Source organism: Cetorhinus maximus, chromosome 13 (genome assembly GCF_964194155.1).
Source record: "Cetorhinus maximus chromosome 13, sCetMax3.hap1.1, whole genome shotgun sequence".
Lineage (NCBI taxonomy): Eukaryota > Metazoa > Chordata > Chondrichthyes > Lamniformes > Cetorhinidae > Cetorhinus > Cetorhinus maximus.
Genome location: NC_135891.1, coordinates 18,046,173 through 18,334,530, shown reverse-complemented (window position 1 = coordinate 18,334,530; position 288,358 = coordinate 18,046,173). Strand labels below are relative to the sequence as shown.

The following is a 288,358-nucleotide window of genomic DNA, read 5'->3' as shown; positions in this document are numbered from 1 at the left end:
GCAATCAATATATTATGCCAAATGAGCGGTTGAACAAATTAATTTCTTGTCGGCTAATTGACAAAATGCATCCTAGTGAAAATGCTTGCCAATGTTTAGTAAAGCTTATTTTATATCAGTTGGGCAAACATTGGGATCCTTAAACAAGCCAAATCATTCAAAGTGGAAATAAACATTCCTTAAGATTAAACTTGGCATTTGTATTAGTGCTAATTGTGAAATGGCATCAACTGGGATGTCGTAACCATTATTTTTCTCTCATTGCTTATCAAGTATCAGTGTTAAACTGTGGCGTAGTGGGTAGCATCCTCATTTCTAAGTTAGAAGATCATGGGATTAAGTCCCACTCCAGAGGCTCAAGCAGAAAATCTAGGCTGAAACTCCAGTGAGTACTGAAGGAGGGCTGTACTATTGGAGATACCAATTTTCAGATGCACACATGAATGCAAGAATTAGGAGCAGGAGTCCCTCAAGCCTGTTCCACCATTCGATAAGGGCATGGCTGATCTGTTTGTGGCCTCAACTCCACATTCCTGTCTACCCCTATACCATTGACACCCTGTTGATGAAAAATCTAAGTTAATCTTGAATATATTAATTACCCAACTTCCACTGCTCTCTGGGGAAGAGAGTTCCACAGACTAACGACCTAATTTTTAAATTGTGTCCCCTAGTTCTAGTCTCTCCCACAAGGGGAAATATCTTCTCAGCATCCACCCTGTCAGGATCTTGTATGTTTCAGTAAGATCATCTCTCATTCTTCTAAACTCCAATGGGTATAGACCCAACCTGTTCAAACTTTCTTCATAAGATAACGCCATTATCCCAGGAATGAGTCAAGTGAACCTTCTCTGAATTGCATCTAATGCAATTCTATCCTTTCTTAAGTAAGGAGACCAAAACTGTACACAGTATTGCAGATCCAGTCTCACTAAGTCTCTAAGCTGTAGCAACACTTCCTTACTTATACTCAATTCCCCTTGCAATAAACGCCAACATTAAACATTAAACAGAGGTGCTGTTTTCTCTCTCAGGTGGGTATAAAAGATCCCCGGTGTTCTTGCCAATATTTATCTCTCAACCGACACCACTAAAACAAACAATCTGGTCATTACCGCATTGCTGTTTGTGGGAGCTTGCTGTGCTGTAATTGGCTGCTGTGCATCCTACAACATTGACTACACTTTAAAAGCACTTCATTATTTTGGAATGTCCTGAGATCATGAATAGTGTTAAATAAATGCAAGTCTTTCTTTTCTTTAAAAATAAATAAATCCCCCATGGCCTTTTTCAAGGTGAATTATAAATTGAGCTGTTGATATTTTGAGAGAATTTGAAAAGAAGTTTATAAGAGGTCTCCCTAATGTAATAGTTTTTACGTGGTCTCTAGAAAATAGGTAAATAATATTTCCTTTGGCTGTTGAAGGTAAATGAATACATTTGCTCCCTCACATATAAATAAATATATCAAACATATTCTTTCCATTAGTTTAGGAAGTGTGCAATTCTTTCGACCTGACCTTCCCTCATGCTCTCCAGCCAGATGATTATTTACACCCAAGTCAGAGGGAAAAATCTAACCTGCAATTTCTGAAGTCAGATGGACTAAATGTATTACATAGGATTTAATTACAAAACAGAAACAGGTCATTCAACCCAGCAGGCTCATGTTGATGTTTATGTTCCATGTGAGTCACCTTTTCTCTTCTTCATCTAACCCCATCGACAAATCCTTCTATTCCATTTCTCCCTCGTGTGCTTGATGTGCTTTTCGCATATATCCATGGTATTGCTCACACATCAGTTAGATGCTGGAAGGGACAAGAAGTGTTGCATTGTGAGAGTGGGAAAACGATGAATAGCTGTTCTGAGAGATTTGAAAATATATTATTAAGAGGTAAAAGAAGGAAAGAAAGATTACCCTACTCTTCTTCAAATTAGTACCGTGTAATAATTTACATCCACCCAAGAGGGCAGACGGACCTCAGTTTAACTTCTCATCCAAACATCCTGACAATGGTACAATAGAGCATTGGACTTGATTTTCTTTGTATCCAAATTTGGTACTTGAAACCACAACCTTCTCACTCAAAGACAGAAGTTTTGCTTTTTATTCATTCTTTCGTGGGATGTAAGCGTTGCTGACAAAGCCAGCATCTGTTGCCTATCTTTGATTGCCCTTGAATTGATTGGCTTGCTAGGCCATTTCAGAGGATAGTAAAGAGTGAACCACATTGCTGTGTGTCTGTAGACCAGACCAGGTAAGGATGGCAGATCTCCTTCCCTAGAGGAAGGACATTAGTGAATCAGTTGGGGTTTTACAACAATCAATGGTCACCACTACTGAGACTAACTCTCAATTCCCGACTTTTGTTTGAACTTAAATTTCACCAGCTGCAGTAGTGAGATTGAAACCCATGTCCCCTGGGTCTCAGCATTATTAATCTGCTGATGTTACCATTACACCACCATAGCCCCACTCATAACTGTGCCACAAGACTAAAAGCAATAAAGCTTTTTCATTGGTTTCTGTAAAATAAATAAGTAATCCTCTTACTAACTGCAGATAAATCAACAAAAATGTTCCACCTATAACATGAGGCTCATTTTTAACATTGGTAGGGGCAGAAAACTGGTGGTAATGGATTGGAGTCCACCGTACAGCCTGCCCAATTTTCCTTTCAGGCAGTCAATTTGTCGGCTTTCTACTCCTGCCAAAGTTGAGAAGGCAGCCTGCATATTTATTTTTTTTAAAAAAAGAAACTTCTGTATATGAGATGGGGCAGCACTTGTTATGGGTGTGGGAGTTATTAGAAAATGTCAACAAACAAACACAATTTAAGAGCTTAAGCCAACTTGTTTATTACCTTCTCTTTATAATATCTTGTCAACAATACCTTGATGATTATCATAGGTTCCTCCATCTCAATCAGATAATTTTAAAGCACAGTAGGAGGCCATTCTTCCTGCTTTCTGGAAGAGCTACTACTTACTGCCATTTTCTACCATTTCCCCATTATATTTTGAAGTTTTGCTTTTCAAATTTATATCCACATCCGTTTCTAATCTCATAGACTCGTAGACGTCTACAGCACAGAAGGAGGTCCATTCGGCCCATTGTGTCCGCACCAGTCAGCAAAGATCTGACTGCACTAATCCCATTTTCCAGCGCTTGGCCCATAGCCCTGGAGGCTATGGCAATGTAAGTGAATATATAAATATTTCTTAAATGTTACGAGAGTTTCTGACTCAACCACCCTTTCCGGCAGTGAGTTCCAGGCTCCCACTACTCTCTGGGTGAAAAAATTTCTCCTCAACTCCCCTCTTAGCCTTCGACCTCTTACCTTAAATCTATGACTCCTAGTTATTGACCGCTGTACTAATGGAAAAAGTTCCTTCCTACCCATCTTATCTATGATGCTCATATCCTGCTACCCTCAGGGATCTCTGGATATGCACACCAAGGTCCCTCTGATCTTCAGTACTTTCCAGGGTTCTACCCTTCATAATGTAATCCCTTGCTTTGTTAGCCCTCCCCAAGTGCATTACCTCGCACTTTTTCCGGGTTGAATTCCATTTGCCACTGCTGTGCCCACCTGAACAGTCCATCGATATCCTCCTCACTATTTAGCACCCTATCAATTTTCATGTCATCCACGAACTTCTTGATCAGACCCCCTACATTTAATGTACACCACAAACAGCAAGGGCCCCAGCACCGAGCCCTGTGGAACCCCACTGGAAACAGACTCCCAGTCACAGAAACATCCTTCTACCATCACCCTCATCAACACTCCTGCTTATCTCCTCAAAAAATTCGATCAAATTTGTCAAACACAACATTTCCTTAACAAATCCATGCTGACTACCCATGATTTACCTGTGTCTCTCCAAGTGCAGGTATATCCTGTCACTCAGAATTCTTTCTAGTAACTTCTCTACCATCGAGGTTAGACTGACTGGCCTGTAATTTCCTGGTATATCCCTTCCTCCTTTTTTTAATAATGGGACAATGTTAACAGTCATCCAGTCCTCTGGCACTTCACCTGTGGCCAGAGAGGATTTGAAAATTATTGCCAAAGCCCCAGATATGTCTTCCCTTGCCCCCTCAACAGCCTGGGACACATCTCATCTGGGCCTGCAGATTTAGTCACTTTTAAGGCCACTAAACCCACTAGTACCTCACCTCTCTCTATGTTAATTTCCTCCAATATTTCACAGTCCTCCACCCTGATATCAATATCTGCGTCGTCCTTTTCCATTGTAAAAACCGACGCAAAGTATTCATTGAGGACTGCACCCATGTCATCTGGGTCCACGCACACATTACCTCTATGGTCCCTAATTGGCCCTATTCTTTCCCTCATTATTTTCTTGCTCTTTAAATATTTTTTAAAACCCTTTGGGTTTTCCTTTATTCTACCCACCAATGCTTTCTCATGCACTCTCTTAGCTTTCCTAATTTCCTTTTAAGTTCCCTTCTGCACTTTTTATACTCCTCTAAGGACTCTGCCATATTGAGCTCTCAGTATCTGCCATAAGCTTCTCTTTTCTTCTTAATCCTAACCTTTATGTCCCTTAACATCCAGGGTTCTCCGGACTTGGTCCCCCCCATTTGTCTTTACGGGAACATATCTGCCCTGTACTCTCACTATTTCCTCCTTGAATGCCTCCCACTGCTCTGACACAGTTTTATCTGCGTGTAGCTGCTCCCAGTCCACTTGGGCCAAATCACATCTCATCTTAGTAAAATTAGTCTTTCCCCAGTTTGGAACTTTTTTCCCAGCCCAACCTCATCTCTTGCTATAACTATCCTAAATCTAACTGAGTTATGGTCACTATCTCCAAAATGCTCCCCTACTGATATGCCTTCCACCTGTCCAGGCTCATTTCCGAATATTAGGTCCAGAACTGCCCCTGGTTGGGCTTTCAACGTATTGGCTATAAAAGTTCTCCTACATGCAACTTAAGAACTTTGCTCCTTCCCTACCTTGCACACTAAAACTATCCCAGTTAATATTTGGGTAGTTAAAACCTCCCACTATTACTGCCCTATTATTCTTACACTTCCCTGAAATTTGATTACATGCTTGATCCTCTATCTCTCCCTGACTGTTTGGGGCCTATAGGACACACCCAACAGCGTGTTTGCCCCTTTTGTGTTTTTTACTTCTACCCATATGGCTTCATTTGATGATCTTTCCAAGATATCATCCCTCCTCACTGCTATAATTGATTCCTTGATCAATATTGCAACCACCCCTCCTCTTCTATCCCTCTCTCTATCTCGTCTGAATACCCTATAACCAGGACTGTTGAGCTTTCGATCCTGCCCTTCTTTTAGCCAAGTCTCGGTCATAGCTACGATATCATACTCCCACCTGCCTATCTGTGCCCTCAGCTCATCTGTCTTATTCCTCAGGCTCCATGCATTAAAATATATTCCATTTAGCCTTGCTAAACTCACTTCTTTCTTATCTAGCCTATGTTCCCTGTGCCTTCCAGACTCACTTACTAGCGTTTTAACTTCTAATTCCATCTCAGCTTCTCTCCTCTCTGAACTACTTTTCAGGGTCCGATCCCCCTGCCAATTTAGTTTAAATCCACCCCAACAGCATTAGCAAACCTCCCCGCAAGGATGTTGGCCCTGTTCCTGTTCAGATGTAACCGTCCAATTTGTACAGGTCCCACCTCCTAATGCCCAGGAATCTAAAGCCCTCCCTCCTGCACCATCTCTCCAGCCGTGCATTCATCTGCTTTATCCTCCTGTTCCTACACTCAGTACTGCATGGCACCGGGAGTAATCTGGGGATTACTACCTTTGAAGTCCTGCTTTTCAATTTCCCACCTAACTCCTTAATGTCTGCTTGCGGGACCACATAGCTCTTTCTTCCTATGTCATTGGTCCCAACATGGACCATGACCTCTGGCTGTTCACCCTTCCCTTTCAGAATGTCCTGTAGCCGTTCTATAATATCCTTGACCCAGGAGGCAACATACCATCCTGGAGTCACATCTATGGCTGCAGAAGCGCATGTCTACTCCTCTCACTAATGAATCCCCTACCACTATTGCCCTTCCACACTTCTTCCTCCCACCTTGAGGAGCTGGACCACCCACAGTGGCATGGCCTTGGCTCTGGTTGGCCTCCACAGAGGAACTGTCACTCTCACCATTTTCCAAGGCCGAAAAATGGTTTGCGAGTGGAATGCAATCAGGGGATTCCCTCACTACCTGCCTGGTCCCCTTCTTCTGTCTGGCAGTCACCCATTCCCTCTCTGCTTGCACTTCCTTTAGCTGTGGGATGACCATGTCCTGAAACATGCTATCCACGAACCTCTCAGCCTCGTGAATGCACCATGCTGCCGCTCAAGCTCCAAAGCTTGGAGCTCGAGTTGCTCCAGTCGGAAGCACCTCCTGCACACATGGTCATCCAGACTGCCAGGAGCGTCTAGGATTTCCCACATAGCGCAGGATGTGCAAATCATGGGACTGAGCTCCCCAGGCCTATCTTAACTAAATAGAATATGGACTCTTGCTTTTATTTTACCCTTACTCCTACTTGAATATAGACTAGATGCTAAATCCTTTAGATAGACTAGATCTTCTAGGTGCTGCTGACTGCCTGTCCCAGGGTCCTCCTCTCACACTCTCCTCTAGGTGCTGCTGGTCAGGTATTGGTCAGGTAATCTGGTCAGGTATTCCATGCCCTAAGAACTCTTGGTACACAGAAATGGAATCCTGGAGTCTGAGAGCATTGGTTTTATGGTTAGGTTAAAAAAAAAAGTGTATTAATTAAATTGAAACAGGTTACTAGTTGTCTTTATTGCTTCTATGATGATTATTGGGATTTCTGTAAAACGCAGAGAAAATAGTTGAAGTTACTGGTAAGCAAATCACTGACTGCCTCAACTTGCTCTTCCAATGAGATCAGCTGTTTTATACATTAGGGTGTAACATTGCACAGTCATGCATTAGTCTGAAGCCAACCTACTTTGCTGAATTCAAATTTTCTGTGCCATGAGTTTCTGAGGCGCTCTCTAACCTTAAATTTCTCAATGTATCTTGGGAAAGGGGAAGGACCGAGAAATTAACTCCTAATTCAAGCGGAGGATTGTGAAGAAATCTGGTCCTGAGGCTTAAAGCGTACCTATGCTTACCTCCATCTTCCTAGTAAAGGCTGCCTACTGCTTGATGCCATACTTCCCAGGTAAAGTGTGCCCAACACTTAACTCATCTTCCTGTAGGGTGTCTATAGCTCATGGTATAGGGGTAACATATTAGCCTGGATAAGTGATTGGCTGGCTGCAGAAAACAGAGAGTAGGCGTAAATGGGTCTTTTTCTAATTGGCAGGATGTAACAAATGGAGTCCCTCAGGGGTCTGTGTTGGGGCCTCAGCTTTTTACAATTGACATCAATGACTTAGATTTGGGGAGCAAGGGCATAGTAGCTAAATTTGCAGACGTTACAAAGATAGCCACGGCAGTGTGTTGTGAAGAAGGCATAAGGAGTTTGCAGACAGATACAGATAGTTTGAGTGAGCGGGCAAAAATCAGTATAATGTGAGAAAATGTGAAGTTGTTCACTTTGGCAGAAAGAATAAAAAAACAGAGTATACTTAAATGGAGAACAACTGCAGAATCCTGAGGTGCAGAGGTCTCTAGGTGCATGCGCCACAAAAAGTTAGTATGCAGGTACAGCAAGTAATTAAGAATACTAATGGAATGGTACACTTTATTGTGAGAGGAATTGAACATAAAAATAAGGATGTTATGCTTCACAGGGCATTGGTGAGACCACATCTTTAATATTGTGTGCAGCTTTGGCCTCCTTATTTAAGTAAGGATGTAAATACATTGGAGGTGGTTCAGAGGAGGTTTACTAAATTGATACTGGAACGAGCTGGTTGTCTTATGAGGATAAGTTGGACAGGGCTTGGTTCTACTGGAGTTTAGAAGAGTGAGGGGTAACTTGATTGAAGCATATAAGATCCTGAATAGTCTAGACAAGTGGATGCGAAAAGAATGTTTCCTCTTGTGGGTGAGTCCAGAAGTAGGGGGCACTGTTTTAAATTTAGTGTTAGCCCTTATAGCACAGAGAAGAGGAGCAAATTTTTCTCTCAGAGGGTTGTGTGACTTTGGAACTGTCTGCCTCTGAAGGTTGCGGAAACAGATGTCGCTGAATATTTTTAAGGCAGAGGTAGATAGATTCTTGTTAGGTAAGGGAATCAAAGGTTATCGGGCGGGGGGTGGGGTGGCGGATAGATGGGAATGTGGAACTTGAAGGTCAAACAGCTTAGCCATGATCTTATTCAATGGGGGAGCAGGCTTGAGGGGCCGAATGGCCTGCTTCTGCTCCCATTTTGTATGTTCATATACCTACCGTATGATAACTATATCTCTTAAGTAATAAGTGCTTATGCAGATAATAAGGTGGTTTTCTGCTGAAAGCCCAAAAAGTTCTAATCTGTTCTGGACATTGATGGATATCCTGCTTAACAATTTTTAAGAATATTCTATTGTAACATTACTTGGAAAAGTAATTTCATGCCAGCTCCTCATAGCCCTCAACTCCCTGACATTTCGAAAACCTATCTACCTCCTCTTTGATTACCTTCAGTGATCTAGCCTTCACAACTCTCCAGGGTAAAGAATTCCAGACATTCACTACCCTCTGAGAGAAGAAATTCCTGCGTATCTCAGTTTTAAATGAGTGTCCCTTTATTCTGTAACTATGTCCCCTTGTTCGAAATTCCCCCGCTAGTGGAAATATCGTCACAACATCTATGCTGTCAAGCCCCCTCAGAATCTTGTACGTTTCAATACAATCACTCCTCATTCTTCTATACGCTAATGAATAAAGGCCTAAGTTGTTTAGCCATTCTTGGTAAGTCAACCCCTTCATCTCAGGACTCAGCCTCATGAATCTCTTTTGACTTGCCTCCAATACCAGTATACCCTTTCTTAAATATGGGGACCAAAACTGTCCACAGTTCTCCAGGTGCAGCCTCACCAACTTCCTGTACAGTTGTAACAAGACTTCCCTATTTTTAAAATCCAACACCCTAGCAATACAGGCCAAAATTCCATTTGCCTTCTTAATTACTTGCTGCACCTGCATGCTAACTTTTTGTGTTTCATGCACAAGAACACCCAGATCCCTCTGTGCTGCACTTTTTTGGAGTCTCTCCCCATTTAAATAAGGGTCTGCCTTTTGATTCTTCCTACCAAAGTGCATGACCTCATACTTTCCTACATTAAACTCCATCTGCCAAGTTTTTATCCACTCATTCAACCTACCTATATCTCCTTGCAGTTTCCTTGGGGAGAATTTTCCCCATGTCGGGAGGGTCGAGTGGGAGCAGGCAAGGGCGGGTGTAGTCCTGATCGCCGTCCGCGATCGGGTCCGCGCTGCCATTTTACCCGGGCAGGCCAATTAAGGCCCACCCAGCATATTTCTTGACTCCCAAGGATAGTGGGAATGGGCAGGCTGCGGCGGGAGTGCACTGACCACCGGGTCCAATGGCGACCCAGCGGCCTGTTTAAGTCAAGTCCTGGCAGCCTTTGCAAGGCTGCTCACAATGGCCAGTAGAAAGGCTTACGAGAGGGCTTCTGGTGACCAGGCAAGTCCGGAGGGTAGGCCAGCGGAGGAAGCCAGCCTGGAGGGTAGGCCAGCGGGGCAGGCCAGGCCGGAGGGTAGGGCAGTGGGGCAGTGAGCCCCTCGTTTTTTGGATGAGTGCCTAGCTGCCTTCCTGGAGGAGGTGGAAGCGCGGCGGGAGGTCCTCCTTCTGAGGGATGGGAGGCGGAGGCCTCCCCACCTGACCAAATGCACCTGGGAGGAGGTGGCCGAGACTGTGAGCTCCCATGATGTGGTGCGGCGCACATGGGTCCAGTGCCGCAGAGATTCAACGACCTCCTGCGCTCGGGAAGGTTGAGTATCATGTTGGCTGAGGTCACTTAATGCAGCCATCAGCCTTTCCCCCCAATGCGCCACCCCACCAAAACCACCCCCACCCCAACAATTCTGAGTGCAGTTACAGCATTGAATCCTTCAATCCATGTATCCCTCACTGGGTGGGTCAGTAGATATTGTCCATGCCTAGTTCACCCTGAGAGGGTTGTGCTGAGATGAGTTCTGCACCTGCAGCATGTGTGACACTGACACCCAGAGTATAGAATCGGAGAGGGAAACTCAAGGATCTGTACCTAGGCAGAGAGCTGGAACTGTGAAGCATGTCAAAGTCAGGGTGCTAACATTCTGGGAGGGGAGCTTCCAGGTAGTGGGGCACCAATCCATCTGCTGGCCTTTGTGTTCCACATGCTTGTGCCTCCTTGCTTTGCAAGGTTAGGCTGTGTGCTGCCAAATGTGATGGAGGCAGCATTTGGGCAAGGGGGGGAGGGTTAGCCCTGGCTTCTTTGTGAGTGTGCGGCAGCTGCGGGGTGATGAAGAACTAGAGCCCTGCAGTTTCCCACTCTGGCTGGGATGGCAGGGATGCGATGGGAATCCAGGTACAGGCTGGACTCTTCTCTCCTTTTCAGGAGAAGACTGCACACAATTCCGCCAAGCGAATGCGGACTGGCGGAGGCCAGGCCCAGTTGGCCATCTTGACTCCTTTTGAACAGCAGGCCATGGATCTGGAGAGACGCCATGTGCCCAGGTCCACCAGTGGCGGTAAGGCTGGGGTGCCACAGGGAGGTATGTTTGCCAAACACTGAGGTCACACTGTGTGTCCTAGCAGCCATGGCACTGCTGAGTGTTCAGTGATTGAAGTTTGCAACATGGGTTGACCATTGATTATGGAAGGATGAGTTCATAATGATCCGGGGGACAGGCATGAAAATTGACATTGTCCCCACTTTAACTAACCAAATGTCCTTGTTCTTCCTTTCAGCATCACTGGAGCAGGGCCGCGAGGAGGAGGCAGAGGGGCCACCTCTAACACCTGAGGGCCCAGAACATATCAGCTCACCAGTGTCACACCATTTCTGCCAGGCAGGCACCAGCGCAGTTATTAGCACCTCGGTGAGAATTAGATCTTCAGCTAGTGTCCCGGTGTACGGCGGTGAGGGCACTTCACACTCGCTTGAGGTGCAGGTGGAGACAGAGAGTGCCGGCAGTCGGAGGACTGCTGGGGACCAGGCACATGCTGAGTCAGTGGCTGATGATGTGCCTCTGGAGTCATGCGTGAGGCAGCAAACACTGGAAGTGCAGCAGCATATGCGGGACGATCTGGCGGAGATACATGAGACTATGCTTGACATGGTGCCCATGCTGGAGGAGTCCACGTGGAGCATCACCAATGTAATGAGCCTCATGGCCATGCGCCATGCTTCCTCCATGGAGAGAGTGGCAACTCTCGTGGAGAGGCTCCTCCAGGAGACTAATCAGGGCCTCCTGGGGTTGCGCTCGGACCTGCAAGCCCTCACAGTGGCATTGACCTCAGCTGGTCTGTGCCAGTGTGGGAGATGGTTTGGACACCAGGTATCTCAGCTCGGTGCCCATCCATCTACGGTGAGCAGGGAAGTCCGAAGCGACCTCACATTGGTGCAGCAGCTGCCTGTCATCTCTCAGGGTGCTCCAGATGAGGGCAGCAGCTCCTCCGACCCTATGCCAGTGACCGTGACATCTGATGAGGCTGCAGCAACTGGGGAGGTGCCAGCTGTGGAACTGGCCGATCCCTCCCAGACAGGGCCATCAAAGGCTCCACGGGCCAGAGGACGGCCGCCAAGGTCATCGAGGCCAACAAGGCAGCACAGTGAGCAGGCTGTCTCAGATGCCAGTGCCAGCGAGGGGGCAGCACCTAGACATAGCACCTATAAGCATAAATTTAAGGCACATTAGGAACACCATGGGTTTCTCACTGGTGCTTTTATGTTGTCCCATATTAGTTCATTACGACTTGGTGTGATGTGCAGCACCTTTTTTTGGTTTCTGAAGTTCATTTTGTAATCTCATTAAATTTTGACATGTTGCCATGCCTCAGGGTGATTCCTTACTTCTGCAGGTGGACGGGAAGCCATGATGTTATGAGTGAGTTGTTTGACCCTTTATTGACAAGGGCTTTAGTTAATGTTCCTATCCAGGCAGATTTAGCAAGTATGGATCCTGCAGCCCTGGCGTGTGTTGAAGGTCCATCTGTGGTGGGTTAGCTGAAGGTTCTTTGGATTAAAGCCTCCCGGGTGTCCCTGCCTCCCTGGGGTATGCCCGGTCAGCGTCTACCCCCTCAGCATTCTCCTGTGCGTGCTCATCCTTGGACTCACTGCTGGACTCATTGTGTGCAGCCGGAGCAACTGCATCTACATCTTCTTTGGCCACCACGTCACCCCTTTCCAGCGCCAGATTGTGGAGAGCGCAGCATGCAACCACTATCAGCGGCACACGATCTGGGGGGTACTGGAGTGCGCCCCCTGAATGGTCCAGGCATCGGAAGCCCACTTTGAGAAGACCGATGGTTCTCTCCACCACAGCTCTTGCAGTGCCGTGGCTCCTATTGTACAGCTGCTCAGCTTCTGTTCTTGGATGGCGGAGAGGCGTCATGAGACACCTTCTGAGGGGATAGCCCTTGTCACCCAGCAGCCAACCATCCAGCCGAGCCGGAGCACTGAAGAGCCCCAGCACTTGGGAGTGTCTGAGGATGTAAGCGTCATGGGAGCTGCCTGGGTACTTTGCACGGACTTGTAGAATCTGCATCCTGTGATCACACACTATCTGCACATTCATGGAGTGGAAGCCCTTCCTGTTGATGAAGGCACCGGGCTCACCTGCTGGCGCCTTGATAGCCACATGTGTACAGTCTATTGCACCCTGGACATGGGGGAAGCCAGCAATGGCCGCGAAGCCTCTGGCTTGCTCTGTCTGGCTGGCCTTGTCCCAGTGCTGGTGGATTAAAGTTAATGCATGCCTGAACAGAGCGTTTGTCACCTACTTGACACAAGTGTAAACAGCTGACTGGGAGATTCCGCAAAGATCACCCACCAACCCCTGGAAAGAGCTGGAGGCATAGATGTTGAGGGCAGCTGTGACCTTAGCGCCACTGGCATGGGGTGCCCAACCACACAGTTGGCATAGATCTCAGGGCTTATCATCTGACAAATGGAGGTGACTGTCTTCCTTGAGAGGCGGAGCCTCCTTCGGCACTGCACATCAGACATATTGAGGTAGCTGCTTCACCGCCTGTAAACCCTGGCAGCAGGATAGTGGCATCTTCTGCAGCCCCTTCCACCTAGGACTTCCTCTTGGCCCTGCGCCCCTTGTGCCTGCACCTCTCCTCTCAAAGGTGGCTCCCCTGGAGGCTGAATGCGCACTCCTGGCCTCCTCCCCCTTCTGGCCCTCCCTTCCTCCTCCAGTGGATAGCACAACTCCCATTCCCAGGCTAAGGGAAGGCTTTCTGAGACCTGCGGGCCCCAAAAATGATCATTACTCTAGAGTCCTGACCTGAAGCCTGTTAATCCTGTCCAAGCAGCTGGTATGAGTTTTGAAGTATTCCTGCTCACACAGGCAAGTGTCAGTAACTTTCACAATTAAATATCTAACAGATTCCACTTGCAACCACACTCACCCCTCTTATCCCGCCCATGGATGAGGTTTATACAAATGTCTCCTACCCGCCTGCCTGTTGCGCCCATGCGACATCCTGAAGATCGCACAGGCCCCGAAAAATTGCAGACAATTGCTGCCTCAAGGGCCTTAATTAATGGCGGGCGCACATCCAAGAACACCGCGTGCTTGCCCACTTAAATATCGCGATGGCGCGCGGTGACGTCAGGACGCTCACCCGACGTCACTACACGTCATGTTATGCGTCAGCTTGCGGGGCCCGCCCCCACATGCCAACGAGAAAATCCTGGCCCTTATGTCCTCATCACATCATGCCCTCCCACCTATTTTTGTATTGTCAGCAAATTTGGATACATTGCACTCTGCCCTCTCCTCCCAGTAATTAATGTAGATAGTAAATAATTGAGGCCCTAGGACTGATCCTTGTGGCAATCCAGTAGTTTCATCTTTCCAACTGATAAAGGCCCAATAATCCCGACTCTCTGTCTTCTGTGTGTTAACCAATCCTTAATCCATGCTAATACGTTACCCCCAATACCATGATCTCCTATCTTGTGCAATAACCTTTAATGTGGCCTTATTGAATGCCTCCTGGAAACCCAAATACACTACATCTACCTTTTCCCCTTTATCAACTCTGCTTGTTATATCCTCAAAGAACTCTAGTAAATTTGTCAAACATGATTTCCCTTTCACAAAACCATGTTGACTCTGTTTGATTGCGTTAAGCTTTTCTAAATGTCTTGCTATTTCTTCCTTAATAATGGACTATAAGACCATAAGACATAGGAGCAGAAATTAGGCCATTCGGCCCATCGAGTCTGCTCCGCCATTCAATCATGGCTGATAAGTTTCTCAACCCCAATCTCCCGCCTTCTCCCCGTAACCTTTGATCCCTAGCATTTCCCAACAACAGATGTTAGGCTGACTGGCCTATAGTTTCCTGCTTTTATCTCCCTCCCTTCTTGAATGGGGGCGTCACATTAGCAGTTTTCCAATCCGCTGGGGCCCTCCCAGAATCCAGTGAGTTCTGGAATATTTTGCGCAATGCCTCCACTATATTTGCAGCCACTTCCTTTAAAACCCTTGGATGTAGGCCATCAGGTCCTGGCGACTTGTCTACCTTTAGTCCCATTAGTTTGTCAAATACTTTGTCCTTCATGATAGAGACTGTTACAAGATCTTTCCTCCCATTAGCTCCTTGCTTATCTGATATCTTTGGGATATTTATAGTGTCCTCCACTGTGAAGACCGATGCAAAATATTGGTTTAAATTATCTGCCATTTCACTGTTCCCTGTTATCAATTCTCCAGGGGTCCCATGCTCACTTTAGTCACTCTCTTTCTTTTCATTTATCCGTAGAAGCTCTTGCTGTTTGTTTTTATATTTCTTGCCAATTCACATTCACAAATAAAATTAACTGATCAGATTCAGCACACTAGCAGGATGTGGTCCCCTCTTTTCTCAGCATGTTGAAGAGTAGAATTACTTTTTATGTTGAACCTAATAGTTTTTTTTAAATCCTGTAGTGCTAGCTGTATTTTTCTATCTTAGAGGATCCTCCTCTTCCCATTAGAGTATCTAACCATTTCTTTAATGTTCCTTGGGTTTTTGCCTCTGCCATTCTAATTATAAATCCAGTCCAAATGTTGATCACACTATGTGAAGAAGAGCCTCCAGAAATCAGTCCTAAAGTTACCCTTTTACTGGTTTGAATCTTTTTCCTCTTGTTATATTCCCACTTTTTATCTTCAAATAACATATTAACTTTTCCCATATTCTTTATTATCCACTTAGATGCCTCACTTTCAGGCTGAAAACCTGACATGCTATGTATAGTCTTTCCTAATAACTTAACTCCCTCTTCCCATCTCCTCCACCAATAAGTGAGAGGAGCTTATGGACTCTCTTGCATTATGGTTGAGAATATCTGAATCAGCTGCTTCCGCCACTCCCCTCCCTTCCCCTAGCCCACCAGGCTAAACTTACTCTAAAGATCCCCCCTGCCCTAGCCCTGAACCTGCATCTTTCTCTAGCTTCACTGCTACCTCCCCTCATGCCTCTCCAAACTCATCTTGTCCATTGGACCCACCTCCGGTTCCAATGACCCCGTTCCCCACTAAACTGCTGACCACTTAATTTCCTCCCCTCATCCTTACTAATAAAATTAAACGTTCTCTCTTTTCATGTGTTGTACCTCTCTCCTTTAAATCTGCCATCATCATTCCACTCCTCAAAAACCAACCTTTGCTGTCACAACAATGGGAAATGATGACTGAGTGAGATCTACCTATAACTTTACCAGCTAACCAAAGACATAGGGCAAAACTTTTAGCTCGGTGGGCAGACCCATTCGAGCGTAAAATGATGCTCGTTGACGTTGGGCGAATGTCCCGACGTCGACGCGCAGTCAGGCGATATTTCGATCGGCGGGCGTGCGCCGGAGTCAGCAGCAATTAAAAGCCCTATTAAGGCCATTAAAGGATCAATTAAATAGAAATTATCGCTGCCCGTCCAACCTTATGGTTGGCAGGCAGGTGAAAATGCCAAGTGGCCTTTGTACTTTTTAGGAAACCTCATCCACGGGTGGGATGAGGTTTCCTAAAGCAATTAAAAATTTAAAATTTAAATAATAACATGTCACCACTTATGTGAGAGTCACATGAGGGGGACATGTTTTATAACATTTATAATTTCTTTATTATTATTTTTTTAATCCCTTCATCTCCCTGAGGCAGCTCTGTGCCTCAGGGAGATTTTCAAGCGCTCACTCATGTGTATGCACGAAGTTCGCACTTGCCCCGCTTGCACTCCCCTCCCCCACCCCCCCCACCCCCAGCCGCACAAGCAGCACTGAACGCTACCCGCTCGCGTTTCACTCTGGCTGGGCCTTCATTGGCTTGCCAGCGTGAAATTGCCTTCCAGCCTCAATCGGGGGCAGCGGTCAGCTTCCGGACCACCCCTGCCCACCCCCACCCACCCCCGTCAAGCCCGCCAACAAGGGTGAAATTCTGCCCATGCTGAACTGTTTAAAGAGGATCTGTTTTTATAAAAATACAAGAAAAGACACTGGCTAAAGATGGATACCAGTAGTTATCAGTCGTCTGGCATTATAAGTGACCACTTTCCTGGAAAGCTCTGACATGGATTGCACTGCAGACTCTGAGATGTTGCATGGAATTTCACACCTGGGAGTGTCAAGGTCACCATCAAACAGGGAATCTTGAAAGGAAAACATTAAAAATGCAAAGTGCTGGACTTTTAATCCACTGTAATTCTGTAAAGGCAATGGAAACTGCTACACAGCCAGACCCTCAAAACCTCCAGTGGATGACAAAGTAATGCCACACCCCTGTTGGTTTCTGCTATCTCAAAATGTGTCAAAAGGTTTCTGAGAAGAAAGATCCAAAAGCTGTGATTACTAGCTCTACAGCAATGACTGTAAGACATGTTGATCAAATACCGCCCTGGGAATATACAAACAGGAGGCTTAAGACCTGGTTTTGCAAAGCCAGAAACAGAGAGAAATCATCAAAACCATCTGGAAAAGAACTGCCGAGAAAAGCAATGAGGAATTTCTCTCCCTCGCTCTGAAGTTAAGATTGTCTCCAGCAAAGTGCAGTACTTGAACTTCACTTTGACTGTAGGATTTTAAAAGAAACCAACTCACCTCAAATGGCCAAAACATTGACAGACAAGCAAAAAGATTTAATTGTATATTCGTTTACCTTTATCTGGACTCTAACCTTCTTACTTGTGGTGTGTGTGTGTATATTTGTGTGTTTGAGTGTGTGTGTGTGTTTGAGTGTGTGTGTGTGTGTGTATTTGTGTGTTTGAGTGTGTGTGTGTGTGTGTTTGAGTGTGTGTGTGTGTGTATTTGTGTGTTTGAGTGTGTGTGTGTGTGTGTGTGTTTGAGTGTGTGTGTGTGTGTGTGTATTTGTGTGTTTGAGTGTGTGTGTGTGTGTGTGTTTGAGTGTGTGTGTATTTGAGTGTGTGTGTGTTTGAGTGTGTGTGTGTGTTTGAGTGTGTGTGTGTGTGTATTTGAGTGTGTGTGTGTATTTGTGTGTTTGAGTGTGTGTGTGTGTGTGTGTGTGTGTGTTTGAGTGTGTGTGTGTGTGTGTGTGTATTTGTGTGTTTGAGTGTGTGTGTGTGTGTTTGAGTGTGTGTGTGTATTTGTGTGTTTGAGTGTGTGTGTGTGTGTGTTTGAGTGTGTGTGTGTGTATTTGTGTGTTTGAGTGTGTGTGTGTGTGTATTTGTGTGTTTGAGTGTGTGTGTGTGTGTATTTGTGTGTGTGTGTGTATTTGTGTGTGAGTGTGTGTGCGTGTGTGTGTATTTGTGAGTGTGTGTGTGTGTATTTGTGTGTGTGTGTGTGTATTTGTGTGTGTGTGTGTGTGTATTTGTGTGTGTGTGTGTTTGAGTGTGTGTATTTGTGTGTTTGTGTGTGTGTATTTGTGTGTGTGTGTTTGAGTGTGTGTATTTGTGTGTTTGTGTGTGTGTATTTGTGTGTGTGTTTGAGTGTGTGTATTTGTGTGTTTGTGTGTGTGTATTTGTGTGTGTGTGTGTTTGAGTGTGTGTATTTGTGTGTTTGTGTGTGTGTATTTGTGTGTGTGTGTGTGTTTGAGTGTGTGTGTGTATGTGTGTATTTGTGTGTTTGTGTGTGTGTTTGAGTGTGTGTGTGTGTGTGTGTATTTGTGTGTTTGAGTGTGTGTTTGTGTGTGTGTGTGTGTATTTGTGTGTTTGAGTGTGTGTTTGTGTGTGTGTGTGTGTGTGTTTGTGTGTGTGTGTGTGTGTTTGTGTGTGAGTGTGTGTGTGTGTGTTTGTGTGTGTGAGTGTGTGTTTGTGTGTGTGTGTGTGTTTGAGTGTGTGTGTGTGTGTGTGTTTGTGTGTGTGAGTGTGTGTTTGTGTGTGTGTGTGTGTGTTTGAGTGTGTGTGTGTGTGTGTGTTTGTGTGTGAGTGTGTGTGTGTGTGTGTTTGAGTGTGTGTTTGTGTGTGAGTATTTGTGTGTTTGTGTGTGAGTGTGTGTGTTTGTGTGTGTGAGTGTGTGTGTGTGTGTGTGTGTTTGTGTGTGTGTGTGTGTGTATTTGTGTGTGTGTGTGTGTGTTTGTGTGTGAGTGTGTGTGTGTGTGTGTGATTGCATCTTTATTCTTTTTTCTCTGGTTTAGTAACTAACAAACTTACTCTTTCTTTGACTCCAGAAAACCTGGTTTGATTGGCTCCTTATTAACAAATAAATACATTCGGTTTGGAAAAGGCATTCACAGGGAAAAGAAATTTTTTAAATCTTCGTTGTGACCAACTGAGGACGTGGAAATAAAGGGGAGCCAGTTCACTCTTCCTCAACTGACTGTAACATTGCTCCCACTGTCCTTTCAAACCACCACCCCATCTCCAACCTCCTTTTCCTTGAATGTGTTGTTACCTCTCAAACCCAGGCCTGTTTTTCCCGGAACTTCAAAAGTTTCAATCCCTCTAATCAGGTTTCCACCACTGACACAGTCCCAAAATGGTTCTTATCAAAGCTACATATGACATCCTATGTGACTGCGACAAAGACAAACTATTCCTTCTCGACCCTCTTGACCTGTCTGCCGCCTTTGACATGGTTGACCACATTATACTCCTCCAAAGCCACTCCACTGTCATCTAACTGGGTGGGACCACTCTTGCCTGGTTCAGTTCTTATCTATTTAATTGTAACTAGAGAATCACTTACAATGCTTTGCTTCCTGCTCCCACACTGTTACTTCTGGTGGCCCCCAAGGATCTACCCTTGACTCTCTCCTATTTCTCATCTACATGCTGCTCTTCAGCAACATCACCAGAAGTACAGCGCTAGTTTTCACATGTGCACTGATGACACCCAGCTCAACCTAAACAGCACCATGCCTCACTCCTCCACTGTTGCTAAATTATCAGGCTGCTTATAGATATCCAGTACTGGATGAGCAGAAATTTCCTTCAATTAAATATTGGGAAGGCTATTGCCATTGCTTTTGCTTCACACTCCAAACTCCATTCCCGAAGTACCAACTTCATCTCTCTCTCTCTCTCTCTCTGGAATCTGCATGAGACGACACCAGACTGCTCACAATCTTTGTGTCATGTTTGACCCCCAAGATGAGTTTCCAACTTCACATTCACACCATCACAAAGCCTGCTTTTTCCACATCTATAACAGGACCTGACTTCACCGCTACCTCAGCTCACTTGCTGCTGCAACCCTCATTCAGGCCTTTTTTAACTTCCATACCTGACTATTCTAGTCTAATCATGTGTGGCCTCCCATGTTCTCCCCTCCATTAGCTAGAGGTCATGCAAAACTCTGCTGCCCATGTCCTTACTTGCAACAAGTCCTGTTCACCCATTACTCCTGTTCTTGCTGACCTACATTGGCTCCTGTTTAAGCAACATCATGACTATAAAATTTTCATCCTTGTTTTCAAATCCTTCCATGGCCTCACCTTTCCCTATCTCTGTAACTAAGTCCAGCTTCACAACCCTCTGAGATATCTGCAATCATCTCATTTTGGCCTCCTGCGTGTTGGAGGGAGGGGAGAGGATGGAGGATAGGCAGGAAAAGGGAGGGGTGGGATGGTGGGAGGAGGGGGCAACGGGGAAGGTGTGGGACAGGGGTGAGGGGAGGGTAGGGGTAGGAGAGGGGATTGGGGATAGGTTTGGGGAAGGGAGTGGCTGGGGGAAGGCACTGGAGGATGGATGTGGGAAGGGGATTAGAGGGGTGGGGAGGGGAGGTGTTGGGGAAGAGTGGGGGAGAGGAAGGGTGGGGAGAGGAGGGGTTCAAGTTGGTGGGGGAGAGGAGGATGAAAGGGGAGGGGCTGGGGAGGGGAGGGATTGGGTGGATGAGGGGGTGGGGTTTGGGGAAGACAGGGGGCAGAGAGGAGGGGTGGTGAGGGGAAGTGAGAGTTGGTGGAGGTGTAGGAGGAGGGGAGGGGTGCGGTGTGAGGGTGGGGGGTGAGGAGGGGGTGGTTGATAGAGGTGGTGTTCCTCAGGCAAAAAGGAGAATGTGCCTCATAATGAAGCATCAATAGAATTCCAAAAATAAAGAGGCCTGAATCCTGTAGGATTCAGTCAGCAGGAGTCTTCTGCAATGTTTGGAAGATTCTGGTGGAGCTCTCTCCACCCTCATTAGTTATTTAATTGCTTTTTATTAGCTACCCACCGCTGTTATTCACCTGCCCCCATCAAAATTGCTGGGAGGCGGGAATGCACGGAGTACCAACCCAATACCCTTATCTCTGATCTTACACTTAGGCCAAGGTCTTAGCTCCTAGGTCGGGTGTTCAGAGATGGGAGAATTCCTGGCTCCGTGAACCTGATCTTTAAAAATGTCTGCCCACATATCCGATCTTCAGTCTGGTGGATGGAGCGGGCTAGAATAGGAGGGCAACCCCGGAAGCAGCGAGGGGTTGGAGGCTGGCCCGCTGGGGGTCAGTCAACTCAGATGTAGAAAAGTGGGCCCTTAGAAAGGCTTATTTGAAAGGCCTTTTGAAAGGTGAAGTCCTTGTGCCTCGGAGGAGATGTCATTACCTTGTCAAGTAAGTGTCCAAATTGTAAATGTGGTCCAGCTGTTAGCTGATGGTCCATCATGGGCTTTCCCTATGGGAGAATTGTCATTGTTGCTGCCTAATTAAAGTGTGCTATACTGGACCACTGAAAGCGTGGAGTAGATTCACAGAAACTAACCACAGGTCTGAGTTGGTGGCCGAAATAGCTGAGTGAGTTGAGAACGCCTTAGCACAAATGAGCCATGGCATCTGCCAGGAAACCTAGCACACACATGAAGGAAGAGCTTGTTGTGGTCATGAACCACCTGTACATTGACTGAACGTTTATTATTTACATTTTCAGTGAATTGGGCAAGAACTTATTCCCCAAAGTTTCAACATGTAAAAGACAGCTTTCACAGCAAATTATTTCTGTTCACATTTTTAACAATTACTTTAGCTTTCATACAACTTAAATAATGCAGTTAAATATTTAAACATTGCACCAATCCCTTTAGCCTTGTGAAATTGTATTTTCTCTTCCTGGGATTAGCATTCATTGTTAAATCGAATGCTTGTACGATTTAGCTGCAGGTAATTTGTGATGCTATTTGATGTCTTTCCTGCACTCTCAATTCTGTCTGGGGTCTGAGGTAAATGTACAATGATATCATAATTACCAGAAGGAAAATGAAACTTCTTACAGAGGCACTATACTGGAAGGGGCCAACCGTTGGCCACTCAAATTACCTGCAGTTGACTCCAAAAAGCCTCTCAGTATATTTTCACTCTGAAGTCAGTGCGAGACACCAACACATTCCTTGCACGGCCCTTACGGAGGAGGTTAAGGCGCTTGGGCGCAAACCACACCCCGAAGTCCTTTTCTCCTGCTTTGCCCACATGATGCCCGAGAGGTACATTGGCAATGCCAGGAGACAATCCAAGAGGGTTGATGTTTCTTGTCTAGCCAGAGATCTGTATAGTTTGACCGCAGCTTTCCTTGACTTGTACTTAGGGTTACCAACCCTCCAGGTTTGACCTGGAGTCTCCAGGAATTGAAGATCTATCTCCAGGACACTGCTCTGTGCAATCTTGGAGAAAAATCATTGGGACATCAAAAACGATAGTTTTTTAAAAGAAAAATTATTTGTCAATATTTCCCTTTAACAGATTTAAAAATATTAAAAATGGGGGGTGGTGGGGGGCAGGGAAGGGCTGTTTGGCTGACAGTCATCATCCAATTAGATAATGAGTCTTTTTGCTTTCCAGTTGGCGTAGGAAGGCAGTGTGACACAAGGATGGATGTGTTGGAGGAAGTGTTGAATAGTCTGTCGGTACTTAAAGTTGACAAGCACCGGGACCGGATGAGATGCATCCAAGGATATTGAAGGAAGCGAAAGTGGAAATTGCAGGGGCATTGGCCATAATATTTCAGTCTTCCCTAGACTCAGGGGTGGTGCCAGAGGACTGGAGAATTGCAAACATTACACCCTTGTTCCAAAAAGGTTGTAAGGATAAGCCCAGCAATTACAGACCAGTCAGTTTAACTTCAGTGGTGGGCAGGATTCTAGAAACAATTATTTGGGATAAAATTAGTAGTCGCATGGGAAAATATGGGTTGATAAGGGAGAGCCAGCATGGATTTCTAAAGGGGAAATCATGTTTAACTAACCTGCTCGAGTTTTTTTGAAGAGGTAACAGAAAAGGTTGATGAGGGTGATGCTGTTGATGTGGTGTACATGGACTTTTAAAAGGAACAGTGCCACATGACAGACTTGTGAGAAAAGTTATTGCTCATGGAGTAAAAGGGACAGTAGCAACATGGATGCAAAATTGGCTGAAAAATAGGAAGCAGAGAGTAATGGTCAATGAATATTTTTCGGGCTGGAAGAAGGTTTGTAGTGGAGTTCCCCAGGGATTGGTATTGAGATCCTTGCTTTTCCTGGATATATATATTAATGATCTAGATCTTGGTGTGAGGGACAATTTCAAAGTTTGCGGGTGATACGAAGCTTGGGAGTGTTGTGAACTGTGAGGAGAATGGTGTGGAACTTCAAGAGGACATAGACAAGTTGGTGGAGTGGGCAGATAAAGCTCAATGCGGAGAAGTGTGAGGTGATGCATTTTGGTAGGAAGAACATGGGCAGACAATATAAAATAAGGGGTAAAATAAAGGGGGTGCAGGAGCAGAAAGATTTGGGTGTATATGTGCATTGATCATTGAAGGTGGCAGGGCAGGTGGAGAGAGCAATTAATGAAGCATATAGTATCCTGGGCTTTATTAATAGGGGCATAGTGTACAAGAGCAAGGAGGCTATGCTGAATTTATATAAGACACTCATTAGATCTCAGCTGGAATATTGTGTACAGTTCTGGGTGCCACGTTATAGGAAGGATGTGAACACGTTGGAGAGAGTGCAGAAGAGGTTTACAAGAATGGTTCCAGGGATGAGAAATTTCCACTATGAGGATAGATTGGAGAGGTTGGGACTGTTCTCCTTGGATAGAAGAAGGCTAAGGGGAGATTTATAGAGATGTTCAAAATCATGAGCGGGCTGGACAGAGTAGATAGGGAGAAGCTGTTCCCGCTCGCAAAAGGGTCAAGAACGAGGGGCATAGATTTAAAGTGATTTGTAAAAGAAGCAAATGTGACGTGAGAAAAACCTTTTTCACACAAAGAGTGGGTCAGGTCTGGAATGCACTGCCTGGAAGTGTGGTGGAGGCAGGTACAATTGAGGCATTCAAGAGGGCATTAGATGATTATTTGAATAGAAACAATGTGTAAGGGTATGGGGAAAAGGCAGAGCAATGGCACTAGGTCATAATGCTCATTTGGAGAGCAGGTGCGAACAGGATGGGCTGAAAGGCCTTCTTCTGTTTCATTAAAATTCTGTGGTTCTGTAATGACTGGAGTGTGGGGCAAGGCATGTGATGAAATCTCCAGGAATACATTTAATCACAGTTGGCAACCCTACTTGTACTCTACTGTTTTGGTGGTGTAGTTCTGTCGTTCAACATTCTTTGTTCATTGTTGCCCTGCATTGGCTGTTCATGTTGAGTGTTATACTCAGGCTGTTAAGATTCTTTCAACACCATCCAGATTGCATGTTTTTCCTTCCTTTTATGCAATATTTTACAGTTGTCTGCATTAAATTTGTTGTGCCATTGTTCAGCCTGGTCACGTTATTTTATTTAGTTCATTCTGTAGTTTCTGGGCCTTTTGTTCCTCCTAGTGAGCTGAAAATTAAACCAACTGGCATGGAGTTTCTGCATCTAAGTTTTTAATAATTTTATACTCAGGGTGAACTAATGACCAACGAATTTTATATTTTGTGACTGAAATCTTAAATTGTGCTTTATAATAGTTTCTTGTGAAATGCCTTCCAACGTTTTTTGAAATACATTACTGGCAGAAGCCACTCCTGCTCTTAAGCGCTAGGTCGAAAGATTCTTTTCAGCATGTTAACCTAATTCAATTGCATGTCATATTAACTTCATCCGAGTCTCTACTATTATTGTTAGAAATGGAGAAAATACTTTAATGTTCTAGGGTGAACAAGCAGCATTTTCCAATCAAATAAACTTCACCAACTACTTATTGAAAAAGTCCAAAGCTTTTTTGTAGTACATTTTAATGGTTTGAGTTTTAAAGACTGATATCTTCCTAACAAAGCACCTACAAAGAGTCCTTATTAAACGTTTGTCGTGGAGGTATTTGCTATTGTAATGAGATTATAAAATCCCTCTGTTACTAAATCCATTTGCAGAATTAAGTATTTCCCACATGAGGACCCACTTTAGCTTGATTAACTGATATTTACAAAACAATAATGTTTTAACTTTTGTTAGCATGGATAACATCTTACTACCATGTAACTTATTCCAATGTGAATCGCTGTTCACAAATCAGGACACTTTGACGGTTGTAACTGTGACAAACTGGCAATCACATCCATAAGTTACCTATTAATCTGATAGAGAAAATACCGTGCTGTAAGAATGTTTCATTATTGAAATGACCCACGGTATAGCTCCTCTATCTCTATTAATAACTAAACAAAAGCATTTATAAAAGTATATTTTTGAAAGGAGTGTATGAAGTGTGCTCAAGTTGTGTTAAGATCTGTGAACACTTTGAAGTCTTATCTTTGGAGAGGTTTGTGCGTACTTCTTAAAAAGATTTGCATAGTCCTCAAAATCTGTTTTTTGCGGCTATGAACTGCGCCAACTATTAAGTTCACAATGCATACTCAATTTTTAGCTACATTGTGTTTTTATTCTTTGAATTAAATGGGAACTTATTAAGGAGTGATTTATATTGTCATTTTCTAGTTTGTTCTAAATTGGCGTCTTCATATACGCCTATCATTCGCGATCAGTACATACTTAAAAAATTCAAGAAAGATAAAGTAGTGTGATACCATTTATTGGACCAACATGAGAATTAAAATAATCATGTTATGGGGTCACTTCGCTTAGTGCCTCAGAGCTCATTATGTTTTCTTTTCCAAATAATATTAAGCTAAGCGATACCTAAGCATTTTATTTGACAAAACCCAAGATGTTACTTTGAATTTAATCGTTATGATGCATGACATACGTTTGGGGAGCTGGTGCTGAGTTGCAGAATTTTAACGTATATAGAGCTCAGATGAGTTTCCTTCCGAGTGTATGTCAGTTTTCCACAGGCGTTCTGTTTCGAAGTATATTATTTTATCTTTGCAATAATTTTTCATGTATCCACAATAATAGTTATTGCAGGGAGAGTGATTGTTTTAATACTTCCCCATAGGCCATGTGGCCTGCTTTCAACTTTCTCCAGAAGTGAGCAGTTGCCATCTTTAAAAGCCCTTAGGGAGGAGAGAATATGAATAAATGAATTTCGAGGGTCACCTTGGCCTAAACATGGATTCTTTGGAAGACGGTTGGAACTAAGGACAATTATGTTTAAAATGACTATTTGCATAGACTAGTGACCATATTATCACCCAGTTCAATAATATTACATATACAATTGTATTTACAAGAATGGATCATTGTAATTAATTTCACAAAGAAAAAAATATGGCACTCATGACAAAAATGAGACAGTTCTCTGATTAACATGGTATTGTAGTCTTTAATCCTGTCAGAGCATAAGGAGTTAAAACCAACTTTGTGCAACAAAATCATGCCCCAGCTTAATTTGATACAATTGTTGACAGAGTTTGGTTAATTTGCCTGTGCCTAGTGACCAATATAATGCCAAAATCAGTGGGATTTGTTCAAAAGTGTGTTTGATCAGCAGCTTTTTTGAACTGTATGGACATTTTATTTTAAGTCTGTTTAGCCTTGGCGCCTGTATTTTTTGAATATATATATATATCAACCTGTCTGCCCAAACTGAAGAATCTATCTGAATTCAAGGACAAATAAGACACATCACTTCAATAGACTGTTAGAGAAAAGATAAAATGCTATTAAAAATATTGCTTAGGTGATAGTTTTGGACAACAAGTTGTGAACTATTTATTATTTTCTACTACACAAGGAGCTAACTAAGCTTAATAAGAATACATATTTCATTACTCTTATTCCATATTTCATACCTTCTTACTCCTTCCAATAATGAGGTTCATAATAGAGCCAGTAGCTGAAATAAATTGAAAGGATTCTCACATGGATTTGTGTTCTAGTCCCACACTAAAGACTTGAGCACAAAAATCTAGGCTGACATTCCAGTGTTGTACTGAGGAAGAAATGCACAGTCGGAGATGTTGCCTTTTTGAATGAGATATTAAACCGAGGCCCCACCTGCTCTCTCTGACGTGCTGAGTATTTTTTAAAAATTCATTCATGGTATGTGAACATTGCTGGCAAGATCAGAATTTATTGCCCACCCTAACTGATCTTGAGAAGATGGTGCTGAGCTAACTTCCTGAACCTTTGTGGGTGTACCTACACCACAGTGTTGTTAGGAAGGGAGCTCCAGGCTATTGGCCTAGCAACAGTAAAGAAACAACAATATATTTCCCAGTCAGGATGGCGTGTGGCTTGGTGGTGCTCCCATGCATCTGCTGCCCTTGTCCTTCTAGGTGGTAGAGGTCACGGGTTTCGAAGGTGCTGTCAAAGGAGGCTTCGCGAGCTGTTGCAGTGCAGCCTGTAGATGGCACACACTGCTGTCACTGTGCATCGGTGGCAGAGGGAGTGAATGTTTAAGGTGGTGTGCCAATGAAGAACTCTGCTTTGTTGTTGGAAGTATGCTCATCCATACAGGCGGGGGTGTATCCCATCACTCTCCTGACTCGTGCCTTATAGATTTTGGAGTGTATCTCGGGAGTCAGGGGGTGAGTTAATCACTGCAGAATTCATAGCCTCTGACCTGCTCTTGTAGCCACAGTGTTCCTATGGCTGGCCAATGGTAACCCCAGGACATTGATGGTGGGGGATTCAGTGATGGTAATGCCATTGAACATCAAGATTAGATGGTTGGATTCTCTTTTGTTGGAGATGATCATTGCCTGGACTTGCAAAAAATAGGTAAGTAACTTACCTGTAGTCTGCCATTCCATGTTGGCCTCCCCAACCTCCCTGACCTCCTTGCCTCGGGGATCCTTGACATCCAGGCCTGACCCCAAACTCTGATCCCCCTCCCCAAATCCCAAAACATCCCCAGCCTCCAGGCTGCACAATAATCCCTCCACACCAACACACACCCAGTCAATAAACATCTCCCCTCCCCCCACTTTGAGGCTAGTGGCCTCCACCTGCAATGTTACTAATAATGTGGGAGTGAGATCTGAGGCCTACTGTTCATGCATGGGATAATTCCCCTGCACATGGAGAGGGAGGAGGGTAGGAGGGAGAGGGGGGAGGGTAGGAGTGAGATGGGGTCATCCCAAATTTTCATTGTTTTGTTTGCTACAGATGGTTTGTGGTAAAAACAAGTGGGTATTCTGAGAGTCACAAAGGTCAGTCTGTACTCAAAGGGTTAAGTGTAGTCCAGACATGCCACCAGGAAGTCCTGTACAAACAAAGGAAATCAAACACTTTCTTGGGAGAAATTTGTACCACAGCTATTTTAATTGCTGCTCTTGATGCACAAGTGTGATAAAACCTGGGAACTGGCTCATGGTGCCCCAGTGCATTGTTGCCCTAGATGCTGGTGCCTGCCCTGAGCTTTCTGTTCATAGCAGAGCGGCCACTTCTGCCAGCTAGACTAGGCAGTCTACAATAGAAATGTAAAGTAAACAGGACCAATCCATTATTAGTTTGACTTGGCTGAACCTCTTGCATTCACAGGGTGGCCTCTCCTTTATTACAGGACAGGAAGCAAACCACACAGTAATACTGAGCAATATTTCCTTACAGGTGCTAGAATCACATTGTGCAGCAGTGTCACAAAGTGACCTTTGAATAGCATTCCAACCCTATATATAACCCCTGATGGGACAGGAGTTAGAAAATTGCTTTTTAGGGTAAACTGTGGGTTCCTAAACATTTCTGAGCAGTTTCAGTCCTTCTAGTTTATCCACGATATTGTTGCTTTTAGTTTCTGGGCAAAGGTGATGGGTAGTTTCTCACACTCAGCATGGAATCAGAGGCGCACTGGTGGAACCGGAAGTATGCGCCACTTCTGCTCTCTTGCTTTTTCCCATTTCCCACATGATTGCAATTAAAATTTAAAGTGTCAGAAATGTGCAGAAGTTACACGTGCAATTCCACAGCGGGGAATGCTTTAAGTGAAGTCCACCGACAATTGACAATGCTAGAGCTATAAGTGGACTATTAAAGAGCCTCTTGGTCAAATGGGCTCTGCATCACTACCAAAACTTTCCTGCCCAACTGCAATGCCATTAACATAAGACTTGAGAGCATAAAGGTGGCACAGGTGTTTTTCAAAATTAAACTTCACTTGTAACTATTTCACATTACATTGGTTTCACTTTATTCATGAGTGTATCATCATTATTTGTTGAGACTAACTTAGTCAGAGAGCTAAATGTACTGACACACCTCATGGTTTGCACACATTGATGGTTATAGGGGAGTTGGGGCATTCCCTATATTGTGAAAGAAACAATGTTGTGTTTTTTTGTTCCCTTTTTATTGAGTGATCATATTAGTGCCCAGTGTCGTACTCGCCACTCTGCCGGACATGGTTGAACTTGCAGGCTCAGCTGGCCCTCCCTTCTATGCATTGTAAAGGACATTGTATGAGATCTAAGAAAGGATATACTTGCCATAGAAGGAGTACAGCGAAGGTTCACTAGGCTGATACCGGGGATGGCAGGACTGTCATATGAAGAGAGATTGGTTCGACTGGGCCTGCATTCACTAGAACTTAGAAGAATGAGAGGGGATCTGATTGAAACATATAAAATTCTAACAAGGCTAGACAGACTAGATGCAGGGAGGATGTTTCCCCTGGTTGCGGAGTCTAGAACCAGGGGCCACAGCCTCAGGATGCGGGGTAGGCCATTTAGGACTGAGACGAGGAAAACTTTCTTCACTCAGAGGGTGGTCAACCTGTGGAATTCTCTACCACATAAGGCTGTGGAGGCTGGGTCACTGAGTATTTTCAAGAAAGAAATTGATAATTTTTTGGATATTAGGGGCATCAAGGGGTATGGAGAGAAAGCGGGAATATGGTGTTGAGATAGAGGATCAGCCATGGTCATATTGAATGGCGGAGAAGGCTCGAAGGGCCAAATGGCCTACTTCTGCTCCTAGTTTCTATGTTTCCATCTATGTTTCACTCTCAGCAGGTATAATTGAAATGTTTTAGGTGAACTCAAAGACCTGTAAGAACTCTGCCAGCCAACATCCTAAGATGGACAGACATTTGAACAGTACTAACACCGCCCTTTAGGTCATTAATTTTCTTACCTTGACTGACTGTTCCCACCACCCCCTGCCAGGCCCCTCCCACTTCACTATTCCATGCCACCAACACCACCCTCTGTCCTCTCTTGGATCCCCCTTCCACTCCTCCATGCCCACGACCCCACTCCACACCCCTGCCTCAATGTAATTATTTTATACAAGGGCTATAACTGGACTCTATCTTATCAATAATCGCACAGGGTAGAAAGATCAAATTGCTCCTGAGAAACAAAGTAAAATGATTGAACAACATAGGTCTTGACTGTCAGTGAGAAGCATTGGAGCCCTCAGGTGTCTATGTGCAACACAACTTTTAAGAAGCCAGAGGACAAAGTTGAATGGTTCACAATTGTATCTGTGTTTTCTTGATCAGCAAGTCCGAAGACTCTGCTGATTGCTTCTTCTCACTACAACATATTTTAAATATCTACTATGCAGCACAACTTTATCACAATATTTCAATACCTCAAAAAACTTATAAAAGCACCAAGATAGAGGGGATAATAGGTAAGTAAACAAAAGGACAAGATTGAAGTCAATGGAAAACACTCTTGAGAAACATGCGCAGTGTAAAACAGGTTAACTGATTCAATATGAGCCTATTAGGCACTCCTGTCCTAGCATTTTCACCCCACAAAGCCAGCTCAATAAACTTCCATTAACAACAAAACAAACCGAACTCCAGCAATGATTCCACCCTCTGACCGCAAGATAACTATGGATGATAAATGCCATCTAGCCCAACTCATCTCATCCATCCAAATAACATACAGACATACGTATTAGGGGCAGGAATAAACCATTCAGCCTCTTGAGCTTGCTCTGCCATTTGATAACATTGTGTACATTATACCAGTGACTACAACTCAAAAGGACTTAATTGGCTGTAAACTGATTTACAACATTGTAAAAGTTGCTGTATAATGCTAAGTTTTGTCTTTCTTTTATTACACCTATGTGCAGGAAGCAGAGTGAATGTAATAATGGTGAAATCGGAGGTCCAATGCTGATTCTGTAAGGATAATTAATCATAGAGCAGTCAACTGATATTAACAAAGTGGCTACAAAGCAATCACTACATTTACGAAACAATCCTGTAGCTAATACAACCCTACCGTTCTGACTTCTCTGGCACCAACCCACAATATGCCGAAGTGCCATCTGCTCCATTTATGCTAATGGCACTATCCCCAGAATTAGTCAATCAGACGTCTAACAACAGCTTAGGAAAAATGTAGATTGAATTGTTCATTTTTTTGAATTTTTCAGAGAAGAATGATACATGGTATATAAATTCAGTGTGGCCTTAACTCAAGAAACAGATTGTTTCCCCTTCCACCTGAAACTGTCATACAAATTGTATTGTACACCGTGGTCAGAATTTTATGTCGTTTGAGCGGGCAGGCGCCAGACCAGACAGAGCATGAAAACACGTGAGAAGATGTCGGGTGTGTGTCCCGACATCATCGAGCACTCATGCAATATTTCACTCGGCGGGTGCACCCGGCAGTTGGAAGCACACCCGCCAACAATTAAGCAGGCAATTAAGCCCAATAAGGAGTCAATTAAACGCAATTTTACGTGGCCCGTCCATTTTTACGGTAGGCAGGCTGGCCAATCGGCCTGGCAGGCTTCACATTTTGCTACAACCTCGATCCAGGGCGGGATGAAATGTGATAAAACAAGATGCCTGGTGACTGAAGTTTTTTGAGTTCTGCAGTCAGGTGCTTGAATGTGCTGCATAGGCACAGTTTGCTGCATTTTTCTCTTCTCATTTGATCTGTCCAGGTCTGCAGCTCCTTGAGGCAGCTCTGCAGCAGCTGTCTGCCTTCAGGGAGCTCGCTAGAAGCGCCCACCCGCACCCTCAATTTTCTCTGCGCCCACCTTCACCCACCACCTCCAGCAGCGCTGACCCTTTCTCCGTGCACATTTCACACTGGCTGCCCGTTAATTGGCCAACCAGCATGAACCCAGCGTGTTTGGGGGCCAATCACAGCAGGAAGCGTGTTTTGCGTCCTCTTCTGGACCCGCCAATTGCGTGCGCCTGATGAGCACGAGATTCAGGCCTGTGAATTTGCCGTCTATATGGGGTGAGCCTAAGGCGGAGTAGAGGTTCTGATGAAGAGTCATACGGACTCGAAACGTTAACTGTGCTCCTCTCCGCAGATGCTGCCAGACCTGCTGAGTTTTTCCAGCTACTTTTGTTTTTGTTACAGATTTTTAAAACCTTTCTTTAAGCAATCTCCAAGTGACAAATAGAGATTTAATTCCCAGACTTTACAAGAGTAATAAAATAGGCGATAGTGAGTCATCACCCTGTTTTGCATCAATCCAGGTTTTTAGTTTCTTACATTTCTTTTGATGAGGCCCAAGATTCTCAAGCCCCTGGTACACCAACACAGCATATCAACAGAATTGTGTCTATTTTAGGGAATAGTGAAAATTTAGACTGCTATTTATATGCTGGTTTAAATTCAAAAGCGAATCTTGAGAAGCATACAGTATTTAACTTCGTGGTGCTTAAACTTAAAAATGACCCTCCCTACCCCCGCACCCTACCCTAACCCCTACCCCAACCACCACAACCCCCACCTTCGCACTCATCCCTCAACCTACCCCTCACCCCCACCCCCTAACTACCCACCAAACCCCCACACCCCATACCCCCCCATCCCACGTCCTCAGCCAACTCTAGCCCTCACCACACCCCCTCACCCACCACCCCTTCCCACCCCGTTCTTCAAACCCCTTCTCATCTGCCAACCCCCATCTCACACCCCACTCCCCACCCCCAACCCCCATCCCACCCTCCCAATACCACCCCACAACCCACACCCTGTCCCCTCCAACCCAACCCCACCCCACCCCCACTCCCGTCCTAATGGCACTGTGGGAATACCTTCACCACAGAGACAGTAACAGTCCAAGAAGGCTCACCACAACTTTATTGAGGATAGCTAGGGATGGGCAATAAATATTAGACTTGCTAGTGACACCCATGTCCCAAGAAAGACTACATAAAATAGAAGGCACATGATTTAAAGAGTGAAATCAAATGCCCATATCCCCCATAACCCCACCCCTAAAAAATCTGATGCCTGCTTTAGGCTTAAGTAGGCTGGGAGTAGTATGTCCACAATCATTAGGGTTTCAGTGGTAGCCTATTTGGTTTCTGGTTACCCTAGACATCTTTGGGTCGTGTACTGGCATACGAACATACAAATTAGGAGCAGGAGAAGGCCATTAGGCCATTCAAGCCTGCTCCACCATTCAATAAGATCATGGCTGATCTGATTGTGGCTTCAACTCCACTTTCCTACCTGACCTCCAATAACCTTTGACTCCCTTGCTAGTCAAGAATTGATCCAACTCTGCCTTAAAATATCCATTGACCCAGCCTCCACTGCTTTCTGGGGAAGGGAGTTCCACAGACTCACGACCCTCTGAGACAAAAAAATTCTTCTCATCTCCGTCTTAAATGGGAAATCGCTTATTTTTAGACTGTGTTCCCTAGTTCTAGCCTCTCTAACAAGGGTAAACATCCTTTCAGCATCCACCCTGTCTAGTCCTCTCAGGATCTTATATGCTTTAATAAAATCACCTCTCAATCTTCTAAGCTCCAGTGGGTACAGGTCCAGCCTGTCCAACCTTTCCTCGTAAGATAACCATCATACACTGCGTCACAATCTCAGGTGTCAGTCAAGTGAACCTTCTGTGAATTGCTTCTAACACATTTATATCCTTTCTTAAATGAGATTACAACTGTACACAGAACTCTAGATATGGTCTCACCAAGGCCCTGTGCAACTACAACAAAACAACTCTACGTTTATATTCCATTCCTCTTGCAATAAATGACAACATTTCATTTGCCTTCTTAATCACTTGCTGTACCTGCATACTAACTTTTCCTGATTCATGTACCAGGACACCCAGATTCCTCTGTACCTCAGAGTCCTGCAATCTCTCTCCATTTAAATAATATGCTGCTTCTCTAATCTTCTTGCCAAAGTGGACAAGTTCACATTTTTCCACATAATACTCCATCTGCCAAATCTTTTCCCACTCACTTAACCTATCTATGTCCCTTTGCAGACTCTTTATGTCCTCTTCACAACTTACTTTCCTACCTATCTTTGTGTCATCAACAAATTTAGCAACCATACAATCAGTCCCTTCGTCCAAGTCATTGATATAAATTGTGAATAGTTGAGGCTTCAGGACTCTACTCGTGACGTCACATCTTGCAACCTGAAAATGACCCATTTATGCCTACTCTCAGTTTCTGTTAGCTAACCAATCCTTTATCCATGCCAGTATGTTACCCCTTACACCATGAACTTTTATTTTACGCAGCAATCTTTGATGTGGAATTTTGTCAAATATCTTCAGGAAATTTAAGTACAGCACATTCACGGGTTCCCCTTTAACCATGTTGCTTGTTAATTCCTCAAAGAACTCTAATAAATTAGTCAAACATGATTTCCCTTTCACAAAACCATGTTGACTCTGCCTGATTGCATTTAGATTTTCTAAGTGCCCCACTATAACCTTCTTATTCACTGAAGTTTAGAAGAATGAGAGGGGATCTCATTGAAACATATAAATTTCTGACACAAATGGACAGTTTAGGTGCAGGGATGATGTTTCTTCTGGCTGGGGAAGGGTACAGAACAAGGGGTCACAGTCTCAAGATACGGAGTAGACCATTTAGGATTGAGATGAGGAGAAACTTCTTCACTCAGAGGGTGGTGAACCTGTGGAATTCTCTACCACAGAAGGTTTTGGAGGCCAAGCCACTGAATATATTTAAGAAGGAAATAGAAAGATTTCTAGACTCTAAAGGCATCAAGGGGTGTGAGGAGAGAGCAGGAGTTTGGTGTTGAGATAGAGGATCAGCCATGATCATATTGAATGGCAGAGTAGGCTCCAAGGGCTGAATGACCTACTCCTGTTCCTATTTTCTATGTTGCCATGTTAACAATAGATTCCAGCAATTTCCCTATGACAGATGTTAAGCTAACTGGCCTGTAGTTTCCTGTTTTCTGTCTCCCTCTTTTCTTGAATAGAGGAGTCACATTCACTATTTTCCAATCCGAAGGGACCTTTCCAGAATCTAGGAAATTTTGGAAAATTAAAGTCAATGCATCGACTATCTCAGTAGTCATTTCTTTTAAAGCCCTAAAGTGAAATCCATCAGGATCTGGGATTTGTCAGTTTTTAGTTCTAATAATTTTTTCAGTACCTTTTCCCTGGTGATTGTAATTATTTTAAGTTCCTCCCTCCCTTTCACCTCCTGATCTACAATTAATTCTGGGATTTTACATGGTCTGCTCTACAGTGAAGACAAGTGCAAAATTTCTCTTCAATTCATCTGCCATTTCCTTAGTTTCCGTTATTAATTCCCCATTCTCACTCTCCAGTTGTGCTCATTTTACTTCCTCCTATCCTTTTTAAATACCTCTAGAAACCCATACTATCTGTTTTTATATCTCTAGCTAGCTTTCTTTCATACTCTAATTTTTCCCTCCTTATTAATCTTTAGTCATTCTTTGCTGTTCTTTATATTCTGTCCAATCTTCTGACCTGCCACTCATCTTTGTGGAATGATATGCTTTTTCTTTCAATTTGATGCCATCTTTAACTTCTTTGGTTAGCCACAAATTGTGTGTCCTTCCCTTAGAGTCTTTCTTTCTCACCAGAATGTATCTTTTCTGAGTATTCTGAAATATCTCCTTAATGTCTGCCACTGCATCTCTACTTACCTATCCCTTAACCTAATTTCCCACTTCATCTTAGCCAGCTCCGTCTTCATGCCCTCATAATTGCCTTTATTTAAGTTTAAAACACTAGTCTTAGATCCACTCCTTTCTCCCTCAAACTGAATGTAAAATTCAATCATATTATGATCAATGCTACCTAGGGGCACCTTCACTATGAGGTCATTAATTAATCCTGTCTCATTGCACATTACCAGATCTAGTATAGCCTGCTCTCTGGTTGGTGCTAAAATGTTCTGCTCTAACAAACTGTCCCGAAAACAGTCTACAAACTCATCTTCCAAGCTACCTTTGCCAATCTGATTTGTCAAATCTATACCTAGATTAAAATCACCTATGACTATCGCTGTGCCTTTCTCACAAGCCCCCACTATTTCTTCCTGTATACCCCATCCTACAGTGTGGTTACTGTTAGGGGGCCTATAAACCACTCCCACAAGTGACTTCACCTTTACTATTTTTTATCTCTATCCAAACTGATTCTACATCTTTATCTCCAGCACAAATGTCATCTCTCTCTATTGCACCAATGTCATCCTTAATTAACAGATAAAAACAAAAAGCTAAAAGCTACTGCAGATGCTGGAAATCCAAAACAAAAACAGAATTACCTGGAAAAACTCAGCAAGTCTGGCAGCATCGGCGGAGAAGAAATCAGTTAACGTTTCGAGCCTTCATGGCCCATCGGCAGAACTGCAGCATAGTTTCAACAAGGGAGAAATATAAATTGGTTTAAGGTGGGTTGGGGGGGGAAGAGACACATTGAGGGTGTGGTGTGAGCAGATAATCAAAAGATGTCACAGACAAAAGGGTCAAAGAGGTGTTGAAGGTGGTGGTCTTTGTCTGAGAAAAGTGCTAATTAAGAATGGAAAACAGGATATTCAAAGTACAGCTCTAGTGGGGGTGGGGTGGAAAGACTAAAGGTTTTAGTTTTAGATTTAAAAATAATGGAAATAAGTGGGGAAAGAAGAATCTATATAAATTATTGAAAAAAAAGCGGGTGGGGGGGGAAAAGAAACGGGGTGGGGATGGGGGGAGGGGGAGTTTAAGATCTAAAGTTGTTGAATTCAATATTCAGCCCAGAGGGCTGTAAAGTGCCTAGTCGGAAGATGAGGTGCTGTTCCTCCAGTTTGCGTTGGGCTTCACTGGAACAATGCAGCAAGCCAAGGACAGACATGTTGGCAAGAGAACAGGGTGGAGTGTTAAAATGGCAAGCGACAGGGAGGTTTGGGTCTTTCTTGCGGACAGACCGCAGGTGTTCCGCAAAACGGTCGCCCAGTTTGCGTTTGGTCTCTCCAATGTAGAGGAGACCGCATTGGGAGCAACGAATGCAGTAGACTAAGTTAGGGGAAATGCAAGTGAAATGCTGCTTCACTTGAAAGGAGTGTTTGGGCCCTTGGACGGTGAGGAGAGAGGAAGTGAAGGGGCAGGTGTTGCATCTTCTGCGTGGGCATGGGGAGGTGCCATAAGTGGGGGTTGAGGAGTAGGGGGTGATGGAGGAGTGGACCAGGGTGTCCCGGAGGGAACGATCCCTACGGAATGCCGTCAAGGGGGGTGAAGGGAAGATGTGTTTGGTGGTGGCATCATGCTGGAGTTGGTGGAAATGGCAGAGGATGATCCTTTGAATGCAGAGGCTGGTGGGGTGATAAGTGAGGACAAGGGGGACCCTATCATGTTTCTGGGAAGGAGGAGAAGGCGTGAGGGAGGATGCGCTCCGCATCCTGTAAAGACTCCATCCCATTCTCTCAGTTCCTTCGCCTCCGTCGCATCTGTTCTGATGACGCTACCTTCAAAAACAGCTCCTCTGACATGTCCTCCTTCTTCCTTAACCGAGGTTTTCCATCCACGGTCGTTGACAGGGCCCTCAACCATGTCCAGCCCATATCCCGCGCATCCTCCCTCACACCTTCTCCTCCTTCCCAGAAACATGATAGGGTCCCCCTTGTCCTCACTTATCACCCCACCAGCCTCCGCATTCAAAGGATCATCCTCCGCCATTTCCACCAACTCCAGCATGATGCCACCACCAAACACATCTTCCCTTCACCCCCCTTGACGGCATTCCGTAGGGATCGTTCCCTCCGGGACACCCTGGTCCACTCCTCCATCACCCCCTACTCCTCAACCCCCACTTATGGCACCTCCCCATGCCCACGCAGAAGATGCAACACCTGCCCCTTCACTTCCTCTCTCCTCACCGTCCAAGGGCCCAAACACTCCTTTCAAGTGAAGCAGCATTTCACTTGCATTTCCCCTAACTTAGTCTACTGCATTCGTTGCTCCCAATGCGGTCTCCTCTACATTGGAGAGACCAAACGCAAACTGGGCGACCGTTTTGCGGAACACCTGCGGTCTGTCCGCAAGAAAGACCCAAACCTCCCTGTCGCTTGCCATTTTAACACTCCACCCTGTTCTCTTGCCAACATGTCTGTCCTTGGCTTGCTGCATTGTTCCAGTGAAGCCCAACGCAAACTGGAGGAACAGCACCTCATCTTCCGACTAGGCACTTTACAGCCCTCTGGGCTGAATATTGAATTCAACAACTTTAGATCTTAAACTCCCCCTCCCCCCATCCCCACCCCGTTTCTTTTCCCCCCCCACCCGCTTTTTTTTCAATAATTTATATAGATTCTTCTTTCCCCACCTATTTCCATTATTTTTAAATCTAAAACTAAAACCTTTAGTCTTTCCACCCCACCCCCACTAGAGCTGTACTTTGAATATCCTGTTTTCCATTCTTAATTAGCACTTTTCTCAGACAAAGACCACCACCTTCAACACCTCTTTGACCCTTTTGTCTGTGACATCTTTTGATTAACTGCTCACACCACACCCTCAATGTGTCTCTTCCCCCCCCCACCCACCTTAAACCAATTTATATTTCTCCCTTGTTGAAACTATGCTGCAGTTCTGCCGAAGGGCCATGAAGGCTCGAAACGTTAACTGATTTCTTCTCCGCCGATGCTGCCAGACTTGCTGAGTTTTTCCAGGTAATTCTGTTTTTGTTCTTAATTAACAGAACTATCCCTCCATCTTTTCCTAGCTTCCTGTCCTTCCTGAATGTCATGTAGGCTTGAATATTCAAGTCTCAGTCTTTCTCATCCTGCAGCCATGCCTCTGTAACAACTACCAGAGCGTACATATTTATCTATTTTTGTACTGTCAATTCATCTGTTTTATTACGAATGCTGCGGGTGTTCAGATACATTACTATTTTACTATTTTTGTAACCTCTAGCCTAATTTGCTGGTGCACTCTTAGGTTCGCACACTATCCCTTCCTGCCATGCTCTGATCATCATTTGCCTTATTCCTACCTTTCTCTTTTTTCTTGTCTTCTCTATTTAACTAATTTAGCATATCTTCTATGAGAAGGTGAGTCAGTGACATCCTAGAGTGGTGGTTTAATAGCTTAAAGCAGGCAGCTCCTGTAAGCCACCAGTCTAGGATGTAACTGACTCACATACAAGTATACAACCAAAAGATATCTAGGGTCATCAGAAACGCAGCAGGCTGCCACTGAAACCCTATTGTTAGTGAACATACTACTTCCACAATATTCCTAAAACATAAATAAAACAAACTGGGACACTAATATGCTCAAATAATGTGGCCCATTAATTGAAGGCCCAGGTTAGTAGTTTAGGGGGACATTGCCCCATACTGCTACAGGAACATATCTCTGGGACACTGTCTTCATTTCCCATGGATGGAACAAGCACTAAGTGACAAACTGCAGGGACAAAGGTGTGGTTTACTTCAAAGGACTGGCAGGTTCCAAGTCACAAATCTGAAACAAAGAACAAGTATTAAAGAGACAGCACTGTGCCAACTAAAGCTGTCAAGATCCAAGCACTGAATAACAGAAGAAATACTTGCTATGTACTTGACTTGGACATTGTCCCTGAGTGTTTATGCTTCATTGATTACAGTGTAGCAGGAATCCAGCCTATGGTGGCAACAGATGATATTTGAAAATCTGACTAGAAAAGCATGGAACATGAGGATTTGGGCATGGCTACAGGGTAGATATGGTTTGCCCCTTTAAAGAATAGTTCAGTTGCAGAACTCCTTAAAAGGCACGAGTGGCTGCTGCACCAGTCTTTACTTGTTATGTTGCTGGTACCATTACTTAATTGGCATTTTCATTCTTTTACTCTGATGTTGTTTCACCATTCTCATCATTTGTATGTTGAGGTCTCGCTCCAGGGTGTAAATATAACACTGTCCAATAGCTAGTGTTCTCCTTGAAACCGTGGAAGATGGAGTGTACCATAAGGCTCAGTATATACATTTGAAGCACTGCTTTAAGTACCATGCTTTTTTATATATATATTCATTCTCAATCAGATAAAGATGGCACATATAACTACTGTAGATAGTGTAGGATCAAATAATGACCTGCAAGTTTCTGCACTGTTAGTCTCACACCTAGCCTAAACTATTGTACTAAAAGTGCCCTTTTGATTCATGCAATGGACAACATTGCGCCAAAGAGCTGGTTGGCAACATGGGTGCAGTCAATGGCCACACTGAGCACTGGCAATATTAGTTATTTTGTAGAATTATATTGCACTTGCATTCTGCTATTGGGCAAAGGGGTGAAGTCTTTACCTGTGCTGAGTAATGAATGCATCAATGACTTTCTTGATACATTTGTCGACAGCAGACGGGCTGACACTGCAAGCTTCTAGTCTGGAAGCAACCTGGCACATTAACATTGATGACTGCGCTGCCTTTGATGGCATCCATATAGCACTGCCAATGGCTACGTACTGATGTCCTCGTGAAGAAGGTGACACAGCTTTGTGACAGGTTCCTTGCTAGGCCTTACTTTCCTTAGGCACATCTCTATTATGATAATCTGTATCATGTGGGTATGTCTGGTACATGAGGCATGCTGTGGAGCAAAGAATAGAAACTTTACTTCATGTCAAATGTGTTATCTGACACCAGAAACATTTCATTCCTGCTCTTGCTAACTATTCTGTATCAAGTTTAATGCCACTGAAGTATCAAAACATGTTTTAAAAATGACCAGAAATATCAAGAAAAATTCAATGATTTCTCTTTCAAATGAGATAAGGCTGAGGCCCAGTTTGCTCTTTCAGGTGGGTATCAACGATTCCATGGCACTATTTTGAAGAAGAGTAGGAGGGTTCTCCTTGGTGTCCTGGCCAATATTTATCTCTCTACCGACATCGTTAAAATAGTTATCTGGTCATTATCTCATTGTTATTTTTGAGACTTTGCTGTGTGCAAATTAGCTATCATGTTTCCCACACTGCAAAAGAGCTTCATTGGCTGTAAAGTGCTTTGGGGCATTCTGAGGTCATGAAAGGCACAAGTTAAATGCAGGTCTTTTTTTTTAAATGAAGACTACAGCTTTCTCCATGCAATCACTGCTTTAACTCCTGCTCTAGAAATGGCAGGTGAATGCATTGCGCCAGTGATGTGTTTCCGCAGCCCAAAATGGAACCAAGACCCTCTTCAATATGAAGGACCGTTTTTTCCCAATTGGGCCCCTTCTAGGTGCCCAGCTGGGGGTTAACTTCCACTGAACGACCCTGGCATATGCCAGTTCCCTAGCCTGAGTACCTTCCCAGCCCATGCCAACTGCCTGGTCTGAAGGACCTGCAGATGGCATCAGGAGCTTTTAGCCGCTGATAGAGAGAGGTCCTAATATTATTAAGTGTGGGAGGGTACAAAAATTCAATACAGTACTTCTTATATCCCTGGTTTGTCCCCAGGATCTCTGCAGATCCTCCAGTCTGTGCAGAGCTCCTTGCACAACCTTCTCTGCCATGTTTTTAAGGTCATCCCCCGCCTTTGAGTGTCGCATGCTCACACCAAGTGGAAAGTAAGGTGAGAGGGTTCTGAATGCACTCCAGACTTACCAAAATACCCACAATGGACTTCCACAGGTCATTGCCCCCATTTCCTCTTTGCCTAATCTGCAGCCGTGCAGTATGATCTTGCACTGTCTTGCACTCCCAACATTGCTGTCCACCAACACACAATAATGGTGTAATGGTTTATTCCGAGAGCAGGCAATGGTTTTTAGGAAACATCAATATACAACCGCAAAAAAGATTTCTTTATGGGCTAAATCTAAAAATAAAAGATAAACAATGCTGTTACATTTCCGAGCTTCTTACTCTAAATAATTGTCACTTGATGAAATATTCATCACAAGGTATATCTCTGCTACAGCCCAGAATACATCCTTGATCAAGGTCATTTGTAATGACACCAGGGATCAAACAGAAAACTCTTGTTATTGAATTTCTGCTACTGACTGTAACATATGCTCTCACCTCGTCATCTTCAGCATCAGGCGGCGGTAGAATAAACACTTCACTGGATCATTGCATGAGGCAAAAGCTGTTATATCGACTTATAAATAAATAAGTCTACCGAAGTAATAACATACAGTAGATTTATAGTAGTTACAAGTTTAATTATCTCTCCATGGATGATAGAAAATAATGAATAGTTGCATCTGCTGTATTGTGTAAGCACCAAGTTGCTGAATGTTATTTGTTTGGTGTTAATTGTATATGGCGAATCTCTGGCCTATCACTTATCCGATAACTGCAATCTGACTTACTGCTTTTCACTTTAGATCCCATTATCCCCAGTTCACATTTATTGCAATATACCTTCATGTTTATGAAGATAAGTTGCAAAAATACATATTTAGCCTGAGAGTGAAAAGCTGCACAATGTGAAAAGAACAACATAATCTGCTGGAGAAACAATTTGGTCCAGAATTCCAACATAAAATTTACAGTAATTTTGGAGTGAAGACATTTATAAAAAGTTATTTTGAATATGTCTTATTAAAATCACTTGGCCACAGTAAATCTTCCAAAAAAAAACCTTGGAGGAATTTAGGTTGTAGTCTCCAGGGTTAGTACAGAACGAACATACTGAATGTGTTGGGAATGATTTGACGAGTTGAACTCTTAATGTGGCCCAGTGCCCACTTGGAACCTCCTTCATCTCCATCTATGCCCTTGACAGACTTACTGCTCTATGCATTTTACTGGACTCCATCTGTGGCTAGGAAATGTTACTGGAGCTGTGATTCAGTGCAGTTCCTTCACCTCTTGCTTTCCTGCAACAGGAACAAAGGAACATTATTCAGAGCTGGGCTATTCCAATAAATGATGCAATGGAAAGGACCACCTCACAGCTGATACCTTCTTTACATTGGGAAAGCAATTTAACTTTGTTGCAACTTGTTGCACGAAGCCTCTAAGATCAGGGTTTCTGAGTGGTTACTAATCATGCTGCACTGAAGGCAATTATTGAAACCTTTTCATGATCTTGCATGGTCATTCTACAATGAAACGTTGAATAATCACATCCACTTGATTCAGTAATAAATATTGTTGACCGGACACTACAGCTTCTAGTTGTCTTATCATTTAAATGCAACTTTTAACTATCATTAGAAAGATTTTACACATGTCCTTACTTTATCATACTGATAAACTTCATGTCAGTAACTGGTGTCTGGCTCTGCATTATTCAATAATCTTTTTTTTCATTGGGAAAAGCAATTTAAAGGAGGACACATCCACACATTTTGTGGCCCAATACGTTACAGCATTTCCAGAATGACCCACAATCAAACTATTGTTTGGGACTGCGGTTTTGAGGGGGAAAAAAAGATTATTGAATAATGCAGAGCCAGACACCAGTCACTGACATGAAGTTTATCTGTATGATAAAGTAAGGACATGTGTAAATTCTTTCTAATGATAGTTAAAAGTTGCATTTAAATGATAAGACAACTAGAAACTGTAGTGTCTGGTCAACAAAATTTATTACTGAATCAAGTGGATGATATTATCCAATGCTTCATTGTAGAATGACCATGCAAGATCATAAAAAGGTTTCAATAATTGCCTTCAGTGCAGCATGATTAGTAGCCACTCAGAAACCCTGATCTTAGAGGCTTCATGCAAGAAGTGGAGCGTTCCCTGTTTGTCTGATTTGTGGTGTACCATATTCCATATCAAAGGGAGGCTGGGCTGGGGGAAGGCACCAGTCATTGTAACATGTTAGTTTTATTTATTGGGTCTTACACCAAATTACTTACTCTTCAGATGAGCTCTGCTCCTGCCACTCAACTTGTTCATGTAATCTGAGTTTGTGCCAAATATATTTTTACATGGAATTATTTAAAGTCAAGTTTCAGAAGAAAAATTCCCACGTATTTTGTAAACAAAGATTGATGTTTTCTTACATTTTACTCTCTGCATTTTTTTGGTTGCTGTAGAGGGCTCGAGCCTGTACAAATTTTCTCATCAGAATATTCTCATGAAAAGACATTCCTCTAGATTGTTGCCCGTCGCTGTTATTGAAGTCACAGCAAGCGTAGTGCCAAGGGTGGGAACTCCTTTAGGGGTTTTTCCCATTTTAAGAAAGAAAGGTTAGTTGATAAGAATACACTATGTGCATTGTGCCGTATTGAAGTGTTAGATCTATACCAATCCGTGGCACCCTCATTTATACGCAGTGACACTCCTACCTGTTTTCACTTTCACTGATTAACTATGGAGGCCGCGCTATTCAATCTGCGCCAGACTAACCTTTAGACAACTTCTACCAGAGGGACAGCTCTTCCCATAGCAGTGAAGGCTAAATGTTAATGTTAGCAAATTGTTTCAAACAATGACTCAATGCTTTCCCAATGTAAAGAAGGTATCAGCTGGACATGGGTATAGAATGCTTAACAAGTGGTATGGCTGACAAGAACCCGGGAAGCAATAAATGAAATACATGTTGCAGAAGACCATTTTTTCTTATAACGTGGCTACATGTGACCATCAGAATTCCTCACGTTAACCTCATTGCCAACATGAAGTTAAGGGGCTTTCATTTAATGGATATTGGCATGATGGTGGTGAAATTGGTCATGAGGGATAGTGTAAATGGGCAGGAGCAAATTGTCAGCTTAAGTTACACATTGCTCAACTACCTTTTCTAGTAAAGGTGATAATCAATGTGTCTAACAATTTAAAAGTACACCACCTGGATTAAGAAAGTAAGAAAGACTTGCATTTATAAAGAGCCTGTATGACCACAGGACATCTCAAAGTACTTTACAGCCAATTAAGTGCTTTTGAAATGTAGCCACTGTTATAATGGAGGAAAAGCAGCAGCCAATTTGTGCACAGCAAGTTCCCATGAACAGCAATATGAAAATGACCAGAGAATCTGTTTTTGTGATGTTGACTAAGAGAGAAATATTAGCCAGGACACCAGGGACAACTCTCCTGCTTGCCTTCAAAATAGTGCCATGAGATCTTTTACATTGATCTGAAAGGGCAGACGGGTCTCAACTTAACACCTTATCCGAAATACATTAATCACCAGCTAAAAACCTATTTAAAGAAAGCATAAAGAAAGTATTATCTATTCCTCTTCAAGTGATGCCCACATATGCAGGAAAATTAGAACTGCTTCATATATGGAATACTCATGGTGGAGGGATTTCAACTTTGGACAATGATGTGAAATGGACATTGTTGAATTGACCACTCATGATACACTCCACCTAACATACTCCCCTGCCTATTGTACATCCTGCCATTATAAACCCTGTCCATTGTACACCCCTCCCATGACAGACCCTGCCTATGACAGGCCCCACCCATTATAAACCCCACCCATTATAGACACTGCCCATTATAGATCCCATCCATTATCGACCCCAACCATTATAGACCATACCCACTATAGACCTTGGCATTGTACATCCTGCCCATTATAGACCCCGCCCACTATAGACCACACCCACTATAGACCCTGTCTCTTGTACACCCCATCCATCATAGACCCCGCCCACTATAGACCACACCCACTATAAACCTTGGCATTGTACATCCTGCCCATTATAGACCTTGCGCAATATAGACTCCACCCATAGTACACACTGCCCATTGTGTACACTCCACCCATTGTATACATTTCCCATTGTATACCCCTCCAATTAAACATCATGTCCAGTATAGACACTGTCTAATTCTTCTTTCCTTTCACTTGAATGGGCGGTTAATTTGATGTAACCCATTTTACACCATCGCATAAAGTTGAAATGATTCTGTGCTTGTTTCTGTGTGTGTGCACCTGTGTGTGTGTCAGTGACTCCACATGTTAGGATTGCACAATGCATATTACGTAAGTGAATTTGCAACAAAAGGTTCAAACATACTCTGAAGGATTGAAAAGCTAAAAGCTTTAAGGATCATTGATTAGGCCCCAAATAGCGGACAATTTCCTGAAAACTGGTGCCAGGCTGTGGTCGGGTCAGCTTAATCTCACATTGGGCAGATAGCCGTTATATATGCAAAGCGCTGACACCTGCTTCAGGCAAGGGACCTGGGCACCTCCTTTTCTAATTTCAGGAACATGATGGGCAACACACTTCTAACAAGTAACAAGGACAGGATTTTCCCTCCTTCGGGCAGGCACAGTGGGTGGGCCCGGGAGCGGGTGCGAAACGGGCTGCCACCCACGATCGGGCCCCAGCCGTGACTTCACACTGGCGGACCAATTAAAGCCGGCCCTGCGTGAAACGTGGCTCCGCACTGGCCAGGAAGGGCTGTGCAGGGTCGGGGGCCTGTCGACCGCTGGGTCCAATGCCCACCCAGCGGCAGGTTTAAAAGTGGTCCACGCAGCCCCTGGCAGGCTGCCATGAAGAATGAGTGCAGCTGGACACAGCAGGCGGGAGGGCAGATCGAGTCGGTACTCACTGCTTTTCAGATGAGTGCCTCGCCATCCTCCTGGAGGAGGTGGCTGCCAGGAGGGATACCCTTGTCCCCGGGAATGGGAGGGGGAGGCCACCGCACCTCACCAAGAGGGCATGGGAGGAGGTGGCAGTGTTGGTCAGCAGTGACTGGTGAGGCTCTCTTGGGTGCAGTGCCAGGAGCATTTCAATGATTTGCTGCGCTCAGGAAGGGTGAGGGCCATATTGGCATGGATCAGCGTGCAGATGTATTAAGGTCTGGCCACCCCCCCCACCAAACGTGGGCCTCAGGGGCAGTAGAGTCTGAGTGCCGACTGTCAACCATACCGGACCTGGCTAAGTAGGTGAGCCCTGCTTGTACTGATTGCCTTGCGGCTCGAGGGCCACGACTCAGAAGTGCCCTGCCAGGTGCTCCTCAGCTGGGGTTGGCCAGGCTGCAATGGTGCTACAGGTAGAGAGTGGACTAATCAGTGCTCCTCTGTTGTTTCAGAAGACGGCTTACAACAATACAGAAAGGTCACGGACCGGCGCAGGCCCTGCTAGCCTCCTAATCCTTTCCAGGTATGAGCAAGATGTCCTGGAGCTTGAGAGCTGGCGCGTCACGTGCAACCAGACATGGAGAGGCCAGACGAAGGTAAGAGTGCAGTGCACAGAGGTGAGGATTTTGGCTTGTGCAACCATTCTAGTTTAGTCTCTTCATTGATGTGAGCCTTGAACCTGGAGTCCCCATTGATAATTGGAAGATGAGGGCACCAGGATGGAGATCTCTGTTGCCTCACCAGGGTGCCTGGCATGCACAGTGACAGTGTGGTAACTTTAACTAATGACATGTCCCTCTTCTCCCTTTTAGGTTCACCAGCAGGCGTTTGATCTCTGGACCCCGAAGGGCCACCCCTGACATTAGAGGACCACCGGGTGTCATTTGCACCTGCGTCACACCTGCTCTCTGAACCAGACACCAGTGCAGATACCAGCACCTCGGTGTGCATTAGAGTGGTCGCTAGTATATCGGTACACATTAGTGTGGATACTTCACAATCGTTTGAGGTTCAGGTAGAGGCAGAGAGTGCCCAGGGCTCTCCTGGGACCAGGACAATGCCCAGTCGAAGGCTGATGTTGAGCCCCTGGAGTCGTCTATTTGGCGGCAGATGCTGCATGTCCAGCAAGATGTGTGGGAGGATCTGGCAGAGATCCATGAGGGTCTGCGTGCCATGGTCTCCATGATGGAGGAGTCCATGCGTTGACTGTCATGGCCTCCTCCATTGCGACAGTGGCGACTCTCATGGAGACGCAGCTCCAGGGACAGAATGAAATGTTCCTGGGGTTGCGCTCGGACCTGCAAGCCCTCACACAGGCACTGACCTCAGGTGGTCAGTGTCAGTGTGGGAGATGGATGAGGCACCCAGTATCCCAGCTAGGTGCCCGTCCATCAATGATGAGCAGGGAGGTCCATAGCAAACTCACATTGGTGCACGAACTGCCTGTCGTCTCTGCGGGCATCTTTCGAGGCGGCATTCTGGATGATGGCAGCAGCCTCTCCACCCCTCCGCCAGTGACCATGGCATCTGATGAGGCTGCAATGACTGGGGAGGTGCCAGCCATGGCACTGGCTGTTCCCTCCCAGGTGGGTCCAGCACAGGCTCCACTGGCGGAGGACAACTGCCAAAGTCATCAAGGCCAACAAGACAGCAGAGTCAGCAGGCTGTCTGCAATGCCACTGCCAGCGAGCTGGGTGCAGGGCGGGGATGGGGAGGGGGGCACCAAGACGAAGCACTAATAAACATAAGTTAGAGGCACTATGAGCACAAGAGGGACAGGTCACGGGCGATTTTATGTTCATTTTTGTTAACTTCATGTATACTGGTCCGATGTTAAATACCAGAAACGTTTCTGTTAACATTACTGAATTGTCAGAATGACATAAATTGTGTTTTTGTTTTCATATCCTGAGTTTGTTTCACCTTTTTATTTCATTAGTGTGAGGGAACGCCAGTATGTAATGCTGGATGTAAGTGGCTCTGAACTTTAGTGCACAGGCACTAAGTGTTCTTTGTGTTCAAATGAAAGGGTCTTTTCAGACATCCGGGATGGAGGCGGTAGCCCTGGCATGCGGTGGAAGCAGAGCTTTGGGAGCCTAGCTGAAGGAGCGTTGGATCAAGGCATCCCTGGTGTCCCTGCCTCCCTGCAGGTTACCGAGGCCTGTCTCCTCACCCTCAGCATTCTCCTCACCGTGCTCCTCTTCAGACTCACCACTGGACTCATCATCTGTGGCCTGTGCAACCGCGTCAAGATCCTCCTCCTCCAGTGGGTGGGATGAGCCAGAGAAGCCCCAAGGATATTCTCCTCTGAGTGTTTTTGGAACTGCGTTTCTGTCATGCCCAATGCTGTGAACAATGTAAGTTTCTGGTGCAACAATGACATAATGAGAGTTGAATAAATTCTGTATCACGGGGCTGGATTTTATGGCACCTCCCCCCACCCACCGGGCCTGTTTTCTGTGAGGGTGGGATTGGCACATAAAATACGAGCAGCGACAAGCCCACCACCTTCCTGCCCATCCCCGAGCTCTCCCCCATTATACAGTAGTTGGGCAGGAGCTGAAATTGGCAGCCCGCCACTTTTAAATATATAATTAAGGGTCAACTGAGCTTGTTAACAAGCTAACACCCTGATAATATGCTACCCAGGCCATCAAACGGTTGGTGCCAGCAGGCGGGTGGAAGTGGGCAGGCCATTTTTTAAAAATCTTTCGGTAAAGCTGAGAAGGAAGAGGGGCCACAGCATTCTGGGGATGCCTTTGGCACATCAGGGGAACCCCAAGAAATGTTACCTCCCTTCTCCCCCCATGTGTTCCTCCCCACCTTTACTCAAAATGTACCCTTCCACCCAAACCCGCTCCCGTCACTCCCCCTCCCCAGGCTGCCTGATCCCCCCCCCCTCGCCCCCTGACCAAGAGCCTCGACATACAAGGATCCGGGTGCCATGGCTGCCTTCTTTGTGGGCCTGCAGTACCAGCAGCGCCAACCGCTCCATTCCGGCACCGCTGGGGCCGCTACAGCTGTCGGCCAACCAGATTGGCCAGCAGCTCTTGAAGGCAAGACTTCCTCCCGCTGAAGGGTGGAAGTCCCATTCTCTGCTTGTTTAGCCTGCCGGCAGCTGGTTAGGGCTACAGGACAGGCTTCTTTTTGGTACTTTGGCTGCCGGTCAACTCTTGTAACAGGAGTTGGGGAGCGAGGAATAACCCCTCCCATAAAATCCAGCCCATTATGTCTATATTACTCTGGTGGCATTAATTTAGTACTCAAGACAAAGCAGCAACAACATTAGAAGTGCTGTATGACCACAGCATTAGCATCCATTCTCTCCTGTCGCTTCCAGCTTATGCAGTCACATTTTTGAATCCCAGTTCTTCTCAACAAGAATCTATTCATATTTTATCTCCTAATATTTCTCTGTTGCTGCCCAATTAAGCTCATTATCGCTTCATAATATATCTTTATTGCATTATTTCCTAGTTACCAATTGTAGGTTATCATTTGGTAAACTCACAGTGATTATACCACAGTTATTAATCTTTTGGTCTGGATGTCTTCGAGATTCGATTGCAAAGGGCATCCTGACTATCATCGTTTACAATGATAATTGCTATGTTGATAACTGGTTAATCATAAGAAAACACAGAACGAGAAAATGCATTTTCCTTTTCACTCCCACTCCTTTCACAATCAATGTACAATCGATCCTATCGAAACCTCTCTCCCACTCATTAATCTCCGGTGGGAAACTTTGGAAAAAAAATACCTCCTCCTCTCCTTGAGATAACCATCTATTAAAAAGCAGCCCCGTGCACTATGTGTGTCAGCATGGCCCAGCTGGTGCCACTGAGCCAACATGGCACATTTGAGCCCTACACCAAGGTTGGAACTCATCACATAAGCTGGTGCTTATTACACAATTGACAAAGTGTTGTATCGTTGAAGACATCATTAACAGGAGATGTTAACCTAAAGATACGAAATAGGAACAAGAGCAGGCTTCTCAGCCCCTCAAACCTGCTGCATCATTTAATAAGATCATGGCTAATCTTCTACCTTAGCTACACCTTCCCACGCTATCCCCATATCCCTTGATTCCCTTAGTATCGAATAATCTATCAATCTCTGTCTTGAATATATTCAATAACTGAGCTTCCTGGGGTAGAAAATTCCAAAGGTTCACAATCCTCTGAGTGAAGAAATTTCTCCTTATCTCAGTCTAAAATGGTCAGCACCTCATTTTAAGACTGTGACCCCTAGTTCCAGAGTCTCCGTCAAGGGAAGGCATCCTCCCAGCACCTATCCAGTCGAGCCCCATAAGAATTTAATGTCCTATCATGGATTCTAGCCTACATTAATTACCTATGGGTAAGTTTTGAAAAAAATACACTAATCTCCAAAGATAACCATTCTTAAAATTCAGGCCATGTAGTATGTATGTCAGCTTGGCTCGAATGGTAGCCTGTTGTAGTGGTTCGGGCAATAATAAAAGAAGTACAGGGAATTGTGTCCTTGTCAACGTTCCTACTTATCTTCTTATTATTTGGGAAATGTTTCCAGCAAAAAATGGTTATTCTTTTGCGACGGACAGAATTCATGTGTTTCCTTATGGCCCAAAATCAGTTTGCTTTGTATGTGAGGAGTGTATGTTTTCTTATACCCTTAGAGTGAGTGACACAATTTATATAATTCTAGCAGCAAGCTTTTTGTGAATTTAATAATAAGGAAAATTATTTATTATCACAAACCAGAGGTTTAAAAATGCAGCTTCTCACTCAGTCGACATACCCACACAAAGATTAGACACAGAATAGGGAAAAACAATACAATTACAATTTATGATTGTCTCAATCTCTTTTGTGGCAGGCCTGTAGTTTCTTAGAAGAGTTGATGCTTTGGTTGCAGTGAAGGTGTTGTAAAGCAGCGAATTTTTAGTAAGCTGTGAAGCCTCTTCCAGTTGACTTTCCAGGAAGTTGGTTTTCAGGTGAGCTTGAAGTTGGAACAGGTTGGGGAGAGTCCTTCTCCCACTTTCCAGGTATGGCTGTTTATTACCTCAGCTGCTTAGTTGACTTGTGGCTGGTTCATTGGCTTTGTGATGGATCTGCCTCTGAGCAGCTTCTTGCTGAATTTTTAAAGTAGACCACCAAATGCCTTCCACACCATGTGACCTGTACAAGTTCAAAGTCTTTATTTTTCAAAATTGGGTGTTGTATTGATTACATATCCTGCATTGTCAGTTGACACTTTGAAATTTGTCCCATCTGGTTTGGATGAGACCACCGGGATACAATGGAAGGTTGATGGGAATCCATTCACATTCATCTAACATGCATTTAATTTCAAAGATTCTTTGGTCCATGGTGAAACAAAAGGATGGTTCGTTTGTTGATGGTCCATCCTTATACAAAGGGATGTATAAATTCTCCAGATGCCTGTGGATGTCCATATTTCATAAGGTATTTGCTTGAGATAGAAGATATCTGGAGCTCTGAAGCCAAAGGTCACATGATTTGCAATGGCCATTTTAATAGACTGTTTGTGTTCAAAATGTTTAAGGTATTGTCTAAAAGTTCATAATATTCTGGAACATGACACTGGTCACCTGTACAATAGTCACCAGGCTTCAAAAAAATTCCTTTGCTATACGGTACTGTTATTATTGATAAGGTACAAAATAACATAAGTTGTACAATTTTCTCAAAGTTCCACACATTACCCCTATTACCAAATAGCTACCTTCTTACCAATCTCCTATTTTTCTAAGCAGGGAGGCCAATAACCAAGGAGTGTAAATTTAAGGTAATTGTCAGAAGGACTAGAGAGAGTTGAGGAGAATATTTTTCACCCAGAGGGTGGTGAGGGCCTGAAGCCCTCATAACACTTAAAAAGTACTTGGATATGCACGTGAAGTGTCATAACAAGGCTACGAACCGAGAGCTGGAAAGGCTAGTTAGCTCTTTATCCACTAGCATAGGCACAGTGGGCTGAATGGTCCCTTTCTGTGCTAGAAATTTAGGAGAAAGAAAAGATTGTGTTCGTAAAGTGTACTGCACATCCATTGGATATCACAAACCATTGGAAATCGTGTTACTGGAGATGTAGGTTGACGTGACAAAACAACAATGAGAGGAATGAGCAGTTAGTCTGTTCTGGTGACCTTGCTTGAGGGATAAACATTGGCCAGGGCTTCAGAAGAACTCTGTGGTTTTTTTTTTGAATAGTGGAATGGGATCATTTACATCCACCTAGACAGGCAGGCAAGACCTTGGCTTATCAGCGGAAGCTGCGGCCACCAATGGTGGGGGGAGAAAATGAGAGGTGCACAAGGGGCCAGAATTGGAGGAACATCTCGGAAGGATGTAGGGATGGAGGAGGTTACCGTGATAGACAGGTGCAAGGCCATGGAGGGGTTTGAACATGAGGATGAGAATTTTAAAATCAAAGCTCTGCTAGATTGGGAACCTTTGTAAGCGAGTTTAAGCCACTGTACAGTGAGCACCGGAGTGATGGGGAAATCAATAGCATCAATGGCAGAGGTGACAGTGTGGTTGAAAAAAATAGCTGTGTCACGGTGAACAGGGGGTTGAAGGGTAGACAGTTAGGAGTTTGAAAGTTGTAAGTAACTTGCGGAAAAGATTTTTCCATGGATAAATATAGTAGGAAGTGGGGTTGAAGGGGGGGAAGTTGGATATGAGGAGGTGATCAGAGATGGCCTTGTTTGTGACTGAGATGCAAGCAATTGAGACGTCTAGGTATATAGAGAGAGAGAGAGAGAGAGAGAGTGACAGTGGATGTGGGTAGCAGAGAAGAGCAATTGATCCCAAAGGTTAGAATTATAAAATGTGAGGTATTCAGAAGGCTCAATGAGGGCAATGGAGATGGGCAAACTGGGCTTAATGCAGGATAGGGTACAGATTTAAATGAGCTGAGGTTTACTGAATGCTGAAAATGTCTCTCATGAACCATGAGCCTCAAAATAAAAATGTGGAAATGGCAGGCAATGCAAATGTTGGCGACACAGCATAGGACAGAGGCAAGGCACTCCGCCACAGGGAGACGAAGTGCCACTACTACAACAACAACCTATATTTATGTAGCACCTTTAAATGTAAGAAAACTTCCCCCCCAGGAGAGGTATAAAGAAAAATGAGACACTGGGGAGAATTTTCTCCCTGTCTGGAAAGTTGTGTGGGGGTGGGCGCGGGGGGGGCACGGACCCGATTGTCGGTGCCCCCGACCGGCTGGGCGCCGCCATTTTACGTGGGCGAGCCAATCAAGGCCCGTCCAGCGTGACATGCGCCCGGGAGCGCTGAGCACTCCCTGTGTGGACAGGGGAGTGGGGGGAGGGTTGCCTGAGTCGGAGGGTGCGCTCTTTCGCGCATGCGCATGAAGGAGAGTAGAAATCTCCCTCAGGCCAGCTCTGTGCCTCAGGGAGGTTCATTTTAAGCTTAAACAGTCGTTGGAAAAATTTTTATGACATGTCCGGGGCCGTAAAACGCAGCGGGCCGTTCAAAAGTCCTTCGACTTCGGCAGGACCATAAAATCCCGCTGGCATAAAATTCCGCCAATGAGCTGGGACACGTGCATTAATTATAACGCAAAAAAATTCCTGAAAATTTAAAATCGTTCATGAAAGCTCATCCCGCCCGTGGATGAGGTTCCATGAAAAATGCGAAGGCCGCCTGGGCTCTTCGCCTTAAGGTCGGATGGGCAGCTCAGCTGATTGCCTCAATTGCTTTATAACAGGCCTTTGACAGACCGGCGGGCACACAGCCGAGTCGGCTGCCCGCCCGCCAAACCGAAAACCTAAATGACGCGCGGTGACGCAGGCCCGACGACCCCCCGCGTCATTTTAGGCCTCGGTGAGCAGGCCCCGCCCCTGTTCGCCAAGCCAAAGATTCTGCCCACTGAAAGACAGGAGACGATATTAGAGCTGAGAGCCAAAATCTTGGTCTAAGTGGCGGGTTTTGAGAAGTGTCTTAAAGAAGGAAAGCGAGGTAGTAAGTTGGAGAGGTGTACGGAGGGAATTCCAGAGTTTAGGCCATGGGAAGCTTAAGGCACGGCCATGAATGGTGGAGTGATTAAAATCGGGGCTGCTCAGGAGGCCAGAAGTAAATGAGCTCGGGTATCACAGAGAGTTGTGGGGTTAGAGGGGATCACAGAGAGAGGGAGGTGCAAGGCCTGGGAGGGATTTGAAAATAAGAATGGGGATTTTAAAATCAAGACGTGGTTTGACCAGGAGCCAACGTAGGTCAGCGAACACAGGAGTAATAGGTGAACGGGGCTTGGTACAACTAAAAGACACAGGCAGCAGATTTTTGGAGGACCACAAGTTTTTGGAGGATGCTGAATATTACCAAATTTAATTTGAATATATATTTCTTTATTTTAAGAAGGAAAATATTTATTCTATGTTTGAACCTTTATAACTATTTATGAGCTAGTTCACTTTGACCTTGAGGCTGTCTGATAAAATTCCTGGATAAAAGCAAAAAACTGCGGATGCTGGAAATCCAAAACAAAAACAAAAATACCTGGAAAAACTCAGCAGGTCTGGCAGCATCTGCGGAGAGGGACACAGTTAACGTTTCGAGTCCGTTCGGACACGTTAACTGTGTCCCTCTCCGCAGATGCTGCCAGACCTGCTGAGTTTTTCCAGGTATTTTTGATAAAATTCCTACTCAGTTTAAAACCACTGCAATATTGAATGGAGTTTAAGCTTGCAGAGAGCCCCCTCTAGTGTCAGGTACAAAGAAATGCATTTCCTGAAATAATGGCCCGGAACTTCCAAGGCAATAATTGTCGGATTGCTGCTCCGCTCAAAAATGCCCCCGACTCAACTCGGCTCCGCATTTCTTCCAGGGACTTCCGGGCTTGGCTTTCCCAGAAAAGTGGAATGTCGAGTCCCTTGGAGAGCTCCATTGCAGCGGAGTAGAGTCGGGGTGGACAGGGCATGTACCCTATTTACAGCACCAGCTGCCATATGGTAAGCTTAAAGATCCAGTCTGAACATTATTGAATAGGTGAGTGGATGGGTAATGTGACAGGTGGATGAGATGGCAAGTGGGTGGGGTGGTGGGTGGGTGAGGTGGCGGGTGGGTGAGGTGGCAGTGGGTGAGGTGGTAGGTGGGTGAGGTGGTAGGTGGGTGAGGTGGTGGGTGGGTGAGGTGGTGGGTGGGTGAGGTAGTGGGTGGGTGAGGTGGTGGATGGGTGAGGTGGTGGGTGGGTGAGGTGGTAGTTGGGTGAGGTGGTAGGAGGGTGAGGTGGTAGGTGGGTGAGGTGGCAGTGGGTGAGGTGGCGGGTGGGTGAGGTGGCAGGTGGGTGAGGCAGTAGGTGGTTGAGGAGGTAGGTGGGTGAGGCGGTAGGTGGGTGAGGTGGTGGGTGGGTGAGGTGGTGGGTGGTGAGGTAGTGGGTGGGTGAGGTGGTAGGTGGGTGAGGTCGTGGGTGGATGAGGTGGTGGGTGGGTGAGGCGGTAGGTGGGTGAGGTGTTGGGTGGGTGAGGTGGTAGGTGGGTGAGGCGGTAGGTGGGTGAGGTGGTGGGTCGGTGAGGTGGTGGGTGGGTGAGGTGGTGGGTGGGTGAGGTGGTGGGTGGGTGAGGTGGTGGGTGGGTGAGGTGGTAGGTGGGTGTGGTGGTGGGTGAGTGAGTTGGTAGGTGGGTGAGGTGGTGGGTGGGTGAGGTGGTGGGTGGGTGAGGTGGTGCGTGGGTGAGGTGGTAGGTGGGTGTGGTGGTGGGTGAATGAGTTGGTAGGTGGGTGAGGTGGTGGGTGGGTGAGCTGTTTGTCAGGTCTGGGGGTCGTCAGGAGGTCGGGGGTGTCAGTGTGAGTGAGTGGAGGGCCAGTTCTCTGGTTACCCCTGAGTTAGACTAGGTTTTAATCTGTCCAACATTTCCTGGGTAACTATTCAGTAAGTACATCAGAACTGTCCGAAGTCTCAGACTCTAGCTCAGAGTCAAAGACCTTTGTGGAGGATCCTGGGGAGCCATGAAATTCCATCGGAAGCTGAAACTTTCTGGTGGGGGGGTCCCAATTATATTTTCAGAGCCACAAACAAGCATAATTTCCCCATAAAACAGAAAATGCTGGAAGCACTCAGTAAGTCTGTGAAGAAACGTGAAAGGTTAATGTTTCAGATCTTATGACCCTTCGTTAGAGACCTTTTATGTGTTCTGATTGAGAGTCAAAATACATGAAATGTTGATCTTTGCTCTTTTTTCACAGAGCATTACCAAACCTGCTAAGTGTTTCCACAAATTTCTGTTTATAGTTCAGATTTTCAGCATCTGCTGTATTTATTTAGTGAATAATGAGTCTCTCTGTGGTATGCAGTGAAGGAAAACCCAATATCGCTACACTTCAAATCATACATCTCAAAACGTTCCAATTCAAACCATGCAATTTGATCAGAACAGTCTCCTATTTCACATGAATCCGTGTAGTAATTATGATTTTATTTAGTGTGTAATGTACTTTTAAGAATAATAATCATTACGCATGATCTGTAGTAACCAATAGGAGAGTAGCACAGGCTCCCTCAGCAGTCAGTTTAGAGATAGGGTTGGAGTTGAAAGCATATGTGCAGTTGCTGCTGAGTATATTGTAAATAAGCTTAATGTTTCCACCCAAGAAATGTCTGCAGATCAAATCTATCAGTAATAGTACAACTGCACCCTACAGCAATCCGGCACTCTTGATTTTTTTTTTAAATGTTCTAAAAAATGGAACAAAAGCAGTCCTTAGAAATTACACCTTCACACTTTACATATAAGTGTTCATACATATATATAAATATATATATATATATAAGATATATATGTGTGTATATATATATATATATATATGGAATATGATGCATCTCTGGGTTTTAATATTCTAAAGTTATTTCTGAACTTCATAAATGGTATAAACTTCTTTCCTTGGGCCTGAATTTTACCTTTGGTGGACGCGCATGATCAGCAGGCCTGGGAACGGCCTGGGAACGGCCGGGAAATGGGCCCTCGGCCTCGATCGGCCCCTAACCGCGATTTCACGCTGGCTGGCCAATTAATGGCCAATTCACGGCCAGCCAGCACGAAACGCCTGCCAAAAAGCTCAATGCTGCTGGGGTAGGGGGGGCGGGAAGTGGGCAGGCGACAATGTTTCCATGGGTGTGGGTGAGCATGGCAAGACAGACAGACAGACAGACAGACAGACAGACAGACAGTGCCTCAGGGAGCTACAGTCCTGAAAATGATCAAATAAAGGTTTAAGAAGCTGCAAAAAAAAAAAATGTCCACACATCAGAATCAAGCACCTGAAAATATAGCTGATAAAAATGCCGGTCCACAGATATTTATTTTTATTTTATTTCATAATGGAAATTTCACCTGCCCTTGGATGAGGTTTGATGAAAAATGCAAAGACCACCTGGCTGGACGCGCCACGAAAGATCGGAGACAATTGCGCCGTTAATGGGCTTAATTGCCCTCTTAATTGTTGGTGGGCGCGCTTCCAAGTTTTGTGCACGATGACATCTTCTCACACAATTTTACACCCGATCGAGTCCATTGCCTGCCACCGGACAAAAATTTCAGCCTTTGGTGTGTTTGTGTCTGGCAATACACTCTAGGTTTTATATGTACAGTACATCAAGCAATTAATTTGGAATAGTTTATAGCATGTTTAAACTGAAATATTACACCAGCATTAATGGCATTTAACAGCACGTTGCATTATGTTGAGGACCGGACTCTAATAAAAATAATTCATTACATTTTCAGTGATTCGCTGGAGCTCTTATTCAGGTTATAGTTTCAGATTAAGTATCCCAAGTCATTAAAAGGTCCTGTAAATTTTGTGTCTTTGATTTGCATGTATAGATTTTAAATATCAAAGTTTCATCCATTTTGTTTCTGTGAAAGTTTGCTTTTGTAGATGTTTTGTAATGAAAGCAACGTTCTCTGAAGGTTTTGCTTGTTGGTATATGTCCCAATTTCCATTTTACAAATGCCATGTTAAACTGGCCTAGTTAGAGGAATAAGTGACACGTCCTTCCTCAACACAAACTTGATATTAGTTAGTGCAAATATCAAAGTTCCAAACACTGGCAAGCCCAATTATTGAAAACTTAAAAATATTTTCAAAACCATTTACATTAGTTCCCATATCCAGGGCTGAGAGGGTTAATTCCTTGCGGGGTACGGTTTTGCAGGCATCAGTCATTCACTCAATTACGTGTCCATTATGAAGCATCAACTGTGACAGAATCTGTTACCTGGCCATTTGACCATTGAGGCATCACAAACAAGCCTCACTGTTCACTCTTCTGTCGTCCACACACGTGTCCTTCCAGCAGGGGTCACCGGTTCGCAAATGGAAGCAGGAGTCAAAGCGCACCTCCTTTCCACAGCCCAGGATGTAACATGGCTACCGCTTGTTAGGCAAGATCACATGATCTGTAGTAACCAATAGGAGAGTAGCTCGGGCTACCTCAGCAGTCAGTGTAGAGATAGAGTTGGAGTTGAAAGCACACGTGTAGTTGCTGCTGAGTATATTGTAAACAAACTTAAATGTTTCCACCCAAGAAGTCTGATCCTTGATGAAGTCAGCTAACTCAGTCAGGCCAGGGATTGAATCAGGAACTTTCTCGGTTTGTGTGGCTCAGTTACACGCTGAGCCATGAATGCAGCTCTTATTTTTTTCTCTGTTATACAAATCTATTGATTCCAAAGTGTATACTGCAAGTAAGTTTACATAGGTGTGAACATTTAATTAAGCTCTGGATTACAATACTCTTGTACCAGGTTATCATGTAAACTGACAGCCATTCACTCTAAAATAGACCTCCCACAGATTTCCCTTGGTATAAAATGGTCGAGGGGATTTTATTTTTTCTCCATAACAATGTTTGATTTATCTATTCTACTAAAAGAAAATTTCCTGAGAAGCATCACAATCCTTGTCTACAAGACATTTGAGCAAAAGCAAGATTAACATGTAAGAAAAGTAATACTTCGTGCTGTGTACAGAGCTGCGCACACATCAGTCTTGGTGTCTAGTCTTCAAAACAGCTCCACAGCAAGTACCGACATGATTCAGAAATCCATAACCTTCAACAGAGCTATTTTCCCAGACACTTGTACAAAAAATATTTGCTGAGTGTCAAAGAAGCAATTGTTCATCTGTCAGAATCAAGTAGATAACTGCACTTTTGGGAAAAGTTTAGTCATCGGTTACATTTCCGCTACTGCCACTCACTTATATAAAACTGAGAAGAAAAATGTTTCATTAGAGTCACTAAATTAACCAATTCAGCCGATTCAGCGGTAGATCCATTGCAATATAGGTTCAACCCAATCGCCTGTTACCAGTTCTGCATTTCCACCCATGTGGAATCTAAATCACTAAAAGGGTGAAATTGGAGGAGTGGCTCAATTGGTTTCGACGGACAAGGAACTGGGCCGAGTTGTAAAAATGGGCTGCCAATTCACCAGGAGCCCATTTCACACTATGGCATAGACCATAAAAAAACCATAAGACGAGCGGCTAAAATTAGCCAAAGCAAATCTTTAAACACATATATCAGTGAACTTTCTCACTGAAGGTATTCAAAAAAAATCTGAAGAATGTTGCTCCAACCTTACAGCTCACTGAGGTGGATTGACTATTGAAGTCAATTGAAGGAAACATTTTTGGCAGGGGGAGGAGATGTAAAATGGCTGCCAACTGGCTATTACCCATTTTATATCATCACTCAAAGTCAAGATCTAGTCCATTCTGTTCAGCTGTGACCAATTCCACTTCACAGATTAATGGCTCCTGTCTTGCCTTCATATGTCAGCCATGGCTGAGTTGGTAGCACTCTCGCCCCCTGAGTCAGAAGGTTGTGGGCTCAAGTCCCCCTTCAGGACTTGAGCAGTAAAGTCTAGGGTGACACTCCAGTGTGGTACTGAGGGAGTGTCGCACCATCTTTCAAATGTGACGTTAAAACATCTGTCTTCTTTGGTGAACATAAAAGATCCCAAGGCACTGTTTTGACGAACAATAGGAGAGTTATAATAAAAGCAAAATACTACGGATTGCTGGAACTCTGATATAAAAACAGAAAGTGCTGGAAAACCTCAGCAGGTCTCGCAGCAATCTGTGGAGAGAGAAACAGAGTTAACACTTCAAGTCCAATAGGACTTTTCTTCAGAACTCAAAAAAGTTATCCCTGGTCAACATTTATCTCTCTATCAGCATCACAAAAAACATTATCTGGCTATTATCACATTGCTGATTGTGGGAGTTTGCTGTGTGCAAATTGGCTGTGTTTCCCATATTGCAACAGCAACTACACTTTGTAAGTACTCAAATGATTGTAAAATGCTTTTGGGCACCCTGTGGCCATGAAATATACTAGGTAAGTGCAAGTATTTCTTTCTGTATTTTATGAAACTATTGCACATTTTGATAGCCTGATGCTTATGGAAACAGCATTTTGATGCATTGGGCAAGATTTTTCACTCGGCGTGTGGGCACGTGCCTGACACCCCCGAGGATGGAATAGCGCGCGATGGCGTCAGGTGAGCGTCCCGGACACTTGCACGACATTGCGGTCGGCAGGCGCATGCGAGCGTCAGCAGCGCGCCCTCCGACAATTAAGAGGCCTATTAAGGCCATTTATGCAGTAACTGGCCTGGATTTTTCACTGCCCGTCCAACGTTACGATTGGTGGACGGCTGAATTGGCCAGGCGGCCTTTGGATTTTTGAGGAAACCTCAGCCAAGGGCGGGATGAGCTTTCCAATATTAATTTTTTTTAAATGAAAATGTTTGGGCGGAATTTTTATTCATCAATATGCTTAGGTGAGTGATTCTTCTGGGTGGAATTTTTTTTGGAATTTCATAATGTTTATTTTTGGCTTTAAAATTCTTCAGCTCCCTGAGGCAGCTCTCCGCCTTCAGGGAGCTTTCATTGCACGCTCCCCTGGACCCGCACTGACTTCAGTGCTCGCCTTCTTCCCCCCCCCCCCCCACCTCCCCCCCCACCAGCAGCGCTGGGCCTTTCATGGCTGGCTGCCCATGAATTGGCAGCCAGCGTGAAATTGTGGTCAGGGGCTGGTCACGGGTGGAGGCTTGTTTCCAGGCCGCTCCTAGGCCCGCCAACCACACCCACCCGAAAACCCAAAAATCCCGTCTATTATGAATTTAGTGGCATAGTTGTGTTTGCACTAGGAATTTAACAGTGTGTTTGTTTAGTTTGTGGGGATTACTTGGATTGTGCTATTATTTAGTGATGGGTCCTGTTGATTGAGGTTATTGTCCTTGAGAGTCCAAAGGTGGGTTGCTGTTGCTGCTTTATTCCTGCTCCTGTGCTGGTTTGCTTACCGGTCCATCATGGTAAGCATGCACAATCTTTCAGCCAGCGGCGAGTGCTGTGCTACTCTGAATGTTGTAGCAATCCTTATTCTTTGGTGTGTAACGCAGCAAGGCTTGTGCTGAGCCATGGGAATTTCACCAGATACTCAGCCCATACGTTTTAAGGGTTTTAATGGAACAACTGCACTTCCTGGAGTCTGTCCCACATAATCAGTGCTCAGTGAATGGGGAAAACCTTCTTTTAGTTTTCTAAGAATGCAGAAAAGGTCAACAATGAGTAAAGGACTTTCAGTCCTCCTAAGGTCATCGGTCTATTTTTTTCCAATCATGGCACCTACTTATCGCATGTTCAAATCACCCCAAAGTACCTTGTTTGTTGAATTACTGCAAACATTCAGCAGTCTTTGCAGAGTACATTTTCATACTATTTACTTTAAGTTTACCTACTTCTAACTTCCATTTATGTCTTCCAGCACTGCTTTCTTGGTATAGATGAAGCAATAATCTGGGTTTGCCTTATCTATTCCATTTAATTTGTGCTCAGTTCCCATTACAGATTTGAAATCATTTGAGGGTTATTCATTTTGCGCTACTGTCTTTGTGCTCTGGGATCACAATCCAAGTTAAGCGACCAGCTTCTGCATTGTCCATCTTTCTCATATTTTTAAAGACTTGCATCATGTCTTCAGTTGAGCTCCTTCTTGCGGTAGAAAAACATTCAATTTTCTAAGTCCCTTCGTAAAATTTTAAGCAATCATCTTTGCCATTCTTTTCTGAACACTCCCCAACACACAAATGTCCTTTGAAGGTAGAGTGTGCATAATATTCTAAATGTGTCCTTATCAATAAGTAATACATGGTTAAAGTAATTTGTTTTGACTCGTAATCAAGTGCCCTTGAAAAGCATCCTGGTGCTTGATTAACCTTATTGATAACAGCTTCACATTGATTGGATTCTGTCGGTGAAGAATAAATAATCATACTCCTAGCCTTCTCCTTCTCCACCTTTGCTAATGTATTCATTGTGTCTACATTTCACATTAGAAACCTATCAAATTCTTTTAACATTTTAAATACCTCGATCAAATTGCCCCGTAATCTTCTATACTCCTGTGCTATTCTATTATGTATTACAATTTTAACGCACTCATGTTAAACCCCATTTGCCATTTATTAGCTTGTCACTTAAGTAATCCAGCTATGATATTGATCATCTTCAGGCCCGTCTCCTCACTGTGTAGCTTTCTGTCATCGGGAAATGGCATTGATTTACTGCGGGCGGAATCGTCCCAGATTTGCACAGAGTGTGGTAGTGGGCGGGTAAGATGACATTTTATTTGCAGGCCAAGATGGCTGGTTTTCACGCCGTATCATCCCAAACCCACCGCATTATTTATGCATTCCCGGGAAACACGCCGTTTCCATCGCGGGCAGGCTCTAATCCATCTGCTACAACAACACCTCGCCACCTCATCATGCCAGGCACCACATTTAAAGTACAGCCACACTCAGTGCTTCCAGCCCAGGACTGCAGCAAAGAAGAAATGGCCCTGAAGGGCAAGTGGACGGCAGCCCTCAAGTGCCTTTTGGACGCCATGGAGGCCCACTGTGATGTCCTCTACACCCACTCTGGCCATAGGAGCAGCAGCAACCTTACCGCTCTGGCTTGGTAGGTGATGGCACTGGTGATCAGTGCCAATGTTGCACAGAAGAGGTTGGCCATCCAGTGCAGATAGAGGGTGAATGATCTCATCCGTGCAGCCATGGTAAGGCAACCATCTCATCACTCTAAACTCACACACTCAAGCCCATCACACATTCATTGGCATCTCACTCACTGCCAGCTCAAGGGACATCACCACCCATTCTCACACACATACCCTCACATGTCCTCTGGAGACTGCCTCCTCAGGCATCACCATCTTGAGGCCACTTGCACAGATCAACATGTGCCCCACACACACCCTGGGTTGCTCTCCTTCCCCAGTACAGCCCTCATCCTGCAGCCTCTTCTCTTGCCTGAGGCCACTTCTCCTCCTTCACAAAGTAAGCCCTTGCCCTGCAGCCATTGAAAAGCCACCCACCCAAGGTTGGCCTGGTAGGTCGAGACCTGCCATGAGCTCCACTAAAAGTGATGTGTTGCTGCCTGTGAAGCCTGGCGCTGATGGCTGCGAGTGCTGCCCGAAGCAAGGTAAGCAAACAAACCTTGAAGACCCGAGTGAAGTGCAGCCCACCAGGTGCACGTCGCTTATCTGCTGTTGTGAAACACATCGACATGTTTTCCTGCCAACATGGGCGGACGTCCAGCGGGAGGGGCGGGGAACGATTCCGGCGGGCTGGCCTAATAATGATCTGCACGTGTATTACAATGAGGTTCCCAACGTCCGATGGCGGGAAACGTGGCCCAACATCGGCAGGCTGAGTGGACGATCGCAAACCGGTTTCACGCCGCCGTGAAACCAATCACGCCATATTGTCCGCTCACGCCACCGAACACGCCCGACGCCGGGAAATCCCGGCCTGTAAGTATGTTTCCAAGTGTTCCTTTAAAGCAGTGAAATCCATGAGAGCCAAATAGGAGCAAATGGAACTCATCTTTGAACAATTTTCAGGTATAAAATGCAGAGCCTTCAAGTGACCCTGTTGCCATGAGTATGAGTGGGACTCCTTTAAGTGGCAAGGTGCCCACCTAAATTCCATTAGGTGCCTTGCATTCAGCAAGGCTCTGGTACAAATGGGTAGAGCATCTGCCATCTACGCTCTGCCTTGTGGTACCATATTCTAAGTGACCTATCCAGTGAAGGCTGCTCTTGAAATGGTCCATGCATCATTTTCAATGTTACATTTCTGTGGATCCAGGTGGGGCAATGTGGGTTGCTGCCATCCTGGGCTATCCCCGCCTCCCCCCACTTCCCTTCTCTTTCGCCCCCTCCCCACATTTGTTCCAGCTCCCCTCACCCTCAGGCCCACAAGGTGTCATAGTTACATGGTATTCATCAGACCCCAGTTGGCACCTGCAGCTCAATTACCTTCATTCAAATGAAGCTCATAAGGGCTCAGGAGGCTGGGAGTGTGGAAAGCAGTGGAGGCCCTGGAAAGTTAAATTTATGGATGGGGGATTGGGGGGCGGTGGGCGGTGCTTTCAATGAGCACAGGCTACCTGAACGGGAGAGGCATCCCCGCCACCGAGCCCACATCCAGGCCGCATGAGTTTACCTGGCGGCCTCACAATGAGGTGTGGGCAACACCCTCCCCCACACCCCCGCCACTTGGAAAATGCCACAGTGGCGGCAAGAAGGTTAATTGGCCACTTAAGGACCTCGGTTGGCCCAAGGGTAGGAAGGCTGCCCGCCACCTATCCTGCTGGTGGAGGTAGGTAGCGGACGGGTACGACACCCCTGCCATGCCATCAGATTTTACCCCCCCAACCCCAAGTCTGCCAGCCCACTCTTGGGGGTGTGGCAGGGGGTGTAAAATTAAGGCTCTTGTTTTTTTAAAATCTGGAATTTACCTAATGGAGAAATTAGACATTCCACAAATATAAAATTTATTTTTCAGGGCCTGCGATATTATTTAGCGGTAATTCTGAATGTTAAAACCCAGTTACACTTCAATAAGATGTAACGCCCTCAAGGATTTTCACAGTGACACCAACAGCAGAAAAGTGGGAGTTTTTATCAACTCACCAATTGTTTATGGATTGCACTCTGGGGACAGTGCACACTCTGGGGGGATATAAAACCACTGACTGCAATTTCTGGGCTTCCGTGCAATTCTGCATGTGCGGACTCCAGGTGTTGCGGTCAGTTTCAGTGGAGTAATAACTGTGAGTGCTGACAGTTTCACCATCATTGCTGCTGCAAGATATGGATTATTAATAGTTATTGTTCAGTTTCACAATTTTAACTACTTTTGCTCCTTGTGAAAAGTTTCCCAGAAAGTGGAGTAGAGACAAGCAGGATGTACTTAAAGACGGCTACAATAGTATGACAATAGTCTATCGAATATCCAACGTTCAACTATTAAATATACCAACATTCATCACCACAGCTTCACTGGGTCAACCAGACTCCTACTAATCTTTAATTACTATGATTCATATAAAGGTTTAGACAGCCGGAGTAAACTGGATTCCAAATCCGATAGAAATGAGCATTTGAACATGATAAAAGCACATGCTGACCACCAACCTTCACTGATCTGCATATTATGGGATGTTGTGTGGAAAAATTGAATTATAAGAATTCATGTCGTCTCGTTATGGCAGCCACCTGAAACTACTTAACGTGTGGGCAACCAAAGACCTCAGGAATGTGTGGTTAAATTGCTCTTATAAGTTAAATGAGAATTTCCTGCAAATATATTTCCTTAAAAATGGAAGAGTTGAAAAAATAATTTCCAAACTGTACATTTCCATATGTTAATATTCCACTTCATGAACTCTGTCACTACAAAGTTCAACAAAGCCGAGTGAACCACTTGGTCTAATATCTAGCAGAACTATTGTCCAATACATTTGCGAACCTTCAGATTTAAACAAAGCAACAATTGCTGGAAATACTCAGCAGGTCAGGCAGCACCTATGGAGAGAAACAACAGGTCGAGATGACCTTTTAAGATAACAACCTGTAACGTTATCTTATAAGGTCATCTTGATTTGTTGTTTCTCTCCACAGATGTTGCCTGGCCTGCTGAGTACTTCCAGTGATTTTTGTTTTATTTCAGATTTCCAGCATCCACAGTATTTTGCTTCTGTGTTAATGTTGAGTTTACTTTTGCACTTGTTCACTGTGTATACTAAATATACAGTTCTCATAGGACAAGACACACAGTTCCCACAGGTAAGATTTATAGCTTCCACATGACAAGATACACAGTTCCCAAAGGCGAGACGTTAGTCAATACTTGTAGAACCAGCCCTATTATATTCAAGTCTCAATATAAGCAATCTATTAAAATTTTATTGATCTATTACATATATGAGATTTTATATGTTCTGGGTATACTTGGAATAACAGAACTTGTTTTAAAGATGATGCTTTAACCCTCGGTGAGGTAACACAACATTAGTTGCCTTAACTACAGTAATGGTATCTGCTCCATAATATCAGAGCTACAACTTTTATAATAGCTTTCTTCCTTGAATATTTCTGAAGCTATTCTTATGCAAAATGTTTTATTTGATTTTCACTGTTTCAAGTAGATCAAATCCTCAAATTTCATAATTAAGTTCGCAATTCTGTCCTGAGTTTGTCATAATGATAAATTATAAATCAGTGATTGCCTCATAATGGTGCATTACTGAAAAGTACCAAAGATATGAGTGTCCGTGTACTGATCATATTGGGCCCCCTACACTGGAAGAACTGTGATGGTCAGCCCAATATTTGAAGCTGGACAATCATTGTGTCCCTATGATTTGTGCTTGGTGGAAAATGCCCTTCGTGAGCTACTGCCACCTGTTAATGCAGCACCTGATTCCCACACCACTCCCCCTCGCCCACCCTGTTCTCTGCCCCAGCATGTTGGTCAAACAGCGTCATGCACCAAGCACCCCTACAAATTTTTAAATGAGCTGCCTGCACATTGTCATGCAAACTCAACTCAGCAGTGTACAGGTTACCCAGCGCCCTAGGAGCAGTAGGCACAGTGACATTGTGACATGACCGCATGCCAATCCTGTAATACCAGGAAGGATATCCAATGAAGCAACATTCGATTTTCTATCTCGCATTATGATTGCACTGATTAGCCTGACCAGGGCCGCTGAAACTGTGTCTGCTTCCACTGGGTGTTTTTTCTTCTTTCCGACCGTAATGTGTACAACATATGCTAGGCAGGAGAAAAGGCTGCAGTTTCCACCTTCGCTGTCTCAGAAGTATCCTTGGTATCTCATGGCAGAACAAGGTCACCAACTCAGAAGCTCTGGAGCAAGCTAATTCCATCCATCAGCCTACACTAAACGTTACTAACATAACAAGGCCTGTGTTGGCCTGGCCATGTTCATCGGATGAATGGCAGCCAAGTACCCAAAGGCCTCCTGTACGGCGCATTGGCCACTGGGGCATAACCTGCTGGGCCTTTATTCTTCTGCTACAAGGACTCCTGCAAGCAAGGTATGAAGAGTGTGGGTATTGACACAGACAATTGGGAGACAATCACCAATGGCCATGACCTCCAGAGGCTGACTGTTTGTAAGGGCTTTCAGGGAGATGGAGAAATGAAAAGCTCAGTTGACAAAAGGACCCCAAGAAAATAGAGGCCAGTGAATCATGCACCTTCTCAGCCCACTGTCTTCCTCTGCAGCAAATGGGACAGGGATTGCCAAGCCAGAGTGGGGGTCCTGAGCCACACCAGGCAATGTTTAACACAGAGTTGACCACCACGGCGCAAACCATTGTCTCACGAGGCAGAAGGCCATCAAAGACAAGGAATATGTGCCAACCTACATCACCAGATTGTTTTGAGACCATCCTACACAAACCATCGCTCCAGGTCCTAATACATTTGAGTTAAATTTTTTACCTGTGGTTTACTCACTTTGGTTTATTTTTCTCCAGACTCGTAGCCAGTTATAGATGGATATTTGACAATTAGGTAGTTTTCTCTTATACTGCTGTTTTGTTTAAAGCATTTTACACTGACCACATTTGTTGAAAAACACTTCTTTCCAGATTGGAGTCTAGGAGTTAAAACTGCTGTGTCCCCAGTGATTAAGTTTTCCTGACTGCCTCAAATTGTGATGTCAGAGCCACTTGAAAGCTAAATGCCTCACAAGTACCTCTGAACATTTTTCAAAAATATTCAATCATTTTTAATCTGTGTTCCAAAACGATCTATTTGTTTAGATATAACCGATTTATCTACTTGAGAAGTTTATTCCTTGCTTTTAAATTTGAGACATGTCAAAGGCAAATGGCACATTAGCATCTATGTGGCAATGTATGCAAACAATATTAATTCTCAGACATTTTCTTGGCTATCACAGTAATGTTGCTGGTGTGTGTGTCCATGTTCCAATTGCTGCTGTTGTTCCATACAAATAAAAAGAGTTCAGAGATGAGACTGCACCCCCAATTCCTTGGGCAGGGATTTTCGCTGAGCGGGCATGTGTGGGCCTGACACACGTGAGCGTAAAATGACACGCGATATTCCAGTCGGCGGGCACACGCGGGAATCGGCAGTTTGCTCGCTGACAATTAACAGGCCTATTAAGGCCATTAAAGTATTGATTGAATGCAATTTTTCGCTGCCTGTCCAACCTTATGGCTAGAGGGCAGGCGAATTGGCCAGGCAGCCTTTGGATTTTTTAAGAAACCTCATCCACGGGCGGAATGGTTTCCAACAGGAATGAAAAATAAAATAAAAATGTTGAAATATCGTTTATAACATGTCCCTGCTCATAAGACAGTCACAGGAGGGGAAATGTTTTTAACATTTGTAAGGTCTTTACTTTAGATTTTTTAAATTTTCAGCTCGAAGATGGTGCATTGAATATGCAGGGCTTGGCTATAATCACACTACGTTTACCTTTTTCACCTACAACCTGCTGAATGTCGGCAACAAACCTGCTTCTCTCATGTTCCTTTTGGGCTGTAACTTAAAACCTTAACCCCGGACTTTATTTTTTAAATTTTTGTTGAAGAAAATCATGCTTTGCTTTGTTATAATTCTAAGTTGCGCATGATCAAGAGTCAACATCAAGCTGCCTGTCAAGTGAAAAGGACAGCTGATCATTTATGACACACTACTTTCAGTGCGAGCACCCGCGTGCGTGCGCTAACTTCTGCGCTCGCCCTCCTCCCGCCCCCACCCCCACCCCGCCAACGCTCAGCGTTTCACGCTAAAATCAATGTCAGCTTCGTGACCACTCCCGGGCTTGCCCGCTATGCGCGCCCAACGAGGTAAAAATCATGCCCCTTGTTGTGTTTTTCTTTAAATTGTTGAATAATTGGAAACATGTTTTTAATTTGTCAATCCGTTCAATTTTTTGTTGTTTTCTCATTCTGCCACCCGCGCCTTGTAACATTCCCGAAAGAAAGAGTAACGCTCGAGCTGGCACAACTGAATGTGTTCAGACCCTCGCTGAACAGAGTGAGCAGCAAAGCAGGATTACTGATCGCAAAGGAACTGATACACCCTCTTGTATAAAGCTTGCATTATAGTGCTGGATTTGCACAAAATCAGGATGATTTTGATCCCAAGTTACTTGTCTAACTTAAACTGCAAAAACCCTAAGCTGAACACACCATTGTATCTGTAACTATTACAGTTTTGGATTTTAACTGTGCATCTCCCACACTAGTTTTCTCCTAAAAGTTGGTACTAATTAGTTGTGTGGAGTTACAGTTTCATATTAAAACCATTCTTGCAGGTAAAATTGTTTTTCATACATTACAACAGTAATTACACCTCAAAGGCACTTCGTTGGTTGCGAAGCACTTAGGGCATCCTATGGCTGTGAACGGGTGCAGTATGAATGCAAATCATTTCCTTCAAAGTCCAACATTTCATTATAATAATCTTTAACTGAAATCTAATCTGATTTTCTTTAAGCCTTTAATTTTGATCACCGTAACATTTAGAGAGAAAGCTTAATCAAAATACAACCACACCTAGACCGGTTAGGTATCTAGAATATCAAGTAATCATGGTAAACAGCCTGCATTTGTAGGATTGTGGAAAGATCACAGGCTGACATTTTGCATGGTGCATGTTTCATGCTGATAATTTAAGAGTGTTTAGGGCAGCCTTCACAAATTTTAAATCTTCCAATACTTTGGAATCTTTCTGTATCTTTGGTCATTCTCAGGGTCACAGTTTATTTATATCTGAACATTGCACACTTTTCACAGAACACAGTGTAACACTATGAAGAGTCTCATCGGAACGCAATCTCCACTCTACCTTTCACTTGACCTCATCCTGAACTTGGCACAAGAAAATGACTACATATCTGCCCCATCAATGGCACAGCTTGAACTGAGGTATTATACAGCCTCTTGTCACGATGCCAGTAGATGTGGTGAAGTGACAGGAAACACAAGAGGCCACAGTGAAAAGAACAGAAGGTTTAAAGGGCTGGGGGTGGATAACTGTAACACTAGAGGAGGTTCCAGTGGTGGAGAGCAGCAGGGACCATGGAGGGATTTAAACAGAAGGACGAAAATCTTAAAATAGAGGTGTTGCGGACAAGCGTTGATTGCTGACGTGGTGTAGTTTAGGATATGCACAGCAGAGCTTTGGAGGAGCTATGGTTACAGTGGGTCGAAAACTGCAGGCCACTCAAGAGCACTGAAGTCAGAAGGTGACAAAGTCAAGGATGAGACTTTCAGTGGAATATGGACTGAGGGAGAGCCAGAGCCAAGCAATGTTACAAAGATGCTGTCCATGTGATGGAAAGGATATGGGGCTGGAAACTTGGCTCACAGTCGAATAGGATGCCAAGGTTGTGAAAAGTTTGGTTCAGCCTGGGACTCAGGTCATGGAGGGAGGTTAGACTTGGGGCAAGGGTATAAACTTTGGGGCTGGAACCAAAAACAATGGTGTCAGTCGCAAAACATGAATCTGAAATTGTATACAAATGTAAAATATATATACTAGATTACAATGCTAATAGAAATATGAGTTCCACATAATCATTTTTCTAAAAGGTGTGCCGACCTGCCTTTTATATATGAAATGTGAGTGTCGCTGGTGAGGTTGTGGTGAGCCATCTCCTTGAAATGCTGCAGTCTGTGTGGTAAAGATACTTCCATAGTGATGTTAATTTGGGAGTTCCAGGACCTTGACCCAGTGACAGTGAAGGAATTTCTAAATATTTCCAAATGTTTCCAACTCAGGATGATCTATAACTTGGAAGAGAATTTGCAAGTGGTGGTGCTGCTCTTGCCCTTCTAGGTTGAATGTTTTATTCTTTCATGGGATGTGGGTATCATTGACTAGGCCAGCATTTATTGCCCATCCCTAATTTCCCTTCAGAAGATGGTGGTGAGCTGCCTTCTTGAACCGCTGCATTTCATGTGGTGTAAGTACACCCACAGTGCTGGGTCAAAACCCCAGGAGGAGTTCCAGGATTTTGACCCAGCGACGGTGAAGGAACGGTGATATAGCTCCAAGTCAGGAGCTTGAAGGGGAATTGTCAGGTGGTGGTGGTGTTCCCATGCATCTGATGCCCTGTCCTTCTAGGTGGTAGAGGTCATGGGTTTGGAAGGTACTGTCGAAGGAGACTTGGTGAGTTGCTGCAGTGCATCTTGTAGATGGTACACACTGCTGCCACTTGTGTTGGTGGTGGAGGGAGTGGATGTTGAAGGTGGTGGATGGGGTGTCAGTCAAGCAGGCTGCTTTATCCTGGATCATGTCATGCTTCTTGAGTGTTGTTTGAGCTGCACTCATTCAGACAACTGGAGAGTATTCCATCACACTCCTGATTAGTGCCTTGTAGATGGTGGACAGGCTTTAGGGAGTCAGGAGGTGAGTTACTCGCCACAGGGCTCCTAGCTTCTAATCAGCTCTTGTAGCCACAGTATTTATATGGCTGGTCCAGTTCAGTTTCTGATCAATGGCAATCCCCCAGGATGTTGATAGTAGAGGATTCAGTGATGATAATGCCATTGAATGTCAAGGGGAGATGGTTAGATTCTCTCTTGTTGGAAATGGTCATTGCCTGGCATTTGTGTGGCACGAATGTTACTTTCCACTTATCAGCCAAAGCCTGAATGCTGTCCCGGTCTTGCTGCATTTGGACATGGACTGTTTCAGTATCTGACGAGTCACTAATGATGCTGAAAATTGTGCAATCATCAGCGAACATCCCCACTTCTGGCCTGATAATGGAGGGAAGGTCATTGATGAAGCAGCTGAAGATGGTTGGGCCTAGGACACTACCCTGAGGAACTCCTGTAGTGATGTCCTGGAACTGAAATGATTGACCTCCAACAACCACAACCATTTTCCTTTGTACCAGGTATGACTCCAACCAGTGGAGAGGTTAGGGGTTTGGAAGGTGTTGTAAAAGAAGTCTTGGTGAGTCATGGCATTACATTTTGTAGATTGTACGCACTGTTATTATTATGTATCAAAGGTGGAGGGAGTGAATGTTTAATGTGCTGGATGGGGTGTTGCACAAGCAAACTGTTTTGTCCTGGATGGTGCAAAGTTTCTTGAGTGTTGTTGGAGCTGCACTCCTGGAGTACAGAGTATTCCATCACACTCCCGCTTGTACATGGTGGAAAGACTTTAAGGAGTCAGGTGAGTCATGTGCCACGAAATACCCAGCCTTTGACCTGCTCTTGTACCCATAGTATTTATGTAGCTGATTCAGTAAAGTTTCTGGTCAAAGGTGACCACAGGATGTTGTTGACAGTCTTATACTCTCTACAAATAGTCTTCAATTTGTCACTTGGTTGTATTGTAAAATACTGTCAGACAATGAACATAACAATTTGTACAAGCAAAGTGCCACAAGTAGCAATGAGATAAATGACCTGATAATCTGATAATATTTCCCAGGTTACCTTGTAGAACTCCCACTCTCTTGCTCAAATAGTGTTTATTGGATCCTTCATCCATTTGTAAAAGCAGATAGGTCCTCATTTAACATCTCATCTGAAAGATGGACGTATCACAAGTGTAGCACTCGCCCAGTTTTGCACTGAGATGGGATTTGAACCCATAACTCTTGTGACACAGGGAGCAGCGGGTGTGATAGGTGGCGTGCGTGGACAATGTGGCACGATCGGTTTCACGATGGCGGGAAGGCAGGTCACGATCGTCTGCTCAGCCTGCCGACGGCAGGCCGCGTTTCCAGCCAATGCTTGTCAGGGAGCTCATTGAGATACATCAGTATATCATTAAAAGGCCATCCAGCCAGGCTCTTGGACACCGCCAGATCGTCCGTCCACGGTGACGGGAAAGCATGTCGACGTGTTTCACCTGCCTTCACTTTGGGGGAACTGAGGTGAGTGAACAGCATTGTTTTCTACAGCTTGGCATGGTCGCCTGTTGCTTTGCAGCCTTCAGGGGCGCCGGGGGGGGGGGTGGTGGGGTGGGGGGGTGGGGGGGGGTGGCGGGGGCCAGGGTTAAGTGCCACCCAGCCTCGGAGGCGACTGTTGCTGTTGTCGGGGGGTTGGGGCAACTGCTGCCCCGGCATTGGATCCCGCATGCAAGGAATCAAGGCGGGGGGCAGGGTAGGTGAGGGGAATGGCCACACAGTAGTAGCACCTGGATAAACTGACCATCCCTCTGCAACTGAGACAGTTAAGGCGCAGCCACAGTGATATGATTGGGGTGGGGCTCCGAGCCTGCCCGCCCACACAAGCAATGCAGAGGCACCAAAGGGCCACCAAGCGCTCCAGACCTTAGCACCCCCCCCCACCCCGACACAGACTGCGGGTCCGCGATCACTTTACTGGACCGCAGAGCAGTTGGGCTGCACATGTTATACAATCTCCTCACCAACACTGGCCATGGAGCAGTCACTGCTGGAGGCGCACACAGCCCCTTGCAATCTCAGCAACCCGGTTAGGGCTGTCTTCCTCATGTCGCAGGCTGACAGGGCAGCCATGCATCGCACTCATCACTGGCTATCCGAGGGGTGACCAGCACTCTCCGGGAAGTGTTAAGGGGCTGTCACACAGGGCCAGGAAAGGTGCTAAGTACAACCGTGATAACCACGTCTTTCTCTCTTTCATGCCGAAGAGGACCACATCAGGATCATGGATCCTGGTGACCTAGCTGTGAGCCTGATGGCCTACAGAGAGCAAAGAAGACAGAGGGGAGAGTGACTGAGGCACCTGGCCACGCAAAGGCAGGTTCAGGAACCTCAGGAAGAAGGGGCTGCTGGGGCTCCCGCACACGCTGCCCAGGACCGACAGCGAGCCGTGGCTGGTCGGCGCCAAGCGACACCCAGGGTCTCCTGAGGCCACCTGTCATTCCTGCAGATGACTGAGAACCAGTGTCACTGACAACTGTGCATGTCTAGGGACCTGGTGGCTCACATCTGCCACTTACTGCAGGGCTTGGTGCCAAGGGGACATGGAGGGCATCCATTGCCAGTGGCTGTGAAAGTGACCACAGCGCTCAATTTCAATACCAGTGGCTCCTTTTAGGGCTCCACAGGTAACCTCTGTGGGATATCACAAGTCTCCACCCACAAATACATCCATAAGATTACGGATGCCATCTTCTCAAGGGCACACAACTTTGTGCATTTCGCCCGGGACCGGATCAGCCAAAGTGCAAGAGCCATTGGATTCATCCGGATCTTGGGATTCCCACAGGTGCAGGGTGCGATCGACTGCACCCGTGTGGCGCTCAGGTCTCCGTTGCTGCACCTGGTGGACTACATCAACCGCAACGGCTTCCATTCACTAAACGTGCAGCTGGTGTGCAACCACCAGAAACACATCCTATAGTCATATGCACGGTTTCCAGAGAGTGTGCACGGCGTCTGCACCCTCAGTTGGTCACAGATCCCTGGAGTCTTCCAGGGTCCACAGAAGCTGCAGGGATGGCTCCTCGGGACAAGGGCTACCCGCAGAGGCCATGGCTGATGTCACCCATGCGGCGACCTCAGGCTGCAGCAGAGCGACGCTATAATGAGGCTCATGCTGCAACTTGCATCTTGGTGGAGCAGACCATCGGGATGCTGAAGATGAGGTTCTGGTGCCTGGTGGAGCCCTGCAATACAGTCCACAGAGGGTGTCACGCATCATCGTCATCAGCTGCGCCCTTTACAACCTGGTGCTGCCACGGGGAGAGGAGCTGGCTGAGGAGAAGATGGAGGAGCTGCACGCCTCCTCCGATGAGCAGGGCACCAATAAGGATGAGGGTGAGGAGGTCTTTGGAGGCGATGATGATGGGGATGAGACCCTCGCACTGGCTAGAGGAGGCAGGCGCACTCAGGAGGCCCTTTCGCTGCTGTATGTGTGAAGGATGATGACGACATGCAGTGAGGTGACTCCACAGATCCCCACAGCGCATTTGTGAACGTTTCACTCCAGTGTGGCTTATGCCAGCACGAAAACCCTCTGTGAGAATGCTCCTGTCATGGAGATGCAGTGGGATCCCTAATAGTCGCTCGATTGCAGGAGGATGATGATGACATGCAGTGAGGACACCCCATAAATCTTCACATAGCCTCTGAGAATGTCTGACTCCTGTCTAGCCGAGGGCAACTTGCTTGTGCTCCATGATCTGGGTCATACCATAGAGACGCAGCCAAGAAACTTTCAAATCATCTGATGCTTTGTCCACCTTCAGTACCTGAGCCCTACAGGAGCTAGAGCACAGCATCAGTGGTCACAGATCCTGAAGAGATGGGGGCCAGCCCCTCTTTAAAGGTGCTGAGAGCACATCGCGAGAATGAGAGAACTCTGTGACACCTGCCCACTACATTCTGGCAGCAATGACAAGCACCATCAAGGTGCAGGCATCAGTAATGTTTCCAGGGAGTGTGAGGCCGGACCATCACTTTGGTCCAGAGGCTGCACTGAGCATAGGGAGAGGACCTAGACTGAGACACCTGCCTTTATCTTGTGCAGAAAGGTTTCACATCTGAGTGACAGGAACATTGCTCATCAGAACAAAGAGCCATAGGCAGGGAGACATTCTTGGGAGTTTATTGACAATAGTGAACAGTATGTACAAGTGATTAACACCCATGCACAGGCTGTGCAACTAACTCTCCTTAACTTTTTTAACCCTGCCATTACGTCTTGGTGCTCCCCGGACATCCACAGTGGAGGTGGAGACAGCCAGCTGACTGTGACACCTTGTCTCTGATGATTTTTGCAGGCGTCCTCTGGAAGGCCGAGACTTGGAAGGCCCCAGCCTACTTTCGGGGTCTTGCTGTGTGGCAGTGGCATCCTCCTCGGCTTGTGAAGCTGGAGCTGCTGATGTCAGAGGAAGAAGGGATTTGGATGGGCCGGTCACTCCCGGACTCACCTGGGTGGATGAGCGCGAAGTGTGCACCTGCTGAACCCCCTCCCTATGGGTGTCCGGTGACCCCCAGCTGACTCCTTGAGGGGAAGGGGTAGCTGGAGTGAGACTGAGCTGCCCCACACCCTTCTCGCGTACACACGGTTGCACACAACTATGGCATCAGCGATGGAGTTAAGCCCACGCAGCAATGCAGGAGCGACATCCTCTCCATGGTCTCCATGGCGGCCGCCATTCTACCAGTGTTGACCTCTGTGCATCGGCATGCCGGCGCTATCACCTCAGCCTGGAGACGGACGGACTCCTCCATCATGCCTTGAAATCTGAGGAATGCAGCGGACATCTCTTCCTGGTGTTCCCGAGCTTACCTTTGCAGCTCCAGAAACTGTGACATGAGCGAGTCCAGATGCTCATCATCTGACTCTGACTCAGCAAATTTCTGGCCTCCAGCAGCCCTTTGAATGCCAGGGACCTGGGAAGCCCCTGCTGCCACCTGCCGTGAATCAGACAGTGTGATGTGCTCACCAGATTGTCATCCCGTGTCTATCCCACTGAGGTGTGGGTGAGCGCTGTGATGGGATTTCAAGGGGCATGCCTTCAGATTCCCCATTGGAGGTTTCTCCGGGGTTTGATTGGAGGCCCTGGGTCATGGACTCTGTCAGTCATTTAGCAAATGTGTCAGCGAAAGCAAGAAGAGATAATTAGTGCCTGGCAGTGGCCTGTGAAAGAGGGAACATCACTCACAGTATGGTTGTCCGATGGATGTTGCACTGCTGGATCCTCACTTGGTAGAGCAGCGCCGACCTCACCGTCAGCGCAGGAATGGTCCAGATCCTCGCCGGCCAGCTGGATGGCTCTGTTTTCAAAGTCAGTGAGGACCTTGATTTCAGGCATTCCTCCACCGGTCTGTGACCTCTCTCTCTTGTTGTGTGCCAGCTTGTCCTGCATGGATAGAGATGGAGAGATTGTAAGCAGGATGCCTGCTGGGCCAGATGATAAATGGCCTGTACAGGTGGTGAGTGGTCCCATGGACGGGATGAGGACAATGAAGGTGTGTGTGAGAGAGTGAATGTTGGTGTCCCTTGAACCGGCAGTGAGTGAGGGCCCTGTGGATGTGTGATGGGTTTGTGAGTTGAGAGTGATGAAAGGAGTGACTTACCCTGGCGGAACGGAGGAGATCATTCATCCTCTTGCAGGACTGGGTGGCTGTCCTCCTCTGAAGGGAATTAGCGCTGACCACAGCTGCCGCCACATCCCAAACCGGATTGGTCATGTTGCTTCCCACCCTGTGGCCAGAGCGGAGGTACAGGACATCCCGGCGGGCCTCCACAGCATCCAGCAGTCACTTGAGGGACCCGTCATTAAACTGGGGGGGGTCTGCGGTCCTTTTACCTTTGCTGGCCATGTCTCAGCCATGTCAGCAGCAATGCTGAGCTGGTAGCGATGAGCGGTGCGCTGGCGGCAGCCTTTTGAACATGGCGGCTGGCGTGATGCAATGGCGGGGTGATGGTGGGAGGGTGAATGAGAGCCCGTCCACCATGGAAACGGCGTGTTTTCCAGGAATGCATAAATAATGTGACGGGTTTGGGACAATACGGCGTGAAAACCTGCAATCGCTGTCAGCGGGTAGGATGCCATTTTGCGCACTCGGATCACACTTAGTGCAAATTTGGGAAAGTTCCACCCCAGAGATATGAGTGCTGCCACTTACCCACGGTTGGCACCTAATACTGTAAAGGAAAACTTCATTTGTTTGCATTAACTCAGGTTTGTCATTAATAGAAACAATTGGAAAGAGGTTTAATACAAGGCCAGGGCCAACAGCATGTCTGACAGCCCCAACACTCTGCATTCCACGTTACATGCAAGACAGGCATGGATATTTATTCAACTGCTCTTTAAAAAAGAGTTTAAATATCCTTTACTTTCAACTGCTATTTTACATATTTATAATCTGTGGAGAAAACATAGCTGAGTCTCAGAGTGAATGAATTATCCACACACAAGGCCATCTCTGGAACGAGAGGCTGCAGAAATCCTGGGTGAATTCCCTCCACCCCCCCACCTCACCCACCACTACTAACCCCCTTCCCCCACCCCCACCACCCCACCAAATCAGGGGTGCTCAGGCCAATTATAGCACCAGCTACAATCATCTATCTGAGAGGGGATGACTCAACCCAAACCAAGGATAGAATGCAAAACATTTTTAGTCAGTGCACTATATTTCACTGTTGATTTTATTTTGCGTTTAATTCAATCTCATTGCTAATTTCTTATTTAATAATGATTTTTTAAAAAGGAATAATACCTCCACAAATGCATTATATAGCACCATTGTTAATTTACTTTAATGCAGTTACAAAAAAATCATACTGAAATGTGATGCAAATGCATTCAGGTCCTATGCAGTGACTAACTTTATGTTCTGCTACATTTCTCCCATGCTCTATCTGCACCATATCAGTAGTTAGTTTTCACAAAAAAAATCAGTAGTTAAGGACAAGAATAATTCATTCAGTTTGTGTTGTCTACAGTAACTGATAGTCAGCATGAATGCAATCCCCAGCATTCTTAAACTGCTCAAATGCTTGATTTATGACATAAAAGTCATTTGATTGAATTAAAGCTTTTCCAGCAATTCTATGTTAATTTAATTGCAGTAATTATCATGTGAAATGAATGACATTCTTCACTCTATTGCATTTTAAAAATTCCTCTCCTTTTGGATCCAATTCCAATCATGCCTAAACATGTTAAACTTGGAGTAACTCAAAAAATGCAATTATCAGCCAAGCTGTGAGTTTATATAAATGTTTTGTAAAGGGACGCTCAAATAAACTTAAGCGCAGTAAGATAATAATGTCAAAAAGTGTGTCGGCAGCTAAATTAATGTGACATCAAAATCTTTGAATATATCTGTAAAAGTTTATAGAATAAGTGGGTGTATGCAGTTGAACTGACCAGCAGGAACAGACCATTTAAGAGTGTGAATCAATAGGCTGATTGTGAAATAAATAAAAAGCAGGAAAAGGCTCTATTTTACTGGAAAGATAATGAGTATTCTGTTTTCTGTCAAAACAGTGCTTTAGAGAAAGGTTCAGTCATACAGCAAACACAAAGCAAATATTTAATTTGATAGCTGAATGATATGGAGGAGACTAGTTTTACCTGTTATAATATTATAGCAAGACCTGTTTGATGGGTTTACTGTACTGTTTTTTTTCTTCAGTGCAGCTGCCAGAACTGGAAATGAAGCACAAACTAGATTTGCAAGTATGAGCTAAGGGTGTTCTGTACCATCCTGTTACCTACATGTATCCCGCCTAGCTGCGTCTGGGTGATGCTCGATCCAAGTGGAAAGTAACGCTGAACAAAACTACATGAAATCCTTTTCAACAAAGGCTGTGGAGTAAGGTTGTGATATTTCTATATTGTCAACTGTTCATGTCTGTTCTAATTTTCTTTGAACTGTTTTTAGTATAAAATCGTTTGGGTTATCTGTATAGTGCTGGCTTACTGCTCGCCTCTCCATGACTGTGCTAATAATACCTTTCCAGTACTCGTGAGATCCTTATCATCATTTTAAGTTCCGTTTGTAATTGTAACACATGCATAGAAGTAAAGTGCACTTATGATTTTGATAAGATGTTTAAGTGGTCTAATATAGGCATTAATTTACACTTCTGATAGTTTGAGCCAATTTTGATGAGTGTAACATTTAGGAGTTAAATGTGCTTGTAACATGGGGACCTCATATATTTTCTAAAGACTTCCCAATGCTTCTGCAACTATTAAATTCATAGCGTATTGGAGACTAAAGGCAACGCAGGCATGTTTCATCTTGCAGTCAAGTGAAAAAAATCTCAGTTTCTATCAAGTGGTGGCTACAGCGATATTTGCATACTGCACAAGATTTCATCTGGAAGAATATCCAAATTGCCAACGAACATTGTATTTCAGTGCCACATTTTTTTTTTGGTGCATTACTCTGCTGACACGAGAGGAGGAAGGTCTATAAAATTCAAGCACAATAATAAGCACCGGGCAGAATCTGAAAGTCACAGAAGAACACAGGCAGCAGTATAATCATTCCAACGTGTCCAGGGATGTTAAAGTTGGCTGTCAATAGCCTTGTTCACCCCTGGTAACTGCTTCCTGATTCACTGACTCTCTGTGTGATGTCGGATGAATGTGGGTGGGGACTTTTCTTTCGTATCCTACTTGTTGACCTTGAGTTATACAATTACCCAAGCATTTGTTTGTTTCAAAGGAGAGCTAGAATAATTATCCAGGTCCTTTGCCCTCACTGTTCTGATTACTGTTTGAGAAAAACAAACCGTTTCAGTTAAACAAGCAGACTTAGCAGTGCCACGGAGTAAAAGGACAATTCTTTTGTGTCGGTGTTTTTAGTTTGATAACATTTGCAGTCTATTAAGAAAAACAAATAGATCACTGTGCAGAGAATATTCCAGGTTGAGGCCATTTTGATTCAAATTAAATTTACGTCAGGGTTTCCTTTCCAGGTAGGTTTCAAGGATTGACTTAAAAGAGGAAAGAAGTGGCAAGGTGAAAAGATTTGAATGGGGAATTCCACAGTTTAAGACGGCAGCAGGCTGCCAATAATGGGGCGAAGAAAATGAGGGATGCTCAAGAGGCCAGAATTACAAATTAAGTTTTGGAAGTTAAGTTCATTTAATCAGGACAGCATCCACATGGATGTATTTTGTATTATATTGATAATTAAAGTAATCCAAAAGATAGCATTTTATCTATGATTAAATGAGGAAAAAAGTTCCAATAAGAAAACCAGCAGAAGCTGTGTTTTCCCTTGAACTGAATTCAGATGAAAGCTGGATACAAACAGTCATGTCACCAGAAGACGATTATTAGGTCAGTCCTTAAGACAGTCCTTAGAAACAGAGATCAGTGATGTGAGATAGGCTAAGAATGTTCAACGAGTGGTCACATAAATTGCTCTGACACTTTCCACCTAGGTACATTGGTACAGGAGAATCCCATTGATCCTGTTCTACCATTCAGTGAGATCGTAGCTAATCTGCAACTTAACTCCATGTAAAGCTATATTTGCCCATACCCCTTAATACCTATGGAAAACAAAAATCTATCAATCTCAGATTTAAAATTCAAAAACGCCAGATAATTGCCTAGTCAGAATCTCAAAGTTCTGAAAGGCAACAATACAAATATTCAAAAATGCCTGAATTTTGCCTTTTTGGGCCCCATTTTCAGTTACTTCACCTAACTCTTCATTAAGTGCCTATTCAGTGTTCTGATATCCCTTGTGATACACCTTAGGAAATTCTGTTACATTAAAGGTGCTATATAAATGTAGTTTTGTTATTGATTAATTTGTTACTTAGTGGCAGTGTTATAGTTTGAGCTTTCTCCCAATTCTTGAAGTTCAATCTCACATCAATAATGCAGTTTTCAGTTTTGCATAAATGGGAATATGTGTGTCATGGAAGGGTAGGGCGCCACAGTAGTAACAATTATCTATTACCACACTATTTTGCACCAGGTACCACATAGGGTGCTCATCATAATCTTCTGTCCACCCCTTAAAATGTTAAAGGTCACACTATCATATCATTGCATTCAGGCTAAAACTAATAGCCTAATTTAATTTAAAAGATAATTACACAGCAACACATTTAAAAATCAGGGCTGGAACCTGCATCTGTAATAGTGCACAAAGTTGCCAACCCTATGGAAGCAGCAAATCTCTGAGTGACAGTCTGAGAGGGGAACCTAAGGCTTAAAGGACAAAAAGTTTGACATTTTATTATGGGAAGGCATGTCCCCTGCAGTCGTGACCAATGAGCAATCCTTCTGGGACTGAGTGCTTTATGTCTTCGCATTTACAGGCCCCATTTTAGAGCACAACAGGAGCTAAATTGATTCTAAGGGGATGCAGATCCTATTGGACTTAGCAGGAGTGATTCAAGCTGAATTCCAAGGAACACACCTGCTCCTTGCAAGATCCACCCAGAATCTCAATCTCAGAAATTTTACAGTGCGGAAGGAGGCCATTCGGCCCATCGTGTCGGCACCGGCTCTCCGAATGAGAAACTAACTTAGTGCCATTCTCCTGCCCTCTCCCCGTAACCCTGCACAATCTCCCAATGAACAGGCAGCCAGTGTGAAATTGCAGCCGGGGGCCAATCACGGGCAGCGGGCTGCTCCCAGGCCCACCTACCCCGCCCGCCTGATGACCCCAACATCCTGCCGTTATGTTTTAATTAATATAAGTCTGATTCGTTGAGTATTTAGTGATGGATGATGGTTTAAATTACAGGTTATCTACTAGTGGGTTTGGGTGAGACTAATAGTCTAGTAGTGTATATAGGGCTGATTTACTTCTGAAATAATGGTTAGGTTTAATTCTCTGACAATCTGGTTTAGTTATCACTGCTTATACGCGCACTTGAACCTTCCAAACTTGAAATTGATTCCAAATCTAAATTTGGAATCCATCCAATGCCCATCCTTACATTTCAAGTCAGTTGTCAGTGATCTGCGCCAATGGGCAGAATTTTTCTCTCGTCGGGCGGGTGCGCGCCCGACCCAAACGAGCGTAAAATGGCGGGCGATGACGTCGGGCGAGCATCCCGACATCGCATGCTCACGTGATGTTTCGGTCGGCGGGCGCGTGCGGGAGTTGGCAGCATGGCCACCGACAATTAAGCCGCCTATTAAGACCCTTAATCAATTAATTGACTAGGATTTTTCGCTGCCCGTCCGACCGTTCGGATGAGGTTTCGACCAGCGATTTAAAAAAAAATTAAAACCTTTTGACACTCATATTTTAACCAGTCCCCGCTCTAGTCACACGAGGGGACATGTTTTCATTATTTTTAACATCTTTATTATTTATTTTAAAAATCTTCAGCTCCCTGAGGTGGTTCTGTACCTCAGGGAGGAGCTTTTACTGCGCGCACCCACGCGCATGCGCCAACTTCTGTTCTTGCCCTCCCCCCCCGCCACCCACCCCGGCAGTGCTCGCCATTAATTGGCCAGCCAGCGTGAAATCACGGTCAGGGCCCGATCACAGGCAAGGGTTGGCTTCCCGACCGCTCCCGGGCCTGCCCGTCAAGCCCGCCCGACGACCGGAAAATCCTGGCCTATGTTGTAAAGATGTAACACATGCTTCTACCAGACATATGGGAGCATTTGGCAACTGTATAACACGATAGCTTTGCAAAAGTAGCCAGTATCAAACTCTTCATGAGCAAGTGCTTTTTTTGCTTAAGAACTTAAGAACATCAGAAATCAGAACAGGACTAGACCATATGGCCCCTTGAACCAGATTGGATTAAAGCGCTGCTGTTTTCCACAACCATTCGTGAATGGTGATAGACAATTAAACAACTTACAGGGGGAGAGGGCTTCACAAACATCCACATCCTCAATGATGGCACAGCCCAGCACATGAGAACTAAAGACAAGGCTGTAGGGCCTACAAATATCTTCAGCCATAAGTGCCAATTAGAAGATCCATCTTGGCCTCTTCTTGAGGTCTCCACCATAAGACCATAAGACATAGGAGCAGAAATTAGGCCATTCAGCCCATCGAGTCTGCTCCGCCATTCAATCATGGCTGATAAGTTTTTCAACTCCATTCTCCCGCCTTCTCCCCGTAACCTTTGATAAGAAAACACAGGTTCCAGTCTTCAGCTAATTCAATTTACTCCACGTGGTGCCAGGAAACAGCCGAGTGCACTAAGTACAGCAAAGGCTTAGGTTCCCAACAACACCTCAGCTGTAGTGCTGAAGACTTGTACATCAAATTAGCCACTTCCCTAGCCAAGCTGTTCAAGTACAACTACAACACTGACATCTACCTGACAACATGTAAAATTGCTGAGGTATGTCCTGTCCACAAAAAGCAGGCCAAATCCAATCCAGCAATTACCGCCCCGTCAATCATTAGCAAAGTGATGGAAAATGCCATCAATCATGCTATCAGGCAGCACTTCCTCACCAATAACCTCCTCATGGATGCTCAATTTGGGTTCCAACATGACCACTAGGCTCCAGACATCATTACAGCCTTATACCAAACATGGACAAAAGAGCTGAATTCAAGAGGTAAGTGAGAGTGACTGCCCTTGGCATCAAGGCAGCATCTGACTGAATGCAGCATCAAGGAGCCCTCGTAAAATTGAAACCAATGGGAATCAGGGGAAAACTGTCCCCTGTTTGGAGTCATATCTGACACAAAGGAAGACGGTTGCAGTTGTTGGAGGTCAGTCATCTCAGCCACACGGCATTGCTGCAGGAGTTCCTGACGTCATCACATGTCATTTTACACTTGGCCGGGTCGGGCGCATGCCCTCCCTCCAAGCTTAATATTAATCTTTACACTTGTTTGCTGTTTAACATGGTATTTAACCCATGTTTTGAGGCGTGAACTGAAACTACAAGTGCTTGTAGTTTCTGCTATTGATACTTTAAAGGGTCCGGATGATTGACACTTTCATAGGGCTGGAGTGAAAGCATTTTTTATGAAAATGAATGAATGACTGTTTTTTAAAGCTTTTTCATGCATGCTATTGTTGTTATAAAGTTCAGTGTTTCTGTGCAGAGCATATACTGGTGAGTGGGCATGGAGGTGCTATAGGTTGCTTTGGGCATGAAGCATATGAGGGGCTATAGGGGTGGGTGGAGGGGCATGGGTTGGCTTGGAGGGTATGAGAGGCATTGGGGGTGGATGAAGTCATAGATTGGCATGGGGGAATAGGTAAGACCTTTTGAACTTACCTCTCAAAAGGTTTCCTCATCTAGACGATGGTTCATGACACCTCTGAGGGACCGTGAACTATGAGTCCTTGAAAAGCTGGCCCGGCTCAATGAAAATTGTGGAGGGCTAGGAGATGTTTATCTCCACAATGGAGCTGGCCAGGTCATGAGTGCAAGGTGCAGGGTCACGATCTGCACCAGCCTGCACCCTTATGCCGCGCTGGTGAAAATTGGGGGTGCCGGGAATGAGGCCAGGAACCCCAGAAGTGCATTCCGGCTGCCATTTTTTGAGGTCCACAGGCTCTCCCCAACTCTGGGAAAATCCAGCCCTCTAGCCCTAGCAAGACCCTGGCTTCCAAGACATACATTTCTAGCGGTAATGCCACTTTAAAGGTTTATTGCACTGATATCATCCAGTCAGGTGAGGATTCCAGGTAGAAAACTGCACCCAGAACTCCAAAAGGTCAATAAATCGAAAGTGACAAAGTCCATTAATTGCACAATCACACTTGCTTTCAGTGGCGCTTCACACATCCTGTTCATGTATTAGTTCCAAGTAGATGGAGTTTCAGTTTACGCCTCAAAATATGGGTTAAATACCATGTTAAACAGCAAACAAGTGTAAAGATTAATGCTGTCACAGTCAGACTGAATGACTAGTAGAAGCTATCTTGAGGTAAATAGGATCGCTATCTTGTCAAAGACATACAACTTAAGAATAGGGCACTCTCATATCTCTCCCAGAGGAAGTTGTGGAGGAACCTGCATGTTGATGACTGCATCTACTTCTGGAAGGTGTGGATAATGGCATTTGTTCTCTCTGATGTAAAATAATTGCAACTAGCTGTTTGTGGTACTTTTAATGTTAGCTAGTAATCTGCTAGCCGTTTGCTGTAATAACCTCTTTGGTAGATGTAAAATGTAGGATACATAATTCTGTATTCTCACAGAAAAAAATGCTAACAATGTACTTCAAATAGTAAATGTTTTTAATTCAAGTTTCTGTCATAGAAAATCCTATGGGAGCTGTTAGCCTCTATGTCCAGATTCCCAATTCTGGCATGTGTAGCTCTGAACTGATGTGGGGAGAGGGAAAGCCATGCTTACTGTTTATTTTCAGCCTTTTTCTGCTTTTAACTTCAGAATTCTAAAAGTTGCAGTTTTCTTCTTATCACAATCTACCCCAGCAATTCTTCACGTTCACAAAGTCTTCAAGCTTTCACATCATACCAGACATCTTAGTATATCAGTAGGGTTTTGGCGATTATTTAAACCAGAATCCTAAATTGTTCTGGCCTTAATGCGCCTTATTAAGAACAAAAACAGAATTTCCTGGAAAAACTCAGCAGGTCTGGCAGCATCGGCGGAGAAGAAAAGAGTTGACGTTTCGAGTCCTCGTGACCCTTCAACAGAACTGTTGAAGGGTCACGAGGACTCGAAACGTCAACTCTTTTCTTCTCCGCCAATGCTGCCAGACCTGCTGAGTTTTTCCAGGTAATTCTGTTGAAGGGTCACGAGGACTCGAAACGTCAAATCTTTTCTTCTCCGCCGATGCTGCCAGACCTGCTGAGTTTTTCCAGGTAATCCTGTTTTTGTTTTGGATTTCCAGCATCCGCGGTAGTTTTTTGTTTTTATCTCTGTGCCTTATTAAGCCCCAGTTCAAAAGTCAGTTTATCCAGGCATTCACAGTAAGGCTTTCTCAAATCTTAGGTTTTGCTCAAGACTTGGCCATGTCTTCTGTAAGAAAACTAGTTGAGGAACACTTTCTGTACTGCTCAAGTGAATCTCCAGTCAAGTAAGCTACAAATCAGTATTGACAATATCTATGCCTGAATTATTTCCATCTTTGCATCCAATAGAAAATGAGAAGAGAAGTGCAGCAAATAATGAGTAAATCCCCTTGCATTGTGGACTTATAATTCAATGGACTATGATAACTATAATTTTGATGCAGAAAAGACTGCTATTTTGGTTAATGAAAAGCAATAGTCCACAACTCCTTAGTTGGTTTGCCCAAGATTCTACTAGGCATTGACGCTGGTCTTGGTCTGTATAGCTTTGTTACTGGACCACCATGGAACTTTCATCTGGCCATAATGGGCTCAATTTAAATAAAGCGTGAGATGCCATCAAATGAATCAAAGCATTGTTTTTCCTTTCCTTTTTTAAAAAGGTGGTTACTCCATAGCCAGACGATCTTTGCCGCATGAACTTCCCGATGTTGCCTAGCTGAGTGAGCAGAAAGGCAGGTTAATACTTATTACCAGGTGTGTCATTCTTTCACAGAGAAACGTGTTCTCCAATTTTCCCCTCAAACTATAAGAAAGCACCTGGCCTTAAATTATTCCTCATTCTTGACAACTCAGAAACATTCTTTGTAGTGTTCATTTGCTCAACAGCTTAGTATTGAAAGAGAGCACCTCATCAATGCACTTTTGTCAATTCAGTATGTGCAATGTTATGGATGGTATGATTTTCCATAGGCTTTAAGCAACTGCCATTCTTTGTTTGAAGCAAGAGAAGCATCGGAAATAATTTCATAGGATGATGCACTCTGCTTTAGAAAGTACCCAAGTTAATGGCACCAGTGCTTGATAGATTTGGCTGCTAAAGTCAATTCTGAGGCCCAAGGGTGCAATCAAAAAAAAATCCAAAATTGATAATTGTATGTAAGACTGATTGCAAAAATGATTTAATAGCAGTTGCAATACCATGCATTCAATAACATTTGACTGCATTCTAGAGAAGATGTGTGGCCTGTTTCCCGGAGCAGGCTATTATTTTAATATACTCATTCATGCCTTCCTAAACTTTACTATTCCAATGCACTCCTTGCCAACCTCCCACATTCTACCCTCTTTAAAATTGAGGACATCCAAAACCCTGCTGCCCATGTCTTTATTCATACAAAGTCCTGTTCACCTATCATCCCTCTGCTTGCTGACCTACATTGGCTCCCGGTCAAGAAACGTCTTGATTTGAAAATTCTCACTCTTGTTTTCAAATCCCGCCATGGCCTCTCCCCTGCCTAACTTTGCAATCTCCTCCAGCCCCAGAAAAATCCAAGATACCTGCACTCATCTAGTTCTAGCCTCTTGTGCACCCACAATTTTGATTGTTCCACTGGCAATCATGCATGCCTTCAGTTGACTAAGCCCTAAGCTCTGGAATTCCATCCCTAAACCTCTTCAGGTCTCTATCTCTCTTCCTTTCTTCAAACTGCTTACAACTGAACTCTCTGTCCAAGCTTTTTGCCAACTGCCCTAACATTGCCTTATGTGACTAATTCTGCTTCATAATGCTGCTATGAAGGGCCTTAGGATATCTTGTTACATTAAAGGTAAATATAAGTTGTTGCTGTTGTTATGTTAAATCAAGTGCATATAGAAACTTCAGACTCTTGGCCAGAATTTCAACTGGCCCCGGGCGGAAACTCGGTGCGGGCACACTTTGAAGTTAGTGCTCCCAGGTGGCGACCCAGATCTTTGCCAGCTTGGGGGTCCTTTAAAAATGGTGGGTGGAACCCGATTCCGGGATCCCTGCCCCCATTCCCATTTCTGGCAATAGCCCACCCGCATGCACCACTCCCGCCCTTGAGGCTCCATTGTTGGTAGTTTAAACCTTAAAGGGATGCAACCTTAATGGAGTCCAGCCCCTCCAGTAAGTAGACATGGTTCACAGCCTGTCAGAGGAGTCGTGAAATATGGGTGAAATCCAGCCCCAAATGGGGAACCAATAAAAAAACAGTCACCTACTCCTGGAATTCTTTAATTGGCAAGGTTTGTAACACGAAACAGATCAGTTCTTTCAGTTCCATAGTAGCTGTATGCGAATTTAGATGTGTTTTTATTGCAGTGATTGATTATAGGGCTCTATCCTGCAAAGGTATGTTGACCATTACTAGATTAGAGGTCCCAAGCAGTGGGAAAAGTGCTCTTTATACATTCAAAATGGAAGAAAACAGCGCTTTTTGATATCTAGCGTAATAGCCTGAAGTGATTTAAATGCCCAGAGTGCTTTTAAAATGGAAAATAGCCTTTAGCAGCTTTTAATTAAAAAAAAGTCCCCCCCTGCTCCTGGATTGCTCTTATTAACAGGACATTTGGGGCCAAGTCTTTGTCTGGGACAGGGGAAAACCCAACCTGCGCACTTATGCACTTCACAAGCCATTTTAACTGTTTCACACAAGGGACAGGTTACAGTGCATTTTACAAGCCATGCTGGAGTGCATGAGGAGTGTGGGTATGGAGGCAGGCCGGTTAGAAGGCCTGCCTCAGTTCTCCAACACAGCAGCCAAACTCCCGGCATTGTTTAAAGGTCCCTAAACCTCACCCTTCATCTCCTTCCCCTGGACACCCCATTCCAACTATGCCCCACTCCATGGCACCTATATACCCCCCCATGCATCCTCCATACCCTCAGATTGTTCATACCACTCCACAGCACCTCCATGCCCTTATGTATCATCTATGCCCCCTCATATCGCCCATACCACCTTGATGCCCCCTCTATGTATCCTCAATAGCAACTCACGCATTCTGAACTAGATTCATTGCTCAGGAGCCATGCGAAAGCAATGGGAATTATTTTAAAATCACTGGGAAAACATTAAACTTCTAACAATCTAAGAAAACTCTGAATGCGAACTAATCCTATAGGTGTCTAGGGATTTGTAAACAAACAAGAAATCACATCAAAGACAAATTGGGCTGAATAATACGGGGAGGCGGATAGCTTGCTCCTCCACCCCCAACCTCAGCCCACCCACTCCTCGGAAGCAAAGTCAACACGGAGCCAACCTGCTCCAGGCCGGCCCACATGCTGTGGACGGGCTTAACAAGAGCCAAGTGGGACTTCTGCCCCTCACTGGGGGAGAAGTCCCGCCGTCTAGGGCTGCCAGCTAATCCGGTTGGCCAGCAGCTCCATCAGTCCCAGCAACACCAAGACCGCATGGGCGCTGTCAGGACTGCGAGAGTAGGAGGAAGAAGGCCCATGGATCCATGGAGGCAGGTAAGCCTGGGATCTTGAGGAAAAAGAGCTTGGGAAGGTCAGGGAGGGGTGTAAGGAGGTTGGTGTGAAGGATGGATTTAAGGCTGTAGGTGGGTAGGAACAAAGGGGGTGTTCTATCTTAGGGTGGGCCAACCCCCGGTCAGCAAACAGCAGCCCCTAAAGATGCAACACCACCCCTTCTTTCCCACCCTTTGGAGAAAGTATTCAAAAAACTGGGCTGCCCACTCCCACCTGACTGCCCATGCCAAACATTTGGTTTGGTAAAAGGCCTAACTGACCCTCAATTACCTCTTTAAATATGACGGGCAGGTTTCTGATTTTGGCACCCGCCCACGCTCCCATATTATGGTGGTGAACTCGGGGGTGGGTGGGAAGTCAGTGGGAAGTGGGTGGGAAGGGCACCCACCCTATTTTACATGCCCCCCCACCAAAAATACACCCAGCAGGGGCATATAAAATGCAGTCCATTCTGTTATTATCAGCTTGCAAAAGTTTCAGTAGTTCTAAGACCAGCTGCTGAGCTTAAGCTTTTGAAACCCAGACAAGCATTCATAGTAGAGTAGATGTTAAAACAAAAGCCTCCAACTCCACTGGCAAAACAGATGTTTATTTCCATTTCAAAGCAGAGAGCCTTTCAATCAATGGAGTGAGAGCAGCTGCACACCATTTTTTCGACCTTCAGAAGGAGTTTCTTTTAAACAATTAGGTCTGGGGATCCAGTTAAATTAGAGCACAAAAACATGACAACAGAAGATATATTTTTACATTTTTCACTGCACTATGGTGCTTTCTCCATTGGAAAAGTGCTGGAATGCATGTGAACAATGCTGGTCAATGTAAGGCTCAAGTTACCTTTAAAGGACAGATCTCTATGATGAATCATTACATTAAAAGCACATCTACATTACAATACAGCACCGAATAGTGAGATTTGAATGTATGAAAACATTTTTACGCCTACCTTTCAGAATGTAACTAATTCCTCAGTAGGATTTTCATTTGCTTCACAAACTCTCAAAATTGATATGCTTTTATTGGGCTTTCTAAACATTGCACCATCAGATGAAAATTTGTGCGTGAGAAAATCTGATTTTTGTTCTCTATTTAAAATGGGAAACCTGACCTCAGAAGTGGCATGAAGGTTGTGTGAAGAGAAATGGGGGTGAGGGGTGGGAGACTTAGGGCCTGGCATTCATTCTAAAAACTGGATCAATGCCCCAGTAAATGGAGATGGGTGTTCTCTAATGGGCTGGTCTAGCCATCTGCCTGCTTCTATTGCCACCTCGGGCCTGCCTCTGGAGGCAGTGGGCCAAATTCCATCTCACCTTCACCTCCCCAGAACAAAAATATGGCAGGCTTTTTATCGAGACAAATCTGCATGAGTGGGAAGCTCTCTGACTAGACCTTCCTGCCTCCCCCACAAAAATCTGGCCCGGCGTGTCAGTGTCCCAGCATCTCCAGGATGTGCTGGAATGTTCAAAGCGAGGGTGGGGGTGGGAATAATGGATCAGCTCCCCTCCTTTTAACAGCCCATTATGCTCCTTGAGGAGCTTGTTCATGGGGTGGAGAGGGCCAGGAGGTGACTTTCAATGCCCAAATCACCAAACCCAAGCAGTCTGGTGCACGTTAGTGCAGAATTGCCTGGTTCAGTGCCGGGAACAATTACGTTATTTCTTTTAAGATGAGAAACTTTTGCCACTGGGGGTTTTTGTTCTGGATTGAGCACTGTACCTATAAGTTTGGCCATGTTGAGTGGTGAAGCTGCTGGCCCTCCAGTGTTCTGCCTCCTCTCTTCTGCAAGGCAACAGCAGGAGCATATAAAAAAAAGCAAAGAACTGCGGATGCTGGAAATCCAAAACAAAAACAAAAACAGAGATACCTGGAAAAACTCAGCAGGTCTGGCAGCATCGGTGGAGAAGGGCACAGTTGACGTTTCGAGTCCTCATGACCCTTCAACAGAAGGGTTTCGAAACGTCAACTGTGCTCTTCTCCACCAATGCTGCCAGACCTGCTGAGTTTTTCCAGGTATTTCTGTTTTTGTTTTTGAGCAGGAGCATATAGTTCTGTATAGATCAACATGACGGCACTGAATATTTCTTGGCGCCACTTATCAAGCCTCAATATCTGTTTGGCATTGTCACAAAAGGTTTAGAATCAAACCTATAGATTTGAAATTTATTTTACAATGTTTGGAAGTGTACTGAGATAGCTTATCACTTAAAAGACTTGATATCATATTAATATATCTTAAAGTAAAGCTATATATCTTAAAATAAAGCAATGTGCTTTTTGATTCTGTCCAAAACATCCCTTTAAAGAATCATGTGAGATATGATCATGATAAAGTAATTTTATAAGCAAAATTACACCTGTGGGCTTGATTTCCTAGGCCCAATCTGGAAGTGCACCATGTGATTTGGCGCAGAACCATCTACACTGTCAATCACTGGTCTGTGTAAATTTATGTACGCCAGCCTGTGCAGCAGTGTGAGTGGTACAAATTCCTCAATGTCTCTGGGATAGAGAGAGGGATAAAATTATTCAGGGTTGTCTAGCATGTTCACAACCTAGCAACTCCCGCTAGAAGTGTGAGCGCTTGGATGCTGTGTGACGTGTGGTCATACCTTGGTGACACTATACTTAAATAGTTTGCCAATACTGTGCAGGTTAACATAGGAAGAGTGGCATTCTGGAGGGCTGCTTGCACCTGTAGAGTCCAGCAACTTGACTTTCAGGCAAGGAAAGAGAAAGGAAATAGATTTTTTTTTTAAATTGCTGCTTGGTGTTCTACAGTAATACCTGGATTGTGATATAAAATGAGGTTGCATTGCCTGAAGATTGTGGGTTCATGGTGGCCAACAGGACATAACTAGTCTGATGCTCCAGTACAGCACTGAAAGTATGCTACATCATCAGAGGTGGTGTGCTATGGATGAGATGTTAAATTGAGTTTCTCTCTGCCTGTCAAGTGATTGATCTGGAAATAGTCAGATTGGTTTTGAAGCCGAATCAATTGTTGTTGTGTAATGATTGATAATGAAGCAGATTTCCATGTACCATGACCAAGTAAATCATACCTCAACAGATACATCCAAACAATAATAAAATGAAGTCTGTTCAAGAAACAGTTTCCTTGAGAAATCATATTTAGAGAGTGAAATTGAACCACTAAACATTGCCTGTGCTAAAATGAATCTTTCGCAATGGCACAAAACAGGCAACAGAAAATTTATTTCCCAACCAGCCTCTAATTTGGTTTGCATAAAAGATGAGAGGGTAAATTTCCAAAAGTTCCATGCTAGCTAAACAAGACTCCTCACTGGGAGCAGAGACTCAAAAAACTCACCTAGATAACATTGCAACAGGTGATTACAAATTATTTATGTGGCAGCCTTCCGTCTTGTTAGATGATAGTTTGCATCTTTAACTGTGTTAAGCATCACCCCGTGTATCTCAGGAGCCCCACTCTGGCTTGGCAGTCACTGCCACATTTGCTGCAGAAGGAGCTGAGAAGGTGCAGGATTTGCTGGCCTCTGTTTCCTCTGGGCTCTCTTCTCGGCCAGCTGGGCTTCTTGTTTCTGTTCAACTCTTCCAATGCCTTTCCAAACAGTCAGCCTCCAGTGGCCTTGGCCGTTGGCCACAGTCTCCCAGTTGTCAGTGTTAATGTCTGCCAACTCCATGGCCAGAATCTTTGGGCCCCGCTCGCCAACAAGTAAACTGACGCGCGGTGATGTCGGGCGTGCACCCCGACATCACCACGCGTCATTCAGATCTTCTGTTCGGCGGGCACGCGCCTGAGTCAGCTATTAAGGAGGCCTATTAAGGCCGTTTAAATTCCAATTAAAATAATTAACTGAGCTGCCCACCCAGCCTTAAGGTTGGCGGGCAGGCGAAGAGCCCAGGCGGCTTTCGCATTTATCATGAAACCTCATCCACAGGCGGGATGAGGTTTCATGAAGTGTTTATAAATTGAATGAAAGTTTTTAATATTGACACCGTCGCATGAGGGGACATGTCCTAAAAATTTTTTTTTACTTTATTAAATTTTTAAAAATCAAAGTAATCTCCCCGAGGCAGCTCTGTGCCTCAGGGAGATTTCTGCGCTCTTTTGCACTCACCCTCCTCCCCCCGCCTGCACAGGGAGCACTCAGCACTTCCAGGTGCGCATCACGCTGGGCCGGCCTGAATTGGCCCGCCTACGTAAAATGGTGGCGCGCAGCTGATCGCAGGCGGTGATCGGCTGTGCGCCCGCCCAGCACCCCCGACGGGGAGAAAATTTTCCTCCATATCTCATTTGCAAGTGTCCTTGTAGTGGAGATATGAATGCCCACCAGGCTGAGACCCAGTGGCCAGTTTGCCGTATAGAAAGTCTTCGGGTATATGGCAGTCATCCATCTGACGAACGTTACTGAGTCAACGCAGACATCGTTGGCTTAATAATGAGTGTCTGCTAGTGGAATTAGTACATTCCAGGACCCCTGAATTGATGACCTTGTCCTGCCAAAAGATGCCGAGGATGCACCTGAGACAGTGAACATGGAAACTGTTCAGCCTTTTCTCCTGCCTTGCACATGTTGTCCAGGTCTCATCACTGTAGAGGAGTGTGCTGAGAACTCAGGCTTGGCAGACTCACAGTTTGTGTTCTTTGTAACATTTTTCCCAAGTTCCACCTTTCTTCCCCTGAATGTTCTGACAGATGTTTGTATTAGGTTCCGTAGACACAGTCAGCCCTTCAGTATCTCACCATGGAGTGGCCATACCTACCAAATGGCAAGAAACATATCTCCAGGCCCCGTTGCATTTACCTGAATGTGAACGCATGAGGATCCATGGATGTGTGCCTTCTTCTGCTGCATTCAGCTTCCATGCAGTGTGGGATTAGCCTAGCCAATGAATGTCAGTCTAGCTGTGGCTTTAAGCCAGCCTCTGCCTTCTTCCAGGTGTGCTGCAATAATGGCATTCAGCCATGATGCTGAGAAGTGTCACGGAAGAGCATCCTCCTCACAAGAATCTCATGCTGCACCACCTGCAAACCCCAACAACAGCACATTGCATTTATATTGTGCCTTTGCCGTATTAAAACTTCCCAAGGTGCTTCACAGGAACGATTATCAAAGAAAATTTGACACTGAGCCATATAAGGATATATTAATACAGGTGACCAAATGTTTGATCAAAGAGGTAGGTTTTAAGGTGTCTATTAAAGGAAAAGAGAGAGGTAAAGATGCAGAGAGGTTCAGGAAAGAAGTTCCAGAGTTTAGGGCCAAGGCAGCAGGAGGTATGGCTGCCAATGGTGGAGCAATGAAAATCAAGCAAACAGACTGTAGAACATTTGTTGCACCATAGCTTCCCTGGAGTTATGTGCTTGCCTATTGGATTACCTTTTATTTTATTTACATGTAACATCTCTCTCCCATTCAGCCTTGATAAAATATATCGATTATTTGAAAAACTTTTATGCCTTTCCTAGGGCTGTAAGGATTTTAGTCCGCCTATAATTCTGGCACTGCTCTTCTAACCATCCATACTTTTAAATTTTACCTGCATGACATTTTTCTAATCCCACCATAAGTGTGCTCCCTGTACCTGTACCCATACCTATCCACATATTAATCTTCAAATAATTATGCAATAGCTGTGCAAATTATGCAAATTTACTCCAGACAATTGAGTACTATTTACACTAGTGAAATCAGCTCTTAAAACAGATTTTACCAGTAGATATAAAATCAACCCCATGGCATTATTGATTCGGAGGGATCAGTTAAATAATGTGAGCATTCTCGGAACTAACATTATTAAAATGATTTATGGGCACAGGAATATATAGATAAGACATCAAGTGGACAAAGAAAGTTCAAGAAACCTTGAAAAGGAGTTATGTTGCAAATGCGTTTTATTTCTGAATTTCAAAACTGCATGATTAAAACTTTGAGCCATTGCAGTTCTAAGAAACATAACCGTCTATTATAGAATCATAGATTGACACATAGAAAGAGACCATTCTGTCCATTGTGTGTCTGCCAGCTCTTTGAAAGAGTAAAACATTTTTCCCACTCCCCTGTTCTTTTCCCACTGCCTTGTAATTTAATCAACTTCCAATATTTATCTAATTCCCTTTTGAGAGTTATTTGTGAACTTGCTTCCTCCATCCTTTCAGGCTGGGCATTCCAGGTCATGACAACGCACTTACTGGTGTGTTTTCTCTTTCTGATTTCTAAGACCGCATTGGCATTAATTAACCACATTATTGAGACTCTTTGGAAGGTTTCCCAAATAATTAGAACAGTGTGTGGGATGAATGAGCTTAAGGGTATCTGCCTATGGGAAGAGATTTGAATGTTTAAAAGTACAGAAAGTAATGTTTAAGTCGTTGGGTAATATATGATGATCCTGAGCTGCTAACTCCTTGCAAATACCATGCCAAGGGAAGTAACTAGCTAAAGATGGATAATAAAGGGTGGGTTATCCCAACTGAAGTGCAAAAAAAAAATTCCATTTATATAGTGTCTTTCACGCCTCAGGATATGCTTAAGTGTTCCACAGCCAATGAAATAGTTTTAAAGGGTAGTTGCAGTTCTAATGTAGGAAACACGGCAGTCGTTTTGTGCATAGCAAGCTCCCGCAAATAGCAATGTTTTTGTTTCAACATGATAAGCTATTTTAGTAATGGTAGGTTGATGGATAAATATTGGTCAGGACATCGAGAAGAATGCCCCAACTCCTTTCAAAATAACACCCTAATAACATCTACGTCCACATGTGAGAAAGATGGTTCAACACCTCATCCAAAAGATGGCACCTCTGTCAGTGCAGCAGCCACTTGGCACTGCACTAAAGTGTCAGCCTAGACTTTGTGCTTGCGTTGCAGGATAGGACTTGACCCCACAATCTTGACTCAGAGGCTAACCACACCTTCCATGCTAGACTATAATATGGGAAAATGGCCATGCATGGCTACACACCTGGCACTCTAGTCACTGCCATACCTTTCAGAGTGCATGCCAAACTGTCTGGCCAGAATTTTCGGCACGGCAAGCAGGGGCGCGGCCCAGTTGCTGAGGCATAAAATGACGCAGGGTGACATCGGGCATGCATCCTGACGTCACCGCGCCTTGTTTAAATTTTCAGTTTGGCGGGCGTGCAGCCGACTTGCTGCGCGTCCGCCAAACTGTCAAAGGCCTATTTAAAAACTAATTAAAACAATAAACTGAGCTGCCCCTCCAACCTTAAGGCTGGAGGCAGGCGAAGAGCCCAGGCGGCCTTCACATTTTTCATGGAACCTCATCCACGGGCGGGATGAGGTTTCATGAAGTGTTTATAATTTGAATAAAAATTTTTTTAAAAATTCATCGACACGTCCTAGCACATGTGACACTGTCACATGAGGGGACATGTCTTAAAATGTTTTCTTTCCTTTATTTAGTTTTTTAAAACTTAAACTATTCTCTCTGAGGCACAGAGCCTCAGGGAGATTTCTGCGCTCTTTCGCGCACAGGCCCCGACTCAGGGAACCCCGCCCCCACCGCCCGCACAAGGAGCTCTTAGCGCTTTCGGATGTGTCAGGCTGGGTGGGCCTTAATTGGCCCGCCCATGTAATATTGCGGTGCTGACCCGATCGGGGGTGCCGATCGGGTTCGCGCCCGCTCCCGCCCACCCCTCACACAACCCCCCAGACGGGGGGAAAATTCTCCCCTCTGTTAACATCATAAAAAAATTGCTGCCATTATTCTGTTAAATGCAGGCCCTGTGAGCTCTAATCCCACAACTCGGCCCTCCACCCCGTATGAACCTGCTTCTCAACTGCGACCACCACATGCTCTAGCTCACTTAAGCTCTGTGATTTACCGAGCGCACCTTCCTCAAACTAGCTATCTAAGCCCAACAGGGTGGAAGTGTATGTGCTGCTGCTTGCTACAGATGGAGTGCTTGAAAACGGGTGTTTGGCTTCTAGCCATGTGGGACAAACAGGGCTGATTCCTGGGCTTCATTATTGGAAACTGAAGGGCAACTGTTAAAATTCTGTCTGCTACACCCTCTAAACCATGCTTAGATAGAAGGTGCCACCATGGTGTTTTTTAAAAATTCATTCAGAGGGTGTGGGCGTCCCTGGCTAGGCTAGTATTTATTGCCCTTCCCCAATTGCCCTTGTCCAGAGGGCATTTAAGATTCAAACACATTCCTGTGGGTCTGGAGTCATATGTAGGCCAGACCAGGTAAGGACGGCAGATTTCCTTCCCTAAAGGACATAGGTGAACCAGATGGGGTTTTACAGCAATCCTACATTGGTTTCATAGTCGTCACCAGACTTGTGCATAAGTACATGTGTATAAATAAAGTCTGGAAGAAGACTGCATAAGCAGGTACTAATTCTCAGCATCAGAAAGCCCACCGGCTTCATCCTGGCCAACTTGCTCACTGTCCTTTAACCCCAGAATGTGCCAAACTTAAGGCTTTACATGTGCCGGGCTGTCTTCCCATTTGCTTTGTCACTTCCTTTTATCTGCTACCTTGTCTGAAAGCAGAGCAGTATTTCTAAGATTTTAAAAATGTTAAAGAGCATGAAAGTGACATTTCAAGTGCCCACTTGAATCCTAGCTTTTGTCTGAGTAAATGAACATGCATCATGCAGCTAGGTTTTGTCATCAGCTCTCTTGTGGAATAACTTGTGTGACAGGTTGAGAGGCATCTCTTTGTGGCTTGCATATTTTGCTAACCTACCTGGCCAGCCTTATCCTGGAAAACTTCCAGCAGCTTTTAAGCTTTGGCCTTATATAGTCATAGGGCCAATACATCACAGAAGGAGGCCATTCAGCGCATCGGGTCCATGCTGGCTCTGTGTAAAGCCAGTCTAATCAGTCCCATTCATCATTCTATCCCCATAGCCCTGCAAGCTTATTTTCCTCACTTGCCCATCCAATTTCACTTCAAAATCATTCACTATCCCTGCTTCCACCACCCTCACAGGCAGCGAGTTCCAGGTCATTACCACTCACTGCTTAAAAAAGGTTTTTCCCCATAACCTCCATGCATCTCTTGCCCAAAACTTTGTTCTTCCCCTTTAGATGCTGGATGCTGCATTAAATCAAGCAGAGTACACAATTCTCTTGTGGGTGAGAATGACCTGGAGTCCAAAAGAGGGCAACCTCCTTTCCCGCACTTCATGCAGAAGTATTTCCAGTGCAACATCCAGTGAAAGGATGTGTTCTGCAATGTTCTTCAGCTATTTATACTTTCCTTTAGTAAGACTTTCTCACCAATGATTTCTTAACCTGAACAGTAGATAACAAGCCCACTGGTATAACAGCTGCAGCCCTTCAGAGCTCTGTGCATCGATTTTCCAACAGGCACTGACATGAACTTTTGCCATTCTGCTGGAGTAATTATTTAGATGTCTTCATGACGGAAACCCAAAAACATTCACTGTCTTTTCAGTTGACATGTGTAACATCCTTGGGCTTATTACCGTCTGGGTGCTATTTTTATATTCACTTGAAACAATTATATAAGTTTCTACTGATACTTTTAATACAAACGTAAATCTATTTAAAATAAACATGGTAGTGACTCTGGTTAAAAAAAGCACAGGCAGGAATTTATGTAAATGCGGAGGATCAGAGAGAAAATTATTTTCATTCACATTGTGGATTTGGTTCAATACTAGTCACACCCGTAGTTGTAAGAATGAGTGACTATCATTCTTAGAATGCTAGTATAAACACAACCTGTAATACCTGTAATGGTATTGACACCAAATTTGATCCTGAGCTGAGTTTAGAATCATAGAAAGCTTATAGCACAAAAATAGGCCACTTGGCCCATTGTGTCTGCGCCAGCCGAAAAATGTGCCACCCAGCCTAATCCCACTTTCTAGCACTTGGCCTGTAGCCCTGCTACTTGAGGTGCATATCCAGATACCTTTTAAATGAATTGAGGGATTTTGCCTCTACTACCCTTTCAGGCAGTGAGTTCCAGACCCCTACTACCCTCTGGGTGAAAAATATTTTCCTCATCTCCCTCTCTAATCTTTCTACCAATCACTTTAAATCTATGTCTCCTGGTCACTGACCTCTCTGCTAAAGCAAAGAGGCCCTTCCCATCTAGTCTATCCAGGCCCCTCACAATTTTGTACATCTCAATCGAATCTCCCCTCAGCCTCCTCTGTTCCAAGGAGAACAACCCCAAGCTATCCAATCTTTCCTCTTAGCTGCAATTTTCCAGTCCTGGCAACTTCCTTGTAAATCTCCTCTGCACCCTCTCTAATGCAATTACACCCTTTCTGTAATGAGGTGACCAGAACTGCACACAGTACTTAAGTTGGGACAGTTTATCCTGTTCCTCAGAATTGATTCCAACAATTTGCTACTACAGAAGTCAGGCTGACTGGCCTGTAATTATTCGGTCTATCCCTCATTCCCTTTTGAAACAAAGGTACAACATTAGCAGACTTCCAATCCTCCTGTACCTCACTTCCAAACCCATATCCTCTCCAACACCAAGATAGCCTATTTCCACATCCATGCTATAACTTATTTCCACCTGTGTTTCAGCCCATTCACTGCTGAACTCCTCATTGATGTATTTGTTACTCCTAGACTCAAAAATTTCAACATTCTCCTGGCAGGCCTCTGCCAAAAACCTAAGATCATCCAAAACTTTGTTGCCAGTATCCCAACTCACACAAAGTACCATCCACCCATCACCTCTGTGCCTGCTGGCCTATATTGATTTCTGGCCCACCAGTGACTCCTTTTTAAAATTCGCATCCTGGTGTTCAAATTCCTCCAAGCCCTCACTCTACCCTATATCTGTTACCTTCAGCAGCCCTACAGCTATCTGAGAACTCTGCATTTCTCTAACTCTGACCTTTTGTTCATCAGCAATTTTCTTTGCCCCACCGTAAGGGTCCATGCTTTCAGCATCTTGGTCTCAAGCGCTATAATTTCCTCCCTAATGGTGTCTCCCTCTCCATCTCTCTTTCCATTTTTAAGCCACTCCTTAAAATCTGCCTCTTTTATCAAGCTTTTGATAGCTTTCTATTGGCTCTTTGATAGTTTTTGTCTGATTACACTCCTTTGAAGTTGGATGAGATGTTTTATTGTGTTAAAGGTTGTTATAGTAAGAACAATAAAAATGCTTCCTTGTTTAAAATTTATATGTTTGTGTGCCTATATAGCAGGAGTCAAAGCTCAGCCTAATCATTTCGGGGGAGTGAGAAATGACTATGGACAACTTTACAGATGTCTGGGCAAAGCTCAAGGAACTACATGATCAGGAAGTGCAAGGTACAGAAATTATAAAAAATGTTAGCAGTTCCACACGTTCCTTTACATTGTAAATGCATTTGGTTTAAGCAGCCACTGTTAAATATGAAATGTAATGGTAGGGTTATCTTTTATCTTCACTTGACATATTTGGCAATATGCATATTTACAAAATTTATTCTGACACAAAACAGACACATCCCCTCAGGAAAGCTTTGTGAGAATGCTAACAATGATTAGATTGTTACTAAAGTTTTTTCTTCCTGGTTAACCTTTTACCTTTACTGTTTAGGACTGTATGCAAAGTTAACTGAAATAAACATGGAGCGATGTCTGTGAGTACAGCATATCATGCTTTTGATTGCATTTTTCTTTCTTCACACTATATCACTTTTCATGATTATCTTAAATTTGTTCTTTCTTGTTACTAACCCATCGACCAGTCGAAAAAAATCCACTACTATTTGCCCTTTCTAGTCTTGAACACTCTACCAGGTTACTCCTTAATCTTTTCAGCTGCAGTGAAGAGAATAACATTTCAAATTTCTTCTCACAACTATGATCTGTCACTCCTGGTTGTCATCACATTCTAGTGAATTTAGTGCATCTTTTCCATTGAATTCTCTCTCTCTTTAGAAGTCCCTCAAAGCAAAGGGGCACTTGCCATGGAGTAAAGTGTCAAGAGTTTGTGTGTGCAGTCTTTTAACGTGGGGAGGCGGTTGCACTGCTGCTACCACATGGTTCTGGCTGACCAGGAGACTCTCCTGCTCTTACCATCTGCCATAGGCATATTGGAAGGGCTTACAGGTTGATAATCAATCTAGATAAAAGCAAACTACTACACATGCTGGAAATCCGAAACAAGAAACAGAAAATGCTGGAAAAACTCAGCAGATCTAACAGCATCTATGGAGAGGGAAACAGAGTTAATGTTTTGAGTCTGTACGACACTCCAATCTGCTTGGCCATGTTATGAATGCACCTTCTGTGGCCACCAAGTCCTGGTGTGGAACTCGAACCTAATGGCCAGGATTCTCTGGCCCCGTTGCAGGTGGGGCCCACCGCGGATGAGGCGGCGTTCCAGCCAGAAGTCCATTGACTTGCGGCGGGACCGGAAGATCGCGGTGGCGGGCGGGTGTGGAAAATCCCGCCGAGTGATCCTGGTCACCTAGTGTGCCACAAGACATTCTCACCATTGCTTTTATATCCTTCATTAATAGTACGCCTAATAATCTGTACACAGTGCTGCAAATGTGGTTGGTCTAATTTAACACTTATCTCTTTATAGCTAAGCCTCTAGATGCAAAGCTAAAAATTCTGCTTGCCTTTTTTATGGCCGGCATATTTGCACGTCCATCTTTAATGACTTGTGTATTGGCTCACGATGGTCCACTCATCCCCTATTCCATTTAAAATGGATTTTTCTGTATTCTTGCTTCCAAAATGTATTACTATATATTTTTCTACAGTGGGCTGTGTAGAACCAAAGAAGCTTACAACACAAAAGGAGGTCAGTGGGCACCATATATGTGTTGGCACTTTGTTAGAGTAATCCAAAACTAATCCTGCTGCCCTCTTGGTCCTGTATCTTACTCTCTGCTTCAAATACTGATCCAATTTCCCTTAAAATAGTCTCTGCCTCATGCCCCAGAAAACTTCAGCATAAAGAAATTACTCCTGAACTGTTTCCTTACTGTCAGTGACAATTTTAAATTCATGACAACTTGTCACTGCCTCCACAACCAGAACTAATACTATTTCTGTGGTCACACTAACAAAAGCCTTATTTATTTTAAAAATCCTGCATTAAAACTCTTCTGAGCTTCCTCTGCTCAAGAGGAACCAGTCTCTCCTTATAACTAGAGGTTCCCATCTCAGGCAGCTTCCAGACATGATAGTATACATCAAAATACCACCAGCGCCACATACAGAAACAGAGATCCATTTAAAATACAAAACCACAATGTGTGACTTCTGGTGTCGAATAGGGAGTAAGGCTTTAGGTTCTAAGGTTCCTAGGGCTGGAATGAAAAATGGACACTGATCCAAAGGGAGAGAAAGAGAGATTACATGGGATGACCAAAGGCCTCAGTGGAGTTTTAGGAGGGTTTTAAAGGAGAAGCGAAAGATGGGGAGGTGGATGGGGTTTGGGAAAGGAGTTGGAACTATGCATCTGCAGACATGACAGCAAAGTAATGGGATAGAGGCCTGAAGGTTAGACAGTTAGGAGTTATAAAACATTGCTGTTAAATGGGTTAGGCAAACAGAGGAAGGACAGTTTTATTCCCAAGGTTGAATGTTCAAGAAGGCAACATTGAAGGAAGGGATGTAAAAAAATCAGAAATGGCCTAGTCAGTGATGATAAACACAGGAACAAGTAGACCACAGGGAATAATGAGATTGAGGGGATGGTCATTGGTTTGGGCATTTAGATGAAAACAGAGGTTTAGAGGGCATAACACGGAGGTGAATCTCTGCATAGAGAGCAAGAGAAATTGGCAATTCAGATTGCCAAGAATGAGAATTATTCGGTGTAGAGATGTTAGGAAGTGGGAAAGGAGGGTACACTGGGGGAGTGTTTGTGGTAAAGATAAGCCGTAAGGATTTTAAAGGAATGTTGGGGGTCAGGGTAACGTTCTCAAAGGAGGAAAGGTTCCAATTGATTATGAAGGAAAATCTGGCAGAACATGTGTGGAGATGGAAACTGATTGGTCAGGCTTAGCATGGATTTACAAAAGAAATGTTGTGCCATTCCCTTAGTCAAGTTGTTTCAGCATAAGTGTTGCATTAGCATCTACCCAACAATGTGGAAGATTGCGTAAGTGTCCTGAGGTCAAATGTCACAGCTCCAGGACATCACTGCAAGAGTTCCTCCAAGAAGACACATGGTAACACCACCACCTGGAAGTTCCCCTCCAAGCCACTCACCATCCTGACTTGGAACTATATCGATGTCCCTTCACGGTCGCTGGGTCAAAATCCTGGAACTCCCTCCCTATCCAGCACTGTAGGTGTACCTAAACCACAGGGGCTGCAATGGTTCATGAAGGCAGCTCACCACCACCTTCTCAAGGGCAATTAAAGACGGGCAATATATGCTGGCTTAGCCAGCGATGCCCACATCTTGTAACTGAATTTTTAAAAAGTCTTAGCCCAACTATCTTCAGCTATTCAATCAATGATTTTCTTCCATTAGGTGTGGGGCTGTTGGCTAACAATTGCAATGTTTTTAGCTCCATTCACAACTTCTCCAATAATAATACACCCCATGCTCACAAGGCCTAGCTAAGGCTTGGACTCATAAGCCTAATGAGGATGTACATATCAAATGGCCTTCACCTAAAATGGATGTGTACCTATGTCCTTGTGGAAAGGGTCAATAGAGCAGTGGGAAAAGATTTAAGCTATTTGTGGGGTGGGTGGTAGGGGAGTGAGGGGAAACCCTTTATGCCCAGGTGTGGAAAAGTAAAACCTGCCCCTTTATTAACTGCATTCCCTCTGAGTGCTTGAATACCTTCTTCAAAAACTGATTAACTGTATTAAATATGACTTTCCTTTAACAAATCCATGGTGGATGTCATTGATTATTGCATGCATCTTTAAATATGTTGTGGCAACCTTTGACCCAAAAGCAGTACAGTAAGGAAAATTTGTTATTTTTTTTAAAAGGTCTGTGGAACCTGTAACTGGTTTTAAGAATATTTGAAAAGGACTTTTGAGCATTTGCATCAATTGTAAACGGATAAATTGTAATTTTCTTATACTGGTCCTTGTCACCTTGAGATCCTTGACCTGGAAGCAGTGTCAATAGGAAGTTAAGAAAGAAGTCATGCAGACACAAAGAAGATCTGCAGACATAAAGGAGAGCTACAATCAGAGGAGCTGGAGGGTGAAGGCGAGCAGCACACAGATACAAATACAAAGAGAAAGCAGCCAGCGACAGAACGAAGAACACAGAGAATTCTTGTGAAGAGAAGAAGCAGATCGCTCTCAGGAAAAGTTCATTTTTTTGTTTGGCAGAAAAGGAGACAGAAGCTCTTAGAGGAACTGTGCCAGTAGGCTAAATATGTCTTAAACCTGGAAAGCTGTGTGAATAGTTTGGCGATGCTAAATAGCTGGGTGTTTTCCCAGAAGTGGCCAAACAGTGAACCAGGGTGTTATTGTTTGGTCAGTTAAAAATGAACTTTGGTAAGCTACACCATCAGGACTATCATGGCACAAGGGAGAGAGGGTGCGTAGAAGTGTGTCTTGCTGATGATAATTGTACCTGTGAAACTCGGAGGTGAAAGTTATTGTTGGACAGGACTCCCAACCTACCTTCATGAATAAAGAACAGCATATTGTGGAAAAAGTGGAGCTATGTGGTACCACATTTGTGCAGGGAGTGATGCGAATGTTTGCAGTTGAGTTCCAGGATTTTGAGCCAGTGACGATTCCAAGTTAGGATAACATGTGAATTGGAGGGGAACTTGCAGGTGGTGGTGTTCCCATGTACCTGCTACTGTTGTCCTTTGAGATTAGGCCCCGTTTTCACGAAATAAAATGTGTGGGCTTTATGTACCTACTTCCACTGAAAGCATGGAATGGGCTGACTGTCATGGAGTGGCAGCTTTTTGTATAGCCGAGAGCACATAAGCTTTCAGGCTCGGCACTGCAGATCCTGGTGGAAGCAGTCCACAGGAGAAGGAAAGTTTTGTTCCCACAGAGGGGAAAGAAGTCTCCAGCTCGTTCTCCTGTTCTTCCTGCCCCTCTCTCCTCCACATGTCCTCATCTCCTCCTCCCATTCCTCCTCCAAACCAAGGGGAACCCTTAGCAAGATGTCAGTGACCAAGCACTCCCTTTCTCTATGAGGTGTGCAATAAGATCGAGTAGTACAGTACCCACTCTTTTTAGGTGAAACCCTCAGAGAATTTATAGAATAAATGTTGATGGTGTGCTGGTGAAGTCTTGACAGAGTGCCCCAGAAAGTCTCCTGACGTAGTTCAAAAGTCCTCTTCAAACTCCCAGCAGCAAGTGAACAGTAAAAGTTGATATATCTTAAAGACATGCTTGAAATCCTCTGCAGGCTGGCTGTTATTAGGCAAGCTTGCAAAATGAAGTGTTATGCAGCAAATGGCATCCTTAATGAGCACTAGCCGGCAATTTGTCAGTCAGTCCCATAATGATCCTCCAGGTGACCATTACTGGTGCTGGCTTCAACTCCTTTACAAAGACGATGCCCTGCACTAAATGAGGGTGAAACCTATGATGCAGCTTAAGACCCCAACTTGGCCTTTATCTCTTTAGTTCTTACTGTATTTGGCCAAAATCACCATCTTAATGTACAATTGTTTCATTTACCTCTGACTTAACAGCATTAATGTCTTACACAGTGACGCACAGAGATTGGAAGAGCTGTTTAGCAAGAATCACCAACTGAGGGAACAGCACAAGATAATGAACGAAAATGTCAAGAATTTGGAAAACAGGTAGGAAGAACCCTAAGAAAGGAGAAGCATTTAAAGTCTCTTTTTCTGTCTTGCTTCTAAACGGAGGCCCCACTTTAAACTTTAATATATCTAAACTGCATCGAAACCTTTTTTAAAAATCCCAAAATATACTTCTTATTCTTAAATATTGAAGTATATTAAGTTGACATTTTATTTACATTGATATTTTAGTTACATTTATTACTAAATAATTTAGGTGCCCGGCAAATATAATATATTGTTTGACGATGTGACAACTGGTCTCAGTACTCTGGGTGGAAAAGATCAGCCAAATTTCCTTCCTGATTGATATTTTCATCTCTCCACCATTGGCCTTCAACTGTCTCAGCCTAATTTCAAAGATTTCTGCCCTAAACCACTCTGACCCTCAACCTGTCTCTCTACCTTTAAGGCACTCCTGAAAATCTCCCTCTTTTACCAAACTTTTGATCACCTGTCCTAATACCTTCCTGTGTGGCTCAGTGTCCAATATTGATTCATAACACTCTTATGAAGCACCTTGGGGGATTCTATACGTTAAAGGTGCTATATAAATAGAAGCTTTGGTTGCTGTTGGTGAGATTTTTGTTGGAAACTAAACATGCGTGAATATAGGCAGGAACAGGATAGGGCTTTGGTGTGATGCCCCATATTGTTGAGTAGCCTCCTGACACTCTCTGGTCTCAGAGACAAGAGGTGAGGAACCAGAAGACAACTAGTACCCATGGACACTGTGTAGATTGGTGCTTAGAGGAGAGGGCAGAAGAAACATTGCTGGCAGCTTCTTTTGAAAGGAGAAGGGGCAGGTTGCTATGCGACATTTTGTGTACAGCTTTGATGCAAAATATTTGAGATCAGAATTTGTTCCATGTACCAAATGGAATGTGATTTAGCTTTAATGTGTAAATGCAAACAAACATTTTAAGTTGTTAGAGAAAGTAAATAGACCTTCCCTTTGAATTAGGTGTTTCCATATCAGGTGGAGACCTTTTATTCCGAGACTTTGATTGCAGCTCAAGAATTTCTGGCTCCAGCACATTTAGAAGTCAGGTGAGTTCAGAAAATAAAGTTTGTTTGTGTTTTGGAGCCAGCAATCACCAGCCTTCAGTGCAAAAATAACCCTGTATTGAAAACTCTTTGCAGTTTCAAAGCTAAATATGAAGAATAGAACATCACCAGCTATAATAGGTGTTAATGATTTATAGTGCCAGGACTGCTTCGAATGAGTTCAGGCCAAGTGTATGATTATAGAACAGGCAGCACAAGCCATAGTCATCTACCCTTCAAACAAAGGTGATAATGGATCACTGAAAAAAATTGCTGAAAACAGGGGACAATGGTAGGTGAATTAATATGATTTTGAGAAACTTCCCTATATAGTTTCCTTTGAAGAAAAATGGTAGTTAGAATAAGCCAAAGCTTTTGTAGAAAGCCAGCTTAGGTTGGTTATTGGGTGATGCCGGAACCTCTGTGGGGTCAGTTAGCTCAGTTGGCTAGATGACAAGAGTGTGGTATAGAATAACGCCGACAGTGCAGGTTCAATCCTTATCCTGGGTGAGTTAGTTCTTGGGGCCTGCCTCCTCACCTTGCCCAATGGTGATATCACATGAGCTGCATGCTTTAGCCAATGCGGATGCAACATGGAGAAAAACTATCTCTGTAACTTCTTTCAGCCCCTACAACCTTCCAAAATGAGCTTTAATATAGATAAGTGTGATGTGATACACTTTGATAGGGAAAACAGGAACATGCCTGCGCCTTAAATGAAAAATTAAATGTTGCAGCATAGAGATTCCTCTAGGGATATAGGTCAGAAGATCATTATAAACAGCATTGTAGGTCAACAAAGCAATTAAAATGCTAAAAAAATCAGTACTGTGATTTACTTCTATAGATTTAAATGTTATGAAGCTCAAGAAGCTCGACACCATCCAGGACAAAGCAGCCCGCTTGATTGGCACCCCATCCACAAACATTCACTCCTGCCACCACCAATGCACACATTGGCAGCAGTGTGTACCATCTACAAGATGCACTGCAGGAACTCACCAAGGCTCCTTAGGCAGCACCTTCTACTCCCACAATCGTTACTGCCTAGAAAGACAAGGGCAGCAGACACGTGAGAACATCTGGAAGTTCCCATACTAGCCACCAAACTAATGCCCACCGAGGTGTTCGTATCTGTGCTGGTGCCCGCTTCAGAGAGCGGGTGTGAAGCAGGTGACAGTGACGCCCAGTGGTCCTCCAGCGTCAGGGGTGGCTCTTTGGGGTCTGCAGAAGGGACGCTGCTGGCAAATCTGAAAGGGAGAAGAAGGAATGTTGTTAGCTAAAATCATCACACTGTCACTGTGAATGCCAGGCACCCTGGTGAGACAATGGAGATCTGCATCACAGTGCCATCGTCTTTCATTGATCAATGGGGAGTCCAGGTTCGAAGTTCACATCTATGAGGAGGCTGCACTAGAATGGTTGCACAATCCAAAAGTCTCACCTCTGTGCACTGCACTCTTACCTTTGTCTGGCACCCCCACCTCTCCATGCCTGGTTGTACAGGGAGCCTGCTGGCTCCCCAGCTGCAGGGTACCTTGCTCGAACTGGGAGAGCATCAGCAGGTTGGGCAGGCCTTTGCCTGTATGTGCCCTCTCGGCTCGGTTATGGCTTGTCTTCTCCTGAAAGGACAGAGCAGCATTGATTAGTACACTCTCTACTGGCAGCGCCATTACAGCCTGGCCAACCCCAGCTGAGGAACACCTCAAAGGGCACATCCAAGTCATGGCCTTCAAGTTACAAGGTACTCAGTCCAAGCAGCCAGGGCTCACCCTCCTTGGCCAGCTCCGGCGTGATTGACAGTTGGCACTCAGACTCTAGCACCCGTGAGGTCCACAGGGGATGGCCACACCTTAACATTTCTGCACACTGACCCATGCCAACACGGTGCTCAACTGCTTCTGAGACTGCACCCATGTACGCCCCAACACGTCATGGCTGCTCACCGGGGTTGCCGCCTCCTCCCATGTCCTCTTGGTGAGGTGTGGTAGCTGCCTCCCCCCATCTCTGGAGACAAGCGTGTCCCTCTTGATAGCCACCTCCTCCAGGTGGGCAGCGAGGCACTCATCAGAAAAGCGGTGGGCCGAGTGCCCGCCCGACCTGCCCTCTCACCTGGCGTTTGCTGCCACACTCGAGTGCATCTTCAGAACGGCAGCCGGACATCCTTCCCTGGAAACCTTTCTGGGGGCTGCCTGGGCATTTTTTAAACCGGCCGCCAGGTCACCATTGGACCCAGCGGCCAACAGGCCCCCGCCCCCGCTCGACCCTCCCCAGCCAGTGACGAGCCACATTTGTGCTGGGAGGGACTTAATTGGTCCGCCAGTTTGAAATTGCGGTCGGAGCCCGATTGCGGGCGGCACTCGGTTTCACAGTCGCTCCTGGGCCTGCCCACTGCGCCCGCCTGACGAAGGCAAACTCCAACCCCATGTTATAAAAAGGACATAAACACACTAGAAAAAGTGCAAAAATAGTTACAAGGATGATACCAAAGATGGGAAAGATCTTTAGAAAAGAGAAAACTTAGAGAGGACCTGAGAGAGATCTTTAAGATTATGAATGGGTTGGACATGGTAGATGTGGAGAGAATGTTTCCACTTGTTGGAAAATCTACAACTACGAGACATAAATACAAGATAATTATTAATAATCCAGTCGAGAAATAAGGAGAAATTTCTTTAATCAGAAAGTAGTTAGAATGTGAAACTTGCTACTGCAGAAATTGGTTGAAGCAAATAACATAGATGCTTTCAGAAGGAAGCTAGATGAGTACATAAGAGGAAAGGGACTAAAAAGATATGCTGAAAGGCTGAGTTGAAGTAAATGAATGGAATGAGTCTTGTGTCGAGTATAAACACCAGTATAGACTAAGCTGAATGGCCTGTGTATGTGCTGTCCATGTTATATAATTCTATGAGATCTCGTGAAGAGCACTATATAAATGCAAGTCTTGCTTTCTTTCACTTCTCCAATTCTGGCCTCTTTTGCATTCCTGATTTTCATCACTCCAACATTGGCAGCCATGCTTTCAATTTCCTAGTCTCTATAAGCTCTGGAATTCCTCCCCAAACCTTTCAGCGTCACAACCTCCCTGTCCTCCTTGGATGCCCCTTAAAATTGCCCAAGATTTGGTCAACTTATGTGATTCAGTGACCAAATATGTTTGATAACACTCCTGTGAAGTGTTTTACTCCATTGACAGTGCCATATGAATACAAGCTGTTGCTATTGATGAGGTGAGGTGGAGGAACTGGGTGGGTGATGGTGTTTTTTTTTATTCATTCATGGGATGTGGGCATTGCTGGCTAGGCCAGCATTTATTGGCCATCCCTAACTGCCCTTGAGAAGGTGGTGATGAGCCGCCTTCTTGAACTGCTGCAGTCCATGTGATGCTGGTACACCCACAGTGCTGTTAGGGAGGGAGTTCCAGGATTTTGACCCAGCAGCAGTGAAGGGACAGCGATATATTTCCAAATCAGGATGGTGAGTGACTTGGAGGGGAACTTCCAGGTGATGTGTTAATGATTTACCTGTCATTCAACGTGTATCAGCCCAGTTGATCTGGCTGAGATCAGGATTTCAGTGTTGTTAGTCATGGGCAGAACCCAGATTCTACTATCCTATTATACACACACTCGGGCCAAAATTTTCGTGAGCCGAATTGGGTCAGAACGGAGGCAGGTGACCAAATAAAATGGACCCAATGACCTACTTGTCAGTCTGCCACCTCCATTTGTGAGGACGGGATGAGAACGGGGTCAGGGTGGCCTAGCAAGCTTACCCGCAGCAATGATCAGGCCAATTAATACGCTTAAGGAGCTCAATAAGAGATTGCCAAATTTTCATGGAGGTTGGTGGCCAATTTAGAAGCTGTCTAATGCAGACGAGCTCAAGGACGACGAGAACGGGCTCAGCTTTATTTTGAACGGAAAAAAATCAACTCATAGGTGGCAGTGAAGAGGCTTCATGGAGCCAAGGGGCCCTACCCCATCACAGAAAGAGTCAAAAAATCTTTCACAAATTCTCAAGCTCCTACCCTACCCCAAGGTTCCATGTCCCCATCTGCCCTCTGAAATGTGAAAAATCTCTACTTTCCATTTTTTCTTCAGATGTAACAGTTACTAGTCCAAATGCCAGCCAGAGCAATGGCTGACAATGCAAGTCAGAACATGGCCTGCATTTCCAGTGACCCACCTCTGTTCTCACCACCCCCCACCCCGATCACTAATTGGCCAGCAAACCAGTCGCCAACCCAACTGGCAGTTCACCTCCAACAAAACACTGACAAGTTTCTACTTCCTGTTGGGAGCACCTCCCTTATGAAAATCCAGCCATATAATTCCAATTGGCTGTCAATACTATATCAAGCATACATTCCTCTTCCTTCAAGTACCATGCCCTAAGAGGGGGTTGGCAACTGTGATTATGCTTGGCAAAGTACTGCAGTGGTTTGTCATTGCTTGCTGCAGTATGGCTGACCAGGAAACTCTCCCATCTTTACCACCTGCCATCAGGCATATTGGAAGTATTTACAGGCTGATAATCAAACAGTTTGGCTACATTATGCAGACACCTTCTATAGCCATCAAGTTGGACTTGGGCCCAGAACTTCTGGCCCAATGGTAGGGACACTACCACTGTGCCACAAGTCCTCCCTAAGAGTATATTGATGATTGATATAAATGCTCCTTCAATCTAAGACTATCTTTCCCCAATTGCTTTTTATATTATAGTATTGCTCAACTGATGCCTCTGTTTAATGCTCAAGTTAGATTATTGAGAAATGGAAGGGATGATACAATAAACCCTTTTTCTAATATTGTCATGTGAAGTCATTACAAACCCTGTTGTAGCAACAGCTGCATTACAGAGACAGTCTTTGATGCAGTTCCTCCATGAGTGACCGGCCCATGAATGACCTAAGTTATTCCAGAGGTAAAGACACAGCAGAGAACATTACAGTCAGTGTCTTCTGTCCACAAAGCAACATTATCAATGTATGGAGTACTTTAAAAAAAAACTCTCGTAGGTGATATTGCGTTGATAATGAGGAAAATTAGCACAAGTTTGAACACAATTTTGTCTTACCCTGTTATTACAGTAGAACCAGCATTATCATTCATCTCTCAGATTAATTGACAGATTTTGAGTGTGCCAATTGGCATTGCACAATAAGCGTTTTCATTGCAAAAACAGAATTACCTGGAAAAACTCAGCAGGTCTGGCAGCATTGGCGGAGAAGAAAAGAGTTGACGTTTCGAGTCCTCACGACCCTTCAACATAACTGTTGAAGGGTCGTGAGGACTCGAAACGTCAACTCTTTTCTTCTCCGCCGATGCTGCCAGACCTGCTGAGTTTTTCCAGGTAATTCTGTTTTTGTTTTGGATTTCCAGCATCTGCAGTAGTTTTTTAGTTTTTTGTTTTTATCTAAGTGTTTGCATTGTTCTAGTGTTTTCATTGTCCTCCTGCCTGACTTAAATCAACCTTAACCACCAAGACTAAGTTCCATTTGTATTGGTCCTTGTGCCTTAGCACACTCAGGGTGAGTTGCTGCCTCTGGTCGCACAATCATGCTTCATCATGAAGCTCGTGGAGTTAGGGAACCTACTGCTCCTTCTAGCTCCACAGGAAGGGGATTTTTTAAAAAGAATTTTTGAAATTTACCTTCAGTTGCTGGGGGCTGCTGAGAAAGCCTGAGCCCAGCAGCTCATCGCTGACTAATTTCATTCAACATGCATTTGGTCCCTAAACAACTGCCCAAGATAGCAATGGGCCCCACAAATTTAGCACCAGGGTCAATAGCTGTGCAGGTTGGGAGCAGGCCATTCCACTGCTACACCCATATGCTTTGTACCTGTTTATGGCCCCCAAAAAGGGCACAACTCATACCAATTTCCACCCCAGAGACATTCCACCATTTTCCATTATCCGGTGGGGGGGGCGGGGGGGGGTGGGGGGGGGGGGTGGTGGTTTGCCTTCTTTGATACTGTGGCTCAAGTGAGTAACTCCCTCACCTCTGAGTTAGGAGATCATTCAAGTCCCACTCCAGAGGCCTAAGTACAAAAATCAAGGCAGACACTCCAGTGCAGTACTGCACTATCAGAAGTGCTGAATTCAGGTGAAACATTAAATTGAGGCTCTGTCTGCTCTCTCAGGTGGGTGTAAATATTTCACGTGGCCATTTTGAAGAATAGAGGAGTTATCCCTGGTGTCCTGGCTAATATTTATCCTTCAACCAACATCACTAATACAGATCATCTGGTCATCATCACATTGCTGTCTGTGGGAGCTTGCTAAGCACAAATTGGCTGGCGCATTTCCTGCATTACAAAAGTGACTAAACTTCAAAAGCACTTCATCGTAAAACATTTTGGGGTGTAAAAGATACTATATAGATACAGGCCTTTCTTTTCCTTTGTAGTGGGGGTTTCACTGTGTTTTGTTAAAACCTATGCAACACACTAACCATAGGCTTGTGTTAGGTTACGAGCAGGTCTTTGTGACAGATGTACAGTCACCCAGGAGCTGGCGAGGAAAAAGCAACATGAATTTGAAAATTCTCAACTACAAAGCCTTCAACATATTTCTGTTCTCAGTAAGGACTCTAAAACTCTCTATTCTGGCACATTTCCCACTCGTTTTTCTAAGGCACTGCATCTTACCTACTTCTGGTTGGACATTTTGCAGCAAATGAAATCAATGGATTGAAAGAAGAAAACAACATGCTTCATCAAGAGCTGAGAAAGCTGAATTATCTCTCAGAGTGAGTAAAATGTGTAGTTATTGTTCCATTAACAATATCAAAATATTCATGTGGGGGGCTTACAAGGTACTGGTGGATAAGGATAACAGGAGTCCTCGGGCTAAGGTGCTTAATTGGGGGAAGGCTAATTATAACAATATTAGGCAGGAACTGAGGAATCTAGACTGGAGGCGGATGTTTGAGGGCAAATCAACAACTGACATATGGGGGGCTTTCAAACGTCAGTTGATAAGAATTCAGGACCGGCATGTTCCTGCTAGGATGAAGGATAAGCATGGCAAGTTTCAGGAACCTTGGATAATGAAGGATATTGTGAGATTAGTCAAAAAGAAAAGGGATGCATTCGTTAGGGCTAGAAGGCTGGGAACAGATGAAGCCCATGGAGAATATAAAGAAAGTAGGAAGAAACTTAAGCAAGGAGTCAGGAGGGCTAAAAGGGGTCATGAAAAGTCACTGGCAACCAGGATTAAGGAAAATCCCAAGGCCTTTTATATATATGTAAAAAGCAAGAGGGTAGCCAGGGAAAGGGTAGGCCCACTCAGGGACAGAGGTGGGAATCTGTGTGTGGAGCCAGAAGAAATGGGAGAGATACTAAATGAATACTTCTCATCAGTATTCACCAAAGAGAAGGGCTTAGCGGTCGATTTGTCTAGGGAAGAGTGTGTAGATAGCCTGGATCATGTTGAGATCAAAAAAGAGGAAGTGTTAGGCGTCTTGAAGAACATTAAGGTGGATAAGTCCCCAGGGCCAGATGGGATCTACCCCAGAGTACTGAGGGGGGCAAGGGAGGAGATTGCTGGGGTCTTGACAGAAATCTTTGTATCCTCACTGGCTACAGGTGAGGTCCCAGAGGACTGGAGAATGGCCAATGTTGTTCCATTGTTTAAGAAGGGTAGCAGGGATATTCCAGGAAATTACAGGCCGGTGAGCCTTACGTCAGTGGTAGGGAAATTATTGGAGAAGATTCTTCGTGACAGGATTTACTAACATTTGGAAGCAAATGGGCATATTAGTGAGAGGCAGCATGGTTTTGTGAAGGGGAGGTCGTGTCTCACTAACTTGATCGAGTTTTTCGAGGAAGTGACAAAGATGATCGACGATGGAAGGGCAGTGGATGTTATATACATGGATTTCAGTAAGGCCTTTGACAAGGTCCCTCATGGCAGACTGGTACAGAAGGTAAAGTCGCACGGGATCAGAGGTGAGCTGGCAAGATGGATACAGAATTGGCTTGGTCGTAGAAGACAGAGGGTAGCTGTGGAAGAGTGCTTTTCTGAATGGAGAGCTGTGACTAGTGGAGTTCCGCAGGGATTAGTGCTGGGACCTTTGCTGTTTGTAGTATACATAAATGATTTGGAGGAAAATGTAACTGGGCTAATTAGTAAGTTGGCAGATGACACTAAGGTTGGAGGAGTTGCAGATAGTGAAGAGGATTGTCAAAGGATACAACGGGATATAGATCGGTTGGAGACTTGAGCGGAGAAATGGCTGATGGAGTTTATTCCGGACAAATGCGAGGTAATGCATTTTGGAAGGTCTAATACAGGCAGGAATTATACAGTAAATGGCAGAACCCTTAAGTGCATTGACGGGCAGAGGGATCTGGGTGTACAGGTCCACAGGTCACTGAAAGTGGCAACGCAGGTGGATAAGGTAGTCAGGAAGGCATATGGCATGCTTGCCTTCATTGGCAGGGTTATTGAGTATAAAAGCTGGGAAGTCATGCTGCAGCTGTATAGAACCTTGGTTAGGCCACACTTGGAATATTGCGTGCAATTCTGGTCGCCACATTACCAGAAGGATATGGAGGCATTAGAGAGGGTGCAGAGGAGGTTTACCAGGATGCTGCCTGGTGTGGAGGTTATTAGCTATGAGGAGAGGTTGGAGAAACTCAGATTGTTCTCACTAGAGCGACGGAGATTGAGGGGTGACTTGATAGAAGTTTACAAAATTATGAGTGGCATGGACAGAGTGGATAGTCAGAATCTTTTTCCCAGGGTGGAAGAGTCAATTACTAGGGGACATAGATTTAAGGTGAGAGGAGAAAACTATAGAGGAGATGTGCGGGGCAAGTTTTTTACACAGAGGGTAGTGAGTGTCTGGAATTCGCTGCCAGAGGAGGTGGTGGAAGCAGGTACATTAGTGGTGTTTAAGATGCAGCTTGACAAGTACATGAATAGGATGGGAATAGAGGGATATGGACCCCGGAAGTGCAAAATGTTTTAGTTGACGGGCAATATGATCGGCGAAGGCTTGGAGGGCCGAAGGGCCTGTTCCTGTGCTGTACTTTTCTTTGTTGTTCTCGTTCTATTCTTTAGGGATGGAGTCACAATAACTGTTATTTGAGAAGAGTTCAGTGCAGTTTACTGTATCAAGAACAAGTAGAATTTTCCTACAAAAAGATTACAATCTAAACAAATATTTCTTAACATGAATTATGGATCAAACTTGTTCTTGCATAAAATAGCTGAACTCTTATGATCCGGGTATATCTAGGTGCTACCAAAGATTGGAATAGATGTTAAATTACATTTCCAAATGATGTGGCTCAATTGGAGTGGCTGGATCCTGTGAACTGTCAATCCTGTTGGTATTGAGTTTGATCAGTCCTTTCATTGATGGAGAAATGCCTCAATTCTTCACATTTCTATGACATCTAATAGATAAAGGCTGATTTTCCAGACAGTGAGTAGCCCAACCTGCAGCCCTTAAAGGGATTGCCATTGGGCATGAAGAAAAGGTTCAAAAGAAAAATTGTGGGAGAATTCTGCAGAGCCAGGCTCCATGAGAAGATGCATACTGCCAACCATCTCAGCACTGGAGTCAGGCCAAGTTCCCACCTATTCACAGCTTGTGAGCCACCACAAATATCGGGATATGATAAGAGTACGTGGTGACAGATGGTTGCAGTTGGTCAGCGTGGTGGTAAACAGGAGCGTACAACTTTGAGATAATCAGAAAAGAATTAAAGGGGAGATTAGAAAACACTTCTTTACACACTGTTTTTTGAAGGTGGAATTCTCTCCCCAAAAAAACTGTGTTGGAGTCTATTTGTCATTTCTATGAAGGCAATCAGATAATTGCTATATAATACCATTTCATGTTTGGTAATAAAGAGATATTAAAGGATGGGGAAGGAAGAAAAACAGTGGAATTTGGACAAAATAGCTCACAGAATGAAGGAAACTGTGTACAGACCTGATGGACTGAATATTTTGTTGCTATGCGATAACACTCAAGAGGGCTAATTTTAACCTCTTATTCCCAGTGGAAAACAGGATTGGACTAGTCAACCATTTAATACACTGTCCAATTGTGCATTGTATAAATCAACTGGGTGGTCAACCAAATCCCATCAGTCCCCAGCCATTAAATTAAATTAAATTACCCCTATCGTTTTACAATGATATACAGGAAGAACATAGACTAACCTTGTCAACATTTGAAAGTTATAGCTTTATTTTCTTGCTTGTGCTGTCATAAGTTTGTATGTGTTTGCCCTTTGAAACTTGACAGGATGAAGCAAAGTCACGCTTACGCAAGAGGAAGCCGTTCCTTGTCGGACAATGCTATACCTTTCGATTCACCCTTGAATAACAAAAGAAAACAAAGTTTGGATAGTGCGTTCAGCTCAATGGCAGAGCATCAGAGCCATAAGCAGGAGTTTAAGCCTCCCACAAAAGGTACAGTGGTTCTTGAATATATTTGATAGCTGCTGGGTGCTTACTTTAAATTAGTAATGTAAATCTTTGAATACATGAAAACATTTTTGTTCATTTTCTATCCATTTATCAAATAAGCTTATTTCATGTTGACTCTTAGTAGCCAGTTCTTCTCATGGGATAATCTACAAAAAAATAGCCAACTTATTTAAATAAGTTACAACTTGAACAAATCAGGAGCTCAGTACCATATCCCAAATTTTATCATGAGGCTGATTTGTGTGCCTCAGATTCAACTTCATAAATTAATGTTTATGAGGCTCCCTAGTGTTCCCTGATAGTAAGCATTACAGGCTGGGAAAACATGACCCATGGGCAGCATTGAATTAGCTAATGTCAGTTATAATGGCAGTGGGGCACCCAGCAAGGAATGGTTCCCACTCTCGATCACTTTGCAGTGACTCCCACTGGAGAGAGTACTTGTGTAAATATTGGTGAAGGCATTGTTGGGCTCTGCTGCTTTTGTCCTCAGAGCTAACTCATTGCCTGGGCTCACCTATGTAGAACAGCCATTTATGGGAAATAGAAGATTATAAGCACCTGTGGATCTTCCCTGGTACAGTGAGTTTACTAATGACCAGGCAAGAACAACCACTCTGTTTGGCATGTAAATTTTTACTTTGAAACATTGAGTAAATAAATCGGGCATTTTTTAACTTTAAGTTTTGGGCACCTTCAGAACATGGAGAAAAAAACAAATCATTCAACAAAGATTGTAGATATCTATGAGTAGCTGTGAATGTTTTCAGCATGGGATTGATATAAAACAGGCAACAACCCAAGTAATGTTCAGTTAGCAAGTTCTGACTCCTTTTGCATAACCACACATAACATGGCTTCAAAACAAAAACGGAATTACCTGGAAAAACTCTGGCACCGATGCTGCCAGACCTGCTGAGTTTTTCCAGGTAATTCCATTTTTGTTTTGGATTTCCAGCATCTGCAGTAGCTTTTTGTTTTTATAACATGGCTTCATTCATTGCATTATCAAGAAAACAATAGAACAATCACTCATTATATCGAGCATTATCAAATATTTAATCCATAGAATTGCTATTCACCTAAATGAAAATTAAAATTCTACACAGACATACAACATAGAAACATAGAAAATAAGAGCAGGAGTAGGCCATTCGGCCCCTCGAGCCTGCTCTGCCATTCATTATGATCATGGCTGATCATCCAACTCAATAGCTTGCTCCCGCTTTCTCCCCTTATCCTCTGATCCCTTTCACCCCAAGAGCTATATCTAACTCCTTTTTGAAAACATACAATGTTTTGGCCTCAACCACTTTCTGTGGTAGCCAATTCCACAGGCTCACCGCTCTCTGGGTGAAGAAATTTCTCCTCATCTCAGTCCTAAATGGTCTACCCCGTACCCTCAGACTGTGACCCCTGGTTCTGGACTCCCCCACCAATGGGAACATCCTTCCTGCATCTACCTTGTCTAGTTCTGTCAGTATTTTATAGGTTCCTATGAGATCCCCCCTCATTCTTCTGAACTCCAGCGAATATAATCCTAACCGACTCAATCTCTCCTCATATGTCAGTCCCACCATCCCAGGAATCAGTCTGGTAAACCTTTGCTGAAAGAACATCCTTCCTCAGATAAGGAGACCAAAACTGCACACAATATTCCAGGTGTGGTCTCACCAAGGCCCTGTATGATTGCAGCAAGACATCCCTGCTCCTGTACTCGAATCCTCTCGCTATGAAGGCCAACATACCATTTGCCTTCTTTACCGCCTGCTGCATCTGCATGCTTACCTTCAGCGACTGGTGTACGAGGACACCCAGGTCTCGTTGCACATTCCCCTCTCTCAAATTTTAGCCATTCAGATAATAATCTGCCTTCCTGTATTTGCTACCAAAGTGGATAACCTCACATTTATCCACATTATACTGCATCTGCCATGCATTTGCCCACTCACTCAGCTAGTCCAAATCACACTGAAGCATCTCTGCATCCTTCTCACAGCTCACCCTCCCACCCAGCTTTGTGTCATCTGCAAATTTGGAGACATTACATTTAATTCCTTCATCTAAATCATTAATATATATTGTGAATAGCTGGGGTCCCAGCACCGATCCCTGCGGTACCCCACAAGTCACTGCCTGCCATTTGGAAAATGACCCGTTTATTCCTACTCTTTGTTCCTGTCTGCCAACCAGTTTTCTATCCATCTCAGTACACTACCCCCAATCCCATGCGCTTTAATTTTACACGCCAATCTCTCATGTGGGACTTTGTCGAAAGCCTTCTGAAAGTCCAAATAAACTACATCCACTGGCTCCCCATCATCAACTCTACTAGTTACATTCTCGAAAAATTCCAGTAGATTTGTCAAGCATGATTTCCCTTTCGTAAATCCATGCTGACTCTGTCCGATTCTGCCACTGTTTTCCAAGTGCTCAGCTATTAAATCTTTTATAATGGACTCTAGAATTTTCCCCACTACTGATGTCAGGTTGACTGGTCTTTAATTCCCTGTTTTCTCTCTACCTCCCTTTTTAAATAGTGGGGTTACATTAGCCACCCTCCAATCTGTAGGAGCTGTTCCAGAGTCAATTGAATGGAAGATGACCACCAATGCATCCACTATTTCTAGGGCCACTTCCTTAAGTACTCTGGGATGTAGGTTGTCAGGCCCTGGGGATGTTTCAGCCTTCAATCCCATCAATTTCTCCAACATCATTTCCGTACTAATACAGATTTCTTTCAGTTCCTCCCTCTCGCTAAACCTTGTGTTCCCCAGCATTTCTGGTATGTTATTTGTGTCCTCCTTTGTGAAGACAGAACCAAAGTATGCACTTAGTTGGTCAGCCATTTCTTTGTTCCCCATTATAAATCCCCCTGTTTCTGACTGCAAGAGACCTACATTAGTCATCACCAAGCTTTTTCTCTTCCCATACCTGTAGAAACTTTTACAGTCAGTTTTTATGTTCCCCGCAAGCTTACTCCCGTACTCTATTTTCCCCTTCTTAATCAATCCCTTGGTCCTCCTTTGCTGAATTCTAAAGTGCTCCCAATCCTCAGGTCTGTTGTTTTTTCTGGCCAATTTGTATGCCTCTTCCTTGGATCTAATACTATCTCTAATTTCCCTTGTAAGCCATGGTTTGGCCACCTTTCCTATTTTACTTTTGCGCCAGACAGGAATAAACAATTGTTGCAGTTCATCCATGCGCTCTTTGAACGTTTGCCATTGCTTATCCACCATCATCCCTTTAAGTAACGTTTCCCAATTGATCATAGCCAACTCGCGCCTCATACCATTGTAGTTTCCTTTATTAAGATTCAGGACCCTAGTCTCAGAATCAACTACATCACTCTCCATCTTGATGAAGAATTCTATCATATTATGGTCGCTCATCCCCAAGGGGCCTTGCACAAATAGATTGCCAATTATTCCTTTCTCATTACACAATACCCAGTCTAGTTCTCTAGTTGGTTCCTCAACGTATTGGTCCAGAAAACCATCCCGTATACAATCCAGGAATTCCTCCTCTACGGTATTGTTACTAATTTGATTTGCCCAATCTATATGCAGATTAAAGTCACCCATAATTACAGATGTTCCTTTATTGTACGTGTCTCTAATTTCCTGTTTAGTGCCATTCCTAACATCACCACTACAGTTTGAGGGTTTATATACAACCCCCACTAACGTTTTTTGCCCCTTAGTGTTTCTCAGCTCTACCCATACAGATTCCGCATCATCGGAACTAATATCTTTCCTCATTATTGTGTTAATTTCCTTTTTAACCATCAATGCAACTCCACCGCCTTTTCCTTTTTGTCTGTCCTTCCTAAATACTGATTACCCCTGGATGTTCAGTTCCCATCCCTGGTCACCCTGCAGCCATGTCTCCACAAGCATGACCCAGACCTCCCTGTCGCTTGCCATTTCAACACTCCACCCTGCTCTCATGCCCACATGTCCGTCCTTGGCCTGCTGCAATGTTCCAGTGAAGCTCAACGCAAACTGGAGGAACAGCACCTCATCTTCTGACTAGGCACTTTACAGCCTTCCGGACTGAATATTGAGTTCAACAATTTTAGATCATGAACTCTTTCCTCCATCCCCACCCCCTTTCCGATCCCCCTTTTTTCCAATAATTTATATAGATTTTTCTTTTCCCACCTATTTCCATTATTTTTAAATGTATTTCCATCCATTGTTTTATCTCTACCTTTTAGCCTATTTTGATCCCTTTCCCACACCCCACCCCCACTAGGGCTATCTGTACCTTGCTCGTCCTGCTTTCTACCCTTAATGTCACCTATTAGCACATTCCTTAGATAATATCACCACCTTCAACACCTCTTTGTCCTTTTGCCTATGACATCTTTTGGCAATCTCCACCTATCACTGGCCCTCTATCCAGCTCTACTTGTCCCACTCCCCCTTAAACCAGCTTATATTTCACCTCGCTTCTATTTTTCCTTAGTTCTGTTGAAGAGTCATACAGACTCGAAACGTTAACTGTGTTCCTCTCCACAGATGCTGTCAGACCTGCTGAGTTTTTCCAGGTATTTTTATTTTTGTTTTTGTTTTGGATTTCCAGCATCTGCAGTTTTTTGCTTTTATTTTAATCTGGTGCCTGATTGCTGGTTGTAGTTGAAAAAGAAAGACTTGCATTTATATCATGCTTTTCACAACTTGAGGATGCCCCAAAATGTTTTACAGCCAATGAAGTACCTCTGAAATGTAATCACTGTAGAAATGTAGGCAACGTGGCAGCCAATTTGCACACAATATTATCCCACAAACAGCAATGTGATGGTGACCAGATAATCTACTTTACTGATGTTGATCGAAGGCTAAAGATTGGCCAGGACACCAGGGAGCAGTTCGTCAAATAGTGCCCTCTAATGTTCCCTCTGATTTCCCTACACTCTTCGTCCATTTGTTATGGTCCCATTAAGATTGCCACTTGCATAAATCTTAAAGGGAATCTGTTTGTCCTCTGCGAGGCACATTCACCTGCAAAACTTATGAGGGAATGTTGGTGTCATAGGATCCTTCATGTTTGCCTGAGCAAAGGGACAGAGCCTCCGTTTAACATCTCATTCAAGGGATGCACCCTCTACGGTGCAGCTCTTCCTCACTATAGCGCTTAGGGGTCTGTCTAGATTTTGCACTCAAGTCTCTGGAGTGCAATTTGAACCAAGACTCTTCCAACTCAGAGGCAAGAGTGCTAACAATGAGCCAGACAGTCCTGTTACTGACATATGTTGAAGATAAGAATAAGGGAAGCAAATGGCTTTTCAGACATAGTTTTATGCACATTTTTTAATTCTCATACAAGGAGGTGAAAATTCCCTTCACGGTCTTAATATTTTCTAATTTCTATTTTCACTTTTAGAGAGTTCCACTGCCCCTAAAAGATCCCCCTATCATCATCTGCCTGAGATGCCGTTATTTGATTTGGTAAGCATGGGATTATTTAATTCTACACAACAGAATTAATGCCTTTTATCTGTACATTGCTAGGTCACGATCTTGTGAGGAACAACAAATTATGGCAAAATATAATCTGGGTGACCCAGTTTTAGCCACTTCCTCTACAGGAAAAATAAGCAATAAGGGGAAGAATACTGCGGATGCTGGAAATCTGAAACAAAAACAAAAATTGCTGGAAAAACTCAGCAGGTCTGACAGCATCTATGGAGAGAAAGAGTTAACGTTTCAAGTCCAGATGACTCTTCTTCAGAACTAAAGAGAAGCAGAAATGTGGTAAATTATACACTGTTTAAGGGGGCGATGGGACAGATGAAGCTGGATAGGAGGCCAGTGATAGGTGGAGGCAAAGGAGAGATTGCAAAAAATGTCATAAACGAAAGGTCGAAGGGGTATTGGTGGTGGTGATGCTGGCTAAAGGAGGTGCTAATGGTGACATTAAGAGTAGAGAGCAGGATGAGCCAGTGACAGATGGCCCTAGTGGGGGTGAGGTGGGGGGAGGGGACGGTGTGGGAGCAAGGATCAAAATAGGCTAAAAGGTGGGGATAAAACAACGAATGGAAATAAATTTTAAAAATAATAAAAATAGAAATAGGTGGGGGAAAAATGTATATATAAAAATTAAAACATAAATATTTGAAAAAAGGGGATCAAAAAGGGGTGAGGATGGTGGAGAGAGTTCATTATCTGAAATCGTTGAACTCAATGTTCAGCCCGGAAGGCTGTAAAGTGCCTAGTCGGAAGATGAGGTGCTGTTCCTCCAGTTTGCATTGAGCTTCACTGGAACATTGCAGCAGGCCAAGGACGGACATGTGGGCATGAGAGCAGGGTGGCGTGTTAAAATGGCAAGCGACAGGGAGGGTCTGGGTCATGCTAATGATGGCATCAAACTCTGACCTGCATATTTAAAGAAGGACCTTCTGTTTTCTGCCTGGTGACCTTTCCGCCTGGTCAGGGCCTTCAGAAAGGGAGTGGGTTTTTGAGGGGGCAGGGTGGGGGTGGGGTAGCTCCCATGGGAGATTTTATATGCCCATTCATCGCCCAGTTTCAGCAGACAGACAGAGGTATTACCCCTTTAGTAAACTGTAGGCAATGGATAATGTTTACACTTATAAAGCACTTTATCAAGGTACCTGAAAACACTTCACACAATTATGTTTGAATTGCAGTGACTATTTTTATATAGGAAATGGAAAAGGTGTATATTATTACAGCAGTCAATCAGAAACTAATAACTTAGTACGATCAGAAAGCATACATAAAAGGTTAGTTTTGTTTATTTTTTTATCTGTCACCTATATTATTCTGAGGGGGGGAAATTGAGTGTCAACCATATTGCTGTGCTGGAGTCACATATAGGCCCGAATGGGGGATAAGGATTACAAGTTTCCTTCCCTAAAGGCCAATGGTGAACCAGTTGGAATTTTAACAACAATCTGACGGCTTTGTGGTCACTTTTTTGAACTTCTCTTCAGGGGTGAATTATCTCTTCAGACAAGGTTAAAGCTCGAAAGGGCAATCAGCTATCTGGAGCAAAAGTAATGAGCTGCCAAATCAAAGATTATGGTGATTTTTCTTTCTCTTTCATGTCTTTGAACAGAACAAAAGGAAATATAAATGAACTTACTGATACCAGCATTTGTTTAAATTTCCCGTACTTTAAAAACTGAACCCAAATTCTCAAACTGCCACAGTGTGGATTGAGCTCACTTTCTCAGTATTATTAATGCAGCAACATAGCCATTACACTATGGTACCATACCGCCTGAGTAGAACAACGTTTCTTTTTAAATTAATTCTCAGGATGTAGGCATCGCTGGCTAGGCTAGCATTTGTTGCCCAACCCAAACTGCCCTTGAGAAGGTGGTGGTGAGCTGCCTTCTTGAACCGCTGCAGTCCATGTGATGTAGGTACACCCACAGTGCTGTTAGGAAGGGAGTTCCAGGGCTTTGACCCAGCGACAGTGAAAGAACGGCGATATAGTTTGAAGTCTGGGGGAGATGGTGGCATAGTGGCAACGTCACTGCACTAGTAATCCCGAGGCCCAGGCTATTGCTCGGGGGACATAGGATTCAAAAACCACCAAGGCAGCTGGTGGAATTTAAATTCAATTAATAAATCTGGAATTGAAAGCTAGTCTCAGTAATAGTGACCATAGCCAGAATTTTGAGGTCGGCAGGCTCGGGAGTGGCCGGGAAACAGCCCACCACCCGCGAGCAGCCCCCAACTGCAATTTCACGCTGGCTCACCCTTAATTGACCCACCAGCGTGAAACACGGCTCCTCACTGATCGGGAAGGGGCAGGTGGGGGCGGCTGCCTATCGGCCGCTGGGTCCAATGGCAACCCAGCGGGCAGTTTAAAAATGGCCCAGGCAGCCCGTGGAAGGCTGCCACTGAAAAGCGTCTCCTCTGCATCTTCAGCATTCAAGTTGTGAAGTCAAGTGCGGCTGGAGACGCCAGGTGGGAGGGCAGGTCAGGTGGGCACTCAGACCCCTGCTTTTCGGTTGCATGCCTCACGGTCCTCTTGGAGGAGGTGGCTGCCTGGTGGAACACCCTGGTTCCCAGAGATGGGAGGAGGAGGCCACCGCACCTCACAAAGAGGACATGGGAGGAGGTGGCAGTGCTGGTGAGCAGCCATGACGTGGTGCGGCACACATGGGTACAGTGCGGGAAAAGGTTCAATGACCCGCTGCACTCAGGAAGGCTGAGTACTGTGTTGGAATGGGTCAGTGTGCAGAAGCGTTAAGATGTGGCCATTCCCTATGGACCTCAGGGGTGTTAGAGTCTGAGTGCCAACTGTCAACGGCGCCGGAGCTGGCCAAGGGGTGAGCCCTGGCTGCTTGGACTGAGTGCCTTGCGGCTCGAGGGCCACTACTCTGATGTGCTCTGCGAGGCGTTCCTCAGCTGGGTTTGACCAGGCTGCAATGGCACTGCAGGTAGAGAGTGGACTAATCAAAGCTCCTCTGTCCTTTCAGGAGAAGACGACCCATAACCAATTGGAGAGGTCATGGACAGGTGGAGACCCGCCCAACCTGCTGCTGCTCACCAGGTTCAGGCAGGACACCCTGGAGTTGGAGAGCTGGCACGCTCCAAGTGCAACCGGGCGTGGAGAGGCTGGAGTGTCAGACGAAGGTAAGAGTGCACTGCACAGAGGTGAGACTTTTGGCTTGTGCAACCATTCTAGTGTAGTCTCTTCATTGATGGGAGCCTTGAACCTGGAGCCCCAATTGATCATTGAAAGACGATGGCACTGTGATGCAGATCTTCATTGTCTCACCAGGGAGCCTAGCATGCACAGTGACAATGTGGTGACTTCAACTAATAACATGTCCTTGTTCTCCCTTTTAGATTCACCAGCATGCACTCGCTCTCTGGATCCTGAAGGGGCACCCCTGATGCCGGAGGACCACCGGGCTTCATTTGTACCGCGTCACACCCGCCCTCTGAACCAGGCACCAGCACAGATGCCAGCACCTCAGTGGGCCATTTGAGGTGCAGGCGGAGGCAGAGAGTGGCCAGGATGCCGGCGGCTGGAGGACTGCTGGGGACCAGGATGATGATGGGTTGAAGGCAGATGATGAGCCCCTGGAGTCGTCCATTAGGTGGCGGATGCTGGATGCCCAGTGGGATGTGCAGGAGATCTGCTGGAGATCCATGAGGGTCTGCGAGCCATGGTCTCCATTGTGGAGGAGTCCATGTGGAGCATGAGCACTGCATTGACCCTCATGGCCGAGTGCAGTGCCTCCTCCATTGAGAGAGTGGCGACTCTCATGGAGAGGCAGCTCCAGGAACAGAATCAGGGGTTCCTGGGGTTGTGCTCGGACCTGCAAATCCTCACACAGGCAATGACCTCAGGTGGTCAGTGCCAGTGTGGGAGATGGATGAGGCACCCAGTATCCCAGCTAGATGCCCGTCCATCAATGGTGGTCAGGGAGGTCCAGAGCAACCTCACTTGGTGCATGACCTGCTTGTCGTCTCTGCGGGCACCTCTCAAGGTGCTCTGGATGATGGCAGCAGCCCCTCCACCAATGACCATGGCATCTGATGAGGCTGCGATGACTGGGGAATGCCGGCAGTGGCACTGGCCGCTCCCTTCCCGGCGGGGCCAGCATAGGCTCCACTGACCAGAGGACAAAAGCCAAGGTCATCAAGGCCAACACGATAGCAGGGTCAGCAGGCTGTCTCCAATGCTGGTGCCGGTGAGCGGAGGAGCAGCAAGATGTAGCACTCAGAAACGTAAGTTAAAGGTACCATAAGCACAAGAGGGACAGTTCTTTCTGATTTTTCTGTTCATTTATGTTTGGTTTGTGTGTCTGCTGGAGTGGACATCAACACCAACAATGGTAATGTCATTATGCTTGCAAGGTGACAATAACACTAAATTTGCTTTGGTTCTGATGGCCTGTGTATGCTTCACCTTTTTTCTTTCTTGTGCAGGGTACGCCAGTATGTAATGCTGGACTTGAGTGGCTGGATACTTTATTCCACAGGCACTGAGTGGACTTTGGTTGCAAATGATAGGGTCATTTCAGACACCCGGGATGGAGGCAGCAGCTCTGGCATGAGTGGGAAGCAGATCCTTGTTAGCCTAGCTGAAGGAGCATTGGATCAAAGCGTCCCTGCCTCCCTGGAGGTTACTGAGGTCTGCACCCATGCCCTCAGCATTCTCCTCACCGTGCTCCTCATCTGACTCACCACTGGACTCATTATCTGTGGCCTGTGCAGCTATGTCAAGATCCTCCTCCTCCAGTGGGTCCCCCCCCTTGCCAGTGCCAGATTGTGGAGAGCGCGGCATGCAATCACTATCAGTGATACCTGCTCTGGGGGGTATTGTAGTGCACCCCCTGAACGGTCCAGGCATCGGAAGCGCACCTTGAGAAGATCTATGGTCCTCTCTACCACTGCCCTTGTGGAGGCATGACTCCTATTGTAACGCTTCTCTGTCTCTGTTTTTGGGTTGACGGAGAGGCGTCATGAGCCACCTCTTCAACGGATAGCCCTTGTCACCCAAAAGCCATCCATCCATCGGGCTGGAGCACTGAAGAACCTCGGCACCTGGGAGTGTCCCAGGATATAAGCATTGTCGGAGCTGCCGGAGTACCCTGCACACACTTCCAGAATCTGCATCCTGTGGTCACACACTATCTGCACGTTCATGGAGTGGAATCCCTTCCTGTTGACAACGGCACCCCGTGCAACAAGCTTAAAATCGCACGGGCAATGTAAAATACAGCTTAATTGCCTTTTTAATGGCCTCATAATTGATGTGGGGCACAGCTCAGACTCCCGCTCATGCCTCCCAAGCGAAATATTGCAGGACTACACGTTGACATTGGGACGCTCACCCGACGTCATCACATACTATTTTACTCTCGAATGTGTCAGGCGCATGCCCACATGCCAAGCGAAAAATTCTGGCCCATAAAACTATCATCAATTGTTGTAAAAACTCATCTGGTTCACTAATGCCCTTTAGGGAAGGAAATCTGCCGTCCTTACCCGGTCTGACCTACATGTGACTCCAGATCCACAGCAATGTGGTTAACACTTAACTACCCTCTGAAATGGTCTAACAAGGCACTCAGTTGAAGGGCAATTAGGGATGGGCAAAAACTGTTGGCCTTGTCAGTGACGCCCACATCCCATGAAAGAATAAAGAAATCAAAGGTCAAGATGGTATGTGGCTTGAAGAGGAACTTGTAGGTGGTGTTGCTCCCATGCATATTCTGCCCTTGTCCTTCTTGGTGGTAGAGGTTGTGGGTTTGGAAGGTGCTGTCAAAGGACCCTTGGTGAGTTGCTGCAGTGAATCTTGAAGATGGTACACGCTGCTGCCAGTGTGAGTCGGTGGTGGAGGGAGTGGATGTTGAAGATTGTGAATGGGGTTCCAATCAAGCGGGCTGCTTTGTCCTGAATGGTGCCGAGCAACTTGCGTGTTGTTGGAGCTGCACTCATCCAGGAAAGTGGGGAATATTCCATCATACACCTGACTTGTGCCTTGTAAATGGTGGACAGGCTTTGGGGAGTCAGGAAGTGAGTTACTCATCACAGAATGTGATACTTATTATAGAGCTATGAGACTATGATGCATAGTGATCCAGACAAATATTCATCTTTACAGCTTTGTTCCATTAGCAAGACAAATTAATTTTCTTATTAACTAGAGTTGTGTTCACAGCAATTAAAATTCATTCAAAGCTATTCTTGATGATAGTTATCCTTGATTCTAGCATCCCCAAAGAATATCTAATCAGTTGCATGGAACAATAGCAGTGGTGTGTGCCGGTGCTGGAGCACGCTGTACACCAGAGAGAGAAGCTGCTGCATTACAGCCCAGTGTGAAACACCAAGAGCAGAGACATTACGAGTACGTAACATTTCATATTGCTGCAGAGAGAGTTAACAATAGCAGATGTCAAATGCATATTTTTTATACATGTTTGAAAGAACTATGCAAATACTGACATTAGCAGTTTGATACAGCTGAGTGGCTTGCTAGGTCACTTCAGAGGACAGTTATGAAGCATGTGACAGGGGACCAAAACAATCGTGTACCTGCATAATTGACAACTGGGCTGGATTTTTAGTTCACATTTTCACTTGGGGAGCTCAAGTTGGGAAATATCCCTTGCATCAGGAAGAAGTGCCCCAAGTGGCTCGTTATTTTGCTCCAGGTTTGTGGAGGGGTGGGGGTGGTGCAGGTGAGGGATGGGGTCAGGCCCACCACCCCCCAAGACACAGATCAAAGGCCCACCCTTGGCCCATGCTTTGGTTCTCTGCAACTTCGTCCCAGTTGCCTTGTTAAACATTAAGCCCTCTAGCCCTCACTCCTCATACCCCCCCTCACCCCCCACCCACTCCCCATGCCCATACATGCCAACTCATGCCAAACCATGCCTCCCCACCCATCCCCATGGTTCCTTATAGCCCCATGCCAACATGCCAATTCATGCCCCCACCCATTTCCATGTCCCTGTAGAGCCCCTATGTCAGCTTAGTTTGAATACATGCCAACCCATGCCCCAACCTATCACCATGGCCCTTTAAAGCTCCAATGCCAACTTAGTGACAACTCATACCCCTCATGTCCAGCCACCAATCAGCCTTTGCTCTGGACCCTCCATGCCAACTCACCCATATCCAACGTAGGCAAACCTCAGAAGACATGCTGAGATGAAATAAAATAAAGTTCTAAATATCTATTATAGCATTCACTATATAAAAAAGCAGCCACATTCATGAAAGCCCTTTCAATACATTTAAATCCCCTCAAGTATTTAAACCCTCATAGAAACAAACATTTATATTCATAACCCCACATCAAAGACACTTAATCTTTTAATAACCTCTTAGCGCTGTTAATCAAACTGTGAACTTACAACTCAGCACTATGTTCAAATGGCCCTGCTGAGTTCGGGATTCTCACATATGAGAGTTACGTCCTGCCACTGTTTCCTGCCTGACCACTGGCAAAAGTAGAATCTGATGAAAATGGGGCACCCCACTATTTTAAATGTTCCTGGAGTCTCCATGATCTACAAAAATCTGGCCCAATGTGACTGAAATGTTGAAATGCACAAGTTTTAAGAGCATCTCTTAGAATATAAATATGTAGATAAACTGAATAATTTGATCTTAGTTCGTGTTGATCAGATGCCATCATAATATGCTTTCTTATCCTGATTACAGGGAGGTGCACAATTGGTCTAAAGATTGCAGAAGAAATAGTACAGAGCAGGCAGAGACAATTGGGCAAAAACATACCAGAGAAGAAAAGGGTCCACCTGGTCTCTGTACAAAGACTGAGGGAAGAGTTGACAGACCAATGGAGAAACCTCTTGATTTATCAGATTACAGTAAAAATAAGGGACCATCCTGGCCCACTGACAGAAGTGAACTGTCCATACAATTTGAGTCCAAGAAACCAAGAATCAAAGAGCCAGCAGGGAAGAAATACATTCATGATAATTTAGCAAGTGGAAATTCCCAGGACAATGCACGCTCTTATGAAACAGTCGCCAAGGTGATGAGTGTTGAAACATCCAGTAAAGATAAAGATAAGACACAAGTTGTGTCGAGCCCTAAAGAATTGAGTGACAATGAAGACAAAGTGTACAAGAATTTGAACATTAAGGTGTGTTATCGTGTTTTGTAATGAATAAAATATCAGTGCTATGAAATTACTGTTATCTTCATTTCTGAACATCACTGTCTAATATTACATATATCTCTTATACCAGCAAAGGAGAAAAGTCCATTGTAGATGGAAATCACGGGTTAAATACCTATGATTCTCAAAAGTTTAATGTTAATACTTGAGCCTTGTAGAATCTTTCATCACTCTGTAGATTAAATGATAAAAGTGAATTAATACAAGGAACTAGATATGAGGAAAACAATCTATTCAGTTCTGTGGTTTAGACTCTGATTTGTTTTAACTTGTTTTTCTACCTTTCCTATTTATTCCATTATTTGGTTAACCCGCCTTTCTAAGGATAAAAAGCACAAATTTGCATGATGTTAGACTAGAAATTATTATTGTCATACAAGCACTTAAAACCTTTGTCTTGGGATTCCTGTATCCACTATTTAGGAGAGACATTGAACTAATTAAAATAAAAGGGTTAACAACTGCATTGTTTGCATCCCCCTTCCCACTGCTCCACCAACATTTTCCGTGAGCTGCATCAGGGTGTCAGGCTTGGGATGTGCAGTTCAGCACATATATGGTAATCTTTAATATACACTTTCCTACTTGCTAAATACACAAACTTTTTTTGGAAAAAGTATATTAATAATAAAATATAAATGGAAAGCATGTGATGTTAATGAAAAAAAAGCATGCACACTTTTGTGATTAATATTGTAACTTTCTAGGTTTGAATTGAAGAATAGGGATGTTTTTTCTATAGAGCCGCTGTACAGAACCATAGCAACAATCACCTCAAAACCTACTGCAGCTCAGTATTTGACAGTGCTGGACCTTCCTCTCAGCTAGTTACACAAGATTGTAAGCTGTGCAGAGTGGGGAACTTTTAAGTGTAGAATAACAATTACAACCATATTGATACCACACATAACCATAAACAATTTATATACACATATACATCCTTTTAAAGTTCTCAAGGGAAACTGCCCATCACATAAACTATTTCACTTATCAGTCAATTACTAATGAGTGTATTTTACCTCATTTATGTTTTGGCACAAGCAAAGCGAAGGAGGTACATCTGTAAGTCACTTGGTAAAACAGAAATGAGTGCAGTCAAAAATTAGAATTTTTTTAATGAAGTAGGCAAATAGCTTTTACAGTTATCTGTATCCCATACAACTAAAATAAATGAAATATATTGTGCATTTTGTTACAATTTCATGGTTACTCTTCTTAGTGCGTACAATAACTAAAATGTGTATTGTGGTGTCCTATATACACTGTGCTATATGAGTTGAGATGGAGGATCAGATACTCTCCTTGCAGGCACAATATGACAGCGGTTCTAAATCCAGAGAGCCAGACGTCAATCCAAGAATTAGAATGAAACTATGTACTAAAAGACCCAGGGCCAGGAATGGTGGAAATCCAAGTGGTAAGAATATCCATCTTCCAAAACTATTAGCAATTCCTAACCTGTAACTGTAGATTCAACTTCTATTTACATATAAGGTGAGATTTTGACTGTCAGGTGTTGGGGAAATTTACTTTCTAAAGCCATCTGTGTTTTTAATGTAATTTTGAAAATAATATTGTTTATCCATGTGTGATTTGTAAGTGTATAAGTTCTTAACGTATTTTCTAAGTGAGTATCGAAGTTTACATGGCAATGGCCAATTGACAACACCGCTGTTTTCTTTATCGACCAAACAGTTAATGTATTAATAACACACACCAATGTACATTTTTTTTTAGCAGTTCAGCTTTTCCAGCAGAAAATTAAAATGAACTAAAATTGTTTTTATCAGGAATTCACTTTTCTATTGTTGTTAATAGAATGGACATGATTTATTTTAATCAGAAAGTTCCTGGCATGGTTAGAGCTTGCTCTAATTAGGCTGCCATTTAGCTGGAGTTTCTTAATCATGGGGCTTATTTATGGTTTTACATCAGTCACATTAAATAATTCAATTGAAATAATGCTCTGAAGTGTTAAATATTTTGAGAAGGCAACTACTGATTAATAAATTTGTATTTGCTTAAAAATATTCCAAAAAACCTGTAATCCTGGAGGAAGATAGCTGACCAATTATCCTCAGAGGGACCAAAGGCTGCAAGAAGCAAAAATTCATATTTGCTGTCAACTAATTTTATATATATTATAAATTGCACGGTAATATACATATTTCTTTTTTACCCTCAGTGGAAGTTCATCTCCAATTTTTGAACATGCAGCCAGATGCACATGATCTCTCTCAATGTGAGGTTAGTACAGAGGCTATATCATATAAATAGCTCAATCCACAAGTGAAGACGCCCTCAGAACTCATAAACGACAATGTTGTGAATGAGATGTAAAGGTATTCCTCAGGTTTGGCATGTCCTTGGTTGTTAAATGTATTCACAGTGTCTTCTATTTATTTTTAACAGGTTGAAATTTATAGCATAAACCAGTAGAGCAATGTTCAAATATAGAAGCCATTTTGAATGTTAACAGTGAAGACAATTGATCTACTTTATAAGCTGCTATTTTAACACCATTGTATTGAAAAAGGCAAATTTGGGAAAGATTTTTGTCTTATTTTGATACTATATAATCATGTGGGCAGAGTGCTCAGAGGAAAATCAAACTAGGAAGAATGCATACCTTTAGAACAGCCTGCCCAATTGTTTTTCCAATTAATTTAAATGATCTGAAAATCAAGTGGACTTCATTCCGAGTTTTCCCTTCACAGTTTTCCTCTATATACCTCCATTCTCATAATTATTTAATGTCCAACAGTAAAGGGGAAGATTTCCCTCACTGTTAGATGAATCATAACATTTTAAAATCCATTGCAAAGCTACCCAGCCAATGGCTTATCATCCCTTTTGGTAAAAACCTCCTTTCAATATTAGTCATGTAAAATTCCTCTTCTAAAATTGATCTTTACTTGTGGCAACATGATAAATGTGTTTTTGTTTCATGTTCCATAACAATGCATATCTATAACTTCATTAGGAATCCAAACAAAGAGGCTCTTGATGAAAGGCATTCATCATGCATTTAGCAGAAAGTTTTAAGCTCAGGCTGTTTCTCTTTAACAAGGGAGATATCAACCAGTATATAGAAATTATCAGATTGAGTCAATCTATCTTATTGCAGACGTTTTGCGCATTCAGATAAAGAGCCATAAACTTCTTATTTTTAACTACAATTCCATGCATTAGAATACTTGCATCATTGATGCATAATTACTGTTAAACATTCTGTTCCACTCTGCTTGTTTTGACACCGATCACTATACTGTGCTGTTGCCTCTACTTTTCTCTATGGATTTCTAAATCTCCCTTCACCCGAGCCCCACACCCATCTATTAATTTAAAACTCTGTCCACAGCCCTAGTTATGCAATTCACCAGGACACTGGTCCGGCCAGGTTTAAGTGGAGCCCATCCCAATGAGTATTGGTGCCGATATCCAATGAATTGACACCCCTTCATCCCACTCAATGAGCCATGCGGTTAATTCTCTAATCTGCTTGACGCTATGCCAATTGGCAAGTGACTCAGGTAACAATATAGAGATTACCTTTGATGTTCTACATTTTAATTTGGACCCTAACTCCCCAAACTCTCCCAGCAGAGCATAATTCATAGTTCTACCAATGTTATTGTTTCCTATGTGGACAACTGTGTCCCTCACTCAAAGCATGTCTCCAGCCATGAGGAGATGTCCTTAACCCTGGCACTAGCAACTTCTAGTCGCGGCTGCCAAGAGCAGTGTCTATCCCCCTAACACTACTGTCCCCTATCAGCACCATGTTCCTTCTCACTCACCCCACTTGAATGGCATCTTGTATCATGATGCCATGGTCAGTTTACTCATCTACCCTGCAGTCCTTCTCCCCATCCATACAGGTAGCAAGCACCTTAGAACCATAGAACCATAGAAAAGTTACAGCACAGAAGGAGGCCATTCGGCCTATCATGTCCGTGCCAGCCCGAGGACACCCAGGTGCCCTTTCTAATCCTACCTTCCTGCACCTGGCCCATAGCCCTGCAGCTTACAGCACTTAAGGTGCAGATCCAGGTACTTTTTAAAAGAGTTTAGAGTTTCTGCCTCTATCACCAACTTGGGCAATGAATTCCAGACACCACTACCCTCTGCGTAAAAAAGTTCTTCCTCATGTCCCCCCTACACCTTCTGCCACTTCTCTTGAATCTATGTCCCCTGGTTCTAGAATTCTCCACCAAGGGAAACAATTTTATCCTGTCCACTCTATCTATTCCCCTCATAATTTTGTATACCTCAATCAAGTCACCTCTCAGCCTTCTTTGTTCTAAGGAAAATAACCCCAACCTATCCAATCTCTCCTCGTAGCTACACTTTTCTAACCCTGGCAACATTCTTGTAAACCTCCTCTGCACTCTCTCCAGAGCTATTACGTCCTTCCTGTAACATGGTGACCAGAACTGCACACAATACTCCAGTTGTGGCCTCACCAGTATTTTATACAATTCCAACATTATATCCTTACTTTTATATTCTATACCTCTGCCAATGAATGAGAGCATTCCATATGCCTTCTTTACAAACTTGTCTACTTGAACTGCTGCCTTCAGGGACCTGTGTACTTGTACGCCAAGATCTATCACTTCATCTACCTGTCTTGGTATATTCCCATTTATTGTGTAATCCCTACAGCTGTTTGACCTCCCTAAATGTATGACCTCACACTTCTCTATGTTAAAATCCATCTGCCACTTTACCGCCCACTCCACCAACCCATCTGTATCATTTTGGAGATTATGGCTATCCTCTACATTATCCACTATTCGACCAATCTTTGTGTCATCTGCAAATTTCCCAATCGTGTCCCCCACATTCACATCCAAATCATTAATATATAACACAAACAGCAAGGGTCCCAACACCGAGCCCTGTGGAACACCACTTGAGACAACTTTCCATTCCCAAGGGCATCCATCGACCATTACCCTTTGTTTCCTGTTACAAAGCCAACCTTTTATCCAGTTTGCCATATTACCCTGAATCCCATCGGCTTTTACTTTCTTGACCAATCTGCCATGTGGGACCTTGTCAAATGCCTTGCTAAAATCCATGTACACAACATCCACTGCACTACCCTCATCAACCCTTCTTGTCACTTCCTCAAAGAATTCAGTCAAATTTGTGAAGACCTTCCTTTAACAAATCCATGCTGACCATCCCTGACTAGTCCATGCCTTTCCACATGACAGTTAATCCTATCTCTCAGGATTGATTCTACTAATTTGCTCACCATCCATGTAAGACTAACTGGCCAATAATTGTTTGGCATTTCCTTTGATCCCTTTTTAAACAATGGAACTACGTTTGCATTTCTCCAGTCCTCCAGTACCTCCCTTTTATCTAGTGAAGATTGGAAAATCATCCTCAGAGCATCTGCTATCTCCTCCCTGACTTCCTTCAGCAGCCTCGGAAACAATCCATCTGGCCCTGGTGACTTATCAACTTTCAAGGATTTCAGCCCTTCAAGGACTTCCTCTCTCTTTATGACTATCCCGTCCAATATCTCGCAGTGTTGCTCCTGGACTACTATATCTACATCCTCCCTTTCCTTTGTAAACACAAAGACAAAATATTCATTCAAAACCCTTCCCACAGCCTCTCCATCTACACACAAGTTTCCATCTTCATCTCTGATAGGTCCCACTTTTTCTTAACTAACCTTTTAGCATTAATGTATTGGTAAAGCATCTTTGGGTTATCTTTAACTTAACTTGCTAATCTTTTTCCATGCCCTTTCTTTGATTTCCTTATTTCCTTTTTTATTTCATCCCTGCACTTCCTATATTTGTCTAGGCTATCTGCAATGCTTAGTTCTTTGTGCCTATCGTACGCTTTCTTTTTCTATTTGATCTTCCCCTGTATTCCTCCAGACAACCAGGGGTATCTAGATTTGGCAGTACCACTCTTATTTTTGTAGGGGACATGTCTACTTTTTACAATTAGGATCTCGCTTTTTAGTACTTCCCACTAGTTTTCCACTGTTTTGTCCTCCAGCAGTGCTGTCCAGTCCACCTCAGCCAAGTCCCTTCTCATTTCTGCAAAATTTGCCTTCCCCCAGTTCAAGACTTTTACTCCTGCCTTATTTCTGTCCTTTTCCATGGTAATGCTAAATCTAACTGAATTGTGATCACTGTCCCTGATATGGTCGCCAACTGTCACTTCACCCACTTGCCCTTCTTCGTTCCACAAGACTAGGTCTAGAATTGCATCTCCTCTTGTTGGGTTTGTCACTAATTGGTTGAAAAAATTCTCCTGGACACACTGCATGAACTTTTCTCCCTCAGTGCCCCTTATATTGTTTGAATCCCAGTTGATATTGAGATAGTTGAAGTCTCCTACTATTATTGCCCTCCTGTTCTTACAAGCAAAAATTTGCCTACATATTTGTTCTTCTATCTCCCTTTCACTATTTGGGCGTCTGTAGTATACTCCCAGTAGTGTGATTGCCCGCTTTTTATTTCTAAGCTCAATCCATAAAGCCTCGTTTGTTGACCCATTTAGTATATCTTCTCTTCTCACAACTGGAATTGGCTCTTTAACCATTAGTGCTACCCCCACCGCCCCCCCTCCTTTTTTATCTCCTACTCTATTGTGTCTGAAGACTCTATAACCAGGGATATTAAGCGGCCAGTTTTGTCCCTCCTTTAAGCCAGGTCTCCATTATAGCAATGACATCCTGCTGCCAAGTGTCTACCTGTGCCCTTATATCATCTATCTTGTTTGTAACACTCCTTGCATTGAAGTATAAACAGTTTAACCCCATCAATTTCCCTTCCTGGACACTTTTTAAACTTTGCTTCTCCTGTAACTCCATGTCTATCACAACGTCCCTAGCTAATATCCTACCTCCATTTTTCTGATCTGAATTTGACCTATCTGATCCTGCGCCTGGGATCCCATCCCCCTGCCACACTAGTTTAAATACTTCCCAACAGAACTAGCAAAAGCCCCTGCAAGGACATTGGTCCCAGCTCTGCCTGGGTGCAGCCTGTCCGGTTTGTATAGGCCCCACCTTCCCCAGAACAGGTCCCAGTGCCTCAAGAATCTGAATCCCTCCTGGCTACACCATCTCTCCAGCCACGTGTTCATTTGGTCTATCCTCTTATTCCTGCTCTCACTAGCACTTGGAACTGGGAGTAATCCCGAGATTACTACATTTGAGGTCCGGCATTTTAATTTGTTTCCTAACTTCCTGTACTGAGCTTGCAGGTCCTCATCCCTTAGTTTACCTATGTCGTTGGTACCAATGTGTACCACTACCACTGGCTGTTTACCTTCCCTCCCCAGAATGTCCTGCAGCCGCTCCGTGACATCCTGGACCCTGGCACCAGGGAGGTAACATACCATCCTTGATTCAGGTTTGCAGCCACAGAAGCATCTGTCTGTGCCCCTAACTATTGAATCCCCTATCACTATAGCCCTGCCACTTGTTTTCCTCCCGTTCCTCTGAGCAGCAGAGCCACCCACGGTGCCGTGAACTTGGCTGTTGCTGTTTTCCCCTGAGAGGCCATCCCCCCAACAGTATCCAAAGCTGTATATCTGTTAGAGAGGGGGATGACCACAGGGGACTCCTTGCACTACCTTCCTGAGTCTTTTACTGTTCCTGATGGTCACCCATTCCCTTTCTGCCTGTGTAATCTTCATCGCTAAACGTGCTATCCACAACTTGCTCAGCATCACGGATGCTCCACAATGAGTCCATCCGCAGCTCCAGCTCTGAAATCCGGTTAGCTAGATGCTGCATTTGGACACACCTTCCGCACACATGGCCACCAGGGACGCTGGAAGCGTCCCTCATTTCCCACATCCTGCAAGAGGAGCATATCATGGGTCTAAGTTCTCCTGCCATGACATCCCTCTCGATTAAGCTAGTTACTCCCTTAAAATATATGCTAGCTCGGGGCCTTATTTACATTAGCTAGGAACCTTGTTTCTTGACTAATTATACTTGTACAGTACTACTCTATACTCTTTTTTAGCTCCTACCTCATTTAGCAATGAATTACTTTAATAGATTGAAAAAAAAACTTACCAGGATTTACTCACCAATCAGCTAGTTTTTTTAAAATCCACTTTCAGAAGAGTGTCCCTTGCAGGCCTGGTGCACTCCTGAAGGTACAGCCTCTCCCCCTCTTTCTTTTGGTTTGAGGATTAAATCTCTATCGTCTACTTCCTACCTGTAGGAAACTCGTTCGAGTTACCAACAGTCACAGATTGCAACTCTTTTCGAGTACAATCACAGTTCTTGGTTTCCGGGAGTGGGACATGAACCCACAACCCTCTGATTCAAAGGCGAGGGTGCTATGAACTTTTTTTTTTTAATTGTAAAAATATACTTTATTCATAAAAAATCTTCAATCACATTCAAAACCATTTCAAAAACAACATTACAAGGGTACAATCCAGGTTAAACTTTTACAAAATGTATCACCAGGTGCATCAGTACAAACAATATTACAATCATTTACAGCCTTTCATTTTGATCTGTACAGCCCGAGGGGCTCTAAACAGTTCCCAGTCTCTCGGTGCGCTGTGGTAGAAAGGTCTTAGACAGCGACCCTTCCCCATTGCGCCTTTGCGGCAGCTGCCCTTAAACTGATAAGAACAGATTTTTTTTTTTTTATTGTAAAAATATACTTTATTCATAAAAAATCTTCAATCACATTCAAAACCATTTCAAAAACAACATTACAAGGGTACAATCCAGGTTAAACTTTTACAAAATGTATCACCAGGTGCATCAGTACAAACAATATTACAATCATTTACAGCCTTTCATTTTGATCTGTACAGCCCGAGGGGCTCTAAACAGTTCCCAGTCTCTCGGTGCGCTGTGGTAGAAAGGTCTTAGACAGCGACCCTTCCCCATTGCGCCTTTGCGGCAGCTGCCCCAAGCTTTAGTGCGTCCCTCAGCACGTAGTCCTGGACTTTGGATTGTGCCAGTCCGCAACAATCGGTCGGGGACAACTCTTTGTGCTGGAAGACCAACAAGTTTCGGGCAGACCAAAGCGCCTCTTTCACCGAGTTGATGATCCTCCAGCTGCAGTCGATGTTTGTCTCGGTGTGTGTCCCTGGGAACAGCCCGTAGAGCACAGAGTCCTGTGTCACAGAACTGCTCGGGATGAACCTCGACAGCAACCACTGCATCTCTCTCCAGACTTTCTTTGCAAAGGCACAATCCACAAGGAGGTGAACAACGGTCTCTTCCCCACCACAGCCACCTCGAGGGCATCGTGCAGAGGGGGTGAGACTCCTGGCGTGTAGGAAGGATCTGACGGGGAGGGCCTTTCTCACCACCAGCCAAGCTACGTCTTGGTGCTTGTTGGAAAGTTCTGGCGATGAGGCATTCTGCCAAATGACTTTGACAGTCTGCTCGGGGAACCATCCCACAGGGTCCACCCTCTCCTTATCCCTCAGGGCCTCTAGGACGTTACGTGCTGACCACTGCCTGATGGACTTGTGGTCAAAGGTGTTTTTCTGCATAAATTTTTCCACCGGGGACAGGTGGTACGGCGCGGTCCAACTACTTGGAGCGTTCCGCGGCAGCGTGGCCAGACCCATCCTTCGCAACACCGGGGACAGGTAGAACCTCAGCACGTAGTGACACTTGGTGTTTGCGTACTGAGGGTCTACGCACCGCTTGATGCAGCCACACACAAAGGTGGCCATCAGTATGAGGGCGATGTTGGGCACGTTTTTTCCCCCTTTATCTAGAGGCTTGTACATCGCGTCCCTGCAGACACGATCCATTTTCGACCTCCAGATAAAGCGGAAGATGGCTCGAGTGATCGCCATCGCGCAGGAGTGTGGAATGGGCCAGACCTGCGCCACGTACAGCAACAGCGAGAGTACCTCACACCTGATGACCAGGTTCTTACCCGCAATGGAGAGGGAGCGTCGCTCCCACATGCCCAGTTTCCTTTTCACCATAGCCACTCGCTCCTTCCAGTTTCTAACGCATGCCCCGGTCCCTCCGAACCATATCCCCAGCACCTTCAGGCCGTCAGCCCTGACAGTGAAGGGGACAAAGGATCGGTCAGCCCAGTTCCCAAAGAACATGGCCTCGCTCTTCCCACGATTTACCTTGGCTCCCGAGGCCAGTTCGAACTGGTCGCAGACGTGCATCAGTCTGCGCACCGACAGCGGATCCGAGCAGAAGACGGCGACGTCGTCCATGTACAGGGAGGCTTTTACCTGAGTGCCTCCACTGCCTGGGATCGTCACTCCTCTTATGCCCGGATCCTTCCTGATGGACTCGGCAAAGGGTTCTATGCAGCACACGAAAAGGACAGGCGAGAGAGGACAGCCCTGCCTGACTCCAGATTTAATCGGAAAGCTATCTGTTTCCCACCCATTGATTGAGACTGCGCTACTGATGTTAGTGTAGAGCAGTTGGATCCAATTTCGAATTCCCTCCCCAAACCCCATTTTGGAGAGCACATCCCCCATGTAGGTGTGCGATATTCTGTCAAAGGCCTTCTCCTGATCCAAGCTGATGAGGCAGGTATCCACACCCCTGTCCTGTACATAGGCAATCGTATCCCTGAGCAGCGCCAGGCTGTCAGAGATCTTCCTGCCTGGCACAGAGCAGGTCTGGTCAGGGTGAATCACCAATTCCAGAGCGGATTTGACCCGGTTGGCGATGACCTTGGACAGAATCTTATAGTCCACATTCAACAGTGAAATGGGTCGCCAATTTCTAATTTCCTCCCTTTCCCCCTTGTGCTTGTAGATGAGGGTGATGATGCCTTTCCTCATGGATTCTGACATGCTGCCGGCCAGGAGCATACTCTCGTACACTTCTAGCAGGTCTGGGCCGATCAAGTCCCACAGAGCCGAATACAACTCCGCCGGCAGGCCGTCGCTTCCGGGGGTTTTACTCTTCTCGAAGGACTCGAGGGCCTTAGTCAGTTCGTCAGGAGTTAGCGGTTTGTCTAGGCTCTCCCGCGTACTGTGGTCTAAGACCTCCGTGATAGAGGACAGGAAGGACTGGGAGGCCGTGCTGTCCGTGGGCTTCACGTCATACAGACCGGCATAAAAGGATTTGCTGATCCTCAGAATGTCGGACCGTGATGACTTTACTGAGCCGTCTTCTTCCTTCAGGCTGCTGATCACAGAGCGCTCTCTGTGTACCTTTGCTATGAACTGAGCCACAGCTGATGGAAACACCACAACAATGTAATGTTTGGGGCTATACCGTACTTTGACAGTGGGTCCTCCTCGATCCCCTTCTGAGTTGCGGTGACTGCGCTGACTTCTCCCAGAATGCTTCTCAGTCACTTCTCACTACCGCCCTCTGTTGGATGCTCTTCCTCCTGTTGAGTGCAAGAGTCCTTCTTCTCGATCCCCTTCTGAATTGCGGTGACTGCGCTGACTTCTCCCAGAATGCTTCTCAGTCACTTCTCACTACCGCCCTCTGTTGGATGACTTGTACCTGTTGATCAAAGTCAGGGCCTGAGGCTTCTCCATCACTACATGTTGGAGCGCCATATCTGCCTAACTCACAGTCAAACCCTCCTCTCCTGGACCATTGACCAACTGTGAAGTTCAACCTAACATAAAGGGTATGACTGCCTCCTGGCACAACACGTGCAGGTAACTCTTCCCCTCCCAGATGCTCCATAATGTCTGCAGCTTGGACTCCAGCTCCGCAACTCTAAACCAAAGCTGTTCAAGATGCATAAAGTTACAGCAGATATGGTTTTCTGGGACTGCAACACATTCCACAGATTGTCACATGTTGCATTCACAGCACACCACCATCCCTGCCATGTCTGTCCAACCTTATTTAATTAGTCAATTGGCTATTAATTTACACAGCCAAGGAAATAGCAAGTTCTGATGAAGAGTCATACAGACATCCAAACGTTAACTCTGTCTTCCTCTCCACAGATGCTGTCAGACCGGCTTTTCCAGCAATTTTTGTTTTTGTTTCAAATAGCAAGTTTCCTTGCTTGGAGACAAGAGAAGAATATCAACAAGCTACTGGAGGCTGAAAAAGGGCACCTTTTACTCAAAAAGTAGGACCTTTTTTCCCCTCTGCACTGAATTCCTACCAGTGTTGAAATCCCAACTTAGCACTCATTCCTCACCACTTTCAGTCCTCATCTCGCTATGTGTTCCCGCTCTGTGTAGTAGCAAAACCTGTCTGCTTTTATAGAAGATTCATGACTCACCCCTAAGCTGCAACTATTTTGTCAGCTTTTTGCCACAGAGGAGTGCAATGCAGAAGAATGCTAAGGAGATGAGAAAGTGAAAGCTGCCATCTGACAGTTGACACTCAGCTTTCCAGGCCTTATGAGGTCCTACTGTTCTGGCAGGATATGAGTGCAGAAGGTTTTGCCCAATATTTCAGGCCTATGACCTTTTATCAACCTAAAACATTGGACTGAATTTTCCAGCCCGCATTGGCACAGGATGGCAGGTAGGTTGAGGTGTAAATTTGGGTGACATGCCACCTGTGCTGTTTCTGGCATCTACCCATCTGCAATTTTACCAGCGGTGGAGAAGGTGTAGGGAGGCCTGCTTGCCCGTGGGCCAATTCATGCCCTTAAGTGGCCAATTAATATCCACTTAAGGGCTGCCACTCAAAGCTGCTGGAATTTTATCTGTGACATGGAGTGGCCAGCACCAACTGTCCTGCCTGTCCAATAAAACCTGGAGGACTGGTGGCCGAGTCTCCTTTATGGGTCCCTGTGCCAATCAGAAGCCCTTGCCCACAGTACTCCTCCAGCTCATTTCCATCCCCCCTGCTTGGTCTACCCGAGCCCCCTACCCCCGCTCATTCCGCTTGTTGGGACCTGCAAGCCTAGCTGTGGCGAAACTCCAGACTTCCCTTCATTAGGGCTCCATCATAGCTCGCTTCCCTAGGGCACTCACTGCAATCCCAGCACCCACCAACCACTGCTGGGACCAAAGAGCAGCCAACCATTTGTTTGGCCAGCAGTACTCGGAGGCAGGACCTCCTCCATGTTGGGGGTGGAAGTCTTACCTTAAGCCAATTAATGACTCGAATTCAGCCCATTAATGCTGCTTCCCTCTCCACCGATGCTGCTCAACCTGCTGAGTATTTGCAGCATTTTCTGTTTTTAGCTGCTCATACTTTATGTTTGACACTGATATATCCACCATCCAGAACCCTTGGCTTAAATCCTGTTCCTGTGCAATGGGACAAATATGGGCTTCCAGTGAAAATTGTGTTTTAAAAACAGATATGTTTCTCACACACATTGAATTTTGTCTTTTATCTTGTCTTTCGGGCTGCCATCCCCTGCAGCATTCTGGAGCTTAGCAGGTTGTCTCTTCAGGGTTGGCCATTGCTAATGGGTGACAATGGCCACCCATTGAGGATATGTGCCCCATCTTCCTTGCCACCCGGCAAGGTTTTATGTTGGCGCTCTACTGAGAAGAGGATTTCACTTTGTATGAAAACAAAGTGAACCTGGTCCTTATAACTACATGCTCAACTTATACTGCATATATACTTATAATAGTGCACTGTTCAGACAGAAAAGTTACAAGCTGTGTTTGTACTATATCCTATACTATAGGCGGAATTTTATGATGGCAGGGTTTTACAGTCCATTAATGCTGCTTCTCTCTCCACTGATGCTGCTCAACCTGCTGAATATTGACACTGATATATCCGCCATCCAGAACCCTCGGTGGAGACAGAAGCAGCATTAATGGGCTGTAAAATCCCGCCATCATAAAATTCCACCTATAGTATAGGATATAGTACAAACACAGCTTGTAACTTTTGAACAGCTCGCCACATTTTGCGGCCCCGCCCTACCGCAACAAGGCCGTAAAATTCCGTCCTACGTTGAGATTTCCCTGTCCCACTTTTCCTCTTGGAGTATTCTAACATGACGATAGAGTTGGAGGCACAAACAATACTTGGTGACTGAGCAAACACAAGTAGAATTTTAGATTAAGTTGATTCCTCCCTCAATATTCCACAGCATTTGCGATTTATGTCACTGTATACTCTTAACCAAGTACGCTAGCCCAACACAGTCACAGTTATGTCACATGGCAATAAAACAAGTTACAGGACAATGGATAAGTGAAGTAAGTAACCAAACCTGTTTTCTGCTGAATGCCTCTTTGTAGTTTACTTGACTATACTTGACCGAGTACTTATCTTTTGTTCTGGAAGTGATAATTAAAATTACATTTCTCTTTCTTCCGTTCCTCCACCAGCCCCCTCACCCCTGACTTGGGGTGTTTGGATTTGTTATTGTGGCAACTGTTGTGGGTGAATGGTGCTCAATTTTTCTTATGTCATAAGGTAACGGCACCCACTTTATCTTAAGATATGTATCTATATATGCCATTGCTCCCCGAAGTTCATCGCATTTCAAAAACAGCTGATTTCCTTTTCACAAGTTTGATTTTGGCGTTCCCCTGCCCAGACAATGGTCCAGGTCTTCCAGATAGTGGTGATGTTGCTGCATTGTCACTGCCGACAAAGATCTCCGTGCCTTTATGCGCCCTTTCAGCCAGGACTTCAAATCCTGGCTGTAGCAGCGATGGATCAATGCCCCCTTTCATGGGGAAGACAGTGTTCACAGCAGAAGATGGGCAAAGAGGAGGAGTGTAGAGATTATGCCCCCTTCTTACAACATTAGCTACTGTATTCAGCTAAGTTTTTTTTAAAGGTCTCAAGTCTTTCGGTGGGCTAGTGAGTGGGTGAGTGGGAAGGGAGCGAGTAGTTGGGTCGGCAGGGGTAGTCAGGTGCTGCTGGGTAACTGGGCCGGGTTGCAGGGGTTAGTCGGAGGGGGGATAGTTGGGCCGAGTAATCGGTTTGAGGGGTTAGTCAAGTCAAACAGGTAGTCAAGTTAGGAAGTTACTTGGGTCGGGTCAAGGGGGTAGTCAGATCAGATGTGTGTATGGTTGGGTCAGAAGGGTATATTGGGTCCTGGGGCGGGTAGTTGGTCAGGACGTAGTCGGATTGGGCAGGTAGATGAGTTGGGGTGGGTAATTGGGTCGGGGGACTAGTCTGATTGGGGTGGGTAGTCAGGTCAGGTGTTGAGAGAGAGAGACAGTCAGGTTGGATTGAGGGTGGGTGTGTTTTTATTATGTGTTCACAGAATGTGCGCTTTGCTGGCTAGGCCAGCATTCATTGCCCATCCTTAGTTGCCCTTGAGAAAGTGGTGGTGAGCTGCCTCCTTGAACCGCTGCAGTCCATGTGGTGTAGGTACATCCACGGTGCTGTTAGGAAGGGAGTTACAAGATTTCGATCCATCGACAGTGAAGGAACAGCGATATATTTCCAAGTCAGGATGGTGAGTGACTTGGAGGGGAACTTCCAGATGGTGACGCTCTCATCTATCTGCTACCCTTGTCCTTCTAGATGGTAGTGGTTGTGGGTTTAGAAGGTGCTGTCTAAGGAGCCTTGGTGAATTCCTGCAGCACATCTTGTAGATAGTATACACTGCTGCTACTGTAATTCGGTGGTGGAGGGAGCGAATGTTTGTGGATGTGGTGCCAATCGAGCAGACTGCTTTTCCTGGACAATGTCAAGCTTTTTGGGTGTTGTGTGAGGTACACTCATCGAGGCAAGTGGAGAGTATTCCATCACACTCCAGGCCTGTGCCTTGTAGATGGTGGACAGGCTCTGGGGAGTCAGGAGGTGGTTACTCGTCACAGGATTCCTAGCCTCTGACCAGCTCTTGAAGCCACAGTATTTATATGGCTAGTCCAGTTCAGTTTCTGGTCAATGATAACCCCCAGGATGTTCATAATGGGGGATTCAGTGATCGTAATGCCATTGAATTTCAAGGGGTGATGGTTGGATTCTCTCTTGTTGGAGATGGTCGTTGCCTGACACTGGTGTGGCGCGAATGTTACTTGCCACTTGTCAGCTCAAGCCTGGATATTTTCCAGGACATGGACTGCTTCAGTATCCAAGGAGTTGCGATTGGTGCTGAACATTGTGCAATCATCAGTGAACATCCCCATTTCTGACCTTATGATGGAAGGAGGGTATTTGATGAAGCAGCTGAAGATGGTTGGGCCTAGGACACTACCCTGAGGAACTCCTGCAGTGATGTCCTTGAGCTGAGATGACTGACCTCCTACAACCACGGTAATTTTCCTTTGTCTTAGGTATAACTCCAACCAGCAGAGAGTGTTCCCCCGATTCCAATTGACTCCAGTTTTCCTAGGGCTCCTTGATGCCACACTTGGTCAAATGTGGCCTTGATGTGAAGGGCGTCAATTCAGGGGTGTGGTAGTGGGAGAGAGAGTTGGGTCGGGTTGTTTGTGATGCTCATTTCAGTTATGCTGGCTGATTATTGAGTTATGCCAGAGATTAACCAGTGTAACTGTTATGTTCCTTCTCTGTCGGGTCACTTTGCTCAGCGAACATGGTTGCATGCCTATCTACTGGTGAATGAGTTGGTAAACAAGACACTGCAGATGCAGAGACCAATGTGAGATGAAGCACATGCTGTTTGTTTACACAAGTAACAGAACACTAACACAATGTGAGCCTCTCAAACCAGACCCTATTCTAAACTATTAATTAATATTATAGCCCGTGCCACATGCCATTGGGTAATACAGTCACATGGTCAATCTGATCACATTCTCTTAAAGGTGTTTAATCGAAAGTACGATCTAAAATCTTTACAATATATCAACTATTTACATAAATAAACTATTTACAAATTCAGTTTCTCTGGAGGCTTCTTCAAACGTATCAAACATCGTAGTTCTACAACTTTGTATAGTTTATCCGAGGCCTCCCTCTCAGGAGTCATCTGTCCACTAGGTTCTCCAGTAGGAACCTTTGACTCTCAGGCTCAACAGATCCTACAGGCACTTCCAAACCAAGTGGAGTACCTTCCACATGTGGTGTAGATTTCAACGAGAATGCTTGGCGCATCCTTTCTTGTAGATCTGTTTTCCTTTTCCTGAGGTGATCTACGTATCTCCTAAGTATCCGACCTTTGACCGATGTGTCATAGGAAAGAGGTCCTGTCACTGCATTAACTTCACTTGGGGTCATCTCCAAAGTTCTTTGCAAAAAATGTGTCTCCAACAGTGAAGTTTTTTTCACAAATGTGGTAATTGTGTCCATTTTTCCGGGCCTCCTGACTTCTCTCTACCCTCCCCCCTAAATTCGGCCTTATGAGATTCAAACAAGTCCTGAGACATCTCTTCATCAATAACTCTGCAGGGGAAACACCAGTGGTCATGTGTAGCATAGTCCTATAGCTGAGTAGGAAACGTAATAATCTAGTTGCAACAGAGTCTCCATCCAATTTCTTCATGCCACACTTGAAGGACTGGACTGCCCTCTTGGCCGTACCATTGGATGCAGGGTATGGTGAGCTCTTACTGTGTTATGCTATTGACACTTGTAAATCTTTGGAATTCCCACTGGTGAATGCTGTTCCATTATCAGACACTATTATCTTTGGTAACCCGAGGATCGCAAAACTCTGATGCAATCTGTCTATGGTGTCTCACCTCGTATATATCCATCCACTTCGTGTGAGCGTCTATAATCAAGAGGAACATTGTGCCCAAAAAAAGGCCCCACATAGTCAACATGCAGGCAGACCCATGGCCTTCCTGGCCATTCCCAGGGATGCAATGGAACAGAAGAGGGCTACTTCTGTACCTGTTGACACCGTATGCAGCTCTTGGCTAAGTTTTTGATTTCTGTATCTATCCCTGGCCAGCATAAGTAGCTGCGTGCCAGCATTTTCATTCTAGAGAGGCCGGGGTGAGCACTAAGCAATTCAGTCAATAATGGCTTTCTTCCTTTCGGAGGCACAATGACTTTCATTCCCCACAGCAAGATGCCAACCTGGCAGGTGAGCTCATATCTCCTAGTAAAATAGGGCTTCATTTCGTCAGAGATAAAAACAAAAAACTACTGCGGATGCTGGAAATCCAAAACAAAAACAGAATTACCTGGAAAAACTCAGCAGGTCTGGCAGCATCGGCGGAGAAAAAAAGAGTTGATGTTTCGAGTCCTCATGACCCTTCAGCAGAACTGAGTAAAGTTAGGAGAGGGGTGAAATATAAGTTGGTTTAAGATGGGGGGTGGGGTGGGGGGAGAGAAGTTGGAGGGGGGTGGTAGTAGTAGGGACAAGCAAGCAGTGATAGGAGCAGATAATGTCTATGGCATTTTTCGGTGCTGGAGCCTCACAAATAGCTCTCGCCTTTTCCCCTACTAGGTGAAGGCCCTGCGAGTCGACCCTATGACCCAAGTAAACCACTTCTTTTGCTTAAAAGATACATTTTTCTATTTTCAAACGTACTCCAGCTTGTGACCAGTACTGCTTCCAGGTTAGCCAGGTGTTCTTCATCAGTTAGTCCTGTTACTAGGACATCATCGAGATAAACCACAACATGAGGCAAACCTAGAAGTAAATTTTCCATTGTCCGTTGGAAAATGACACAAGCCAAAGAGGCTCCGAAGGGTACCTGTTATATTGGTATAACCCTCTATGTGTCTTGATAGTCACAAAATCCCAAGAGGCCTTTTATAGCTCGACTTGCAGGTAAGTGTGGCTCATATTGAGTTTCGTACATGTGGTTCCCCTTCCAGCCTGGAGTACAATTCATCAATTTTCTGTATAGGATGCCTATCAAATCTGGCCTCTTTGTTAACAGTCAATTGTAGTCCCCGCACATTCGCACACTCTGGTCAGGCTTTAGTAATGGAACTATGGGCGCTGTCCATTCGGAAAATTGTACAGGTTGTAAAACTCCCAACCTTTCCAGCCTATCCAAATTGACATCAACCTTGTCTCATAATGCATTGGGGACTGGCCTCGCCTTCAAGAATCTAGGGGTGGCCCCAGGATCTATGTGGATTTTAGCTCGCAGCCCTTGAATCTTCCTAAGTTCTCCCCTGAAGACGGAGGCAAATTTCTGTAATAATTATTGCAGATCCTTCATTATGAGTTGACAAATCTCAGTCCACTCCAGCTTTATTTCCTTAAGCCAGTTCTGACCAAGTAGACTTGGACCCTCCCCTATACCACTATCAGGGTAAATTAACAGACTGATTTCTATACTGTACTGGAACCTTGCATATACCCCTTACTGGTATGTCTTCACCAGTATGCGTCTTTATTTTGCATCTGAATTTTTCAGATTTAACGAGTGGTCTCCTCCATTCAAATATTTGAATGCATGTTCCCTTATAATTGTCCTGGATGCCCCTGTATGCATCTCTATTGACTTTCACTGCCACGTAGATTGGCTCTGTTTTACCCATTTTTAAGCTGTGTAGTGAGTAAATATCTGACTCTGTTTTTTCTGGTTCCTCTATTATGTTGGTTTCACAATTTCTACCTTTTTGCTTAAAGTTTTGTCTTAATCTTTCTTTACAATATCACATAACGTGCCCATTACGATGACAGTAGAAACACTCAGTTCTTTTAAATTGTCATTCGCTTGCAGGCTGTCTGGTTCCATTCCTGCCATTATTATTGTGGGTTTTCTCTGTTAAACCATTACTTTTTGCTGGTCTGTTAATGGTAGCTATTTCCCACCTTTCCAAGGAATCCAGCGCTTCCGCGCCATTTCTAACTGGTGCTTCCCTCCCGACGCGAAGGACGCCATTTTGTGCTCCTTGATTGCTTCTGAATCCCTGACTGTGCTCTCCATTGCGAGCGCCAACTCTAGCGCCTTCCTGAAGTCTTAATTCGTTTCTGACAACAACCTTTTTTGAATGGCATCTTCATTAATCCCACATGCTAATCGATCTCTTAACATGTCGCTAATCGACGTCCTGAACTCACAGTGCTCTGTCAGTTGTTCTAAGGCTCCTGCATAGCAAGCAACTGTCTCTCCAGGTGCGCAACACCTCAAATTAAATGTAAAACGCTGCATTGTTACCAAGGGTTTCGGCTGAAAATGGCTTTTCACAAGATTTACCAACTCAAAGCTCTTGGAATCTGGGGAGTTGGGTGCCATTAAACTACGAATTAGGCCGTCTGTTTTACTGCCACATGTTGATAAGAGGCTTACTCGCCTCTTCTCCTCCCCCGATATGTCATTGGCCAAAAAGAAGAATGCAAGGCGTTCAAAATAATGTTATCGGTGGTCTGATCAAATGGTTCGATACAACCAAACTGTGGCATACTGGAAGTAGATAATTTCGATGACTATGATGAAGGCTGTGATTACAATCACCTTGCAAGATACAGCTGATTTACTTAGCTGAATTTTCACGGCTTTCTTTGGTGACGTCAACTGGTCGTGTTTTGCCTCGTCACCAGTTGTTATGTTCCTTCTCTGTCAGATCGCTTTGCTCAGTGAACACGGTTACACGCCTATTTACTGGTGAGTGAGTTGATAACTAAGGTATTGCAGATGCAGAGACTAATGTAAGATAAAGCACATATTGTTTATTAACACAAGTAACAGAGCACTAACACAATGTGTGCTTCACAAACCAGACCCTATTCTAAACTGCTGATTAACATTGTAGCTCACGCTACACAGCAATTGGGTAATACAGTCACGTGGTCAATCTGCTCACATTCTCTTTTAGGTGTATTGCACCTCAGATTACGACAGTAACATTTCCAGGGTAAGTATCCAGGTAAGTCCCGCGTACCCAGCCCAAAGACCGGATTTTGTGGCCCCTTGCGGGCATTTTTGGCAGGGGTGGGGGGGGGCACACAAAATATGTCTGGTGGCTAGCCAACTGCCTTCTCGCCTACCCCGACCTGGTCCTCATATGGGGAGTGGGTAAGGCGCCCGATAGGCCACCCACCCATAGGCCTGTTGAGGACCTTGAGTGGCCAATTATTGCCCACTTAGTGTCCTCAATCCATCTCCACTGCCATAATACGCTCAGCAGTGACGGGTGGGCAAGAGTGGGAAGGCTATTTTTTAAACGGCTTTGATGAAAATGAAGGAAGATATGGGGGGGGCACATCATTAGGGGGTGCCCTGTACACAATTGGGGCAATTCCCCCCCCGCCCAATTTGTTACCCCCCCAACCACACAACCACCCCCCCCCCCCCCCCTCCCCACCACCTGGCCTCCCTGCCTGGCCTCCAAGCCCACCCTTACACCCCTTCACCCCTTCTTCCCTATAGTGCCCGATCCCTCCCCGCCCTAAAAGCCTTGGACTTACCTCAGCCTGGTGTCCATCTTTGACCTCCATGGGCCTCCTTACATTCCCAGCAGTGCCCACTACTGAGTTTTGGCACTGCTGGGGCTGCAAGAGCAGCCAGCCAATCAGGTTGAGGCAGGAGGACAGGGCATACCACATTAGCTTGTTTAGGCCATTCGCTGCGGGGCAGCCTTTTTTAAAGTCAGTTGGTTTGAAACCGACTTTCCTTCCTCAGGGAGGGGGTGGGGGGATGGGGTGAGGTAACAGTATGCCTGCCACCCCCCCCACCAATCCTCCGTAAAATCCAGCCCCAAGTCTCCGACACTAAGGTCAGTGTAACAGATATTCTTGGAGGGTCCCGGGCAGTGCAAATCAGTCCATCAGGAGTTTAAACTTCTCGGGCAATTACAGTGTTGGGCACACATCAGGACCTCCATAGGGTCCTGACACTCAACACAGAAAGTCCATAGTTCACCGCTCTGGATCTCGGAAGATTCAAGCCAACATTTTCCCTTGGGAGCAAGTGACACTGTTGGATTTATAATAGGATTTGTCTTATTTGTTCCTTAATCCTGAACAATGTTAACAAGCTGGGAACATCCACTTGGTTCCATGTTTAAAAATAATTCTAGCTTTATATATTCTTGAGATATGGCTTTTCCCTTACTGTATATTTCACCTTGAACGCATCAACAGTTGTAAGGCTTTAGAAATGTGCAACTGCTCACCTTTCTAATTATCACATTTCTGATGAAAGTTACATTTTATGTGATTTGATGTGAACTCTGAACAACTAATACCAAGGAAATGAATCATCATTCACTACTTCCAACTATTTAATGTATTAAAACAGCTTGAAAGAGAGAAAGACTTGCACTTACATAGTGCCTTTCATAACCTCCGGGCATCCCAAAGCACTTTACAGCCAATGATATACTTTTGAAGTGTAGTCATTGTTGTCATGTATGAAACGAGACAGCCAATTTGCACATAGCCAGCTCCCACTAACAGCATATGATGATGACCAGTGATGTTGAGTGACTGATAGATATTGGCCAGGAGACCGGGGATAACCCATCTGCTCTTCTTCAAAATAATGCCGCAGGATTTTTTGTATCCACCTGAGAAAGCAGACTAGGCCTCAGTTTAACATCTCATCCAACAGATGGCACCCCCCTCAGTACAATACTGCACTGGAGGCTCAACATAGATTTTTGTGCCGAAGCCCTGGATTCCATATCCATCTGATTCAGAGGCAAGAGTATTATCAAATAAGCCACAGCTGACACCTTACACATATAAGGCACCTGGAACATAGTGGGCAGAATTTTGCCCTCGGTTGGTGGGCGGGCCCCACCGGCTCGGCGGCGGACGGACAGCCAACCCCCGCCACTGAAACGGGGCCTGCCGCCATTTTGAGTGGGTGGGCCAGTTAAGGCCCACACAGCGGCCTACCCGACAAGAAGTGATATGCGCTTCCTGTGCGGGGGAGGGGGGGAGAGAGAATCTCCAACTGTCAAAGTGCACTCTTTCGCGCACTGCTCCCTGAGGCAAAGTCCTGTCTCAGGGAGAGCGCCGACAGGTAAGAAAAGTCAAAAAATAGAAAAATTTTAAAATTATTAACATGTCCCCCTCATGTGACAATGTCACACGAGATGGGACATGTTAATAAAAAGGACATAAACTTTATTAGACTTTTTAAAAATGGACATGAAACCTCATCCCGCCAGTGGACGAGGTTTCATGCTTTATCAGAAACCCGCTGGGGCTCCTGGCCTGCCCGCCAGCCTTAAGGTTGGACGGGCAGGTCTTTAATTATCTTAATTAGCCTGTCAATGGCCTCAATTGGCTATTGACAGGTCGGCAGGTGGACAACTGATTTCGCTGTCCGCCAGCCTTCCTAAAAATTTAAAGGGACCGGGATGATGTCAGGGATTCCTCCCAACGTCATTTCGCGTCATTTTCCCATCGGCGAGCAGGCGCCGCCCCCAAATCGCCGATGGGAAAATTCAGGCCAGTGAAACACACAAAATTCTTCACAGGGGTGGAAAGGGAGGAGAGTAATGACAACAAACAACATTTAGCTGGGTTTTAGTAGAGGTGAATGAAAATAGGTTTGATGAGGTTTTTGAAGTTGGGAGAAATGGAGACAACTGGACTTTAGGGGTATGGCACTGGGATCTCTGCCAACAATGATGGTCGGAGTGTTGAGGGATGCACGGGAATTGGGAACAGGTGCAGGCAATAGATCAAAATTCAATGAGAAGGAAGCTGGAAATTGTAAAGATAAGGAGAATCAACACTCTAATAGACTATAGTTGAGAGCAAGGACTGGATTAGGAAAACAAAATCCTCAAAGGTGATAAGTTTGATTTCCACCCTTCATTGCTGAACAGTACTGCATTCTTCTCCTTTGCATCTCCAGCAGTAGTTTCCCTTGTGTCATCTTATTAAAATGCCACTTATCCTTAAGTTACCTATTAAATAACCATTGACAATCAACCCCAGTCACCTTGACCTGGGAGTTTTCACTTATTTTCTGTGTCATCTATTCCAAGCTGTTTTTTTTGCCTTCTGGCAAAGTGGGATTCCTATGGCACTGAAGTAAGAAAATATACCTGGTCTTTATTGTGAAATCCTTCATCCTCAAATGCTATTCGAACACACAAGTGGATTTTAGACCACTGAGGAAAGGATTCCAATCATATCCAATATGAAATGGTCATTGGGGCCTTTTTAAAAAGAAAACATAGCCTCTGTTCCAATTGGCCTTATCTTTACCAGCCTTATAAAAAGGAAAAATTGACCAAGTGGTCAATAGTTACCTTACTTGAATCCTATTCTGTCCTTCAGCAATTGGTCCCCCCATCACTGGCTTCAGATGCAGGCAGAAAGTCATTTTGCTTATCATTCAGCATCAACTGAAAAGCTTCTTGATATTTGGTAGTTTGCAGGCTTCCATTGAGGGTTTTTTTTTAATATGTTTGCCTTATTAGACTGCAGACCTTCAAGAAGTACACAGAAACCAAGGGATAACATCGGAAAAAGAGAGACATCAATCCCGAAGCAATGAGGTACAGCCAAAAAAGAAGAAAAAGAAAAGGCTACAGGACTACTGGACATCTGGTAAGAAGACAACATTTCTGATAGATTTGCATTTTCGTAAGAAAAATAAAGAAAAAGAATTCAAATATTTCCTGAGATTCAGGATTGTGGGCGTGTTGGACTGATAAAGGCTTGTTCTCAATCCGGTGGCACACTATACTCCCCCCACTGAAACACCGATTTGGGTGCACTCAGCGCCCAGTTACTAACAGATATTGTTGACCGTCAAGCAGCTATTGAACTCAGACATAGAACTGCCAGATAGTGGCAGAGCAAAGGCCTTGAGAAAGCAGCAAATGAGAACAAGTTGGAGCTGCTGTTTCTTGAACTTTATTAATGCAAACCAACCCAGTAGAGGCAGAACAAGAAATGGAAATGCCTTCCAGATTATGGCATTTGAAGACAGGTGAAGTCTGTGCTGTTTGCACAAACATCTGACTCAGACTAATAAAAGGTACCCTCCACAGAAGGAGAAACGGAGTTAACAGCCTGGATTTTCATCCTCGGGGCTGGTAGCAGGAGTTGGGAAAATTCTGGGCTCAGCCTGCCCACCTTGGGAGAAAGGGCCTGCTAGAACAGGATTTTCATTTAGTCATTTGGTAGTACAGAACTTCAGTATATATGTATATGTAGCTACATATATTAATACACAGGGCCCCATTCTTTTCAGACAGAAAGAATATAGACATACATTGTGCCTGTTTCAACGAAACAAAATAAGTGACAGCCATTCGCTGACTCATTCCTCAGGACAATGCCTTGACCAATCAATCAATCAGGGTCAAGCTGCCTGGTTTAAATTTCAAACAATTCTTGGCAGTTAACTGTCAGCCACCATCAGTGGTGCATTGTCCATGGCACCGCCACTTGCCAACCAATCTGCACTCTCTTCACGTGCAATATAAATTTTTGTTTTCCCTCTTATATTGATATTCTTGCGAGTGTCCTGATGAGTGCAAGACAAAATGCTTAGACATGTCTTTTTTCAGGATCTTCATTGTGGGGGAGGCGGGTGTGGGCTGGAGTCAGGCCAGCCGACCCAGGAAAAAGGTCAGAGGCAGCCACAAGGTGTTGAGGTGGGCTGTTTAAAAGGCTCGCTTGGTACTGTGGGATTTGGTCCCAATTAAATAAAAACAGAAAGGCCTCCCAGCCCTCAACCTTCACCCCCCCACACACACCCAATGTCCCATCCATACCACCTCATGCCCCCCACCCAACCCCCATGGACGCTCATGCTCCACATGCCAAGCAATGACTCTCCACCCACCCCCATGGCGCCTCTTGCCTCCTATGCCAAGCTGTAGTACTTCCATGCCCATTAGCCCACTATACACTGGTGTAGAACCAATCAAACCTAAAGTGACAATAGGGTGTGTTTAACATTTTTTTTAAAAAACTGTCATTCATACATAACTTTCCAAGATGTTTAAAAAAACTCCTTTTTACTACAGGGCAATAGAAGTGGCAATCACCTAGACCCTTTAAGTTATCGATAGCTGAAACTGCAAGCACTTGAAACCTCTTTATCTTAAGTAAATAAACATTGTGAAATTGACAGCATGGATCAGAGAGCAAGGGCCATCAGTGAAGCAATGTTTTCTCTGGGGCTCAGGTGTTTCAACAGGCTAATGGATTTCTGGGGTCTCACCCAAGCCTCCTTATGTTCATCCACTGCCTGACTAGGTAGCAGCTCTTAGGTATGAAAGGAGAAAGCCAGAAGGGTAAGGTTGTGGTGCTGGAGGTGTGGAGGGATAGGGAGAGGTGGGGAGGGGAATGTAGCATGGGATTGAAAATAAGAGTTGTAAGAGCTGCACCCTCTTAAATCAGAAGACAGTGTGGGATGAGGGAGGAGGTGAGATGTAAGAAGGAGGATTAGGTATGAGGATGATGTTAAATTCAACCTCAGCAAAGGCCATCCCAATGATGTCTTGCACCAACTCCTCCATGAAGGTTAGGGAATGCAGCAGTACCTGTCCGCTACCAGTTAGCTCCTGCTGACTGCATTTGTGCACCAACATATCCTACAAGAGAGAAGGCAATGTGTTAGTGAATGGCATGGAATCTGTTTGGGTGATGTGATGGGGTTGTATAGTTGACATTGCGCACAACCTGTGAGATGTGGATGTGAGATTTACAGCAACGTTAGGTGTGTGAGGGTATGGTGGAGCACAGGAATGCTGGTAACGAGTCCCAATTGATAGAGATTGTTGGCAGTTGAGTAATGGGGAGCGTGGTGAAATGACCAATGCCTGAGGCTACTGGTACAGTTGATATAGTTTTTAAAGATGCATTCACTTAGCTTGACTACTCAAGTGAGATCATTGAACATCTTGTGGCACTGCATCGGGTCTTGACTCCTGGCAGTGGCATCTATGGCTATCTGGGCATGTGTCTGGAGGGGTCCTGGTCTCCTACACACACAGGATATCTCTCTTCCTTTCACATCCTCCACCAAGACATTCAGTGCAGCGTCAAAATACGTTTGAGAAAAAATTGGAACCCACAATCTCCCATATTGTGCTATTCTTGAATGCTTCACAAGTCAGATTCATTTCCTGTATGAGTGCCAGCACCCGTTCCAGTCACAACGCACCTCCCATTTAAGTAATCCAGGCTAGTTATAAGCACAAAATTGGCATCCAGCCAATCAATAGTACAGTTAGCATTGGCTGGACTTTGATACCTTTGAAATGAACAGGCAACACAAGTTGTCATGCTGCCTGCATCACAAACAAGTGACAAGTACTAATCGTACATCACAGTCCCCATGCCCATTTTCAGGTGGTATTGAATTTAGCACCTATTGATTCAGTCCAGGAAATACAATGATATCTTTGTGAATTTCCATTTTCATCCAACTAACCATTTGCCATGTTGAAGAAAGATTTTCACTAGAGATAAAATCCCAAAACTGGTAACGTTGCTTAATCATTGCAGTTAAGTATGGACTATTTACTTAAGAGGGAACTGAGTTTATTTTATAGTGATCTTCGTCAGCTCCAAGTTACCTGGGGCCTAGGAATACATTGCCCTAAAATATAACCTACATTCTGGCAGTCACTAATGGTGAATATGTGCAGAAAGGGCGAGGTAGTCATTGGGTGGTGATTTTACGCCCACCTTTTATTTACAGTTAATTAATTACAATATGATTATGCCACTGGAGACTGTGCTATCAGTTTAGGATGTTATAAAACATTTGTTAAACAAGAACTTTATTTACTTTCAATCAAGACAAAATTAATTTTGTACCGTAACATTTAAATAGGATTGCATGAGATTTTCAGCTAAAACTCATGCTGTATTAAAGAGATAAGAGATTGCAATGTAAACCAGCAGGCTTACTGCTTCTTAAAAGTGGCCATTCCTTATTGAATTTAGAGTTTGAATGGCATTGCAAAAGCTAAGAAACTATTTTTTAGGATTTTACCCTAGGGCAGGGTTGATCAATGATAAGAAGCTGAAATACGAGTTCCTTCAAACCCTGGGTGGTTCTGTCGAGCTAAGTCAAAACCAAGCCCAGTCAAGTTTAGGATTGGATCTGTTCAGGTTCAAATTTTCCCAGTGGCAAAATGGCTTCATGGAGTCAAGCCAAGTTTTTATTTTTCAATTGCACTACAGGAAACATCTGACCATTTTAATATTGCAGCTGGCTTTGATCCAGACGAAGGCCTTGAGTCCTTTTAGAGTAGGGCCATGAAAACTTATTTCTTGGAAAGAGTTATCAATTACACATAACATTTTTAAAAAGACTCACAGTTAAAAACTACAAAAATAGAAGGGATTAATATTAATATCAATTATTAATTGGTACTTAACTTTAATTTAAAGTGTCAACTGCCGCTCAGTTGGTAGCACTGTTGCCTCAGAAGGGTATGGGTTCAAGACCTACTCCGAGACCTGAACACAGAAATCTAGGTTGATACTCTAGTGCAGCACTGAGAGAGTGCTGCACTGTGGGAGGTGCCATCTTTTGGATGGCACATTAAACCATGGCCTGTCTGCCCTCTCAGGTAGCCATAGCAGGTCCCATGGCACTATTACCCCTTTCTAAATTATGATATTGTAGGCAGACTGGCAGGCAACTTCCTACTGCATGGTTGCACTTTAAAGAAAGAGAAGACTTGTTTTGGTATAGCACCCTTAGGGCAGAATTTTTCTCTCGCCAGGCGGGCATGCGCCTGACCTGAACGAGAGTAAAATAGTACGCGATGACATCGGGTGAGCGTTCTGACGTTATCGTGCACTCTCACGATATTTCGCTTGGCGGACGCGTGCAAGAGATGGCAGCACACCCACTGACAGTTAGGCCTATTAAGGCCCTTAATCAATTAATTAAATCAGATTTTTTGCCTGCCCACCATTTGGTTGGTGGGCAGGCAAAAAGGCCAAGCAGCCTTTGGATTTTTAATGAAACCTTATCCACGGGCGGGATGAGGTTTCCAATGGAAATTAAAATGTTTTTTAAAAGTTTAAATCTCATTTATAACATGTCCCTGCTCATGTGACAGAGTCATATTTTTAACAGTTGTAAGTTTTTTATTTTTGATTTTAAAAATCATCAGCTCCCTGAGGCAGCTCTGTGCCCCAGGGAGCTTTCATTGCACGCACCCATGCGCGTGCGCAAACTTCAGCGCTCGCCCTCCTCCCGCCCATTCCTTTTGTAGTATCAGTTCTGTTGTAGGCAGCACTGTGATTGTATCACAATTAGAATAGTACATAAACTGCTTGAAGCTCTGAATCATTGGAGAAGCCTCCTGGCGTAACCAGTAAAAGGTTACCTCCTCACTGGTGCAAATAAAGGCCACTTGAGTGCTGAACTGATGACCTAGTATCGAGTGTTTATTTCAAATACTCCACCACAACCACAAAGAGCAGGGGTCCTAGTACTGAGTCCTGCAGCACTCCACTAGAAACAGCCTTCCAGTCATTAAAAACGTCATTGTTTCCTGTCACTGAGCCAATTTTGTATCCAGCTTGCTACTCTGGCACCTCACCTGTATCCAGTGAGTATTGGAAAATGATGGTCAGAACCTCCACAATTTCCTCCCTAGCTTCTTTTAACAGCCTGGGGTACATTTCATCCAACCCTGGTGATTTATCCATTTTCAAGGATGCTATTCCCATTATTACTTCCTCTCTCCCTATGTTTATCACACCTAATACTTGATACTCCTCCTTCTTAGCTACAATGTCTGCTTTGTCCCCTTGTTTTGTAATGACAGATGCAAAGTATTCATTTAGAACCATATGCAATTCCTCCACCTCCACAGATAGGTTACCTTTTAGGTCTTTTTTCCTTAGTTATTCTCTTACTCTTAACGTATTGATCAAACATCTTTGGGTTCTCCTTGATTTTGCTTGCCAGTATTCTTTCATGCCCTTTCTTTGCTTTCCTAATTTCCTTTTTGATTTCACCCCTAGGCTTTCTATACTTCTCTCAGCTTTCTGTAATATTGAGTTCTTAGTGTCAGACGTAAGGTTTCCTTTTCTGTCTTATCTTTCCCTGTAAGCTCCTTGACATCCAGAGGTCTCTAGATTTGGCCGTCCCACCCTTTTTCTTTGTGGAAGCATGTTTGCTCTCAATCCCTTGAATCTCCCCTTTGAATGCCTCCTTCTGCTCCGACACTGATTTACCTTCAAGTAGTTGTTTCCAGTCCGCTTTTGCTAAATCACTCGTCAGCTCAGTAAAATTGGCCCCGCCCCAGTTTAGAACTCTAACTCCTGTTTTATCTTTGTCCATTTCCATAATTATGTTAAAACCAACTGAATTATGATCACTATTGCCAAAATGTCCTTCCACTGTCACTCCTTCCACCCGTCAAGTTTCATTTCCTAAAACTAAGTCCAGGATCGCGTCCTCTTGCTACATATTGACTAAAGAAGTTCTCCTGGGTGCATCTTAAGAATTCTGTTCCTCCATTCCTTTCACACTAAAACTATACTAGTTAATATTGGGGTAGGTAAAATCCCCTACTATTGCTGCCCTACTGTTCTTGCTCTTCTCAGAGATTTGCCTACATATTTGCTCTTCTATCTCCCTCTGACTGTTTGGGGGTCTATATTATAGTCCCAGTTGTGTGGCTGCCCCTTTTTTGTTCCTAAGCTCAATCCATATGGCCTCAATTGATGATCCTTCTAACACATCATCCTTCCTGACAACTCTAATTGCTTCTCTAATCAAAATCGCAACCTCTTTCCCTTTTTATCCCCTCTACCTCATCTGAAAACCGAGTAATCAGGAATGTTGAGCCGTTATTTCTGTCCCTCTTTAAGCCATGTTTCTGTAATAGCTATGATATCATACTGCCATGTTTCTATCTGTGCCCTCAGCTTATTTGCTTTATTTGTTATACTTCTTGCATTGAAGTATACACCTTTGAGCACTGCCAAACTCTCTTTTTTTTATTTTCCATCTTTTATTTCCTCTGCATTCCATACTCATTCACTGATTTTATGCCTTCCATTACTATTTCTGATTTTGCCCCATCTGAGTCTACCCTCAGGTAGAGGGTACCCCCTGCCAAACTAGTTTTAAACTTCCCTAACAGCACTAGCAAACATCCCAGCAAAGATATTGGTCCTTGCCCCATTGAGATGCAAACCATCCGGTAAAGGTCCCACTTCCCCCAGAACTGGTTCCAAGGTCCCAGGAATCTGAATCCCTCCCTCCTACACCATATCTCCAACCATCAGCTCTAACCTCCTATTTCTATGCTCACTAGCACTGGTAGTAATCCTTGGAGGTCCTGCTTTTTAATGTCTTACCTAGCTCCCTAAAACCTGCTTTCAGGACCTGATCCCTCTTTCTACCTATGTCGGTGGTACCAATGTGAACCACAACCTCTGGCTGTTCGCCCTCCCCCTTAAAAATGTCCTACAACTGCTCCATGATATCCTTGATCCTGGCATCAAAGAGGCAACATACCATCCTGGAGTCACGTCTACGGCCGCAGTAACACCTGCCTGTTCCCCTAACTATAACATCCCCTACCGCTATTCCTCTTCTACTCTTCTTCCTGCTCATGCAGCTGAGCCACCCATGGTTCCCCAAACATGGCTCTTGCTGCACTGAGGAACCATCACCCTCACCGGCATCCAAAATGGAAAACCGGTTTGTGAGCGAAATAGACTCAGGGCACGCCAGCAATGTGGTTGACTCTTAAATGCCCTCTGAACAAGGGCAATTAGGGATGGACAATAAATGCTGGCCTAGCCAGCGACGCCCACATCTCATGAACAAGTTTTTTTTTTAAATTGGAGCCAATGGACACTAAGAAAATCAAGGGATATAGGGATAGGGCAAGGAAGTGGAGTTAAGGTAGAGGATCTTATTGAATGGCAGAGCAGACTTGAGAGGTTGTATAGCCAGCTTCTGCTCCTATTTCTTTTTATCCCCGATTTATACAACACAAGGTTATAATTGTATACAGCTGAAATTGTTTTGCACTGGTGTTGAATCTTTAGTGTAAATATATCAAAATTTATATTGAATTACTAATGGAATTACTAATAGAATGTAGATGAATGTACTTTATTGATTCTATTTATAGGTTATTCATGTAAGGTAAAAAAAAAGTTCTGAATGGAACAGAATGTGATCATTCCTCAGTGATCATTCAGTGATCATACACCTCTAGGATCTGATTGGTTCAAATCTACCTCACGTCGACAATCTGAATCTTGTATTAGCTGCAAGGGCCCTCTGTGGGTGTGAACCTAACAGTGCAAAACTACTCCTAAATGGGCCTAAGGAGGATTAGGTAAATAGCATACCACTGGTGCAGTATGGAGTGTTTTTCTGAGGTGCGGCATAATTGGACATATAGACTGGATTTTGTCCTACTCAAAAATGAGTGGATTGCTAGGTAATTTCAGAGGGTAGTTAAAAGCTAACCATTGTTCCTGGACTAGAGCAACATACAGACCAGGCTAAGCAAGGATAGCAGATTTCCTTCCGAAAAGGGCATTAATGGGCCAGTTGGGTTTTTGATGACATCTTAACAGCTTCATATTTACTGTAATTGTTATCAGCTTTATATTTGAGATTTATTTCATTTTTTTTTAAAAATGAATTCAAATTCACTAGCTACCATAGTGGAATTTAAATGCACATTTCTGGATTAATGTAACCACTATGGCCCTGTACCCAAGACTGGACTGTAGCAGTTCAGGAAGACAGCACACCACCAACCTTTCAAAGTTAACAAGGGATGGGCAATAAACTATGGTGAAACCTAGAGTTAGCTTGTATTATAGATGTGAAACTTGATACCCATATAATACTTTTATGAACACGAATTTCGGCTTTGCTTACCACATGTTTTTAATGACAAGGCTGTAACAGAGATGAGAGTCCGTGAGTAAACAACACATTGCATCAGTAATTGCAAAAAGATGATAATTATTAATCCTGGAAGATAAGGAATGGCCAAGGTTCCTATTTACCACAACCAATTCCTTTAGCCCTTCTCCCCACCCACCGATATAAAATACCCAGAGTCTTAGCTCTCCAAAATCAAGAACATCCATGTTGATATTTCTACCATTTTACTATGTTTTACTTCTTCATCACCAACATTTCAGGTGACCAAATAGTGATACAAATAGTGATACAAATTTTAGTGATACAAATCACTAAAAGTTAGCAAAGGTACAAAAAGGTGAGTGGAATGTTAGCTTTTATCTCAAGGCTTGGAAATCATTAGTAAGGAAATGATGCTTCAGTTGTGGAGAGACTTGATCAGTTGCCAGTTGAAGTACTGAAACACAGTTAAGTTTTAGTAGGCTTTGAGGGATACCGCGTACTTTCACCAGAATGATACCAGGGTTTAAAGGGTTAAATTATCAGGCCAGGTCGCATAAAATTAGTTTGCATTGTGTTGGGAATTTGAGGGGTGATCTAATTGAGGTATTTAAAAAAGGGATTTGAAAGGATAGATACAGAGAAGCTATTTCCTCTGGTGTGTAATTCAGAAGGAGGGGGTCTCATTTCCATGCTTTATATAGATGCATTTACACATAACCAGATATAAATATTTCATTTCCAGCAATGGCTTCTTTCCCCTTTCCTAATCAATCACTTATTGAGTACTCCAGGGACCTTTCTTCCACCCCTGATCTACAAACTGCCCCTCAGTGATATCATCTATAGATTCAGATTCAGGTGCTTTGGTCTTTGGAAAACCCTTCCTAAGCCCTCACCTTTAAAACCTCCTCATGCTTATCTCTCATATAGCTTTTGGGCATCCCTTCCTCCTTGGCTTAGTGTCCCTTTTCTCCACACTTATTTATGGAGCAACTCAAGGTGTTTCTTCTGGTTGAAGATGATGCATAAATGCAAGTTGTTGTTGTACAGCTCACTGCTATTCTTAGCATTGGAAAGTTATCAGCCTGCACACGTATCATGGGTGAGAGATCCTCCATTAAGTATTACTAGATAGTGAAGCTCCCATGGCATTAGTCATGGGCCAGAATTTTACATCTTGTGGGCAGGCACGCGCCCGGCCCGAACGGATGTGAAATAGCGCGGGATGATGTTGGCGAGCGGCCTGGCATCATCACGCACTATTTCGCTCGGCGGGCGCACGCAGCAGCTGGAAGTGCACCCACCAACAATTAAGCGGGCAATTAAGCCCATCAATGATGCAATTAACCTGCGATTTTATGTGGCCCGTCTACATTTACGGTTGGCAGACGGGCCATTCTCCCAGGCAGCATTCCCATTTTTGCTCAAACCTCGGTCCAGGGCGGGACTAAATCTCCGTGGGGAAATAAAATAAAAAGAGATAGCTGGGGGCTGTTTTTTTTATGAAGTTTGCTTTCAGGTGTTTGATTGTGCTGCATGGGCATATTTTGCAGCACTTTTGTCGTTTCCTTTATCCTGCGGAGGTCTGCAGCTCCCTGGGGCAGCGCTCTGACTTCGGAGAGTTCACTAGAAGCGCTCACCCACACCCTCAGTTAGATCAGCCCCCACCCTCTTCCCGCCCCCCACCCTGACAGCGCTGAGCATTTTTCAGCGCACGTTTCATGATAGCTGGCCGTTAATTGGCCAGCCAGTGTGATATCGCGGCCGGGGGCCAATCGTGGCCCGAGGCCCATTTCCTGTCCACTTCTGGGCCCGCCAATCATGTGCACCCGACGAAGAAAAATTCAACCCATGAATAAAAAACAACCTGGAGTAACTGAGAATATACACAAATAAATCTGTGCCCATCACCAACTCACACACAATAGTTATATCAAATAAATCTGTTTGCTATCCATGCTGGATAAAGCATAAATCTGTGCCCTCAACTATCTGTACTCTTTGTTTTATGATAAATAAAAATAGAATAGATGTATCAATACATAGATTATAATATATCAGGCAATACAGCAATATATATCTATATATATGTATGTATATATATACTTCAAATATATCTAATTACATAGTTGTCTAAAATTGTACCTACAATTCTATACAAATATATAATTATTAAATATAGAGTTAATTGATTTTTTCAACCTGAAATATCATTGTATTATACAATCCACACTCTAAATTACATAACCTCAGTTTCTTTCTCTGATACAATATGGTCTTTGTTGATAGTTACTTCTCTGATTTGCATCACCCGCTGATGTTGCTGATATGCTATAAATACTTAAACATAAGGTAAAAGTGAACATAAAGCAACTTAACAGGTTTCCACTATCAATTCTCCTGTTTGCAAATTCTCAATCTTGTCAGGGCAGCATTGCATAGCTTTAGATAGGCAACCTGATCCCTGTCCTCTGGTATTCTCTATGCAAAAAAGAGAGACAAAAGTGTACTAAAATGATAACAATTAAATAATAACTGATGGGGGGGGGTGGGGAGGCGCAACACATTGGGAATAAGATCAGCCAAGATCAAAGTTATTGGATTCATATTTACATCCATCTTGAAGATGCAAGCTTTGGATTTTAATTGATTTCTTTTCCCTGCCAATTGTTCAATATTTGACTGAGTGCTAGAATTTTCGTCAAAATTGCAAGGTAGCACCACCCTAACTGTCTGCATGTAATCATTTGTTTACTTGTAGCCGCATACAAGAGAGGAAGAAGAATTAAAAGATGCAAACCATCAGCCCCCACACATGCCTCACAACGCAGTGCAGGAGTCCCAGAAAACAAAACAGCCAATCTTCCAGAGTTATTTCCAGGAAGGTAAGAGTTCAGTAGTAATTATTCTAAATACCTATAAACATTCTTGATTCCATGCCTATCACCATGTAAAAATACAACTTATGCAAAACGATAATACATTTTTACAATTCAGCCAGGATTTGTATTATTGTGCTGGTCTAAAGGATCACTTGGATGCAGTACATGAGCAGTTCATCACCTGTAGCACAACCCACTCAATTTTATATCCTTAAACTCAATCAGCAACCTGTTTGATACCTTGCCTACGGGCAATTCTTAAGATGAGTGACCAGCTAGTCAAAGACCAATTTTAACCACGAGAATCTTCTTACCAACATTTGCAAGCACACATTCCAGAGAATGCAGTGAACAGGGAGGTAGGACTGGGTGAGTTATGGTGCAATGGTCAAGAGGAGCAACCAGTGTTGGCAAAAGAGGAACAAAAACCTCTCACCCAGATGACCACATGGCTGTCATCAATGGCTGGCTGTACTTCAGGAAATTCAGCAGGATAGTGACATTGAGCAAGAGTGTCATGCTTCTGTTGCTATGTAATGGAAAGGAGATGAAAGAGCTGGCCAAGTTGATCGGTGCATCAGTCAGTCATCTGTCTGATACAGAGAAGGTTGACTGTTGCATTGATTGATCCTGCAGAAGATCCATTGAGTCATCTGGAAGGAAGCAAATACCATAGGTTACACTTAGAAGCTTTGATGGTCCCAGAGCTCTGTGGAAATCCTGTATTGTCAGAGCCCTTTATAAGTACCCTGTTTTGTAAAAGCTCTTGCTATCCATTTGAAATGCTGTAAATAGAACCATAGAACCATAGAACACTACAGCACAGAAAACAGGCCATTCGGCCCTTCTAGTCTGTGCCGAAATATTATTCCGCTAGTCCCATTGACCTGCACCTAGTCCGTAACCCTCCAGACCTCTCCCATCCAAGTATCTATCTAATTTATTCTTAAAACTTAAGAGTGAGCCCACATTTACCATGTCAGATGGTAGCTCGTTCCACACTCTCACCACTCTCTGAGTGAAGAAGTTCCCCCTAATGTTCCCCCTAAACCTTTCCCCTTTCACCCTAAAGCCATGTCCTCTCGTGTTTATTTCTCCTAATCTAAGTGGAAAGAGCCTACTCGCATTTATTCTGTCTATACCCCTCATAATTTTGTAAACTTCTATCATATCTCCCCTCATTCTTCTAGGCTCCAAGGAATAAAGTCCTAACCTGTTTAATCTTTCCCTGTAACTCAACTCCTTAAGACCCGGCAACATCCTAGTAAATGTTCTCTGCACTCTCTCAATCTTACTGATATCCTTCCTGTAGTTAGGCGACCAGAACTGCACACAATACTCCAAAGTTGGCCTCACCAATGTCTTATACGTCTTATTAAATGTTTCAAATAAGTCAGCTTTCAGAAAATTTTACACAAACAGCTCTTTGGATTTCCATATTAACTTCCCTAGTTGTTCAGAGATGAAAGAATTCTAAAAATTAAAGAAAAACCACAGAATATAGTGGAGAGGTAAAATGGAAAAAATGTACAGAAATTAACACCAAACATACAGAAAAGTAAAAATTTTTTTAAATGCCCCTTTCATGTGTAGGTGACTATGGTGTTGTGTGTTTGCAATCAGTCTTTAATGTTCACGTGTGTGTCCATTTTCATGTTTGCCAGTGTGTGGAACATAGAGGAACATGTCAGCTCTGCAGGCACTCCATTATATGCCAAGGAGTGTCAAGGAGATTGTATGAGATTATGGCTGGGATTTTCCAGTCCCGTGGAAGTCAACAGACCTTTGGCTGGTCCGTCAAATTTTCTGTCCCAACCACGACGATTCCCGCCATTGGCAGGACCAGAAAATCCCGGCCAATATTTCACAGGGACAATTGAGCTGCCATATGTGAAGTCAAGGACCTGTAATGATGGAGCAGGTTCTGAGATCTCAGTCATGATAGGCTGCTTGGCGGATCAGTTCTCCTGGGTAACAGTCTTTAGTACTGAGTGTGTAAGACAGAGATTCACTCCCCTTGCTATTCTAGGTTGTAAGGGATGTAGGTTCAGAGGTAGCCCCTGGGAGGGAGGCTGGCAGGGGTGGTATACATCCTATGCAGGCAAGCATAACCCATCATATGGATAATGATCATGTAGGTCCCTCAATCTTGACCAAATATCGTGTATATGAGGTCATCGCTGGTATCCCTGGCACATCTATCCATGACCCTGGCATCCAGGATGGGCTCATGCGCATTCATGTCCTCCCCTCAGAGTTATGCAAAGGGTGAATGTCCACGAGGCCCATTTCCCTGACTGCCTGGCTGTTGTCATTTGTGGTTAACCTGATGAGCTTATTGGCACGATGAAAGAGGGCATTTGGCACCTGTATGTGGCAGCCAGTGAAATGCCACACATAGAAACATAGAAAATAAGAGCAGGAGTAGGCCATTCGGCCCTTCGAGCCTGCTCTGCCATTCATTATGATCATGGCTGATCATCCAACTCAATAGACTGCTCCCGCTTTCCTCCCGTATCCTTTGATCCCCTTCACCCCAAGAGCTATATCTAACTCCTTGAAAGCATACAATGCTTTGGCCTCAACTACTTTCTGTGGTAACAAATTCCACAGGCTCACCACTCTCTGGGTGAAGAAATTTCTCCTCATCTCAGTCCTAAATGGTCTACCCCATATCCTCAGACTGTGACCCCTGGTTCTGGGCTCCCCCACCATCGGGAACATCCTTCCTGCATCTACCCTGTCTAGTCCCGTTAGAATTCTATAGGTTTCTATGAGATCCCCCCTCATTCTTCTGAACTCCAGCGAATATAATCCTAACCGACTCAATCTCTCCTCATATGTCAGTCCCGCCATCCCAGGCATCAGTCTGGTAAACCTTTGCTGCACTCCCTCTGTAGCAAGAACATCCTTCCTCAGATAAGGAGACCAAAACTGCACACAATATTCCAGGTGTGGTCTCACTAAGGCGCTGTACAATTGCAGCAAGACATCCCTGTTCCTGTACTCGAATCCTCTGGCTATGAAGGCCAACATTCCATTTGCCTTATTTACCGCCTGCTGCACCAGGAGCCCTGGAAGCAGCCGGTGGCAATGGCCACAGTCACTTTAAGGGGCACGGGCATAGGATTGCTGTCAAATCCATGTGACTGCAGGTCTTCCTGCAGAATCCGGCAGATTTCAGTGATCACCTCCTAGGACAGCCTCAGGCATTTCTGACATTGTCTCTCAGACAACTGGAGGTAGTTTATCCGCATCCAGAAGATCTGCTGATGCGCCAGTGACCTTCTTCTCTGATGCCTTCCCTGGGTGGCTGCTGCCTGACCACTGTCCCCCTCTGATGCTGCCTGATGCTGACCTTGTGGCCTTAGTTGTGGACTGGCAAGAGCCCTCCTTTGACGCATCCTCTCCTCCTTCTCCCAAGGTTGTAGGATTATTGGGTGTGTGAGACCCATGGGTATTCCAGCAAGGGAATTGTGTGAAAAAGGCAGACAGTGACATGAAAATCTGTATGTCTGTGGATTTCATCCATTCAGCCAGGGCCTGAGAGAGTAAGGTGCACACCATGCCAAACACTGGGAGCCGGGCTCTTTGCCGTAAATGGAATTCTTGTCATTGTCCAGACTGAGCAGCCAGAGCTTCAGACCAGAAAGACCAGCTGTAAAAAAAATCAAAGCTGGCTGACCACCTCAATCCCTTTTTTTTGTTGTTTGCGTGCTCCCCTTACTGTCCGGTTGACCAGCAGATACAGTGCACCCCTCCCTGCTTTGTCTTAGCCTTTCAGAATCTTGAAGGCCTCTAAATTGGTGAGCCAGAAGTTCTTTGGCAAAAATTTTAAGCCTCGGGCACTATTTTGGCTCAAAAAACAAGTGACCAGGGGGTGTTGGAAGAAAACAGGAAATGGGGCAAAAGCACAAGATCTAGGTGTGAAGGTTGAAAGGGAGTTTCACTTAAGGGTATCCCACTGAAGGAACTAAAGCTTCAAGGCTGTAAGATTTCATCAGTCAAATTAATGACTTGCACAAGGAGTACAAACTTGGTCAAAAAACCTTCCTTTTTTAATGACAAGTTTTTTAAAAATATTTTATTTATCACCTGTTACATGTTTTGTAATTACATCATGACTGACAATTCTTGCATACAGTAAGTTGGGAAGACTATTGAACTATTTCCAAGTTAAACTATATACACTTAAAGGATGAGTTTCCCTGTTACGTGAGTTTCAAATTCATCCTGTAGTCTACTTACCAAAATTAACTTCAGGAGCCGTGAAAATCTAGGATACTGGCATGCAGGCGCTCAACATGTTTGGGCACTTTTCCTTATTCCGCTTATTTAATGGAGCGAATAACAGAGTTACCCCTACAGGGTAACTCCCTGTTAAGAACATAGCATAAGAAATAGGAACAGGAGTAGACCTTTCGGCCCCTCGAGCCTGCTCCACCATTCAGTAAGACCATGGTTGATCTTCTTTTGCTTAGAATTCCACATACCCATCTACTCCCGATGACCTTTGATTCCCTTGCCTAACAAGAATCTATTTACCTCTGCCTTAAAAATATTCAATGACCCCGCCTCCATCGCCTTCTGAGGCAGAGAGTTCCAAAGTCGCACAACCCCTCTGAGAGAAAAAAATTCCTCCTCAGGTGACCCTGTTGACGCAGCAGGAAGAATTTCATATGGATCTTTTGAATGTTAACAAACTAATGGACACGTAGCGACATTTTGCGGCGTTGGTGATCCAGCTGGAATAATCAACATGCTGATAACAGGGTTAAAAGAAAATTATGAAATAAGCAAAATAAGTAATGCCAGCATTTTGCCACAAATATGTGAAGTGAAAAGACGGGAAAACCAGAAAGACAAGTTAGTTGAATCCAGCTTGATTACAATCTCGACACAAAAAGAAACAAATTTCACCTGTAAGTGTCTATGAAAGAGATTGTGTTTTCCCTTTTTGCTGGTGACCTTGTTTTACTGTGAAGAATGAAAATACATTGTCTTTTCGGCCATATGCTGCAGAGTTTTTTTAACTTCCTTTGATCTTTATTGCATAACGAGAAGTGATATGTACTCAGGTTCGAACCTGTACTGTCCGATGAAAAGATTACTGTCTCTTTCAGCACCTGTGTTTTTAAAGAGAGGGTGAAATTCTGCACCACAAACCATTATTGAAGCAGGTCAATTGTTTGAAAGGAGGATTACTTATTTGGTAACGAAGAATATCAAAGTGTTGAGGAGATTGGGATTAGACTAAAACAAAAACAAAAATACCTGGAAAAACTCAGCAGGTCTGACAGCATCTGCGGAGAGGAACACAGTAAACGTTTCAAGTCTATATGACTCTTCAACATTCTGCGTTAACTGTGTTCCTCTCTACAGATGCTGTCAGACCTGCTGAGTTTTCCCAGGTATTTTTGTTTTTGTTTTGGATTTCCAGCATCCGCAGTTTTTTGCTTTTATCTTGGGATTAGACTAGTAGCTCGTGGTGGACAACACTGACACAGGTTTGATGGGCTGAATAGCCTGCTTCTGTATGCTCAGCTGAACCATCCTAAGCTGCCTGAAGGTCTTTCCTGCTCTTGGCGACTGTCAGGTTTCTTTAACACTTAAACTGTCAGTTGCTGAGGGCAGGAACTGACAGCAGAGTCAGTGGTTGGAGGAGCAGCAGCCACGGGACAGCCAGAGTTGCTCCTCCAGTCACAGACTCTGTCTCCCTCACTTGTGCACTGGCCTCCCCAATTCTTCTGATAACCTGCAGAGACAGACAGGAAGCCCCCATCAAAAGCACCATTCTGCGGATCTCCCCTGCAAACAGCAGCGGAGCTCTGGTAGAGACTGAGTTCTGGTCCCTCAACCCTACTCTCTCCAAGCTCTGCAAGCCCTTTTCGCACCCTTTATACGGAGAGCAGTCCCCATCCTGGGGACCACCTCTTCAAAAAGAACGATGCTGTGAAGTACAAAGCTAAACGGGCAAATAGGTAAATTATCGAAAAACCTCTTCACCTGGGATTATTATGGTGATTATTTATTTAATCCGAAGGTGGTGAGAAACTGCAGCTTTAGGTGGAAGGAAATTAAATTCAGGGATCCACTATATCAACAGCTGTTATTGCGTTTCAGTTCAGGTGCTGTATCTTTATATGTAAACTCTCACCATATAAATGATCTCTGTTTTAATAGTGTCTCTATAAGGAAGTGTAATAATACCCAGTGTCCTTGTAACCTGACGTAGTTCAAATCATGGACATAGTTTGCACAAAGGTAGGTCCTTTTGGTCCATTGATGCAATCCCTAGTGCTTCCATCCAGTGGAGATTGAGGCTGCTGTTTGCTGACATGATCTGCTGGGTATGTGCTATTTTTGTTCTCTTATTTCTGGTGATTTGCTTGCCAAGCTGGTTTACTAGTGGCTCTACATGGTGCTGTGCTGTGTGTCTCTCTCTCCCTCTGATTGGTCTGTAAAGTTCTAGCAATGCACTTCATATGTATGAAAAGAAATGCACAAGTCATAATGTACGAGCAGATCTGCAGGTGTGAGTATTGCTGAGTGCTTTCATTTGAAGCTCCCATGTTATCTTCCCTTGAAATTGCTAAGATCTGTTGAATGCAATCTATTGGGGAAACCAATGGGACAAAACAAGGCTGAGCATTCAGCTCAAGTTAGTCAGCTCCTCCAATCAGAGGCTCCCTCCCTCCTGCTCTTGCCACTCCTCCAGAGAAAGAATCTATGATTGGAGGAGCAACAAGGGGAGGAGAGAGGAAATCTGCGATTGCAGGAGCTGGAGTAGTTATTCTGGCTCTTCCTGCTGGCCACCATGCAGGAGTCATCAGCTGCACTGAACAATTTGTGGCAACGTCTTCTGGGAGGCCAAGGAGAGGAAACAGAAAATGAAAGAACAAGAGGAAATCTCCACCAGTAATGAGGCTGGAGCAGGCCTGGGAGAGCTGTCAGTCAGCCTCGCACCAATTGGTACCCAGCTGTCGTTTGCATCCACAGCACGAGCCAGTCCCGTGGAACTGGAACTTCTCCTCTCGTGATAATCAGTTATTTCGGACGAGGTGAGTGGATGCTATGTCAGGGTGCCCGGGAGGGGAAGAGGAAGTTTAGGTGGCAGCAAGTGAATAGGACCGTCGCTTCTCCTCCTCCCCACTCTCCCACCTCCCCTCCTTCTTTCCCTTCTACAACTCTCCAACAATGAAACAATGTGAGCTGCAGCATGGACACGGTCTTTCTTTTCTGTACAGAACAGGGAGTCAAAATATATAAAACAAAAACCTGAAAGGTTTTCTTGTAATCTGAGTTGCAAGTATCGAATCCTTTCCCCAAACATGAATTAACTGTCATTTTGTATAAATGGTGCAATGTGCAGAATGTATTAATGAGTCAGTCAACGAAATCAATGTTATCATCTGTACAGTGTTCTAAATAACTAGTGGGATATTTCCTGTCAAACTAACAATATTGCACAATGCTATTAAAATAAAATTTGTACTCTCTGGTTTGTTTAATAGTCATGTGGGATCACCTATAGGGCACACACAAGCTAAGACTGCATTATATCATGGCTGCTCCTAATATTAATGATCCATGCTGCATATTTTTGGACGATATTTGTAACCAGATGCCAACAATGCGAGTTATCATTTTACTTAGACCTCTCTGTGATTGTTTGATGAATTGATTGGTGAATCTTGAAAGGGGAAAAAATAACATGCATAATTGAGGAGACGGGTTAATGCGGGAGCGGGGGAATAAGGGACCCAGAAACAGGAGAAACATTGGGGCCCATGATTTCCCTCCCAGGTCCTGCATTCAGCTGCTGAGCAGTGAGATTTTCTACTCTTCCCCTTATCCATGCCCAAAACTCCAGCCAGCCCGCACTGGCCTCCTCCCACTTGGATCTGCACTCCAGGCAGCCACAAGTGAGTTTTTGAAAATGGCTGGTAACAGTGTGCAAGTGACCGCTGAATTGCAACCTGTGATCCTCCACCCTCCCCCGTCACATTCTACTTCATCCCCATCACCCTTGACCCCACTGTGTGCCTTCCCTCTATAACCCTTGAAATTCCTCCCATCACCCTGGACCTTGTCATCATGGGAGCAGACATGCCATCTCTCCCTCCCACCTAACCTACCCCAATCACCTTGCGATTCCTCCTCTGATCTTAGATCCCCCCCCTGCATCCCCCTTAGACTCACTGATCTCAATGATATTATCATGGAGCGGTGTAAATCAGAGATCAACCACTCTATCACTGGGTTAATCTTCCACGTCCACTTTCAGCCAGGATGAAAAAAATATTGTGGGAATGGGGAGGAAGAGGGAACATCCGGGGCTTTATAGGTCAAATCACAAATGCCCAAGCAATGTTTGGAAGAATGTTTGAAATACTTTTCATTTTCACTCTCCTGTGTCTGTCTCCACTGTGTGTCTCGAGCAACTCCCTCTGCTGTCCCATTCTGTTCCTGATCTCAAGGTGAGAGAGGTTAAACAATGAACTGAGTTGAAATGCAGGTCAGCCATATATTAATTAGCAAAAAATTCTTGAGGCACTGAGTGGCCTAATCATTGTTTCCATGAGGTTATGTCTCCTTACGCATCTGGAAATGGGTTAGAACTGTTATAGTGGGCCAGTTGGGAGGTGACTTGGACAAACATCAGGCAGTAAAGTGGTCTGGATGTTGTAACTTATGCTGCTGTACATTTCCATGGGCAGTCACAGCCCCCTGGTACCTCATCCAATGGCCAATCACTTGCCAGTTTCACCGGAATATTCCATTTTGGTGACATCACAGCTGAACTCAATCCTGAATGTTCTCAATATTTATATGCCATGATATGGAGATGATGTGTACCAGGTGAACCAAATCCACAGGGGAAACTTGGTCACATTATCACAACGGTTTTGCAATTTGCATTTATTACAAGGTATGTGCACTGAATTCAGAAGTAATAAGTCCACCAAGACCTTTATAGATTTTTAAAATTAAAATATTTATTAACAAAATATAATAGATTTAAAGTACATACATAAGACTACAAATACTATTATAATAACTCCTAAAATTCCTAGTTAACTTGATCACCAGTTACACTCCCTTTAAGGCAACAGTTTAACATTGATTTTAGAGTTTAAATAGATCCAGCAAGTTAATGCAATACCCACTTGACAGTGGAATTCCAAAGGGTTTTTCCCCAACTTCAGTTTTGTTGCATAGCAGACTCATTCACAAATGCTGGAGGCTTCATTAAGGCTATTTCACTCACTCCAGTTAGATCTTACATGGCCTTCTCACACACAGCTTTTCGTTCTCCTTTATATATGTTTCTCTCTTTTTAATAATTAAGTTCTATTGTTTCATATGTATCTTGCTCATAATATAAACACTTTCGTGTTGCCAATATATATTGTCAGTAACCTTCGGGAAAAGTAAACACATTCCTTAACCTTGCTTATCTGGCTAGTTATAAACAGACTAAGATCCCTTTGAAATCCAAATCTCCCTTCATTTATCTAAAAATGCAAATTCCCTTCATGCCTTACATGCTAAGCCAGCATCCATTATACTCATTAGCTTGTCAAACACCTAGCTTCTTCTGATGATTTCAACTTGCAATCTACTTGATTACAAAATGTAATTAAATCACATACAACCCAACTATACTTGCCCCCATAAACCTACTTCACAATAAAGCAGAAAAATATTATGAAAATGATAAGTTAGTTTAATGACACATAGAAACATAGGTTGGGAATTTCCAGTCCCACCCACTATGAGACCTGAAATTCCCACCCGAAATCAATGGACCTTTGGCTGGTTCTTCAAACTTTCCATCTCGCTGCAACGATACCTGCTGTGGGCAGGACCAGAAAATCCCGGCCATAAGAACAGAAAGAAGCCTTTTAGCCCCTCCAGCCTGTTCTGCCATTCAAAGAGATCATGGTTGATCTGTGACATTAATAGGCTGCTTAATTGATGGCGGGCGCGGCTCTGACTCCCGTGCAAGCCCACCGACTGAAATATCGCACGAGTGCGCGATGACGTAGGGACGCTTGCCCCACTTCATCATGCGTCATTTTATGCTTGTTCGGACCAGGCATAATATTCTACCCTTGTTTTTAAATCTGTCCATGGTCTTTCCCCTCTCTATCTCTGTAATCTCCTCCAGCCCAACAACCCTCCGAGATATCTCTACTCCTCTAATTCTGGCCTCTTGAACATCCCTGATTTCAATTGCTCCATTTTGCTTTCCTGCTCTAAACACTCCTTAAAACCTACCTGTCTGACCAAGCTGTTGATCACCTAGCCAAGGATCTTCTTATGTAACTTGGTGTCATATTTTATTTTATAATGCCCCTGTGAAGCGCCCTGTGACATTTTGTTGCATTAAAGGCATTATACAAGTGCAAGACGTGTCCAACAGGCTGATGTGATATGTCTAGTGTTTAGGTGAAGGGGGTTAGCACACTTTCCACTTTGGTGTGCTAGCTTGCTTCTCATTTTCAGCCTGCACTGCTGGCTAGCAGCGATATGAAAAAGAGGGCCAAAAGTGTAATTCTCTCCATGTTAGTACATAGCCTCTCCATCAGCTGTTCCTCCTCGTGGTAACACACAGAAACCTCACGACCCAGACTAAAGCTTCAGGGGAACCTGGAGGAGGTTTGGCCCCCAGACATGCAGTGCACAGGACCACCATCATGTGGACACACCCTGGCACTCATGAACCAAACTCCCGAATAGCTACACTGCCTTGTGGATACTTTGGGACAGTTGAAAGCTGAGGGAGTAAATCATGTCAAAAAAATCTGCAATAGAGCTCAAAGGCAGACTGATGTCTAAATATGTCATCTTTCCTGCAACTTAGCAAGTCGGTGCCAAAGGTAGTATTTTTTATTCCTTTTGACTTAGTTAGGGAGGTCAAGAGGGAGACCCTGACATTTGGGAAGCCCAGGGTCTCCATATATTTTGCCCAGCCTTGTGCCCTGGAGAGCACTCTTCAGTTTCTCAGCAGAGCTTTAACATAATATGGGAGACAGCAGTTACGAGTGATAAGCCCAACTCGATTAGCATAGAGAACAGGTGCTATGGGCTGTCTTCGACAGTGGGAGGGACCATCGTGTTCCACTGGTCCACCACTGCCCACATAAAGTCGGGCAGCCCCTGACTAGTAAGCTGCTGACCTGCACAGTCCATCTGCTTCAATGGACGCTTGAAGATTAGAGTCTCTGCCCAACAAGTGGATGGAATCCATTGCACCAAACAAAAAGAGGGAAGATGCTAACTCTTCGATTGGCAAGCTAGAATGTCAGGACCATATGCATAGGACTGACTGGTGACTTTCAGCTTGTCAATAACACACGTGATACAGCTGTGATCAACATGGAACTTGATAGGCTAAACGTTGACCAAGCTTTCCTACAAGGGACCAAGCTTGCTGAGAGCGGATCAATGAAAGAAAAACATTACATGTTCATCTGGCAGGAGAAGAGTTGAGGAAACGTGTGAGCAAGGTGTAGGCTTCGCTGTAAGGAACTCGCTACTCTCAATGAAAGAACCCCTCCACAAATGGTTCAGAATGTGTTGTCTCCATCCACCTCTCAACTCAAGCAGGGCCAGTTAACCTCATGAATATCTATGCTCCAACGCTGTGGTTCACAACAGAGGCGAAATATCTCTTCTGTGAGGAGCTTAACACTGATTTCAGCGGAATCCCTAAGTCAGAACATTTTTGCCTACCGTGGGATTCCAATGCAAGAGTGTGTGAGGATCGTGAGGCTTTGTCCTCCTGCCTCAGACATCGTGGCCTGGGAAAGATAAAGGGGAATGGAGAGAGACTACTTGACCTTTGCTGCTATCATGAGCTTTGTGCAACTAACACCTTCTTTCAGAACAAACCATGTCACAAGGTCTGAAGAAGGCTCTGAAGAAGGGACATATGGACTCGAAATGGTAACTCTTTCTCTCTCCACAGGTGCTGTCAGACCTGCTGAGTTTTTCCAACCGTTTCCATTTTTACTTCATGTCACAAGGTGTTCTGCAGACATCCAAGATCAGGGTATCGACACCAGCTGGATCTGATCAGCACCGGATGTGACTCTCTGAATAGCATTCTCAAGACACACAGCTAGTACACTGCTGACTCTGATATAGATCAATCTCTGGTGTGCACCTGGGTGAGGATGCAATTCTTGAAGCTTTTTCATTCAAAGCAGAAATGCTGTCCTCATCTCAATGTCAGCCATACTGCCTACCTAGATAAAAACCAACAGTTCCCCAACTTGTTTGAACAGGCAGTCTCTGACATTCCCACACTGTGCAGAAGCAAAATGGAACATACTTTGAGATGCCATCTACAATACTGAACTTTCAACATATAGCGAGCAAAAGTGGAAAATGCTGTTCGAAGTTAACATCATTGTGATAGAACCTGTCATTGAAGCCAAGCAGTCTGCTCTCATTAATTACAAGAGAGACCCGAGTAAGAACACTCTGAATGAACTAAGAGCCAACAGGCTGCTAGGTGGTGCGCCAATGACTACTAGTTACAATTTTGCCAGGATATCCAAATGTCCTTCGACACAGGGAATGTCAGGAACATGTATAAAGGGTTAAAAAAGCAACAGGTTCATCAGCAAAGAAAACAGCTTCATTAAAAACAAAGTCCAGGGAGGTCATCACTGAAACAGTTGGAGAGGTAGGCGGAAAACTATTTTGAGTTGTACTCCAGGGAGAACACTGTCACCAGGGAAATTCTAAACATCATAGAAAGCCTGCCTGTCATGGCAGAATTGGATATCAAACCCACAGTTGTAAGCTTAGCAAAGCTATTGACCCGCTTGCTACGGACAAAGAGCGCCAACATACAAACATACGAAATGGGAGCAGAAGAAGGCCATTCAACCCCTTGAGCCTAATCCCATTCAATAAGGTCATGGCCGATCTGTTTTGTGTTTCAAGTTCCACATTCCCATCTACCCCGATAACCATTGATTCCCTTGCCTAAGAAGAATCTACCTACCTCTGCCTTAAAAATATTCAGCGACTCTGCCTCCACCATCTTCTGAGGCAGAGAGTTCCAACCCTTTGACAGAAAAAAAATCTCCTCATCTCTGTCCTATAAGGGCGACCCCGAATTTCAAATCAGTGCCCCCTAGTCCTGGGCTCACCCACAAGAGGAAGCACCCTTTCCATGTCCACCTTGTCAAGACCATTCAGGATCTTATATACTTTAATCAAGTCACCCCTCACTCTTCTAAACTCCAGTGGAAACAAGCCCAGTCTGTTCAACCTATCTTCATAAGACAACCCGCTCATTCCAGGTATCAATCTAGTAAACCTCCTCTGGACTGCCTCTAACGCATTAACATCCTCCCTTAAATAAGGAAACTTCACGGTATTCAAGATGCGGTCCCACCAATGCTCTGTATAACTGAAGCATAACACCCTTTCTTTTATGTTCAATTCCTCTCATAATAAAGGATTATTAGCCCTCTCGATTAGTTACTTACTGAATCTACAGACTAATTTTTTGTGACGCATGCACGAGAACCTAGATCTCTCTGCACCTCAGAATTCTGCAGTTGTTCTCCATTTAAGTAATACTCTGCTTTTTTATTCTTTCTGCCAAAGTGAGCAACTTCACATTTTCCCACATTATACTCCTGCCAGATTTTTGCCCTCTCACTCAACTTATCTATATCCATGAAATATTCCCCATGAAAAATGCTTAATTTCAGCCATATAATCTGAATCAAGGAAGAACTGAGCGTTGAGGTCAGAACACAGACCTGTTTGACCCCACTGCGGATCTCAAGGGGTTCCCGATGTTGCCCGGTCAGAGCTGACCTTATCCATCATGTTGTCATGGAAAGAGGAGATCACATTGAGCAGCTTCCATGAGTGGAGCTGCAGAGCCACAAAAACGATGCTTAACACAGAGTTAACCAGCATGGCACAAACCAGCACCTCATCTTCCGACTAGGCACCTTACAGCCTTCCGGGCTGAATATTGAATTCAACAACTTTAGATCTTAAACTCCCTCCCCCATCCCCACCCCCATTTCTGTTTCTTCCCCCTCCCTTTTTTTTCTAATAATTTATATAGATTTTTCTTTTCCCACCTATTTCCATTATTTTTAAATCTATAACTGTAATACCCTGTCAGTCTTTCCACCCCACCCCCACTAGAGCTGTACTTTGAGTGTCCTGCCATCCATTCTTAATTAGCCCATTCTCTTAGATAATATCACCACCTTTAACACCTCCCTGTTCCTTTGTCTGTAACATCTTTTGATCATCTGTATCACTGCTTGCTTGTCCCTACAACCACACCCCCCCCACAACTTCTCCACCCCCCCCCCCCCACCCCACACCGACCTTAAACCAGCTTATATTTCACCCCTCTCCTAACTTCAATCAGTTCTGCTGAAGGGTCATGAGGACTCGAAACGTCAACTCTTTTCTTCTCCGCCGATGCTGCCAGACCTGCTGAGTTTTTCCAGGTAATTTTGTTTTTGTACAAACCATTGTGTCATGAGACAGTGGATGTCCCATTGCATAAAAACAAGATGCTGTTGCTGTTGCTGTAACATGATAAAACTGCCTCACTAATTCAGCAGCTGAGCCTGTTGGCCAGAAAAATCCGAAGTTCAATCATAGTGTTTACTGAAATAACTCATTGCCACTAGGGTGCAGAAGTTGGCCTTGGGACCTCTTGAATAAGGAGGATCAAATTCAGCTGGATCTCCTACTGATTCCTGCCCCCTGCTGGAATTTGGACTACAGGAAAGCACATGCTTATGAATGGATTTGACATTAATGGTCCCTGATGGTAAAATACCCTCACTGAGTTCACACATTAATATTGACCACTAGGCAAGTTAGCAAAAGGTTATCGCTGTCTGTGTAACCATACTCCAGTTAAGAGTGATGGTATTTAGGAGGTGAGGAGAGAAGAGGAAGAAATAAAATCAAATTGGATAGAACAAAATGTAACAATGTTAAAGTTAAAGGGATTTTAACTTTTTTTTAAAGTCACCATCATCGTTAAAATGCCTCAGATAATTGGTTGGTAAAATTCTCTCCATGCCTTTGCTGTGTATTCCAATGAACTCTTGACCTTTCACCTTCTGTAAGATTTAGCTCATCCAAAATTCTGTCCTAACTCGCACCAAGATCCTTTCATCCGTCGCTGTCTTATATTGGATCTCGGTCTAACAACACCCCAGATTAAAACTTCTCATCCTTGTGTTCAAATCCATCCATGGCCTTGCCCCTCCCTATCTCTGTAAACTCCTCCAAGACCTCTGCACTTCTCCAATTCTGGCCTCGTGCACACCCAATACCCATCAGGCTGGCATGGATGCCTTCAGTTGCCCAGCCTTAAACTCTGGAATTCCCTCCCTAAACCTCCATGCCTATATGCCCTTCTCTCCTCCTTTAAGGCACTCCTTAAAACCTACTTTTTAGAGCAAGCTTTAGGTGGGCTATCCTAATAATGTGACTCAGGATCAAATTCTATTTGATAAAGCCCCAGTGAGGCACCTTGGAGCATTTTACTAAGTGTACCCCTCTATATAAATGCAAATTGTTACTGTTGACAAATCATGTTTAAATTAATATAACACATTAGCTTTTTTTTCTTATACCACTATGAAGTGCCTGTGGAATTGAGCAACACAGTAGTTTGGAAGACTGTCCTTTTACTTCTTGTGCTTACGTTTAAATTTAGCATTGAATGTAAGTAAAATGTAGGATCGCAAGTTTAAATGAATATCCTGTAATTTTAGTAATGGTGCTAGCCCATTTACTTTAAAGAGATTAACATCTTCATCAAAGTGCTGGAGAGTGGAATTTCACGCAAACATTTTATGGGCTTGATACTAATTTTGCAGTGTCACTTCAGTCCAATAATTGGGACAGAGTAGAAGGAGCTCTAGTCTATATCTGGCCCTAGCAGCACACATACTTGCTACTGAGGCTGGTGCATAAATGGAAATTTTCCCAGCAAAATTCACCCCTACAATCCAAAAAATAAAAAAAAAGTTAATTTAGCATATTATTTAGTAAATAGGTACAAAAATTCTGTATTATTCCTAAATAGATTAATGGGGCAGCATGACTTCAATAGATACAATTAGAGCACTGTAGCCTTTGAAAAAATAAATGGAGATATTCATTGTTTAGTATTTTACTGACGTTTTTTATAGGTAGCAGTTGGCGAGGTTTACTGCTTCTAATGAGAGACATCCTGTAAGTCTATATATTAATGCTCAGTAGACTTTGTTATAGTATCCAGTTATAGTGTTGACAATGTGTTTTATTTTTGTAGTTCAAACTAAGGAGGAGATTTATTACAAAGACTACAAAGCAACAGAGCGGAAGATTGAAGACTCTCTGTAAATAGAAGTTAAGACTTCCAACACATAGATGACATATTTGAGCTGCAGTTCAATCACACAAACTGACAATGTATTTTTTGCATTACCTGATCAGCAGTCAACCAAACCCTCTGGTGGATCAATAGCTCATTTAGAATATTGAACACCTACAGATAGGAGTAGAAATTAAGTTTGCTTCTCATGATCAGTTATGCTATGTACTAATGAAATGTCTGGGCGAAATTAAAAAGCTACATAGACAGAATAATAATAACATAGGCACTACTTGACCCAGTACTTTGTTTAAAAAGAAACCTGCTGTTTGTAACTGGCATTTTCTTGTTGAGTTGAGGAATGACTTAATCACTGAGGAAATGGAGCACTTCCAGTTTTGATACCCTGTATTGATTGTGTTTACAGTCGAGATACAGACTAAGACTTTCGCTACTCTATCCCAACAATGTGCCTTAACCCTAATCTCTTATAGTTCCTGCTGTCATACATTCTTCCATTTCCTAATACCAGCTATTCCTACAGCCCCTCCAAATGAGATTACCAATTTAATGCCAAATTAATAGCATGTAAGGTATGTAAGATATCGTACCAGAAACTGGAATGATTTTCCCTAAATTCATTTCACTTAACCTTACTAAGATCAGGGGGAGGAAATCTTAAGACTATCATTCACTATTGTAACAAGTGTTATTTTACTTGAGAATTCCTCCTTGTCTTGTGTCTTTCAAATGGATCACTTCTCTTGAGGTGAATAGTTGATAAAAACCCCCTTTCAGATGTTTCTCTCTGACTTTTCCTCCTGATCACAAATGGAAACCCTTCACCTCCACTATCTCGTTCCTAGACAGGTCAGCCTGAGTTTATGTGCATGTGCTCTATCACTCTCTGGCGTAGTATCCTAGCACACTAAATCATTCTGTCAACAATTGCATGACTTATTCAATTCTACCTACATTCCTCTCAATCTCTGACTTACTTTCATAAGTATTCCAAAAAGACCATCACAATTTATCTCAGAATATAGAGCTGCATAACTCATTGTGACTTTGCAAAGAACACAAATGCTGGCATTGTTTCTTTCTCTGGGGATATTCATTGCAGAAGCTCACATTTAATAGGTGAGGTTTGAACAGAAACAGGAAGCACAAAAAAAAGTCTACATATGTACCCTGTCTTCATCCACATTCCTGTTTAGTAAGGTGGTGATATTTTTTAAGATGTGTTTTCAGTTTTGTAACATTTCAGATGCTAAGGGAATCAATAAATGAAGCAATTTCTACTCGGGCCTAGAGTGGTATTAGTGCCATCCGTTCCTGGCACATCGAATCTGCGCACAGCTCCAACCTCAGTGTAAACATGTTTGATTCATGTTGGAAACAGGATCTGTTTTTCGAGTGTTCTCAATGGTTGGGCAACATTACATTGAGGTTGGTGCTCAGTCCATAAACCCAAGCTCTGAAAACTGATGGTAATAGCATGCCTCTAAAACCAGTATAAAAGCAGCTTTTAAATTAATTCCATGCTAATAAAGCATCCGGTTTTGGTTTGACACCTGCAAAGAGAAGTTTAAGGGGATAGCGTCATTAAAACCTTTCTTTGTGTGGGTTCGGGCTGTTAAAGGGTGCATTTAAAGTAGTAGCTGCAGCATTGGTTCCAGTTAGGCAGTATCTTGGTTATACTGTCTGGAGCCAATTGGAATTCCCTCATCTTAGGGCGAAATTTTGCAGCCCCATCACGGTGGGGATGGGCCGGAAAATGCGACGAGCCATTCAAAAGTCCACCAACTACGGCGAGACCAGAAAATCCCACTAGCGGGGAGGGGCCGTAAAATTCTGCCCATAGTTACAAATGGTCAGAGATCCATTTCCAACTGTTCAACCTTAAACCGTTTAAGAGTGCTGATGGAAATGCTGCATTGTTTAGACATTTACATCAACTTGGAGTCATTGTAAAATCAAATTTTAAATGGACCCCGAGAACATTTCCTTTGACACCAAACTGAAATGTTGCTTGCTGTGGCGCCAAATAGTGTGGCACTGCCCCCTGCAGGAGGGCAGAACCCACTTCACAATGCCAACATTGTAATACAAATCTGATCTAAAATGCCCTCCACCCTCACATTTACATAATTTTGTTTACCACGCTTGCTTATAAAACAAATGAAAATTGGATTTCTGTAGTTTTAACATCAAAACAACAAACCAATCTCAACTCATTTTTGTGGACTCCAACAATGCACGATACTCATTAAAAAGAGTGGGTTTTAACTTAAATTCTCGCTCAAACATTTTAGAAGAATGATTAGCCATACAAGATAAAAATTCTGAGTCAGAGTGTCCATTAGCCAATTCTCCATTATCCGGTCAGTTTCATTTTGGAGATATTGTATGGTTGGCCACGGCCCATCCTGCTTTGAACAGTTCCATGGGAGAACTATAAACAGAATAATCAATGGCTGGCGAGGGACCAGTGAGAAGCTACCCAAAGCACATACGTCCAGGCACCGATTTCCTGATCTATTCTCGTTACGCTCTGTGTCTTGACCATACAAATCACGGAATCAGCCCTAGGGCGGGTTTGGCAGTGAATGATCTTAGTTGGACTTTTTGCTTGCCACTGACACCACTTAATTTTTGCTCTACAAATTGTTGAAATGAATAATGTCATGCAGCATTAATAGTGCAACTTCCCAGCAACTTCTGGCCCCGGCAGCCTAAATCATCTATGCAATTTACTAGTGTATTTATAATCTGTAGACAACAGGCTAATTTGGGCATGCAGTCGAACATTCATGTTTGTCTTATAGATAAACCTCAGCGAGCTTCATTTCCTGCACCAATTAATGTTTATATGTAACGTTCCTTTGTGTGCTCTTTAATACAATTTATTTAAATTAGTTAAAGGCAGTATTATGCCCCGAAGAAATTTTACTTAAGTGTTAAACAAATGAGCCAGCAGAGGACATGCTATAAAATAAATCCTATGTGTTGAGTATCGATTTGTTTAGATTTTTGTTTCACACTGGAATTAAAACGATACAGACTAAAATGTCAAAATTTCTCAGAAACTCTTTCGGACGATCTTGTTCATGAAGTACTGACTCCATGAAGTGACAGGTGTGTTATATAAAACTGAACTCTTAAACTGAACAAATCCAAAAACTGTAAAACTGCAAACTAACGCAAATTATCGCTCTTACTGAAGCAACAGTCTTTTTGCAATGCAATCTGTTATGGTTCTTCAACAGTTAAGCAGGATTGCAAATGGTATAAATGGCTAAATTGTATTCTATTTGCACTATGACAGAAAAGTCTTTGCATTGCATTTTGCTGCAATGCTAATTCGGGGATTTATTCTTGCCCTTCCTTTTGCTATGCTGCATCTCTTTTATAGTCATTACAAAGACCAGGCATCTGTAATTTCTTATTATTTCTTAGGTAGCCTGCCTGCCCCGCCCATCACAACTACCAAGCTGTGCAATGCTTAGTGGAAAGATGTTTGCATTATGTGTAAATTAAAAGAAAATATGTGAAAACTGTTACTGAATAAAAATGTTTTTAGTGTAAATACAGATGTCTTCCAGAAAGGCTTGAACACTCTATTTTTATTGAATATTTGCACACAGCCTTTTCTCTTCTCATAATCCAAAGAAAACAAATCTTCAGGTTATGTGTCTACCACATAAGGTCACCTCCTTCCCAAAGCTCCAATAAAATTCTGGCACGTGGCACAGACCCTGCTGGAATGCTTTTCTACGCAATCATTTACCAGTGTTTGCCATGTTATAATCACCAAATGAAAAAGGAAACATGACGTCATGATGCCCTGGAGCTCGACTGTTCTGTGCCGCCAAGTGGCAGCTGTAGGCTTATGGTTGTGATTTCTCCACACAGTGAATTCCTATCTGAGTCACGGTGTTGTGCAGAGGCATTGAGTGAAGACTAGACACCTCCCCATGGGGAGGGAAAATTACAGGATCTTGCTGCTCCATGTAATTTGCAATAGAGAAACAAAGTCTCGGGAGTGGATGGCAACATGCCGCATGGTATGTTGCCTGCCCGGTGCCAGGGTGAGGGACATCTCTGACCGGCTTGAAAGGATACTGGAGAGGGAGGAGGAGGATCCAGTTGTTGTGGTCCATGTCGGGACAAATAACGTAGGTAAGACTAGGAAAGAGGACCTGTTTGGGGATTATCAGGAACTAGGAACTAAATTAAAGAACAGGTCCTCAAGGGTTATAATCTCCAGATTACTACCCAAGCCACGTACAAATTGGCATAGGGACGCGAGAATAAGGGAAGTAAACACGTAGCTAAAAGAGTGGTGCGGGAAAGAGGGGTTCCATTTCGTGGGGCACTGGCATCAGTATTGGAATAGGAGGGATCTGTTCAGGTCTCCACCTGAACCGATCTGGGACCAATGTTCTAGCGAAAATGGTAAATAGGATGGTCAACAGGACTTTAAACTAGAAAGTGCGGCGGGAGGGAAGGGTAAAACTCCAAGAAGTATGACTAATGGGAAACAAAGCAGCAGGTTAGTGTGTGGGGGGGGGGGTGGATTCAACTTCATGGAAAATTATGAAAAAACTGAAAAGAAAGGAGAGCCCAGGAGAGGCTAAGTCTCCAAAACACAAAATAGGACTGAGTGTTTGGAAAGGGCTAGGAATCTAACTTCAAGCACATCAGATAAAGGGATGACAATGAGAAAGGGGACGGGAAATACAAGACTGAAGGTGTTGTATCTGAATGCATGCAGTATACGAAATAAGATAAATGAGCTTGTGGCGCAGATTGAAATTGGCAGGTATGATGTGGTGGGCATCACGGAGGCATGGCTGCAAGGGGATCAGGACTGGGAGCTAAATATACAAGGATATACATCCTATCGAAAAGATAGGCAGGTTGGCAGAGGGGGTGGGGTTGCTTTGTTAGTAAGAAATGAAATTAAATCGAGAGCAAGAAACGACGTAGGGTCAGATGATGTAGAATCTGTGTGGGTAGAGTTGAGGAACCGCAAAGGTAAAAAAACCATAATGGGAGTTATGTACACGCCTCCGAACAGTAGTCAGGATGTGGGGCACAAGATACACCAGGAGATAGAAAAGGCATGTAAGAAAGGCAAGGTTACAGTGATCATGGGGGATTTCAATATGCAGGTAGGCTGGGAAAATCAGGTTGGTAGTGGATCCCAAGAAAAGGAATTTGTGGAATGTCTACGAGATGGCTTTTTGGAGCAGCTTGTGGTGGAGCCCACTAGGGAACAGGCAATTCTAGATTTAGTGATGTGTAATGAGGCAGATTTGATAAGGGAGCTTAAGGTGAAGGAACCCTTAGGAGGAAGTGACCATAATATGATAGAATTTACCCTGCAATTTGAAAGGAAAAAGCTGGAATTAGGTGTAACGGTATTACAGTTGAATAAAGGCAACTACAGAGGCATGAGGGAGGAGCTGGCCAGAATTGACTGGGAGATGAGCCTAGCAGGAAAGACAGTGGAACAGCAATGGCAGGAGTTTCTGGGAGTAATTTGGGAGACACAGCAAAAATTCATCCCTAGGAAGAAGAAGCACACTAAAGGGAGGACGAGGCAACCATGGCTGACAAGGGAAGTCAGAGACAGCATAAAAGCTAAAGAGAAAACATACAATGCGGCGAAGAGCAATGGGAAACCAGGGGATTGGGAAGCCTACAAAGACCAACAGAGGACAACTAAAAAAGAAATAAGGAGGGAGAAGATTAAATATGAGGGTAAACTAGCCAGTAATATAAAAGAAGATTGCAAGAGTTTTTAGATATATAAAGGGTAAGAGAGAGGCAAAAGTCGACATTGGGCTGCTGGAAAATGACACTGGAGAAGTAGTAGTGGGGAACAAAGAAATGGCGGAGGAACTGAATAGGTACTTTGCGTCAGTCTTCACGGTGGAAGACACGAGTAACATCCCAAAGTTCAAGAGAGTCGGGGGGGCAGAGGTGAGTATGGTGGCCATTACCAAGGAGAAGGTGCTAGGAAAACTGAAAGGTCTGAAGGTGGATAAATCACCTGGACCAGATGGATTACACCCCAGAGTTCTAAAGGAGCTAGCTGAAGAGATAGTGGAGGCGTTAGTGCTGATCTTTCAGGAATCACTCGAGTCAGGGAGGGTCCCAGAGGACTGGAAAATCGCTAATGTAACCCCCCTGTTTAAGAAGGGAGTGAGGCAAAAGACGGGAAATTACAGGCCGATTAGCCTGACCTCGGTCGTTGGTAAGATTTTAGAGTCCATTATTAAGGATGAGATTTCAGAATACTTGGAAGTGCATGGTAAAATAGGGCAAAGTCAGCATGGTTTCATCAAGGGGATGTCATGCCTGACAAATCTGTTAGAATTCTTTGAGGAGGTAACGAGTAGGTTAGACAAAGGAGAGCCAATGGATGTTATCTACTTGGACTTCCAGAAGGTCTTTGACAAGGTGCCGCACAGGAGGCTGCTCAGTAAGATAAGACCCCATGGTGTTAGAGGCAAGGTACTAGCATGGATAGAAGATTGACTGTCCGGCAGGAGGCAGAGAGTGGGGATAAGGGGGTCCTTCTCAGGATGGCGGCCAGTGACTAGTGGAGTTCTGCAGGGGTCAGTGTTGGGACCACAACTTTTCACTTTATACATTAATGATCTAGATGAAGGAACTGAGGGCATTCTGGCTAAGTTTGCAGATGATACAAAGATAGGTGGAGGGACAGGTAGAATTGAGGAGGTGGGGAGGCTGCAGAAGGATTTGGACAGGTTAGGAGAATGGGCAAAGAAGTGGCAGATGGAATACAACATGGGCAAGTGTGAGGTCATGCACTTTGGTAGGAAGAATAGAGGCATAGACTATTTTCTAAATGGGGAGAGAATTCAGAAATCTGGAGTGCAAAGGGACTTGGGAATCCTAGTCCAGGATTCTCTTAAGGTTAACTTGTAGGTTGAGTCGGTAGTTAGGAAGGCAAATGCAATGTTGGCATTTATTTCGAGAGGACTAGAATATAAAAGCAGGGATGTGCTGCTGAGGCTTTATAAGGCTCTGGTCAGACCACATTTAGAATATTGTGAGCAATTTTGGGCCCCACATCTCAGGAAGGATGTGCTGGCCCTGGAGAGGGTCCAGAGGAGGTTCACAAGAATGATCCCAGGAATGAAAGGCTTAACATATGAGGAACATTTGAAGACTCTAGGTCTATACTCGATGGAGTTTAGAAGGATGAGGGGGGATATGATTGAAACTTACAGAATACTGAAAGGCCTGTATAGAGTGGATGTGGGGAAGATGTTTCCATTAGTAGGAGAGACTAGGACCCGAGGGCACAGCCTCAGAGTAAAGGGAAGACCTTTTAGAACAGAGATGAGGAGAAACTTCTTTAGCCATAGAGTGGTGAATCTATGGAATTCATTGCCACAGAAGGCTGTGGAGGCCAGGTCATTGAGTGCATTTAAGAGTGAGATAGATAGGTTCTTGATTGGTAAGGGGATCAAAGGTTACGGGGAGAAGGTGGGAGAATGGGGTGGAGAAACTTATCAGCCATGATTGAATGGCGGAGCAGACTCGATGGGCCGAATGGCCTAATTTCTGCTCCTATGTCTTATGGCTCTTATGGCTTATGGATTGGATGCATGCTATATTGCTTTAAGATTGTGCATAACATAAAGCATTGAACAAAGAGAATTCTTGAATCGAATACTATTCAGCTCCTAATGTAAGTATTTATTGCGCCAAGTGAGAGTCCTGTTACTTTCAAACATACGAAAGGCAGCTCACCACCACTCTCTCAAGGGCAATTAGGGATGGGCAATAAATGCTGGCCCAGCCAGCGAAGCCCACACCCCCTGAATGAATAAAAAAATAGTTCACATTTGTGAGTGAACCAACATATTTTGATAGTTCCAAACATCTACCATTTTGATTGGAAGGTGATTTATCTTTCTTCAGTCTCAGAACTAAATTTTTCAATGATAAATATTTGTTTTTGAGGTGGAAATTAAAACTTTTATTTGTACTGATCTTCTCTTGTTTGAAATGATTATATTTTTCTGGCATTTTGAAGGAACTGGTTTTAGCCTCTTTTCTCTCTTCAGATTTTGAGTATTGCTACACTGCGGCAGTTTTCTCTATCCAACAGTGCTCACAGCCAAATTCCATCCTCCATACCATACATCACACATCCCCAATTCATTCATCATACCCACTGTATCAACTGACACATCCATCCAATGCCCTTTGTCATTCAGGCGTTCATATGTAAATGGTGGCATTGTTTTCCTCTGCATTGTTACATGAACATATGAAAATGACAGGCAGGGAGCGACCATCTTGTCCAGTAAACCTGTCCCCAAGCTCATGATGGCTGGAGTATCATGAGACACTTTTTACCTGCTTCCTTCACACTTTACTTACCCCCACCATTCCTCCCTCACAACCTTATAATTTCCTGGGAGAATCAAATAAAACAGAGCAAAGCTCGGGGTTAATGAAGAAAATACGCTGTGAAAAATCCCTTTCTGGCTGCCTGAGGTGATCAAAATCAGCCATTTGAACTGTGTGTTATCTGTTAATCCACGCACGTTCCTTTATGATGCAATTTCTGCCCTGGTTAACAGCCAGTTCCCCTCCCTCTCGAAGGCATGACTATGGATAGAAACAAGTTCTGGAATGATAATGATTTGATCATATGGTATGCAGATGACAATATTGAATTAAAGCCAGATTGCAGCCTAAAAACCAAGTCAAATATTTTAATAGGATTTCAAACTGCCATGGGTCAGCGGTACCATTCTCCCGGGACTTCAGCACACAATCCAAGCTGACAGTCCAGTGCAACTGAGTGATGGCTGCACTGCTGAAAGTGTCACCCTTCAAATGAGACACTAAACCGAGGCCCTAGCTACTCTCTCTGCTAGATGTAAAATATCCCATGGCACTGTTCGATGAAGAACAGGGGAATTCATCCCAGTATTCTGGTCAATATTTATCCCTCAGCCAACATAACGAAAACAGATTATCTAGTCATTATCACATTGCTGTTTGTGGGACTTTGTTGCACTCAAATTATCTGCTACATATCCGACATTACAACAGTGATTACACTTTAAAAAGTACTTATTTGGCTGTAGAGCACTTTGGGATATCCTGTAGTGGTTGGGAAAGGCGCTATATAAATACAAATCTTTCTTTCTTGCCTCAGGTGACTATTTAAAGTAATGGGCAAATATGTTGCAGAGTAGAATCACACCATATGTATCTTGCATTAATTCTGACAATGTCTCAGTCAGTGGTTGGTCTAATTTACTTGTCAAATACATCTACTTAAAATGCCAGTCTCCTGTTACACAAATATCAGGGTGTATTACAACAGTAAGCTAATGAACCTGGGGTTACAGAATGGACAAAGGATTTGTTGCTCACTCAAGGTCACATCTCCAAACTGAATTAAAGTCTGCTTCAAAGTGGGTTTATTTTTAATTCCGTAAATGTTTTCATGCTTTTTTCAAGAGTAACAGCTGCTGTGACCAAGCTCTTTTTCTGTACAGGCCACATACACATGATGGAGCTTCAGAAGCAACTTACAAATGTGAATTCTGTGTAACTCTGTACTAGAAGTTTCCAGGTCTGAGCCTTTACCTGGAGCAGCAACTGCCTTGTTACAGTAGGCCATTGTTTCACTGTACCAGAAAGGAGTAAAATCAACCAGAGGGCTTCGAATGCCTCCAGGATTTGATTTGAAACAAATAATGTATGTACAAAATTTTGTCTACATATTTTTGTTCTGTTTCACTTCGGGCTCACCTCACCTTTTCTTCAAACCAATGTTTGCTTCCATGCTTTGGATTTTAATACTGAAATTATTCCTGGGCTTGTCTGCAACTGAAAGGCAAAAATTATTGGCAATTGGGGTTGAGTTCAAATAGAAGACGAGCATGGGATACAAACACAGTTCATTCGAAGCAGGAAGTGATAAAATTGCAGATGCTGGAAATCAGTAGCAAAAATGCTGGAAATGCTGGAAACGTTGAACAGGTCTGTCAGCATCGGAAGGGGAGAACATACAGTTAAAGTTTAGGGTATGAACACTTCACCAAAACTGAAGGGTCTGCACCCAATGTGTTGACTCCAAAGATACTAGCCAGAATTTTCCAGCCTTTCACGCCGGTGGTATCTTCCAGTCCAGCCAATGTGAATGGAGATTTCAATGGCTCGCCGCCCCGCTGCAGGGAAACCCACCACAGGGGAACCCGCCACGGGGGAACCCACCGCGGGGGAACCCGCCGCAGGGGAACCCACCACAGTTGATGGGAGGGGGGAGCGGGTGGGGGGGCTGGAAAATTCCAGCCACTGTCCAAGCTGTTGAGCGTTTCCTACATTTTCGGCCTTTTCCTTTTCTTTCTCCTGGTCAGTTCCCACCCCATAAATCTGAGGCCATCTATACCTTATAGCTTGTGTCCTAAATCACAAAGTCCCATTCATCCATCTGCCCTGTGCTGTCTGACCTATAGTGGCTTGTGCTCTGGCAATGCATAAATTTTTGATTTCAAATCCCTCCACTGCCTCACCGCTCCCTATCTCTTTAATTTCCTCCAGCCTCACAGCCGTCCAGGAAATCTGTGCTTTTCCAATTCTGGCCTTTTGCACATCCCTGATGTTAATTTCCCTACTATTCACAGCCTTTTGTCCAACTGCTAAGGCCCTAAGATCTTGAATTCCCTCCCTAAAACTCTGCGTATTGCTGCCTCTATCTCCTCCTTTAAGACACCTTACCTGTTTGGCCAAGCATTTGGTCACCAGTCCTAATATCTCCTTATGTGGCTCAGTGTTAAAGTTCGTTTGGTAACGCTGCCGTGAAGTGCGTTGGGTCATTTCGCCAAGTTAAATGTGGTATGTAAATGTAAGTTGTTGTTCGAAGCAGCCAGTTGTTTGAGCTGCCCCATCATCACATTATGCAGATTGCACCAGGCATGACCACAGTTTTAAATGTCATTCGTCCTAGCTGGGCTGCAGAGTGCTGCCCTTCATGCTCAAGTAGTTTGCCAATTGTTATGTTCCCTGGTTCCCATAAATTCAAAATAATCACATTTTTAGACTCAAAAATGCAGAAGCTTGATCTAGCGTATTCCCTGAAGCTCTCCACCTGGCTGGTACATTGTTGCTTGGCACTTGACTACAGTGCAACAGTCACTCTGGATGCTGTACATTCGCATAACAATTAGTTCCTAATCCTTTATGAATAATATAACACCAATCTTTACTGTCCCTATTCACAAAGGAGGAAATACCTATTGGGTGAGGTAGTAGAGGGACTGCCGCCATCCATGGAACCATACCCCAGAAGAGTCGTCACCTACAGAAGGATAAGAATGTTTGCTTTTCTCTGACATACCAATCGATGGCTGTGTGTTGTGTAATCCTACATGGGGAGGCAATGGCATAGTGATAATGTCACTGGACTAGTAATCCCAAAGCCCAGGGTAGTGGGATTGGGATGCAGGTTCAAATCCCATCACAGGATCTGTTTGAATTTAAATTCAACTGGAACATAGAGTAATGTCTCAGTCATGGTGACCATGATAGCTATCATCGAGTGTTGTAAAAACCCATCTGGTTCACTAATGCCCTTAAGGGAAGGAAACCTGCTGTCCTTACTTGGTCTGGTCTGCTTGTGACTCCAGACCCACAGCAATCTGAAATAAAAACATAAAATGCTGGTAAAGCTCAGCAGGTCTGGCAGCATCTGCGGAGAGAGAAACAGAGTTAACATTTCAAGTCCATATGACTTGTCTTCAGGGCTGAAGAGAGGTGGAAATGTGATGGTTTTTATACTGTTTAAATATAAAACCAGCAATATGGTTGACTCTTAACTTCCCTCTGTAATGGTCGTGCAAACCAGTCAGTTCAAGGGCAAATAGAGTTGGGCAACAAATGCTGGCTTTGCCAGCGACGCCCACATCTGAAGAAAGAATAACAGAAAAAGGTCACAAGACTTGTCATTGACTCTCTTTCTACGTGTTTGCATCTAATGTGAAATCTAGCAACCGAAGCAACAAACTATGCACCAGTAATCTGCTGAATCAGTCCAGGTTTATCTACCAAACTGCATAACTGGCATTGTCCCAAATCATTATTACTTAAAATCCTTCAGCCCAATGCTACATGACCTGAGCTGTGTGCTGCTGTGGATTGTACAGAAGCCAGAACAGAAGCTCTGTTTTGGAAAATCTGTTCCCTCAAGTACATCTGCTCCATTGGACCAATGTGGAATCACCCTGATAATCCAAGCTATAGTTAGGGTGGGAACCGCCAAAGCACTTCTACGCGCACATCCGAATGGAATGTGGTGAAAATTGATTTGATAATAAACACAACAGATATTCATAAACATTAATGCAGCAAAGGTGGTGGGAAACAAAATCCAATTTAATAAAATGTTGATATTTTCATTCCATGGGCAGAATTTTACATTCGGCATGCAGGCGCGAGCCCAACACGCCAGAACGTAAAATAACATCGGGCATGCGGAGTCGGCTGCGCACCCACCAATAATTGAAAGGCCTATTAAGGCCATGAACAAGGTAATTAAGTTGAATTTTACGCTGCCCATCCAATCTTACGGTTGGCGGGCAGGTGAAACAGCCAAGCGGCCTTTACGTTTTTTAGGAAACCTCATCCATGGGTGGGTTGAGGTTTCCTAAAGCTATTACTCATGAAATAAAACCTTTATTTTGAAAATAAAAACATGTCCCATCTCATGTGACACAGTCAATTGAGGGGACATGTTTCATTAAATTTTTTATGTATTTACTTATTTATTTTAAAGAGCTCTTCAATCTCCCTGAGGCACGGAGCTGCCTCAGGGAGATTGAAGTGCTCTTTTGCGCACATAAGTCAACTGCGCACGAGGCCCAGCTCTCCCTCCTCCCCCCACCTGCACAGGTAGCACTCAGCGCTACCGCTCGCAATCCACGCAGGGCGGGCCTTGATTGGCCCACCCATGTGAAATCGCGATGTGGAGCCAATCGCGGGCGGCAGTTGGCTCCCCGGACGCCACCCGCCCTGCTCCTGCCCGATGACTGGAAAATCCAGGCCAATTTGTTCAACGAAAGGAATAAGGAAGTGCACCAGCAAAAAAACAAAAACTGCGGATGCCGGAGATCTGATTGATTGGCACTCCACCCACCACCTTAAACATCCACTCCCTCCACCACTGGCACACTGTGGCAGCAATATGTACCATCTAAAAGATATATTGCAGCAATTCACCAAGGCTCCTTCCACAGCACCTTCCAAACTTATGACTCCTATTGCCTAGAAGTTCAAGGGCAGTAGGTACATGGGAACACCATCATCTGCAAGTTTCCCTCCAAGTCACACACCATCCTAACTTGGAAATATATCGTTGCTATGTCATCATCTTAACTTGGACATATATTGCTTTTCTTTAATTTTCACTGGCTCAAAATCATGGAACTCCCTACTTAACACCATTGTGGGAACACCTTCACATACAAACTTGACAAGAGATCACAGCCCACTTATGCCACACAACGCAAATATAATTCATAATACATTGTTTGCAAACTGTAATTATAGAAAACTTCTGCTTCAGAAAAATTAATTTGCAGAATTTCTTGGATAAGAAATTAATTAAGAGGCATGAAAATTAAAGAAGCTGATATTTAATGGAATGTATCAATGAATGAAAATGGTTGGAGGACGGAAATTTAAGAAATGGGATAAATGGGAATACTTTGTGGGGTAGCGCTGTGCTCCATGGATCTGTGGTGGGACCTCTTTTGCTTTCCGGTTATATAAATAATTTGGACATAGGCACAGGATGAATTAGATTAAATTTGGAATCATAACAAATTTGGAGAAATCTTCTTTTTACTGAAGTTCACAGAACAATAGTTCAGACTCTTTTTGAACTCATTTCTTAGTCTCAGTCTCACTTTTACTTAGCTTGAAATTAAAAATCTTGGCAATATTTTCCAAGTCAATGGAAAATAAAAATGTATTGAAGCCTCAGAACTCAGGCAGCCCTGTTCTCGAGAAGCTGTTCCCACAAGCACATCTGCTCCATTGGAGCAATATGGAATCTGACAATCCAACCTATAGTCAGGGTGGGCACCACCAAAATACTTTCACTCGCACACCCGACCATAGAATTACCTTCCATTCACACAATTTGGACAGCCTCATGTGCCTGCACTCCAGGCAACCATGAGTTACACTGCTACACATTTCAAGGGTGGCACAGACCCGTCAGGATTTCAACCCCATGGTTTGCTGTTAAACATTTTCTTTTTAAATTTTGATTCCATTAGTGCAGAACCATAGAATCTCGATCAGTTATATGTGTGTGTGAGGAGTAGCATACCCAACACTAATCCCTGACAGTTAAACATCCATTATCCAGTCCTCTCCTTTTTTTTTGTCCCTTAGCTAACTTCCTAACCTTGCTGTCACATTCCCTTTTATACCATCTCCCTCAATTTTATGAACAAGCTGAGGAACCTTATTAAATGCCTTTTGAAAATCCATGTGCCTAACATCTGTTGCATTTCCTTATTCAGTGCACTCTGTGGTTTCCTCAAAGAGCTCTACTAAAACCATCAGGCATGATTAGGTAAAGTTAATTAGGTTAAATTAGATGACCTCTCAAAAATGGGTGCATGGATCATAACACATGGGGTGTGGGACACTATCATGAGTGAGTCACACAAATTAAACCTAACCTCAACTTCTTAAGGGGAGGCGCATTGTGGCTGGAGCAGGTGCTGGCAGCCGTGTTTGAAAAAGAATATGATCTTGGGAAAAGTGAGGAATGGCATAAGTGACAAGATGTAGGAACTACATTGCAACACAAACATTTGCGTGTTGGCATGGAAGCTCAGGCTGCCGGCATACAAGCTCAGACTGCTGCCATCGTGGCTCTGAATTATAATGTGCAAAGGGAGTGGCAAGGTGTCACAGAAGTCCAACAAACTGTCCTCCAGCAGATTACGAGAACTCCTGAAGCACTGTCCCATGAGAGGGGCAGTGGTTCCATTCAGGATGAATCTCCTGTCCTCTCTCAAGATGATAGCATTCATCCTCCCGCCCCTGCCTCTCTGACAGTGCCTTTCTGCTACCTGTCAGCCAGCTCAGATTGCTGCTGCCCGTGCCAAGATGTTGCAGTCCACAGCTGGGTCTTCGAGATTCAGAACTATTCAAGGTCATCCTCCAAGGCCACCTGAAGTCTGAAAGTCAGTAGCCTTCCACCAGCCATGCTGCAGCCAAAGGAGTAGCACCGTGTACAAGCATTAGAGCAGGCAATGGCGCAGGGAAGACACTTGTGTGCAAGATGGTATGATTACATTTATAAATTTGGTTTGAAGTGTTTATTTAGTGGCATGGCTTTTATTTTTGCATTGTGGCCAAGTGAACATTTTGATGGCTCAGTAACAGGGGTAAGGAAAGCTGTGGGTCTATTGATGAAGGAGGGAATTGAGATTGTGGTTTCTCAAATTCGTCACTGTATTTGTCTACAAATCAGTGGTGACTCCAAAATAATACTTGTCGCGATAATGAAGGAAAAAAGACTGAATTGCATTCAGAAATATTGGACTTTAAAAATAAGACCTGAGTTTTTAAAAATTCACAAAGCCACTGGTTGGAATACTGCAAGGTGACTCCCTAAGAGGTAATGGGACCTACCCTGTTGCCAGGCAAGGTACTTCTACAGACATCCAGAAACTAATTGCTCCCTCCAGTAGAGACAATGGGACATAATGGGAGATGAGTATCATCTCATCAAGAAATCTTGTGAGCAATGCCCAGATGGATTTGTGAATTCACTTCTCACTTGGAATATACAAAGCAGGGGTTAAAAATGAGCTCAAAAACTGGCCCGAGGTCTGTCTGTTGGTGGGTGTTCTGAGAGAGGAACAGCTGGAAGTTTGACTCAGAAGTAATAGCCACACACGGTACCCCTGCAAATTGCCATTTTGCAGGTATCCTGGTCTCTGTCCCTTTCAATCGAAGTCAACACAACTGGAACCTCGAAACTGACCATTCACCTACCGAAGTCAATTCTACTGGAATCTCAAATTGCAATGGCCACAACACTCACCCATCTACTCCCCACGAGTCAAGGACTGTTCCCAAGCTAAATTCTTACTTTTAACCTGTATGACCGTATATGCATGTGTTTTATCCTTTCTTGCCTTTAGTAGTTAATAAGCTTACTCTTACTTTTAACTCAAGAAAGTCTGATCAAATTGGCTCCTTCAAAACCAGAACAATTGGGTCTGGGAAAAAGGTATCCACGAAAGGGATCCTTTTTAGATTAAATTTTGTTGCGACCAAAAGAGAGGGGGAGGGGGGATGGGGGCTGAATAAAGACACGGAGCCAGTTCATCCTTCCTCACTCAGGCCATGATAATTTGGGGGTGTCCCAACCAAACGGTGACAAATTGAGGCGTTTCGCCTGGATAAACAACTTTGGGGAACCTCACCTGGGGGTGAGTCGTAACATACTTCAAAACTAACTGTTCGCCTGGAAAGTGGTCTTGAAAATGTGAAAGGTGCTATACAAATAGAAACTCTTGGAATTTCTCCTGCTAGGGAGTGGCATTCTAATCTTCCACTATAACAGGGGTCTGCTACTTCCATCTCCGGAGCAGCACACAGCTCATTAAAGACTCAAGTGCGGCTCCCGATCTTGATCGATCGAAATTGGGAAAATAACACCAAAACATTTATAATGCTTTGTTCTTTACCTCATCCTCCAAATGTTTTTTTTTTCCCTGCTCGTTAACTAATTTCTTCTTGGTTGCTCATTGAATCACATCATCTCCCATCCCTGCTTTATAAGCTTTACTACATATGAACTTGCTGCTTGCTCATAATTTTTAAAGTATTTATTGAATTTCTGCATTATTGCGGCTAAAAGTTCTAGCTCTTGGAACTGTGAAAATCTTTAAATGTGGGTGAAGGACTGTAAAAAGGAACATAGGTAGGCCATTCAGCCCCTTGAGCCTGCTCCACCGTTCAACTAGATCATGACTGATTGCCGACCTCAAGGCTATTTTCCTGCGCTATCCCCATATCCCTTAGTCATTAGTTTCTAGAAATCTATCGATCGCTGTCTTGAACATAATCAAGGATTGAGCTTCTGCAGCCCTCTAGGGTAGAGACTTCCAAAGATTCACCACCCAGAGTGAAAAAACCCTTTCTCATCTCAGTCCTAAGTGGCTTGTCCCTTATTCTGAGACTGTGTCCCCTGGTTCTAGACCCTCACAGCCAGGGGAAATATCCTTTCTGCATCAACCCTGTCTAGCCCCTTAAGAATTTTGTAAGTTTCAATGAGATCACATTTCATTCTTCTAAACTCTAGAGAATACAGGCCCAGTCTCCTCAAGCTCTTCTCATTAGACTGTCCCGCTATCCTAGGAATTAATCTGGTGAACCTCCACAGTAATCCCCCTATGGCAAGTATATCCTTCCTTAGCTAAGGGGCCCAAAACTGTACACAATACTCCAGATGCGGTCTAACCAATTGAAGCAAGGTATCTTTACTCATGTACTCAAATCCTCTTGTCATAAAGGCTAACATACCATTTGCCTTCCTAATTGCATGCTGCACCTGCATGTTAGCTTTCAGTGACTTATGAACAAGGACACCCAGGCCCCTTTGGACACCAACTAAGAAATACTCTACACCTCTGTTCCTCCTACCAAAGTATATAACCTCATATTCAACCACATTGTATTATATCTGCCATGTTCTTGCCCACTTATTCAACCTGTCCAAATCCCCTTGAAGCCTCTTTGCATCAACATGCATTTCCACCTAATTTTGTGTCATTCGCAAACTTGGGAATATTACATTTGGTCCCCATGTCCAAGTCATTGATATACATTGTGAACAGCTGGGGCCCAAGCACTGATCCTTGCGGTACCCCACTAGTCACAGCCTGCCAACTTGAGAATGACCCTACCCTCTGTTTTCTGTCCGTTAACCAATCCTCAATCCATGCCAGTATATTTCCTGCTATCCCATGTGCTCTAATTTTGTTTACTAACCTTCTGTGTGGGACCTTATCTAAAGCCTTCTGAAAATCCAAATACACCACATCCACTAATTTCCCCTTATCTATTCTGCACATCCTCACCAAAACTCCAACAGATTTGTCAAACAGGATTTCCCTTTCGTAGATCCATGTTGACACTGTCCAATGTCCGGTTATCACATCCTTTATAATAGATTGTAGCACTTTCCCTACTACTGTCATCATGTTAACAGGCATGTCATTTCCCATTTTTTTCTCTCTCCCTCCTTTCTTAAATAGTGGGGTTACATTTGCAACCTTTTAATCTGCAGGAACTGTTCTAGAATCTATAGAATTTTGAAAGACAACCACCAATGCATCTACCATAACCTCTTTAGCCACTCTTTCAACACTCTGGGATGTAAATCATCGGGTCCCAGGGATTTATCAACTTCCAGTCCCAATCATTTCTAAAATACTACTTTTTTACTAGTTCCTCATTCTCACTGGTTCCTTGGTTCTTATTTTTGGGAGATTTCTTGTATTTTCCTCCGTGAAGACGGACACAAAGTAATTATTTAGCTTCTCTGCCATTTCCCTATTCTCCATTATAAGTATTGCTGTGTCTGCCTGTAATGGACCCACATGTGTCTTGGCTAATCTTTTCCTTTTTGCATACCTACAGAAGCTTTTACAGCCAGTTTTTATTCTGCCGAAGGGTCGTGAGGACTCGAAACGTCAACTGATTTCTTCTCCACCGATGCTGCCAGACCTGCTGAGTTTTTCCAGGTAATTCTGTTTTTGTTTTGGATTTCCAGCATCCGCAGTAGCTTTTAGCCTTTTATTTTTCTTGCTAGTTTACATTCATATTCCATTCTCCCTTTATATATCAGTTTCTTGGTCCTCCTTTGCTGAATTCTAAAATATTCTGAATCCTCAGGCTTACTACTTTATTTTACAAGTTTATAAGCCTCTTCCTTTGATCTAATACAATCTTTAACTTCCTTTGTAGGCCATGGTTGCCTCACTTTTCTTATTGGGTTTTTGTGCCTTAAAGGAAAGTATATTTGTGACAAACCATGTATTAATTCTTTAAATACTAGATATTACCTGTCTACTGTCATAGCTTTTAATCTGTTTTCACAATCCTCTAAAGCCAGCTTGCCCCTGATACCTTCATGGTTTCCTTTGTTTAGATTTAAGACCCTAGTTTTGGATTGAACTGCATTGTTTTCAAATTTAATGGGAAATTCTATCATAATATGGTCACTCTTCCCTAAATGTTATTTTACAAGCTTATTAATTAGTCCTTTCTCATTGCATTATACTGGATCTAAAATAGCCTGTTCCCTAGTTGTTTCCTCAATACACTGCTCTAGAAAACCATTTTGTACACATTCCAGGAACTTTTCCTCCATGGCATTCGTGCTTATTAGATTTACGCAGTTTGTATGTAGATTCAAGTCATCCATGATTACAATATTACCCTTGTTACATGCACCTCCAATTTCCAGATTTATATCATGCCCTATATTACCACTACTGTTTGCTGGCCGACAAACAACTCCTACCAACGTTTGCTGCCCCTTGTTGTTTCTTAGATCTATCCAACATAATACTACATCTTGTTCTTCTGATCTAAGATACTCTCTCACTAATGAACTGATCTCATCCCTTATTATCAGCGCTACCCCACCTTTTTCTTTTTGTCTATCCTTCCTAAATGTCGAATATCCTTGAAATTCAGTTCCAGCCTTGGTCACCCTGCACCATGTCTCCATAATGGCAATTAGATCATACCTATTTATTTCTATTTGTGCCACCACCAATTCACCTACATTTTTGCAAATGTTTAATGCATTCAGATAGATTGCCTTTAGTTCTGCCTTTTTAACATTATTCTGTATTTTGACTCTATTTGATACTGGTGTTTGTTTCTGCAGCCTTCCACTTTCATTTACTACTTTTCTACTTCCAATCACCAGCTTTATTTTTCTCTATCTGAATTCCCTCTCAGGTTCCCATCCCTCTGAAAGACTAATTTAAACCCTTCCCAACAGCAATAGTAAATCTTCCTGAAAGGGTATTAGTCCGGGTCCTCCTAAGGTAGAACCTGTCCTTCTTGCACAGGTCCCACCTGCCCCAGAATTGGTCCCAATGCCCCAGAAATCTAAAGCCCTCCCTCCTACACTTTTTCTCCAGCCATGAGTTCATTTGCTCAATCCTTCTATTTCTATACTCGCTAGCACATGGTACTGGAAGCAATCCTGAGATTACTGCCTTAGAGGTCTTGCTTTTTGAACTCTTTTCTAGCTCTCTAAAATCTGCTTTCAGGGCCTCATCCCTTTTTCTACCTATGTTATTGGTACCAAAATGGACCACAATCTCTGGCTGTTCACCTGCCCCCACAAGAACATCCTGCAGCCACTCTATGACATCCTAGACCCTGGCACCAAGGAGGCAGCATACCATCCTGGAGTCATGTCTATGGCCACAAAAACGCCTATCTGTTCCCCTAACTATTAAATCTCCTACAACTATTGGTCTTCCACTCTTCTCCCTCCCCACCTGTGCAGCTGAGACACCCATGGTGCGACAAACTTGGTTCTTGCTACACTCCTCTAAGGAACAATTGTCCCACAGTTTCCAAAATGGAAAAACAGTTAATGAGTGAAACAGACTCAGGGGAGTCCTACACTACCTGCCTGGTTCTCCTAGGCTGTCTGGCGGTCACCCATTCTTTTTGGCGGTCACCCATTCTTTTGTGCTTGCATGCTCCTAAGCTGCAGTGTGACCACCTCCTTAACTGTGTATTCCGCACCTTCGCGGGTGCTCCACAGTGACTCCAGGTGTCATTCGAGTTCCAAAGCCCGAAGCTCAATTTTCTGCAGCTGGTTGTCAGACATGTGATATTGACTACAGTTATTGAAGCAAAGTTGTCACTGTCATCCCATCAAACTCAACATGTAAACCGTCCTCAAGTATCTATGAAGTCTGGAGTAAAAATAATGTATTGCATCCCAATTTAAATGACCTCAAGGAGGTTCCATTTTTTCTGTGGGTTAATATGCTTATGTTTATGTAAGCAAGAAAATGGCTGCTTTAAAAGAGCACATCGTCCCAGATTTGCACTGTGCGGTAGCAAGCGGGAGACAAGTCCTTTTTCCCGCTATCTGCAATGGTGGGTTTTTGCCCCACATCGTCGCATTCCCGGTGGGTCCTGCCTCATTAATAATGTTTTCATAGGAAACACGCGGATCGCTGGCTTCTGATCGTGGCTTCTGATTGGGCCACCCCGCTGTCACCCTAGGCCTTCAGTAATCCGGCTGCCATATTTAAAGGGCACCACCGCACAGAGCTAGCTCTCTCTAAGGGATTGGAAGCTGCTGGAAAGTCATGGCTGCCAAAGGGTGCTGCTCCCAAAATTAGAGACACCTCCCTCAGGTGCCTACTAAACTAAGTGGGGGCCTGCCGTGAAGTCCTCTAAGCCCACTCTGGGCGAAGACCAGCAAGCAAGGTTGCCGATCTGGCCTGGGAGGCGGTGGCAGCAGTGGTTAGCGCCAACACCCTGCAAAAGAGGTCAGCCCACGCAGTGCCAAAAGAGGATGAATGATTTCCTCCATTTGGCCAGGGTAACTCACTCTTCTCATCACTCTCAACTCACACACTCACAAACCCATCACACATCCACAGGGATCTTGCTCACTGCTAGTTCAAGGGACATCACCATTCACTCTCTCACACACGCCTTCATCTCCCTGTGGACGTGTCCTCATTCTATCCATGGCACCACTCACCACCCTCACATGCTAGGCATCCTTCTCAGTTGGCCTGGCAGGCACACTCTCCATCTGTATTTATGTAGTGCAGGCTGGCACACAACAAAAGGGAGAGGTCGCAGATTGGTGGAGGAATGCCCCACATCAAGGTCATCACAGGCTTTGAGAATAGAGTCATCCAGCTGGCTGGTGATGATCTGGACTGTTTCTGTGCTGCCGTTGAGGTGGACAGTGCTCAACCAAGTGAGGATCCAGCAGTGCAACATCCATCAGACAACCATGCTGTGAGTGAGTTCCCCAATTCCACAGTCCCCTACCATACACTAATTATCTCTCTTTGTTTTCACAGGCACATTTGGGAAGCAGTCAATGGGGTCCATGAGCCAGATCCTCAACTCAAGCCCTGAAGAAACCTGGGAAGAAGAATCTGATGACACCTTAACTAAAGTTCCGTCATAGCGCTCACCCACACCCTCCACCAGTGCAGAGACACACAACTTGGTGGGACCTAGTTCTAGGGTAGCCTTGGGGTCACAATCTGGTGAGCACATTGCACTGTCTGGTCCACACCAGGCAGAGGCAGATACTTCCCAGGTTTCCAGCACTCGGAGGACTGCTGGGGGCCAGAAATCTGCTGAGTCTGAGTCAGATGAGGAACATGTGGACTCATTCAATCCTGAGTTTCCGGAGCTGCAAAGGCAAGCTCGGGAACACCAGGAAGGGATGTCTGATGCACTCCTCAGATTGCAAGGTACGATGGAGGAGTCCGTCCGCCCTTAGTCTGAGGTGACACCGCCGGCATGCCGATGCATCCTACAACACTGGTAGGATGGCAGCCACCATAGAGACCTTGGCCCTGGACACTGGTTCTGCACTGCTGCAGGAGCTGCACTCCATCGCTGATGCCATAGTTCGCCTCCAACAGTGTAAATGCGAGAGGGGTGCGAGACAGTTTGATCTCGCACCAGCTTCCCCTTCTCCTCAAGGAATCAGCCTGGGGCTCTCGGGCACCCATAGGGAGGAGGATCAGCAGGTGCACGCCATTGGGCCATCCATCCAGGCGACTCCGAGAGTGCCCAACCCATCTGAATCCCCTCTTCATGTGATCCCAGCAGGTCCAGCTCCACAGGCTGAGGAAGGTGCCACTGCCACACAGCAGGATCCAGAAAGCAGGCCGGAGCCCTCCAGGTCTCAGCCCTCCAGAGGATGCCCAACAAGATCATCACAGATAGGGCGTCACAGTCAGCAGGCTGCCCCCGCCTCCGCTGCGAATGTCGGGGGAGCATCAAGACGCAACAGCAGGGTTAGGAAAGTTAAGAAGATGTAGTTGCACAGCCTGGGCATGGGTGTTAGTCACTTATCCTTAATGTTCACTATTGTAAATAAACTCCCAAGAATGTCCCCTTGCCTATGGCTCTTTGTTATGATGAGCAGTGTTCGTGTCACTCAGGTGTGAAACCTTGGTTCCTGCACAAGATAAAGGCAGATGTCTCAGTCCAGGGCCTCTTCCCTGTGCAGTGTGTAACCTTCAGACTAAAGTGATGGTCTGGCTTCACACTCACTGGACACACCTCGATGGTGCTTGTCATTGCTGCCAGAATGTTGTGGGCAGGTGTCACAGAGTTCCGTCATTCTCTGGCTGGCCCCCATCTCTTCAGCATCTGTGAACAGTGACACTGCTCTTGAAGGGCTCAGGTGCTGAAGGCTGACAAAGGATCAGGTGCATTTAAAGTTTCACGGTTGTGTCTCCATGATATGACCCTGATCACAGAGATCAAGCAAGCTGCCCTCAGCCAGGCAGGAGTCAAACATTCACAGAGCCAATGTGAAGATCTATCACTGCATGTCGTCATTATCCTCCTGGAATCAAGTGGCTATTAGGGCCACTGCTGTGTCTTCATGACATGCGCCTGAGCACTGAGGGTATGTGCGCTGCCATTGGCTACACAGGAGTCAACCATTCATAGTTGCAAGGTAGGGATGTCAGGACCGTCCTCACTGCATCTCTTCATCATCCTCCATGAAACTTGTGGCTATGAGGGCCTCCTGAGCACTCCTGCCTTGTCTGGCCAGTGCAATGACCTCATCACTGGCACCCTCATCTTCGAGGACCTCATCATCGCCACCCACTTCAAAGTCCTCCTCATTGGAGGATACGTGCAGCTCCTCCAACTCCTCCTCAGCCAGATCCTCCCCGCATTGCATCGCCAGTTTGTGGATCGAGCAGCAAGCGATGATGATGCATGACACCATCTGGGAGCTGTATTGCAGTGCTCTACCGGACCTGTCTAGGCACCAGAACCTCATTTTCAAAATGCCTATTTTCTCCATGAAAGTCCGGGTCGCAGCAAGAGTTTTGTTATACTGTTGCTCTGCTACAGCCTGAGGCCGCCACAAGGGCATCATTAGCCACATCCACTGTGGGTAGCCCTTGTCCCCGAGGAGCCAACCCTTCAGCCTCTCTGGACCCTGGAAGATGTCAGGGATCTGAGACCTGCTAAGGATGTAGGAGTTGAGGACCCTGCTTGGGAATCATGTGCAGACCTGTAGGATGTGTTTGTGGTGGTTGCAGACCAGCTGAACATTCAGTGAGTGGAAGCCCTTGCTGTTAATGTAAGTTGTCTGCTTGATGCCACGAAGGTCTAAGTGCCACATGAGTGCTGTCGATTGCACCCTGCACCTGTGGGAAACCTGAGCTAATCCCAGTGCTCTTGCTTCCTGGTTTTCCTGATCCCTGGCAAAATGCACAAAGTGCTGTGCCTTCGTGACCTCCTGGATACACTTGTGTGTGGAGGCTTGCGAGATCTGTGCGAGATCCCGCACAGGTCACCTGTGGATCCCTGGAAGGAGCCACTGGCGTAAAAATTGAGCACCACGGTCACTTTCACGGCCACTGGCCGTGGATGCCATCGATGTCCCTGTGGCGCCAAATCCTGCAGCATGTGGCACGTGACCCACCAATTCCCTAGACATGAGCAGACTTCGGCGACACTGGTTCTCAGTCATCTGAAGGAATGACAAGTGCCGTCTATAGACCCTGGGTCTAGCAAGGTGCTTATGAGTGACGGCTCGCTGTGGATCTTCAGCTGCGTGCACAGCAGGCCTGCTGCTCCTTCATCTTGAGGGAGGTGTCCCTCCCTTTGCCGAATCAGGCGACTCCACTGCTCTCTTCTTCTTCTACTCTCCTCCCTGTAAGCCATGAGGCAGACTGCTAAATCACTGTGCTCTTTGATTCTGATGTTCTCCTCCTGTAGGATCAAAGAGCGAGATGCATAGACGCCCTAAAACCTCTCTTGGTTAAGTCTGAAAGCCCCTTCACGCATGCAGGATATTGCTGGCCACCACTTGGATGGCCAGGTGTAGTGTGCTCATTGGCTGTCCAAAGCCCCACCCACCTCCGCCCACTCCACTTGACTGATTGGCGGCAGCTTCAGCCACTGGACTGCACACTGTGCTCTCAGCTCAGGCACAGGCATTCTCCTAACCCACACTACAAGGCTGCGCTGTTAGCTTGAACCATGATGGATACTGGTCCACACCTTAATAAAGACATTGTAAGGGGCTGTGAGCACCTCCACCAGTGACTGTGCCATGACCACCTTTTGCAAGGGGATTCTACAACTTGCCCAATCGGCCAATTGCTCTGCTGCCCCCTAAAACGCACATTAATTTGCAGTCTGTGTCCGAGGGTTAAAAGGTTCTAGAGCATTTGTTGGCACTTTCATGCTTTTGCATTGCTTGAGTGGGCAGTAAAGCTTCAGAGGCCCTACTCCAAGTATGTCAATGGAACTGCAGCTGAATGGTCTCAACTGCGGAAGAATGCTCACTTTCAACAAATCTTTCCAAGTGCGTGGCCGTTTCCCTCACCCCAACCACCCCTCAACGCCCCCCAGCATGTGCTTGAGTACTTCCTTCCTTCCATCTATGCTGCCTTGCCCACGCCACCCCCCTCCCTACCCCACCCCCCAACCAGCCTGACCCACTGGAGACCTTGCCCCAGCTGGGAAAAAACGACTTTCCTGTGCCCCCCACGCATCCGTGGCACCTCTTCCTTGATGTCCGATGAGCGATGCTTGTGAGCTCTGCGCAAGGTTGTGTGCACTCACCTCTGAGTTCTCTTCGAAGTTCAGGTCACCAGGTGCACGCCTTTCAAAGGTGGTCATGAAGCATGCCATTCTGAAGTCACGGGGATGTGGGAGGTAAATTTGACGCAGGGGGGTGATTCCTGCGAGCAGGGCTTTTAATGAGATGCTAAAATATTGAAACTAGGTTCTTGACATGTGGTAGTGGGAAATGCAGCCTGCCATTGATGGGTGGAGCCGATGATCGCAAACTTGTTTCTTGATGGCGAGATCAATTTTTGGCCTTCTCGCCATATTGTTCTCACCCCAACCTCCCACACGCCCCCCCACCCCCACCACCCACCCCCCCACCTCCCCCGCACCCCCCCCCCCCCCCCGCCCGCCATGACACACGACAACGAGGCCGGCAAATTCCAGCCAAAGAAATTTTACATGAACATGTTAACCAACAAGTTACCAGGGAAAGTAAATTCCCAGAATTATTTGTGTTCCTTAAACACGAGCTTCAAGATCTTACAATTCAATTAGAATTTTAAAAAATGAAAGAGCCTCAACATTTTTCCCATGAAGCAATATACGGAATAGCGTTCCACCAAAATCAGTCAATGACATCTGAAAGATTTTTGGATAAGTATCTTCTTAAGAAGAAGAATAAAAACTCATAAGAATAATGATGAGCAAAATAACTGAGAGAACAAGAAATGTTATTTGTGGAATGCAACAGTTTAAAGTTAACAATACAGATCATAATGTTAATTTCTGCTTGATTACTTAAAAGGTCAAAGACTAATTTCAGAGGATGGTAGGTCAAATCTTTTAATATGTTTGACTTTTTCTTTTGCTCTTAACCATTATGGGAGAGGTGGTAGTGTAGTGGTGTTGTCACTGGACTGGTAATCTGGGGACTTGTGTTCAAATCCTACCACAGCAGATGGTGAAATTTGAATCCAATAAAAATCTGGAATTAAAGCTCTGATGATGACCATTGTTGATTGTTGTAAAAACCTATCTGGTTCACTAATGTACTTTAGAGAAGGAAATCTGCCATCCTTACCTGGTCTGACTACATGTGGCTCCAGACCCACAGCAATGTGGTTGACTCTTAAAATGCCCTCTGAACAAGGGCAATAAATGCTGACCTAGCCAGTGATACCCACATCCCATGTGCTGGTGATGCTGCCCTCCTACAGGATTTCTGCTCCTCTTTTCATCACCATTGGTGGCGCTGTCTTCAGTTGCCTAGGCCCTAGGTCTGTGGCCCAAAACCTCTCCAGCTCTCTCACCAGGTTTAACAGGACCCTTAAATCTATCACTCTGACCAATTGTTTGGTCACCTAGCATCTCCTTATTTAGCTCACTGTCAAATTTTATTTGATAATGTTCTGGTGAAGCACCTTGGGGCATTTTACTACATTAAAGGGGCCAGATAAATGTGAATTTTTGTTGTGTATCACTGTAAGAGTATAAAATTCGCTTATCTATCAAGTAAAGAGTTGGCACAAAAATCTAATGTCTCAGATTTTGCTGTTGAAACAATGGTGAAACATGTCTGCATTTGCTATCATTATAACTGGGCAACTGACAGCAACTTCTGGCGTCCACGGTTAAATGTGGGAATCCAGGAGGTACTGTCAGTGATTACCTGGTTCTCCATAGGGTGCACTGTCGAAGTTCCCACAGATGGAAATCTTTAGAAATCCCACTAATTAACTTTAACTTGCACGTTTTATGTTCTAATCTCACTGAAAAGTTATGCCCTGGCAAATGAGGCGTAAAGGTTATTGGGGGTAGGCAGGAATGTTGGGTTGAGGTTAGATTCAGGTCAGCCATGATCTTATTGAATGGCGGAGCAGGCTCGAGGGGCCGAGTGGCCTCCTCCTGCACCTAATTCATATGTTCATATGTAATTGGGTTTTTAACATTGCGCTAAGTCATAATTATAGCTGAACAAGCTCTCTGGCCCTTAGAAATTAATTTTATAATTGAGGAATGTCTAATTTCTCCATTATGATAAACATTTCATAGCTTTGTAATAAAATACAAAATAATACTAGTTAACTGTATTCCTCTCCGCAGATGCTGTCAGACCTGCTGAGTTTTTCCAGCTATCTTTGTTTTTGTTTCAGATTTCCAGCATCCGCAGTATTTTGCTTTTATTATAATATTTTTTCACGTTTGCTTAGATTTAACCTGCTATATTCATCACATGTGCATGTCCCAATTTTTATTTTGCTTTCTGTAGAATGATTAAACTGTGAAGGATAATCGGTGCATTTTACTTCCAACTAATACAAAAGCAAAAGCTGAGGATGCTGGAAATCTGAAATAAAAACAGAAAATGTTAAACATACTCAGGAGTTCAAGCTGCCTAACCTGCTTAGTATTACCAGCATTTTCTGTTCCTATTTCGTTTTACTTCTTGTGCTGTCTGTCAGAATTCTTCAATGCGATTGGCTGTTGAGCCTGCTTGATAACATCAGTGATGCTAGATACCAAAGATCGCTAGAATTAAAGTAATGGCAGGGAAGTGGAAATTCAGGCCACAGAGATCACTAGATCCTTATGGGCAGCGTTCTTCAATATCAACAAGAAGAACCACTGACCGCAAAATCCAAGCCAATAACTTTGGTTAAAAACAGAAATGCTGGAAACAGCATATCTGTGGAGCGAGAAAAACAGAGTTAATGGGGGAATATTAACTGGCAAAAGCGGGTGGGCGTGGGTCAGGTGGCTTGTGAAAATTCAAATCCATTCTGAACCCACGTATTTCTAGTTTTAACAGAGGTAGGCAAACAACAGTTCCTAGACAGCTGGTAGCCATTTCAGCATTATAATCATAGAAAGAGGCCACTTGGCCCATAGTGTCTGTGCCAGCCGACAAACGAGCCACCCAGCCTAATCTCACTTTCCAGCACTTGGTCCATAGCCCTGCAGGTTACAGCACTTGAGGTGCATATCCAGACACCTTTTAAATGAGTTGAAAATTTATGCCTCTACTACCCTTTCAGACAGTGAGTTCCAGACCCAGACAACACTCTGGGTGAAAGTTTTTACCTCATCTCCCCTCTAATCTTTCTACCAATCACTTTCAATCTATGCCCCCTAGTCACTGACCTCTCTGCTATGGTAAATAGACCCTTCCCATCCACTCTATCCAGGCCCTTCGCAATTTTGTACATCTTACTCGAACCTCCCCCCAGCCTCCTCTGTTCCAAAAAGGATAAACCCAGCCTATCCAATCTTTCCTCATAGCTCCACTCCATTTTTCCAGTCCTGGACACATCCTCGTAAATCTCCTCTGTGCCCTCTCTAATGAAATTACATCCTTTTTGTAATGAGGTGACCAGAACTGCACACAGTACTCAAGTTGTGGCCTAATTAATGATTTATACAGTTCCAGCATAACCTCCCTGCTCTTATATGCTATGCCTCAGCTAATAAAGAAAAGGATTCCATATGCCTTCTTAATCTTGCCAACCTGTCCAGCTACCTTCAGGGATCAGTGGACATTCACTCCAAAGTCTCTCACTTCCTCTACACCTCTCAGTATTTTCCCACTAATTGTGTAATCCTTTGCTTTGTCTGACTTCCCCAAATGCACAACCTCGCACTTCTCCAGGTTAAATTCCATTTGCCACTTCTCTGCCCACCTGACCAGTCCATTGATATCTTCCTGCAGTATACAGCAATCCTCCTCGCTATCAGCCAAGTGGCCAATTTTTGTGTTGTCTGAAAATTTCTTGATCATGCTCTGCATTAACATCCAAATCATTAATAGATATCATAAAAAGCAGGGGACCGAGTACTGAGCCCCACTGGAAATAGCTTTCCAGTCACAAAAATACACATCAACAATTACCCTTTGTTTCCTGCCACTGAGCCAATTTTGTATCCAGCTTGTTCCATTTCCTTGGATCCCATGGGCTTTTACTTTTTTTAACCAGTCTGCCATGTGGGACCTTGTCAAAAGCCTCGCTAAAATCCATGTAGACCACATCAATTGCAGTACCCTCATCAATCCTGCTTGTTACTTTCTCAAAAAATTCAGTCAAGTTAGTCAGACATGATCTTCGCTTAACAAATCCATGCTGACTATCCTTAATTAATCCATGCCTTTCTAATTGTCAGTTTATCCTGTCTCTCAGAATTGATTCCAATAATTTGCCCACTACTGAAGTCAGACTGATCAGCCTGTAAATATTTGGTCTATCCCTCGCTGCTTTTTTAAGCAAAGGTACAACATTAGCAGGCCTCCAATCCTCCGGCACCACACCTATATCCAGTGAGAATTGGATAATGATGGCCAGACCTTCAGCTAATTTCGCTCTGGCTTCTTTTAAGAGCCTGGGGTACATTTCATCCAGTCCTGGTGATTTATCCACTTTCAAGAATGCTAATCCCATTAATTCTTCCTCTCTCCTTATGTTTATCACATCAAATACTTCACACTCCTCCTCCTTAACTACAATATCTGCATCATCCCCCTGTTTCGTGAAGACAGACGCAAAATATTCATTAGGAACTAGACCAATATACCTTATGGTCTTTTATGGGCTCTATTCTTAGTTATCCTCTTACTCATAATGTATTGATAAAACATCTTTGGGTTCTCCATGATTTTTGTTTGCCAATATTCTTTCAAGCCTCTCTTTGCTTTTCTTATTTCCTTTTTTGGATGGTCACCCCTCCACCTTCTATATTCCTCTTGGCTTGCTGTGTAGTATTGAGGCTTTGGTGTCAGACATAGGGCAGAATCGTCTGTGCCCGTTTGCGTCGGGCATGTTAGGTGGCGTGAGCAAACAATATGACGAGAAAAAATCGGTTTCATGATGTCTTGAAACCAGTTTGCGATTGTCCGCTCCATCCACCAATGGTGGGCCGCATTTCTCGCCATCGTATGTCAGGAGCCTCATTGTAATACATCTGCATATCATTATAAGTCCAGCTTGCTGGAACCGTCACCACCACCCCCGCCCCCACCACTGGATTGTCCACCCACGTCGCCGTGATTGCACGCTGACATGTTTCACAACAGCATATAAAAGATGTGCAGCTAGTGGGCTGCACTTGGAAGGGAACTCGGAGGTAAGTACACAGTAAGGTTGCGAAGTTTTCACCCAGGTTGCCTGTTGCACTTCAAGGTTGAGGTGCATTGGGTGGGTGGGGGGGAGGGCGCAGCCGGGGGGACATGGCAGGGGGCAGTCAAGCGCTGCCCTGCAGTTGAGGTGCGGGGTGGGGCAATGGCTGCCCTGCAGTTGGGGCGCGTTGGGGAGGGGGGCAAGGGCTGCCCTGCAGTTGAAGGCAACGCACAAGCACGTGCGGGGTGGGGGTGGGCGAGGGAATCAGCCACATATTAGGGACCCTTGTATGAAGTGACCATTCATCTGCAGTTCAGCCACAGCCACATTGATATGATTGGAGTCTGGCCTCTGCCATAGCTTCTCTGCCCACTCAAGCAATGCAGAGGCATCAATGTGCCACCAAATGCTCCAGATCTTTTCACCCCTTGAGCACAGACTGCAAAGTAATGAGCGTTTTAGTGGACTGCAGAACAGTTGGACAACTGGGCACATTGTACAATCTCCTTACTAAAGCTGGCTGAGGAGCAGTCATTGGTGGAGGTGCTCACAGCCCTTTGCAATGTCATCAAACCGGTTTGGGCCAGTCTCCCCCATGGTTCAAGCTAACAGTGCAGCCTTGCAGTGTGGGTAGGGGAATGCCTGCGCCTGAGCTGAGAGCACAGTAAGCAGTCCAAAGGGCAAACCTGCCGCCAATCAGATGGGTGGGGTGGAGGTAGGTGGGGTTTCGGGCAGCCATGCAACACACTAATCTCTGGCCATCCAAGAGCTGGCCAGCACTCTCCAGGGTGCGTTAAGGGGCCTTCAGGCTTAACCAAGACAGGTTCTTAGTGCAATAATATAAAGGTAAAATACTGCAGATGCTAGAAATCTGAAACAAAAACAGACAATGCTGGAAAAACTCAGCAGGTCTGACAGCATCTGTGGGAGAGAAACAGAGTTAATGTTTCGAGTCCTTATGACCTTTCTTCAGAGCTAAAGAGAAGTAGAAATGTGATGACATTTATACTGTTTAAGAGGGGTGGAGCAGGTGAAACTGGATGGAAGGCCAGTGATAGGTGGGGGCAAAAGAGAGATTGACAAAGATGTCATGAACAAAAGGACAAAGGGAGTGTTAATGGTAGCGGTAATGGCTAAAAGCAGTGCCATAAGATAGTGGCATAAAGGTAAGAAAGCAGAATGTGATAATAGCAGAACAAGAGTAAGCACTCTGTAAAGAACAACATGGAACAAGTAACAGGTGGCCCTTCTTGGGGGTGGGGCGGGGGAGGGGGTCAGTGGTGGGGAAAAGGATAGAAAATGGGATAAAAAGGGGGATAAAACAATTAATAAAAGAACAAAAGTGAAAATAAACAAAAATAAAAATGTGGATAAAAAATAAAAAAGAATTTTGAAAAAAATGGATTAAAAAAGTGGTGAAAATAGAGGAGAGAGCTCATGGTCTGAAGTTGTTGAACTCAATGTTAAGTCCGGAAGGCTGTAAAGTGCCTAATCGGAAGATGAGGTGCTGTTCCTCCAGTTTGTATTGGGTTTCACTGGAACATTGCAGCAGGCCAAGGACAGACATGTGGGCATGAGAGCAAGATGGTGCGTTGAAATGGCAAGCGACAGGAAGGTCTGGGTCATGTTTGCAGACAGATTGAACTTGTTCTGCAAAGCGGTCACCCAATCTGTGTTTGGTCTCCCCGATGTAGAGGAGACCACATTGGGAGCAGCGAATGCAGTAGACCAAACTGAAGGAGGCACAAGTGAAGCGCTGCTTCACCTGAAAGGAGTGTTTGGGCCCTTGGATGGTGAAAAGGGAGGAAGTAAAGGAGCAGGTGTTGCACCTTCTGCAATTGCATGGGAAGTGCCGTGGGAAGGGGATGAGGTGTCGAGGGTGATGGAGGAGTGGACCAGGTTGTCCTGGAAGGAATGCTGATGGGGTGGGGGGGGTGAGGGGAAGATGTGTTTGGTGGTAGCATCACGCTGGCGTTTGCAGAAATGGCTGAGGTCTTAGTACACCCATGCTATTCCATGCATTTCTCTCTTTCATCCTGCAGGAGGAGTACATCAGGATCATGGAGCCTGGTGAACTAGCTGCATGCCTCATGACTTACTGAGAGTGGAGACGACGGCGGAGAAAGCGACTGAGGTGCCTGGCTGCACAGGGGGAGGAGCAGCGCCTTCTGGAAGAAGGGGTGGCTGGGGCATCAGCACAGACTGCCGAAGAGGCACAGCGAGCCATCGCTGGTCGGTGTTAGTTTGACCCAGGGCCTATAGATGCCGCCTTTTATTCCTGCAGGGGACCAAGAACCGGTGTCGCCAAAGACTGCGCTTGTCTAGGGAACTGGTCGGTCACATCTGCCAGCTACTGCAGGATTGGGCGCCATGGGGACATAGAGGGCATCCACTGCCAATGGCCATGAAAGTGATGAGAGCGCCCAATTTCTACACCAGTGTCTCCTTTCAGGGCTCCACAGGTGACATCTGGGGGATATCACAAGCCTCCACCCACAACTGCCTCCATGAGGTCACGGATGCCATCTTCGTGAGGACACACAAGTTTGTGTATTTCACACGCAATGGCGTGTTTCCCTGGAATGCATAATTATTGCAGCAGGTTTGGGACAATATGGCATGAAAAGCCACCATTGCGGCCAGAATGTAAAATGTCGTTTTACCCACCCACTACCGCACTTGATGCAAATCTGGGACGATTCCGCCCATAGGCTTTCCTTTTCTGCCCTATCCGATCCTGTAAGCTCCTTGACATCCAGGGGGCTCTAGATTTGGCCGTCTTTTGTGGGAACATGTTTATTCTGAACTCCTTGAATCTCCCTTTTGAATGCTTCCCACTCCTCTGACACTGATTTACCTTCAAGTAACTGCTTCCAGTCCACTTTTACTAAATCACTCCTCAGCTTAGTAAAAGTGGCCTTGCCTCAATTTAGAACTCTGACTCCTGTTCTATCTCGGTCCTTTTCCATATTTGTGTTAAAACTAACTGAATTTCGAACATTTACCACCAAAACGCTCTCCCACATGAGGCTGTGTGCCTCTGATTTAACGTTTTCCAGGTTTGACCCTGGTCAGGTGAAAATCACCTGAAAATCTCAGGCCCCAGGAAACCTGGCAACTAAGTGGAGGTGAAGATTGACTGCAACCAGGAAGCTTTTCCAGCACTGCTTGTGACTCAGCTGCAGCATGTGTACCCCTCCCCAGCACCACTGATATCATCAAGCAATCTTATAAGTTTCATTTTGTTTGAACGTTCAATTCTTTATTAGTCTGAAACATGGGGACTTGTTTAGATTTGATGAGTAAGGAAAGGCAGGTACAATTCCCCTTTCCTGGAGCCTCACGCTTGCCCATGTAGCTTCCGCCTCCATTGTGACGTCAATGACGTCTCGTTGGTGGAGTATCTAGTGACATCACAGGAGGGGAGTGCACGAGTGAGGTATCCACCAATCGGACGTTTCGCGCGCTGTGCGGTTGACAGAGGCGGGCCCTGATGGTGGGAGGCCCCGCCCCCGCTGTAGCTCAAGCCTCGCCCCCAGCGGCCCTATACCCGCCCCAGCGGTCCAGGCCCAGCCCTCGTCGACCCAAATCCCGCTTTTTGAAGCTACCAGCCCCGCCCACAGCCGTCCAATCCGCTGCCCCAGCTGCCCAAGTATCCCCGACAAGTTACCAAGCCCCGCCCCGGCAACCCAAGTCCCGCCTTTGGCAGTGCAAGCCCCGCCCCCTAACTACTCAAGCCCCGCCCCAAGCGCTTGGCCCCACCCCCTCCCCAACCCCGGGGCCCAATCCCCGCCCCTAACTGCTCAAGCACCGCCCCCCCCAGCGCTCCGCCCCCCACCTCCCCCTCCCCCCCCTCCGGCCCAATCCCCACCCCTTAAGTGCTCGAGCCCCGCCCCCAGCCGCCGCCGCCGCTCTGCGTTCCGGATAATGGCGGCCGCGACGTGCGGTGGTTCGCTTCGCTTCCCGGGTGTGAAACACAGTGTCAGCGGCGGCCCCAAGGAGCAACAACTGGCTCAGCCGCCGAGGAAACGCGCCGACTCCCGGCGGAGGCAGGCCGCCCTCAACTTCCTCAGTAACATCTCGCTGGACGGGCGCCGGCCGCTGGAGGTCAGCAATGGGTACCGGCCGGAGGCGGAGATGCCGGCCGCGGTGTCGGTGGCGGCCGCGGTGGTCGCGGCGGCCGCGGCCACCAGCCGGAGCGGCCCGGTCGGGCTCGGCTGCATCAGCTGCATTTCCGGGGTGCCGAGCTCCGCGGTCATCACCCAAACCCCCCTGCTCGGGCCTCCGGTCGGCACCGTCTACGTGGGACCGGCCATCGCGTTGCCAAGGGAGCCGAGTGCCGGCGTGGGAGCCGAGAGTCACTGCGAAGGAGCCACCGCCGCCCAGCCAGGGGCTTCGGGGCCGGGGACCCCTCTGCCCAAGAGCGGCCTGGGGCCGGCACAAGCAGCCGGTCTCCTCGGCCTGGACTTCCAGAAGCAGAGGTGGGTGGCCGGGAGGCGCTGCGATTCCCAACGGCTGTAGGGGGAAAGCCCCAGGGAGCTTCTCTCAACATGTACCGTCAGCAGCAGACCCTCAGACACAGACTGAAAACACAGGCAGCAACACGGGGAGAGACACTGACCAGGGGAGAGACACTGACAGGCAAACAGAGAGAGAGAGGGAGAGACAGTCAGATGGAGAGAGAGAGAGACGGAGAGGAAGAGACGGTCAGATGGAGAGAGAGAGACGGAGAGGAAGAGACAGTCAGATGGAGAGAGAGAGAGAGACGGAGAGGAAGAGACAGTCAGATGGAGAGAGAGAGACGGAGAGGAAGAGACAGTCAGATGGAGAGAGAGAGAGACGGAGAGGAAGAGACAGTCAGATGGAGAGAGAGACGGAGAGGAAGAGACAGTCAGATGGAGAGAGAGAGACGGAGAGGAAGAGACAGTCAGATGGAGAGAGAGACGGAGAGGAAGAGATAGTCAGATGGAGAAAGAGAGAGACGGAGAGGAAGAGACAGTCAGATGGAGAGAGAGAGACGGAGAGGAAGAGACAAGCAGATGGAGAGAGAGAGAGACGGAGAGGAAGAGACAGATGGAGAAAGAGAGAGACGGAGAGGAAGAGACAGTCAGATGGAGAAAGAGAGAGACGGAGAGGAAGAGACAGTCAGATGGAGAAAGAGAGAGACGGAGAGGAAGAGACAGTCAGATGGAGAGAGAGAGAGAGAGAGACGGAGAGGAAGAGACAGTCAAATGGAGAGAGAGAGAGATGGAGAGGAAGAGACAGCCACATAGAGAGAGAGAACGAGACAGCCACATAGAGAGAGAGACGGAGAGGAAGAGACAGCCAGTTAGAGAGACGGAGAGAAAGAGATAGCCACGTAGAGAGAGAGATGGAGAGAAAGAGAGAGCCACATAGAGAGGGAGCGAAAGAGAGAGACAGCCACATAGAGAGAGAGACGGAGAGAAAGAGACAGCCATATAGAGAGATAGAGAGAAAGAGACAGCCACATAGAAAGAGAGACGGAAAGAGACAGCCAATTAGAGAGACGGAGAGAAAGAGAGAGCCACATAGAGAGAGAGGTGGAGACGGAGAGAAAGAGACAGCCACGTTGAGAGAGAGAGAGACGGAGAGAAAGAGACAGCGGCATAGCGACAGGGAGCGAAAGAGAGAGAGAGCCACATAGCGAGAGAGACGGAGAGAAAGAGACAGCCACATAGAGAGATAGACGAAGATAAAGAGACAGCCAGACAGAGAGAAACGGAGAGAAAGAGACAGCGACATATAGAGAGAGAGACTGAGAGAAAGAGACAGCCACATAGAGAGAGACACAGAGAGAAAGAGGCAGCCACATCGAGAGAGAGAGATGGTGAGAAAAAGAGACCCACATCGAGAGAGAGACAGAGGAAGAAGCAGCCACATAGAGAGAGAGAGACGGAGAGAAAGAGACAGCCAGATAGAGACAGAGACGGAGGGAAAGAGACAGCCACATAGAGAGAGAGAACAAGACAGCCACATAGAGAGAGAGACGGAGAGAAAGAGGCAGCCACACAGAGAGACGGAGAGAAAGAGACAGCCACTTAGAAAGAGAGACGGAAAGAGACAGCCAGTTAGAGAGACGGAGAGAAAGAGACAGCCACGTAGAGAGAGAGAGATGGAGAGAAAGAGACAGCCACATAGAGAGAGAGAGACGGAGAGAAAGAGACAGCCACATAGAGAGAGAGAGAGAAAGTTGGTGAGAAAAAGAGACCCACACCGAGAGAGAGACAGAGAGGAAGAGACAGCCACATTGAGAGAGACGGAGAGGTAGAGAGAAAGAGACAGCCACATAGAGAGAGAGAGAGAGAGAGACAGCCACATAGAGAGAGAGAGAGAGAGACAGCCACATAGAGAGAGACAGCCACATAGAGAGAGAGAGAGAGAGACAGCCACATAGAGAGAGAGAGAGAGAGACAGCCACATAGAGAGAGAGAGAGAGACAGCCACATAGAGAGAGAGAGAGAGACAGCCACATAGAGAGAGAGAGAGAGAGAGACAGCCACATAGAGAGAGAGAGAGAGAGACAGCCACATAGAGAGAGAGAGAGAGACAGCCACATAGAGAGAGAGAGAGACAGCCACATAGAGAGAGAGAGAGAGAGAGACAGCCACATAGAGAGAGAGAGAGACAGCCACATAGAGAGAGAGAGAGAGACAGCCACATAGAGAGAGAGAGAGAGAGACAGCCACATAGAGAGAGAGAGAGAGAGACAGCCACATAGAGAGAGAGAGAGAGACAGCCACATAGAGAGAGAGAGAGAGAGAGAGACAGCCACAGAGAGAGAGAGAGAGACAGCCACATAGAGAGAGAGAGAGACAGCCACATAGAGAGAGAGAGAGACAGCCACATAGAGAGAGAGAGAGACAGCCACATAGAGAGAGAGAGAGACAGCCACATAGAGAGAGAGAGAGACAGCCACATAGAGAGAGAGAGAGAGAGACAGCCACATAGAGAGAGAGAGAGAGACAGCCACATAGAGAGAGAGAGAGAGACAGCCACATAGAGAGAGAGAGAGAGAGAGAGACAGCCACATAGAGAGAGAGAGAGAGACAGCCACATAGAGAGAGAGAGAGAGACAGCCACATAGAGAGAGAGAGAGAGACAGCCACATAGAGAGAGAGAGAGACAGCCACGTAGAGAGAGAGAGAGACAGCCACATAGAGAGAGAGAGAGAGAGACAGCCACATAGAGAGATGGAGCAAGGCAGGCACGGGCAGTGAGTGACAGGCACGGGCAGAGAGAAAGACAGGCAGAGAGAGAGAGAGACAGGCACAGGCAGAGAGAGAGAGAGACAGGCACGGGCAGAGAGAAAGACAGGCAGAGAGAGAGCGAGAGGCACGGGCAGAGAGAGAGAGCGAGAGGCACGGGCAGAGAGAGAGAGCGAGAGGCACGGGCAGAGAGAGAGAGCGAGAGGCACGGGCAGAGAGAGAGAGCGAGAGGCACGGGCAGAGAGAGAGAGCGAGAGGCACGGGCGGAGAGAGAGAGCGAGAGGCACGGGCGGAGAGAGAGAGACAGGCACGGGCAGAGAGAGAGAGACAGGCACGGGCAGAGAGAGAGCGAGAGGCACGGGCAGAGAGAGAGCGAGAGGCACGGGCAGAGAGAGAGAGACAGGCACGGGCAGAGAGAGAGAGACAGGCACGGGCAGAGAGAGAGAGACAGGCACGGGCAGAGAGAGAGAGACAGGCACGGGCAGGGGCAGAGAGAGAGAGACGGGCAGGGGCAGAGAGAGAGAGAGAGACGGGCAGGGGCAGAGAGAGAGAGACAGGCACGGGCAGAGAGAGAGAGACAGGCACGGGCAGAGAGAGAGAGACAGGCACGGGCAGAGAGAGAGAGACAGGCACGGGCAGAGAGAGAGAGACAGGCACGGGCAGAGAGAGAGAGACAGGCACGGGCAGAGAGAGAGAGAGACAGGCACGGGCAGAGAGAGAGAGAGACAGGCACGGGCAGAGAGAGAGAGAGACAGGCACGGGCAGAGAGAGAGAGAGACAGGCACGGGCAGAGAGAGAGAGAGACAGGCACGGGCAGAGAGAGAGAGAGACAGGCACGGGCAGAGAGAGAGAGACAGGCACGGGCAGAGAGAGAGAGACAGGCACGGGCAGAGAGAGAGAGAGACAGGCACGGGCAGAGAGAGAGAGAGACAGGCACGGGCAGAGAGAGAGAGAGACAGGCACGGGCAGAGAGAGAGAGAGACAGGCACGGGCAGAGAGAGAGAGACAGGCACGGGCAGAGAGAGAGAGACAGGCACGGGCAGAGAGAGAGAGACAGGCACGGGCAGAGAGAGAGAGACAGGCACGGGCAGAGAGAGAGAGACAGGCACGGGCAGAGAGAGAGAGACAGGCACGGGCAGAGAGAGAGAGACAGGCACGGGCAGAGAGAGAGAGACAGGCACGGGCAGAGAGAGAGAGAGACAGGCACGGGCAGAGAGAGAGAGAGACAGGCACGGGCAGAGAGAGAGAGAGACAGGCACGGGCAGAGAGAGAGAGAGACAGGCACGGGCAGAGAGAGAGACGGGCACGGGCAGAGAGAGAGAGACGGGCAGAGAGAGAGAGAGAGACAGGCACGGGCAGAGAGAGAAAGAGAGACGGGTACGGGCAGAGAGAGAGAGACGGGCAGAGAGAGAGAGAGAGAGACAGGCACGGGCAGAGAGAGAAAGAGAGACGGGTACGGGCAGAGAGAGAGAGACGGGTACGGGCAGAGAGAGAGAGACGGGTACGGGCAGAGAGAGAGAGACGGGTACGGGCAGAGAGAGAGAGACGGGTACGGGCAGAGAGAGAGAGAGAGAGAGAGAGACGGGTACGGGCAGAGAGAGAGAGAGAGAGAGAGAGACGGGTACGGGCAGAGAGAGAGAGAGACGGGTACGGGCAGAGAGAGAGAGAGAGACGGGTACGGGCAGAGAGAGAGACGGGTACGGGCAGAGAGAGAGAGAGACGGGTACGGGCAGAGAGAAAGACAGGCAGAGAGAGAGAGACGGGCACGGGCAGAGAGAGAGAGAGACGGGCACGGGCAGAGAGAGAGAGAGAGACGGGCACGGGCAGAGAGAGAGAGAGACGGGCACGGGCAGAGAGAGAGAGAGACGGGCACGGGCAGAGAGAGAGAGAGACGGGCACGGGCAGAGAGAGAGAGAGAGACGGGCACGGGCAGAGAGAGAGAGAGACGGGCACGGGCAGAGAGAGAGAGAGACGGGCACGGGCAGAGAGAGAGAGAGAGAGACGGGCACGGGCAGAGAGAGAGACGGGCACGGGCAGAGAGAGAGACGGGCACGGGCAGAGAGAGAGACGGGCACGGGCAGAGAGAGAGACGGGCACGGGCAGAGAGAGAGAGAGAGAGACGGGCACGGGCAGAGAGAGAGAGAGACGGGCACGGGCGGAGAGAGAGAGAGACGGGCACGGGCGGAGAGAGAGAGACGGGTACGGGCGGAGAGAGAGACAGGTGCAGGTAGGGGGAGAGAGACGCAGGCAGAGGGAGAGAGTCAAGTACAGGCAGAGAGGGAGGCAGGCACGCGCACAGATCGAGAGGGAGAGAGGCAGGCGTGCGCACGGAGCGAGAGAGTGGGAGAGGCAGGCGTGCACAAAGAGAGACGGGCACGTGGACTCAGGTGCACGCGGACAGAGGGAGAGAGTGAGTCACAGGCAAAGACGGGGAGAAACAGAGATGCACACAGGCAGACATAGAGTGGCGGACAGGCAGATACAGAGGCACAGACAGACACAGACGGGGTGACACAGAGATGCACACAGGCGGACACAGAAGCGGGGAGACATGGAGACACACACAGGCAGAGATGGGGAGACTCGGAGACGCACACAGGCAAAGATGGGGAGACACGGCGACACACACAGGCAGAGATGGGGAGACACGGAGACGCACACAGGCAAAGATGGGGAGACACGGAGACGCACACAGGCAGAGATGGGGAGACACGGAGACGCACACAGGCAAAGATGGGGAGACACGGAGATGCACACAGGCAGAGATGGGGAGACATGGAGCCGCAGACAGGCAGAGACGGGGAGACACGGAGATGCACACAGGCAGAGACGGGGAGACATGGAGACGCAGACAGGCAAAGACGCGGAGACATGGAGAGGCACACAGGCAGACACAAAGACGAGCAGACACAGAGACACACAGGCAAAGACATGGAGAGGCGTGCAGGCAGACACAAAGACGAGGTGACGCAGGCAGAGACGGAGAGACTTGGAGACACACACAGGCAGAGATGGGGAGACATGGAGAGACGGGGAGACATGGAGACGCAGACAGGCAAAGACGCGGAGACATGGAGAGGCACACAGGCAGACACAAAGACGAGCAGACACAGAGACACACAGGCAAAGACATGGAGAGGCGTGCAGGCAGACACAAAGACGAGGTGACGCAGGCAGAGACGGAGAGACTTGGAGACACACACAGGCAGAGATGGGGAGACATGGAGAGGCGGGGAGACACGGAGACGCGCATAGGCAGACATAGGAAGACAGGCACACTGGCAGAGAGACTGGGAAACAGAGAGGCAGATGGGGAGACACAGAAGCACACGGGCAGAGACAGACGGGGAGGCGCGGGCGGGGACAGACGGGGAGGCGCGGGCGGGGACAGACGGGGAGGCGCGGGCGGGGACAGACGGGGAGGCGCGGGCGGGGACAGACGGGGAGGCGCGGGCGGGGACAGACGGGGAGGCGCGGGCGGGGACAGACGGGGAGGCGCGGGCGGGGACAGACGGGGAGGCGCGGGCGGGGACAGACGGGGAGGCGCGGGCGGGGACAGACGGGGAGGCGCGGGCGGGGACAGACGGGGAGGCGCGGGCGGGGACAGACGGGGAGGCGCGGGCGGGGACAGACGGGGAGGCGCGGGCGGGGACAGACGGGGAGGCGCGGGCGGGGACAGACGGGGAGGCGCGGGCGGGGACAGACGGGGAGGCGCGGGCGGGGACAGACGGGGAGGCGCGGGCGGGGACAGACGGGGAGGCGCGGGCGGGGACAGACGGGCAGACACGGAGAGGTGGGGAGGCACGGCGACACAGGCAGACGCGAATAGGTGGGGAGACACAAGCAGACACGGAGAGTCGTGGAAACACAGGCAGACACGGACGGGGGGGGGGGGACACAGAGGCGCACATGCAGACACAGATGGGCAGACACAGGCAGGCGCAGACAGGGAGACAGGCAGACACAGACGGGGAGACACGGGTGCATAGGCAGAGTCGGGGAGAGACCCGGGGAGATGCAGGCGGGGAGAGACCCGGGGAGACGCAGGTGGGCAGGCACAGGCAGACACAGAGAGAGGGGCGCACACAACCCCGTGCAGCTTCTCAGGAACTTTCCAGCCGCACCACTTAGATCTTTAACCCAGTATCTGAAAGGTTGCAATCAGGTGGATGGAGAAGAGCCTTACGTCATAACTTACGAATTTTTAAATTCATGGTTACATGCGTGGAAATAATTGGGAATTTTTTTAATGAGGCTGATGTCTCTATTTCATAAAGCACTGCAAAGCTTTGATAAGTTTTGTTTACATTTCATTAAAGTAACAGTAAAAGTCAATGTTGGTAAATTGCTATTAGTTTCATATTGACTAATTTTATTCTATTGTCACTCAAAAGTTTTTCAGGAAGTTGGTAGATCTAAAAGCTATCTTTAGTCAGTAATTGTCTGTTTACGATACTAGTTCTTGTCACTATATGTCAAGATGGAAGTAGGATATTGTGTTAATCTTAAAAGTCCCTGTTAAATTTCAGTTGTTACTTCTATGTCAGTTGCTAAGGTTCCCCCTCATTCATCTTTTGTGCAGTAGATTTAAAGACTTATGCACAGGGCAACTACTGGTTCAAAACACAGAATTATGTTCTATGCAGACATAAAAAGTAATATTGGCTAAGTTTCCTCTGACCTCTCTCGGAAAGAGTCCTAGCCATGCCTGGGTAAAAGCGTGCAGCAAGCCTTCTTAAAGCAGTTGAAATATAAATGCGTAAAGAGTTTTGGATGGTGAGGAGAGAGAACATCAGTGTGCTCAACATTCATATAAAGTAGACTTAAGACTAGGCAGGAGTACGAGATGTTTGAAGCCTCATTGGATTTACACCTTTTGTAATGTCAGGTTCCCTTCAGATATTTTCTCTCTCTGCTTTGACTGGAATTGGGTTCAGTCCCGATTCCAGATCTACATTGCAATTAACACCTGTGTAAAGCAGAATTTGCCTTGAGCCAACACTAATTTATCCTAAGTTACAAACCATTTAAAGACATGCTCAAAAATGAAAAATTATATTAAGTCATGCATCTACACGAGTTTACAAAGAAAGATGCCATTTGACCCATCATGTTCGCCAACTCTTTGCCAGATCAATTAAAAACTGGTCTGCCACCTCTTCCAAAACCTAGTATCGCCCTCTTTCAAATATTTATCCAGTTAAACTTTAAAAGATGCATTGCACCAGTAGCCATGATAATGTATTCCTACAAAATTTTACTTTGCAACTTTTTAAAATCCTGGTTCATACTAGAGATGTGATTATTAGTTGTCTGCCATTGTGTGAATATGTATTTGGATTTTGTATGATAAATTGATAACTGCACTCACACCACTCAGTATTAAATTTAATTTACCCTGTTAGAACAAAGGAAATTGCTGTTCCCTGTGGGGTGATTTTTTTTTTTGATTTGATAAGCTGAGGGAAATATGTATTCCCTCCCCTCAGCAGCCTCTTCATGTTTCCATGGTAGCATATCAGAGTGAAAGACAGTAATGACAGTTCAGGTCTGTTTCTCAGCTCTGTTCCAAGAGCGCACAAGCTGTTTGGGCAATGATTTGATGATGTATTAATACTCATATGTTTGGAGGATTGAGGATAAACCTTTTAAAAGAAAAATAATTTCTAATAAGCCATTTTTAAAAAATTAGGGCAGTTAATGAGTAACATTCAATTTTCAATAAACTTGTAGCTAAGAGACCTCTAAAGGACAATGTCGAAATGAAATTGTTCCAGTTTACTGTTATTGAGAGATGATGTGCAAATGTGTGCTAAATTATACCATTCTGAACATAGTGATCTAGCATAATAAAAACAAAGTGCTGTAAAAATTCAGAAGGTCTGGCAGTATCAGTGGAGAGAGAAACAGAGTTAACATATCAAGTCCATTATGACTCTTCTTTGGAACAGAAGTGATTTACCATCTTGGTAATCTTATAGAATGCTTGGGTGATGAGTAAACCTGAGGCTAGTTGGGTTTAAAAAGAAAACACTTCAAATATAAAAAAGACCTTGCATTTATATTGCACCTTTCATGATCATCAGGCATCTCAAAACGCTTCACAACCAATTAAGTACCTTTGAAGCGTAGACACTTACAATCTGGGAAATGCAGTAGCCAAAATGTGCAAACTTCCACAAACAGCAATGAGATAATGATCAGATAATCTGTTTTTCCTTGTGATGTTCATTGAGCCTAGCATATTGGCCAAGACACCAGGGATATCTCCGCACCCCCCAACCCCACACCACTCCTCTTCAGATAGTTCCATGGAATCTTTTACATCCACCCAAGCAGGCAGATGGGACCTCAGTTTAAATTCCCATCTGAAAGATGACATCATCGACAGTGCAACACTGCCTCAGCGCTCACTAGAATGTCAGCGTTGGTTTTTTGTCCAAGCCCTGGAATGGAACTTGAACCTGGTGACTCAGGCAAGAGCGCTCCCTCCTCCTCTCCTTGGCAGTCACTTGGGATCAATTATGATTGCTTCCACTCTGATTTGATGCGTTCTACAATGGCTGATATCCAATGTGTGATCTGCAGGTGCTGGCACATGTGGGGCAGGTAGTGCTTGAAGGGTTGGATAGATGGATTGTTTGGAGGTTTGTGTGCTCCCTGTGATGCCTCGATTTCACCTCTGCACAATCCCAATGAAGTCTCTTGTGTTCAGTGCCTTCACGAACGAGCTTTCTTCATTTTGGTCAGTCACAAGCCAGGGTCTCCATGCCAATGTCTCCAAAGAGTCAGTGGGTATGTTTGACCTCTTCAGAGATGCTTTGAGGGCATCCCTAAGCCGTTTTTGCTCTCCTTCTGTGACCGAGCTCTGAGTGCAGCAGTTACTTCAGAAGCCTGGTGTCAGGCATACGAATGATACGTCTCGCCCAGTGGAGCTGGTTTTGAGTGATTAGCGCCTCGATGCTGGGCAAGTTGGCTTGGGAGAGGAAGCTACTGTTGGATTGCCTTTCCTGCGACTGGATTTGGAGGACCTTGTGAAGGCAGTGCTGGGGGTACTTCTCCAGTGCCTGCTGTAGGTTGTCCGAGTCTCCGAAGCACATAGGTGTGTGGGGATCACTGCTCCCCAGTAAACCATGACTGTAGTCTCAGGATTAAGATCCTGGTCCTCAAATACTCCTTTCCTCAGTTGGTCGAAGGCTGCACTGGCAGATCAGAGACAATGATGAATCTCGTCATCTATGTCTGCCTTCGTCGAATGTCTGGGAAGAGTGTCCTGCAGTCAGCATCGCGGTGAAGCAGTCTGGGAAGAGTGTCCTGCAGTCAGCATCACGGTGAAGCAGTCTGGGAAGAGTCTCCTGCAGTCAGCATCGCGGTGAAGCAGTCTGGGAAGAGTGTCCTGCAGTCAGCATCGCGGTGAAGCAGTCTGGGAAGAGTCTCCTGCAGTCAGTTCTTGCTGAAAATAACAAGAGTGACATCACAAGATAGTGCAAGAGAGTGGCGGAGAGATCAGAACCAGCACGAGTGCGGGGAAACTTCAAAAAGTGATGTCAGCGCAAAGCTGAGAGCTGATGGTAAGTAGTGGGTAAGTGCTTTTCTCCAGTTTAAAATAGATTAAGCTAAGGGTTCTAGTTTTTATTTAAAGTACCTAAATAATTTAACGTTTTTTTTACTGTATTTAACTTAAAGTAAGGTTTTTTTTTGCAACTAGTGGCATGGCAGGGCAGCTCAGTCCCGTGTTATGTACCGCCTGCAACATGTGGGAAGTCCTAGACACTCCTTGCGCTCTGACCGAACACGTGTGCAGGAAGTGCCACCAGCTGCAGCTGCTTGAGCTCTGAGTTTCGGAACTTGAGCGGCAGCTGGAGGCACTGAGGTGCATCCATGAGACTGAGTGTTTCGTGGGTAGCACATTTTTAGACGTCACCCCACAGCTTACGGAAGTGCAGACAGAGAGGGAATGGGTGACCATCAGTCAGAAGAAAGGTGTCAGGCAGATAGTCAGGAAGTCCCCAGGGTGCATCTCGCTGGAAAACCGTTTTTTCTGTGTTGGAAAACAGTGAGAGTGATGGTTCCTCTGGGGAGTGCAGCCATGCTCATGGCACTGTGTGGCTCAGCTGCACAGGGCGGGGAGGAAAAAGAGGGGAAGAGCAATAGTGGTAAGGGGAACAGACAGACATTTCTGCAGCCGTAGGTGACTCCAGGGTGGTATGTTGCCTCCCTCGTGCCAGGGTCAAGGATGTCACTGAATGGCTGCAGGGCATTCTAAAGGGGGAGGGCAAAAAGACAGAGATCATGGTACATATTGGTACCAACAACATAGGTAGAAAGAGAGATGAGGTCTTGCAAGCAGAATTTAGAGAACTAGGAAATAGATTAAAAAACAGGACCTCAAAGCTAGTAATCTCAAGATTACTTCAGGTGCCACGTGCTAGTGAGGAAAGAAATAGGTTAGTCCAGATGAATGCATGACTGGAGAGATGGTGCAGGAGGGAGAGCTTTAGATTTCTGGGACATTGGGACCGCTTCTGGGGGCAGTGGTACCTGCACAAGGCGGACAGGTTGCACCTGAACCAGAATAGGGCCACATCCTTGCAGGGAGGTTTGCTAGTGCTGTTGGGGAGGGTTTAAACTAACTTGGCAGGGGATGGGATCCTGAGAGGAGTTTCATAACGGTACACGGCCAAAATTAGAAGAGAAAGCAAGTGAGCCTGGAAGGCGTGGAAATTATAGGCCAGTTAAGGCACAAGGGAGTTTGGCAAGGTTGGATGGTATTTATTTTAATGCAAGGAGTCTGACAAATAAGGCAATTGAGTTGAGGGCACAAATTAACACATGGAAGTATGATGTCATTGCTGTCACAGAGACATGGTTGAGAGAAGGGCAGGATTAGCAGCTCAATATTCCAGGATATAGGGTCTTCAGGCGAGACAGGGAAGAAGGTAAAAGAGAAAGGGATATCACAATATTGATCAAGGAATCAATTACAGCCGTAAGGAGGGATGACATCTTAGAAGGCTCCTCAAATAAAACCATATGGGTAGATCTGAAAAACAAAAAAGGAGCAATCACATTGCTTGGAGTGTACTATAGGCCCCCAAACAGTCAGAGAGAAATAGAAGAGCAGATATGTAGGCAAATTTCAGAAAAGTGTAAAAATAATAGGGCAGTAATAGTGGGGGATTTCAACTTCCCCAACATTAACTAGGTTAGTCATAGTGTGATAGGTTTAGAGGGAGCAGAATTCTTAAAGTGCATCCAGGAGAGCTTTTTAAGCCAGTGCGTAGAAGGTCCTACAAGACGGGGCAGTCCTGGAATTAATTTTATGGAATGAGCCTGGCAAGTGGTACAGGTATCAGTGGGGGAGCATTTTGCAGATAGTGATCATAACTCCATTAGATTCAAGGTTGTTATGGAAAAGGACAAGAATTGGCCAGAAATCAGAGTTCTAAATTGGGGGAAGGCCGATTTTAATAAGATCAGATATGATTTGGCCAGAGTGGACTGGGAGCACCTACTTTTAGGTAAATCTGCATCAGAGCAGTGGGACTCATTCAAGAAGGAAATAGGGAGAGTACAGGGCCAACATATTCCAGTAAAGACAAAGGGTGGGACCAACAAATCCAGGAAACCCTGGATGTCGAGGGATATACAGGATTGGATAAAGAGAAAAAGGGAGGCTTATGGCAGATACCGAGGACTCAAAACAGCGGAAGCCCTAGAAGAGTATAGAATGTGTAGGGGGGGGACTTAAAAAGGAAATTAGGAGAGCAAAAAGAGGGCTTGAAAAAGCATTGGCAGGTAAAATAAAGGAAAATCCAAAGTTATTTTACAAGTACATTAAGAGTAAGAGGATAACTAGGGAAAGAGAAGGGCCCATTAAGGACCATAGTGGTAATTTGTGTGTGGAGCTGGAAGACATAGGTAGGGTTCTAAATGAATACTTTGTGTCGGTGTTCACAAGTAAGAGAGACGACATGGGTATGGAAATCAGGCAGAACGACTGTGATATAATTAAAGAAATTAGCATAGAAAGGAAGGAGGTTCTAAGTGGTCTTGGCAGGCTTAAAAGTAGGTAAATCTCCAGGCCCGGATGAAACGTATCCCAGGCTGATGAGTGTGGCAAGGGAGGAGATAGCAGGGGCGCTGGCAATAATTTTCAATGCCTCTCTGGCCACAGGAGAGGTGCCAGAGGACTGGACGACAGCCAATGTGGTACCATTATTCAAGAAGGGAGGAAGGGATAAACCAGGGAACTACAGGCCAGTCAGTCTAACCTCAGTGGTGGGGAAGCAATTCTGAGGGACAGTATTAGTCTACACTTGGAGAGGCAGGGATTAATCAAGGACAGTCAGCACGGTTTTGTTAATGGGAGGTCATGTCTGACCAATTTGATTGAATTTTCCGAAGAGATGACCAGGTGTGTAGATGAGGGCAATGCATTTGACGTAGTCTACTTGGACTGCAGCAAGGCTTTTAATAAGGTCTCGAATGGGAAACTGATAACGAAGGTCCCATGGGATCCAAGGCAGTTTGGCAAATTGGAAACAGAATTGGCTGAGTGGCAGGAAGCAGAGGGTGATGGTCGAGGGGTGTTTTTGTGACTGGACGCCTGTGTTCAGTGGGGTTCCATAGGGATCGGTGTTGGGTTCCTTGCTGTTTGTGGTATATGTAATCGATTTAGACTTGAATGTAGGGGGGTTGACCAGTAAGTTCGCGGATGACACGAAAATTGTTGGGGTGGTAAATAGGAGGATAGCCTTAGATTGCAGGAGAATATAGACGGGCTGATCAGTGGCAAATGGAATTTAATCCGGATAAGTGTGAGGTGATGCTCTGGGGCAGGACAAACGAGGCACGGGAATACACGATGAATGGTAGGATCCTGGGAATACCGAGGATCAGAGGGACCTTGGTGTACATGTCCACCGGTCCCTTAAGGTAGCGGGACAGGTAGGTAAGGTGATTAAGAAGGCATATGGGAAACTTGCCTTTATTAGCCGAGGCATAGAATATAAGAGCAGGGAGGTTATGCTGGAAGTGTATAATTAGTTCTGTTGAAGGGTCATGAGGACTCGAAACGTCAACTTTGCTCTTCTCCGCCGATGCTGCCAGACCTGCTGAGTTTTTCCAGGTATTTCTGTTTTTGTTTTGTATAAAACGCTGGTTAGGCCACAGCTAGAGTATTGCATGCAGTTCTGGAATCCACATTATAGGAAGGATGTGATTGCACTAGAGAGAGTGCAGAGGAGATTTACCAGGATATTGCCTGGGCTGGAGAGTTTTAGTTATGAAGAGAGATTGGATAGACTGAGGTTATTTTCCCTGAAGCAGAGGAGATTGAGGGGGGACATGATTGAGGTGTATAAAATTGAGGGGCATAGATAGGGTAGACAGGAAGGAACTTTTTCCCTTGATGGAGGGATCAATAACCAGGGGGCATAGTTTTAAGGTAAGGGGCAGGAGGTTTAGAGGAAGAATTTTTTCTCCCAGAGGGTAGTGGGAATCTGGAACTCACTGCCTGAAAGGGTGGTAGAGGCAGAAACCCTCATAACGTTTAAGAAGCATTTGGATGTGCACTTGCGATGCCATGGCATACAAGGCGATGGGCCTAGTGCTGGAAAATGGGATTAGAATAACTAGGTATTTGTTTGACCGGCGCAGACTTGATGGGCCGAAGGGCTTTTTTCTGTGCTGTAGACCTCTATGACTCAGACTCCCGAAATACGGAAAACGGTCCACATTTTCCTGGACTTCGTTGTTGATCTTAATCTGTGGGGGGAGGTGTTTTGCTGTGGGAACTGGTTGGAAGAGGACCTTAGTTTTCTGTGTGTTTAGTGACAGGCCCATTTTCTCATATGCGTCAGAGAAGGAGTCAACAATCTCCGGAGCTCAGTTTCTGTGTGAGCGCACACAAGTGTCATATGCATACTGAGTCATAGCTGACGCAACATATGTGCTTTATTCCGAGTGATCCTTTGTAGGTCATCGATCTGTAATTTTGGACTCAATAATCTAGTGAATGAGTTCTGTTATTCCATAGTAAGTGCATCTTCCTCTTTAAAATGAAATTTCCTTGTTTTGGCAGGGAGCTGCTTGAAATATAAATTTATTTTACAAAAACTACAAGAGGCCTGGCCTTACTTGAATATAATTAATTTCAGGTGTAAATCCTCTTCCAAGACTCGGATGAAAAGTCTGAACCCAGAAAGTGTTTTTTCCCCACTCAGATGCTGACAGATCTGTTTATTTCAATATTTCCATTACTGTACTTGGAGTAATTTTAATAGTGGTATTCAGCTAAAAGTTACCACAACCATCCAAATCAGTGTCTGAATAGAGGGCATATGTTCAACTGAAGCAGTGTACAAAATTGAGTATAATTCAAAAATGCTGTAGTGTATGTAACTTGACACGAGCTAAGAGTAGCATAAACACCACATGCTCATCTCTTATTTTATGCTTAATCTTCATGTTAATAAATGTATTTCACAGATTTAACATACCTCAGCATGATCCATGATGTTAACCTGCTTCAGAAAAGATATTAAGAGTATGGTATGATAAAAGAATAAATATTGTGGGGGGGGGGGGGGTGCGGCAACATAAGTATTTCTTTGCATCTGTTCAGTTTAAGTGGAAACAAACACTAACTGAAAGATTACACAGGGAGTGGACGGTGAAGAGAGTGCGTGCAGTGTACTGATAAAGGTCTGTTCAGTTCTGCCAGTTTTAACCTCGAACAGCAAGAGATCACATTGTGTGATTGAAGTGCCATATTCCTGATGGTATCTTTCAGATATGTAGCATTACGTTGTGTAAGCACTGGTAGCCATGATCAAGGTCTTTTTTTTATTCGTTCATGGGATGTGAGCATTGCTGGCTAGGCCAGCATTTATTGCTCATCCCCTAATGCCCTTGAGAAGGTGGTGATGAGCTGCCTTCTTGAACCACTGCAGTCCATGTGGTGTAGGTACACCCACAGTGCTATTAGTGGGGGGGGGGTGGGGAGTTGGAAGGGAGTTCCAGGATTTTGACTTAGCGACAGTGAAGGAACGGTGATATATTTCCAAGTCAGGGTGGTAAGAGGCTTGGAGGGGAACTTGCAGGTGGTGGTGTTCCCAGATGTCCACTGCCCTTGTTCTTCTAGGTGATAGAAATTGTGGGTTTGGAGTTGAGACCACAATCAGATCAGCCAAGGTCTTATTGAATGGCAGAGCAGGCTTGAGGGGCCTAATGGGTTGCTACTGCTCCTAATTCGTACATTCTGACTCTGTTACTCTCTACCTTTGCTCAGTTCCTGGGAAATAGCAAAGTATCCTATGGTAAAATGACTGTTTTAAAAGTATATTTTAAAAACCTTCATTAGACACATTTTGAAAGCTAGGAGATGATTAAAGGATTCCTCCCTGTTTATACTTATTTGGTTTTGGTTTTAAGCTGTTTAGCTTTTGATTTCAAATACTTGTCTCTCTCTCAGGATATTTCCAACTGTTTTTGATCTGTTGGCAGTTCAGAATTGTCTGTACCAGCATGAGTATTGTCATTTTTAATTGTTTTCAGGAAAAACATTTTAGATACAGTACTTAAAATCCATATTTGTTTGACATAGAAAATGTATCTTCTTTTAAAAGGAATGCTATGCTAGCTTGCTCTCTTGTTGCAATATTGATTCAGCCCTCCAGTCTCCTCAATGTAAGGCATCTGATGGTCACAAGAACCTTTGGACTGATCTTTTTAATCTTTCGTGTTATTGATTTCCGTCATTTTCAAAGAGGAACTGCAAGAATTCACAATAACCTATTTGAAACACAGTAGTGAAATGCATCACTTCCAATAAGTGTGCAACTTGGCAAATGTGTTCAACCTTTCTATAGCAGGGTGAATGGAATTCTATCCAGTTACTGCTGCTTTATGAAAAAGGGGTGGGTGAATGTAAATTAATGGGAACACTGACTTAACTTTTGTGTGCAACCCTTGAGACTCCATGATACTCACTTCAATGACCAATGAGGGCATAGCTTGGGAACTCTTGTTATGGGCAAATTGATAGTGTGGGGGGAGGGGGGGTATAAAAGTGTCCAGGATGTCAAATTGACCCTAGGGAAACTTTTTACGCCTGAATTGAAATTGCACTGGATTTAGGCTCCGCATAGTATCAAATAGAAATGCTGTGAAATTTCCTATTTGAGGGAGTTTTGCCACTACTGTTTAAAATCAAATCCAGCCCTGATTATATTTACACAACCTTAGCATCAATGTGATTGTTTCCATTGGTCAGCTAACCTAAAACACTTGTGAAGTGGATGCCGCTTCATATAGCTATTAGTGTAAATACAGTCTTGGATGTCTCTGATATGAGCAGCCGCAGTCATTGTAGGCTAATAAAAGTTTGTCCTAATCCCATGGCCTTTTTATAAAAACATGCATGGGAAAAATGCTGCAATGTTGACCCCTTCCCTGAGGGGTTGTTTAGAAAGAATGTTGTAAGCCTCTCTTGGTCTAATTGTTTAGTTGGCATTTGAAATTGGGGTCATTGTTGAGTTAAATTTAATTTATTTACAACCAGCATCTGTGCATGTTGTGTACTTCAGTTAAAGCAATGGGGGGGAAAGCATGCCTTGAATCTATTTTTCACATTCTTTGCAAACATTGATGATTCTTGTGAGATGGAAAAGTTTGCCATTGGTTCTTGCTGCCTGAAACCAGTTACTAGGCATTTTGTGGTCAGTTTCTATTCAGGAACAATTATTCAACAGCTATCACGTGTGCTTGGCTCTTAACGTTTGCAGTAAATAGAAATGTTAAGGCTTAGAACTAATTCAACCATGAATGAAAAGTCAAGGGACTTCCAACTAGTTAGTGATTGCCTCTGTGTTGTCGGACCACTTGTCTGACATTCAGTCCAGGATGAGCCACAATTTCCTCCCAATCAAACACTGGGAAAACTGAAACCCTGCCACAAACTGTTCCTTAACGGCTGATTTCATCCTCTCCAAGGGTGAGTGTCTCAGCGATCTGTGTCCTAGTGGACCTTGAGCAGAGCTCTGACCCCCATATCCTCTCCATCACAAAGACTGCCTACTTCCTGCTTCATAATATCACACACCTCTGTCCATCTGTTATAACCTTCATTTGAGCTTTTGTTGCCTCCAGTCTCAACTATTTCAAAGTTCTGGTCAGCCACCTATCTTCCATAAATCAGCACATCCAATATTCTGCTGCCAGATTCCTAAATCGTATCAACTCCCATTTATCCATCAACCCTTGTGGTAGCTGACCTACATTGGTTCGCCTTGATTTTAAAATTTTGTCCTTGTGTCCAAATATCTCCATGTCCTCACCCCGTTCTATCTCTGTAACTGCCTCCAAGCCCTTTGAAAAATCAGCATTCTCCAATTCCAGTCACTTGTCCATTCCCTACTTCCTTTGCTCCATCTTTGGCAGTCATGCCTTCAGCCAGCTCATGAATCATTAGGCTCTTGAATTCCTGTCCTTCTCCTTCTAGGACATGACTTAAAACTTGCCCATTTGAACCAGGTTTGATTACCTGCCCTAATTTCTCCTTGCCTCTGAATTTTTGTCTGAATGTGCTCCTTTAAAGCACCACGGGTGCTACGTAAATGAAAGTTGTTGTAAAATGCTGGGTCAGGAATGTGCTTGTACAAATCTATAGTTTAAAAAAAGGAACCTACCAGCAATGTTCCCTGTAAACTATGTGCCGTCATGCAACAACTCAAATAATGTGTAGGCCACTCTCACATTGTCCCCTTTAAGCTACCACGCAAAAAAATTTAAAGGCACTGCACTTTAAAATGAACAGGCTGTGCATCTCCAGAAAAAAATACAGGGGACGTTGCCTTCCAACGCAATGCCACTACTGTTGCATATTTTAGTCCTTTTAAAGTTTTGTTTTTGCCCAGGTATGGTATTCCATTTTGAACATTATAAGGAGCTGACGTTTATTCAGGTGCTTCTTCTCAAACATCCTCTTTAAACTTCATTTTGCATCGTACAGCAAGCATTTTCGAAGCGAAAGCATCCATTGCAGAAAAAGAGGATATGCTGTACACTGGACATTAACACTTATTTAAGTTCTTGCCAGTGAATGGTAGAATGTCATCTGCTGATCCAATTCCATGGCTACCCCCAGCACACTTGCAGTGCTATTTTTCATTAACAAAAATAGATATTGAATCACAATAGATGACAATGATTCTCAAAGTGCTGTTTGGACCAGTTCTACCTTCAAAGCTGATTTATCTCCAAATTAGTAATATGATTTTGTGTTCTTTGCATGTTTTCTTTTAGATTGCTTTGAAGTGCGCAAGCTTAAATTGCGTCTAACTAGGATAAAATTATGATAACTAAAATGGCAACGTGCAGAGAGAAATCATATATTCTTGACGTACCATTTCAGTTGGTGACTTAGGATAACTGCAGTTCATTTGTGTTCTGAGACTGAGGCCGAAACTCCAACTGAGAGAGAGAGTGGTGTAAGTAAATATAAATTATGTACTCTGGGCATTTTGCCATGTAAGAAAATTAAGCTAGGCTTCCATCGTTGTCTGTGCAGGGGAGGGTTGCAAAACTATGGTTAGTGTCAGTTGGAAATAATACTGCTAATATTCATTCACATTATGGGAGGTGAGTTCTTTATGTAAAGATAAACTAAGATTGATGGAATGCCATTCTTCTATCATTGTCTCGAGAGGTTGATAGAGTGAATAGAGAGTTTGACCTGATGGGAGATGGGAAAGTGGCTGTGTTTTACTCTGTGAAAGGTGATCAACCTGATACATTATCTGTTTTTGTCTATCAAGAGATGCTGCTTGATCTGAAAGCTTTGCAGCGTTTTCTGTCTTATCTCAGACTTCCTAAATCCTTTGCTTTTGATTTCTCAATGGTCCTTTTGGAAGTGGTACATGTGTTTGAATTAGCTGTTTGCTTTAGCTGTTTGCTTTAGCTGTTTGTTTTTGCTGTTTGTTTATGCTGACTGTTGCTTTGAGGCAATTTGTGAGTTTTACAAGTTGCTTGCACTGAGGGGCTAACAAATGAAATCACAGCTGAATGAGTGTAGGAAGTTTGAACTGAAATGAATTTCAAGGCTGAAATGTACTTGGTTTTAAACCACAAATGGACTTAAACTCAGTTAATTAATTGGATCCGGTGTTCTGTAGGACTTAAATGACGCGAGACTTTCTGATATCTTTCCAGGGCGACCACAGGTGTAAGGAATGTCAGCTGGACCTTGTTCAAGTGCTGTTTCTATACCAATTGGAAGGTCTACACTTGAACAAACAAATCTAGAATTAATATCATCGCAGAAGGTTAAGTAGGGGGGAAGCTTAAACTAATATTGTAAGTGAGTAGAAAACCAAGAGCACAGAGTTGGCTGCTTATAAAGGCAAATAATGTTCAAGATTGTTGATAACGGACAGTTGGAAGAGGTTAAACAGGCCAAAAATAATTTTAAGCTCGAATGCACGAAGCAAGTACAGGATTCTGGTCTGACTTAAATATTCTCTCTGGTCACTACCCTAAGTGGTCCAAAGAACCTTAAGTTTAGAAGTGTACCTGTACTTCCCAATTCCTAACTATATGATATAACCCAGGGTGTGTCAATTGGACCTCCCGTGATTTGAATTGGATGTAGTGTCTTTTGCGCGTGTACTTCTCCAACCTTTCCAAAAGATAGACTGAAATACGGGTAAGACAAATGGTCAGATATGAATGAAGTAAGGCTACTTGATTTTCTTGCTGTCTATAAAGTAGATTTTTTTGCTAGCCAAGGATATTAAGGAATATGGAGTCCAGGCAGGTGGAGGGAGTTAGAGCATGGGTCAGCCATGATCTCGTTGAATGGAATAGGCTTGAGGGGCTGAATGACCTATTCCTGTTCCCCTCTTTCTGTGAATGACAGAGTAACAAACGGAATAAAATTTCACCTTGCAGGCTTTCAGATGATCTGAAGTTCACGGTGTGTAGAACGTTGGAGGTTAACCAGGAATGCATTGGACTAGTCAAGTTTAGAGATAACAAAGATATGGATAGGGTTTTAGCTGCAGATTAGATGAGGCATGGGTAGAGACAGACTATTTTGGAGGCTATCATAGGTGGTCTTAATGATGGCATGGATATGTGGTCATAAGCTCATAGTCAAATATGACAACAAGGTTTTGAACAGTCTGGTTCAGCCTTGAGCCTTGGGGGAGAGGGATCAAGAAACCAAAAACAAAACAGGAAACCAAAAAAAAGAGGAGGTTAACATACTAAGGAAATCCAAACTGAAATATAGATTAATCACCAAGAATTCGAAAAAAAAAATGGATGTCTAATCATTTATTTAAAATAGAAAAATCATAACATTGCTGCAGCTGAGTCAGTGGCTTTTAAATACACCTCGGTATGAAACTTTCAGAAGGAATAGGGAAAAAGATTGCCATTAATTAGAGGCAATAAGTACATAAGGATTTAAATCGAGAAATCATGTAAACAGATTGAGCAAAGGAATTGGTCACAGTACTCCATATTAGTCTACTGAACAGCAAAAAGAAAATTGAATATATTTATAGCCCAATTAGAGCTATGTATTAACAATAACAAACATAATTGTAGAAGATGTATGACTTCTATTTTTAAAAATGTTCTTAGGGCTGTTTACTCAATGTTGCCTCAACAATATGTTGTCTCTCTGACCATGGTTCTGGGTATTGAAATCTAAAAATAGGGGTGTATTTGGGAAGTAGTGCCCACAATATAGTTAGGCTCAATGTGTAATAGTAGAAAAATAGAAGAAATGAGGAAACTTGAGGGAGGGGGAGAACACAACTTTTCATGAGATTACGTTACCCAAATTGTTGGGATGGGAGTTGAGGCGATCAGTAGGGTACAAATGAATTATCTTTTAAGAAGAGAAAAGGAGTGTGATGAAGGTTGGAGTTCCATTGATGAATAATGGAAACTAGATCAAATTTGAAATGTAAAAGAACAACCTCTATTGGGTGGATAATAAAAATAAGAACTATAAATTTAGAGAAACTATAGAAAAGGAGTTTAGAGAAAAGTGAGAGAATTAATATAAAGCATAAAGGGCAATAAATAGCCTATTTCTGATTTATGTCACATAAGAGACTTGAGGCAAAGACAGTAACAAAATTGCATAAAATGTGGTCAGATGGCTAGAGCAGGAGATAGTTAAATGGTGGAAGTAACTTAGACCAGTCAAAAATTAAAGGATTAGATTGTGAATAATGTGGTGAAAACACCAGTGTAGACTGCCTTGTCACTGCCTTTGCCACTGTCGCTGGCATTGCCAAGCAAATATCATAGCAAGTCCCTGTGCTTTTCAAACAATATTATTGGAAGGGACAGAAGAATTGCACTGCAGAAAGTGGTGTGATAGGCCGTTTCTTCCTAGAGATGTGATTCAGAATTAAACCTTTAATGATGCCTATCTGTATTGGTAATGAGGCTTAGCTGTAATTTTCCTAATGGTAGTCAAAGGTTGCAGTGTGTGTTCTTACGTAAATGTTAATGGCATTTTTTAAATGGATTAGGGTTGAAATAATTATCTCACCTATAAGAAAGTTGCAAGGCGGATAAGATCGCAAAGTTGATTTATTTCAATGGTAGGAAATTAATTCTGACATATATTCAGAAACACAAGCTCCACCTAGCTGATCAGTGCTTTGCCAATGGCAAGCAATATACTCTAGTGACCAGTTAGTGGCAGAATCTTCATATTCCAAGCACTATTCTAACACAAAACATACACATACACAACCCATTGGTCCATCAAGCCTGTCCCATTGTTTAAAATATTACCTTTCTTGGACTAATGAGTAAAATATAATTGAAATTTGCATTTTATCGTTCTCTAGAGCGACAGGAAATGCCTATAATTTATTATCTTAATTGTCATGTAATTGTCTTCTAATATCAGTCTTCATTGTTATGAAACTGGCATTTCTACAATAACTTACAATTGTGTAGCACCTTTAACAAGGCACTGAATTGATGTTACGAAAGCAAAACCTGAGTCGGGACCATGAAATTGGAAAAGCTTGGTCAAAGAGATGGAAGTTTTTAACGAAAGAAAAGCAGGCCGAGTGAGCGTAAAACCCAAATTGCTGAAGGCATTGTGGCTTATGACTTTGGGGAAAGGGATGCACGAAAGGATAACATCAGAGAAACTGTTTGGTGAGGGTGTAAGACTGGAGGAAATTGCCACGATAAGGTGCAGCAAGACCTTGGAGGGATGTAAAGAGTTAGGGATGGAGAGTCAGTGTAGGCCAGTGAAGATGAGGGTGATGGGAAAGCAGGACATGCATGACAGATTTGTTGCAAAGGTGGCGTTTTTGGAATGTGTAGGATGAGAGGTCAGCAAGGAGAATATTGAAATAGTCAGTTATGGGGGTGATTGAGGCTTTTATCTGGTTATAACAGTGGGGCTACACTAGGGTTAAAGCAAATGGTGTTATAGAGATGGAAGTGATTTTTGTGATGGAAGCTGACATGTGGTCTGAAACCTAGCTCAGGAATGAATGGGAGACTAAGATTGTAAACAGCCAGGTTCAACCTGTGTTTGATGGGGGAAGGGGATTGTATCGATGGGAAAGGGGTGAAGTTTGTGGCTGTCACCAGCGACTGGCTTCCATCTTCGTTGGCATTCGTGAATTATTGTTGACTTCCCAAACCACCTCCACCCTCTTCTGCTTTTTTAATATGAAAATCTTAAAAGGGGTAAAATTAGCATAAATTAGCCCAACAATATAACCAGCAGCTGCTGGTTAACTTAGATTGTGAGGGTGGTTTGGGAAGTCAACAATAATCCACGAATGCCAACACTTTGGGTACAGTGATGAAGTGTGTGCTGTTTTAGCACCTAAACTATAACTGACCTTCAAGGGTGAAACTGTAAGTGTTGCGTATCCAACAAAGTCCATTTTTAATGGCAACTCTGACCGATCATTTGTGGGTTATAGTGGGGAAGAAAGTCTCCAATTCTCAAAATGGATTTAATCTCCAGTCACGCTAGAAATTACTGACTCAGACCAGTTTTTGCAGCTGCAGCAGGTATGCAATGTACAAGCCAATTTTATTTTGAGAACATTGTGAACACCACCAACATGTTCACAGCGAATCTTCTATGGTGTGCTTGTTGTGAACTGGAAAAAAAATCACTGTGGCCAAAAATTAACTTGTAGCATTTGATTGTTTCCGCGATGCTTACTGAAGCTAGCTGGCAGTCATGAGAAGAGGTTTGAAAGTACACTTTCTTTGTTTTATTATCTTATATTAATATAAGATTAATTATATTAATCTTATATTCTATAGAATTGCTGTATTAGCTTTAGAATATGTTCAAAAAATTGTCATATGCAAGTGATATGTTAAAAATATATATAATTTGTGTGAAAATTATATATATTGTTGAAAATTCACAAATTTTCATCTTGTCAAATTTCAAATGGGATATTTTGAATACACTGATACAGCACCATTGAGAAGCATTGCAAATCTTTTGGGGTGGAGGGAGGGAAAAATTCATGAATTATTATTTAAATATACTTAGACTTTGAAGAAAATGAAAGGAAAGTTGAAGAAGGATGGACCTTGGTTTAAATCTGGACCTGCTGTTTCTTCCCTCCTCCATCCACCCCACCAAAGTTTCAATAATATTTTCACAACATGAAGTATTATTTGTATAGATTCTCAGCTGCAAAAGTGTAATAGAGATGTCAGGCCAAAGATGATATATCTACCTCAATAACTGACTCAGTAACTGCAGTTTTTGTTGATTTTGCTAAAACAAATTCTGTCTGCTCAGCTTCAGTCACATAATTCTCAGTGCCATTATTCAATGAACTTTTATATTTTGCAGAAGCAGAACCTCTTCAGGATCTCCCCTTCCAAAAATCACAAAGAAAGTTCACTTTATCAAAAATATGCGGCAATATGACACGAGAAATAGCAGGTAATTAATATAATAGGCATTTACCACTTTCGGTGGTGACTTATGCAAATGGCATGAGAAGCAATAACCATTGTGGATTGGTGTATCTTAACACTTGTTAAATATATGTAACTTTCCTCTTGATATCCCGTGGCTTTGTGTTTATCAAGGGTTATACGTTTGGGCTGCATTTGCACCAATACTAACTACAATTAGTAGCGACTGTTTTATTTTGCATTACTGCTGTGTTCCTAGTCTAAATGTAGCCTGAATATTGAGTTGTGGACCCAACCTGACAGAAAAGTGGGTGAGACGTTTTATTTAAAAAGTGGCCTTGATATGTTAGCGCAGAGCTTCAACCCTTTTGTACAGATGGACAAACTTTTATGGTAAATATATCCTTAATCGGAGCCCCAAGTTCTAGAAATCCTTTTCCAGTGAGATTACTGACCACAAAAATTGGTAGAACATTTGCAAACCATTTTTCTTTTTGTAATGACATAGTCTGAAAGTTTATAGATGTTCTATACTCTGCCCATGTTTCATACCTGTGTGGGTATTTAAATTAGCAACATTCTCGCAACCAAATAGGCAGCCATTTAACAAAACGTGCACTATCTGGGGAGAGTGAAGATCACAGAATCACAGTGCAGAAGAGGCCCTTCGAGTCTGCACCGACACGTGAGAGACACCTGACCTACCTACCTAATCCCACTTACCAGCACTTGGCCCATAGCCTTGAATGTTATGAAATGCCAAGTGCTCATCCAGGTACTTTTTAAAGGATGTGAGGCAACCCACCTCCGCCACCCTCCCAGGCAGTGCATTCCAGACCGTCACCACCCTCTGGGTAAAAATGTTTTTCCTCACATCCCCCCTAAACCTCCTGCCCCCCACCTTGAACTTATGCCCCCTTGTGACTGACCCTTCAACTAAGGGGAACAGCTGCTCCCTATCCACCCTGTCCATGCCCCTCATAATCTTGTACACCTCGATCAGGTTGCCCCTCAGTCTTCTTTGCTCCAACGAAAACAACCCAAGTCTATCCAACCTCTCTTCATAACTTAAATGTTTCATCCCAGGCAACATCCTGGTGAATCTCCTCTGCACCCCCTCCAGTGTAATCACATCCTTCCTATAATGTGGCGACCAGAACTGCACACAGTACTCCAGCTGTGGCCTCACCAAGGTTCTATACAACTCTAACATGACTTCTTACTTTTGTAATCTATGCCTCGATTGATAAAGGCAAGTGTCCCATATGCCTTTTTTACCACCCCACTAACATGCCCCTCCGCCTTCAGAGATCTATGGACACACACGCCAAGGTCCCTTTGTTCCTCAGAACTTCCTAGTGCCATGCTGTTCAATGAATACTTCCTTGTCAAATTACTCCTTCCAAAGTGTATCACCGCACACTTTTCAGGGTTAAATTCCATCTGTCACTCATCTGCCCATTTGACCATCCCGTCTATATCTTCCTGTAGCCCAAGACACTCAATTTCACTGTTAACCACCCGGCCAATCTTTGTGTCATCCACAAACTTACTAATCCTACTCCCCACATAGTTAACTATGTCGTTTATATAAATGACAAATAATAGGGGACTGAGCACAGATCCCTGTGGTACGCCACTGGTCACTGGCTTCCAGTCACTAAAGCATCCTTCTGTCATCACCCTCTGCCTCCTACAACTAAGCCAATTTTGAATCCACCTTATCAAATTACCCTGTATCCCATGTGCCTTTGCCTTCTTTATAAGTCTCCCATGTGGGACCTTGTCAAAGGCTTTGCTGAAATCCATATAAACTACATCAACTGCACTACCCTCATCGACACACCTGGTCACCTCCTCAAAAAATTCAATCAAATTTGTTAGGCATGACCTCCCTCTGACAAAGCCATGCTGACTATCTCTGATCAAACCTCGCCTCTCCAAGTGGAGATAGATAGTCTCCTTCAGAAATTTCTCCAATAGTTTACCTACCACTGATGTGAGACTCACTGGCCTGTAGTTCCCTGGCTTATCTCTACAATCCTTCTTAAATAGTGGAACCACATTAGCTGTTCTCCAGTCCTCTGGCACCTCCTCTGTGGCCAGAGAGGAATTAAAAATTTGGGTCAGAGCCCCTGCGATCTCCTCCCTTGCCTCCCTCAGCAGTCTGGGACACAAATCATCCGGACCTGGAGATTTGTCCACTTTTAAGCTTGCCAACACCTCCAATGCCATGTCACTCCCTATATCAATTTGCTTAAGAACCTCGCAGTCTCTCTCCCCGAGTTCAATACCTTCATCCTCATTCTCTTGGGTGAAGACGGATGTGAAGTATTCATTCAACACTCTAGCGATGTCCTCTGGCTCCACCCATAGATTGCCCCCTTGGTCCCTTATGGGCCCTACACTTTCCCTGGTTATCCTCTTCCCATTGATATACTTATAGAATATCTTGGGATTTTCCCTACTCTTACCAGCCAGAGCTTTCTCATATCACCTCTTTGCTCTCCTAATTGCTTTCTTAAGCTCCACCCTGCACTGTCTGTACTCCACTAATACCTCTGCTGATTTGCTTCCCTTGTACCTGCTAAAAGCCTCTCTTTTCCTTCTCAGCGTAACCTGAATATCTCTGGTCATCCATGGTTCTCTGGGCTTGTTACTCCTTCCTATCACCCTAGAGGGAACATGTTGAGCCTGTACCCTTCCCATTTCCTTTCTGAACACCCCCCACTGTTCCTCTGTAGATTTCCCCACAAGTAACTGTTCCAGGTCTACCTTGGCCAGATCCTGCCTTATTTTATTAAAATCCACTCTCCCCCAATCCAAAAGATTTTTTTTGCAGCTTGTCGATTTCTTTGTCCATAACAAACTTAAACTGTACCGTGTTGTGGTCGCTATCACTAAAATGCTCGTCCACCACCACCTCAGCCACCTGTCCAGCTTCAGATAGTCAGCAACTTTACATAATGCTTTAAATCTCCATCTAGCTTGCTACTTTTTTCATTCGATCGCGTATTGCAAAGAACCCTTAACTAGACTCATAATAAAAACTTAATCCGTTCAGAATATTCAGATGTCAAATTTGAATTGTTTTCCTATTATACTTGGGTAATTTTTGCAGTGAAATTACTGCATTTTGTCCACCTTCAAAGACGAGTACTTGTTCATGATATATGCTTATTTACAGCAGAAGTGATGTGTATATTTGCATGTCTGCTCAGCCCAAGTTCAACTCTGAACCTTAGTATTATTTGTGTGTGGCACATTTCTCAGGTGACAATGCCACCAATACCTTACTTCAATGAGGGAAATAATTAATGCCTGTACAACCTATTTCTCCCTCCACCCCACCCCTTGCCACTATCCTGCTTCTCCCTTTCCTTTTTTCTTGTCCTCATGGCCTTGGCCTTTTGCCAACACGCAGCATTAATCTTTGTGATGCATAATATTATTTAAATGTGCAGAATGGATTTCATAATACAGCATCTTTTTCTTTGGATCTACTGTGAAGTTGATATACACTGACTTAACTGAGCATTATGTAACTCAGCTACTTCTAATTATTTTTAAACAATACTCTCCAAGGCAAAAACAAAATAATGATCAAGTAACAATAGAATGTAGAAAATATATCACAATTGTAGAATTTTATAGTGCAGAAGGAAGCCAATCGGCTGTTCATACCTGTACAATTTCTCCAGAAAATCTATACATTAAAATCCATGCCCCTAGTTTTCTATGTTTTTTCAAGTATTTATCAGCTCCCTTTGAACAGCCACTATGGATTATGCTGTTTTTGATAGGATACAAAATTCACTAAAGCAATCTATATATATTTGAAAAACAAAATCTTAACCTCTCCCTGCATTCTTTTCATAATTTTTAGCCCACCATCCAGTGGAAATATTTTTCCCATTTGCCTAACCAAAGAGTCATAGTTTTTATTCAATCCTGGGATGTGGGTATTCTTTGTAAGTCCAGCATTTTTTATTCATCCCTAATTGCCCCTGAGAAGGTGGTGGTGAGCCATCGTCTTGAACTGCTGCTATGTGGTGTAGGTGAACCTGCACTGCTGTTAGGGAGGAAGTTCCAGGATTTTTGACACAGTGATGATGGAGGAACAGCAAAATAGTTCCAAATCAAGTGGGTCTCTGATTTGGAGGGGAATAGCAGATGATGTTGTCACCATGCATTGCTGCCCCTTGCTGCTCTTGGTGGTAGAGGTTGCAATTTTGGATGGTGCTGTTGAAGGAATTTTCAACAGCTCTATCAAATTTCCTCTTAGACCTCCTTTTGATAAAAGGAGTTCCAGTTTCTGTAGTTTCCCCTAATGAAAGTTCACCCATGATATCATAATGAATCTTATCTGTACCTTCTCCAGGGCTTTAACTCTTTGCCCCACCATAAAGTGCAAAAAACAGACTCACTATTCCAATTGCAGCCTAACCAGTGAATATATTTACTTCACAATTTCAAATGACTCCTATCTGTCCAATCGACTAACCTATATCTGTATTCCTGAAGTTCTTGTCAAATCGACTAACCTATATCTGTATTCCTGAAGTTCTTGTCATAGCTCGTCTGATTTCTATATGTAAATTTTGATTTAGTCTCTCCTATAAATTGTGACATATATATTTAGAAGATGTTGGTCTCAACACTGCCCTAAAGTACCCTGTTATTTACCCTCTCCAGTCTGAAAAATATCTGTTAATCATCATCTTTGGTTTTCTGTCGTATAACTTCCCATCTATGCTACCACATCCCTGGCTCAATGTTTCCAGATACCTTATCAAAATGCCTTTTGGAACCCCATATGCACAACATCACTAAATTTCATGCATCAATTCACTCCATTATTTCCTCAAAGAGCTCTAGTAACCTATCAGAAAAGGCTTGATTTTTTACAAATCTGAGTTTGCTGCTCTTAACTAAACCTAAAGAAGTAATAATTTTATCCCATTTCTGAGTGTATACAAGCAGGTTGGGTTGGCTTGCTTTTTGTTAATCTGGTTATCTGTTTCCTTTGAGCAGAGATGCTAAATTAAGCAACCCTCCAGTCCTCTAAAACTTGCATATCCAAATATTCAAACTATGTGGCCAGAGCCAATGCACAATTTGTGAATGGTTTTATTATATTGTGGACAAATGGGATATTGCCTAAATTTCATAGTTACATACACTACAGCAAAATAGTTTTCTCTGAATAGGTTTCAAGTTAAGGTATGTAAATGTTACATTTAATAACTACCCTTGTACTGTCTGCTACATGTAGCCCTGTATGCAATTGTCAACTAATATCTGATTTTTATTGGTTTCATTTAAGGATAGTTCTCATCTGTGCTAAAAGATCACTGTGCTCAGCTTTTTCTGTACTGCCTTATGGAGAATTTAACAACACTGGGTAAGAATATTTTTTCAACTGAATTCAAAAGTTGCAATTTTCTACTGTACTGGTTAAAATAATCAGTTTTTCTAAAACTTCATTTTACACAAGTGAAACATAATTCATTTTAAAGGCGCTTTAAGGCCACACTGTGGCATCAGTTTAAAGCAATTTTGCTTTGCACTGAAACTGCAGTTCATAGTGTAAATAAAGCCAGAAACCTGACTCCAACCCGGAGCTGAGGCCAGAGTATGGTGATAGGCCCCGGGTGAAGAAGTTTTGCTCCACTTCAAAGTCAGTTTGGACCTTAATACCTAATTTATACTGTCAATCTTATGAAGCTGAAACAGCTTTGCACCACCACCAGAAACAACAACAACTTGCAATTATGTAGCCCCTTTAGCAAAGTTCCTGTAAAACATTCCAAGATGCTTCATAGGCATGTTATCAAAAGAAAATTTGACACAGAGTCACATAAGGAAATATTAGGGCAGGTGACCTAATGCTTGGTCAAAGAGTTAAGTTTAAAGGATCATTTGAAGGTGGAAAGAGAGGCAGAGAGGTTTATGGAGGAAATTCCAGAGATTAAGACCTTGGCAGCTGAAGATGCAGCCATCTTGGAGTGACTGAAAACCAGGGGTGTTCAAAATTGGAGGATTGCAGATATATCTGAGAGTTGTAGGGCTGGAGATGATTAGAAATGAGAAGGCAGGTATTTGAAGACAAGAATGAGAATTTTAAAATCAAAATAACCAGGGGGCATAGATTTAAGGTAAGGGGCAGGAGGTTTAGAGGGGATGTGAAGAAGAATTTTTTTCACCCAAAGGGTGGTGGGAATCTGAAACTCACTACCTGAAAGGGTGGTAGAGGCAGAAACCCTTATAACAGTTAAGAAGTATTTGGATGTGCACTTGCAATGCCATGGCATACAAGGCTATGGGCCTAGTGCTGGAAATGGGATTAGATTAGTAAAATACTTGTTTGACCGGCACAGACTCGATGGGCCGAAGGGCCTTTTTCTGTGCTGTAGACCTCTGTGACAAGTGCTGCTGAACTGAGAACCAACATAGGTCAACAAGTATAGTGGTAATGGGTCAGCAGAACTTGGTGTAAGATGAGCAGCAAAGATTTGGATGACCTCAAGTTTTTGAAGGCCAGAATGTGGGAGGTCAGCTAGGATTGGAATAAACAAGTTTAGAGGTAACAAAAGCATGGATAAAGGTTTCAGCAGCAGATGAACTGAGGCAGGAGAAGAGATGGAAATAAGTGATCTTAATGATGGTGCAGATATGTGATCAGAAGTTCAACTCGGAATCAAGGGTTGACACCAAGGTTGAGAACAGATGCTCATCATCATATAGACATTTGCAATGAAAAGGAACTTTTTCTTCATCCTTGGGGTGTGTGTCACTGGAAAGGCCAGCATTTATTACCCGTCTGTGATTCTCCTTAGAGATGGTGGTGAATCGCTGCAGTTCATGTGATGTATGTATACCCACAGTGCTATTACATAGGGACTTTCAGGATTTTAACCCAGTGTTATGACCACAGCTGGTGTTAATTGCTGCACAAACCAAATCCCAGAGGGAAGCAACTTGTGGGCCATACCCTTTTTTTTGTATTCTGAAACCGAGAAGACGATGTACTGACCTCAGCAGTAAGAGGTCCAGTAGAACTTTTGTGATTTTAAAAATTAAAAAAGTTTTCTTTTGTTTTAATAAAATTTAAGCACACAAGATTACAGTTATGCAATTAAGGTTAGTCTTACAAAACATTCCCCTAAGAACTCTCTACTTGGTCAAACCCGCAAGTAAACACCTTCCAGGCAACACTCCCTTATAAATGTCTACGATGAAAAGAAATCCAATAATATTACACAAAGTAAACTGCTGTAGCTTCAATAAAGGCATATTGCATGACCTTTACCCTTTTTCACTGTGCGGTGGAATCCACTTCAGAATAAAACTGCTTGCCGCAGCCCAAGACTCTTCTGGCTTGTCTGGATGGTTGATTCAAACTGTATCCTCTCCTAGCTGAAAGCTCCAGCTATAGCTCAACAGCTTAAATAGCTCCAGCTCAACAGCTACTCCAGCTATCCACAGTAACTCTAAAATACCCCTTTTCCCTTTCATCTCCAGTTCCATTGTTCTCACACCTCTTTGAAATTCAAATCCTTCCAAATATAAATTTTTTTATGACTCTATCTTGTCTTTGCTTTCGGGGTCAATAAAATATAATATTCCCACTACTGTTTGCCCATGGAACTCCTGCAAGATGTGGTGTTTAAACCCCCCAGACAACCTGACTGCTATCAAACTGCCCAGCTTAGTTAAATCTCTTACACAGACACACCCAGCCTTCTTTACAGAATAATACAATATTCCGCAAAAATATCTTTAAAAAATCCACTCTCCCACCCAGAGACAGTGAAATAACGGTGATGGATTTCCAAGCCAGCATGGCGCTTGACAACACAGAATCTCAGACTTGTCACAGCACAGAATGAGGCCGTCTGCACTGGCTCTCTGAATGAGCAATTCAACTAGTGCCATTCCCCTGCCTTCTCCCCGCAACCCTGCACTCTCTCCCTTTTCAGATAACAGCTTAATTCCCTTTTGAATTAATGCCTCGATTGAACCTACCTCCACCACACTCTCAGGAGGTACATTCCAGACCCCAGTAATTCACTGTGTGAAAACGTTTTTCCTCAGGTCGCTTTTGCTCCTTTTGCCATTTACTTTAAATCTTGGCAGGTAATTTACAGGTGGTAATGTTCCCATGCAGCTGGTGTCCATATTCTTCTGATGGAGTCAGTGTTTAAGGGATGGAGTTTATGGCAGAGACCAAAGATGGTGGCTTTGGTCTTCCCAATATTAGTTGAATTACTTTGCCAGTTAAGAAAATATTAATGACCAGATTAAAAATGTTCCACTTGTGGTTTCTGTTGAAAAAATTATTGCCTTTAATTTACACTTACCGCTTCATCCTAAACTAGAATGATCTATCACTTTGAAGGCTGGTCAGCTTGTGTTAATTAGGTTGGAATTTTTTTAACAAGTTGCTTAAATAGATTTGACGCACACATTATACAAGTGTATTTTATTGCCTATCCCTGCGTACCGATTTCTAGACTCAATCTGTCTTTACCCCTATGTGCTGTATTGACACTCTTCTGAGAATAGTGCACTAATTGCATAAAGTATGTACCTAAATGGCTATTGCTTAGCATCTAGATTTGCAAACATTTGAATTGTTGATGAGACCAAATGTTTAAACTGATCTGTTTCTGTTACTGCTTGGCGCATATGGTGTATTTTTGTGGTGTAAATGTGATAATTTTTTCACTAGCTGGAAAGGAAAAGACCCAAGTTCTGAATATTTTCTGAAGAGGTAGCCTGAAACTGTACCACCAACAGCTTTTGATGCTGTTAACGCTGGCAGCAGGACTGGTGCTGCTGAAACTGCAATCTTCTGCTTTTTAGTTTTTACAGTATTATCCATTAAATGCCCAAAATACAATGCAAAAGTGTAAAATCTTTGGTAATTTTAATTACATTAATATCTTAGATATTCACATTTTTGTTGGTAATGATTTTATACTATGGCGGGGTGGGGGTTTGGGGGGGTGGGGATGTTGCATTCATAAATAGTCTGTCTTCCTTTTTGTAATTTATGGGGCCACTACCATGGGAACGGATACTTTGAAGAGGAAACTGCAGCAAGCATTCTGCAAAGGGCAGAATGGAAAATTAAAGCTGGCACATCCATAGGAAAATTGTGTATTGTTTTCTCCATTATCAGGAAAAAGCCCTTGTGATCAAGTTTCAGTTTGAGTTTGGGAAGTTTATTCTGGTAAACTGCAGTTCAAAATTCATTTGGGTCTGTTAGGGGCAAAACAACCAGTGAATAATTGATATTCAAAATCCTGGTTTTGCAGCGTGATGCAAGTTTGATAAGCTTCTCAAGCTTTTTATTGTTCTTTGTGAAAGCACTTCCTGTTGGCATGCAGCTTTGATTTCTGAATGAACTATAAAGGGAACAAATTCCTTTCATTGTGTAGGTTGCAGCTATTACATGTGTAGACCACTCCTTATACATATCTTCAGTGTTTTCTAACTGCTTGCAAGAAGCTGGATTTAACATTTTCTTTACACAGAGACAACAAACTGGAAGGACCAAGGCAACGTAACCCTTCTGGTGGTGTTTCATCCTCAACAGACATGCTGCTTGGGCTTGATGGAGTTGAACTTGGTGCAGATGTAAAGGTGACACTTATATATATTGTATAAGGTAGTCTGGTATGAGCTTTTAAGATGCGTAAAGGATGAATATATTTCGGGAAGGTTTTCACTCAATGTTTGAATATACATGCAGGGTCTAAAATAATTGCTGATCTGTGAATGTAGCAGCAAAACAATAAATTTAGGCTTATTGGAATCCTGGTCATATCTGAATTACCCCATCCTCCTAACTTTTAGAATAACATTTGTGCAAAAAACTGAATTAATTGCCATGGTTTCTTTTTTAAATTATTCTGGAAAGAGCTGCACTAAAAATTACCTATAAAATTTAAGTTAGGATGTACAGTGCTGAGTTGTTTAAAACCCTTTGATATTATTTTTTGTCCAAATTGAAAATTAAAATGTTTCCCAGCATGTATAGACAAAGTAGCCCAATCAATAAATGCAAAATACCGCTGATGTTGGAAATCTGAAATAAAAACAAAGTAGAAAACCTCAGCCGGCCTGGCAGCATCTGTGGAGAGAGAACAGAATTAACGTTCTGAGTCGAATGACTTCTTCAGAGCTGGGTTCCGAAGAAAAAGTCATTCAACTCAAAACGTTAACTCTGTGTCTCTCTCCACGGATGCTGCCAGAACGGCTGAGGTTTTCCAGCACCTTCTGTTTTAAGCCCAATTAATGGTTGTTTCTCATTTTGCTTTGTCATTAAAAGGTAGTTCTTTCAATGAAATAGTTGTATAGTTTGCAAGCTGAGTTAAATAATACTCCTAAGTTAAAGTTACTTCAATAACTGCGAAGAGTCCAGCGTTGTATGATTAACCAATGTAAGTCTGGGCCATGATAAATGTATTTCTACCAATCATGAAGCAGTATTGCTGGATCTGAATTCCTATATTAGGTTGTACTATCTGAAATTTGAAGTGGTTCTGTCTTGCCCTCATTGAGATTTGTAGATACACAATTTTGTAACTTAATTGTGAGCTACAAAACTTTGAGTGACATTTCTTTAGACATTATAATAGAACAGGGAGTAATAACATTGTTTACTGTAAATTTCTTACTGTTTCACAGTCAGTTTCATATGCACAGTTCCTTTTTCCGACCAATGCCTTTATGATGCCAAAAGCTCTACCTGAGGTTTCAGCTTCAATAGCACAGGTTCGAAATAGTGTGCATCGGAATTTTACACCAGGAAGACATGGAACTGCCACGATAGCACTGGAATTAGGTAAAATAAAAGCGGTATACAACTGAAGTATTATTCGGAAGGAAAATATGTACTAAATTGCTGTTTGGATAGTCTGGGAGTTTTACAGTCTAAACATAATCTACTATATAACCATGTTTTTTCAATGTTTACGTTGACAAAGTTTTGACTTGTATATGTATTCATACAGGTACTTTGGACCTGAGATACATTTGCATAATTGCTGTTTCCTTATTGATTTTTAAAAAATGGAAAAGTCATGTGCTATGTGATTTGACTTTCAATGCCGTGCATCTTTGTTAAAAAAGAAAACCAAAGTCTTAGCTCTTGCATGTTTTTAATAGACTTTAAATTCCTCTGGGAATACCAATTTGTTCTAGCTGTACTGAAGTTGATTTCCTAAACTCTTAGTTTATTCAAAGTTACATTTTTCTTCATGCATATTTTAAATATTTGCATTAAACATTTGTCTGAAGTGTAGAAAATGGTGAATAGCTTCAGCCACCCAAATCTGTGCACAATAATCCCTGTTAAATTTGGCTCTTTTTCCTGTATGTGGCTCTGCTGAAAATATATTTTGAGTGGTAAGACCAATGGAAGACACAGCTTTGGATCACACTGCTTGGTTTGCATTGTGTTCCAAGGCAAAGTTTAGGGGGAGATGATGGTGTAGTAGTATTGTCACTGAACTAGTAATGCAGAGGCCCAGGCTAATGCTCTGGGGACACAGGTTTGAATCCACCACGACAGCTGGTAGAATTTGAATTCAGTTAACAAAATCTGGAATATAAAGCTGGACTCAGTAATGGTGACCATGAAACTATCAACAATTGTCATAAAAACCCATCAGGTTCACTAATGTCCTTTAGGGAAGAAAATCTGCCTTCCTTACCTGGCTTGGCCTACATGTAACTCCAGACCCAAAATATGTGGTTGACTCTGAACTGCCTCTGCCATTCAGTTCAAGGTCAATTAGGGATCGGCAACAAATACTGCTCTTGCTAGAATAAAGAAATAAGTTGATAACATGCAAATTAATAAAGAATAAGGAGAAAAAATGCTGTACTGCCTCCTAAATTGCTTGAGATTTTCTGAGTGTTGGTTATGCTGAAAGCCAATTAATCTGGCAATGTTAAACTTGTGCATATTGAGCATCCAAAAATAACGGTACATGTCTCAGGCCTGTGTTGTTTGCTGTCTTCATCTAGGTACTGATGCTGGAGATTTAATTGAATATGATCCAAATCTTCTTGATGACCCCCAGTGGCCATGTGGAAAACACAAACGGGTTCTGATCTTTGCATCATATATGGTAATATTTTTGAATATTCAGCTGTGTTCCAAATGCAATTTTCTACTTCCAATTCTGTAGAAGTATACCAATTTCCTTTGATCCACTGCATGGTGTTTAAAATCATTTTCAACCAAAACTGACTATAATTCCTCTTTGGATTTGTGTTGTTAAATATTAATTATTGAATAATTTAGAAAGGAAGAAACATTGTTTTATATAGATTTAAAATGAAAAATATCTTTGAAGAAAAACAAAGTTCATTTCTCTTTACTCAAATAGTAATGATTTTTAGGGTCAGTAATACACCAAAGTGATTTTGCAGTTTTTTTTTGCTTTAACATAAACTTATTTATAGTAAGCCAAGTCGTTTTTGATGTAAGTGTAGAATGTTGCACCACTGAAACTTGTCATGATTTGTATGACAATTCACAATGGTAAGTGATTATGGATTGTTGCTTTTACCCACCATTATTTCATTACAGGTAAATTAATTGAAATTGTTGAAATCTATACCATTGAATTTGTGGAGGTGGACTGAGATTCCTCTTTTTGTTATACCAATATTAATGATTTAATTTTTGTTCTGAATGCTACTCTTTTGGTGTTTTACTGATAGATCATGACTGAGAGGAGAAATGATTGCAGTGCTGTTGAAAACTTGAATAAATTGGGAATCTTGTTTGTTTGGACACATTTTATATAGTTTGGTGTAATGTTTTGGTATGGAGGTACTGTGGATTTATAGTGACGAAGCACCCATATGCAATAGTTTTACCATTGTAGAATACAGTGTCACTAATGTTGCATGAAACCTGGTCAGCTATGTTATATGTGCTGGTTGCATTTAATTTAATTTGAGTGGACTGTTAGATGAATAAAAATAGTCTTACCAAGGAAGCCATTTGTGAGATGAAAGCTTTTATTAAAGATCAGATCTCAAAGGGCCAGATTGACCACCTGGATTAATTCCAATCATTTAGGGGAGTTAGAGAGGAATTTGCCAGATTCCTTCCCCCTCCCCCTGCCCTTCAAACTGGTCTGGGTGTTTATCTAATTCGTCACCTTTCCCAGGAGATGACATAGTTTTGGGTGTAGTTGTGCGAGATGGGCTGTCTGGACCAGTGGGTCTTTCCCTGTCAGCCATTGTTTATACCTTGAGGGCTCATCATTCCATCCTGCGATTCAGAGTAGGTCTTCTGTAACAAACATTCTAAAGAAATGAGAGAATTTGATTTAGCTTGTACATGCTTTGCATTATAGTGTGGCATTATTTTGTCATTCATATTTAATCATTACCATCAAACACTTTTAAAAAATAATTGGTGTATTACTGACCCTAAAAGTCATTACTGTTTGAGTAAAGGGAAATAAACTTTGTTTTTCTTCAATTATCATGAGTTTTTGTGTAGATATACACGATATCACTTGCAATTTCTCAACGGTGAGAGAACTGATTCCAAAGTTGAATCCGGGTAACTTTTCTCACAAGCCATGGATCTGCCATGGTTTGTGCTAATGTTGTGATATTATTCATCGCTAGCTTAACAGGGACCAATCAGAAGAAGGGATGTGTTTTTGTACATAATGTGCATAAATAGACTGCTATTAAGATAGGCTCATTGCACAAACTGAAAACCCCTTGCTGCTTGTATGTTGTAGCCATAGTGATTCTTCTGTCAGTTCAGTTGATGGCATCAGAATTATTTTGCACCATTGAAGCTGATGAGAAACAGTAACTAGAAGTCTCTCAGTATTTTTTCTTTGGTGTTCATATCAAAATTCCACCAGGATAAATGAACACCAAAGAAAAAATACTGAGAGACTTCTAGTCTACGTCCCAAAGACTGGTGGATCGTACCAAACAGCATGTTTCAGCCACTGTTCGCAATGGGCAGGGAACAGACCGTACCCAACCAGCCCCTGCTTGCAAAACTAAAAATACAATGTCCAACATTAGACGTGATTCCACGATTGGACAACATTTGCGAAGTAATCCTCTATGTGCTAAGAATTACACTGATAACCAATTTAAGATTGTCAGTCGGTGTTGCAGTATGGCGCATTTGCCTGTACTGGAAGTTACATATATTAATACACAGGGCCCTGTTCTTTGCAGACAGAAAGAACATGTACATACATTATGCCTGTTTCAGCTAAACAAAATAAGTAAGTCATTCGCTGAATCATTCCTCAGGGCAATGGCAATGCCTTGACCAAACAGGGTCAAGCTGTCTGGTTTAAATTTCAAACAATGTTTGGCAGTTAACTGTCAGTCACCATCAGTGGTGCATTTTCCATTGCAACACCACTTGCCAACCAATCAGCACTCACAGTATAAATTGTTGTTTGCCCCCTTATATTGGTATTCTTGCAAGTGCCCTGATGAATGCAAGATAAAAAGCTTAGACATATTCTTTTTTTCAGCAAATCCTTGAAAACATTCAGTTGCTCTTCCTATTGGGTACTTCACCAAGCAAAATTTATTTGTACATTGACAACAATTTCAAATTTTTACTAATTTCCAATGAAGTTTATAGCTCTTGTTATGTATGTAATGCTCAACATTATAGAGTAATTGGAATTCCCAGCCATTTTGAAACTGATCACTAGATTATACACAAAATAATTTTCTTTCTTGTTACCAGACCACAGTGATTGAATATGTAAAGCCGTCTGACCTGAAAAAGGATATGAATGAAACCTTTAAGGAGAAATTTCCTCACATTAAGCTGACGCTTAGTAAGATAAGAAGGTAAATTTATCAAATGAAAGAAAAATATGAAGCTGATATGACACTTTTAATAATTTTCATATACAAGATAATCTAAGGACAAATGCATGATACCTATAAGAATCATTTTGTTTTCCTTCCAATAATTTTAAATTTTTTATATTTTTCTTGCTGATTTTCTCCCATTTCATGAAAGTATTGGAACCTGCTGGGTTATGGTTCCACAGGCACTGATTGTCCTCCAGCACTCATATTTGATCTGGGTCCTGTCTTCCAACATCTGCTTCAAGCAGGTGTCTCTGGTAGTGGTAGCCCTGGCTGTCCTCTGCCACCCATCCCCATGACCACAAAATACAGTTGTTGTGCTCCTAAAATCGGATTGGTTAACTCAGTGCAGACTAGTGATCAAGTCAGTACAGACTAGTGATCAAGTGTGGGACCATCCCGCTCTGTGTCTTGGTGACTCTGTGTGTGGAATAGTTACCTACAGGATCACAAATAGTCTTTGAGTGACTCTTGTACTTCAGTTGCTTCTTTAGGGATGGATGTGATGATACTAAAGCTGAGCTAAACTGATGAGATAGAAAATTATCAGTAAACTATTTACATACTTTAAACAGTATTTACTGAAATTTGTCACAAGCATATTTTTTTGCCATCCACTTACAAGGATAGGAGTACTATCCTGGCTATGGTAGCATTTCTGCTTGGTTGAAACCATGTTTCTATTTTTAAATTTATTCATGGGATGTGGGCGTCACTGGCTAGGCCAGCATTTATTGCCCATCCCTAATTGTCATTTAAGAGTCGACCCACATTGCTGTGGGTCTGGAGTCACATGTTGGCCAGATACCCAGACCAGTTAAATGACAACAATGGTTTCATCAGACTTTTAATTCCAAATTTTTATTGAATTCAAATTTCAATTGCTGTGGTGGGGGTCCCCAGAGCATTACCCTCTGGTCTCTGGAATACTAGTCAGTGACAATACCATTATGCTACCGGTAATTGAGGTAATTATCAGTGATGTGTTTCGTCAGATTTGTGATCACTGTAGTTAATTTATGGGTCTAGTTGTCCACATCAATTTATTCCAGTTCAAACACTTAAGTATTCCTGATCACTACTGATCCATAATGTGCTAATTCTAGGTGTTAAAATGTGCAGAGGTACATTTTGTTGTCTTCAGTGGCTTATTACTACAAGGACAACTTCAATAATTTCAGCTGAAACTTGCATAAACTTCAATGTGAATATAAGGGTATGCCTACTATAAAGTCAGAAAACATTGCATGTGTCATCACTCAAACTGGCGTGTAACAGTGTCTTGGGAGGGAATACCGACAATAAAAGTGCAATGATTTTGATTTATGTTAACTATGAATTTAAAGTTACCAAATGGTTTTACAGTACATTTTTCTGTTTCCTTTGCAGTCTGAAACGGGAGATGCGGAACCTGGCAGAAGAGTGTAACCTGGAACCTTGTACTGTGGCTTTATCATTTGTTTACTTTGAGAAGCTTGTACTCCAAGGCAAAGTCAATAAGCAGAACAGAAAGCTTTGTTCTGGTGCCTGCTTACTGCTAGCAGCCAAAATCAGCAGTGATCTCAAGAAGCACGAAGTTAGACATCTGATTGATGTAAGTATAATACTTTGTGTCAAGCTAACCAATTTCTCTCCATCGCTATGGTATCCAAATTTCAAAAATAACTAGTTAAAAACAGCTGTGTGGGGAAAAAATGCCTCATTTCAAAAAAAAACTATTCTGAGCTTAGTTGAAGGAATAGAAGTTATGATGAGTTGAATATTGCATCGAGTTATGGTCACTGCACTACAGGAAGGATACAAGAGTCCTTGAGAGGGAACAGAGGAGATTTATAGAATGGCTCCATGGATGGGGGGATTTTAGTTGCAAGATTATGTTGGGAAATCTGGGGCAGTTCTCACTGGAGCAAAAGAGATTGAGGGGAGATTTTATAGAGGTGTACAGGATTATGACAGGCCAAGATAAGATAGACGAGCAAAAATCGTTTTCATTAGCTGATGGTGCAGGACTAGGGGGTACAGATTTTAAGGGCTTGGGCAAAAGATCCAGGCGGAATGTGAACCTTTTTATGCAGCGAGTGGTAATGACCTGGAACTTGCTGCCCACAGGGGTGGTGGAAGTGGAAGCAATCAATGATTTCATAAGCAAATTGGATGGGCACTTGAAGGAAGTAAATTTAGGGGATTAGGCAGGGGAGTGGGATTGACTGGATTGCTCTACGAAGTGCCGGAATAGATTCGATGGGCCAAATTTCCGCCTCCTCTGCCATATGACTCTGACTTTAGCAATCAATTTTGTAAAAAAAAGTTTTTGAAAAATTGTTATAGTTGTCTAGATATACATAAAACTTGCGTATGCTTGTAATTTATTACTTGAATATTTCTAGCAATATTTTGGTGCTTTAGTCTCCAACACCAACGTAAAACCAGTATGAACATAGTATTAACACCATATCAATGTGAGCTTCAGTGTAACTCTCAATTAATGAGGACATCTGACAATTGATCCCATCCTGACTCTGGCCTAAAGTCCTCTTAAATGCAGTGCTTGCTGTACTGGATGATGCGATATATGGCTGTATGAAGGGTTCCTAAGGGTTAACCTAAGGATTTTTTAAAATTATTTGCGGGATGTGGGCGTCACTGACCAGGTCACCATTTACTGCCCATCCCTAATTGCCCTTGAGAAGGTGGTGGTGAGCTGCCTTCTTGAAACGCTGCAGTGCACGTGGTGTAGGTACACCCACAGTGCTGTTAGGAAGGGAGATCAGGATTTTGACCCAGTGACAGTCAAGGAACGGCAAAATATTTCCCAAGTCAGGATGGTGGGTGGTTTGGAGGGGAACTTCCAGATGGTGGTGTTCCCATGTATCTGCTGCCCTTGTCCTTCTAGACGGGAGCTGTCGTGAATATAGAAGGTGCTACCTAAGGAGGCTTGGTGAGTTTCTGCAGTGCATCTTGTGGATGGGTCCACATTGCTGCTACTGTTTGTTGGTGGTGGAGAGAGTGAATGTTTGTGGATGGGTTGCCAATCAAGTGGGCTACTTTGTTCTGGATGGTGTCAAGCTTCCTGAGTGTTGTTGGAGCTACACTCATCCAGGCAAGTGGAGAGTATTCCATCACACTCCTGACTTGGCCTTGTAGATTGTGGACAGGCTTTGGGGGGGCCAGGAGATGATTTCCTCACTGCAGGATTCCTAGCCTCAGACCTGCTCTTGTAGCCACAGTATTTATATAGCTAGTCCAGTTCCGTTTATGGTCAAGGGTAACCCCCCCCCCCCCCCCCACACTAGTAGGATTCAGCAATGGTAATGCCATTGAATGTCAAGGGGTGATAGTTAGATTCTCTCTTGTTTGAGATGGTCATTACCTAGCACCTGTGTGGCGTGAATGTTACTTGCCACGTGTCAGCCCAAGCCTGGATGTTGTCCAGGTCTTGCTGCATTTGAACATGGATTGCTAAAGTGTCCCTAAGGGTTAATCAACTTTGCTGATTTTTTTTTAAACCATATATAATTGGAAGCACAAATAAAAATTTCTTAAATACACACCAGAAACCATAAATCCCAATAGGGCTCTAGTGTTTTTGTTTTTATAGTCATCAGAAACAGTGACCTTGCTGAAACCTGTGCAATATTAGTACTTCTAGTTGGCTCTGATTTTTCTGCACCTCCTGACCTTGTCTGGTCAGATGTTCTGATTCAGTTTAATGTTTCAACATTTTGATGCATTTGTAAATTTGTTAATGCATATTTGTCAATCCTGCAAATGTTAAGAACTCAGTCTCTTTTAACAAAACAACTGTTTTTGATCTATGGTATAAGTATGCTTCATTTTTACAGCAGTTTTTAATTACCTTTTTTTAATCCTTGTACACAGAAATTGGAAGAGCGATTAAGATTGAACTCAAAAGAGCTGGTTTCGTTTGAGTTCACCACGCTTGTGGCTTTAGAGTTTGGCCTTTACCTTCCTGAGAAAAAAGTGTTACCTCACTACAGACGCCTTGTCCAGCAATCCTAGATGCAATTACATTCCTACTGAAAATGATGGGCACTTACGAGAAGCAAGCAGTTCTTCCCTAAAATGCTGCAGCAGTTGAATTTATTTTTTCTGTTAGCACAGGAAATACTGTAACAAAGTAACTTCTACAGTGCTAAATAATATCACAGATTTGTCCAATTTTTTAAAAACTGATTCGTGTCAGTTTTTCTGTTTTAAAAAAAATTAAAGCACCTTTATTCAAAATTGGATGAATCTTGTAAAGGGATATGTTTGGGTGATGGCCTGTCATGTGTCCAATGGCAAATTATAGTAATAACTATTACCAAAAATTCAGTACTGGGCAACAGCACTTTCCTACATGGTGACTTATCGTTGCTGTGATATCACGTTCTACACTATCTGTTCTTCCAAGCATTGTCCTACCGTAGTTGTAAAACTGACTCTGCTGTTAGTTGCACATAAGTCACCACTCTATGTTAGAGATTCAAATTAAGCACGTTTATAGTGCTATGTGGTCAATATTTAATCTATTTTGAATTTTCTGTTTTTCATTGTGCATAGTATGTTAAATGTGTGCAGTCTTCAGTGAAAATGTTTATTTCAATCATTTTGTTTGTAAAATGAAAACTGTCTAAACCAACTCAGCTCCCTTTTTAGATCTTCTATTGTGAAATTCTTAACCTTTATCAATGAGGTGGTTAGCAAATACTACAATCTGTAATAAAAGTCTTTAAGTGTATGTTGAGAAGTAATGTTGTAATCCAGCTTTTAGTTTTCCTCTTTAAACAAAGTAATGCCAGCTTCGGCAACTATTTGATATTTAAATGTTAAATGTGTTGTCCTTTTTTTAAAAAAAAGTTTACATTCAGCTTTAAAATTTGACTTACCTTTGTCTTCCCAGAGACTTTTTTTTGTAAGAAAAAGCACTTATAGATCAGGTAGCATCTGTGGAAAAAGGAAGATAGGGTTGATGTTGCAGATTGGTGACCTTTTGTCGGAACCATTGCCTTGAAATGTTAACTGTATCTTCTTCTCTCCATACCTGACCTGCTGACTGTTTCAGCATTTTCTGATTGTTTCCAATTTTCAGCATTGGCAGTATTTTTTATTTGTGTCTACATTCTTTTGTAACTGCTTCACAATGTGAAGCCACTTCAGGTATTGGTAGTAGAACCAACAGTGAGCAAATTATGATGCTCACATATAATGCCACCATTTAATGAACTATGGATCAGTCAGCAACTTTTAAAAACTGTGAAAAGAGCACAATACCATACAATTTCTGTACTATTTTCATTGGCTATTTGTTCATTTGTATTTGTCTTTTAATAGAAACAGAAGTAGACCATTCAACCACAAGCCTATTCAGCTATTCCATGAGATCGTGGCTGAGCTGTACCTCAACTCCTCCTAAATGCCTTTACTCCATTTCCCTCGATTCTCCTTGCCTAACAAAAATCCATTCATTTCAGCCTTGGAAACAACCCAGCATCCAGTCTTCTGAGGAGTTCCAGGTTTCCTCCAAGCTGTGTGAAAAGTTTCACTTGCAAATGGCTAGCTCTAATTTTAAAATTTATACCCTCTTGATCTGCAATTCCTTCATCATTTAAATGCCTTGATTAGATCACCCTTCTAATTGCAAAGGATTACAAACTAGGTTTGTTTTCGTAATTTAACCCTGGTACCATTCTAATGCAACTGCACCATACATCCTCCGAGGTTAGTATACCTTTCCTGAGGTTTGGTGGTGAAGCTCAATGCAGTATTCTAGGAGGGATCCTACCAAGGGCCTGTAAAACTGAAACATCGCTTATCTATTTCAACCAACTTGAGATGAAGATCAACATTCCATTAGCCCTTTGAATGTTTTCTGCACTAACTTTGTGTACTTGTTCACCTCAATTCCTTTGCTCTTCCACTCTCATATCCCCTCAACTGCTTCCATTAAATTCCATCTGCCATAGTTTTCCACCCTCTACCAATCTTGTAGCTTTTAGATAAAGACTTAGACTGTACATTTCTTCTATTCCCCATTTGTTCTTCTATTTTAACTGTTAACTGAAAGTATGGATTATTTTACTACATGGGTGCTGCAAATTAAATTGGTTTATAAAGTAGTGTGCTCATTTATTTATTATATAATGGAAAAATGAAACTGATTATTCATGTAATGGTACTTGTCTGTCTTTCTCAGTTTTGCTTTAGGTAAACGAGAAACATTTGGGTAATTCTAAATGGTCTGTCTCGATTCTACTGTCTCTTATTGCACAAAATGCCTTTGTCAAGAGACTCAAAAGCTTCTGTAGTATAAAGGTTTATGCATATTTTTATTCATTTTGTATTAGTGCAACTGCAAAGTTTCAAGTAAAATTTTCAATTTTAATATAATCAGGTCTCTGGTCACTTTCTTGCTCCTGAAGAGGATTTCCTGAGAGCAGAACTGAAATAAAACTACTGTTATGGAATATTAGATTTAGTAATCAAAATATTTTGACTACACTTTAAAAAAACTTAATTAGATGTCCTGAGCTCATGAAAATCATTATATGGGTGCAAGTTCTTTCTTTACTCCTGGGAAGACAAGTATACGTTGAACACTGAGACCAGTATTTCTCCTGAGTATTGCTATAGAAGTATAGCAATTCTTAGTCTCAACTGAACTAAGTGTATACATTCAGATACCAGAAACCAGCAAAAGCACTTACAAAGGAAGCCAATCTTGGGAAAACTGAAAACTCAATTTTCTAGTACAGAACTTTATTATTGCTGAAAAAAGAGATGCTGTTGAAGCTTTTTGTCTTGCACTCATTAGGACAGATTCACAAGTATACCAAATTTCAATGGGAACAGCAATTTATACTGCATGAGAAAAGGGTGCTCATTGGTCGGCAAGTGGACTCCAGTTGTTGCCATGGAGAATGCACCAGGGAACAGCTATTCCCCAAGCTTTTGTGTAAATTTTTAAAAAGGCAGGTCGACTAGTCAAGGTGTTGCCACGAAGAACGCACCTTTCACACGCAGAGCCCTGTCCTCTGCAAACAGAATATGTCCAGGCATTGCACCTTTTTCAGTTAAACAAAGAGCATCAATGATTCCCTGGTGCATTCCCATGGCAATGCCTCAACCAGTCATAGCTGAAATGCCTGTGAATTTAAACAGAAGCTTGGGGGATAACTATACCCTGGTGCATTCTCCATGGTAATGCCTTGAGCAGTCAGAGTCCACTTTTTCCAACCAATCAGCATCCTTTCTTCATGCAGTATAAATTGTTCCCTTTGAAATTTGGTATTCTTTCCATCTGTCCTGATGAGTGCAAGACAAAAAGCTTTGACACAGCACGTCTCTCTCTCTCTCAGCAATACTCAATTTTCCACTATGGCTGGAGATCAAGTTTTAGATCCAATCCCAGAGAATGCAGATCCTCCCCTTTAAAATATTCAACACTGATATTGGGGCAAGCTGCCACCCATTTTGATGATTCCAGCACAAACATGATCTCAATCACTCTTGCCAAGTTTTGATAGACCTTTCTAAAATCTCATAATTCTTGTGTTTAGGCTGCAGGCAGAACAGTGAACTGATGCCAGAGGCATGCAGTTTGATTTATTAGAATAATCTCCATTGATGATTTATTTTGCTGAGTTTATCATGATGTAACTTTCCTGCACCAAAGATGTTGAGGAATGCTGTGCTTGTGAATTGAGCAGTGACCCTGCTGTGCAGCTATTTCATTTGTTTTTCTTTACACTTACTCAACTTTATATGTTCCTGGCATTTTACTTGCTTATTGCCTTAATTTCCCTTGCTCTTAATTTTATTTCTTCCCCTTTTATGTGCCTTAGCTTCTGTTCTCGTTCCACATTTCCTCTATAGCTCCTCTGAACATATTACATTACCAATTTTCCCTCCTCCCTCCTTTGTAGCTGAGATTTAGGCATGTTTTCCTTTTTAATTTTTTGCAAGTTGATCCTTCTGAATATCAAATGTTAAACTTATTTTCACTCCTGACTTGCTGCATTATCTCTCTCACCTATCTTTACAGGTTGAGTTAGTTTACTGTATGCTAAGAGAGACAGCTTTGCTTTGAGACAAAAACCATTCCAAAAGCATTATCCGTACTCACGTAGGAATTGTCAGTTAGCCAAGACATAAAGTCCTTCGACTGCAACGCAGCACGCATCATTGCCTTCAGCAGTGGTGTCTAAGTTGGAAATTGCCATTGAATTTTAAGTGGGGTTATTTTGGTGGAGGAATGTCACACAATCTGGGTGCCTTGCCATAATTTATGATGTGCTGAGCAGAAGAGCAGAGTGTTATTCATCTCTCGCAGGTCATGTTCTCCCGTATATTACTGCTATGGCATTTTCTTAACAGGAATGTAATTTTGTTGCGTCCTTTCAGAACATTACTGACGCATTAGTTTCAATGTTGTCCTCTGCCCAAAAGTGTACAAATGGGTCACGAGGAACAATCTAATTTGAGTAGAGATGCACAACTTAGTGAAATGGTTAAGGGCATGAAAATTGTAGGAGAGAAGTTTATGTTCAAAAGGCGATTTGGAACAAATGTGTTTAAATAGATTGACGTTTATTTTTAAGTTATTTATTTACGTTTGACATGTTTGCACAGATCTATGCACTTACACAATTCTAAAAACAAGTGTCTTTCCGTTCAGTGAGATTTAAATGTCATTTCAAAGTGCAGAAAGGTAGAAATGAGCAGAAAGCATGCAAAACGATTGGACTTACTCCTAATACAATGAGATGCTAGGAGAGCTGTGAGCTTCGAATAGCTTCTCATTTTTGTTCATGTTCTTAAGCTGGAGAGAGGGTTTCAGCTGCAGCCTTCTCTTTGCCCCGCAGAATAGGCGCTGCCCCTCAGTGCGTGCGCAGCGCACCAGGGGGCGGGGTAAAGATTGGGGCTCACTCGGAAGTCGTGGCCACACCCCTCCCCCTCCCCGGATAGCTTTGGCCGCACTTCCGCTTCCGGCTCTCTCTCTTTTCGGCGGCCGCCATTCTGAGTGCAGGGTAAGTCCGACCGGGGGCTTGGCGGATGGGGGTGGAAAGGGCGTTTGAAGGGGCCCGGCCTGGTCTAACGGTCCCGTGCGGCTCGCCCCTTTGGCCGGGCGGGATAGTGCTCCCGGGCTCGGCGAGGCCGCTTGAGATGGGAAAGGAAAGTGGATGAAAGAGCGGCCGCGTGTGTGGGGCGAGTGGGCCGCAGGCTCTGAGCCGGGGCTGGAGGGGGGTTAATCGGCCATGAGGAACCTATAAATAGCTTTTCGTCAACCGCCCCATAAACTCCAGGCAACCCCACATTCCGGGGTTAGAAGGGTTCAGAAAAAAATATGAGAATGGTCCCAGGAATGAGGGACTCTAGTTACAAGGATGGATTTGGAGAAACTGGGGTTGTTCTTAGGGAAGGAAAGGCTGAGAGGAGATTTGATAGAGGTGTTCAAGATCGTGAAGGGTTTGGATAGTGTAGGTGGGGAGAAAATGCCCATTATTGGATGGATCGAGAACCAGAGGGCACACATTTAAGGTAATTGGTAAAAGAACAGTTGGCAACGTGATTTTTTTTAATGCAATGAGTAGTTAGAATCTGGATTGCACTTTTTTTGCCTCTATTCTTGGGATGTGGGTGTCACTGACAAGGCCAGCATTTGTTGGCCATCCCTAATTGTCCTTGAATTTAGAGGCTTGTTAGGCCATTGCAGAGGGCAGTTAAGAGGCAACTACATTGCTGTGGGCCTGGAGTCACATGAAAGCCGGACTAGGTAGGAATGGCAGATTTCCTTCTGTAAAAGGACATTAGTGAACCAAATGGATTTTTACAAAACGTCAATGATAGCTTCATGGTCACCATCACTGAGACTAGCTTTATATTCCAGATCCATTAATTGAACTTAAATTCCACTAGCTGCCATGGTGGGATTTAACCCTTCACCCCAGAGCATCAATCTTGACCTCTGGATTGCTTGCCTACCATCTGGATTACTATGCCATCATCTGCCTGTGCTTGAGAGTGTGGTGGGGGCAGGATCAATTGTGGTTTTCGAAAGGGAATTGGATAAGCACCTGAAGGGAAAGTGTGAGGGAGTGGGCTAACTAAATTGCTCTTGTAAAGAGTTGGCATGGGCATGACAGCCCCCTCCTGTGCTGTGTAATTGTTTTACAATTGATTTCTATTCACTCTAAAAGGTGTTAAAGGAGCACTGGTCATGACATCCCAGCTCCAGCTCTGTGAACTTCATGCCAAAGACTTGAGAGTTTGGATTGTGCTACTACGGCAGAGGTTTCATTACCATCTCAATGAGCTGAGCAATTCTTCTTCCAATTATCCTCACATTTCTTTTTACTGAACCTTTTTTTGTGCAAAAACAGAAATTGAGATGTGATTTTTTTAAGTTCCAACTTTTTCATTTTCGAATGTAGTTTTAGTCAAACTTACTCCCTGAATTAGAGGGGCTGGGCTTTGTTTTGAAATATTATTTCTTTTTCTGACTTTGCCTTGAGAAGCTAGTTAATGCTTCTTGTGCTGGTTGAGAAACCAATTCAGGTTGCTACCTGCTCAATCTGAAATTTACACTGGGGAAGAAATCATTTTAGTTTTACATTTTTGACAGGTGAATGGGATTGCTATAATGGCAGTTGAAATACATGGCTGCATTTAAACTGTCAGCACTGAAACAGCTGTACTCAAAGTCACAAACAAATGTCCCAGGTTACTGTGATCCTGTACACCATCCCTCCTCATCCTTCTTGACCTGCCTGCATGCATTTGTCACTGACCACACCAGGCTCTTTCAACACCACCTCTGTTGTTGAGCTGCCCTTGCATGGTACCACTCTTGCCTATCCAAAAGCCAGAGAATTTCCTACCTTGTGCCATCACCCCTGGAGTTCCCTGAGGATCCATCCTTGTGCATTGTCCTGTTTCTCACCCAAATGCTGTCCACAGCAACGCCATTTGAAAATCCAATGCAAGTGTACGCTGAAGACGCGCAGCTATACCTCAAATATCTCTCAACTGCTACAAGCATCTCGCTGTGTCAGACTGCTGCCCCATATACAGTCCTGCATGAACCAGAACTGCCAAATAAATGTGGAAGAGACCAAAAGCCATTGTCTTTGGTCCCAGCTGAAAACTGTTCAGAGTACATTTGACCCTGACCAAATAGCCTACTTCTACCTCTCCAATATTCCCCATCTCTGCATCTGTCTCCACCCATCTGCTGAAATCCTCGTGTTTTTTACTAACCTTAGAATCCACCGTTCCAGTGCTCTCCAGACTCCCAGTTCAACCATAACTCTGCTGCCTGTATCCTAATTTTCACCAAGTCCTGTTCATCTATCATCAGAGCATTTGCTTTCCTGGACCAGCGTTTGATTTTAAAATTCTTGTATTTGAGTTCAAACGTTTCTCCGTCTCCCTCCCCCACCTCAGTAGCCTCCAGCCCTACAATCTTTTTGAGAACTCTTCCTTTCTCCTGTCTGTTCACTAGATATCTTCCAATTCCTTCACACGATCATTGGTGTCCATGCCTTCAGCCATTGATGCTCCTTAAAAACCTACCTCTAAGACCATGTTTTTGATTGCCTGTCCTAAATCTCCCTTTTCTGGTTTGCTATCAAATTTAGCCTGATGGCGCTCTTCTGAAACACTGGGTGTTATGTTATAAGTGTCACATAAATGCAAGTTGTAAACACTCCAAATGCATTCTTTATTTATAAATAACAGGTACTTGTATTTCAACCATGCCCTCAACATTAAATGGGATGTTTTTGCATTTTTAATTTGTTTTTATGTTTACATTCTCCTATATAACTTGAGCTTTCCCGGAGTTACACTGGATGCACATTTTAGCTGTTGCTCCATCTCCGAGCCCATTGCTCTATTTCCACATTTGCTCCTTTTTTAAAAAAACTTTTATCCTAATGCTTCCTAGACTCTTCTACCATCATGCTTCCTTTCACTTCTCCACTCTCAGGTACTCTGCCCTCCCAATTCCCTACCCTAACCTCTCAGTACTCCTGTACTCTCTTAGCGTTCCACGCTTGACTCCTCCTTAGATAAGCCTACAGCTTCCCCTGTGCCTTTCATGGCATCCTCCAGGGTTCACCCAAGCACTCAAGCTGGGTCGTTATGAACAGCAACCCCGCAGACCTTTCCACCCAGTGTACCCACTGGGGACTAATATTGTCAATCTCCTCCAGTCCGGCTCACTACTGACCCTGTGGGCTCTGCCAATTGATCAGCTGTCACCACATCTCCTTGCAGAATGTCTGTTTTCTTGTGGGCAAACTGTTTGCCATCCATGAAATTATTGTGGATGATTGCATTGACATCATCCGCTTAACAAAAACCTGGCTGGGGGAGTGATGACAATTTTCCCTTAATGAAGCCTTCTGCCTGGTTATATCTTTCACCATTTGCTCTGCCAAAACATTTGTAGTGGTGGTGTGGCACTTATCACCAGATTGCACATTGATCCGTCTCTTCTGGCACTTTCTCCTCCTTTGAGCATCTCACTTTGTTCCTTCCCTCTTACATCTCATTCCAAATCCTCATTCTCTATCGCCCTCCTGTGTACAATAGAGTTTTCTCATGAAGATATCTTGATTGTTTTCCTCCCTCAGATTTTGCAATGAACAACTTCTCATCCTTGGTGATTTCAGCCTCCATCTCAACTCATCATGTTTGCTTCCCACTGCATTCACTGCCCTCTTACCCTCCCTAAATCTTTCCCATGTAAATTCCCCAATCCACAGTAACGGCCACTTCCTCGATCTTGCCATCATATGTGGGCCTTGCCAGTCCCATCGTATCAGTTAATGATACGGCCATCTCTGATCATTTCCTTGTACCACTCACCACCCACAACCCCCTTCCAAGCCCCAACCCTACCTCCTGTATCTATCCCTGGAAAAAAGAAACTGTCCCTCAATTCGCTTACCACTTCATTTTCAAAATCCCAACTGTATAGCCTTTAGCCCTACGTTTGCTGCAACCTTTCTGCAGCGGCTGATTTGCTCACCTTTTATGTTCTGGACCCTGGTAAAACCATTATCCCCTCTCACCTGGCTATTTCCCCTGGTACAGTCTCATTTCTACTCCCTTGAATAAGGGATGCAGACTGAAAAGAATTGGTGAACATCTGGTTTAGCTATTCACCACTGGATCTGGCTGGACCACACAAAACACTAGCGGGGCCTGCTCGTGCCTCCTAAAACTGCTCACTATTCCAGGATCATCCTGTAATGTAAAGATAACCCTGTCGTCTTTTCCTTACTACCAACTGTCTTCTTAAATCCCTCCCTTGTATCCTCACCTCCAATAACAACTTCAAGGAGCTCATGGACTTCTTTGATGCTAAGATCGAGACGTTCCAATCAGCTTTCTCTGTTGCTTCCCTCCCTTCCACTACTCCACCAGGCCAAACTTCCCCTAAAGATCCTGCCCTAACCCTGAATTCACGCATTTTTCTTGTTGCCTTCCTATCTCCCATCATGCCCTTTCCAAGTTTACCTTGTCCATGAGGCCCAACTCATGCTCCCTTGCCCCGATCCACACTAAACTGCCACCATCACCCTCTCCTCAAAAGAAATCCTTGGCCTCTCTGTCCTCTCCAAAGTCCTTGAATGCATTGTCACTTCCCAAGTCCATTCTCACCTTCCCTGGAACTCCATCTTTGAATCCCCCCAAGCAAGTTTCTGCCCCCGCCACAGTACTGAAACGACTCTTAACCAGAGTCACAAATGACATCAGATGTGACTGACCAAATTATCTCTCCTTGTTATCCTTGTCCTTGACAACCTGGCTGCAGCCTTTTACCTGGCTGACTGTGCCATCCTCTTCTAGTGCCTCTCCATTATTGCCCAGCTGGGTGGGACTGCTCTCACCTGGTCCTGTTCTATCTATCTAATCACAGCCAGAGTAACACTTGCGCTGACCTCTCTTCCTGCTCCCTCACCGTTATTGCCGATGTCCCCTGAATGATCCATCCTTGGCCTGCCCCTTTTTCTCATTTACATGCTGTCCCTTTGGTGACATCACAGCTTTCACATAGATGCTGATGACACCCAACTCTACCTCACCACCACCTTTCTTGAATCTTCCGTTGTTGCTAAATTATCAGATTACTTATATGACATCTAGAACTGGATGAGCAGAAATTTGCTTCGATTGAATTTTGGGAAGACTGAAAACATTTTTTTGGCCCCTGCTCCAAACTTCATTCCCTAGCTTCTGATTCAACTCCTCGTCCTCTTAACTGTCTGATTCTAAACCAGTCTGTTAGCAGCCTTGATGTCAAATATGACCACTAATTTCCACCTCTGTAACATTGCTCAACTTCACCCTGTCTCAGTTCACCTGCTGCTGAAATCCTTGTTCATCGCTTTGTTATCTCTAGATTTGACTATTCCAGCGTTCTCCTGGCTGGTCTCCACATTCTGCCCTTTGTAAGCTTGAGGTCGTCCAAAACTCTGCTGCCTGTGTTTTAACTTGCACCGAGTCCCATTTACCTTTCACCCCTGTGCTCGCTAATGTATATTGGCACCCAACCAAGCAATGTCTTGATATAAAAATTCTTGTCCCTCACTATCCCTGTAATCTTCTCCAGCCCCTTAACCTTCTTATCTGCACTCATCTAATTTTGACTGCTTGAGCAATCCTGATTTTAATCACTCCATCATTGCAGAATGTGCCTTCAGTTGGTTAGCCTGTAAACTCTGTTAAACCCTCCCAAAACCTTGCCACCTCTACCTTGCTTTCCTCCTTTAAGCCAAGCTTTTGGTCATTTGATCTTCTATCTCCTTATAAGGCTGTGTCATAAAGCCCCTGTGAAATGCCTTGGCAAGTTTTATTATGTTAAAGGTGCTATATAAATATAAGTTATTATACTGTTGGTAGATCATTTATTAATTAGCATCCATAAGTTAAATTAAGTAATAATCTTTATCCAGGACTCGATCATTGTTAGTTATTATATTACCAATATAGTTTTGGACAAATGTTTATGTAATAATGATGATTCATCAAGTACTGCAACTACTTCAATAGTCTATGTTTATAAGATGAGTAGTTTTTAGCTGAAGTTGGAGTATCTAATTTAACACGATTGATACTGAACTATTAATTTTGTTTGTATATGCCTAGATCCCTGCATCATAACTGAATAAAAAATCCAACTTCTGAACAAAATCAGCAACTAAAAAAACCCAACATGCAGAACGACGCTGGTGAATTTGTTGATCTTTATGTTCCACGTAAATGGTGGGTATAAAATATGTGCAGATTATGACCTCTGTGTTGAATGCATCATAATTAACTAATTGTTACTCATTTCTTTTAGCTCTGCGAGCAACAGAATTATTGGCGCCAAGGACCATGCTTCCATTCAAATCAATCTTGCTGATGTGAGTTAAGTGTCAGTGAATCAGAATATAGATCTGAATTATTATTAATAAGGCTAGATGATGCATGTTCATTGGTGGAATCTTTTTGTCCTCACTGGCCAGTGAAAACATTGAGGTGATTTGATAGAGGTGTTCAAAATCCTGAGTGGTTTTGATAGAGAGTTAATAAGGGGGAACTTGTTTCCAGTGGCAGAAGGGTCAGTAACCACAGGACACCAATTTAAGGTGATTGGCAAAAAATAAGGTGTTACGAAGAAACATTTTTTACACAATGAGTTGTTGTGATCTGAAATGTGCTGCGCAAAAGGGCGGCAGAAGATTCAATAGTTGCATTCAAGAGAATTGGATAACTATGCAAAGGATGACGTTTGCAGTGCTCTGCAGAAAGAGTAGGGGAGTGAGATTAATTGCATAGTTCTAGCAAAGAATCAGCACAGGCTTGAGGGATGAATAGCCTCCTTCGATTATGAAGACCTGTGCTGCTCATTATGCCACTCAAAAGGAAAGCAAGCAGTTGGTGCTAAAACTTTTATGATCCAGCTAATGGAACCACTGCCTAGCGGGGTGTGGTGTGTCTTCATTCTGCAATCAGAGATACACTCCCACTTTATTGTAAATGGTACTGCTCACTATGGCGCTTGGAAAGAATTCCTGGTGCCTGCACCCTACCCAGTGAAGGTTCAAACACGTGCTGTAATTGGCTGTCCAAGGAGTAAGTATCCCTTGGAATGCTGGATAAGGAGTGTCTTTTTGTGTTTAAGCTGGTACTAAGGTGACTTGCTTGGCAATAGGAGATTGGTATCAAACTGATTCAGTTATCCAACATCTGACCTAGGGATGTTTGCAGTACTCCAGGACACTGTTGATGATTGAACAGTCAGCCTGGTTTTTTGATGTGCCCTGGAGGGATGAATGTATTACCAGATTCTTTCCTAGCTCCTCCTGATGACCTCAGAGGCCTCTGCCCTAAAACTTAGTTTTGTCCTTGGTCAACTCAGTTTTGTGTTTGTGAAGTTGCATGGTTTAAGTTGATTAAGCAGTAGAATGGTGCCCGCTGGTCCCCAAGTCTTGAATCTTGCAGCTCATGACTAAGTATGTCCCTGAAGAGAGTGCAGTCCATGAAAATGGGAGCTAATTATGTTACAGGCAAAACAGTCATCATTTAAAAAATTCCCTCTTGTATAAATATAAAAGACAGTTTAAAAATATCTACCTGGTACACTTCCCGTTATCTATGACTGAAAATGGAGGGAGGGAATTATCATAGAATGAGACAGCACAGATGGAGGTCATTTGGCCCATTGTAGCTCTCTGGCAGACCTATTAGTCCCACTCTCCTACCCTTTCCCCATAGCCATTTAAATAGCCTTTAATGTAGTTACCCATCCCAAAGCATTTCACTGGAGCTTTTTCAAACAAAATTTGACACTAAGGAACATAAGGACATACTGTGGTATATGGCCAAAAGTTTAATCAAAGAGGTAGGATTTTAGAAGCACCTTAAAGAAGCAAAGAAAGGTTTAAGAAGGGAATTCCTAAAGCTTAGGGCCCAGGTAACTGAAGTTCTGCCAGCAATGGTGGAGCAATTAAAATTAGGAACGCGTAAGATGTTAAAATAGGAGCACAGATATCTGGGAGGTTGTAGGGCTGGAGAAGGTTGCAGCGATAGGGAGGGGCAAGGCATGACGGGATATGAACACAGGGAATAGAGTTTTAAAGTCGAGCTGTTGCTCAGCCGGGAACTGTTGCAAATCAGCAAGCATAGACAATTGGTGAATGGGATGTTGTACGAGTTAGGACATGGGCAACAGCGCTTTGGGCGAGTATGGGGGGTGGGTGCGAGTGGCAACCGAGAAAGCACTGGAATAGTCAAGTCCAGAGGTAATGGCATGGATAAGGGTTTCAGTAGCAGATGAGTTCAGGCAGGGTTGGAATCCATCGATGCAGAAGTGAATGTTGAACAAGCAATAATGACAAACTAGACAGAGTGGAGGGGTCATGAGAGGTGGTGAGGCAGAGCTGAGTGTGGGCGTATATATGAAACCTGACGTGATTTTGATGTGACAGAGAGGAGAATGTAATTGAGGGAAAAGGAGGGACCCAAGGGTAGATTCATGGGAGAACGCTCGACATAAGAATGGATCTGGGCAAGTGCAACCCCAGCTGGTGAGCAGATGTGTTAGAGATGGATGGTGTGGTCAGCCATGTCAGAGATTGCAGAGAGGTTGAGAAAGATGCAGGGGGTAACCTACCATGGCCAATGTCACATAGCACGTTAGTTGTGGCTTTGGCAGGGATAGAAGACTGATTGGAAGGATTTAAACATGGAGTTGCAGAAAAACTGGGCACAAATTTGGGAAGCAACCACAAATTCAAGGAGGGAGTAACATCATATTTGAACGGGATGAGGACATTACTCACTGTGTAGATTTATAAAAGAATGTTTCCTCGTGTCACCTTTGGCTCTTTTGCCAATCACCAGCCGTCCTCTGGTTACTGACCCTCCTGCCACAGTAAGCACTTTCTCGTTATTTACTCATATAAAAACTGCATTTGATTCTCTATCAAATCTACTCTTAACTTTCTCTGCTCTAAGGAGAACAACCCCAACTCCTCCAGCCTCTGCATGTAACTGAATTCCCTCCTCCCTGGTACCAATTAAATTCATTCTTGGGAGGCGAGTGTTGCTGACAAGACCAGCATTTGTTGGCCATCCTTAATTGCCATTGAGTGGGTTGTGGTGATCTGCTCAGAGACTGTGTGGTGTAGGTACATCCACGGTGCTGTTAGGCAAGGAGTTCCAGCAGCAGTGAAGGAATGGCAGTGTAGTTCCCAAGTCAGGATGGTGTGTGGTTTGGAGACGAACTTGCAGGTGATGGTGTCCTTGTGCACCTGCAGCCCTTGCCCTTCTAGCTGGTAGAGGATCTGCATCCTCTGTTAAGTCCTTAACCTCCTTCCTATGCATTGTGACATAATTGAACACTACTCCCAAACTAAGTCCTAACCAGTGTTTCATAAAGGTTTAGCATAATTTCCTTGCCTTTATTCTCTGTGAATAAAGCCAAGGATCCCATATGCTTTTTTTTTAACAGCCTTACCTACTTATCCTGCCACCTTCAAAGATTTGTGTTTGCGCACACTTTAAAATTGTGCCATTTAGTTCATACTACCTTTCCTTATTCTACCAAAGTGTATCACTTCACATTTCCCTATGTTAAATTTTATCTGCCATGTGTCTGCCCATTTCACCAGTCTATGTCCACCTGGAGCCCTTATTGCTCATTACATTTCCAAGTTATTTGCAAACCTTGAAATCATACCCTTTATGCCCAAGTCCAGGTCATTGATGTATATCAAAAAGAGCGATCGTCCTATTAGAACAACACTACGTACTGTCCTCTAGTTGTCACTGCCACTTTAATCCCATTGGCTTCAATTTTGCTGACAACTTTATGATGATGTACATTGCTAAACACCTTTTGAAAATCCATATGGACAACACTAAGTGAACTACCCTTAACATCTCTGTCTATTACTTCATGAAAGATGCTGACTTTTTGTGGATTGACATAACGATAGATAATAAGTTATAGAATTTAAATTTGAAGTTGTGGAATTTGTTATCAAGTCCTACGGGATATCTGCTGGTGCTTTCCTGAATCATTTACCTCTTAATTCATTTTATCTTAGGTTGACAAAGTAACAGGAAGATTTAATGGTCAGCACAAAACCTATGCTATCTGTGGAGCTATCCGTAGGATGGTATGTACACATTCTTGTGAACACTGAAGAAAATAAGCTTACTGTCTTGGCAGGGTTGTTTGTGTCTGCCCTTTCTTGATGGTACTGAAGGACATCAATTTTGTGTGCCTTTAAATAGATAAGTCCCTGTCTGTCCTAGCATTAAATCAAATTTACCTTATGGAAACTTTAAGGGCTTTTAAAAATTTCCTGAACTCAGTTTCACCTTTTCTATGTATAAAATAAATCTGGAAATAAGAGAGAAAGTAGGTACTTTTGAACAAGAGGAGCTCTTTCTTTGTGTGTAAAATATGCCCGTACCTCGGAAAATTTAAATTGGGCCTGTACCACAAGAGAGCTCTAATTTTCGTGTACTTTCCCAAGAGTGTGTGTCTGTAAGAAGTGTCCTTCCTGGCATAGCTGCCCCTTGGTCAGTATCGCAGATAAGGGAGAATGTGGTCTTCCTTATTACTCCTTGAGCCATTAACCAATGAGTTGGACGCTACCAGAAAGTCTCAGCTCAGAACAGTGGTGCTCTCTAGGAAAGAAGAATCGATGTTAAATTTGAAGTGTCTTCCACAAAATAAGAGTTTGATATTTTCTTGCTTGCCCCACATGAGATGGTAAAGTTTTATTCACTCAGTTGAATTCGGTTGGAAGTGAGGGCAGAACTATTCTCAACTGAAGTCCTCCAATGATAAAATAGCCTGCTGATGTTCATATGAGTAATGGGATTTGGCCACCGTGCCAGAGAGTGATTGGCACTGTGGAGCCATACTTCAGCAAGGACTCAGCAGCTTCAGGACAGGAGAAACAAAACCTGCCTTCACGTTCATGTAAATTGAACTAGGTCTGCTTTTTAAAAACATTTTAAACTTGTATTGCCTGTTTCTGTATTGCAAGTATCTGACTCATAGTGAGCTAACTTTATAAATTTGTATTTTAATTTGTGGCGGCAAAAACCACAATACTTCTAACATCCGGCACAGTTCTTTTTGGTGACCAAGGAAAGCAATCGAATTCGGTGTGAGCATTTGAGGAGGGATGTTACAGTTTATTTCTTTTTTAATTACAGGGTGAATCAGATGATTGTATCTTGAGGCTGGCTAAGAATGATGGCATTGTGGCCAAGTAAGTTGAATGTTGAGCCTTTTACGTCCCATGATTTTCTTTGTGGCGGTGGTGTTAGTGCTGGGGAGTGGAGCACATTAAGTTTCTAGCATACACTACCAAATTACAGGCAGTGTTGTTTCTGTGATCCCAAACCCAACATGAAGTTGATTAAAAACAGAGAGTGCAGCATCTGTGAAGAGGGAAACAGACATAACTTTTTGACTGTGCGATCTTTCATCAGAACTTGATTAAGACTACCGAGCAGAAATCTTGATCCAATCAGTACAGAGACTGAATTTGACATAAAAATGTCTGCATGAACTTGGGAATAAAAGAAATGGCAACATGAACAGGAGAGCATAAGAGTGGCAGGGTGAGCTGTAGAAGATGGGGAGGACGCTAGCTTTGAACTGTGGGGTGGCGGTGGGGGGGGGCGGAGATTAACAAATAAATTGTTTAATTGAATGTTAGAAATTACAGTATTAATCCAGTTCCTTTTCCAGATAAGATTGGTAAATAGTGAGGAATGGGATTCCACAAGGGTGGCTGCTGGGGCCACTTGTTCACAATTTGCATAAACAACTTTGGGCTCTGAAATAGCAAGTACAATTTTGAAATTTGTGGGTGATACTTGGAGGGTGTAGTGAAATATAGAGGAAGACTGTCAAAATACACATGCATGAGAAATTTCGACTGTTTGCAGATTTCCAACACTTGCATTTCAGAAATCCGTCATTTTAAACATGTTTCTAACCTCTGGGGCAGTGAACTAGTCCAAACGGGGCTGAAAAAAGAAGCGCAAGTGTCAGTCAGTGAGAGCACCGGGAACTGACTGCAGAGTTGTGATTGCAGGACCAGCAAGCACAGGAGAGACAGCTGCACCTCCAGTCCCAGGTTCTGTCTCTCCCACGCTCAACTGCTTCAGCTCCTCCAATCACTGCTAGCAGATTAGCCCTGCAGTAGCACGATTCATATTGGCCAGTGAGGCACAGAATCTATGATTGGTCAGGAGCAGCGAGGGTGGGAAAGCAGGAACCTGTTGAAGGTCGAGGAGCAGTGAGGAGGTCCCTGAGAAGTGTCATGTTCTGATGTTAAGATTTACTTCATCCTGTATTACATGTACCAACTGCATTAAACACTGAAATGCTGAGGTTACTTTGGTGATATTATATAAATGCATTGGGACACAGTCTTGACGGTACTGGAAGGTAAACTAATGTTTCAACCCACTTGAAGTCTCATAATTCCACCCATTTGAAGTGGCCTAGAAATATTTGCATTCATTACAGATCATAAAAAGTGCTATAATAATATGATTTCTTCTTACAAATAATTCTTCAACCACTCATCCCTGAATACAGGAAGACATTAACAAACTTACAGAATCGATGAGTATTTGGCAAATGAGCTTCAGTATGGATAGATAAGTGTGAGGTGGTGCATTTTGATAGAAAGATTAAGGAGGCCAAATACTTTTTGGAAAATAAGCACCAAAATGGGATATGAGAACAGAGGGATCTAGAAGTACAGGCACACAAATCACACAGTATCGACACAGGTTAATAAGGCCATGTTTTAAAAGCAAGCAAAGCACCAGGTTCATTTCTGGAGGGATAGAATTGAATAGCAGAGAAGTTAGGTTTAACTTGTATAGAACCGTAGTTAACCTGGAGTATGGTAAACAGCCTGGTCCTTATTTCATAATAAGACCATCGAGGCACTGGAGAAGGTACAAGAAAGGCTTGCGGCAATGTTGCCACAACAGGGAAGCTTTTCCATCAGGAAGGATTGAACAGTCTGGAGCTGTTTCCTCTAGAAAGCAGAAGACTGACCCGACAGAGATCTTTAAGCTTATGGAAGGGTTTGATAGAGTAGATGTCAAAATGTTTTCACATGCGGGTGAGAACAGAAAGAACCAGCATCCACTAATTCAGGAACTCACAGCCACAAGGAGTAGTTGAGGCAAATAATGTAGATGCATTTAAGGGGAAGCTGGATTAATATGTGAAGGAGAAAGTGATAGAAGGGTATGTTGCTGGGATAAATGAAGAGGGGTGGGAAAAACAACAGCATGGACTTATTAGGCCTAATGGCCCTTTTCTGTGCTGTAGATATGTTGTAATATTTGTAATAGCAATCACTGTGAAATCTGATTTTGTATTTCACTTGAATACTTAAAATTGTAACCTTGTTTGGTTAATGTTTATGCAAGGAAAAACAGAAATATGTTTTCCTCTGAAAGCTTGTGTATTAAGAGTTGGCAATCCAAAAGATGCCTTAAGTGTAACAGGCCCAAGTAGTAATGAACTGCAATACAGTGCAAGGTAGTGAAATAGGCTAATGACTGGAATGAAGGTGCAAAATTGAGATGTATTTTTTTCATGTTGACTTGTAAATTTGCAAAATATTAGATTAGCTAAATTCTAGCAATCTTCATATTAATTTCGCATATTATGAATACGTCTTATAACTTATGCTTTTTTTTTTCAGAGCTGTCTAACAAGCTGAAGACTCAAGTTATTGGAAGTTTCATGTTTGTATAAAAATAAAGTCAAGCAAAAACCTCGAAGCCTTTTATGCTTTTTTGTTACTAGTGACAGGAGAAAAGTAAATTCAAGCCACATAACAGTCAGTAGTTCTAATTTTACCCATTGAATACATCACAACTTACAAATCACAAAAATGATTGATTTAAAGTTGCAACGAAAGTTATTTTCCTCGTTGTTTTCGCACTTTTTTCTACAGTTTAACATGCCGCTAATTTGCCAAATGCAGGGAAAACATTACGTACAGAATTCTCCAGATCCCTTGCTTGCTGTTGCCCATCTGGTGGTCTGATTAAAAACCTGACCTCACAGGCCTCAGTTTTAACATTTTTGGATCTATTTCAAAAGGAGGACATTAATATGTGTTAGCTACAAGGGCTATCACAGACTGAGGTACTGGCATTTTGAGGATTTCCCTTGATACTGTAGCTTAATGTTGACTGACCACCTGATGGAATGATTTCATCTTTTCAGCAGACCTCAGAGTGCATGTACACCTATGCAAATGAATAGTTCCTGCTGAATAGGGCAACCTGACCTGATTGAAAAATTGATTTTGGCGTAATCTGGTAGTTGTTGAATTGTATGACAATTTTCTGAGAAGATGCAAAATTTCAGTCAGCTTGATTTCAGTTGCTCACACTGATACAAAAGTGGCAGAATCAGTTTCAGGTGCTCATTGCATTTTGATCTAATGCTCAGATGCAGTGGGACCAAGCAGTGTGAGATGTTTTCCATGGGGCTGTGTCACGCTACTTGGAGATTACATTTGGTGCATTGTAACTCTAGCCCAGTCCAAAGTTGCACTTCCAAAATGTCTAGATTGAATTTTGGACATGTAGGAAACCTTTGAAAAATGTTGGAGGAAAGCAAGTCTCTGTCGCTGCAACTTGGTGCTTGCTTGTAATTCTGAAGCATAAGATAGATAACAGGCTCTCATCAATAGCTGAAGTGTAATTGTAGCATTATTTAACAGTGGTTCAAAGTTGGTTTAGTCCCTCCATTCCTTGTTTTCATGAATAACACCAGAGACTGGCTGGTGATCACTGCTGATAAAGGATACAGAGAGGCCAATGTTATCAGATAGCAAGAGAGCCATTGTTTCTGATGGTGTATATCTTCAAAGAGCACTTTTCATCAAAGGAAAACTTGCTTTTAAGCAATGTAGGTATATAAAATGGGGAGGTCTAAGTGGGAAATTGAAATGGCAGGAAACAGGGAGCTAGGGATTGCACTTGTTAGCAAAATGGTGCTGTTCAGTAAAGCAATCACTTAATCTGCTCTGGTTACCCCAGTAGTGAACAGATAATATTGAGGTAGGCACAGTATTGCTAAGTTGAAGGAAGTACTGTACATATATATCACAGTTTCATCTGGAAGGATTGGGGTCCTGCACAGTGGTGTCAGAGGTGATAAATGAGTAGGTTTGATTTTCCTTTGGCACAGGAGGATGCCAAGGTTACACAAGAATTAGGAGTAGGCCATTTGCCCCCTTGATCCTGCCCTGCTATTTGATATGATCGTGGCTGATCTGATTGTGACCTCAACTCCACTTTCCTGCCTGCCCCCATAACCTTTGACTCCCTTGTTGATCAAAAATCTATCCCACCCAGCCTTGAATTTATTCAATGATTCAGCCTCCACTGCTCTCTGGGGAAGAGAATTTCACAGCCTAATAGGCCCCCTGAGAGAAAAAAAATCTCCATCTTAAATGAGACACCCCTAATTTTTAAACCGTCCACCAAGCTTCAGACTCCCCCACAAGGAGAAACGTCCTCTCAGCTTTATTCTGTTTCTTTTTAAATACTGGTCATTTATCATTTCCAATTGAGATGCAGGGTTACACCTGAAGCATTATCCTAGATCATGATGTAACAATCCCATTTTTCAGCGCCAAAATTAATGTTTAGGCCTACACTGGAGGTATAAGTCAACCTCCTGCCAAGAAATACTAAAAGCATTACAAGTCGGCCTCAGTTTTTCACCTCAGAAATGCATGTTTTACTCAGCTTATAAATCAGTGCACAGGATTAAGCAGGTGATACAGGCTGTTACCAAGAAGATGCGTGGGATTTTAAGACACAGCAGATTGCAAACAGTGGACTGAAATATATGAGAAGACAGGATTCACAGTGGCATTAGCCTGCATGGCTGACAGAACAAATTTAAAGTCTATGGTACTTTTTAAACATAAACCCATGCTGAAAACCAGGTTCCCTACAGTGGTTTTTATGCTTGTCCACGACAACAACCGGATGGATGAAGTGAAGTGTGAATTGATAACGTGTGGAATAGGTGTCATGGTGGCCTACCCAAAGAATACAGATTAATGTGTGACACATTTAGATCCCATATAACCAATAAGATCAACAGGCACCTGCAAAGAATTAACATCCACGATACATTTATGCCAGGGGGTCTAACATTTAACCTTTTAGATATGTGCCTCAACAAACCATTCAAGGATCATGTTTGCGCCAAATGGGATAGGTGGCTGGCTGATGGGAAAAAAATCTTTCACAAAGAGTTGAAATATGCAGGCTGCCCCACTTGATGTTTTGCGTGGATTCATCATCAAACCGTGGGATGCCATTAATGCACAAGCTGTCATCAGATCATTCAAAAATTGCAGAACATCCAACTCCGTGAATGGAGAGGAAGATCATTTATTGTGGAGGAATAATTCTGAAACCTGAAGTGCCAAATTTGATCGAATTATGATGATGACATAGCCAATGCGACTCAAAAGAATTTGACAGTTTTTTTAAAATATTTTGATTGTGGTTAAAGGTAACCTTGTAGCATTAATTCATTCAATAAAAAGTGTCACATTGATTTAGTTTTAATTACCAGTGTTACTTTTTCTTCACATTTCAAAATGGCGACCACAACAGCAGTTCACATTTTATACTCTGTATAGGTCATCACCTGTTTCTAGAGCGATTTTTTTGAGGCTACAAATGTTGATTTATATGCTGTAATCTACAGCAACTTGTCTGTCCTCTCCGCAGGTGCTTGCTAAGAGTTTCTGACATTTATTGGTTTAGTACTGTAACGAACTTGGGTGAAAACACGGCAATAGAGACCTTGGAACTTCACTAAGAATTGTTTTGGGTTATACTAGCATTGAATTGCTAGTGTTTCCTCATATTTAAATTGAAGTAACTCTGAAGAAATTTCTAAATTACCTTCCCTGTTGTTTATTTTCTGCAGAAGCTGGAGTTGAGGCCAAGATCAGGTCAGCCATGATCTTACTGAAGTGACTCAAGGGGCCACAGGGCTTACATGGCTCTTACGTTCACCAGCAGATGGTGCTAAAAATATTCGGGCTGTTGTAAATTCAACAGTTGAAACAGTATACAGATTAATTCTGGGAGAGGTCCTGACAAATCTTATCTTGCTAGATAAATGTGTCAAATGTCTTCTATTTTAGAACTCCCTCTTGTTTTACGTTGAATTAATCATATTATTAATCAAAATTACAAATTATACAGAGGTAATGTATTGATGAACTCCATTATTTGCTGAGTACTGTTCACAGGTAGTTGTGTTCCAAAACATATACATGGCTGACAGGGCTGCAAGAGCAACAAAACCAGGTTAAAGAGGCCCATTCAGGCACTGGAAGCAAAGAGATTTGTCCTGGACGAGCTTAGTGTCCACCTCGCTATGGTGAGTAGGCATGTGGCGCGTGAAATACATGCTGAGGGAGTGTGGCCTGTCACATGGTTTGCTGGGAGAAGGACTGCAAAATGTGATGGGGTGAAAACTTGCTATTATTAAGGGGAGGGCGCAGTGGGGGCACAAAAGCTGAGTAATTGTTCAGAATGGCATGTAGGAAAAATATGGACAAAACTACTACTTGTGAGGCTGACAATTTGGAGGTCCTGCTGCATCAAACCAGGGTGACCCTGTCCAGTAAAATCCCAGCTGCTTGGAGGGAGATCGCCAGTTGAGTCAATGTACCATGAGAGGAAATGCACTGACATCAGAAGGAAAATGAAAGTAAGTGCATACCCTTGTGCGCACAATTTGTTTACGGTAAGGTAGCAAACTGAGAGTGTTGCTAGAGGGCCAGACGTGACCTGACCTGGAGCCACGAGTTCAAATTCCACTATTTAAATTCAGTTAATTAGATAAAACTGGAATTAAAAGCTAGAATCAATAATGGTAACTATGTTGTAACTGGATTGTCCTAAAAATCCATCAGGTTCACTAACATTCTTTAGAGATGGAAATCTGCCGTCTTCACCTGATCTGCCCTATGCAGTAAGTCCTCATTTAAAGTTGTGGTTGCATTGCTGAAAATCGCAACTTTAAGTGAAACATAGGTTCCCATAGGAATCAATGTTTAAACTGGAGTTAGGTTCTGTAGGACCTTCCTTAGCAGAAAAAAAAACATTAAAACATTATACCCTGTAAGTTGAAATACTCTACAATGCTAAATTCCTACATTGGTAAATGAAATAACTTTTAAAATAAAATAAATTTAAAATATAAAAGAGAACTGTAACTTTCTACTTACAGTATATCCTACTCGCCGCTGATCCTGCTCTCAAACTTCCCGCACCCTGGTCCTCCTGGTCACTCCAGATCCTTCCCCTCCCTGACCCTCTGACTCGCAGCCTCTCCCTGACCCAACCAACCCTCCAGCTTGCGGCCTTTCCCCACCCTGACCTTCCGGCTTGTGGCCTCTCCCCCCTCCTTGACCCTCCAACTTGCGGCCTCTCCTTCTCCCTGACCCTCCGACTTACATTCTCTCCCCATGTTTGAACCTCTGCACTCCCTGACTCACCCACCTCCCCACCACTTCCCTCTCATGAACCTGTGTATTCATTCTTGATCTAGATTCGATCCAATGCTGGAGCTCTGGCGCTGTGAATGTGCGAGCCCTAGTGGTGCATAAGCGCCCAGCTGGGGCTCTTATAATCTCTGAAGAAAGGTCATACGGACTCGAAGCATTAACTTTGTTTCTCTCTCCACAGATACTGTCAGACCTGCTGAGTTTTTCCAGCATTTTCTGTTTTTGTTTCAGATTTCCAGCATCCACAGTATTTTGCTTTTATCTGCTATAATCTAATTTTTTTTTTAATGCTCCTGCTTGCTGCTTCCTCCCTGAACCCTCGCTGTGATTGAGGGGTCTAGGGGTGAACGGCAAGGCAGGAGGGGCAGCCTCGAGCTACTGGGAGATCAGGCACAGTGGGAGGCCACAAGCCGGAGGTCAAGGAGGGGAGAGGCTGTAAGTTTGAAGGTCAAGCGGGAGAAGAGGCAACAAGTTGGACGGTCAGGCACAGGGAGACACTGCAAATCGGAGAATTAGAGAGTGGGAAAGGCCACTCCAAATGGCGCTAATCGGGTCATGTGAGAAATGACATTAAAACGAATCCCACGGCACACAACAGGATTACAGGACCCATTAACTTATCGATGTTAAAGCAAAACAACGTTAAACGGGGACTTACTGTATGTGACTCTAAACCTTCAGCAATGTGACTGACTCTTAACTGCCTCTGAAATGGCCTAGGAAACCACATAGCTGCCTTGAAAGCAACTCACCTTCTCAAGGGCAGTTGGGCATGGGCAATAAATGCTGGCCTTGTCAGTGATGCCCACATTCCATGAATGAATCAAAGAAAGTGCCATAAACCCAAAGTTTGTAACTGCCTCTGGAAGGTGCCATTTAGCAGATAGTCTTGCATTATGCCAAAGCTACACACGCACAATTCTCTTGCACACATTGCAGAAAGAGAAAATTCATCAGCCAGCCTATCGCTCCGTTGCTGATGGGGATTTTTCAGTGGGGTTAGCATCCATGGCAACAGATGAAAACTCTGCTCCTGACAGCCACCCCTCCAATACTTCACCTCCTAAAATGAGAACCGTGGATTGCTGAATATAGGAGGTATCACAGCTGCTTCCAGGATAATGACCAGTGTTTCTATGCATCACCTGGATGTTAATTGAGTGAAATCCTTTTCTGTTCATTTAGGATATTGGTTTATATGAGTGTGTGATTTTCGCAGCTTTGATGACCCACTGAAAGGGACCCTGCCACCCAGTGAAAGTCTGTGCCCTCTTCAACTGATGCCTCTTTCCCACAAGGAACTGGATGAAGTGCTACTCCTTATATCAATACACTTTTTCTCACTTTATCCATGTGTGCATTGCAGACTGACTGACATGACCATACAAGTCCTGAGGCAGCCTCAGGTAAAAC

The 288,358-nt window shown here is 44.1% G+C and overlaps 3 protein-coding genes and 1 long non-coding RNA gene across 5 annotated transcripts; 3 read left to right on the top strand and 1 right to left on the bottom strand.

Annotated features, from left to right (window-relative positions):
• The first annotated feature begins 55,426 nt into the window (after nucleotides 1-55,426).
• Nucleotides 55,427-185,856, top strand: rbbp8l (retinoblastoma binding protein 8-like). The gene is made up of 16 exons (XM_078555054.1): nucleotides 55,427-55,488; nucleotides 80,009-80,193; nucleotides 101,726-101,834; nucleotides 102,106-102,148; nucleotides 107,186-107,281; nucleotides 114,808-114,920; nucleotides 115,013-115,088; nucleotides 118,605-118,771; nucleotides 124,178-124,242; nucleotides 130,500-130,636; nucleotides 131,959-132,403; nucleotides 133,748-133,856; nucleotides 134,625-134,686; nucleotides 156,570-156,699; nucleotides 167,748-167,871; nucleotides 184,205-185,856. Exons 3-16 carry the CDS (start codon nucleotides 101,768-101,770, stop codon nucleotides 184,212-184,214), a joined length of 1,644 nt encoding a protein of 547 aa, XP_078411180.1. The 5' UTR covers nucleotides 55,427-55,488; nucleotides 80,009-80,193; nucleotides 101,726-101,767; the 3' UTR covers nucleotides 184,215-185,856.
• A 33,289-nt stretch (nucleotides 185,857-219,145) lies between these two features.
• LOC144688464 (CDK5 and ABL1 enzyme substrate 2-like) lies at nucleotides 219,146-265,712 on the top strand. The gene is made up of 9 exons (XM_078555053.1): nucleotides 219,146-219,722; nucleotides 244,351-244,443; nucleotides 249,745-249,822; nucleotides 253,961-254,069; nucleotides 255,117-255,273; nucleotides 256,461-256,564; nucleotides 259,192-259,298; nucleotides 260,712-260,916; nucleotides 263,202-265,712. Exons 1-9 carry the CDS (start codon nucleotides 219,169-219,171, stop codon nucleotides 263,340-263,342), a joined length of 1,548 nt encoding a protein of 515 aa, XP_078411179.1. The 5' UTR covers nucleotides 219,146-219,168; the 3' UTR covers nucleotides 263,343-265,712.
• On the bottom strand, nucleotides 228,510-268,185 carry LOC144688465 (uncharacterized). The gene is made up of 2 exons (XR_013578420.1): nucleotides 268,073-268,185; nucleotides 228,510-231,510 (listed from the first exon to the last, which is right to left on the bottom strand). It is a non-coding gene; the product is annotated as an uncharacterized LOC144688465 (long non-coding RNA).
• Nucleotides 268,186-273,968: 5,783 nt separating this feature from the next.
• Nucleotides 273,969-282,169, top strand: rps21 (ribosomal protein S21). Of its 2 annotated transcripts, none has more exons than XM_078555052.1 (5): nucleotides 273,969-274,598; nucleotides 274,678-274,741; nucleotides 278,432-278,503; nucleotides 279,558-279,613; nucleotides 282,086-282,169. In XM_078555052.1, exons 1-5 carry the CDS (start codon nucleotides 274,549-274,551, stop codon nucleotides 282,093-282,095), a joined length of 252 nt encoding a protein of 83 aa, XP_078411178.1. In that variant the 5' UTR covers nucleotides 273,969-274,548; the 3' UTR covers nucleotides 282,096-282,169. The 2 variants fall into 2 exon arrangements, with proteins under 2 accessions (XP_078411178.1, XP_078411177.1); XM_078555051.1 differs by having other exon boundaries at nucleotides 274,480-274,598; nucleotides 282,091-282,118.
• Nucleotides 282,170-288,358: the final 6,189 nt, after the last annotated feature.

Coding starts and splice junctions, on each gene's coding strand:
- rbbp8l (XM_078555054.1), top strand. CDS start 101,768: ATGACTATGGACAACTTTACAGATGTCTGGGCAAAGCTCAAGGAACTA. Junction 107,282..114,807: donor GTCAAGAATTTGGAAAACAG/GTAGGAAGAACC, acceptor GGCTTGTGTTAG/GTTACGAGCAGGTCTTTGTG. Junction 156,700..167,747: donor ACAGGACTACTGGACATCTG/GTAAGAAGACAA, acceptor GTTTACTTGTAG/CCGCATACAAGAGAGGAAGA.
- LOC144688464 (XM_078555053.1), top strand. CDS start 219,169: ATGGCGGCCGCGACGTGCGGTGGTTCGCTTCGCTTCCCGGGTGTGAAA. Junction 244,444..249,744: donor TATGACACGAGAAATAGCAG/GTAATTAATATA, acceptor GTTTCATTTAAG/GATAGTTCTCATCTGTGCTA. Junction 249,823..253,960: donor GGAGAATTTAACAACACTGG/GTAAGAATATTT, acceptor TTCTTTACACAG/AGACAACAAACTGGAAGGAC.
- rps21 (XM_078555051.1), top strand. CDS start 274,549: ATGCAGAACGACGCTGGTGAATTTGTTGATCTTTATGTTCCACGTAAA. Junction 274,742..278,431: donor TTCAAATCAATCTTGCTGAT/GTGAGTTAAGTG, acceptor ATTTTATCTTAG/GTTGACAAAGTAACAGGAAG. Junction 278,504..279,557: donor GTGGAGCTATCCGTAGGATG/GTATGTACACAT, acceptor TTTTAATTACAG/GGTGAATCAGATGATTGTAT.